The sequence below is a fragment of the Thunnus thynnus genome, chromosome 3, assembly GCF_963924715.1.
Source record: "Thunnus thynnus chromosome 3, fThuThy2.1, whole genome shotgun sequence".
Taxonomy (NCBI): Eukaryota; Metazoa; Chordata; class Actinopteri; order Scombriformes; family Scombridae; genus Thunnus; species Thunnus thynnus.
In genome coordinates, this window is record NC_089519.1 from 12,623,584 (window position 1) to 12,911,941 (window position 288,358).

Consider the following 288,358-nt stretch of genomic DNA (forward strand, 5'->3'; position numbering starts at 1 on the left):
TAACTCAGGCCTGTTTTGAGAGGTGGTGGAAGGTAACAAAGTGCCCATTCATCCTCCTCGCTCCCCAGGGAGTCCGACCCGTGCAGCACGTGACCCCAGCAGGCAGCCAGGCTGGCTCTCTGTTACTCTCTGCCAGAGGGAGCTGCTGTGAAAATGAACCCAGCTCTGTCAACACAAGGCCAGAGTTGCTGCTGCTGCTGCTGCTGCTGCCTGGACTCTCACAGCAACGTGGCAAAACACTCAATCAATCCATAAGACAGACTGACTTAACCCTGATGATTTGTTATGTTTTAGTTTGTGCTGGTTTTAAGCAAGTATGCATGCTGAAAATAAACTAATTATACATGTAGATGCAGTTCCTGCAAAATGTAATAATGAGGTAAAAGGAAAAAGTAAAATGCAATTAACATAAAAATAGATGTGAAACAACATTCCTTCCTCATCTAAATAAAGTCACACAATAAAGGAAAGTTGTACCAAATTCCTGCAAAAAACAAACAAACAAATACACAAAAAACAACCTAAATGACACCATCCAATTATCTCCATGATATGCATCATTCACTGTCCTTCATTGTCTTTAAAAAAGACAAAAAAGCTTTCTTTTGATTCAAATATCAGCCTGTGTGCAGAGACAGGCAGCTTTTTCTCCTCAGGTAAAATTCTCTAAAGGTTCCTACCTGTGTGGATGGTCAGCAAGACCAGGCAGAGCAAAAACACCACCAGCTTCTTCATCTTCTTCACCTTTTTTCTGCTTGAGCCTTCTCTGCTCTGAGGTCCAGACCAGAGTCCAGAGGGGATGAAGGGGGAAATTCTCCTCCCCCTCCTGCACGTCACCCACAAACCACATCACATACCTGCTCATGTTACTGATAAAATAATAAAAATAAATGACTGATAGTGCTGAGACATTAACTTACACACAAATATAATTCATATAGATTAATATTACACCTCCAAAGATGAGAGAATTATTGAGGATAAACAATTAACAGCACCTATAATATGATGTATGAGGTTTGTTGACTTGTGAGGCAGGTTTGAGGCTGGCCACTAGATGGCAGTGCACACACACAGTCATGTAGAGATGAAGGCTGCTTTTGAGGCTGTTAAAACTATCTCAGTAAATCAAGTGTTTGTGAAATAGTCTGATTTTATCAGCACTAATCACAACTTAGACACAAAACACAACAAAATAAACACATGATACGAACTTGATTTTACACATATCAGTTTAAAACAGAGATCACTCACCATTAGTACTCACCATGTGGTTTAATTTTTTTCTGAGAAAATTTAATAAAGAGGGCTGCTTCACAAACTGGGAAAATGGAATGTAAAAGATGTGGGCGTTCACCTGTCAGTGAGGGTAATTAAGCATTATGGGAAGTGTAGGATCCAGTGTTTTTAGAGTTTGACCCACGCAAAGTATTAAAAATTAGGATGTCTCAGACCAATTTTGACCATTCTTAAAAAAAAAAAAAATCTGTTGTTGACAAGTCCCCCAAGTTGATAGGAGTGCAATACTAAGAAACTCTTGGTAGGAAAATCAAACGTCTGCTTGGTGCCTCCAGAAGGTTAAATAACCTCAGTAAGAAAATATCTCATTAGTCAAACCGCAATTAAAGTTTTGAATTGCGTCAATTATAATAATTTATCTCCGTTTTCAGTTAGGTTTTTTTTTTTTTGTTATTCTCAATATGGTTATTGTTGTTTTCTTCTTAACATCACTGCTCTGCTGTTACAAAGACCACATTTCCGGACAGGGATCATAAAGCTTTTATCTCATTTTTAAAAATTAAAACATGTATTATGATTGCAGAGTTTCGGTCTTTGTTTTCTTTAATCGCCTACCTGCCTAGATATTAAGCTAATTAGCTTTTCTGTCATTAATTTATTGTAGAGATGAAGTGGGGCACTGCCAGTGACGTTCGAGGGAAAACGTCATTGTGCGTCATTCTTTCCGTTTCCTCTTCTTGAGCTCCTTTTTCAAGACCCATGTCTCCGGTAGCCACCGTGCGCAGTTACATTACACTGATGGTGTAGCTTTGATTCATTCCTAAGACATAGAAATAGGAAGCTTTTGTTCCCTCAATGTGATTATCTAACACGCTATGGGCTCATGATGCAGTGCAGAGCGCATGCGTGCTGTGGAGCGGCTGCCTGCACATCAGGAGCTCAGATTCAGAGATGACAGCCGAGTGAGATATTATTCGAATTTACTTCCTTGTTCGTTTCCACACAGGTGTTTTTCACTTCTAGACTTATGCTCAGGTTGAAGTTCGGTGGAGTTATGATAGAAATTGTGTGAGGTCTGTTCCTCACCATTAAAGGTGCAGAGTGTAGAATTTAGTGGCATCTAGCAGAAAGGACCTGGCAGAAATGGTATATAATATTCATAAGTATGTTTTAATTAGTGTATAATCACCTGAAACTAAGATGGTAGATGCCACTAAATGGGAGGGCAGGGCCTTTAGTTTTGTTACACTACAGTTGCTACCACAGTATTCTAGGTATTGCAGCTACATGAGCTTTCACCAGGGTGCTAGAAGACTTCATCTATGGGCTTCATGATAGTCTTCATCTAAACACTAAATAAAGATAATTTAAGAAGGTATCTAAGTGCCTTTGATGATGTTATTTTGTTGCAGACTACATCAATCTCACCAAAGTATTACAATTATTTTTAATTAGATAATTATCTCAACCCTCATGATGTGGACACCCTTTGCACTTGTAGCTACCTACTGACACTTGAATAAGATGCGTTATCTTGGTTTTAATAGCTATAATTTGCTATATTTGAGTCATATGTTCTCTTGTTGTCTGTCTGTTCCGGTGTAATACGTATCAATATAATAACAGTTATTATTAGCATTTTCTCTATAGTTTTCTTAAAGGCTGGCAGGTGGAATATTTTGCCCTGCGTAATATGTTTTAAATGTCCGTAGTGATATTAAACCGTAACTGTTGTATGATGTGGGATATGCACAACGCATGTGCGTTTTTTCCTGTTTGTCAGATGACCATCTTGACTGTTGAACACTCTTTGCTGAAGCTACGTTAGCGAGGTAGCTCGTAGGACCAACGTCACATCGTTTAGTTAGTTATACATAGAGATGATTTAAACTTGGATTAGTTTCAGCATCCTGTTGGTGTATGTGAACATGACTGTCGCAGGGAAAACGTGGCCTGCGTCCTGCCTGCAGTCCGTGTTGTTGACATAGCTCTCTGCACTCGTTAGCATCATCCACCGCTCCCACTACCGACCAGCAGCGATGTACAAGGAGGGGGACGAGGTGCAGGACGACTGCGGCTCCCGGGAGGAGTGGACGCTCCTGTTCTGGACCTCTCTGGCCGTGATCGTCCCGGTCATCATCACGCTGTGGTGCAGCGCGCAGCGCTCCAAGCGGAAAACGCACATGAAGGACTTCTTTCGCAAGAGCAAGCACGGCTGGCACTACACAGACCTGTTCAACAAGCCCACCTACTGCTGTGTGTGTTCCCAGCATATCCTGCAAGGGGCTTTCTGCGACTGCTGCGGCGTGTGCGCCGACGAGCAGTGCCTTCGCCGGGCCGACCGGAGCCTGCCGTGCAAGGAGATTATGGCCCCTTCCCGGCCTGATGGAGCCATGGAGCACCGCTGGGTCCGGGGAAATGTCCCCCTCGCCAGCTACTGTGCAATGTGCAAACAGCAGTGTGGGACGCAGCCGAAGCTCTGCGACTTCAGGTAACGTTGACAGTGGGACAAGCGCATCCACATATGTAGTAGACTCACTTGTAGACCTGTAGCTGCGTTTGTGCGTAAAGGACCGATTTTGCTCTTGTTGCAGCCACTAAATCACATTAGGATATGGAAGGTAGGTGGTTGTCTACACATTAAGAATATCTACAACTCCCTGTACTGCAGTACAGTCCAACCGACCAGGGTTAACTTAACATAATGGAGTTCAACGACCTTTCATTTTAATCCGTCTTTAATTTGCTCTAATGGAGTACTGCTGTTGCTCTGTGGAACTGCACGGCACAGTCTAGCATAATCTCATATTAATCCCCCTTTAGCAGCGAGGATTCTGAATTCCCTTTCTGTATGTTCTTTTTCTAATCTGTGTGTGTGTGTGTGTGTCTTTAACTTCTAGGTGTGTGTGGTGTCAGACCACAGTCCACGACGACTGCATGGACAGCCTGGCAGATTCAGACCATTGTGAGCTGGGCGAGTTCCACAGCCTCATCATCCCTCCTCACTACCTCTACTGCGTCAACAAGCTCCGCAGGAGACACCCTGACGAGTACAGCAAGGTGGCCAAGTTATGACTGGGTTGTTTGGGGCCACAGATAGTATCTGTGTTGGTACAGCAGGCTTTATGTGGTGTCACAGAGCTTTATGTTGGAATTGTGTTCTTGTGTTTCTGCAGCTAGCGTCTTCCTGCGGCAGTGGCTGGACTCCAGTGTTGGTCCTGGCTAACACACGTAGCGGTAACAACATGGGGGAGGCTCTGCTGGGAGAGTTTCGCACCCTGCTCAACCCTGTGCAGGTCAGTCTTCTCTTTGTTCGTGTCAGTTTGACTAAATCATCCTTCCGGTCTCCCTTTAGTTGTCATCCTGCTTTCAAAGCCCGGCGATGACTCAAGATTGTAATTTCTTTCTTCTCGTCTCTCCTCCAGGTGTTTGACTTGTCAGAGCTGGCTCCTTCCAAAGCCCTCCAGCTGTGCACCCTCCTTCCCCCTGGTAGCGTCCGGGTGCTTGTTTGTGGGGGTGATGGCACAGTGGGCTGGGTGCTGGATGCCATCGACACTATGAAGCTGAAGGTGAGATGAGAATGAGATGGGATGATTTTTTTTTTCTTTGATGCATTGCAATGTTGAATTCTTTGTCTCCACCTTCAATTTCTCTGTGCTAAGATAACAAGAGACCTGCTGCTCCTGTACTTTACTGTTTCAGGGCCAAGACCAGTTTATCCCAAGGGTGACCATCCTGCCCCTGGGCACAGGAAATGACCTTTCCAACACTTTGGGCTGGGGTGCCGGGTATGCTGGAGAGATCCCTGTGGAACAGGTTCTCCGCAACATCCTCGATGCGGAGGTGGTCAAAATGGACAGGTGGTTTTTTTTTTGTGGATTCAAGTTCTCTGTATTTCTGAAATCCTAGCTACAGCCCTGTTTGCGTTTCGTATGTTTCTGCTTATTGCCACATTATCATTTTCAGATGGAAAGTGCAGGTAGCTTCAAAAGGCCTCTACTTTCGTAAACCAAAGGTGAGTTTGATGTTTCTGTTGAATTTCTTTTATGATTATGCGTCCATATCTTTACCTACAAATATGTTGTTGTGCTATTGCTCAGGCTTTGTGTTTTGGGATTTGCTGTGCAGTTTGTCAGTGACATTGTTAGGAAACTGACCCATTGACACACTTAGCAGTTTAAATAATGCATATACTGCATGTCCTCCTCAGGTTCTGTCCATGAACAACTACTTTTCTGTGGGGCCCGATGCTCTGATGGCGCTCAACTTCCACACACATCGCGAGAAAACGCCCTCCTTCTTCTCCAGCCGCATCATCAACAAGGTTGGAGAGTTTGAAAGGCTTCATTTGAATACACAAATCAGGTTTACTTTGTACTTGAATTTTCATATTAACGCACAGGTATTGCATGTTGGTTCATAGTAGGGAACATCAGGACAACAAGGTGCTTTGTATTGATACCTACTTTTCTCTTTCCCCAGGCTGTATATTTCCTGTATGGCACCAAAGATTGTTTAGTACAGGAATGTAAGGATCTGGATAAGAGGATTGAGGTACAGTAGCCTTGTTCATGTAATGAAGTTTCATGTTTATTCTGCTTTCATGTCTGCAGTTCACAAAGGGTATCAGACAGTATCAGCCAATGTTTTTACTGTATGTGTGATATTTTTGGATGAAAATTACTGACTTGTCTGGGTCTGCTTATGAATGAAAAAAAGCCTTTTTGTAGTCATTGGAAATTTTTTACTATTCTGCTGTTGAGTTTCTAAAAGTGGCATTCATTGACAAACCCTCATCCTAGAAGTGTTTGGAATTTGCTATCATTAGTTATTTGTAGCTATGTTTTATAGTGGACGGTAATGGTAAGTGTTAGTATAAAGACCAGAAGCAAGAGGGAACAGCTAGTCTGGCTTTTGCTAAAGTTCAAAAATATACCTATGGCTCTCCAAAAAAAAACCTGTCTTACTTACTTACATTTCTATATGAATTTAACAGACAAGATAGAACACGCTAATCAGTGAGCTTTAGGGGTGTTTGTTGAATGTTTTTGAGCCAGGCTAGCTGTTTTCCCCTGCTATCAGGCTTTATGCTAAGCTAGGCTAATCGTCTCCTAGCTTTAGCTCCATATTTATCACAAAAGCATGAGATTGGTATCAATCATCTCATCTATTTCTCTGCAGGAATGCAAATAAGTGTATTTCCACAATACACAAAAATGACATGACCTGCCATTGATGACAGGTTATTTTCACTATCAAAAATTCACTTGATGTTTATAAAACAGGTGTGCCTTCACCACACAGTACCTCATTTAGTATTATAGTTCAGCAGAGTTGATTATAGTTCTGTACTGTATATCTTTAAAATTTAGTGTACTGTAAAATATTCTGCTCTGTACATACTTCCGTCACTCTTCAATAACAAAATATAAGGGATCCTTATAAAAATTGTTTGTCTTTGTTATGTGTTGGTGTTAAAAATGAATATTGGATGACACATTGTTATCAGAACTTTTTAACTCTCAAATATCATAATATAAAATCCAGAATTGGTTGGGCTTTACGCTCTAGACAAGTTTACACTTGACCTTATTTTTCCTGTTGTGTTGCTTACAGACATGTTGGACAGATCAGAAAATAATATTGTTTTGTTGGTCAGAGTGTCCAGTCATATCTAACATTAACCAAGTTGAAATTCAGCAAATACCATTCGCCTGTCAGAGAAAAGTGCCAGGGCTGGATAGGGAATATTGAAACTGATTTTAGAACGTTGACAATGATCAATACTGTGTGCGTGTGTGTGTCTACCACAGCTGGAGCTAGATGGGGAGAGGGTGGCACTGCCCAGTCTGGAGGGCATCATAGTTTGTAACATTGGCTACTGGGGCGGAGGCTGCAGACTCTGGGAGGGTATGGGAGATGAACCCTGCCCCCCCACACGGTAAGACCAGCACGGTTATTTGGGACAGTTAGAGCTAATTACCATTGTCACCATCAATTCACCAGTTATTTTTTTGATAATTATTTTACTGAAAATAAAAAAATGTCAGATGCCCATCATGAGTAAGCAGAATTCATGTCCAGTTATTATGCTTTGCTATTCTTACTGAAGTGTTTATATGAAGTGCACCTGGTTACTATGGGAACCAATCCTGAGCAGCAGTGTTGTTTCCTGTCTCTCTGTGCAGGTTGGATGATGGTCTGCTGGAGGTGGTGGGTGTCTTCGGCTCCTTCCACTGTGCTCAGATCCAGGTCAAGCTGGCCAACCCTGTACGACTGGGACAGGCCCACACTGTCAGGGTGAGGCGAAGTCACACACATGTGCACACACGCTCACACAGTCCCTACACAGCACTTCCTGTTTACCTCAATAAGTAGATGTAGAGGAAGACAATGAGGGAGTCAACTTATTTTTCACTACCATTTGCCTCATCACAGCACTTGAGAATCTAATTTTAACTAATCTGATTAAGTACGCGTTACTCGACTCCTGCATGTGCTCGTTTTCTTTGCTTATTTTCACTCCACCTCACTCTGTTCTTTTCTTTGCTCCCTCTTTCATGTTAAGCCTCCAGCAAAAAAAAGTCCATACATAAACACTCTCAAAAACATGTGAAAATCAGCTACTGATGATGTACTGTGTATTTCTAGGTCAAAATGAAAAAACAAATAAATTTAGCCTTTCAGAGACTTACAAGTGCTTTAAAATGGAACGGTTACTGCTGCCACCTCCATTATTTTCACTGTTAACACCACATCAGTGGCAAGGAAAAAGAGAGGATGGATGCCATTATTGTGCGTCTGTATGGGTATGTGAGTGTGACCGTGACAACCACAAGAAGAACAACAAGATGGAGGAACTAGTTTTACTGGTATTTGAATAGCTTACATGGCTATTTGAATATAATGATTCTCAAAACCACTGCTGCCAACCCAGGGTGTATGTTTGATGTCATGAATAGGGGAACACAAAGTCAAGGGCTAACACAAAAAGGGGGGAGTTTGTGAATACTATTTCTTGCATTGTTAAGCATTTTCATCAACTTAGCAAATAACACACTTCTTCAAGCCTTCTGTAATAATGGTAGTCAAAAGAATTAGGAATGCTGTGTTCATTTCTGTATCACTAATGGCCTTACCCTACTGAAAATGATCTTTTTAGATTATTAGCAGAGACCTGACAATGATAGATAATATACTTGTGCCGTGAACCAAAAAATAATCAAGAGCACTTTTACTTTATTGGCTTTGATTTATGTTGAATGTGTAGTATCTTTAGGAGAATATTATAATATATTAATCTAAACATAAATACTTTTTTGATAAGCATTTGGGTGGCGCTCCACCAATCCAAAGGTCAGGACAGTCTGTAACCTGACAGGTGAAATCCACGGCAGCAAAAAGACTAAGCAAGATTAAGGTTCTTGCTTTGCTGTGAACAACAGTTGAAGGTAGCTTAGATGAGAGTATCTTTATTTTTATCAAGTCAGAGCTTTTCTCATCTGGCTCACGGCAACTGAAAAATAAGAAGTTCAGAGAGATTACAGTCAGTTACTCAAACTGTAAAACGGTTGGGGCAGAGGGATAAAGTGAGGACATGTCCTCCTGTCCCAAGTGGAAATATTAACCAGAGGGGATAGGTTTAGCATAGCAGCAGCCTGTATTGTAGTCATTGCCATGGCAACCAAATTGCGACCAGCTGCGCAAAATATAGTACAGAAACATTACTGAGCTAGATGTAGAGGTTATCACTCAAATCACCATTACTGACGATGCCGCCCTCTCCAGTTGGTTCTTAAGAGCTCAAAGATGCCCATGCAGGTGGACGGAGAGCCGTGGGCTCAGGGCCCCTGCACCATCACCATCACCCATAAGACCCAGGCCTTCATGCTGTACCACAGCGCCGAGCAGACGGATGACGACGACGACGACGAATCCAGCGCCTCTGAGACAGAGAGCCCCACCCCTCACGATTCACCCAGGCCCCCAGGGCCAGCATCCGCTCGTGCATGACCCACCCCAAACATCATGTGATCTGAAGCTCCTCTCACCTTAGTTTATGCCCTTTCTTTGGCACAGCTTCTATTAATCTATCATCGTAATGGCTCATATTATTGGGCGCTTAGTCATCATCCTCTAAGATCTTTGAACACACTTAATTCTCAGATCATGTTGATGAGAAGAGATGTTATAATTTTCCTGTGTAAACACTTCCTGTCTTTTTCAGAGAGCTCACAGGAGTTAGAAAGGTTAGTTCGGTTCTTTATCTTCACACTCCTCCATATATATTGTAAGCCAGAGCTCAGGCAACTCAGAAAGGAGGAGATGAATGTTTTGGAGAAAGATTGCTGTTTATTTGCACTGATCCCTTGTGCCATAGATATATATAGTCGACTATACTGTATTGATTATAATGTATTTTACAAACAAATGCCCAGTGCAGGCCTGTAGGTATCAGTGAGCCATTTTAATAGGATGACCAAGTTGCTGATCAAACCCCCTCAAAGCCATGTCTAAATCAACAGCAGGCCATGAAGTTGTATCACAGGAGGGAATACTACTGTCATATGGAGGTTTGCCTGAAGGTACATGAAAGCTTTATTTCCTGTAATTTTTTTTTTTTTTATTCCACAAAGAACAAAATCAGAATAGGACTACAGTGGATGGTGGGTGAAACAGGATATATTAATTCCCCTTTCAGGTTCTTCATCACAATGTTGATAGTTTTTTTAGTGTCTCCTGCATTTGTCACCTAAGATAAGGCTTTGAAATGTGTGTGTAGGGCAAAAAGTCTCTGAACCTCTACTCTGTTACAACTGCAATGTGTTCTTAATCACTGGACGTTGATGTTTGTTTACATCATGATGCACTGTCTCAAGTAGCTTGCCAAACTGCTGGTTTGTACAATAATATATGAAACTATATTTAACTTTCCTGTAAGAGCTACAGGAAACAGTCTGACTTGAGGTTTTGAAAGTATGGCCAAGTAACTTGTTTGGATGATCCATTTTGCCTTCATGTTAACCCTTTTTTTTCGTCTTCTTTACACACCTCCTCTTTACATTTTTTATGTTGCACTGTTTTGGCACTTAAGCTGATAAATACCTTACACTGCATAGGAAGTGGTAATGTTGATAGTGATAACTGCTGGTGAGATTATACTGTCCCATGTACTGTAGCTATTTTATGTTATTCAAGCAGTCCTCTTGCATCTTGTCATTTGTGTTTTACCAATCTGTCCTTGTTCATGCACTCCTCAATACTCACCACAAGGTGGCGGACTCAAGACAGTATTTTTCATAGATGGGTAAAGAAGAGTTGGTCTTGTACTTAAACCTCTACAGTTCAATATTAATACCATCAGAGTAACTTGCATGTACTTTCTGTGTAGTGGTCAGGTGGTTTTATTGATTAGTCTTTCCTGTACTCTACATAATGTGTGCAAGAGGTCATTTTTGGTTCTTTCTGTAAAATAGCCTACCTGTAGGGAGAATTAATTTTGCCATTTTAGGTGATCCTGTTTGTTGCAGAATGGTTGCCTGTTGCTCACAGCCATAACAGAAAAGTCTGTAGAATAGAAAAGCTGAACAGGGATCAGTTAATAGCCGCGTAATGCCTATGCTTTTGCAATATACACCCCCTTGGCAGGTAACCAAGGCTAATGGTTTCATCACCCCATTTGTTCGGTGAATGTCTTCATGCTCAAGGGCACCTATTTGACCTTTTACCTTATCATCCATGTTTACCAGAGTTGTGTGTGTTGTTACACTGAATTTACTTGTAACGTAACTGGGTTTATTGGCAGGTTTTTAGCCACATCAGCAGCATGGCTCTAGTTCAACACACTGTTTTAGAGTTCAGTATCTCGACAAATGTTGAATGGATTGTGATGCAATTTGGTACAGTTATTCATGGTCCCCCGAGAATGAATCTTAATGATTCTGTTGATCCTCTTGAGTATTTATTTAGCACCACCAATAGGTAAAAATTGTGGTTGTCAAACACTTCAGTGCTTGGCGGGATACAGCACAAGATGTGCCAACTGTATGCATGACAGCATAATGCTAACATGCTAGCTTTCAGCACAAATCAGAGTTGGTCCTAAATTCAGCTGTGGTCTGCAAAATACAGATAAAATATATTTTTTTGAAATAAAATCCAGCTGCCTCACAAGGTGACTGTGACTGTGCTGGATGTGTAAATATGCTTTTGTTTGCTAACATATTCAGCATAGCAACTTTATGAGGCCATAATTCATCAAATGTATATTATTGTGACTTATGCAGCTTTGACGTGATAAAAGTTGACAATGTGGAGCCAAGCCCAGCTGAGTGCAATATGTCCCAGACAACACCAATTGTACAACAACATGGCCTGTTTTCTGGCACCACCCTTAAAATGTTTTGCCCAAGTAGTGGTAAGGCTTTAACAACAGCAAAGTGGTCTCTTCATTATTAAATCATGAAACATATTTGTTTCCTGGCATGATGACCTCACAGGGTTGCTAGTGTGGCTAAAGACTTGCCTGTTTTATTGTGGGGGTGGAGGAATGACTGTGATCTTACTGGTTGTTTTGAATGCTACCAATCCACTGCTGTCAGTCTATTATTGTTATATCTAGGCACATGTAAAACAGTATTTATATAAACTCAATTTAGCAAGGCAAACTGGGTGATGCTGTGTAAGATACTGTATATAACCTATGTGCTATCCTTGACTGACATCAAATAATTAGCACTGGGCTCTAGCATTCAAAATGCAGTTGATGCTCACATTACACTGTGTTGTTTGTACCAAAATGCTTTATTAATTAATACACATTTGCAAATGCTTACCTTTTTTGCTGTCAAATATGTGTACACATAAAAAACAAGGGAACCCTAAAGACTAATAAGAATGTGTAGAAAACAATTTATTTCATTTTGACTATCATATAAGAGGAAACCCTTTCTTGACCTATGCTAAATAGAAATGAGACTACAAAGAAACATTGTCTGGAAGAAAATGAGTTTTTATTGGTCACAATCATGTAACACATAGCTGTTTACAAAAATGGTAGTAAAGAGGGTCTAGCGAATTTGCTACTACAGGTGTCAAAAGCTGATTTTGATTGAACTGAATGTAATGAAGTGATCTTTTGAATTTGAAGACATTCCCATAAATATTTTCATATATAAACCGCATGTCTCTGTGTTTTAATTAAGTTATATTATAAATAATTCAAGAATCTGAGGGAAAAACTGCTGCTGTGATGCCTGGTCAAAGATCACAGTGGCTATGCCCATGTGGGATATAATAAAGCCATAACACTGACATCATGACATTGGGATGTGGTGATCATTTACAACTAAACAAACATTGAGTTGCAAGAGAACTGAACATTTGGTGGTTGGATTTCAAGTTTTTACACAAAACCGATTCACCAACAAGAAAAAGACCATCAAACCATCAAATTAAAGAAAAACTCAGATCTTTGGAAAACATTCAATGTGAAGAACAAAGAATTTGATTTCAGTTGAGGATCAGATCATGACTAGATAAACAACATAACAGCAGTCAACACAATGACCCACAGAACACAAGACAAATATTAAGAGCTTATGCAATAACGTGAAATGTTACAGTAAAAAGTAGAGATGAACACAATTATGTAAGATCACTCTCAACATAACATCAATATTTGGATGCTGATTACAGCATGGGAAAAAGTAATCATTTCACAAACAGAAACACCTCACAACACAAACCCCATGAATACCAATTTGGTGAAGCTAATTTTTCGAGGATTTATCAGCTAAATTTCCCATTAAAGGTGCAGTGTTTAGAATTTAGCGGCATCTAGTACGACAGACTTGGCAGAAATGGAATATAATACTCATAAGTATGATTTATTTAGTGTATAATCACCTGAAAATAAGAGTCATTATGTTTTCATTACCTTAGAATGAGCCCATTATATCCTCTTCCACAGAGACCGCCATGTTGCACTGCCATGTTTCTACAGTAGCCCAGAGCAGACAAACCAAACACTGGCTCTAGAGAGGGCCTTGCACATTTTTCGTGAGTTACGCAGCCACCTTAGGTTCTCATACATGCTTAAAAGGGGAGGGGCAGGGGGAAGGGTATTCAGTTTCTTGCAATCTGCAACCTCATGGCTAGATGTCACTAAATCCTACACACTGGTCCTTTAAGTGTCTTTCTGTCAGGAAAGTCCAGAAATGCTTCTACTTACTACTCTCGTGTAATTGTTTACACTTAAATATTTCCAGGTTAAAAAAACATGACTATTATTAAAACTAATGATAATAAATACCAAAGACTGTCTCTGTGTATGTGTGCATGCATTTATTAAGCAATAGTATAGTGCCATTTCCTATGATATGACTGGTAATCTCCACATTTTTCTCATGCACAAGTCTCACAATGCCTCGTTCTATCTTGTTGTATAAGGACTGTAGATAAACACATCTGCTGCATTTAATCATTTTTGTTAGGCCGTTGATGCTGTCTAGTTGATCTCTCTGAAGAATGTTGGCGTCTGGGATTGTCTTTCTTAGTGAAATCAGACGTACTTGGCTTCTTTCCACCTGGTGCATTGGGAGGCTTTTTGTCTTGTCCTGAAGGAAAATATACAAAGTTTTCTTTATTAGCTCACCCATAGCATGAGAGTTGTGCCACTTGCCAAACTGATTAAAATTTTCACTTTCATAGAAAATAAATGTTTTCTGACGTTCTTGAAGCCACAATTACAAATGCAACTTGACAAAAGCCCTTTTGTTTGCTAACATCTTGGCACACAGGTAGTTCAAGTAATGCAGGTTGGTGAGCAGTTGTTTTTATTGGCAAGCCCAGTTCCCTGTGCACACTAGTCACTGCCAACTCTACTGCTGAGTAAGTCTGGGCAAGTCTATAGACGGACGCTCCACCTGTAACACATGGTAACTACTGGGCTAACATCATCACATTAAGATGTGACATTTTAATCTGGAAGGAAGGGAGGAAGGAGGAAGTCAGAACATTTACAGTAAAAAGACCGCACCTCAAACTAGCCTTTTCAATTCTATTCAAAAACTTTTACCAATTTCTGAATTATAAATACCATTCATGTCAACATGGAAGAAGGTAATTTGAAATCTAAATTCAATGCTAATGTGTTAAATGAACACAGTCTTTCAAAAAATTTGGAAAACTTATTTTCCTGTTCACTGTAGCCTTCTCACTGCTACAACTCTACTGTTTTCCTGGGGAGTGTTACACCTATGATACATGGTAACCCAAGCAAGCCTATCTCATATGTGACAGCTTAATCTAAGACACTCAGAACATTTCCAGTGACAACTGCACCTCAAACTAGTCCTGCCACATACCCACATTCTATTTAAAAACCCAGGTAAAAAAAAATTTAGCATTAAATTTCAGAAATGTACATAAGAATTTCAAACACATTGTACAAATTCAGAGTAAAAATTGCTTTTTTTAGCCACAGATAATTACTTTTTGAAGTATGCATCTGCCTGCATTCTATTATTCAGGCGTTCATCACCACAGTGCATGGAAAGCTTCCAAGAATAACACACTTACTGCTGTGTTCACTGGGCCACCACCTTCATGGTAAATACTGATAAATGATGCCATTTGAAAAAATCACCCACCAATTCAAAAAGTAATGAGTCAAATCATAATGAGAGAAGTCCTGCCAGTGGCTTGTGAACTACAATGATTCCATAAGGAGTGGTATGCAGCATGTTGTTTATATTGCAGCTTACATAAAGTGTTCTTCAAGACTAATGGTATCTTAGGTCAGATACAAAACAAGACTTGGTCAAAACCTAGTATATGGCTGGACTGTGTATGGTCAATGTGTGAAATTGTGGCCAGTTTGTTACAGGGATAGTCAGTGGTAGTGTCTATAACGTGAACTCCTGGATATTAAATGTTAATCTGGAATTTTCTGTAGTGGTCCCGGTAATATTTACTTAAGTAGCATATCACATGACATGGTTAAGTAATGGTTTGAGTAAAAAAAAGGAAACACTTTCCACTCATATCGTCTATGTTTGACGTGAAAGAGAACTGACTTTATTTAATTATAACTATTCTAATTATCTGTTAACTCCCCCTGCTCTTTCATCTGTTTCACTCGGTGGATGTCTTGTTTTTCACTCAGCATTGAGTGTTTTGTAACAGTGGTTATTTGGGGCGCTTTAATTGTGCTTTAACTCCCTTTTTCTGCCTCTTTCACAGTTAAGGCGGCTGTGGTGAGAGGTTTGACAGCATTTTGGGTGCAAATTCAGGAGGCTTATCTATTATTATTATCAGCTGCCCAACACTAAACTGATATAACAGCTACATGAGTCACATGTTTTATCTGCAAGACTTGTGTTTCAATGCTGTTGTTGTTGTTGAAAACGTCAGAGAAATAAAAAGCTTGCATTCTGGTATTAGTTCAGTGCATTCACTGCATTTAACACCAGAGCTGAGAGAGTCAGAGCTCAGAGCAGAAACACAGTCACTCTGCTTTGCTGCTGTCCTCCATCATCTCGCACCGATTCATTTCAGTATTTACCCTATAATTGTACAGGCCTGGTGGGCCACCGGGCCAACAAGAACCCCCACCAGGCCAAAAAAATTTTTTTACTGCCAAAAATAACTCCAAATATCCATTAATTTGGAAATCAATAATCAATAGCGTTTGGGAACCTCTGTGCTACACTGTCCTGAAACATGAGTCAACCTCTGTATCGTTACCTGGGAAACTCTTGATGTGACAGAGTGCCACTGATATCAGAGTCCTTTTAAAATTAATGCAGAGCGAGAGCGTGTGGGATGCAGGTTAGCTAACGTGAGCATGGCACCGCCTAAAAAGAGAAAAAGTTCTAACGCAGGTGACAGACAAACAAATATATTAATGTTTTTCTCCAAAACTCTGGAGCCAAGTAAAAATGCAGAAGGGGGAGAAGTGAGAGGGGCAGCTTATTTTTATGCAATAAATGCCATTTATTAAGTCATCCTCTCCTTGTGACCACTTTGTTTTAAGTCTTGAATATACTGAGCAAACAAAAATTTGAATGTAAATATAAATTGCAGATCGCCTGCTGCGCCACATGGCCGAAGCTGACCACGTGGATATGCTGTCCTGCGCGCCTTGTCTCTTTAGGGTTTTTTCGGTGCATACCACCAGGCCTGAAAAAAATTCTAGGGGAAACACTGCATTTTGGAAGCGTAACGGCCAAGGGGGAAACTCCAACACGGCCGGCCGACCAATGGTGTAACTTCATCACTCACTCACTCACGAACAAACGTGGTTATAGGTCCAGCCCCGCTGTTGCAGTCCAAGCAAAAATACAGTACAGCAATATCAGCGGGTGAAAGACACAATGGCAACCGCTTTCTGTCTGAAAGCACAACAAGAAGCAAATGTTTTTTTCCCTGCACCACCCAGAAGCCTTGAGGGCTTCAGCATGCATCATATAAAGGGCTTGTTGAACAGCTTCTGACACCACCTCCCAAAATTGACAATTTGACAATCACAACATCATCATGCAGTGATTGGCCTGGTGAGTGTAGGTGAGAAAGAAGGTGGTGTTAGAATTTCTCACTTTGTTTTTGTTTTTTCACACAACTACTTGTGTCACATTTCATGTGTACAGTTGTGTGCGACATCACTCATTTGTAAGATTCATGACATCAAGTCAACAAATTTGAGCTAAAGAGACAGAATTCTTGGAGAGAGATAGGGGAGGTAGTGGGTGCCTGTGCCTGTAACTGTGTGGTACATCCATGAAAAATGTACTTTTCATTACAAAAATGTACTCCTCTTGATCTTTTGTTTTTGAGTTTGCGGCTGAGTGTGAATGTGTTGCTTTATGAACTGGCTTACAGACAGTTTTCTTCTTTTTATCGTGGTAGTTTTTTTTCTGAGGTTGGCAATTCTTCAAGTGGATAAGCCGGATAAGCTACGTATGCTAGGTATTTTATTTTTCTGTGTGCTGTGTAATCACTTGGTCGGTTGGTTGTTAGTTGACTGATTTGCCTTTCAGTCGTTTGAACTATTCATGCTTTTTCTCTTTGAGGTCATTTGATACATGCTAAATTAAAGCCAACATGTGTAGAATTTTTTATGTGATTATTACATCTTTCAGATTATTCTGACGGCAGAAGTTTCATGGTAAAAAATTGTTGCTGTCAGTCTCTTATTTAATCTCAACAATTTGATATTGTGTGCGTGATTGTATGTTAATATCTGACTTACTTGGCCTTTGACCTGCCATTAATGGAGGAACCATATAGTATCCTGGTGGCCGGACCAGTCCATGCTGGGTTGGATTCCAGCCTGGGTGTGACCCCATAAAGGGAAAACGAGGTACTGGCTGGAAGTATGGCCGGATGGGTGGACGACCTGGACTGTGGGACCTGGGAGGTTTTCTCTGTTGTGGAGGCTGTGACGGTTCTGAAACAAGAATAGGCAAACAGAGAAGCCATTATAAAGTGTACAGCCATAAATGTTTTATCACATTGTAGAGAGTCTATAGTAGAGAGCTTGTCATAAAGCATGTGTGCAAGACAATGACACATAAAGACATTTAATTAAAATCTCTAAATACTCGTACAATATAAGTGTATCAAACCGTGTGTACAATGTGCTGCGAAACATACTTGTGCCAAAAAATATTAAAGCATCATTGTAAGAAAATATTCTAGACATGAAAATTTATTACATATGTGACTTGACTTTGTTCTATGACTCCAGAGTTACTGATGTGTGTGAATATTTTCCTGCACATGGACAAACGTCTTCTTACAGATAATTCTCCATCCTTTATTAACTAGAACAAATTGTTGATATAATGAATGTCAAATGTCACATAATGTTCACTGTCCTCTTGAACTTGTGTGTGTGTATATATATGTACATATATGAAAAGTGTTCTGAATATTTTGCCCCCTTCATGTATGTTAATGGAGTGCACAAAATATTAGGAACACTTTTTAATATAATGCATCCCAGTACACCAGCACCACCCACTACGACCTCAATAATAGCCATAAAGTAGAATTATCACCTTTCTGACAATGTCAACAAAAACTGAAAATGTATAAGCTTTGTAAATGTGGAATTTATGGCAGAGCTGTTGTATTGGATTGCATTATATTGCACAGATGTACCTAATCAGGTGGCCGAGTGTAGATTCACTGTACAGTTATTTATGAGACTTAAAGCACTAACCATGTACAGATTATTATCAGGTGCTATCATTGTACATATATAGATTTAGAATATGGTCCCAGTTTTTTAATTTTAGTCCAGTGTCTAAATAAGATTTTAGTTATGTTTTATTACTTTTTTCTACTTTTTTGGGTGACCTTTTACTATTTTGTGATTCTTATGTGTAATTTTGCTATTATAATACTACACTTCCCTTTGGGATGAATTGAATACTCCATCTATCTGTCTGTCTGTCTTCTATATAGATGAACATACCAGATTCCGGCTGTGGTTCAGTACTTGCATCTCCTGAGACAGGAACTGCTTTTTCCTCTGTGAAGATCACAAAACTCAGAATTTCAGTAGAAACAGTTCCCCCACCACAGCAAAACACAGTAAAAATTGGACATGATTAGCTTCTCTATACTTTCAGAATACATATCCAAATGTAAAATCTCCCACTAAAAATGCACTAGCACATTCACCTGTTTTAACTATTGGTAGTCTGGCCTCAACAGGCTGTTTAAAGATCTCGCTCAGATGTTCCTTCAGGGCAGCAGCAAAGGCCTGTGTTGCTACCACCTTTTTGGAGTCCAGGTTGATTCGTGGGGTGTGAGGCTCAAACTTTACAACCCGAGGTAAGTCAAACGAAGCCTGTGAGGAACAAGGGAAAGGAGAGATATTTTTATGGGATGTGATTTTATCCACAGGAGGGACACGGGGGGGGGGGGGGGGGGGGGGGGTGCCAAAGTCGGAAATGTTAAAATTCTACACATAGTGGTTTTAATTCAAATTGTGGTGGCTGAAACATCTCATGCAAACAAATAATATACAGCTGTACTGGCCAGGGATAAAATTTGCCTAATTTCTATGTTTTGCTTCAGTAATACTGTTGAAGATATGCAGGGGCCCTTTAAATAAATCTGAATATTCCAAGTGTATTCAATAATGAGGACCACTTTTCTCATTTTAACTGCAATCGCTCTCTGTATAGTCAATTCTGTCATATTTTTTAGGCTAAACATCAATCTCTCCTTTCCACCTCCCCTACTTTATCTTTCTATGACAATTGTTTTCCACCTGTAGAAAGACCAGGGTTTGGGATTGACTCAGCAGACCGTTGATATCATCTTTGGCTTTTCTCATAATCTCAGTGTTCTCGGTGAACTTCTTCAGGAAGTCCCTATGTTTCGTCAGACCAATCTCCAGCTCACGGTCCACCTCATGTTGGGCCTCACGCTCCTCTTGGGTCAACATATCCCGCATCTCCTGATACACAGCTGCCAATGCTGTCTTCCTATTGATTGCTGAGTCCTGTAGGCAAGGACCATGATGGGAGCCGGTGGGGTGGAGACAAGTAAATACACACACCGGCATGTAATTAACATCACATTTTTCTTTGTAAATAATTCAATAATTAATTTGTTTCCAGTTGGTAAGTGTTCATGTGAATAACATGGGAAATGTCACTGTACAAATTACCTTCAGCTTGCTCTGCATGTTGTTTATTTGAAACACATTGGTCTCAGTCTTCTCGATCTTCCCATCCAGCAACCCAATCTTGGTTCTCAGGTCGGACTACAAAGACATATAAATAAAAAAGATATAAGACAGCTTCAGTACAAAGAGAATTATTATATTGGTTGTTATATTTGGCACCGAGCCTACTTACTTGCTCACCACAGCCTTAATGAAAGGCCTGGAGCATAATGCAAATAATATTTTAATATGTACACCATCTGTTTTATTCCTGCAGCATCTCTCTCTAACTGGCAGCATTAAGTATCACCTTACTATTAAAATATTTTCAGTTGCTCAGATGGATTTATACTCTTGACTGATTCAAACATTAGTGATTGACTTCTGTTTTGTATCACACATTATATGTTACTTCAGTTTTGTTATATTCTTGTTGTAAGTTATTAATACACTTTACGACAGCTTGACAGCTTGTTTATGTCGGTTTGGCACAGCAGGTTCATAACCACCTTAATGAGACCAGCTAGCCCAGTATATCCACTGATATCCCGTTAAACATAGAGTGAGGCAGCTGTCAGGTGAATACTGACACACACACACACACACACACACACACACACACACACACACACACCTCTATCAGGTTCCTCCGCTCCTCAGGGGATATGAAGGTGCATCCTTTGTGGACTGGGAGGCAAAGGCTGCAGATCAGGCGGTCGTGTTGGGTGCAGTAGAGCTCCATCAGTTTGTGGTGGTCGGGGCAGATGCGGTCCATCAGGTCACCGACAGGCTCACTCAACTGGTGGAGACTTAAGTTTGGATTTTCCCGGTGCGGCCGCAGGTGCTCGTCACAGAAAGAGGCCATGCAGGTGAGGCAGGTCTGGGACGCTTTTGCCTCCATACATGTATCACAGCGGATGACATCCTCTTTCTCGGCTTTGGCCCCCTCCTCTCCGGACAGACCGGCCTCGTTCTTGCTCGACCGGACTCTGAAGGTCTCCACGACCGTGCTGAGGACCGTGTTTTTCTTCAGCTCCGGTTTGGTGGCGAAGTGGGTCCGACACTGAGGACAGCTGTAGGTGTCCTTCCAGGTGGCGAGGAGGCAGTCCTGACAGAAGTTGTGTCCGCAGGGGATGGTTACCGGACTGTCAAAGGTGCTCAGACAGATACTGCAGGTCAGCTCTTCCTCCAGACTCATCAGGGAAAACGGACTCTCGTCCATTTCGGCTGAGGTGAGGCTTCAGGGAGAAACGAAACTTAACTTGTCAAGTTCTGGGAAAACGAGGAAAAAACGATTTTCCATGTGATCATGCTGTTATTGAATTTCACCCCACCCCCTGGTCTGAAATTACAGTTAGCAAAAAGTCGGAGTAAAACGCTATATTTTCTTAAGCTCAGCTCAAATATCACGACGTCACGACGATAAATTTCTTATTTCAATAAAAGTGCAAACGACTTCACACCTACTACATACCCAAACATAATGACGGTCCCTAAAATGAATAATTCCTTTTTGCCACACGTACCTTTGTGCTAGTGCAGATAACTTCCGCTCTCATAAACAGTTCAGAAATGTAGGCAGTGTTAACCAAGGCCAGATATGTCATGACTACGCACATCTCTCTCTCTCTCTCTCTCTCTCTCTCTCTCTCTCTCTCTCCCTTCCCTTTCTGTGTGTGTGTGTGTGTGTACTTGTATGGCTATCCTTCTGAGAACCAATTTGAGTTTTATACAAGGAAAGTGAGGACATTTCTAAAACCTTCAAAGGGCTGTTTGAAGGTTCAGACTTGGTTTTAGGGTCAAGGTTAGAAATGGGTTTAGGTTCATTTTAGGGTAAGGGTTGGAGTTAGGCATTAAGTTGTGATGGTTAAGGTTATGGGCAGGGGAATGCATTATATCAATGAATGGCCTCATTACCTACGTGTGTGTGTACCAGGTATTTCTCGTGTTGTGGGGACTTAAATCTGTTTACAGTTGGGACTTTCTTCCCTTTTCCCTTTTTCATCAAACTAGTAGAACAATGTTATGTTCTCTGGATTCATGTTATTGATAGCAACACTAGCACCATTTTCACAGCATACTGAGTCACTGTTGCTCCTTTACTACAAGTTCATGGCTCTTTAACATTTGATGGCAGTGTGTTATTGAGGGTTAAAAAGCTCAGACTATAGGTCTGTCACACACTGCGTGACCTTATCAATTCTGATACAATTTTAAGGCACATCTGCCAGCCAATTTTAAATGCAGTTAAATGGCTGTGTTATTAAGTTATAGCATGATACTGCAAACCAAAGACACACAAACACACAGTGGTCTGCAGAGGGACCAGGCAAAACAATCATTTCGGGGGGAATTTTCAGCTTTCTTTAATCGGTAGAAGAAATCAAGTATGCCCCTACACTTCCAATAGAAAACAGAATTAAAATGTTTCCAAGAAGTCAAACTATAAATAATAAAAAATAATAAAAAAATATCTGTAAGCTGAGTCCAATGAAAAATGAAAAATCAGTATTAAAAAAATCAAAAGAATCAGAATTCAGATTTTGAAAGAAATGAAAAATGTGTGTAACTACTAAATGCACTTCTTATAAATACAACAGTAAATATTAAAAATTAGAAAGCAAAGGAAATCACTTGAATCAATCATATAAATATAATATATAAGTTGTTTCAAAATACAATGTTTATATACCAAATGTTATTTCTTTTGTATTATTTTTTATATTTAACAAAAACTCTCCTGTACATTTCTGAATAGATAATGCAACCTCAATAACTTAAGGAGGGCTAAATTACAGTGTGTTACAGCCTGTGTTGTATGCTGCATAATAAATAAACACAGTAATCAGAAATCTTGCAGCATGTCCACATTGCCACTAACAAGGCTGGACGGGGACCAGTTAATATCTGCGTAGTGTTTCTACTTGTGAAATATGCAGCTGAAGAGTGATGAGAATGACTCAGTCAGAAAATAACACTAATTAAAGTTCAAAAAAGTTAATAAATAAAGTTAATTTTGACTTCCAAATGATCATTAGAATACAAGAACACTGATAGTTTAGAGAAGTATGATTGTCACCCGCTTAAGTCAAACTAAAAAGATCAATATTGATTTCATTTCTGTGTTTTTAGACCTTTATCTACACTGGACACACAGAGATGAGAAATGATATTGATGTTGTTATCTGTGGTTAAACACAGCAAATGAATATATTTCTCAAAATGTAAGGACTGCTCTTTAAACCACTTGTGGCTTCTTCACAATACAAATAGAAAGGCACAAGAAGCATGTCTGAGAGAGAGACACATTTATTGACAATCATTGGTTAAATTGTAATACAAAGTTATTTTGATTAAACTAAATCTAGTAGAGAAATAACCATTTCAATTGTTAAGACAGACAGATAAAAAGCTCATACTTAATCTAAGAAGCTCCTGCTGGGAACACACTAAAATCACCACAGATATGGCATAATATACCTATCGCCAAAGCTGTTTCACGACACTGAGCAGTAAGCACAGGACAATTGAACAATGAAGCATTACTAAAAGGTTGATTTGATGTTAATTTACTGTTACTGTGCAGGAACACTTGAAAATATCTGCAAAGAACAATGAACTACATTCCATTTGAAGATCAGCAATGGACAACAAATCAAATAAAATCAACAAAATGATTTGCAGGCCACTGGAGACTGCAGGTTGGTCTATAGGATACATTTTACAAGCCAAAAACAGAAGCCATTAGCAAAAAAAAGTCAAATGTTGCATGAAATTAACTAAATTTTTCATTGGTTCTGGTAAGCACAGATACCTCTCTTATGTTATTTAAGGTTGGTAGTAAGAGTAAACCAGTGTCAACACACTATCAGGACTTGGACACTCATCATGGTATTGGAAAGCTCTTAGTTGTCTCAAAAAGATATGTATCTCAAACCAAAATTCTCCATTGTAATGATAAGCAATGGCATATAGTGAAAACAGCAGATTTCACCATACAGGTTCAGACTTTATCTGCAGTGATGGACAGACCTTCAGATACTGAAATGTACTGTAACCTAAAAATGAAGGTCTATAATAGTTTATCATTTTAGTACAGCAGTCATCATGTCTGAACCTGTACCAGCTTATCAAGTAAACCACTGTGGACAATGGTGTTTCCTGAACCTCTTCAGTATCTTAGTTCTTTTTGTCAAAAAGAACAAAGAGAAACGTGTTGAAACAGCACTGCAATAATTTCATTGAAATGTGCTGTATGTTGGTAGATCTAGAGAATAGATCTCAACTGCTTCACACCCATACAGTAACATTTCACACCTTTTAGCACCTGCAAGACAAGTCTGCTCTGACTGCACGTGATCAGCTGACTGACCACTTCATCACCTGATGGACTGCAGTGGTGTCACATAAGGAAATGAGCCACTGAGGCTAATGTCACCAGTGTTTTTCAGCAAACACATGTCACAGGTGGGGATAAACTTTGTAGTATACCACAAATAATTTACCCCTGTGAAACTATACATCTTACTACCTTCTTTTCGCTTTACAAGAAACCAACAGAGCATTCTGATGGCTTGTTGTTCTAATGTGCCTACTATAGATTTACAATTGCAATAGCAATGTAATTCTAAAAAAAAAGAGAGACTGACAGACCTTGATAAGAACACAGTCTATATGACTTCTGCTCTCATCAGCTGAACCAGTCACGGAGTTTAGGAGATGACCTTATAGGGCTGGGTGATCCGAACAACATGTACACTTGGTAAAAACATTTCCATAACATGAAACTGAGAAACTGTCATACAATACCCGAAGGATACATTGCTTTCTAAAATGAAACGGCTTATCGCATGACAGAAACAAAGCTATTTATAACCAATCATATGGCAGTCCTTCAGAAACAGACTATTTCCTAATAAAATGCACAACAGGGTTGTTTGAGTTGAGCTTAATACACCACATGCTACTGCTCTGGTTTCAAAACTCCAATAGATAGATGGATGATGAGCACTGCTTCAGATGAAAGAGTGTCAGCAAAGAAAGTGACAGCTCAACCATCACAAAGACCTTACTTGTGGATTTATATATAGACTTTTAAACGTAGGGGAATCTTTGAGGTTGCCAGAAATGATTCATATCGTGACATATATTGATATCAACTGATATGAAAACACATATTCCGTATCATCCAGCCCTATAATCCTAATAGCCACACTCTTACATGCAGAAATCATATTGAAACACTGTACTGACATGTGCCTGACAGTAAAGGGATTAATTCACTTCTTTACCCACACACATTCATAACCATCATACAGTGTATAATAAATACTCTGCATGGTAAATAAAAGGGACACACAAGTACATACATACTGTATAGTAAGTATGCATTGTGTTTTATGTATGTACAGTTAAAAAGGAGGAGGAAGTAGATCAAATCTCTGAAAATTTAAAACAACACAAGAAAAACCAGCTGCTGCTCCTCATTACTCCACCCTGTCTGGGTATCTGCCTTCAGGTGACTAATTGACAGGAGATCTTTTTTAGTTGTAATATATTATATGGTTATGGTTGTATGGTTACTTGATGTATTGTATCTGTTATTGTATCAATAAAATTTATTGGGAGAAAAAGGACAACTTATCTTTTATCCTGCTCATGTTTTTCCATCAAACAGCATTTTCTTTTCATTCCTTCTGCATGTTAGATAAAAGAAATTGTGATGGCAAATTTTTATCTTGTTTTTAAATATTTTTAAAAAGTGATTGGAATGCATAAGTGTGTCACTGTCACCTGATATGCAGTTTATATACTTGAAAACACACTGTATATTGCTTGCCTGTGTTGAAAGAAACCTGCAAGAACAGGAGCTGTGTCAGCTTCATGTTTGTGGCCACACAGCCACAAATTCAGCTGATGTAAATCACAGCAAGCATAGCTAATGACATTAACTATGACATGCTATGTCAAAGTTAATAACATGCTTATCATTTGTGACGCTCCAGGCTGACTGAGGACTAATATTCTCAGGCCAGGCAGGCACAACCACCACCTACTATTCCTTCATTTTCTTATTTTTAAAGGAGACCTAAAGGTAGGGTACTTTGAAAAAAAATGTTATTATTATTATTGTACAGTTGCAACTGTACAGGCAATATTGGTTTTCCACTTTTAATGAAGAAAACATTGACAAAACTGTTGGTTGGGTAGTGCAGCCGGTCAGCCTCATGATGTGAAAAATTACATTTTCTTAGCCAATGTACTCAAAACATTAGCAAAGAACTGTTTTATATTATTAATGTTCGTAATAAGAACAAAAGATTGACTGTGTGTGTGTGTGTGTGTGTGTGTGTGTGTGTGTGTGTGTGTGTGTGTGTGTGTGTGTGTGTACGTGCATATGCAACTGTATGTGCATGTGATCCTCATCCCTGCAGCTTGCACAAAGAAATGGACGAGCCACTGGAGAAAATCCAGAAAGCTGGATACACAGCTTCAGCAAAGGGGAACACAAAGGAGTGGAAGGGATATGCCCTGTCTGCCACGTTATAAAACGTAGCAGTGCCCTCCTCACAATCCAACAGCACACCTACGCGTTTAGGATTGGAATTGACCAGCACGGTCTCACTGCTGTTATACCAAGCTGACAGCTTGACGTTAAACCATTCCACGCACCAGGACTGGGTGTTGCGGCCCAGTCGACTGGTGGGACCTTTGCGGTCAATGCTACCGTACGCCAGGCCTATGCCGATGAAGTTGTTGCTGCTCAGTCGGACTTCCCAGTAGTGGCGCCCTCTAGAGAAACCCTTGGAGGCGAGCACCTGGGAGCAGACAGCGAAGCGTTCAGGGCAGTCGGGGTAGTTTGCATGCTCATCTGACACAGAGGCCTTAGTGAAGCCCTCAGTCAGTGTGATGCGTTTGTGGGCCGTCTTTGAATCCAAAGTGAGCACTGTGCCATCTGGGACAGAGAAAACAAGGCCATTCAAATAACAACTTCTGTTTCTCTTATCATATTAGGGGGAAGATACCAACCACATTTACAAATGCACTTACATTTCAGAAGTTCACTTCTTTTTTCAGCAGATGTAATGTTTAGGGGACTGTCCAAAGTTTCTACAACAGAGGAAGACAAAAAAGTTATTCATCATCAAGGTCAGGGATAACAGATGAAAGTTTTAAGAAAAGCAAAAAAAAGCTGTCTCCCGTCATGTGACGTGTTTGTTGCAAAAATCTCATATTGCCTTGATGTCTCCACTAATGCAGAGGTTGCTTTGCATCCTGTTATGTATTCAGTGTAGATGTTGTCACCTGGTTTATCTTTGGGCTCAGCTGCAAGTGGATGGCCTCCAGGTTTGTCAAAATAACCAAACACCAACAGGTTGTCCATCGAACGGTTTTGATTCTTATTTCCCATATTGCCTTCTGTGGGCTGGGGAGGCTTTTTGAGTTGTTCTGATTAAAAAGAAAAAAATATGTTTGTTTTGTGACAATAGCGAACCTTCTGAAGAGCTGTTGATAAGTATTATGTAAAACAATGACCTGGTTGAAGCAGTGACACAAAACATGAGAGTCATCAATATAAACGGGATGGACAAAATATTTGAAACATAACACAAATCATTTCAATAGCACCAAAACTACAGACTCAAAACAGATTATTAAGTTGCATCTAAACCTCTCTACAGCAGTTTTAAAAACTGAACATTATAATCTTAATAAAGGTATGATTTATTAGTTTCAACTCTGTGTACCTAACAAACTAGCAACTTTTTTCTTACTTTTTTCCTTTTCTTCTTTCTTTTTCTTCTTTGGACCTACTTTGGGCTGAGAAGCTTGACCTGGACTGTGGGGGCTGGGGAGTTTGGGATGCCCTAGTGGCCATTTTGGCTCTGAAATAGGAACAGGCAAAAGAGAAGCATTTTCACCTAGTCCAATTATCATGTCACAAATCATAAAGCATACGTGTTGCACAGCTGAACGTACCAGACTCCTGGTGAATTCCGGGGCTCAAAGAGGCAGATTCTGCTCTTTCATCTGAGAAAAAAGCCAGAGAGTGTCATTACAATCATATTTTTATCCACATGAATTACCAATTTGAGGAATACTTTGAAATTTATATTTTGATTTGATTTATGTTTACACCAATTCCTACATCACACCAACTCACCAGATGCAACAATGTCAGTGTTAATTTCTTCAACAAAATTGGATACAACTGGATTCACTATACTTTGACAATATGTCTCCAAATGCAAAGTCTCCCACTGAAAAGTGTACCTACAAATTCACCTGTTTTCATTATTGGTAGTCTGGCCTCAACAGGCTGTTTAAAGATCTCGCTCAGATGTTCCTTCAGGGCAGCGGCAAATGCATGTGTTGCTATCACCTTCTTGGAGTCCAGGTTGATTCGAGGGGTGTAAGGGTCAAAGGTTACGACTTGGGGCAGGTCAAGTGAAGCCTAGGAGGACAGGAACACAATGTAGTTTTCTTTGGTGGAACAAGGATGTATTTAAACTGTTAATAAAAATATACTATTTTCTATACATGGGTCAAATATGAGGTAAAAACAGTAGTAGTAACAAATCTCGCCTATTCCTGTGCATCATTATAGTCATCCTGTCTCATGTACTTACTAAATGAATATGTTCAATATCTGGATCTGTTTTATTTCTAAACTTGAACATACCCCTCTCTTACATGTGTGGTCTTACTGTGAATTCAGAGATTAAATAAAATTGAATCCTTGACATGAACTTACGGTGGATTAAACACATACAAAAGCAATAGCACAAAAATTAAGAACATGTAGTCCAAATCCAAAAATGCTACAAATTGTGAAACACTTATAAAAGTGAAAACACAAACACTATGAGAACTGCAGGTTCTTAAAGGACCATACTAGTGTTTTTGCACGTTTTATGGCCCAATGGTGCCTGACCTTTTGGGAGATTTGGGCCTGGGCCTAGGCACATGTTATGTAAGAGGCAGGCTGGCAAACAAAAATAGGATCAAAGTGTGCAGTTGTTTGTTTGTGATTTGGGGCAGTCGGGCAAATCATGAACAAATGTAGTTCAAACCACAAACACAAACCATCTGAACTCTTATTTCTACTTACACTTTTAGATAATCACATTCGCCTCACCTTTAGGAAGGCCATGGTTTGGGACTGACCCAGCAGCCTGTGGATATCTTCTTTCGCTTTGCTCATGCTATCAATGTTGTCACTGAACTTCTTCATAAGAACTTTGAGTTTGGTCTGACCAGTCTCAACCTCTCGCTCCACCGCATTCATCGCATCACGTTCCTCTCGGGCCAAGATGTCCCGGATCTGCTGATACTCAACTGCCAAAGCTTTCTTCCTGTTGGTCGCTGAGTCCTAATGGAAAAAATAGATCAGTATGTTATGAGACAGGTAACTACAGGGCTTTGCACAAAATAAAAGAAATGCCTCAAAATATAACATCCCCGCAGTAAAATACCAGTTTTATGAAGTTGTTGTCTTTACACATTTAATCAAATGACCACTAAACATGTGACATTTTGTATTGAACAACAACTTATAGTATGTGTCAGCTATAAAGGGCTGAGTATTGTTTCCATGTCTTTTAGATTTTGCAAGATTTTGAGGCAGCATAAGGCAACTTTGAAATACATATAGCCAGGTGTTTGCTTAACAAAATGACCTAAAAAATGACCATTGAGTTGAAAAAACACCTCTGACAGCTGGATCAATACTGACTATCAGCTATACAATAACTCTGTTGAGCTGTATTACTTTGATAGTCTGGTCACTGTAATGTATTGTAAGTTGTTTCCATTTAGTTCATATTCCATAAACTATAAAAACATTAACTTAATGTAATTTCCAACAAATAGCCATGTAACCTCAATGTTATACAATAGATGGCAAATGAAGAGGAATCACTGAAGTATTCAAGCTTTTTGTCTTTCAAGCCACTTATTGGTATTTATGTGGATTACAGTAAATGTCAACACAAATGCTTAGTTACCTTTAGTGAGTTCTGCATGTCCCTCATCTGAAATATAACAGTTTTATTCTTCGTAATCTTCCCGTCCATCAAGTTTAGCTTGCTTCTCAGGTCGAACTGCAAACAGAGAAACATGGTACATTCAGTTCATTAAAACAGAGACACACAGTTCAGAGAGAATCATGGTCCATTTTGCCCAGAGCCCTGTCTTACAAAGAGATTATTGGGTTAATTTGTTTTTCAGTTTCAGAACATGGGGGTTCACTTTTAAAGGGACTACATCACCAGGCTGTTACACTCAGCATCACCACTCCAGACTCATATTAACTTCTTAAAATGACACTCTTTCTTGAAAAATCTTAAACATCCTTTTCCAAAACAAAACATAATCAATTTTTGATTATGTTTTGTTGTTGTTTAAATAAGAAAGGCAAAAGAAAAAAAAAATTTTTTAAACAGAGACGGTATTCTGGTGAAGAAAATAGAGTTGTAATTAAAAATGATCACAGCAAAGTATCCTACTTAGCTGGATCTCAGTGTGAAAAGTTCCATTGAAAACTTTTCACAGCTTGTTCTATGGATTGTCTATAATATCACGTGCTCAGTAAGTTCTATTAGATCCTCCAGAATATCCTCTATAAAAGATTGTACCATACCATTTTGTCGCACTGCATTTGGGCAGTTAGCTTTCTCTGTGAAAGCCACAACTCGGTGTAATGCCCTACCTGATGATATGAAGAACTGTAGTTCCATCAATACATTCAAGACCAGACTGAAACATGTACTAAAGACCAAACACCTGTGTGACCATTGAGTCACACAGCTGATCACAATTGACATTGTGGGTGTATGTGATGTGCTGTGTGTAGCTTTGTATTTTGTATTTTGTATGATGTGTTCTGTTTGGGGTTTTTTTGTTTTGTTTTATTTTGTTTTTTGGTTGTTTTTGTTTGCTTTTTACTGTTTGTTGTTGTGCTGTTGTATGTTTTTTGTCGGGGACTACATATGCAAATTAGCTTCAAGCTAACTCTGGTGCAGTGCATCTTTAATGTTTCAAATTACACACTGTCCCATTCAATAAATAAATAAATAAATGTCAAATGTAAACTTTCAATGCTGTGAGTACTTTAAACAAGATTCCACTCACCTCCATATTAAACATCTGATACATCTCTATGTGGAGCATTTTTTTCTTATTTTGAGTGAACTAGCCTTTTAATCTTCTCGGGTGACAACTGACACACACACACCTCTTTCAGGTTCCTCTGCTCCTCAGCAGATATGTAGGCGCATCCATTGTGGACTGGGAGGCAGAGGCTGCAGATCAGGCGGTCGTGTTGGGTGCAGTAGAGCTCCATCAGCTTGTGGTGGTCGGGGCAGATGCGGTCCATCAGGTCGCCGACAGGCGCACTCAACTGGTGGACACGGAAAATGGGATTTTCCCGGTGCGGCCGCAGGTGCTCGTCACAGAAAGAGGCCATGCAGGTGAGGCAGGTCTGGGACGCTTTTGCCTCCATACATGTATCACAGCGGATGACATCCTCTTTCTCGGCTTTGGCCCCCTCCTCTCCGAACAGACCGGCCTCGTTCTTGCTCGACCGGACTCTGAAGGTCTCCACGACCGTGCTGAGGACCGTATTTTTCTTCAGCTCCGGTTTGGTGGCGAAGTGGGTCCGACACTGAGGACAGCTGTAGGTTTCCTTCCAGGTGGCGAGGAGGCAGTCCTGACAGAAGTTGTGTCCGCAGGGGATGGTTACCGGACTGTCAAAGGTGCTCAGACAGATACTGCAGGTCAGCTCTTCCTCCAGACTCATCAGGGAAAACGAAGTCTCGTCCATGGATTCGGCCATGATGAGGCTGCATGGAGAAACGAAACTTAACTTGTGAAGTATATGAAAACGAAAGTACAGACCGAGTTCCGCATACAAGACGTATTTAAACTTAATATAGACGGTTTTCTTCTAGCTTAGCATATTTAGTCAGCGAAATTGCAGGGTTAGGCTACACAAATCTTATAAGATTTAAACTAACGCATCTTAAAATGAGGAACATTCAGCGCGACGCCGAGTTTGACATTCAAATTGTCATTCATATTCATATTTCACATTCATATTTGGAGAGTACAAAGCCTGTAATATATTTAAGCAAAATCTCCCACAATACCTCGAGTCGCCGGGTGTACAGTTAATGCAGGATAACTCAGTCCAAGTCGATTATCTTCTGTATGAAGCTGTATGAAGCTTTATAGCTTCTTACAGTCTGCAGTGTCCCGATATCCAGTGACTTGTGCGGATTACAGGCAGAGTCCTCCCTCTCTGGCTCTTTCCGCATACACACGCACACGCGCACAGACATACACACACACACACACACACACACACACACACACACACACACACACACACACACAGTCGTACTGTCCAAACAAATGCTGACTTAGTCCAAAGTCTGGCTGACAAAATCAAGATAATAAGATTTAATCAATCATTTTACTATATCTCAGAACTTTGACTTAGTATAACATAAAGTTCAATATTAAATAAAGTACATAAGTATTACTAGCAAAATGCACTTAAGCATCTAGTATTTCATAAGTAGTCTATAAGTTGGTAATTACCAATTAGTTTGTGGTTACTTGATTAAGCAGAAACGTATATAGTAAAATGCTTGTGAGCTTACTATGTACTAAAATAATACAGATAAATAATAATTATTAATTTATTGATTAATTACCATAAATGAATTGCCACATTGTGAAACTGGAGCTTTTGGGCCCCTGGAAAATCAAAACAATGAGACAAATTAAGCTATAAGGCTCTGTGGAGCTGTGGAGAACTGCAGTCTGCTGATAATTGTCTCTGGGTTTATCACTGTGAGTGACACCCTTCAAATCACACATAGTCATTTGATCCATTGTTACTATGAAAATATTGATTATAGCCACTTTAAGTACAGAAGTGGAGTACTGTTATATTTGTTATACCATATTTTCCACCACTGTTGCACTGTTAATGACACATTGCTGAATGCACTCAGATAAACAGACAGGTAGTATTCTTTTATTTATCAGAAAGGTTTACAAGTCAAACACATCTGTAGCTAAGATACAATAAAGGCTGAAATGCAGACAAATCCAGTACGTTTCACGTTCACCTGGGACATAATTGTTTCACCCACATCCATTCTGAATATGTTCATAAAATAAACTTACATCTAATTAGGAAACCGTGATTGTGACTTCAGGTAGGGGTTTCCACATTAACTATTTATTCACTACTTATATATTTATTTATACAAAATTGTGGTGATACTGTAGCTCTGAACCTTTTTCTATCAGGGTTCAGTTGCTGTTGATGTGTGGCTTTTCAGGATGCTGTACATTGTTTTGGCCACTGTTGTAGGCCTCACTGAGCTGGTGAAGGTCCTTCATCAAGCCTGCAAACTGCTCCTCCTGTGAGCACATAGAAAAAACAAAAATGTTTTTATCAGCTTACTCTTGTATGTAATTTAACTGCAGTATACTGTAAACAAATGAGTTTCTCCCACAATATCTCCAGAGTAATATTTTAGTATTTTGGAAAATATGCATTTAATGTGAACTGATGATAACAGCATGAACTGATGGTTAACTATCTATTATCTATTCCACCATAGGACCATTGAAATGTTTAAAAGGGCACCAAACACACAAATCACTCACAAATTAGTTACAATTTCATTTGAGTATCCCAGATTAGTATTTCATTATGATCAGGTGTCTTCAGATGTGTTTTGTGTAATATATTTACAGTATATACCTAATTATATCCTGCATTTTCCTCACTGAGAATGCACAACTGTTGTTGCTTGGGACCCAAAGTGCAATTATTCAGATACAAAACCCTTGTGTTGGGAGTTAGAAATGATATGCTTTTCATCCTCAAGCTGTAAAAATAACTCCTTAAACTCCATAATAATTTTTGATACCGTTCTGACTGACATCAGATCATCATCATTTTCATTTCATGTTCATCATTTTGAAGTGAACTATGCCTTTAACAAGGCATTAACAGTACAGTAATATACTACACTTAATTGTGTAGTAATTTTCCAAAATAAGATATATATCTAATATAAGAGATATAAGTATGTATCTAATATTCTGATAATCCTTCACTTCATCTCTGCTTAATAACTGGCTGTATTCATTTATTTAATTTTTTGTCTTACCAGTACGTTCATTCGTTCAGCTGCTGCAATTGCAACACTCAGTTTCCTCTCATCCTCCTCCCTCTCCTCCTCAATCACACCCAACCTGTCACAGACACAGATAGAAGAGATGCTCATATAGACAAGAACAGAACACCTTGGTAATAAATTATACCAAAACATCAAATAATTACAGACAATTAGCAATTAATAACAATTTGAACACAGCCAAGCCTACTGCTTTATGCACCCAATCCAATCAAAGTTATCAACTGCGTCATTAATCTTCAGTTATAAAGTATAGAGTATGCAGACTACATATAATAAAAACACTAAATGTTGGCAAAATTGAATATATCTCCTCTGGAAACTGAACATAATAAGTTTCTCTGTACATTTGTTGACAGTATTACTGTTGATTCGATAATATTACCTGAAGGTGGCACTGGCGAGCTGCTCTTCTCGCACAGCCAGCAGACTGCGAAGCTCGTTCACCTCAGTCTGCAGTATTACATTCTGGTCCTGACTTTGAATAATGAAGTCCTCAAGCCGCTTTGCCATATCCAGCTCACGCTCTGTCACCTGCTCTATCCCCAGACGAAGCTCTGACAGTTCTTGAGCATGCTGGTGTGTGATTCACAAATAAACAGTTTATGAAATGTAACAGTGAAATGATAAACTATAGCCAGAATTATGTCACTTTAGTGGGTAACAGGTATGACATACCCTATCTAGTAAGTTGAACTGTTCGTTCTGAGTCTTCATCTCACTGGGCTCCCTGTTATGTATGTCTTTGATCCAGGGAACTGGTGCAGGTGGACGTTTGATACTGTCACTCTGAAATAAGATGAGAGATTGTATAATAATTCCTTCTACTTAACCAGACAAAGTCATACTATCAATGTATTAACTAACACAAACATCAAAATTGATTTAAAAAACAGTCAATATTTTAAGATAGCCTACTAGAAAAAGGTGAAGTATTTATTGTTGCATTGCGGCATATGGCCTGATGCACTCAGTAGCCAAAATAACCAAGCTAAGTTCACAGTTCCTCTTTGTACTCACGGTTTTTGGTGATGAGATAAGTGGTTCGTTTGTTTCCATCTCCTGTTCATTGTCAGCTGTCGGCAGAGTTTCAGAACTTATCTGCCTCTTCAGGGCATGTTTTGTGTGACCGGGACGTCTGTGTGGGGCACTCTGAGTTCTGGTGACTGGCTTCCTTTCTCTCATACTTCTCCGAGTTCTGCCATCCCTGTTTAATGAATTATTAATTATTCAGGTGATATACATCACATGGTGGCATTTGTAAATCTGTAAATCCTTTTAGCAAGTTAAACTGTTCTATACCTGTGTTAATGTACACTTACATAAAATGCATGTTCTGCATATATTGTCACTTGAAAAAGGATACATGCCAGTCTACTGATAATTTCACTAACAACAGAGACGGATTGCAGTAAAACATGCCGAACTTCTTTTGCATATGGTTGAAAAGATATTCTAAATGTTTAAATATTTTTCAGGAAAACCCTTGACTACTTGTATAGTTTGGGATGAAAAACATCATCATCATCAACTTCACATTTAAAGTGTTCATCACTCAGACTGATGTTCAAGGCAAGTGTTATACTGGCCTGTCTGAATTGGCCTTAATTACCAGTTGACTACTTCCTCTACGTGTGGTCATTAGCTTTGGGTAGCGACTAAAAAAATGGGGCTATGACAAGATAGGGTGAGGGGCTCAGACATCCGGAAAGAGCTCAGAATAGAACCGCTGCTCCTTGGTATCGAGAAGGATCAGTTAATGTTATTCGAGCATCTTTTTCTGATGCCTCCCAGACAACTCCTTGTGGAGTTGGAGGAGACTCCGGGGCCAACCTGATTGGAGAGTTTACATATCCCCTCTGGCCTGGGAGCACCTCTGGATTTTCCAGAAGGATCTGGAGGACATAGCTAGAGGTCTAGCATCTAAGGAGGTCTGGCCTACCACCACCATGGTATACCACCACAAGCTGTACTGGATAAGTGGTAGAAAATGAATGGATTTACCACTGGTACATAACATGTGCAATCAAGGAGTTCAGGGACAGTCAAAAATCGCCTTCATGATTACTAACATCTGAAAAGCAATATTGGCTGAGCCCAGTAACAGACAAACACCCATCATACCCATCTCGTAGGCCTTTGGAGTCCACAGGAAGCTGCTGGAGGGAAGACTGGTGAGGGCTGTATTTGCCCAAGTCTTTAGGAGGAACATAGACTGGCTTGACTTGTCCCATTTCGCTGCAAGAAAGAGCCTGCTTAAGTGACACGTAACAACACCATGTTCAAGCTTGTTATACATCACAAGTTGCTGATAAGTCAAAGATGTTAGGCCTTCAACACACCTTTTAACTATGATCCGAGGTGCCTCAGGGCCCAGTGACTCTGTTATCTGGTTCAGAATTGAAGGCAGAGGGTGCAGCCTGTCAATTGTATCCTGAGGAAGAAACAAGCTGCATGTTAGACCCCAAATTTGAGGCTTTTGATTCATTTCTTCATTTCTTTTGATTCTTTTATTCTTGTATTTTATCTGTTTTATTCTATTTTAGCTTATTTTTGTTCTTATTCTCTTAACTCTTTAATAACTATTTTAATTGTATTTAAATGTCTTTTTATAATGTGTTTCTTTTGCACTTTGTCTTAATGCTTTTAATGTTTTATGCAAAATGATCACTATCTTGATACATTGTATGATTAAAAAAAATAGCATTAAAGCAAGGGGTACATGCAAATAGCAACAGGAATGCAATTGGATGCACCTGATGACATCCAAAGCGAGTCTGGCAGATTGAAATGAAAATGTTCATTTGCAAATATCCAGAACTAGGTCTATATTCATCTGGATACACCATTTTACTAACAGGTTTAAATGAGGCCTTTAAGCAGGCAATGGAGACTTGTTCTGTTAGGGCTGTAATGGTATGTGTATTTGTCCTGAAGTATTTTGTGTGTTTGGCTCAGTACATGACTTTCTTTGGTTTGGTGCATCATATGAACCAAATAATTAATGACAAATTAGCCTAATGCATTATAATAAGGTCTACGTCTTGGCACATATGAAACATAAATTCAAAAATGCTGTTATATGCCTACATCTTGTGCACATGTGATCTTAAAGGTTAAGGGTGGGGTTAGGGGGCACCAGTACCCAAGCTGAAAATGATCAAAATGTAGTATTTCCTGTGTATTTACTTCTTAAAATTATACTTGTAAACACTGGAAACTATACAGTATTGCGAACAGTCTACTGGTCCAATCATACGGAAGCTTAAAGTTTAAGCACACACAATTACATAAACCTGTACAACTAAGTAATGGACTTATTGGTTTTCATCCTACCTGGTTCCTCTGATAGATGATGTCTACCAGCAGGCCATGCAGCACAGCTAAGCGCAGAGGAAGATCCACATAGCCATCAAAGGAAGTCATTGGCATTTCGGTGTCTGGATTGGACACAGTTTGTAGAAAGCCCCTCATTCCATCCCAGTGCTGCTCCAGGAATTCATTCATGAAGAGCATGTACTCCTCTTTCTCTCCAAACCTGAATTGGAACAAAAAAATGTGTTTACTTAAGCCATTTCAGTGAACTTCTCATTCCCAAAATACTTGTTTCTCAGTATATCAAAAGATACTTTGCTGAGGTACATCACTCACAGGGTGAAGTTGGCCAGATTCTGAATGACTTTGGCAGTTAAGGTGAGGGTACGCAGGGTGTTTGGCTCTGGATAAGGCTGTGTCAGACCAAAAAGAGAAGGACTGAGGATAGCAGGGCACAAGAAGCGGAGGAAGAGGGAAGCAGAGATGAGACGCTGGCCAATCTCTGCTCTGCCCTGGTCCTCACACAGCTCCACCCAGCTGGAGAAGATCTTGTGTAACTCTTCAGGAAAGGACCTGAAGGCAAGAAACATGTCAAACATCAGCTCTGTGAATATTACTTTTTCCATCAGCTCAAACACTACTCTGAAATTAACTTGGCCTAAACATTTGATATTTATTATTTCATGTCTTTTCTAAGATGAGCTCCATTCTCTCACCCATGTTTCTCAATAATTTTCTGCACCACTTCCTCACAGGTTTCCCTCAAGTGCTTTTGGTTGTTTGAGAGTTCAGAGGCATGGCATTTACGAGGGTCAACTTCACAGTTCTCCATTGAAGCATAAAGACGGGTGATGAACTCCCCTGCAATGAAAAAGAAAGCACAGAGTTTAGTGAAAACAAAGCACCAACTGATACCAATCACAAGAAGCCACCTTACCACTGAGCTAACCTACCTAGTGTGTCAATGAGGTATTTCTGTCCAACCAGCTTCATATATTCATCTATGGCTTTAGTGGCGAGTGTGTTCTCTCTGAAGATCAGTGCCTCCTTCTCTCCAAGACGCTCGACCTCTGCACTGCCCAAATCAATGAGGAACTCCTGAAGCATACCCATGCAAGCAAGGAAAAGTATGTCTGATTATTCCTTTTTGCTGTGTTTTTACATCAGATTGTATTTGAGTAATACTTTGAGATTTCAAAACTATGATGCAGTTAGCATATATGAACTTTGTGTGACTCATTCCTCACCTTGGCCTTGCCGATACTCTGCAGTACATGGACCAGAGCTCCTGCCAGCTCTTCCTTCTCCTTCACATTCAGAAGTGGCTCCAGACTTCTGCACATTTCCACATAATCCAAGGTCACATACTCTGCAAACTCCTTGTATTTCTCCATGGGCAACACCTTCAGATTCTGAAAACGGGCCTTGATGCGAAGGGAAGCCTGTTGCCCCACAAGTTCTTTCCCAGCAGTGCCCGTGGCCTTGTATGGAGTGATGGGATACCACTTTTCCTGATAGGTCCTACCTCGGATCTCAGCTAAAGGTATGGCCACACTGCCCAGTGGATGCAGGCAAAACTCATCTCGGGAGTGACGCTTTTTCTTGGGGTCCTCTTCGCGGAAAAGGTGCAGGGTGATTTGGGAGACACAGGGCAGGTTGTCTAGCTCGAAGAATTCACCCCAGAATAGCTGACACCCTCCAGCCATACCTCCACTGCCCCCCAGGCCTCCTGAAGACCCAGTAGAGCTGTCCCCTGCCAGGCTGGAGCGGTTAGACGCCTTGCCAACAGATCGGCTGCTAGTGCGGGCGAACAGGGTCCCATCTAGGTGTACCTCGCAGTAATAACGCCGTTTGGGTGGCAGATCCTTAGCTTCATTTACCCACAGACTTAGGGAGTTTTCTGTGCGCTCAATGTTATCCTGTGAACAATGATGCATTAAAATATCATTTTATTAGCATTTTTGCACCAGAATATTACAACACAAACTTTTTCTTTGAAACAAATGGCTCATAGCTGACCTTATTAGGCTGGGCAGCCCGTCTCAGGTCTTCAATCCAACGGTCACGCTCTGCAGCTGACGAGCAGCCAAAGCAGTGTGTGTTCTCAGAGTTTATCACCTGCAAGTACAGTGAAACCAACAGGACTGTGTTAGCCATCCTGGGATGTGAAGTTTCTGTTTTTCTGAGGTACTGTATGATGCTCCTTAAGGACCCCAAATTTTACACACAAGATAGAATGCATGAGTTGAAGTGTACCTCAAAGCAGTATTTCTCCCCCAAAATAGAGCTGTGGACCGGCCTGATGACAGTGCTGGTGTCTGCACTCAGATCCAGACTTCCTACTGGACTGACGGGAATTGACACAGATTCCCGGGAGCCATAGTGCCTTTAATAAACAGAGTGGGGAAAAGCCAGTCAAAAACTGAACTGATAAAGACATAGAGTGTCAAATACTGATTGATACCAAATAATTTGTCAATTGTAACATAATGTACTTTAAAACCTTTTGCCACCCACTATAGGCAGAAATTACACAGACTGCTGATGCTCTAAAAAGTTACATGAATATTTGTACATGTGATATATGTATTTATAGAATAGAATTTCTTTTCAAAGAGAACACCTAGTACAAGTGATGCACAGAAGAGTATAAAACTGATACAAGGCATCTCTTATAGTAGCCCAGCAGTCCAACAATATAATGAGTCCTTGAAAACCTCACAACCAAATTCTTTCTGAATAGTACATTTTTTATAATATAGGTGGACCAACCCCAGCACATTGAATGTGAAATTAAACAATGATTATGAGGTTAAAATCCTGACTCTCAGCTTAATTTTAGAGTGTTTACATCCATTGGATGACCAGTGTAGGAACCAGACCCCTTTTTACATGTCATCCAGCTAAGTTTTGGACTGGACAACAGTACATACACTGTTAACCCATTATGGATGTAAATACCTTCATAGTCATGGTTTGATTTCAGATCCAGTATGCTGGAGTACAGAGCCAACACAAACAAAGAATAATGTCCAAGTACTTATGGACTGTACTCATTGCCTTCACATACATTACAGTGTACTTTACCTGTTTCCTTTGTTTAGTCCCACGGGGTTCAGTTGAGTGTTGCTATTCCTCTTGGCCTTGTTCTCAAGACGTCGTTTGATCAGTGCCTTAGGGTAAAGAAGGCAAGTATGGTGTATGAGGGCAATAATGTTTGACATCAACAGGAAATGGAGGCATAACAGAGAGATTATTATCTCTGATGTGTAAAACACTCACCCTCACACCACCATCTTGGTTCTTTGGTCGAGGGCCACCTCCCAGGCCCACATGGTCAGGGCTACATTCTAAGTGTTAGGAAGAAATGATCTTGTTGATGATGACAATGAAGTGAAATTAACAGTGTTACAAATATTCTTGGGAACTGATGTTAGCTTTAATAAAGGCTATTATACACATAAAAACATCCTTCCTTTTCATTTTGTGTTTGTGGTCAATACTTGCCTTTCTATTATATTTATTTGTTTTAGCAATTTGTTTCCAGACATTAAACAGCCAAACTTCCAGAAAGATTCAGTTTCATCACTGCTCTTACAATGCCACCACTACTCTTTTCTGCACTTCCGCTGAAGATAGTGTTAATACCTCAAATTAGTCAATGCTGTATTAGCAAATATAGACCAATTAGCCCATACAGGATGTGTGTGGTTTTTAGCTGGAGCTGCAGCTATCTACGTAAAGTTTATTTATTGTACATACTTCACCCGCAGGTCTTCTTATTATTGAGACTTATTTAAAGCTTTGCAGTGGATGAAATTTGGAAATCACTTTCTGCCATGATTTTCTCTTCAGTGTAGCATTTGTAACCCTTTCTTAATAAGATAAAGATATCTTTAGAGTTAAAGATGTGAATTAACAAGTTTACAGCTCTATCAGACAGACTTTCACTCCTCTTTGCTTACCCAAAGCCCCACCGCAAACAAACCAGCGTCTAAATCCCATCATTTAGTCCAGAGGTGTTCCACAGTCTTGTTTCTTCAATCTCTGTCCCTCTAACATTGCCCTCCTCTCTTCATCAAGCAGATGCTGGTGCTTACACAGAGCCAACCAGCCAAAATCAATGCAGGACCAGTCACTACCTCAGTGCAGCCTCAGAGCTTCTTCTAAACAAAACGCCAGAGCAGAATGGAGGCAGACACCAACTCTCTCTCTCTCTCTCTCTCTCTCTCTCTCTCTCTCTCTCTCTTTCTCTCTCTCACTGTCTCTCTCTCTCTCTCTCTATACGAGCTTTCATTGGACTACTACACCCAGGCCTGATGCTATCTTCCCCAAAAAAACGTAGGGGAAGCAATTTGACAGTCACACGCACGCATAAACATTCAGCTATTTCCTCTGTGACTGTCTGCAGAATCATACTTCTTGTTGATGTGATGGCAGTAGCTGTTTCACTGGTAATGCTTGTCCATATCCTGGTGATGTAATATTTGCTGCATCTTAATATGTTCTACATTTTGCTTAAACAGTGTGTGTGTGTGTGTTTGTGTGTGTATATGTATTGACCTGTGTCGATGTCTACGAGGTTCTGCATGCTGAGATTGGACAGGCAGCTGCTGACACGGTTTCGGGTCCACATTGTTGGCTGATAAAGACACACACACACACACACACACACACACACACACACACACACACACACACACACACACACACACGCACATACATAATCTGTCACTATCAAAGTACATAGTTGTATATTTGTACATTCGGAGTGTGTGTGTGTGTGTGTGTGTGTGTGTGTGTGTGTTGGTACCTCTTCCTCTGGAGAGATGAAAATTTGTCCATCTTCAAGAACACAGTTGCTAATGTCCCATAAGGGAACCTCCTGAGGTGGTGCCCATTGTAGTCTTGGGAGTTCAGCCTCACTTGGATCTGCCACACAAGCAGACATTTACACACACACACATATAGTGACATATTAATCACTACACAGCTTACAGAACTGCAGAGAAGTGACAGATGTAAGCTCTTTATCAACACCATAATCACAGACTAAATACATTCTACAAAATACGTAACATAGTCTCTCACATTTGAGAACTGACTATAGTTAGATAAATGCAGGGCCATAAATACAGGCACATGCCGGCCCTAGTTTGTTTGATGTTTTTGGTAATTATGGCATGATGGCACTTATCTCCCCTAGCACTTGGCCACTCCCATTTGTGGAGTTGCCGGGGCCACTGATGCTATCTCTCTCCTTTTATGACACACCAGGATGAGCTGCGCACATCCTGTGGTTTCTCTGAAGTTTTTTCATTATGTGCATATCCTTCAACATGTATTTGCCTAGTACTTTAGATTTGTCTCCTTTCTGAAGCACAATAATGTTTGAAATAAAAATAACAAACCATCTAGTAAAGGTGAGTCATAAAAAAGAAAAGTTATTATTTGATGATTATGATGTTTTTTCTATGTAGTACTATATGATAGATGTTAGCAATATGAATAATGCAACAATAAACACCCATTAGTCTAAAGAAAAACTAAAAGAGGTGGTAATATTAAATAGAAATAAAATATTGATACACAAACATCGAGTAGACTGTCTTGTACATCCAGATAGTTGTTGCTAAGTCTGTGGTCAGGTAGTTTGCCAGGTTGTATGCTGTTATCTGAGGCCCAAATATCTAGCAAGTTTGTGTTGGGAACTTTTGGTCAGGTCTAATTCTTTGAAGTTGTTACAAGGCTGGCTGAAGTTTCTGATGTAACTCAATGTAAGGTCTCAGCCTCAGTACCAGCTGAGGACTCCTTTCTATTTTCAACCATTGGTAGGTAATAGCTAAAGTAAAAAGGTAACATTCAAGGACCTTTTTTAAATACAGTTCCAGATTTTGATACTTCAGTCCTGAATGCTTTCAATACCCAAGAACCCCCTGTAAAGGCTTTTTGCCCTTGTTTGACTGGTCATTTGGTGTCATAATGTGTCTGACTGGAAAACTCGGTTTTTTAGCCATTTCCTCAGCAGAATCTAAACAATAAGCCTTTAATGCTTTAACTTGAGTCACATCACCGCAAAGCAGAAGTTTCATGTGGGAGTGGTTTATAAATCTAAGTGAGTTGGTTTGGTTTGGTACAGCTAAATTTCAGGGTAATTTCTCTGCAGTTTTGACCTTTTTTGGAAAGTGATGGTTTTGGTCTTGTTGTCATGTTCAATTTGAAAGTCTGACAGTACTGATGAACAGAGTGACTAGATCATCTGCATAAAACAGACACTTGAGTTCTGTGTTGAAAAAAGCGAGACCAACTGTTGTTTATATAGTAGGTCCAGTAACGTCTCCATTTCATTCACATACATTTGAAAAAGGCAGGGCTGAGATAACAGCCGTGCTTAACACCCTCACTCATATCTCAAAAGACACTTCAACGTATACTGCTCTCTAATAGTTAAGAAAACAACCCTGCATCCCGATTTACAATATTAGTGTGAAAATGTGAAAATGGGGGAAAATGGGATGGTATGTTGAAGTTTATATAAATCTTGCGTTGAGAGCATGGGTGAATATAGCTTTTCAAGGTTACTACTAACTTATACTCAATAAGCATTTTCTGCAGGTAAATGTTGAAGTTGCCATAACAGGTGCAAGAGTTGCTTTTGATGTCTATAATTTTTTATATTTCTTATATTTAGCTTTATGACAACTGCTGTCGTGCTTGAAGTTCTGAACATTTTCAATTGAGATTTTCAAATTTTCTTTTCCATCCATCTCCAATTCAATTCTCCAGCTTCAATTCAAGTTCCAGTTTACCAGAATTTAACCCTGTTCATTTAATTGTGACTGGTTTTGTAGTTATTTTTCTTTTAACCTTGATACCTTTTCTCTCTTTAAGCTCTCTTTTTATGTTGTGTAATTTGACACTTGGTTTGTCTAATATAGGATTAAGTCTTAAGGGAATTATGCAGCAGTATTTTAAAAAGTCACATATACCCCACCTACTGTAGTGTGTCACTGAGTGATCCTACATAAAAGGAAATCATGCTGGTAACCACATGGGGTAACCATGTTGCTACGTGAAACAAACCTTTGAGTGTATTTTATGTGTACGGAATCACATTTCATCATATTTTGCCCACAAGTATCAATCAAAACATGAAAAAGGTTAACTAATCAAGCAAAATGTTAGGAATTTTGCTAATTTCTGTAGCATCCTTCATACAAAAATGCAACAACTACGACGCTAATCTCAAACATTAAATTTAATATAGTTTGAACTGGTTTATAAGCACTTTCATATTCTGTAGCTGGGTACTTTCAGACACCTCACCTGGCAGTAATGAGGGGGTGCTGCTCCGACTCTGCAGCTTGGGCCTTTTGAGCTTCTGGGACACTGTCCTCAGGTACTTTTTAAAGAGTGCCCCTCCGCCTCCTCGCTGAGAAGGGTCTGTGGAGGAGACCCCTGAGGCCTCTGCAGCAGTTGACGATGGAGCTGCATGGGGCGTGTTGGCAGAGCTGGAGGAAGGGGACAGGGCTGCAAACAGTGACCCAGGAGGCTCGGACAGGGCCCTTCTGAAGGGGTTCTTTCGGTTTCCTCCAGCACCCTTATCCGCCTTGGTTGCCTCTCCACTTTTCCCACTTGAATTTTTGTCTCCATTATCCTCACTTAGGGCCTTGCGCCAGTTTTGCATCTTGCTCCATTTGTTGGTTGAGGCCTTCTGAATCTTATCGACTGTAGATGTTGAAGAAGCTGCTCCTCCTTCTCCTTCTTCTTTCACCTCATCAAGCGTTCCCTTTGAGCCGGTATGCCATTTGTATGTGTTGAGAGGGTCGGTGGTCTCAGATGCTTGTCCTGGAGGATGCTCTGCTGGAGATTCGTTTTCCTTCTCTGTTGATCCTTGTTCCTTCTGTGGTTGTTGAGCCGCTGGCACTGAATCTTTTTCGTCAGTGCCCATTTTAGATTTTCAGGGTGTATATCTCAGTTGTTTTTCTCTTCTGTCAAGGATGAATCAAACAAAATTAAATTTTCAGAATTCACTGTGCGTACGGTACCTTCATAGGAGACCTCGCCTCTCTCTCCTCTGACTCACCACTATATCTGAGATTATAGCACTTGTTAAGGATGAAAAACTAGTCCGTGACTACTCTGGTTCTGTCTCTCTGCTTCTCTCGTTTCCTGTCTTGCAAAATGTTATCCGGCAACAACATGCGGCAAGCTGTTCTGTCTGTGGTTGCTTTGCTGCAGTGCCCAACTCTTCTCACTCACTGGTTGCTTGCTTCCTCATGAAACAACAGAGAGAAGTTTACCTATTTTCAGAAATATTTTCTAATTTTTTCATCTCCTAATGTTTTCGCTCTTTACTTCCCTTCTTATTTACTTCCTGCTTTTATGTCAAAGATTTTCCTTCAAATGCAACTCTCACTGATGTTCCCTAACACACATGCTATTCTATTTTGAAAGTCTGATTTTGGTTTGTAGGTCTGCTGTAGGTAGTTCTCGGCTGTACCTTCACCTCAAAGGAAGCACGTTGGTCTGTTAGTTCTTGAGTCATTTAGTCTGTCACAGTATGAGTAAGAGAAATGTGGTTTTGAGTTCAATCAAGTACTTTTGACATAATGTTGATGGCGTTTGAAAGATATACAACAAGGATTACACCTGGATTCTAAACTTTACTCCACCCTCTGCCTTCTGTTATTATGTATGAAGACATTTAACTGGATGACGCTAATAAATCAATGATTCAAGTAAAGTAACTGAGATTTTTATCCCCATGTTAGAAGAATACTTGTGGTAATGACATATATAAGCAAGGACAACATCTCTTCTGTCCTACAAGAATAAGTGACATTGCATGCAAACTCAGTTATACACAAATACTGACTGTGACAGTTATTAAGACCATGATCAATATGGTAAAGCAATAAAGTTGTGACAGTATCCATTTGTTATCTGCCTGTGGGTGTATAGACTGATGACTGTTGAGAACAGTTTCCTGTCAGAGCGAAGCTGCACTTCCTGTTGAGATCGGTTTGTGAGACTCTGAAAAACCACTTCCTGCGCTCACACCGTTCTCTGCTTGAACACACCTGCAGGATATTTCTGTGTCCCAATGGGGCGAAAAGTATGTAACTATATCACAAAATATAAGTAAACAGCAAGTTTCGGATGCCCCTGTCGCACTCTCCAAATCAAATCTAATGTGTGGGCATTCAGATTTACAGATTACACTTTTACTATTTATTTAAGGGCCTGACTCTTACTTTTAAGCTTTAAGCTTTTTCTAGGATCCAGTCTGTAAAAAATCATACACGTTTAAATGTAAACAAATGTGTAGGTCTCAGTTTCAGAGTATGAAACCACCACAGGTTAAAAAATGTTTATCTTGTATTATTTAGGCCATCTGGTGGCTGTGTCTTGCTATTTGTAATAGTATTGACATGGTATTAGTATTGAAAATGTGTATTGACTGCAACTAAATATAACTTTGATCATCATCATTACCAATGCCAACATTTTACTGGTCAGTCTAATTACAGAAATCTTTATTTATGTTTTGCATGGGTCATTGGTAAAATACTGTCTCTTTATCTGTGAGATACCATCATTTAATATAAAAAAAATATAAATTCATCAAGATCATAAAGGGTTGCTGGATTATTACAGCAGGGGAAAGTAATATAGAATATTCTGTATAGGTATTGATATAGGGTCTAAAGAGTAAAGATTTTAGCCTACCGAGAATTTTGCAAAAACATGTGAATTGTTTGTGTTTGTATTTACTGCACTTATCCTATATTGTGTATCTGATCGCACTGGAAGCTACAAAAAGGATGTTACCATGTTAGTCCTGTAAGCTCTGAGGACGCCATGTTGTTGCTGGAATGTGAGCTTGTGAAATAAAGTCTCCATCATTGTAATGTACTCAAATTAAGTGAGCTGGTAGTTATTTTGACTCTTAATTTGACTATTTGCCTCAACTGCAGTTTGTTGTAACTGCAGCCCTTCCCCAGCAGATGTCACTGCAGATCCATGTCACTGTAAATGTCCTCAGGTCACACACAACAGTATCTTTTTTCTGTCCTTATAAACATACAGCATTTTCTGTTGTCTGCTTGTAAATGATTGATCCAAAGTGGCATGTCACTATTTACCACAGATGCTATTGTCATATATTTCAATTAAAACACATCCTCTTAATTAAACTCTGCACAGATAATCAGACTATTGGCAAAGTCTTTGTCTGTTTTCCACCACATCATCAGCAAGAAAGACACAAAATATGTGAGTTTGTATGAGAGAGTATGCAGGGATGAGAGGTGGTGAGGACAGATGCTTTTCATTTTTTTAAAAAAATATTGCAAACCCCTGATCTGAAGGGAAAATGTGTATTAAAATATGAAACATAGCAGTCTAGAAATGCCTTTAAGAGTATGAAACAATTGGAAAACATTTGCAGAGTCATAATTGTAGAAGAAAGGTAGTTAGGGATTATTATCAATGGTTGAAAGTGAGGGTGCAGGTAATACAGAGAAGGGGAATACAAGGGAAAGAAAAGACAAGAATCACCAGCTGGATTTGAACCTAGGACATCACAGTAATGTAGTATTTACCTTTAAGCTACTATACACCTCATTTAATTATGTATTTGTTCTGTTTTTTACAAAGTGGTGTTGAAGTTCACCCTTGCTGAACCACTGAACAACACACAGCATGATGACCTTTTGTAATGACCTTGACTGAATCTCAGCCAACACTGTGATATTTGCTGCTACATCCTGTTTTCATGGTAGGAAATGAATAGTGTACTACTCTTTTATAACTGACTCACAATGAGCCACATTCTCCATTACCAAATTCTCCAGCCAGACATAATGTGACAATACAATAACATTTTGTTTTTGCCTTTTTTATTAGACTGCATTTGTTCTTTTAACATTTGGTGTGGTGGCAGACCTTGGTGTAATCTGCGCAAAGCCTGCCCTTTGAAACACAATCGCCTTAATGCTATCATCCACCGCCATCGCTGCTAACCCTCTTACATAATTAGGATGTGAGTGTATTTAACTCTGAGAACTAAACAGAAGCTTACAGGCCTCTGCAAAGTCCAGATATTTGTGCAACAACAGAGGAAATAAACATTCTTGTTTGAAACACACAAGCTCAGAATAATAAGTTATCATTGAACATTTCAGTAAAATAAATACAGTCTATGTGCAAATCTTAAGTGCGTGTGTAATTTCAGTTTCCGCCTGCAGAGAGCTTACAGAAAGTATGCACATCTACAAATCTACCTCCTATCTTTTAGAGTTCATTGTGTTGATTAGCAGAGACATTCTGCATATGTCATGTTTACGTCTTAAACACTTATCAAGTCTAGAACACTGAGTCATTTTATTGCTTCTTTTCATGATTATGTGGTGATACTGATGGAAGTTATGGAGCCAGTTTAAAAATATCCTTATATTGAATCTTTATAAAACTATATATATCCAGTGAAAAAGAAATAAACAAGACCAGAGGAAAGAATGCTTTTTGCAAGGTTACATGTAGCTGCACATTTCAGAATTCAATTTTTACAACAGCAGAGGTCTTGTGTTACATGTGTATAAACAAGCTGGCTCATAGCTCCAGTACTTGTTTACAGAGGTTGTTTTACATGTCAGAGATACTAGTAACGATCAGATTCCTACACTGGGATTGATTACCTGTGTCCTGAAACAGCTTACACTGTCTCCATTTACACAGGGTACTGTATTTGGGGGCTTAGCACACACTAAGATGTAACCAAAGATGTTCCCCTGAGAAGAACACACCACTCTCTCTATCATTTTGAAAAGCTGAAATATATAGATGCTGTGTCTTTGGTGCGACCCAGTTCATTATCTTGTCTGTAGTGAAAGCTCCAACCTCTAATCAACACCTACACAGATAACAGTGTTGCATCTGCACAAGCAATACTTGAAACAATACATGAAATCCTCTGAGAGTTGCTTTGCATTTGTGTCACTGTCAAGCTGCAGCCTTGTAAACTCTTTGGTCATTTGAGTTCATTTTTAGAAATGACTTTATCATTGATATAGTGACCCTGTGAATTTTACACATAAAGATCAGTTTACTGGGCATGAGGAATACTACTCACCTTGTGAAAACAGTTTTACAACAATTTTACAAACTGGAAAGTGTGCAGTTTGAGATTTACACATTCGTGACCCAACGACATAACAAATAGGATCATTCATTATACTGCGCTGGAAACTTATGAAATTAATCTGGTGACCACTGCTGAGCTGGTTGCATAATAAAACTGTTGACAATCATGCTGCTGATCCCTGAACTGTTTTACATTATTTATTCATCTGCTCACTTTCCATTAACACTTGTTTACATTATCTGTTTACACCTTCATATTACTATTCATTGTCTCTTTTTACTATTAGTTTTAATATCTGTTCATAATATGTTTACTTCTATATATTTGATCCCTTTTTCATCTTTTTATTTTTTTTTTTTACTATTGTTATTATTACTATTGTTTTATTCTTTTATCTTACCAGTTATAAACTAATCTAGGAGGGTCTGAGGTGCATTTCACTGCACATGTATTGTATGCCAGTGGTTCTCAAAGTGGGGTCCAGGGACCCCCAGGGGTCCTTGAGGAGGTTCCAGGGGGTCCCCAGCAAAGCGCAGAATAATTTATTTTCACTATAATTCCATCCATAAGTAACACAATGACAGAATGAATGAGTATTGTGGTGTTGGGTTTTAATACACATTCTGTAATAAAACATCTGACAGTATAAATAATAATATCAAGATGGGGGACTCTGTCAGTTTAGTGGTCCTTGACGTGAAAAAGTTTGAGAACCACAGTTGTTTGCTTTGTGAACGTGACCAACTAAAAACTTTGAACATAAAAAAATTCAAATAATCTGTCCACATGACCTTTGGCTGCATGAAACTAAATACAGTCACGTCAAATTTGAAATAAAACAATAATGCGGTGACATCATGACAAAATGTAATTGTAATAAATGTGAGTATTTGCTTTGCTTGGATGACTGTGTTGTGGTGTTTATCCGTCAGTTGAGCAGCTGTGACTCGGAGGTGGAAAAAAACTGAGCTTACTGTACAAAACGGGGAGGAGCGACGGCATCAGCAGCATGATGACCAAAGCAGGAGGAGAGCACTGACAGAGGGATACTGTCCCCCTGTGCCGACACTTCATCCATTTAGGCGTGATTAAACAGCGGACTGTCTCAGATATTTAGTTTTTTAGCTCTTACTGTATCCCTCACTGCCGGGCTGTGAAGAAGACCTGCCCGGGTTAGCCTGTTAGCTACTTACTCCGGCTACATGGCCAGCTAGCACAATAAAGCTAACCGTCGGACCCGGCGAAGTGGAGAGCTGAGGAAGGGGATGGCAAAGAGTTCACTCGGATAACCCTTTCAGAAGAAACAACGATTAATCAGACTTAACCAGTCCCAGTTTCTGTAACGTTTTCAATCACCGGTAAGTAAACAGCCGTTATGGGATTTTTCTGTTAGCAAGTTAATAGCGAGTTGTAAAGTTAGCACTAGCTTGCGGGCTAACTGTTATTCTCAGTAACTGTTGTATAAGCTAACGATGAACCAAGTCAGCGTGGCAAATGTTGTTAACGAGTGTCGAGGTTGTTGTGTTAAGATAACAATACCTGTTATTGACTTTCGTTTTATTTATCTTTCACCCTTTAACAAAACAGTTTGTTATTGAAAAGCTTGTGTTATCCCATGTGTGGCTCAGTTAAAAATGTACTCGATTTCTCTAACACGGACATCAAAGCAACTCACCAAACAACAGAAAAACGAAACCATTCAAAACACCAGCAAGTAGCGACCTGTTCAAATACGAAAGCAGGAGAAAATGGGGTATAAGAAAGATAATAGATAATAGAAAGATGATAACTCTTGAATGGTATGGTGTGTGTTTGCTTGTTTGAAAGTGTGTCGCCTTACATCTCATCACAACTTCTAAAGTAATGGTCTTGTTTTTTACTGCTGACAGATCCTGAAGCATGACGGTAATTATGTACTGCTGTAGCAATGGTTAGATGTGTGGTCTTTATAGAGGTGTACTGTCTGTCCTAGCCTGGTTATTATTAGTCTGCCTGCCTGCCCTGATCCCTCTGTAAAGTAGTGCTGGGATGTTAGCTCTGCCCTCTCCTTACAGCTGTGTTCCCATCACAGCATAGCAGGAGTCCCAAACATGTATCAGCATGCTGAACAAACACAGACATGAAGTTCAGTTCAGATCACACTTTGTACTTATTTAAAATTACCAGGAGTAGGCAGAATGTTTATTTTTACACCACATTTGTTTTTGTTTCTTTTTTACTAAAACATGTGCATTTGTTTTTAACTATTCAGTTTGACTAGAAGATTCCTTCTATTCCTGTTTTCACCCTCAGTCTCACTCTGGTCTGTAGCCTCTGCTCAAATGTTCCAGCAAGTGGAATGTGCTGTTTACATTATAAAGAATGAACAGCACCTGCCTTTTTTTATCATTACATGGAGTGCTGTCGTGTGGATCTGTGACCTGAGCTCCTGCAGACGCATTAGTTGGACTTGGCGTATTTATATCCCCAGTAGTTTGCAGTAAAATGCCATTGCAGTGGTACAGTCTCTGTTTGATAAATGAGCGGGAAATGCTGCATCCATTGATCAGTGTGGTCCTCGGTCACGGCTCAGGAGAGTTCCCTTCTGCAGCCCTTCACTATACGTGGTTTTCTCATTCTTTCGGCTGCTTGCCAACACACAAACACACACACACACACACACACAAACACAAGCACCTGGCATCATTCAAGCAGTCAGCCAAAACACACCTTTATTTAATTACACGCTAAGTCTCCTGTTGTAGGGCCAGATGCAGCTATAATGCTGTCATTTTGGCACTGTGTATACTGTTATTGTGGTGGTGCCAAGAGTGAATCAAATACAGCCCTACATCTCAGCTTTTCTGTATTCCACAAATGCCTGTGATCATAATGAATTCTTTCTTTTTCTTGTTTTTATTCCTGCTCAGGTTGTTGGTGTTACTGTAATCCCCAACATGGTGCAGAAGTACCAGTCACCTGTGCGGGTGTACAAGCATCCCTTTGAGTTGGTGATGGCGGTAAGTGTCGATACCTGTATTCGCAGTCCACCCCCTGTCCACATGAATATTGCATGCCATAGATGCAGAGTTACGTAATGCTGGCGGGTTGGCGCTTCAGAGGTCATCCGCATAAGGTCATTGAGTCGCACACCTTGTGTGTGATTTGCACAAAGATTCAAAGTGCTGTTGTTGGAGGCTTCACTTCATGTTTCCACTGTTGGCAACCATATCACCTTTTTTGAGTTTGGTGTTTTCAAGCTGCATCGTCAGTGCTTTTTTAGTGATCTACAGAACCTACAGCAACACTACTACAAAAGTGGCTACTGACAAGCAACGATAATATAAACTTGTTCCAAGTAGAAATATGAAAACCAAGCAATCCTCACAACTAATCTCTCTGATAATAGAAAAAGACATGGAGCTGATTTTTCTTTAGTTTCTTGCAGTTTGAACAAACAGACAGCTGCTTAAAACAGACCAATGATTAACTAGCTACTATGATAACTATAATTAGGAGGTTATACCACTGCAACACACACACACACACACACTCTCTTATGTCATGAGAGCTACAGACATGACCTGCTCCATTTAGCCTCTCCACTCATTGTTACTGAGGTGTCTAACCACTGTACTGTACATCTGCACACTCAGCACATACAGTATAACAAGGCTGTTGTGTCAAACATTGGTTCCACCACAGACCTGGCGGTGGTAGTCCATTTGCAGCGTAAAAAATTCAGTGGCTGCATAGCTTTTAGTTAGAGACTGCCTCGCTGCTTGTTTTTGTTCTCTTTTAAGCATGAGTGCAGAGTGGAGTGCAGAGACTGTGGATTTGCATGTTCCTCTTATTTTTTTTTGCTCTTTTCAAAAACGGCCTTCTCATCAGCATTCCTAGTGCCGTTTCTCCCCACATTTCTAACATGTGTTAACTTCCCTTTCTGTGTCTGTTACGCCATGTGTAGCTACCAGTTTTACCCTTGTGATGTAGGACAGTTGATGAGTGAATGTAAATGCTCCATTAGCGAGCAAATGGAAATACGCTAAGTGATGAAATCCCTTTTTTTATAGTGTCTCCTCCTGTTGAGTTTCATGAAAACACTGCATGTTTTCACACCTTATCTCTGTGTTGTGAAAGGGATCTATTTTCTTTTTTCAAAAAGAGAAAAGAACAACAAGCTACAGCAGAATACACTATGAACTATAATCACACACTGGATGGATGAGTTACTCAGCAAATGTTTTGACCTCAGCTCCTTTTGTTGGTGATGTGATGTTGGTGCACGCATGCAGAGGCTAACAGAGTTTGGAATGTTACTGATTATACAACCAGCCAGTCTCACTAGTAAAAGATGCTTTATTGCTGTGCTGATAATTTCAGCAATCTATGGCCGTCCACGCTTTATCCATTTAAATGTACAGTCCTCTAATGACCAGGAAGTGAATTAGGAATTACTTCCTTTTTACAACCTGTCATGTGTTTGTAGCACAGCAAGTTCCAGACAGGTGCTGTTTTCTTTAAATGGAAATAAGCTTTCTACACCGGCGAGAGGGAGGATGCAGGAAGACTAAATCTCCTTAGCACAGGCTGGATTGAGCACTGGGCAAACAGATGGCTATAAATAGAAGGCTGGTACTGACACCTGGGTCTACACATGCAGCTGAAGGGGGGAATAGTAATAATAGCAGAGCAGACTTGCATGATTTGTAAGCTGAAGATGACCCACCTTATGGGCTTTTGTGGATGGGACAGGCTTACTTTTGGAAGACTAATGGAATAGCCATGGGTGTTTCTAAACTAGGGCAGCAATGGATAAGGCGGATGTCAAAAGTTGGATACAGAAAATAACGTTTGATTTGTGTTGTCATATAATTGTTAAGACACAAGCAATGTGGTCAGAATTTGTGACTTAATGAGCGGCTAAAACGTAGATCTCTGTTCTGATCATCTGTTTGAAGCTGAGTTTGGTGCATTTTGATTCTTTTCCCTCCTCGTGACTTTTCTCTGCAGTGAGTATTTTTGCAGACACTGCAGAGCAGACTTAATGGTGCGTCACGACACTTGCTGGCTCTTTTTATTGAAAATCCAGTGAAATTTCTTCCCTCTCACTTCCTCTGTTGCAGGTCTGTCACCATCGCAATCATATCAGTGTGACAACATCCCGCACTTATGGGAAGCCATCATGACGCGTCAACACAGTGTGTTCTGTGTTAACAATTTTGTGCAATCAGCTTCTTTATGTCAGTGCTACTTAACTTTTCAAAGCATATAAGGTGGACATATTGTGTGGGTCGGCCTAGACATTATGCAGAGTAGTTCCAAAGAATATGCACATAACTACGCTTAGCTTAGTTCAGCCTTGTTTTTCCTCCTCGCAGTTCCTGTCTCTGAGGCTTCAGAAATATTTGTATGTAACGGCTTCTCACTTTCGTCTGCGGGGGGATTATATTTGACATTTTGCTTTGAGGAATTTGGTGTTCTCCCTCCACTTGACTCCGCTGTTTGGATACTGTCAGTTCTTTGAAATTCCCATTTACTCTTCTAAGGGTAAAAACCAAGGCTCTACATTCCTCTGTTAAAGCCTTAAAATGCATTCCTGTAGTATAGATGAAATGCAGTATTTCTTCTCTTGGCCTCAAGGAGCCACTCGGCACACTGACAGGTGCTATCAAAGTATTTCAACCTCTGGCTAACACTGTTGTGGCTTGAATGTACTGTTGCATAAGTCAATCTTGCACCTCAGATGCCCTTCAGCTGTTCTTGTTCTGCAGTGGTTACTGTATCCTGTTTTCAACATGGTACTCTCAGTGTTCCCAGTGTTGATGTCTTTTTGGCAGATTTGATGCTCTTCTCACAAATTGGCAGTTATAAATCTAATCCGTTGGTTTTACAATCTACATCTTAAAACTGCAACAATAATGACATAAATCAACAACAGATCAACAGTCCAAAATCCAAACATATTCAGTTTACCTTCATATTTGACACATAAAGGTTTCAAATCATCTCATTTAAGAAGCTGCAACCGCATCATTTTTGGCATTTTTCCTTAAAATCCCATAAAATAAAAAGGATTATTCAATACTCAGATATAGTTGCTGATTAATTTTCTGTTGATTGACTAATCAATTAATTGACTTATTGTTGCAACTCTACAAGCAAGAAAATAAATGGTCTTGTATCATTGGGTGTTGTTGCTTTACTTGTTTTGATATTGACTTATCAGCTTTGTGAAGCACTTTAAAATTGCAACAGTGACTAAACATCATACAAATATACAGGACCAGACTTGACACTTAATTAAAGATTCTGCTGTAATGTTCCACTCAGTGATTTCTTGCAGAAGCTTCTGTTTGTTGAGGATTGCATGTTATTTAAGAGGCCAGCGCTCGGAAGAACTCACAAGATTAGAAGGGCGCCAGGGTGAAATGCACACCACTGCAGCTTCAGTATGTTCCCTAATAGGAAACTGTGAACTTCCTTTGTAGATAAAGTAATCTCGGTCAACAGCACTTCCATCCATCTGAGAGCTGCACCCATGGGGGGCTGTGTACTGACAGCTGACAGGAATTGTTTGAGCTGTACTAAAACACACAAACACCCATGTGTATTAGTATTGACCTTGATAGCCTTTGGGCAGGCCAACTTTGTTGGCCTGTATTTTTTTTTGAGGAGGGTTTGGAGTATCACTGAAGTAAGGAAGTACAGCAGCAGTTTTTGTTTTTTTTTAAATCACCCTCAGCCACAGCGGTCCCTTGAGTCTGCTGCCGCATCTCAATAACAGGAAATGTAGTCGATGCTGTTGCTGCTATTATCGCAGCAGTCCAGTCTCAGAGACACTAGTCTGTCCTCGGGGAGTCACAGAGGAATGTCAGAAGCACAATACCCCTCTCGCTGTTGTTTCAGGCCTGAAGGGACAGTTGCTACTGGCACACATCCACGATAAAGAAGGACTTCAGTAAAAACAGACTGACCTGGAATAGTAAATATCCACTAACTTGCACTTTCTGTTACAGTTGAGTTTAAAAAACAATAACTATCCCCTAAAGTCCCTATACTACTAGATTAGTACGCATGCTGCAGAGAGAGGGTATTAAGTGAGTCAAAGCCTGTGGTAGGCTAACCTGCTCCATGGAAACGTATGGGTCTGTATGGGTCTAATCCATGAGGACAAAGCGCTTTGGTCCTGCCCCTGTCCCAGTAGAGTTTCTGCAGAGAAAAGAACAGGATGTGCTGTGCCAGTGTAATGCCCACTGCACCATCAACAACTGGGCATGTTTTCTTCTTGCCGACTAAATTTTTTTTGTCAATGGTAGCAACACAAACAGATACAAGTACTTAACTAAATGTTTGCATGGCAACAGAAATAGCACTCAGAAACACGTCATTGGTTAGTAAAACCTTGTAATGTTGAAAATCTGACTCATACAGTTTAGTAACTGGAGAACACAAAATAATTGGCCAAACAATTAGGAAACAGAGCAGGAATAAATATAACTTTAATGGAAGCAGGAATTTAATAAGAAGAAAGACAGCAGGGAAGAATGAAAAGAGAGGCAGAGTGAACCAGACTGTGTTAGCCATTTATTAGGCTTAGCTGTGCCTGCTTATACAGTAGCCTCTAGGCAACAGCTGTTCTTCAGATTCTTTGAATTTCAGCACTTCCCTTCATGTAGAGCCCACACACTCTGTTTAACTTTTGTGAAAGTAAAGGGTGAAAGAGTGCACTGCACAAACCTCCTTCTCAGACATATGCTTTCACACATTTGTACACAGTGCCATTGAAAAGGTAGTCTAGAACCTTTTGTTTGCTGAATAACAAGTTGTTACAAAGGCTCATTAATGAGGACCTCAGTGTATGACTGAAAATGGTTGTTTCCTATAATGATTTCAGGGTTGCATGAACTGCCCTATATTGTGGCTAGTGAATAAAACAGGACCAGCAGTGCAACTCATTTTAAGTGTTTGAACAACCTTGTCAATTCATCGAAAACATACATACAACCAGTTGTGTCACATGCTGCCTGCTGCTCTGTCGAGTATTTTATATCATTTTGATTCCATTCCTTGACGGTCTTTCTCAAACCCCCCCCCCCCAAAAAAAAAAAAAAAAAACAGTTTACGGGACATCTCCTGTCAACAAGGCATATGAGTGTAATTTTTTACACTGGATCATGGCTGACTATTGGACATTCAATCTCAGCTTCAGTTAATGCAAAGCAGAAAAAAGGACCTTTATTCAAGGAAGTACAAGAGGCCAGTAGATGCGCATCAGTGTCTGCTTTGCCTGTTGGTTAGTTAGATAACAGAACCAAAACTCAGCTGTTTGAGATAAGAGAGCTCACACTTGTCATGCCACAGATAGTAAAGAGTTGAAAAGATAGGATGTTCTAACTGATGAAATCATTTTTGCTGCTGCACTTGGGAACACAGATTCGGTAAAGTCTGTTAATTTTGTCTTCTTTTGTACTAAACTGCTTTGTGCTCCTTTTGCCGCCTGTAACTGTCTAAATGTGGGTCATCCCTAGCACATTTTTGCAAGTGTCAGACCGCCAACACATTCTTTAGTGCCTGTTTACCACCAAGCCGGTGTTTCTAAACTTGGCTCATCCTGCTGTCCCCCTTCCCTTGTCTAGCCTGGCTCACATCCTGTCCCACCATGTCCTGACCCACTTGTAGCCAGGTCTGGTTAAGGCTTTTGCAGCCCAATTCGCTGTCACCGAAACATCCCGGGCTTTACTCTGTTGTTTTAATCCGCCTGTGAGCTGCTGGCTTGTCGGTCACTCATATCATCTAATGGTCTCACATATAGAGCCTTGTACTTATACAAGCAAACATTCACCTTCAGAGAAATGTGGTCATTTTATTAATTTTTTTGTCAGGCAACGTGGTCCATTGAAACAGAGAGCACAAACCACTAGAATGAAACCTGATTACATGTCATTCATAGTAGTAGACAGAGTTCCTCAAGGGAAATTTTATATCAGGAAGGAAATTTAGTATGCCTATCCCAGTGAAATGTTTGCTGATTTAGCTGCTTTATATACACTTTTGTCATTAGCATTTCCCAGCACTGCACCTGTCTCCTCTGATTCAGAAATTTTCCATCCACTTTTCTGAATGAATCTGTCAGAGCTTTTTCTGCAGTGTCTAATTCACTTACTCCGCTAGATGCTGTTTGCCAAAAACAATGAAGAGTTATGACCTGCTCTAGGGAGAGGAGCTTATCATCCAGCGTGCTGCTTCAAACATCATTAATAAAGGACTGTACTGCCAGCACCACATGACTTTAGAGGCCTATGAGAAAATTCTGGAGCTGATTTCATTCACTGATCACCAGGACACTCATTTACCCTCTTCCCTGCTGCAAGGTCGAGATGCTGCCCCAACAGCTCCCCTCCCCCACCCTGCTTCTTTCTGCCAGACACAGATGAAATGACCCTTTAGCGTATTTTACACCGCAGTCATGCTACAGTGTGGCAACGGACAGTGAGTCAGATCTCTGCGGCAGCTATATGACGTTAATAGGAATGTATACAGTATACCGGAATGGCCTTAGCATATGTGTGTACTGGGTCTGAAATTAACACCCACCAAGTGCCAAATGTGGGTAGATTTTCCGTTTGGCGAGTAAATCTCTGAAGACTATCCACCACACTGGCGGGTAAATGAATGAAAAACTTAGGGGAGACTCAGCAGCCAGATATTTCTCCATTCTCTGTCTAGGAGCAGCTGAGATTGAGACTAAAATGAGAATAGCTGGTCCACCTTAAAAGTCAGACCTGGCGGGGGTTCTCGTTGGCCTGGTAGCCCACCAGACCTGTACAATTATATGGGAAACACTGTTGATGTCAGGAATATTAATTATTTTATTGACATTTTAGATTGTTTCCAGTGAGATATTATTGAGTTTATGTAGTGACATTGCTGTTGTAAAAGTTACTGTTGCTGCTTTAGAAACAATATTTAGTTATATTTAAATGTACATGTGACACAAAAAGGACTATTTTGGTAAAATAATATGCTTGACCAGTGGATTTTCTTTGTCTACCAGTCCCATTGGCAGTTGAGTCAAAAAGTTAATTTGGGACACTGTGTTTATGCCTGCTGTTAATGTGTGGTTGTATTTTGGGCTGCTTAAAGCTCTTTCTTCTTGCTGTTAACCAAAATATGTAAAATGTGTGGCAAGGCTCGATTGTTATGTCTTTGAGTGCAATTAGAGGCAAAAAATTGTTTACCCAATAAAAGTATTTTCCCACAAATGAAGACTAACCCAAGTGATTCACACAACGTTGTATCAAACATCCAACTGCAGAGTCAGATTTATCATCCTTTATATATATCAGTTACATTTCCCTTCAGATAAGTGTGCATTGTCACATACTACTCACACACAGAGCAGCATTAATCTCTGAAGAGCAGTGTTAAGAAACCAGCAGCTAGCTTGTTCTACCCTCCTCTCCTTTCCTTACAGTCACTGCTATTGTCTCAACCTGTCCTGGAAAAAATCTGATGCTCAGGAAGCTCAAGCAGCATTTACTGAAACTATTCAATAAGAGATTCATCTCAATTAATAAATTAACTGAATGTTGTAATAGTGATGGCAGAACAGGCAATGAATATGCTTTGCCAGCACCTCTTTTTCTTCCCCTCACTCTAAATTGGGACAGCAATACTGCTGCAGTTCCTGTAACTCGTTGCTCATGAGGAATTCTCATTGACCATTAAGCAGTGGTTCAGTCCTGTGTAGAGAACGGACAGAGTTGATCATCTCGACGTTTAAAGACGTAATGTTGGCACAATATGTGTAACAACTGCTTTCCTTTTTCCTCCATCAGCACTAAATATTTTTTTTAAATATAGAAGACACTGTACATGAAAGGAAGTATCATATACATAACGTTAACATATATGTTAAGTCAGAAGGTTTGGAAATTAACAAAATTGACAAAATAACAGGCCAACTTGAAGATGTACATTTTTTTTAAGAATATTTCACTTATTTAACTTTTGAGTCTACTACTTTATTACATGTCTTGGATCTTAGTACGGCTTATTTACCTTTTGAAACCAGAATTCAGTAAGAACCTCCACAAGGGGGTTTTGTCTTTTTTAAGTGATTCATTGACTTTAGTTTTTATTTGACACTCACAGAATCAGATCAATCTTTGATTTGTATTAAGTTATTTATAACTATTGAGCTAAACCTAAATAGACGTTATAAGAGATTGGAAAAAGGTTTTGGATTCACTAAATGGATGTGATACTTGATTAAGATTTGATAAAATGCAGATGAACCCCAAAGTACTGTGTCCTCATATTGTCAGTATTTCCTGTATGTTTATAATTAGCTGACAGAGTTAAAGCTTTTAGTGACAAATTTATGTCTAAGGGAGCCCTTACACCAGCAGAAATCTATGTAGTGCAGCATTTCTTGTTCTCACTGTGATGACTTTTTGATAGTCGGCAGATGGCCATCCTGCTGCTTTCTATGCTTTGGTGCACACATATAAGCAGTCATGCATGCATCACCTAGCAGTACAGCTTAACATATTGCATGGCCCACCAAATATTTAGGACCTTACATTTATATAAGGTCTGTGTCCTTGGCAGATTGTCCCCTCCTCCCTCCAAGTTGGTAGTTCCAGGCTGTTCTGCCATTACAATGCACACTGTAGCAGTGAGCTCACTGGAAGGAGAGAAGTGGGTGGTATAGCATGCAGAGACCAAAGGCTCTATTGTTGCATCTATTCAATCAGGAGCTTGTTCTCTCCCCTCTCCCACATCCACTCTACACCTAGGCTTAGACACTGTTCGACCTGATGGGTGGAGAAATAATGGACCTAATTTAGACAAACCTGTAGGTGTAGTGCCTATACAAACAAACAATGTGGACACTTGTGATGCACCAAAGTTGGTCTTATGAAAATAGGGAGGACATTTCAGCTAAGAGTATTAAAAGTGTTATGAATATAATGTTTTTTCATTATATTCACCTCCATCATCTCTCAAGATGCAAGAACAGCTCAAACTATTTAACTGTATGGCAAATACTTCAATAAGTACAAATAAAATAGTATTAGTACTATATCAACACAGGAGGCTGTATCCACAGCATCCCTGTAGCATTGCAGGTCTAAAGCTGTTTAACTGGTTGGCCCAGCTAGAGAGAACAGGGGCATGGAGGCTTTTGATACATTGCAGGGTCTTTTCCCAAGAGCGGTTTCACCTAGTTAGGCTTGCAAGAGCCATTCCCTATTCAAGTGCTCAGTCTATACACATATATTGAAAAGGTTAGATGAGTCATAGTGAACCAAGCCTATTTGAAAAGCCTAATGGAGCAAACTGAGCTCTTAGTACCATTGTTTGGGCCCCAACAGCTGCTGCAAGGATAATGAACACAGCTGTAAACGTTCATGATAAATTGAAGGTCAAAAAATCACAGTTTGACTGATCAATAATGTATTAAGTGACAATGTGCAAAGTAGTACTGACTGATGAATCGAATTTTCATCGTCATCGCAATGTGAACATGCGTAATAAACACAGCGCAAAACACCATAATTAAGAAGGGGGTGGACAAATCTAACTTTACTTTGCATTTATTCTGTAAAACACTAAAAGCAAGGAACTTTTGGTCTTAAATGAAAACAACGTTCAAGATAAAAAAATTTTAAAAAGCAGCTTATTTCCAATCATTGCAGTCGTTCAGGTGTAAGGATCAAATAACCCAGACAGCTCTGGACAAACTCAGTAATTAAGTAAGTGAAATATGAGGAAAGAAATAAAATCCAAACACAGGAAAGGACTAGGAAATATTTCTCTCCTCTTGATTTCACTAATGTTCCACTTAACGGATGAAACCTGTTCCTTCTTCCTGATCATCACTAGTACCCTGATAAACCAGCGTAGCCAGTGTCTAAATTCTAACCTCCAAACTTTTGTACATGAATATATAAGTAACCTCTTGACACCAGTGTTTTTTTTTATTTTTCACACTTCCCTGTGTGTTTGAGTCAATCAGAAGAAACCCAAAGCTGCCTACTCAGTAACTTTCCTCTTGCTCTCCCCCCATCCTCGACAATGACCTAGTTTGGAGTTTATAGCTTTGCTCTGTGAAATAAAACCCAGGAGGATTTTTCCTCTCCATATGCCTACTCTATACCTCATTCTCTATAACCTATTCAGCTCAAACCCAGACCCTTTTTTGTTATATCATGTTGGGTAAACAGATGCCTGCAAGATCTTGTGCGTCAGAACCATTATTTCAAAAAGCATGCCTTCTGTCTGCTACAACCTGTTTCATTCATCATCTGTCGTTTGGCAGCACTGACATGATCACTAAAAGTGGAACACTAATCTGAATGCCTAATAGTCTCAATTGTTCTTGTGACCCTGATCATCCACCAGACAGCATCCTAACATCCTCTTTGCGAGCAACAGCAACATTGAACATGGCCCAGTCAGTCCAATTAATTATTGGCACAGGCATAGTTGACAATGCCCAACAAAAATACAAATAATGTGACTAGGCTAGTGTGTGATCTCAACCCCTGTAATGACGTCCCTAAAACGTCAAGGCCCAGGATTGCCCAGGGGTAGTGGGTGGGGACTCGTAATGATTTTGCCAAGCATTGGCTAAATGATGTCACAGTCCTGCCAGCAGCCCTCACTTGACACCAGTTTTTGTTGATATGTGACATCAAGGGTGGTGTGTAGTGATTATACAATTTTGTATTGGGTCTTTAAAGAGGAAACATGAGGAGAGCAACTTCAGAGAAGGCCTAAAGTGTGTCAGCGCACCCAATAATATGGTTTGTTGTTTGACAGGAGGCCTCATTTATCAGCGTGACTGCATGTGCAGGCACTGAAATGATAAAAGTAAAATTTGAGTATCTAATGGAGTACTTGCCGACTCATACTACTATCTCTCCACCTTTAATTTTTTATTAATACAAGCGCAAATAATGAATGCTGGCCAAACATAAAACCAGTGGTATTTGTACTTAAAAAAGCAAAACAAAACCAAACAAAAATTATGTAATGTGTTCAGTATTGGTTTATAACTGAGACCAAATGCCTAAGTCAGCATTACTCATTTGCTTGTTACAAGAGGAATATGTTAAAACATATGAACAGAACATTTCCACATGTTTCTTAAACTCTGCAGTCAGTCCACTTCAGAAGTTCTCTTGAATACTGTGGAAATACAGCCAGATCGACTGCTGCATCTCAGCTTTTATGTGCTTTGTTTGTTTTGTTATGTTTTGACATCATCTCTAAGCTGTCGTCATCAAGTATCTTAATCTTAAAACTGCCCCCAAACCAAAATGTTCCCATTTTCCCAGCCGCCAGAAAAGCCAACTGACAAAAATAGCAAAAGCTGACCTCTGGGCGGCTGTCGTCTCTATTATGCAACCATTTTCATAAGCTCCAGAGATGTGACACTGCTGCCGAGGAAGTTGGAAGTGTTCTCTGGTCAGAGTGTTGGTCCCAGAAGGCCTACAGGCCGTGAATTGAACCATATCTCACTTTCAGGATTGACCAGATGAGCAAATAGCGATACCATTAAATATGACACAACCAAGAAGTGTTAAAGGTTCTTAAAGTATAATGACAACAAGAGAATGGTCTTGTCTAACCAGCCTTGGGTGTTTGTGGCATTTTGTCCTTGACTGTATAAAATTTGATATAACAAAATATTACCAACAAGTCAGTTCATGTCTTCAACAGCTCTATCTGCTTCTTTTGAACAGCTGTAAATTCACTGAGACATTGCATCAGAGCTGTCTCTTTGTTACAAACGCTTTGGGTCAGGGTGTTTCTCACTGTTAATGCAGTCTGTAACAACTATCTTGCACCATTATATTGTGATACAACTGTGGACGTAACTTCCCTTCTCTAATCACAGGCATGTTTGTCATATTGTCTCGATGTGCAGTGCCAGAAAGCCTGTTGTCTGTAATGTCAGTGGCATTATGAGTAAATTCTTTACACTTCCTTTATCTCGTATGTACTGTAAATCTGTTGTGTTTGCCATCAGTATGACTCAGCACCAGCGTTGATGGCACAAGTTTCTGCACATTCATTACTAAATAAAGGGATTTTGCAAAAGCCAGTTAACTTGTGACCAGTGCAAGATCAAACCTGAGAACTATCCTTTAATATCTCTGGGTGTGGTGGATCACTGTAGGCTCTGTTGTACACATATGAGCCAGATTGTTTCATGGCAGTGTTAGATTTTAAATGATTTCTGCATCAAAATGTTAGTATCTTAAACAACCAGTTATTTACTTCATTGAATTAGCCTAAATTGAACATTGCCATCTGATAATTTTATCCATAAATTGACATGCCAGACATTTTATATATTGCAATATTAATTGATATCCTGATTTTAAAATTTCATTAACTGTGAAAGAGAATTTTATCCATATCATCCAACCCCCATTGACATATGGAAGGCATGTTTTAACAAACTTAAACTTAAAAAAAAAAAAAAAAAAAAGTTTGAATGTCCTAGTGAGTTCTTTTTCCTGTACTTGTTGGCATCGTGCTCGCAGCTATATTTAAGTTTGTTTTTTATGCAACAAGTTAAAGCTAGATAATGCCTGGGCTGCCTGCCAATACATTTGTTTTTTGCCTGTTGTACACATATACGTGCACCATGCAGCCCTTTGTAATCTTAAAGTGTGTTATGTATCCCCTCGGAATTCCTAAATTTCCTGAATCTCCTTTCCTGAGCTCTTATTTTTCCATACCCATACCCTTGTCCGTTGTCCAAAGGGGAAAAAGTTTTGCGTGTATGCAGGAAGGGATTAAGTAACAGTGTATTGTTTTGATATTTTCTCTCATGTGCCCCTGGAAAGCATATAAAATCTCCAGCCAAATTCTTGGAAGCATTACTCATAGCTTGGCCTGCCGAGGTGTGTCCCAACGTATCCTGTCACCATGGAGACTGGAGGACGATGTTCTTGCACTCTTTCTTACACACGCACAGTTGTTTCAGCTGGTCTGGAAACTTGGAAAGTTTTTGTCCTCTTTTTTTTTGCAGTCAAGTGTTCCAGAAAGGAGCTGAGGAAACGACAAAAATATATTTATAAATTTACTGTTGTGGAGTTTGGTTGTGGCTGATCGGGGTTGATGTGTCATCACTCTGCCCGCTCCTTATCCCAGCAACTGCCTACGCGGAAGGGTGTTGTCATGTACAACCATGAATGTTTGTTGTTAAACTGTCATTTTTGGCTGCTTACTGAGAAGTTATGTAGAAATCTGGTTTGGATGATTATTGTTGTTAAACTGTTAAGCACACACTTAGCAATGCTTTTCAATGTTTGATTCATTATCTATAGTTGGATTCAGTAGCAGGTTCTATGACTGTATCCCGTCCCCCAAGTTCAGCACATTTTCTCTCCGTAATAGAAGAGAAGAGGAGAAAATAATGAAAAGGTGACTTAATGAATTGCTCTTCAAGACGCACTTCACACTGTTTGCCAACATTACATAGTAGATCAATGTAGACTTATGTAATTATCTGGACAAATGCCAAATGACTTAAATATTGACTTAGTTTCATTTTACTCATTTAGCTGTGAGTCATGCATGCATGCATGTCATGACTTGACGTGTGACTGGCGGAGGTTCTTTATTAGAGTGTCAACGGAGATAAATGCGGGTAAGATCCTGTTAGAAGTGAGTTGACGCATCCTGGTTTGTTAACTAAAACAAGATCTTATGTAAACACCCAATGAAATGCTGGGAAAATGGGTTGCTTGGTTGGTAGGGTCAAAAAAGGTCAAAAGGCCTAGAGATGAATTTTGAGACACTATGTTAACCAGCACATCATAGACAAATTGCTGTGTTTGATTCAGAGATATAATTAGTTTGTTAATAGGTATAATTTTTTGATTTTTGCAGCACATTGATAGTACAAAAGTCATTTGCCAAAAGACTTTTACATGATATGTTTGTGACACTTATTGCAATGAATAATTTATGAGCTTCTAACTTTGTTAAAGTCAGCGTTTTATTCACAATAAACCATCATGGTCAGAGAGCGCTGCATGATTTAATTGAAATATGATCTTGATTTCTTGCCTCTGTCATCTCATTTGTATGTGACAATGACTCCGCCATCTTTGTCCTAGTGGGAAGATCCCTTGCATCAAAACATATGCAGCTAATTTCTCCTTAAGCTTCATCAGCAAATGACAAGTAGGACATCGATGCAAGTAAATCTGACACGCTCCTCTGTATACATCCATGGTTAGAGACAGCAGAGTTTCTTAGGAACAACAAAAATGTGAAAACCCTGCGATGGTGAGGAAGAATATATAAATGAATAAATAAATCCACTGCTGCTAATATGGTAAAAAGTTGTGCAGTCTGCTGTGTGTAACTGGATTCAAAAGCGATGATGACAGTTACTCAGAAGCTCCTACATTACTTTGTAACCAAAAGTAAACCGCAAATTTGTAAGATCACCTGAAATGTCACGAAAAGGCCTGGAAAATTTCAGTGGAAAAGTTTCTGAGTAGAAAAAATGGGGACTCTCATTTTGACAAGAATGCAGCTCTATGTTCAAAACCGCAGTGTATTAGAGCTACTGCTGTTACCGTATTACCGCGGTAACGCAATTATGTCACACCAACCGCAGAGTGAAGCTGATCACCGCTTCACCGCTGAGTGAGTGGCTCAAGTGATGGGACATTAGATAATCTCTCAGGCTTGACATAAAGAATGCTGAAGATGGGGTTTTTTCCTGGAAATGTGTCTCAAAAAGTGGAGTCGTCTTGTATTCGGGGTCCAGACAAGTACATGTTCCTTTTAAATGGATAAAGTACTGGTGTAAAACCCACTCCTACACAGAGTGTTGCATTATGGGTTGGTTGTAACATTAATCTTGCTAGGCTAGCGATTGTCTTAAAGTCAGTTTATAGTGAGTGTGTTAGTCAGTAAGTACTAAAAGTGTTTAATTATTCCAGTTTAACCTGCAGGAGTTTCTGAAGGCTCGTTTAACGTGTTTTTCTGCCACAGAGGAAATAAATTCATGACGAGTGAAAATGAGTCCAAAGCCTCTTCCAATGTCTCTACTGCAGAAATGGAATATGTCAAGCTGCCAAATACCACTGTGACAAATGATAAGCAGCTCAAAAACACAAACAGGCAATCGTATAAATGCTAACAGCTGGAAAACATCATTTTTGACTGCTTCCTAGAGCCTGGTAGGAGAATGTGTGCGCATGTAACTATACTATGATGTAAGTTATAACACCTGAGGTTTGAAAAAAAGTTCTTGTTTTGTAATGGCTGTTATCGCGGCAGTTTGAATGGCTTTGCTAATTAACACAGTAAGGAAAAAATCAATACCACAGCAGCTCTAGCCCTAATATTAACTTTATTGTTTTAAAGCCAGTGAGATGATCAGAAATGGCCAGATTGGGTCTCTGTGTATTTTGAGAAACCAACACTGTAGCATAGCAGTGTGCCCTTACATTCCCTTTTTAAGGAATAAACTCATGACATTTTAATTTCCTGGTCTTTATACTAAAACAGTTGGGCTATTTTCAGTGCACAAGGGGCAGCTTAAGGTTTGGCTATTGGTTTGGTTTTGTCTGTTTTTCATGAAGCAGAGAAAGGCCTTGAGTTTTTTTGTTCCTCATATAGTTTGCATTCACTATCTCATGTATAGCAAACCCTGTGGTTTTCTTCAGTAGGTAAGCCTATTGTGTAGGTGGTTGTTAACCGTGAGAAGTAGTGGTGTTATTGACAGAGCACGGCACTTGTGGTTGAGTTTGTTGTCGATGGTTGTTTTTGATGGGTGAAACTGATGTTTACAGTCAGTGCCGTTATGCTGACGGCAGTACAAAGCCGGCGCCCAGTGTTCCAGAGCATCAGGGCTGAAAGACCCAGCTCAGCATTCACTCAGTCAGTGGACAGTGGGCAGCTGATCGACTCAGTAGCCCTGGCAGCGGTATGCCAGGAACTGCTGAACTCTATAGACTGCCTACTCGCACACAAAACAGAGGCTGCTGCTGCTCAACATACTAAACAGCCTAAACCTATGCTTGTGTATGTGGAAATGCTCTGAACAAGGCAACATTGTCCTAACTAGACTTTATTTGTCTTGTTTTGCATTTTAGAAGATGAAAAATCTATATTAAGACTGATATACATATGGACCGACTGTTGCAAGTGGAAGAATATCTACCTTCAGCTTCCTGTTCAGCTTTGTTGAATTTTTAAGCTCCGTCTTATGTCACAGTGATTTTCTGTTCTCATGGGTTTTCACAGGAGCTCAAAGACATACAGGTTGTCCTTTGCTCCACAGAACACAGCTCCTTTATCAGCGAGACTCAGCTGACGGTAACTCAGCCGACTCCAAAAGTCTTGTGAGCAGCACTTGCTCTTGCGGTTGATCTCGCGCAGTCTGTCCTCACTCTCCTCTTTCAGGCTTAAACCTCAGTCGGCACTATATTTGCAGACCATGTCCTGTTGATGAAGTGGATTGCAGCTTGATAGCATTCCACTCTGACCTTTACAAAGCCTTTATCTGTCTTTGCTTCCCTTGCCCCTTTTTTTTAAATCTGTATCATTCACATGTCTGCCTGTTCACTGAAAGATAAATGTATTCATTCAAATCCTGGAGACTTAAGTTTCAGGATGGAGCTTCACAGGCCATTCAAAATGAGGAAATATATCACCTGTTTATGCAGAAAGGATACATGAGATAATAGTCTCAGACAAGCTCATATTATGACTAACTTTGACCATCTCTAGAACACGTTATCATGAACATCATGTTACTGTTTAGACTTGCCAGTTATGTAACCGCGCCAATCAGATCCAAGATTGGAGTATGGTGGCGATAAAGAAAAGGATGAAAATGGGTGCTGCTGTAGTCACATTGTGCCAGCTAAGGCCTAGTTGCATAACAGCTGTCTGGCGTCTTTACAAGAGTTTGCCTGTGTTTTGCGTTTATGAGAACACATAATTTTGAGACACAGTGTTGCCCTTGGGCTCAGCGGCTCTTATTGTGTGTTGAGCCCTTTGTTGGATAAAAAAGTACAGTCGTTGAGCTGGGGCCATTTTGTACTTAGGTCGAGTGTGAAGTTTTGAATGTTGCAAAGTTAAAGGAGCTTTTGTTTAGCCTCTCACTTGTTTGCACATAGAGCTCTTGTCTGCCCACCTTTTCAAATTCTTCAGTCCCTCATAGCTCAGTATTTGCATACTTGAGAATATGTGAACTTTTTCCTTATTAATCTTGTGGAAGTTTTCCAAACATTACCCTTTGCCACATAGGCGTTGTCTCAAACACTGTTGTCAGATTTTTTTTGTCTGCCCTCTGGGTGGCATGAAGAGAGATAACACTGGAGGTATTGGAATCTCTTTTCTATCCTTCTACTCCTTTATTCACTAGAATGAAACTTGAAACCTAAAAGATATCTTCCCAGGTTGTGTTTAATAACAATTCTGCTCCTCCTTCCTCTTTCAGGCCTATGAGCGCCGGTTCCCCACCTGTCACCTTATCCCCATGTTTGTGGCGAGTGACGTGGTGGATGAGGAGATTAGCGAGGACGGATCCACCCACAGGATCGAGCGCCGCTGTGCCCTGGATGTGGATGCCCCACGCCTTCTCAAGAGGGTAAATTACCGATCAGATCGTCAGCTGATGTGGATCACAAGTGCAGTGCATTGTGGTTATTGTGATTTTTGGCAACTCATTTTGAGTCTGTTCATTTTAGCTCCAGGCACAGTAGTTTATGAAACTGCAACCTTATGCCTAATCTTGGGTGTGTCATGTCAATTTAGTTTGTTGAATCATGAGTTGTTGTGTCTCTGCTTTGCAGATTGCGGGTGTGGACTATGTCTACTTCATCCAGAAGAACACACTTAACCGAAAGGAGAGGACGCTTCACATTGAGTCCCATAATGAGACCTTCTCCAACAGGGTCATCATCCATGAGATCTGCTGCTATTCGGTCAGTACCACACACCCAAGCACTGTTTTGTGCAGGTTGTTACCAAGCAGCAGCTTAGAGCACATGACTGTATACATTTTTAGTACACGTGGTCCCAGAGGGATAATCAAACCCTGACCCTGACACTTTTTGTGACATGCTCAACCCATTGGGTAAACCAGAGGCACATATCTACATGCTGACAGATTCACACATGCTCTGTAAAGCTGTTGTTCAGCTGCTGAACAGGAAGCTGCCGCCAGCACACTCATGTTAATGTTTGTGCTGTCTCTAATCTCTTCCCTGCTTCCCTGCAGGAGAAAGCCATGTTTAGACCAGCACTGAGCATGTTGCTAGCTATCTCAGCCCATCTCTCTCTGTGAATTATTCAGTCTCCATACATTCTGGCTGAACGCTCTCAAATTCTGATCTGAAACCAGCATGCCTGCCCTCCTCGATACACTGTATGCTTAACTCTGACTTCAGATCTGCCTATCCGTGAATGGACGTGCACTGAGTTAATGAGGTCAAGCACATCGTATTAGCCTCCAACCATCTAGAGCGCTAATTTTAGGTCCAAGGCCGCACAGAGGTTCTTATTGTGTGCTTTAGCTCACTGTGCTAACAGTAACTGGGATAGACAGCTCAATTAGACTGAGCTAATGGACCTGGCTAAAGCTGAAATATTTTGGTGGCCAAGGAGAATAAAGTTACCAGCACAGTGCCTTTAGAATGCGTCTAATTTTTGACTTCTTTCCAAATTTAATGGCGTTGTCGCCTAAATCAAAATGATTTTAACAAAGGTTATTTGTTTAAAATATACACAAAACACACCAAAATAACTGGAATTTTTTTTAGATTTTTCTGTCTTACCTAAAAATATAAAAATATTTCAAATTTACTTAAAACACTACGCCCCTACAGCCGCCACAGCAGTGCTAGAATCAGTTGATGGATAGGTGGAAAATAAAGATAGATAGAAAATAATTGTTCTTTATAGTTTGGGATACTGATCAGCTAAGCCTGATGATCAGTGTCCATATGTGTAAAAGTGGCTCTCTATACTATTTAACACTGGCCTCTCAGAACCTTTACACAACACACCAGAAACATGTGTGTCGTTGTATGTTTGTGTGCTGTGCTTTTTAGCTCTAAACTGTTCATGTGTAAAGGGCTGGCTACTTTTCTATGGACAGACTTACACCCACATGACCACTCATAGTGCACAGTGTGAAAATTGCTCTGTGTGCGTCATCATCTAGTGAAGCTGGGTGTGTGGTTACCATAGTAACATGGTCATCTTTTTTCCTGCCAGTCATTACAGTATGATATACAATATGTGCTTGTATGTGTTTACAGGTCCACCCGGAGAATGAGGACTGGACGTGTTTTGAGCAGACCGCCAGCCTTGACATCAAGTCTTTCTTTGGCTTTGAGAGCACAGTGGAAAAAATTGCTATGAAACAGTATGCCAGCAGTATAAAAAAGGTGTGTGTTTGTGTTTTGTTACATATAATCTTTACATGTACACTTGTAGTGTTGGTGTATACATAGAAACATATGTTCACAAAAGATGAATAGTTGCAGCACAATCGATGCTACATAGATAATGCAGAACTGACATTAATGTATTCTGTTAAGTTTAGTGTTAAGAGGTTTTTGGAGCATGTCAGTCTGTCTCACACTGTAATTGTATAAATAAGCTTGTATAACCACTGAGAGTGGTCTTCTACAGCAGACCCAATGAGTCATCTGCCTTCATTTAGGATGGATGTGGGCAATGTCCTTTTAATTTTCCCTCTGTTTCCATTACCTGACACTTATGTTGGAAACACTAAATGAATATACAGAACCTGGTTTGAATAAAGTACATATGAAGATATAATATATCAAATCATACATTTCCTAGAATTCACATCGTCTTCTGCTATTTTTACTGTACTGAAGTTTTGTTCACTCGTGTTCCTCACAGGGAAAAGAAATCATAGAGTACTACCTTAAGGAGCTTGAAGATGAGGGGATCACCCATGTGCCCCGCTGGACTCCCTCCTCCCTTTCCCTGCCTCCCCCGAGGCCGACCAGCCTCTCTACCAGCCCACCTCTCCTCCCAAAACTCCCGGTCACGCCCGCTGTTTCTATCCCGCTGCCCGCTGACGCCAAGGACAGCGCCTCTCAGGATGCCAAGCAGGACAGCAGTGCACTTCAGGGAGACAGCCTAACTGATATCCTGGCTGGTACACCTGAAGGTATGTTCCCACAGCTAATTGGAAAATAGGCACCAGCACTACTTGCATGCTTCTTTTTAATAGTTAAACTGTTGTACTGTTTAAATTACAGCAGAATACAGAAGACATGCACATGTCAAAGCAAATGAGAAAGTAATTCTACAAAAGGGTTGTCATAGTAATTTTGAAATGTCAGGTATTGGCATATCATGGGGTTAATTGTCCTTGTTTCCTGAGTCATGTTAATTTGAGGTGTTATGTTTTTGTGCTGCAGATAAACTGGATGCAGACTATATCAAACGTTACCTTGGCGACCTCACCCCCCTGCAGGAGAGCTGTCTCATCAGACTTCGCAAATGGCTGCAGGAGACGCACAAGGGAAAGGTGATACACTGTTTTTGCAGCGTTTGTAATATTGACGTAAAATAGAATAATAATTTGTGGTATGAAAATGTTTAAAGACTTACTGTCCACCTCCAAATTTAATAATTATCATGAACATATGCACAACACAACAAATTCAGTTGCAGTAGATTTTTAATCATATTTTAATCTTAGAGCTAGCTTTTACATGCTAATATTTCTGACCTTCCACTTGCTGCTATACCAGTGGTCTGTTTGAATAAACCAACTGACAACCACAGTTATGAAAGTTGTCATAAGTTCTGTGTTTTGTTATATTTTCCTTGATTATTTTCACAAATAAACAATGGCTTAACATTCTCCCCTAACATCACAGATCCCCAAGGATGAGCACATCCTGCGCTTCTTGCGAGCCAGGGACTTTAACATGGACAAGGCCCGGGAGATCCTGTGCCAGTCACTGACCTGGAGGAAGCAGCACCAGGTGGACTACCTGCTGGAGACCTGGAGCTCACCACAGGTCCTCCAGGATTACTACACCGGGGGCTGGCACCACCATGACAGAGGTAGATTTGCATATACACCTACACTCAAACACAGCTGAACAACAAAACATGCTGCATGCACTCTCATGATTTATGTAGGCTATTTCAAAGCCGGCTATTCTTGCAGCATTAACTAGAAGAAGATCTCAGTTCTCAAGTGTCTTACAGAGTCAAGTTACACACTCGCCACATAAACAGAAGTCATTCTTAGCAGCCCGCAGCCTTCAGCCATACAAATGAATAAAATGTGAGGCCAATTTGTCGGCACTACTTGGTTATCCAGATAGCTCATACACACAGTCACACTCTTCATTTTGGATAATGCTTTGGATTTCTTATTTAGAGCAGAGGGTGACTGTTGACATAATACATCTCTAATGGCTCTTATGTTCCCACATTAGTGTGCAGTTAGTCTTTTCATTTCAGTCTCTCCACAAGTATTTGTATGGGATAAACGGGCACAAAACATAAAAGCATTCCTCTGTGCACACAGTCATTTATTGTCTTATACAACAAAAAGAAGCAGACAGTCAAACAGAGCAGACCTTTCCCTTTAATGCGCAGCCTTGTAGAATGTAAATAGTGGGGTGGGTCATGTAAATGTTTGTTTTATTGTCTAGATGGTCGTCCTTTGTACATCCTGAGGCTGGGCCAGATGGACACCAAAGGACTGGTCCGCGCACTTGGAGAGGAGTCTCTGCTCAGACATGTACGTACCAAAGTTGCAACGCTGCAAATGTTTGCGTGTGTCAATAAGTTCAGAGATCAGGCAGTTGGTACTTGGATTACAGGTTAGGGAATTAATGTCCAGTGGCATGTCCTGACAAGTGTATTAACACCAGGATGTATATAGTACATGTATAAATAGTGTGCTTATTTATGTTGTTGCTCTCAATGTAAGTCGCTCCGGTTAAGAGAGTTAGCCAAATGCTTGAAATGTCAAATGGTAATATATCACTGAGTTCATGTTGTGTCATTTTTAGGTGCTGTCTATCAACGAGGAGGGTCTGAGACGCTGCGAAGAGAACACCAAGGTGTTCGGTCGACCCATCAGGTAAACAGAGTACCAGTTTCTCCCAGTAAAAGTGACCCCAGTGCACCCAAGCTTTTTGTCTTTTATATGTGATCATAGATCAGCAGAAAGACATGGTGGAAAAGTGGAAAAGATTGAAAAATATATTAATATTTAAACAAGCAACATTTCAGAGGCAGAAACTGATACATTACACATTAATCATGGTGTTTTTAGATAGTGTTTAAATGTCAAGATGTCACTTTGTCAGTACAACCACCTCCATGTTTTTTAAACCACCAGCCCGCATACAGGCTGTTTGGATTCAATTTAACATTTGTAGCCTGGACACAGGTGCACACACAAACGTGCACCATGAGTGAGTTCAGAGTAGTATTATCTCCAGCAGAATGAAAGGAATGCACGAGGCTGTTCTGTGAGCACACTGATTCACATGGCGATGGAGGGAATGGAGATGGTATCTATCATCTGTCAGGCTTCTCAAACAGGAGGAGGTGGCTGGGATCAGAGCCATCCAGGAAGGCATGTGAACTATGAATGGCTGTCACGTCACAGCCCTTTTCCAGAGGGGAGGATGTGGAGGGGGGTGGAGGAGTCCAGAATTAGCAAGCATTGCCTTCACCACTTAAGCTTCACTTGTGGGTGACAGGTACTAAGTGGTCGGGAAGAGGCTGCAGCCCTGTTGTGTGTGTAGGTGTGTGACTGTGTGTTTGCGACGTGTGTTTATCCATGCGCTAATCCTCTCCCTTCCTCTTCTGTAGCTGTTGGACATGTCTGGTAGATCTGGAGGGTCTGAATATGCGTCACCTGTGGCGACCAGGAGTCAAGGCACTGCTGAGGATCATTGAAGTTGTGGAGGCCAACTATCCAGAGACTCTGGGACGCCTGCTTATCTTGAGAGCTCCCAGAGTTTTCCCAGTCCTCTGGACACTGGTGAGAACCAGCAAGGACATACGTTATAGCTCAAACAATGTGGCACACTCCTCTTACAGTACCAGTTTGTGTATTTGTAGATTAGCTAGATTTATGCATAGTGTAGCCATTTTTGCCATTGAGAGAACAGTGTTTATAAAGGCCTCCCAAAAACACCTGCCAAAACACAGGACCTATACTCGCCTATACTGACCTATACTCAATACTTTGTGTAGACATTAATGGACTGAAGCTAATGCTGCTGCTGCTGCTAATGTGCTGCTTTTGCTACACACACTGTGTAGACACTGTAACCTATATCTTCTTCCGCTTCTGCCCTTAGGTGAGTCCATTCATTGATGAAAACACCCGCAAGAAGTTCCTAATCTATGCAGGCAATGACTACCAGGGTCCTGGAGGGCTGGTGGATTACATAGACAAGGAGATCATCCCTGACTTCCTGGGAGGAGAGTGTATGGTGAGTGAAGAGTTAAGCTTGTACGTTATTATTTAAGAATATAATTTGATTCTAGATGTGAGCATTCTGGGACATGACACCTCCCACACTGAATCTCCTTTACTGACCCAATTCTATGTGTGTGTTTATCTGTGCGCATGCTTTCTCTCTGCAGTGTGAGGTACCAGAGGGTGGCCTGGTTCCCAAGTCTATGTACCGCACAGCGGAGGAGCTTGAGAACGAGGATGTCCGCCTGTGGACCGAGACAATCTACCAAAGCGCCAGCATCTTCAAGGGAGCTCCACACGAGGTGAGGCTGAACACCACTGCTGGTTGAAGTGAGAGGTAAAGACAGAAAGCCTGCAGTGATGTTTTAAATGAATACATAGGGCATGACGAGAGAGCCCTATGATGCCTCATATGTAAGTTTTTCTGCCATCTAGTGGTTGTAACTTGTACATTACTTTTATCAGTGGGTTTTGAATTGGCATTTTCTGTGGAACATAATCCGCGTGCCGTGACAAACTGTTAGTAATGTTACGTAATTCATACCAAAGGGAGAGAGGCATCGTCATACATAATCACCCTTCTGGAAGTAGTTTTAGTGTCATGTAAATGAGCCGTTAATGTCACAAACAGATGTCAACAGTTTTCTTTCCTGCTCTTTGTCACTGATGGTTTCTGTATTTCACCACATTTTGCTGCATTACATATGGAGAGACATCAAATTAGTGCTACAGTACCTTAAGTTCGCCACTGCCATAGTGCTCTGGCAATATTCCTTTAACTACGAAAAGATGTGTGTAAAGAAAATAATAGTTAAGAAGAGAGGTAAAATGTTTCTATTTTGTGTTTTACCTGAAAATTGTTCTCATATCTGCCCCTTCTCCCTTCAAACAGCTTCTGATTGAGATCATTGACGCCTCTTCAGTCATCACCTGGGACTTTGATGTCTGCAAAGGCGACGTGGTTTTCAACATCTACCACTCTAAGCGGGCTCCTCAGCCACCACGCAAGGACCCCCTGGGAGCCCATGGCATCACCTCCCCAGGAGGCAACAACGTCCAGCTTATCGACAAGTCCTGGACACTGGGTCAAGATTACAGCATGGTGGAGTCCCCGCTCACCTGCAAGGAGGGAGAGAGTGTGCAGGTGAGGTTCCAGGAGTATGGACTGATGCGTAATAGTCTCAGTATTTGTTGTTTAAAATTATCTTATGGGTTGTTTAATTCTGCAAGATCTATTTTTTATCTGTCATGGTCTGTATGATGAACTCATGAATCTCTGCTTTCTTTAGGGCTCTCATATTACACGGTGGCCAGGTTTCTACATCCTCCAGTGGAAGTTCCACAACATGCCAGCCTGCTCGGCCACCAACTTACCCCGAGTGGACGACGTGCTGGCCACCCTGCAGGTGTCCTCGCACAAATGTAAAGTCATGTACTACACCGAGGTGTTGGGCTCTGAGGACTTCAGGTTAGTAACTCTTAGTGTGTGTGTGAGGGAGATACAGTATATAGGTACACTTGTGTCCTTGCTATATACATGTTGTGTATGTATGTGTCCATATTTTTGCTGTTTTAAGGCATTTTACCATGATGTTGTAATAGTTTTAATTTCAAACATTATTCCTTTATGACCACTCATTTTTCACTCCTGTCTTCTTTCAGTTTTTCCCTTCTACAACCTACCACATAATGCCACGTATGACATATTATATATGAATGAATTAATTCTGTAATGTTGCTAAAATGACCTTATCAACTGCCCTGAGCATCAAGAGCATCATGAGTTTTCCAGGCCCAGAGTTTTAAAATGAGGATGCTTCCCTCCCTCAGAGACTCCTTTTTAATCCAGCTTTTTCTGTCCAATACACTCCTGTTCTATCGCTCACAACCCCCTCCTCTTCCTCCTCCTCCTCCTGCTCTGTCTTCTTCCTGTGAAGAACGGCTTGCTGTGATGTGCAGAGTTTGTAAGTGGCTCAGTGTTTGCCCCTTTTCCTTTTAGCACTAGCTCATCGTCATCGCTGCTTTTGGCTGCTAATTTGAATGTCCCCTTCAATGGCAGTCACGCTTCTGATTCAGCAAAGAGATGCTTGTTTGCATCTGTTCTTGCTAAAGGCTTTTATTAGCGCTGGCTAACAGTGCTGTATTCTTATGAGCGTGTCTCCAGTGAAGGAAGGATCTTTGCACAGGGACTACAGTCCAACTATACACTTGCTGGCTTCAGTCACCCTGCTTGCATGACTAACAAAACTAAGAATCCAAGGCTGGGCTGAGTTCAGCACATTTGCACTCAACTGCTGTGTATCTGAGTGTGTGCACACACAACAACACTCACACTTTCCTACGCACTTCAACGAACATTTCCAGGCATTCATTTGTTTTCTACACTCATCCATTGTACTACCAACCCACTGACTCACTTTTCTTTCAGTGCACTTACTATTTCATTTCATTTTTCTCTTTTAAAAACAATGACCTGACTGCTCTAACTAATTCTGGGAATAAGTAACAAGATGTTGTGCTAATTGTTAATACACATTTTGTTGAGACAGAATATATCTAAATATCTAAAGCACCAGTCTGAACAGTTTTGAATGTTTTATAGGTAGCTGCATAAAACATAAATATCAGGATTTATAACAGCCACAAGGCATTACAAACAGGGCTCCCTTTGAACTTTCTCTTTCTTTGTCTTCCATGTGTGAATCAGAGTCTTTCTTTGTTCTTTTTTCATATTTGCATGGACTATTGTGGACTTTGATGAAAGTCAGCTGGCTCTTGAACATGGAACACATTTATTGCTGTTAATTATCATTTATATTAGTGCATAGAAGAATTTTTTGCCTTCTAAGCTTATATCTATTTTCATCTATTTTAATGGCCTTGATAGTTTTGAAACTCAGCTGGCACTTTAAAGGCCTGGGTTTGGTCATTATTTCTGTTAGTGCATATAAGAAATATGCCTTTCAAGCTGACAATCAATGGCCTCAATGCTTTTATTGGAGTAGTGTGTTAAAGTTGAAAAGATGCTATTAAACAATAGTATTTGAATTTACTTTCTTGGCACTGATTCTATTTTATATTTTAATAGCCATTATTACAAGCTTTAATCACAGGAAATACTGTGATTGATTAGTTAATTTAAAATATATATGGTGTTTATAATTTATCTTTAATATTCAAATTTACTGTATTTTTATAAAAAAAATACTTTCTTTATTTATGTTTATGTTATGAATTTGTCCAAATATCATCAGATTTTATTTATTTATTTGATTTACTTTTCAAATATTTATAAAGATATCAGGCTTAAGAAATCCAGTCTGTGCTGGGCTCTACTTCCTGTGAACATAGTGAATGCATAATGTGGTTATAGCTTCTCATACTGCCCTCTCAAAGGATTTCATAAACTTTCATGCAAAATGGGGAATATTGTGATACAAGACTCTGTGAGGTATTATGATTATATTCTGTAACATCCTAATGCATTATCATATGCTGTCATGTATCACGTAGTTATATATGATACATTACAGACATGGCTTTCATATACTCTTTCAAGTATTGCCACAATTTTCACATTGACCCTATATTGCCTCGTGGAATCAAAAAAAAATGAAACAAGCAGCCTTTCTGCTACATATACTTTGGTTTATAAATGTTGAAGCTCTCTTTACGTATTCCTGCAGAAGTTCATGCAAAAAGACACAAAAATGCTTCATGCTTTGCCATAGGCAGCTAAACCTTCATACATGCAAGAAAGCCTTAACACTGAAGGCTTTTTAGCTTTTGCACATGAGACAGTGGATCTGTTTCTGCCTTCAGCCTGCCTTGAAGGAGCAAACACTTTTCACCAATAGTGTTTATGAAAATACGAATCTGGACCAAGTATTTGGCATTTTGATATCCTCTCACACACAATCTAATTCTAACAACCGTTTTCCACCTGAAACACTTGGTTTTGCAGCCTATGGCAGAGCCAGAGTGTTGTGTGCCACACAGAGTGAATCTTCCTCCTGTGGGTGTGATTTGGCTGCATGTGGAGTTGTGCACACAGAATACATTCAGTTAGTCACTGGCAGACTGAGGTTGCTCAGGTGTTGCTTATGTGTCAAATTAGCTGTAAAAAGTGCAAAGTTCGTGTCCCCTCACATGTTCTCTTGATCTCTCTCTCTTACCTCAGGGGATCGATGACCAGCTTGGAGTCGAGCCACAGCGGCTTCTCTCAGCTCAGCGCCGCCACCACCTCATCACAGTCCAGCTCGATGATCTCGAGGTAGAAACTGGAAGCGGAGGACTTCAATGTCCACAATCCCCCCCCATCCCCTACTGTCCAAACCATCAACACCGAAGCCAACTCTCCTCCTACCCCTTTCGTCTTTGGACTCCTATTGCACAGCCAGTCTCTATGGAACTGAAGCATGCTTGCACAAACAGAAGACAAAGAATTTTAAAAAATCAGAGGCAAAAAGAAAACAAGAGACTGTGTGTACAATTTAAAGGGCTGATTTTTGCACAGAGGTCATATATTTTTCGTGCCTGGCACCTCTGCTGGGCAGCAGTTTGAATCAGAACATTTTCAGAATGTTTGTTTGCGTCGTGTCTCAAGCAGGGTGGAAAGTTTAAAGGTCGGGAAATGAATTGGAAGCTCGAAAGAAGCAATATTCTCATCCTGGAAGCCGTGGGACCGGATGAAGACACTGGAGGCGCTGTTACATATATGCATTTACATGTTCACTCATATACACAGTACTCAGACGACGCATAACTCATCATGTGCGTTGGCTGACAAGACTGGATGTGCTGTTACATACCAACACCACCACACACACACACACTCACACTCACACTCACACACACAATGAGACATGCACAGACGTTTGATGACATGCAAAAATCTACAGTGTTTGCCATATTACCAGAGGGATTTGTTCAATCTGGTGAACTGTTTATAGGTCAAGTGTGGGCGGGCGGGGTGAACTCTTAACTAGACCTGGGTCGAATATCACTCACAAATATGTTTTTCAAACAGTATGGATTTCTGGAGCGGGTGGAGGTTACTGAATCACGGCAATACAGATGCTGTCAGCACAGTTTCCAGTTGATGGGAAAATATACTACACTGATGTTCAGACACTTTTCCCGCAGCTGTCGGAGCTTTCTGGCATTCATTTTATTGTCTTATGTGGCAAACCCCACCCGTCTGTCTCACGAGGGCTTTATCACAGCTTGAAAAGCATTTGAATATTTGACCTGGGTCTGACTCTTAGCGAAGTAATCCGCTAGAAGCAATAACATGAGTTTGACTTTCTACTGTGTGAAATATTTCTATTTATCATTAAGATGTATGTGGAGGATCATGGGTGCTGCTGACTGCAGATGACCTTTTTGTCATAAGGCAGACAGACAGGCAAGCAGAGCCAGTAAACATCAACATTATCACTTTGCTTTTGTCTCTGTTACCATCCATTCTGGAGAGAAACAAAAATAACTCACCAGTTTTTTGGGTTTTTTTCTCCTGTGGAATGACCAGATTCGGTTTGCTCTGTCCAGCATCTGCATGATTGAGGAACTCGAGTCAGAATCAAGTTGTCAAGGAGATGCCTTGTCACTGATTTGTGAATGTGCTACTGATTGGCTAACCAATGAAATGCCTGAATTTTGGAGGGTCGTGATGTAAGCGGGCAGAACTGCCATCATTGGATATTTCTTTTTGAGAGTGATGTAGATTCAGTGTGCATTAGGGATGAATGTTACTTTGTTGATGATGCTTATCATTTGACGGTGCGCCAGTAGAAAACATATTGATACTGTACATGTACTAGTGTTGGTTGGAGTTTGTTACTGTTTTGGAGATGAGTACTTGATGGAGTGAAGCAGTGTGGTGTGTTACTGCATGCTCACGTGACGGTTGGGTTTACTATTTAAAAATTAAGATATAGCTGTTTTAAGAGCCATGTGTCAATAAATACCATTTTAGCCTTTTGTAAGCATCATTTAGAAACATACCTGCTCTTTTGAAGGTCACCACTGTATTAGATGAGCGGCTGTGAATTGAATGACATGAACATTTCTAAATGCAACGCATCCATGCAACAGTTTTTTGATACAGTGTCTGTGGTTAATAAGCATTGATGATTTCACATAGATCTGACTCCCTGCAGAGGGTGTAACTGATCACCATTGCCAAGAGTCATTGGGTGCTGTTGCCATGGTTACCGAGTGCAGCTGAGAACAAAAAGAAAAGAAAAAAAAAAACATTGGCAAGAGGCTTTCACTTTACATGGGAATCAAAGTCCTGACAATACTAGCCCTGTCTGTCTTTGTTTTTGATACATGAAACAGTTTTTAACTATAAATGAAAGGTCAAGGAGTAATTTGTGGTATGTATTATATGTCCTTAACTGCAATAACATGAAATGCTTTTCTGAGGAAAAGAACCTCATCAGAACGAGGGCTATCATGTGTGAGTGATGGTGTAAAAGAATGAATGTTAGAAACGGCGAGGAAAAAAAAGGATATGCTTGTAAAATGTGTGTAAACGCTCCCTCTGACCCTCACGGCAGGTTTGTATCTCTACTCTGCCTCTTCTCACTTCCTCATCTTCTTCTCTTCTCTGCAGCATGTCTAGAAACACAGAACTATCTTTCCTTCACCTGCTATTTCCATCAGGAGACTTAATTTCAGTTTCTTTAATGGGTCTTCTGATGAAACGACAAGCAGCATCAGCAGCAGACCTAACTACTCTTAATTTATTCTTTTGTCTCTCTTTCTACTTTGTCACTTGAACACTCCAGTTTTGCTGTTTTTGCTTTCCAAACACTTTGATTGTGTATATCTAAAAGCAGAGGGGACCTTAGATTTGTAAAACTGGCTCACTTTCAAGTAGAGAGTTGAAGCCATGGACGTAAAGTGTACTGAGATCAGATATTGTTTCATTTCCATTTGAATTCAGTGTTAGAGATACCAGAGAACTTCTCTGCCTCTCTGACTTCAGCTCTTGCTGTGTGTACACTTTCATAAAGATCTCATTGACAAATGAGGGCTATAACCGTTTGTCTGGACTTTTCCACACATTTGTCTGTCTCTCTGCTTCCTTTTCTGACGTCGTTGCATATCTTCTCTTTCCCTTGATGTGAGAAATTATGTAAAAAGTACTTGTTTGGATTAATGAGAATATGGCGCCTTTACATTTTTTGAAGACATTAAACTTGAATTATGAGAAAATAATTGCACTTGTGTCACATTCATTTGTTTGCCTTTGCGTTCGCTAGTTTTGCTTGTGTGATAAATAAAGTTATGTGCATTGTTGTAACATAACACTTATTAATATAAAACATAACATCGTCTGGGCATCATCACCCTTTTTGGTTGGAATTTTTTTTTGGGTGTGTTTTAAACATTTTCACACCCAATTACTGATGAATATTCAATTTCTTTGTTTCAGGGACTTTTAAGGTGTGGTTGACTTCAACTTGAGATGGCAAATGACTTTCTTACACTGGAGAATTAAGTTTTAGTTTTAAACACCAAGTTCACCCTTCAGATTCACTATGTACTTCATATCACCTTGTACCATATATGGTAAAACCATTCAGAAAAACAATTCAACATAATACATTCATTTTGTAATAAAGCCATTTTTCTATCAACATATCAAACATTGACCTTCACATTAAGTCTTCTCATGATTTTTAGACAGCCAACCTTCATTGATTCAACTTTCTCAAACCATCTACACTGAAATAAAAGTTTTAATACTATAGTGAAATGAAATAAAGTTAAAACAACAACTATGTGACTGGACTTAACTATTATATTACTACTTATTTAATTGAACTATTAAAATATAATTGTCTATGAGGTTAAAAGATCAAAAGTTAAACACTTAGGTGATTTTAAAACACAATTGCATAGTTACCAAACATTCAATTACTCTTAACATAAGGAAATTTGAAATTTTATTACTAGAGGGCAGTATTGACACATGTAGTAGAAAGTGTAATAAAATCTAAAATTAATATTTACTCAACAGATAATCACACGACTATCAAATATATACCATTCTTATGTATTTACATGACAAATAACATTACATAACTTACATAATGATTAGACATTTAATTTACATGAAATTAAGGTTTGGCTCAGATTTGCAGGGAGACTTCAGGAATGTGAGTTAGAGTTTATGGCTCTGGTCTGGGAAAGATAAGAGGCCCAAAAGAGGGGAGTTGTCTGTCCATGTTTACTGAGTTGTTGATCCTTTCTCGTGGTTCAAATGACCCCAGAGTTCATTTATGCTTTAAGTTCAGGCCATAATTTAGTTATTGGTCAGAAATGGTCTCTCAGGAGGTCTGTTCAATCTGTTCAATCTCAAGACACCCTCTTGGCAAAGAGGTCAGTTTGGGGTCCAGGGTGAGACATTAAATCATGTCCCTGTGGTATGCATTCACCTCCTCAGTTTGAAATTAAAGAGAAGCCATAATGTGTCCTACAGCATGTTAACCACCAAAACATATTTCCCCTGGATCTATGTAATTAAATGACGTTCATTTTTCTCCTATATCTTGGAAGCACTGGGCCCTTGGCTGCATTCACTTTTTAATGGCCTGATAATTAATGAGCAACATAAAAATGAGTCTCATGTTCGCTGCATTACTGACTTCAGTAATGATCAGAGAAGATGATGTGTCCCCACTGACCTGAATTACATCAATGCAAATTATTTTTCAAGCTGAATTATCATCTCAGGCACTGGTTGTTCTGCTGTGGGTTAGTTCAAGTCAACTCTGTTAGTCTGTAGGTAGAAGAAGGCAGCCTTGTTGATATGCAGATCAAAGGAAAAGGTGGGATCAAAATTAACACCTGCATGCTTGACTTTGAGAGATCACACAGTTGTCAAGAGATGATGTCAACACAAGTGTGAGTTTCAGGGGAGAGACTCACTCTCATTGTGTTGCTACTACAGTGGACCCTTAAAGCTGCAGTCAGACTGAACTCACTTACTTGCATAGTGTGTCCTGTCCAGGAGTATGGAAGCTTTTTTAATGTCTCAGAGATCATGTGGGCATGTGCACTCCAGGCCAATAGGGTGCAACAACGTGGTTATGGTGATGGCCCTCATCATTAGTTGAAATAAAGCACCTTTGCATCAAGTGTTCGTGTGGAGAAAATGCACCTGTGGAGAGACAGAAACTGTCAATCATGCTTTGATGCAATGCACCAACTATCACACTAAAACAAACATCATGCAAGCAGAGTTGTCAGAAATTGGAGTTGCAGATCATTCATTGAGATCATCACGGATCATTGTGAAACAGCAAAAACTGTTATTAATTTTATCCATCACACTGGATTTTACAGAAGGATTTAGCTCAAGAAAACATCATCACACCTACGGCTCCTCAATCAAACTCAACATCACCACGAACAGTCATCTGCTTCAGGTCAGTGTCAACATAAAGAACAAACTCATGCCATTCATTCATTCATTCATCACTGTGTCAGTTTGTTTAATGTAGCAGCTGAACTATAAGAATGTTGTCACCAATTCAGCACTACACCAACCATTATAAATAGACGGGACACCCACCAAATAATTAATATTGAGGTATAATGGTCAGTCATTAAATAAGAAAAGACAGAGTCCAAAAAAGAATCTCCACACAAATCAAATACAACTCCAAACAGGAGAGTTTGCTCGCTGTAATCATTCCTCCTGTTCATATTGACCATTAGATGATCCTTTCAAATGTGTTCACAATGTAAGTGATGGGACACAACATCCACAGTCCTCTTTTTGTTCAAAACTGCATTTATTTAAAGTTTATCTGACACTTATATGAGTCGTCAGCAGTCTGAGTTAGTCATATCAAATGGATATCTGCCATATTTACAGTCTTTTTAGCATAAAATTCCCTCTTTGCATTTCCTCAGACAGTGTTTCCCTGTTGAGCTGCAGTGGAAGTATATTAACAAAAAGAGGGACTTTGGCACTAAAAAGACTGTAACTTTGAAAGATATCTACTTGATTTTAATCATTGGACAGCTGAAGCTTCATATTAGCTTCAGATAAACTTTTAAATACATTTTTGCACAGAAGGAGGACTGTGGATTTTGGCCCCTATCACTTACACTGAAAGTGCATTTTGATGGGATCTTTTAATAGCCAGTATGAACAGGAGGAATTATTACTGTGAGGAAAACCTCTTTCAGTGTTTATTTGGACACCTGACAAGAGTTTTAAGACAAACTTGAAAAATTGTGAATCTATCCTTTAAAAGCAAAATGTACGATGCTTCTTCCTCCTGCAGGCCATTATTATTGTCACTTTGTATAATTGCCTAATTATTGTAATTTTGGAGGATAATTATTACATTTTTTAAATTAGTTTTTTTTTTTTTTTTAAATGAAGGTGCATTGAGCTGTCAGGACAGAAAAATATTGCATGGAGCCTTTTTTAAAATTGGTGTAATTCACCTTTTGGGCCACTAGATGGCAGCATTAACCCATATAGCGCCGCACTGCGCTCACACACAGGTTCCGCCCTCCTGGTGACGTCAGGACACGGAAGAAAACAGCCCGACTGGTGATCACGTTTCTCTTGTCCGTTGAATTTCTGTTTTTGAAAATCCTTTAGCAGCCGAACGCGTCCTCTCCACCAGGCAGACACAGATGTCTGCTCCTCCTGATGAAGGTTTGGTCGAGCTATGGACAAGGTCAGAGCGCTCTTCTTGCATCAAATACACCCTGTGACGATCCAGTACGCTGTATACAAGCACTTCATATCACTGGAACTCATTCCAACAGCTCAGACTCCTGTTATCATGTGCTAACCTGAAGTAGGAGCTTGGTAAAAACAAACAAACAAACAAATAAGCAAACAAAAACAAAAAACAAGTACTCCATACGGCGCAGACAGATGCTGCCGCGCTGTTATAGTCTCTGCCAGCAGCTCTGGACTTGTGCCACCACTCCAACACTCCAGCCATTGATTTGTAGTTTGTAATGAAAAGGCCTGTGATAACACCATGATTCCATATTATGTCCTGATGCCACCTGCCATCTCCATCTCAGATATGTGTGTGTGGATGTGTGTATGAGAGAGAGAGAGTGAGTGTGTGAGTGTGTGTGTGTGTGTGTGTGTGTGTGAGTGTTTGTGTAAACCAATTGCATGCCAAAGAAAGGCAGTTTTATTTGATGGGAGGGACAGAGAGGTGTGATTGTTTTCAAGATTGGACTTTTTAGTCACACTCTTACAATATATTTTGGTGCTTCAATTCAAATTATCTGTTTTACAGGCAGTAACAATAAAGGGACTCTGGTCAAACAAGGAAGACCTAGAGCTGAAACGATCATTTCATCTTTTGGTTGACTGACTGAAACAATGAATCGATCAGCAAAATGACTGCTGAATAATTTGCTGTTATTTTTTAAGCAAAAATACCAAACATTTGCTTGTTCCAGCTTCTCAGACGTGAGAATATAATATGATATGAAAAACAGCAAATTCTCACAACTGAATATTTTTCGGTTTTGGACTGTTAGTTGAAAAAAAAAACAAGTAATTTGAATAACTCACATTAGACTCATTTAACAGGCAAAACAAATAAAGGATTAATTGACAAAATTATGAAGAAAATTATTAAGCCCCAATCTGTATTTCTTTTAACACACAAGGTAAGTTTTTAAAGAGTTTGACCACAGGCCAAGACTTTTGAAACACTGACCCACCCACATGTTTCACCAGCCAACAACCAAACCTTTTCTTAATATTAAAAACATCATAAAACTTAACATTGTACTTATTATTTTAACTTTCAAATTACATCCTCTGCATATTTTATTTCTCTACATTATGGTGTGGTGCCAGGAATGTAATTCTTTTTTTTATTTCAATTAGTTGTTTTTTTGTTTGTTTGTTTTTGCCTAAAAGAAGTCTCATTTGAGACTAAAAAAGTACCACTATTAGCCTTCAAAAAACTCCCTGTGTGTGTATTCACAGAATATAAACTTCTCCTCATGTTTTTACACTCCTCATCCCCTAATTTCCCAAAATATTAACAAGGATATGATTTTGGTAGCTACAGCCCTGGTTTTTTTGAACAGATCATAATTGGAAAGAATAGCTTTTTTGTTGACTTTTTCATTTCTAATATAAACAAATATTCAGCAGTATTAGAAAACATAAGTAACTTAGATGTAGTTGCTGTCTAGCTTGAGTCCATGTAATAAAAGGTTTTGGTGGGGCGACTCTTTGTTCACATTTGGAATACAGATTGTGTCTTTTTAGATAGGTGTGTGCATTTGTTTCACTTGCAGACTCAGTGATGTGTGCTCTGTGCAGTGAGCAGGCCCGTCTGAGACAGCAGCTGGTGGAGGAGGACACAGAGGACTGGCAGAGGAGCCCCTTGTTCTCAGGCCTGGAGAGAGTCGGTGGAGTAGACCTCTCTTTCATCAAAGGGGATGACGTCAATGCCTGTGCCCAGCTCGTGGTACTGAGCTATCCTGACCTGGAGGTGAGCTGTGGCCTCTGTGTCATCACCATAACCACTCAATAGAGATTAATCCATGACCTTTGGTCGCCTCTAGTGGTGACAAGTGGGAACAGCGGCAGTATTGACAGAAAAGATTAAATACAACACAAGTCTCTGGCACATCCAGCCACTTTAAATACACAAGCCTGCACTTTAGAGAAAAAGTGATATTCTCCCCCAATACATTCTGTAAATATAAAATCACAGAATGTATTCAACACACATTGATAATGTCAATGGTCCTGCTTACAGTTTTATAAACTTCCTGCATAACTGACCTATGAAACCGTTGTTTTCTATATGTCCATTTCCACTCGTTGTCTAATAGGATACTCTCAGCATTAATACAAAGTAATGACCAGAAGTGCCACCAGGACCCCACTGTTTCTTACATTGTTAGATTGCAACATAAAAACAGTTAAGGTCCATTTTCACATCATCATTTGAATGTTTGTACAGATAACACACAGCAAGTTAAAATATGGCATATGAAACAGTTACTTATTCCATATTCTGTCAGTTACTCAATTCTTTTCGCTAGATGGTTTTGGGACCTGTAGTGCATGTTCAGGCTGCCAGATTTAGAAAATGTATAGTAGACAAAAAAAAAAGAACTTTAAGCTTTTGTTATTGGCTGAACTGGATTGTCCAAGTGTACTGTACATTACTGACAGTATGTACAGTGTAATGTAAACAAGTCAATTTGGTTTTTATAGCCCAGTATCACAAATCACAAATTTTACTGTGGGTTTTTTCAATCTGTAGAACATACGATGCCCTCTATTCTTAGATCCTCAATTCCGATGAGGAAAATAAACCTTTAACGAGGGGAAAACTGGAAGAAACCTCAGGAAGAGCAACAGAGGAGGGTACTGTTTTCCATGACAGACATGTCATGTGTACAGAACAGACCAAAGTCCTGAACAGTGTGTAGCGTACGGTAACAGGAAACAGCTCCCTGCTGCTGCTGGAAACAAAGCTGATGAAACTGGTGAGACTGAATCAAAACAGTAAAGCTGTGGGCCATGAAGCCAAAACAATCAGCTGAAAGAGGCTAAAATGCTTTAAAGAACTGAGGAGAACTACAGAGTCTCTGGATTCATAATTATGAGAGACACCTTTTATATCACACATTTCATCCATTGTTAATTCAAAATATTAATTAGTTCAGCTTTACGTTTAACCCGTATGTTAGTTTTTAAAGTAATTTTTCCACCTTTTTAAGGTATATCTGGGTCATGGGTTAGGGTTAGGGTTAGGGTAGGAGGAAGACCAGAGTCAACAATATGGAATCAAGCCAGATGTTCCTACCATAGCCAGCAACATCACTGCAGTTGTAAAATAATGATACAGAACTGCCAAATGCTTTGTAATAGTAAATGAATTAACAGTCACAAATATCACAAAGTGTTTGTTCAGACCTTGTGTCAAAAAAACATCCAAATTCAAAGGGACTTTTGAATGTTATTGATTCACTTTATAAAACTGTCCTCTAATCACTTAACCCATGCGCCTCTCTAATAAGTGTGATGAAATTTAATATTCTTTATTAAAAAAAAAACAACCTTCGTTTTTCAAGTCAACCTAAGCACTCACAGCAGACTTGCATAGAAAGCAATGTTAATACACAGGAGAGCTGTGCTGTAATATACAATACAGCTCAAGGTCGAGTCTTGTTAAACAGGCTGTTGTTAAAGCGACCTTGGCATTTCCAATTTTAATTTCATTTACTTTTTGTGCAGCCTTTCACAAGCATTACTCCTTCCTGCTATTTATCTGTGCATTAACATGGACTGCTGGCACCTTCCCATTATATAACCCGTTATAATTAATGACATTTGTCACAGTACGTTGTTGATACATGGACCCAACGAGGCTAATGAAATGTTGTTCAGAAATGCTGTCCAATAATGTGATTATGTTCTCTGCTTGCTTTCAATTTACTCTAACATTGCCACCTAAGGCCATTTGTGACACGAAGTAATACTGGTAGTATGATGCACTGGGTCTAACAGAAAAAAGGCAAAGGCTTTCTCTTTTTATTGTACAAGACAATCCTTTTAAAAAGGGAACGTAACACACTTTTTAAAACTGTAAATTTAAAGAAATTCACATCAACATGCACACCCTGATTGTTGAAATTCTTGACATTAACAAATGTTAGGAATTTTATTTATGGCATTTAATGACTTTTACAGAAATCTCCATGAACAGATAACAGATGATGAAAATCAATATTAAGTTTCAACTGCAGTAAGTAGCCTACAAAAAACCCCCTCTCTACTTTCCTGCATAACACCCAGAAATGTTTTAACACATCGGTACTGCCAAGGACATCTTTGTGTATGACATTGACATGGTTATTGACGTTTCTGATAACAGAGTGTATTCAGAGATCCTCCCCGTGTGGAGGCTTTGGGCTCATCTTTGAGCAGAGGTGAGAGCTTTTGTGTGTTACATTCGTAGCCACTCCTGTAATCCTTGACCAAGGTGTTTAATGTTACAGTGTCTGAGACCTTGGCACGTCCTCTCATTGTGAGCAGATTTTCAAATCGGTCAAAGAGTTGTGTCAATGCTGCGGCTCCTGGCCTCCTGAACCCTGCTGATACTGATAGATAATGAAAATGAAACAAATTATAACAATTTCAGGAACCCAATACAGCAAAAAGCAATAATTATATATAGTATAATATTTATGTATAATTTAAAAAAAGACCAGTTAGCTGTCCAAACTTTTATAACTATCAAACTTGAAAGATTATAACTTTGAAACATGTCATTTTTCATATCTCTTTACTCTTGACAACATCTGACAAATGCATGTCAGATATATACCCTCTGATATACAATATATTCCAAATGGTCTTCATTACACTAACAACCTGACATAGATTATGTTTCAATTGTTTCAAGGCAGTAGCTGACATAATTAAACAAACCCACCACACTGCTGGACAGCATCTGTGCTGTTTTGCAATGGATACAAAATTGAATCAATGTGGCAATCAGATCACATGAACGGAAAATAGGACTAGTATTTCCAATTTGGTACTTTACCTTCAGTAAATACCCATCTGTATCACCAACCATAGCTGAGTGTCTTTGACTTCACACTTCATCTATTAGAGTCCAACTGAATCAATTAGTCATCCCATTTTGCAGTTATGTCGTGTGAATCATGTCAATGTGTTGCTCAAGTACAGTTTAGCAGGAAACAAATGGTCGTGGATGGACGTGTGAGGAGATAAAACTTTTATTAACCCGTGTGTCTGCCACCTCCTCTCTTCCCAGCTGCTGTATGAGAACAGTCAGATGGTGACCCTGACGGCCCCCTACATAGCTGGCTTCCTCGCCTTCAGAGAGACCCCTTTCCTCTTTGAGGCTCTGCAGCGGCTAGAGAAGAACGATCCCAAACTTATGCCTCAGGTCAACTTCTGTACACAAACATACACACACATACACATTAATGGGATCATATTCATTACTTCATAAAATATGTCTTCAATTTGTCTTTTCATTATTTTCAATTATGACACTTTCTAGAGGTGGAAGAGGGAGCAACATGTTGTGTGTATAGGAGGAAATTACAGGCGTGATGTAGAGAAGTAAAACTTCTTTAAATATGTGTATATTTGTAAGTTGTTTGACTATTTGTATATTGTGATTGAAATCCTCTTTCACCACACAGTAATAGTGTATATGTGGAGGTTGTGATCACACGATTGAGTGAACCTGATGAAGCATATACAAACGTGTAGGCTAGCTTATCATAAAGACTGGAAGCAGAGGGAATTAGCAAGCGCTGCCCAAAGTTTAAAAATACGCCTATGAAAAGCTGTAAAGCACTGTTGTCACAGTGAGGTTTTCAGGTCTGGCTCTATGGTGCCTGTTTAGATCCAGGCCCAAACTTGTATTTATTGACTGCATCTGGCAACCTGGGTTATAGCCTAATGCTGCACTGAAGTACTGAGCAGAGGGATAAACTGTTAGCTACAGCACGTAATGCCCACTAATGTCAGAATGAACTGTTTCATTGATTTGTTAAACAAACTCCACTTTGGATGTATTCTTTCTGAATGTAATAAAGGCAAATATTTTAAGGTTTTGTGAGTCTTTGAGAAACCGAAAGTACTCTGGACAAAGCCAGGCTAGCTGTTTCCCCCCCAAGTCTGTATGCTAAGCTAAATTAATTCCCAAAAATGATGAGCAACTCAGGGTGGCAAAAGAGAAAAGTTGCTAACTACTGTATATCAGGATGGGTTTTCTTGATAAATGGTGGTGATTTTAGGACATTTCAGTCTCTCATGGTCAGGCTCAGCTCTACAATTTAAGACCTTGTTCAACTTAAATCAGTCTAGTTGTTGCTCTGTTAGCCTCAGGTATACTCAGGCTCAGTTGTGCTTTGAGTTTAATACTAAAGGCGGCGTGCTAATTTATATGGTATGTTAACAGGCTAAACGTAAGCAGATCAGTGTTGCATGCTAACTGTAGCATGTTAACATTCATCTCAAAGTACAGATTGAGGCTGATGAGACTTTTATGTGATTAGTTTTTTTTTTAGGCATCCTGGATGAAATGAAGTGTGGGATTTTTCCCTTTTAAAATAAGTGATAGTTTACTTACACACCTAACAGTGTGTACAACTTCCTGACATTATTGGGCTACCTTAATTGGTGTAAACCCTCACATCTGGCTCTTAATGCATGTTAAGACCATGGATGTATTATGAGAGCTGGATACGGCACTGACTTTTTCTATTATGAATTTTTAATGCATGGAGGTTTCATATTTGTAAAACTTTCCTCGAGCCGAGAAAAGTGCTTTAAAAATCTATGACATCATCACAATATAAAGTCTCTTGACTGGTGGTAACTCGGGCAGGACCAGTGGGGGAACACTACTACGCATATTCAGTGGGCCACACAATGCGGAAGCATACCAGGAAGCTAGAAACTTTTATTGGCGTATGCGCCAGCCGAGCAATCCTTATTGGACTGAATGGGCACCATTTTTGGTCCAGTATCCAGCTCTTGTAATAGGTCCATGGTTAAGACACAGTGAATGAATTACAGCACTGATAAAGCTCTTCTCTTTCCCCTCCAAAAGTCGCCTCTCACACGTCCTCACCCACTCACTTCTGTTTGTCACAGCCAACATGCCTCCCTCCCTTGCTCACTCCTACTCTTCTTCACTGTCACCATGCGTGCACAAGCACACACACACCCTCACCCACCGCGCACACAGTCATGCACACACGCTCGGATTTACCTCCACTGACATTTAGCCCAGGACCGATGCTGTCAGTGCTCCCTTTATCTGCAACCTTTGAAGTGAATTTTCCTGTTGACTTATGAGTCACTGCAGAATTACGTGTGTGAAGTCACCTTTGGCTTCAAGAAATCATCGGTATGTGCTGGAGTTGGGAGTGTCAGAATATCAGTTCAAGAATCTCGTCTCCTGCTAACTTTAACTTTTGAAGCTCGGGATAAAGAAACTCTGCTATCTCACACTGTGCACTATCATTGTATCAGACAGTGGTTTCAGTTTGGGCCCGCTGACTATAGATAAGTGGGGGAAAAGCATTTTAACTTGTTATTACAGGGATGTCACAGGTGGAGCTAATGGCATTAACGACAGCTGTTCTTCTGAAGCGTCTAAGTAGTGATGATTAACATAATTAATCACACCTATGTCTTCTACTGCTATATCTCAGAATGTCTGCTGTTAGGGATGCACAATATTGGATTTTTTGCCAATATCCGATATGCAGATATTTCCTACTCATTGTGTCCGATTGCTGATGCTGATACTGATATATGCACATATTTTTTTCCAGCTGGTTGAGGAGACTATTATGCATGCAAGCATAGATTATACTAAGTATGATCAAGAAAGACAACATATGAGGGAAGAACTTAGTAAGACTGGAGTTCAGGAGCTCAGACTTAAAACTTTAATGAACCTGCCAAGTGGGTGGAGCAGTAGAGTTTTCTTTGAGTTTATTAGACAGACGGGATTAATCTGTAGGATTTAATCTCTGGTCCACACTCTGGAGCAGAAGGTGGCGGTAATGCGCCTAAAACACTGGTTGCCAACCACCGTTATAAACCAAAAAGAAGAAGTTTTTTTTTGTTTTTTTTTGTTTTTTTACCAAACAGAGTGGTACATCCTATCAGCCAGGGTGTTTCCTATCTGTACAGCCAAACATGGCAGCTCCTCCGCGGACTATTTTACCCTGACGGTCCCGGTGCTTCCTCCGCAGGCTCCACTCCACTCAGCTGCTTCTTCCCACTTTAACCTAAATAACAAAGCGGGGCTTCGGTTGGATCCACACGGAGAGCCGGGGCTAACGTTAGCTGAGAGGCTAGCGGAGCGTTAGCAGCAGCATAGCCGGAGGGAAGCACAGCCAGCTAGCTTCCGCTAGCCTCCCAGCTAACGTTAGCTGAGAGGCTAGCGGAGCGTTAGCAGCAGCATGGCCGGAGGGAAGCACAGCCAGCTAGCCTCTGCAAGAAGAAGCAGCTGGTCTGACGGGCAGCTGAGTGAAGTGGAGCCTGCGGAGGAAGCACTGGGACCGTCAGGGTGAAACAGTCCGTGGAGGGAAACACAGTCAGGCGGTGGAGGAGAAGGCAACATATCGGCCTCTCATAATCGGCAGAAAATGTTCATTTCAGGCTGATGCCGATATTTCATTGTAGAGCTTATATCGACCGATACCGATGATAATATCGTGCATCCCTATCTGCTGTGAAAAAGGTCTATTAGTCTGGAAACATGTCAATGTGAAAAATGCTGGACAGTGGTGCAGCAGTTCAGAACTTGATTCATTTCTGCACAAAGATTGAGAAATACATATTTTACTTGCTATTTGTGATTTTTTTTATTATTATTGGTTTAGAAACATGCATACCTATTATATGTTTGAGAATTTCATCTTCATGTTTAATGGGACTGGCGATTTTGTTTTTGCCATAGACAAATTAATTTCACATATGTCATTTGTGTATGTGTGTCTTGTGTGCCCTCTCAACAGGTGGTTTTTGTGGATGGGAATGGTCTCTTCCACTACAGAGGTAAGACAAAATGCCTGACAATAAGATTAACCTTTTCACAGCGGACATTTTGACAGGTCATGGCAAGAAAAGCACAGCTGCAATTAATAACATAGATAATGACCGGCTTTGTTATTGTGCATGCTGGCTGTAGACTGTGTGTCTGTCATGCTGATGTGACTTACTGGCATGTTTAATGGAACTAAGCCATTGTTAACTAAATTAGTAACACCTGTGCTTTTCATACTATGAAAAGTCAAAATATTAGCAGTAGAAAAAAGATGTATTGCAATCAGATTCCCAAAGTCATTTTTATGGCAGCAGTTGGGTTCATATTGTGTTAACAATACTTAACTGTCTGGATCCCCCAGGAGTGAAAAATTCAACATTTTGGGTAATGCGCGTATTTGCTTTATTTCAAAGTGAGATGAAAAGACCAATATCAATCTCATGTTTGTGCGTTAAGTCAAGATATCTTTAGCCTAGCTTAGCATAAAGACCAAGGAAACTCCCTCTAAAACCACTAATTGTTGTTTTTACATTTTTGTTTATGTAAGGGTTAAACAAACAAGATACAATGTGTTAATTATTTAGAGATGTTGGTAGCCATATATTCTTTTTTATGTTAGACAGAGCCAGGCTAGCTGTTTTTCCAGTCTCTATGCTATACCAAGCTAAGCTAAGCATGTCCTGACTCCACCTCTGTGCTTAAAGGATATGGCTGAGAATATTATATTTTTTCCTACTGTGAACAAATCCCACGAAAAGACCAAAACAAAATAACTTGATACCATCATAATTTACTTTCTCTGTGTATCCAAATCCTGACATAGTAAATTCCTCTGTGCCATAGATCTCCATTGTTGTCTAAAAACACAAAAATAGGATGACATCTTCCTTCATTATCATGAATATGGATACTGTTGTTTATTTTTGTATTTATTTTTCACATATTCACTAGAGAACCAAATGTGTAGTAATCCGCAGCTGACAACTCCAACATAGACACTGTTTACTCCTGTTTGAGTAATGTTTGCTAAGAACTACAGTGCCCCGCTTTTTAAATTTATTTTTTTAATAAGTGCAACTGTATACTTCAGTCGGAACAAGACAGGGTAGAGAGATCAGAAACTATTCAGAAATGGACTGACGCAGAGGTGGATTTGATCTTTAGTGTGATTTATTGACAACTCTCATTTAGTAAGCAAATAAATGTATTTCTCAAAATGTTGAACTACTCCTTTAAGAAATGATATAACAGAAACTTGGAGAAACACTTGTTAAGACTTAAGGGTGAGTCACTGTCACTATTTGACCCGTGCAGAGTTCGGCCTGGCGTGTCACCTTGGAGTGCTGTCAGGGCTGCCCTGTGTGGGTGTAGCCAAGAACCTGCTACAGGTGCAGGGTGTGCACAAGAGTGAAGAGCATCAGTCACAGGTGAGACTCTTCAGTTTTAGACCCTATTTTAACCTAACTTGAACTCAGCTTTATCCACAGTTTTTAATAAAGTTGAACATCTGTTTTCTTCCCTTCTGTGCTGCAGAGGTTTGTTGTTCAGTGACTCAGATTACACAACACGTCAGTGTTAAAAAGATGTTGAAAAGATGATGTACTACTTCATATTTTGTGTTGCTTCTAGTTGCGTACAAATGTTGCCTCTGTAAAAGAGCTGCCAGCCTTGACAAGAGTCAATTAATGAATTATTTAAGTCAAGTTTTCAAAGTGTAATTTTTTTTCCTCTCGTGTTTATTGCTTGCTGCATTCTTAAAAAAAAAACAAAGAAATGTCAGGGAGGGACAAAGCAAAGGACAGAATCCTCAATTACTTTTGAATGTGCACCTGTGTGTACATGTGAACTCACACTTATGCATCTATTCGTCCGTGCGTGTGAATGTGTGCGTTGGTGCGTGTGTGCTGTTTGACAGTGTGACTTTTATTGCAAGCCAAGGCCTCCTTGTGTAGCTAATGCTAATGTGACTCTCTGAATACAAATCAAGCTGGAACAAATACTTATGTATACCTGTGGGAAAGCAAAATTTGGATTTCATTAATATGCAAATGTTCACTTTGTTTCAGTCTGGTGCCTCAGTGACCTGTTGAGAAGAGAACAACAAGAAGTTAAAGTTAAATTTGCTTGACGAACGGGCATCTGGCTGTTGTCTAAAATAAGAACATAATATTAAGTTAATATCTTAATTTAATATAGTAATAAAGTTAATATATTGAATTTAGCAGGAGAGGCTCTGGTATCTGCTACTTTGAGTTTCTGTAATGTAGTTGAATAAGTCAGATTTTTTTAAAAATCACTCGCTAAAATGTGTAAAAATAAGTGCATTATTGACACTAGAGGGATTTCAAATGAGTCAGCAGAAAATAAAACTAAGATTCTCAGATAACTCACATTACAAACATATATCTAATAGCTTACGTTGTGCTGGGATCTGGTGCAACTGGATTATATTTCCACCTGTGTCTCTGCTATACACATCGATATTTAGACTGCCGTAATGTCCATTTCTGATGAGCATTTCAATTATATTTTCCCAATAAGAATTGTGCATTTCCATCATGTGGATTGTAGATGCATTTACACACACTATGTCGTTACTGCATCTATCATCCCTTCAGGAGATGCTTTGAAATGCAACATTCAATATGTTTGGGTGGACAACCTGAAGCAAACTGACAAGCACATAGTCAGAGGATGCAAACTCCTCACAGAAAAGGGCTTGAACCCTGTAATTTTTTTTTTTTGCACTGAAGTGACAGTGATAATAATTGAGCTCAAGTGCTTCCCCTCAGGAAAATGTCATTATGCAAATCCTTTATAGATGATGTTGATCTGTACAAGAGGAGTGATGGGCGTCTCCTGTAATGCTGATGACAAGTGCTACTCAAAAGATTTCAAGGGAGCCAATGTGGACGGCTCTAGCAATCATATGATCCATTGCTAACTCAATTAGCAGGCAATACACTCACTGCTTATAACCCCAGCAGTCTTCATGTAGTCGTGTAACATGCTAATATAATTCTCTGTTGGAGTGTATCCATCTCCCTCAATTAGTGTTAGTGGGTTTGGCGTCAGAAAAATGTTGGGTCATCTCTGCCGTGGGGAGGAATCTGATCTCTTTGTTTACACGGAATATGGTCACCTCCAAGGCTGCTGTCAAACATATCTACTGATGCAATCTCTCTGTGCCAAAAATCCTAGTGGCTCAATCATGTTCACGTTTAGGTATCGGGTAGCATCAGCATTGCACACCCATGCTCAAGCTTTTAGCTTTGGATCAGTTTCTGTGCATGAAATTTTATAACCCCCTTCTCGTCCTTATTGAGATAATTGTCACTCTCTGGGGCTCTGTCTAATTTGTCTACAGGCATGCACAGAATTGCAACGTCAACACCAGCTTTGGCGTCTGATCGCTTGGTCGGAAATTAGCTTTGAAGTAATCCGTGAAACACAAGCCATATCAGGCTCCCTACCAAATTTTGGAAAATTAGCCGTCTTGGAATAAGATTAGCCATTACTGCATGTGCAGACACACCGCCATGTACCACTGACAAGAGATACGCTGTCATACTCAATTGGATGTCAGTAAACGTTTCCAAAACCATTGCCAGCTCACTGAGACTTTTCAAAAACCAGTATGCAGTCTGAGAAGTGTCTCTCAAGGTTACAGACAGACCTTTTCTCTCAGTTGCAGTAATTACATGTTTTCAGCCTTGAGAGTAAAAGTGTGTATGCGTGTGTGTCATTATCAAATGCAGGTGCACAGACCTTTTGAAGGAATTAATGTGAAAATATAACACAGTGGAGCAAAAGTATTGTTTGTATGTACAAATAGACATACACATTTGTGGCAGGATGACCTTGTGGTTAGACTCATTCAGAAGTTTTTTGTGGTTATTTCGACTCATATTCAGCCTTACTTCTTAAATACTTCTTAAAGGAATAGTTCAACATTTTGAAAAATGTACTTTTTTCTTCTCTTTGTGAGATTGGAAGATTGATACCACTCTCATGTCTGTGCATTAAAAGAGTACTTTACCGATTTACTATTGCATTCCTATAACACTGTCAACCTCACTATGTCTCAATCTTTTACAGTATTCCATGCATTATTCTTCCTTGTGTAGGAATAACACTACACTTGAAATTAATATTAAGCACTCATAAATTATATGGGGCACCACTCTTCACTTTGAAGAGAAAAGTTAAATAATTCAGTCTTATATCTGAAAGTCGTAAATTCTAAATACAAGGAGTCATACATCTGTCGTAAAGAAATACACAAATACAACGACTTGGCAATAAATCAAGATATTAACTACTATGGGATAGGGATGAATGGGAACACGAAGTATATATACATATATACAACTAGAAGGAATGAATTAATGCATGACTGAACGGGTAAATTAAATTAAGCTTTTGCTGACAGACTGAAGGAATGAATCTAACTATATAAAGCAAGGAATCTGTCTATATGTAAAGACGGGTGATAAATTAAAGGAAAACTGGTACAGGTCTGAATGCTTGACCCCTACAGTGAGGGGATGCGGTGGCTCTGTTATGCTTTGGGGGGCATTTTGCTGGCATGGTGTGGCCATATTCATCAAACCATTCAGTGACCCCTCGTGCCCTGTGAATTGGGGCATTGTCATCCTGGAAGAGATCACTCCCGTCAGGATAGAAGTGTTTCATCATAGAACAAAAGTAATGACTCAGAACAACTTTGTATTGATTTGCATTGACTCTTCCCTTTAAGGGGACAAGTGGACCCAAACCATGCCAGTAAAATGCCCCCACGCAGCATAACAGAGCCACCAGATCCCCTCACTGTATAGGGTCAAGCATTCAGACGTGTACCGGTTTTTCCTTTAATTTGTCACCAGTATGTTTTTCCCAAAACGGCCAAGTATTCCACAAAATCATGAAAAAAATCAGGCCATAGATTGAGAAAATTCCAGTTGTTCTGTGTCAGAAAAAAGACTTGAATCTAGTTGAATGGAAAAATGTAATTTATTTCCCTCAGAACTAAAACTACTCAACTTACAACTACAGTTTAGGAACAGTTAGGGCTTCCTCACTCAAATATTGAACCAGTGTGCCACTGGCTGCAAGCATACTCCCCTAATCATTTGGCTACTACCTACTCACCATGATATTATAATTATTTTGTATTGCTTGAATTAACAGTAGCTAGCAGTGGATCAATTAATTTCTTTCCTACTTTACAGTTAATGTTTATTCATTTTCTCCCTCTTTACAATATCATCTGAATCAAGATAGACCTTAGTTGAAGAGATAGACAGATGAAAATATTTTTTGTAAGTTGTTGAGTTTTGATTGGCACCAGGGTATATTTCCTGTAGCCAGTCAGCTATGAACAATGTTACTGTGTAACCGTGGACAGAATCCCTTTTTCTTCCTTTTTAGCAGGGACAATGAGGAACTACTAAGGGATGCCAGTGAAGGGACATTTAGACAGATCATTAACCAATAGACACGTTCCATCTTCTGAAACAGATAGCCTGCTGCCTAAAACAAATGCCTACAAGCCCACAGAGTTTAAAAAAGAAAAAAAAGACTATCATTTACCATGGAGCCAGTGCTGTCTGGGACAGCACAGATTGTTTGATGCTTGGAACCCACCAGTAAACCCATCCATACATTGTGAAAATGAGATATGCCCAGATCGTTTCGCAGTCAGATTAGATCGATGTCAGGACTTTTTGTGCTGTGTACAGGAAATTCACCCGTTTTTTCTTTTCTTTTGTCCTCTATATTGTAAAATGATATCCTTGATGTAGCTCAGAGTCTCCTCAGATCTCTTGTCCTCTATTTGTTTTCCCTTCCTCTTTTTCTTGGTCCTTAACTGTCTCATTCATTGCCTCATTCCTTCACCTGCAGTGTGTCTCCCCTTCTCTCTTGTCTTTCTTTTTCTCCCTTTTCATCTCTTTTTCTTTCCCCCCCTCTTTGTCTATCTCTCTCTCACTGATCACTGCCTGGCTGTAACTCAAACTAGTATGTTATTGATGACTTGCTCTGTCTTTCTGACTTCTGCTTTTCTGGCTTCAGTCCTACACTTGCCCCCATACACATACACATACACACACACACACACACACACACACACACACACACACACACACACAAACACACACACACACACACACACTGTTGGCCTCATCCCAACCGGGATCTGAGGCCCTGTGCGGCCCCTCCTGTCTCCCTGCTGGCTGCTTGCTGTAATCAGTCATAGTAGAGCAGACACCCCATCCATCATGGAGGCTAAGCTCCCTTCATCGCTCTGGCCCATAACCCACAGCACACCCGTCAACAGCAGCCCACATCACTACCATCTGACTTTGCACCGTCTCTTTGACTGTGAGAGGAAAACTTTTAGTTCCTATTGGAAAAAATGAAAGCTCACTTTTAAAATGCAGTGATCTTTAGTTCATCATCAACTAATCAAATATGAAACATCTCCAGCTTTAGTGAAGTTACAGCATTAATTAAATATCACATCAGTGTTAAGTCTGATTCGACTGATAATGCAGTTTGATAATGTTTTCTCTGTATGGTTGATTTAATACTAGACTAATAGGCTTAAGCAGTTGTTGCAATCTCAGTCTATCAAGTCTTTTTTTCTTTTCGTTATTAGGAAAGTTATTAATTTAATAGACATGCAAGTACAGTATCTCAGTGGCAGCTATGGGAAGAGTTGGTTAAATGCCAACAAAAGGTCTTGCAGTGCTTCCTTCTCTATCTCCGTAAGCTCCGTAACACCTGTTGTTCCTCTATGAAATAAAAGGAGATATTTCCCTTCCACAGTTTCTTGCTTCAGTAACTGACTAGTTCAGTGCCTGTTGAAAACGTGCCTGTTCAGTACGGGCCGATTTCTTATTGTTATATTGTTATTGTTATGAGCTGGGCACGTGCCTTTGTCCCACTCAGCAAGTCAGAGCCTAGAAGCCCCGCCTCGCTGTGATGTGACAGTGTTTATATCAAAAAGCCCCCACTGCACTCAGACATGGAGCTGAGCGGCTTCACTAACGTTTCGTGTGTCCAGATTGCACCAAATTCGACACTGCATGTCCTTGGGACCACAGCAATATACCCGCCAAGTGTGAAGTTGAGCGGATGAACAGTGCTCGAGATATGCGAAGGACACACATACATACAGACAGACAGAGGTTCCTTGCTTCTTAGTTAGATGAACTGTAGTGCCCATTCAAAATGTGTCTGAGACATCCTGCAGTACGAACGTACATGCTAAGTTTCATTCGCAGTACACAGTTCAATAGTAGAGTTTAAGTCCTCTGACTTTTTCAAGTCATTAACACTGTGGATGTAATCCCACCTCTGACCACAATGTGGGTTGCAAGGGCAGAGTGGTGCTGTCTGTGTTTCCGCTCGTTGACTCCACGAGCAGAAGAAGAAGTAAATCAACGTTGTTTATAATATTTTCGTATATTTCTCGAGAACTGCTCATCCAAACAACTTCACACATCGGCATTGTACTTCCTTGAGTCCCCAGCAATACATCAGCCAGGTATGAAGTAGATTGGGTGAACAGATCTCAAGATATGCGAAGGACAAATATAAAGACAGACAGATAGATTCCTTGCTTTATACAGAGAGATTACTAGCAAAGTGGGTGACCAGCTGATTTCTATCAGTTTATTAAGTTTTCATACAGAGATGTGGATTTGGGTTTGATGATAGTGTGTTCTGATTAAAAATATGAATGATTGAGTGTCCGCATCTTTGCTATTGTTTAAGCCATTGTTTGGCTGGTGTAGTGAAAACGTTAAGATTTGACTGTGTTTTTAATTCTGGTTGTAAGGTGTGAGCCTTTTACTGAAAAAGATAACTGACCAAAACTTGTTCTGCACCTCATAACAATAATAATAATAGTAATAATCTTATCCACAGGCAGTTAGTGCTGGATTATAAAAACATTATATTTTGAGCTCTGTCACTGGACAGAAAAGCCTCATTAAAAACACCCTCCCTCCTGTATTTGAGTTCCTTTGTTCTGCTGAGGGGTACAACTGGTTTATTCATAGCTTTATTGTATTAGGCTTGTTATTTACTTTAATATGGGTATGGCACTGTAGATATTTGGCTGCTCACTGCTGAGAAAAAAAGTTTTTTAATTTGTTCATTTTTAGTACCTTGATACTTTACGCATGAACTGAAAGATTTTGGTTAATAAAACATTTAAAAAATTTAAATCAAACAAGGTGACTATTTATTTTACAAAGAAAATGACACTTTGTCTAAGAGTTTTTACATTTTTATTGGGTTTTTTTTTTTAGGAAAAAAACTTTGTATATAATATAATCAATCCTAAAGACAGCTGTCAGCTGTCTTTAGGATTGATTATATTTTGTCAATCAAGGACGTCATACTATTATTTAAAAAATAATTTGTTTGTTCTCAGTTTGGAGTCTTGAAACATAACTCCAAATATATGGACATGAGAGTCGAGTCAGACAGAGATTAGAGAGTATGAAGCCTCCACCGCAGGTTAATGGTTTGTTTCAGGTCAGTAGTATTTGTATTGGCATCTTTTTTGTCTTTCATTTTTCTTTCTTTGTCTCTTCAGATAGCTGCTCTGCAGAAAGGAGGAGACAGCTTCCCACTCACAGCCACCTCAGGCAAAGTGCTCGGAAAGGTGTGGAAAATGACAGATGCACAAAAAATAGAAACAAATACTGACGTCAAAGAACAACCACCCTGTGAAAAGTCAAACCCAACAAAATGCTTACAACAGTCAAAATCAGAGAGATAGAGAAAAATGTTGAAAAGTTGTTAGATAAACATCAACCTGTGTCTCTGTCTCTCTGTCCAGGCACTGCGTAGTTCTGACAAGAGCTCAAAGCCGGTGTATGTGTCCGTCGGCCACAAGATCAGTCTGGACACAGCTGTACGCCTCACACACTCCTGCTGCCGCTACCGTGTCCCAGAGCCTATCAGACAGGTACACACACACACACACATGCTGACCTAGGTCACCTTTGGGGACGTTACATAGTTACATACATTTCCTGGAGACTTATTCTAACCATAACCATAACCGCAGCATTTGACCAATTAGGGAAATGGCTTTTGTATCCAATTGGACAAGTCTTTGGTCTGAAATTTGTCCCCGAAAGTAGCCTATCACACACACACACACACACACACACACACAAACAGAGCAGAGCAAGAAGCAAAAGATTCTATGATCAAATGAAACAAAAGTTGAACTCCTCAGCTATGAGGCAAAGCGCAGTGTTGGAAAGCGAGCAGTGTTCATCACTCGTGTAACAGCATCCTGCTGTGAAGCGGGGAGGTGTGAGCATCATGCTGTGCGGCTCTCTTCCGCAGCAGGGCCTGGGAGACTTGTAAAAATTGAGGGAACAATGTGTGCGGCTAAATTAAGAATGCTCTAATTTTGTGTTGGATTTTTATTCCAGGACCAATGCAGAGAACCACACAAACACTGAGGCAGCGTTAGGAAATATAATGTAATTTTATTTCATTTTGAAAACTACAGTGTGACAGTTTTATATGCTCCAAGGCAAGCAAACAATCTCTTTCCTGCTCTGGAGCGTATTAACATGCAACAAAAGCAACAGCATTGGATAGAATAGATAACCAAGGCCACATGGGAAGTTATAATGAAATACTGAGAAGTTGGTCATATATTCAGATTGTTACTTATTTGCTTCTACTGGTGGGTTGATTCATGCTTCAGTGACAGTAAGCAAACAGCCACAACAGCATTTAAATACCTGCTAACCTGATATGAATCAATTTGGAGTTTAAACATGATACTCAAATCAACAAAAATAAAAATAAAACAATATGTAATGTAAAGTAAACATTCCTTTTTGTTTCAGATTTCACTGGCATGAGTATTTTGGCATGACAACTTCTACAATTCAGTAGTTTCTTTGTCTTGCTTTTGTGACAAGTTTTGTGAATGAAATGAACCCCCAAACTGAGTGGAACAGATAGCATTATACAGCAGTTTTGGGTCGTCAAATTGCAGAAATGAGATGTTATTCATGAACAGCTGTCATTAATCTGGTTAAAAAAGCTGTTTACAACCGGTTTGTGCAGTTAGGAGGATTTCAGTTTGGTGAATCAAACTTGGGACACATGTATGAGTGAGCCTCACAGAAAAACAGAGGAGAGATTTTAGATAGGAATCCAAAACACGTTCTGCCATGAGGTCCAATGTGCTGTTGATTCTTTGAGCATTTTTTGCTTTTTATGTCTGCTTGTCAGTGACTGCAGGCTGAGTTTTACAGTAGATTATACTGTTAACTGAATTCTGGGCAACCCAGAGGTGGTGATTAAGATTACTGCTGTTCAGTATGAATTTTTTAGTGTCCCTTTTCTCATATTGTCCATCTATAACGTGTACTCTGCAGTGCATCCAGCCCCCTATGACTCTTAAAAAGGATAAGTGGGTATAGAAAATGCATGGTATTTTCACAGCTTTCAGGAGTAGAGCCAAATGAGTCATAGTTTTGACACGGTTTTTCAAAAAAGATCTTAAAAAGATTTGTCTGTGTAACATAAATAAACCCACTAACTGTCATTTTTCTGATAGGAAGTAAAAGAACTTGACTTTACTTGAACTGATCCCTCCTTCCTGCCTCAGGCTCTTTTTTCTGCCACTAGGCTGTGCTGTGCTTCTGTTGTTCAATATGTTTTTACTTCCACTGCACAGAAAACACACATTCACACACAAGCACGTACACATCTCAAAATCAGTTTTTCACCAGGGGAGGTGTAGTAGTGGTTAACTCATCCCCTCCTGTGTGTGTGTGTGTGTGTTTATTTCATCAAAATGTGATGTGTTTAGCTGGGGGGGGAGAGGGGAGGTGCCTCCTTCAGCTTAAGCAGCAGCAGCAGCAGCAGCAGCAGCAGCAGCAGGGACTGAATGTGGACATCAGAGAAAAACCAGGGACACTCTCACCTTCATCTGTCCAATCACTGCCACCTCTTTTTTGTGGCTTAATTTTTTTCTGGCTTTATCTTTTTGACATCATATTGCTGACATCACAGAAAAAGCCCCTCACAAATCAAGCTCTGGTGAGTGTCATGTGCGTAGTTGAACTCTGCATTTACGTCACTCTTTTGTGGGCAGGACAAGATTCACGCCCCTCAGGCTTGCGAAACTTCAGTCACAACTTGTGGAGAAAAAAATCAAAAAGCTGTCAATCTGACAGGTTGTCTTTTTGAAGTTTGAAAATAGAAGAAGACGAGCTGCAGTGTTCTTCCCCTCTGTCGAGATGCTTGTCACAGGCAACAACAGGAACAGGTTGGGCGGAGGGGAGACCTGTATACACACACAACAACAACTTTTACAAGTACACACACCCATTAATGTAATTTCCACTGTCAAATAAATATATATGTGTGTTGTCATACACACATAAACTTGCCCACACTTAGTCGCACTCAGCAGCTAAAGGTTGTCAGGTTTCTGTGGCAAACAGTGTGTTGTGGTTTGTGACTAGTTGTGGTTCACTGCTGGGACACAGAGGAGTGGTGGAGTTTGTCAGATAAGGGCACAGTAAATGCTTATGTATTCTGGAGAGAAACACTGTGTGAGTGTGATCAGCTGTGCACCGGAGAAGCTGATATGTTATTCATGTATACAGGCAGAGGCACAAATCTATGAAGAGAAGTAAAACAATGAAAAGGTTTTCACAGTGCTAAAAGTTTGTGTTAGGAGAAGTACTGATGCTGGTAGCATATGCAAGTGTGTGAGAATTAAAGTTAAAAACAACATTAAAACAGCAAATGTCTTATGTATGAATGAATATGAGCCTCCAGCACAGATTCAGTGCTACTTGTCATTAATTCTCCAAGTCTCTGTAACTCTGCTGAAAGGATGAACACTATTCTTCCAAAATATGTCTCATACGTCGCTCCAAAATCTCCCATAGGTGTTCAGTAGGGTTGAGATCTGGTGACTGTGAAGGCTGTAGAATGTGATTCACATCATTTTAACACTCGCCAAACCATCAGTGACCCCTTGTGCTCTGTATGGAAGCATCTCCATTTGTCACATTTCTCCACCCGTTTATTCCTGTTTTCATCTTTTGATATGTCACCAGTCTGTATGTGGCAGAAATAGAATAGGCTGGACCGGCCACGGAACAGCCATATAACCCTGAATGTCTGTCCGTCAATGACTCACTGACTCACTGACCCTCTGACTGAGTGATGATTACATCCTCAGGGGGCCTTTACAGTGGAGCCCCGAGCACAGCTCACTCCCAGGGAGACTCAGCAGGACTGAGAGTGAGCACTGTCCCGAAATAAGTTTTAAAAACACACATCTACCGACCGCAGTATCTCATACGGAAGCTCCAACACTGACAGGAGCACCAACACATGGATACAAAGAGACACGATGGATCCATTTTACCAGCCTGCATGGCGGCCAGCAGCTAGTTAGCACGGCTAGCATCGTTGGTAGAGCTGTGCTGTGCTGTGTGAAGCCCATAGACTGTGTAAAAATAAGGTGTAGCTGTGATGTTTCCAGTCCTGTAACAAATTGGCCACAATTTCACACATTGATCATACAAGGTCCAACCATATACTAGGTTTTGACCTAGTCTTGTTCTCTCTTACACAGACATTGATTTTACAAGTAAAGATTGGTTTACCCCTTATGGTTAGTACTACTCTGTGAAAGCAGTTGTATAATATCTTCTGTGGCTCTGGAGTTACTTTCCAAAATCTGAAAAAACAGAAAGCCTGCATTACAAACTATGGGCATGGGGTTTGAAAGATGTGGGTGTTGTCTGGGGTAAAAGGTCTAATGAAAACATACCGCAATCGTTGCCTTTTGGAAAAAGCCAGTGTTAGGTACTGAAAATCTGAGAGGTAAAGCTAGGTACTGAAAATCTGAATATCTCGGCCTCTGCTGTGCCATTCTTGTTCAAATCTTTAAGTCCCTTTAGAGCCCTTCATTTTATTTTAACTTGTTACTATCACTTAATAGTAATACTGGAATGCCTCTTTGATCGATTAATCACTAAAATCTATAAAATGTAATTATAAAAAAATCTATAAAAATACTAGATACTAAAATCCCATTATTTTTAGAAAATATAGCTTCTTTAATTTGAGTAGCAGTCTAAAACCTAAAAGTATTCAATTTCCAAATAAATGAATTTCCAACTTGTATTCAATGATCAATAGGTAACAATTACTACAAAGTCCTTGCACACCAGAAAGTCTTATTGACAGTCAAGTGGATAAAAAAAACAGCAACAAAAAAAGAATTCCTGCACACTGTTGACTTGTACACACTTTATTAATGATGTGTTGTCCTCAGACATTTATCAGGTAATGAATATAGATGTTAATATACAGTGTGTATATGATAACGGTGGTGATGGAGGCGTGAAGAAGAAATGGCACTAATGAGTACAAGTAATCGACAGTACGCAGGATTTTTTTGTTTTATTCAGTTTATCAGTGAAGTGGTAGAAAGCGGCATATATAATAATCATGTTTGAGAAACTGAAAGAAATTGAAAAATGACATGATAAACATAAAATAAATAGTTAATTCATTATCATAATTTTTTACTGACTGGTTTTCTGTTCATTAGTTAATCAATTGACTAAATGTTTTGACAATACTTGCAGAGAAGGGCATTGTAATATTCTACCATGAAGAACGATTATTACATTTTGGTTGAAAATGAGCAAAATTAAATTTTGTAGAAGGTACAAATTATGTCTTGGATTACTACAAGGTGTTACTCACACATGCATGATACTTTGTAATCATGACCGTCAGAGGAAAATAGCTAACCTGCCTACAAATTAACCCTTCACTCAGTCTCTCTGCCTTGTGTCTTTTTTCCTCCTTCTCCATCCTTCTATCTGATGAGATCCTCTCACCTTACATCATGACTGAAATAAACCCCTCCTTCCACAGCTTGAGAGATTCAGAGAGAGAAAAGATGAAAGGGAAAAATGACATCATGGTTGGATTCTGCAGTGAAGGCTGATGTGTGAATGCACTGCAGCAGAATCTTATGTACCACAGTGCAAAGCTAAAACACACACGCACACACTCACACACACACACACACACAGGACAGACTAATTCACGCCCTATCTCAGTCCTGCTCTCTCACACCATTAAATTCTCACACTCTTTTGGTATCCCATGCTTCACTTGATAAAGCCTTAGAGAACATGTGATGGGAAGTAGAAGGCGGCCAGATACATAAACCTCTGTGTGGATCCATGACTAAAACTATGTGTATGCACAAAGCCAAAGATATGCATACGTATTCTTTTCCTCATAAAGCTGTGCGTACACATAGCTCTGTTTTATAATCTCAATCATTGAGGAACTGTGAGTACACACACAAGCCTCATTTCCACTCCCACAATTAGCCATAAATGGATGAAGACACACCCTGAACCAGCTGTTTTCATACCAATTTGCCGCCTGCTCTACACTGTCAATGAAACAAACAGGAAAGAAGAAGTGCTGTTTCACCGATTGCGTTGCACCAGTGAGGTTCTCCAACAACAGCAGCTCTTTATAGCGTCCATGTTATTAATTCATCACATGAACCATCGTCAGCAGTGATATCTCAGAAATGTAATCAGTGATTAGTTTGTAATGCTCATATCTAAACCGACTTTACAAGGTGTGACACAACTAAGGATAAAATAAGATTAAAAGCAAAATAAGATGTTAACTCCTATGTAAATTAAAAGAATGATAAAATTAACCACACAAAAGCAATTAATCAATTAAAAATTTTCCATTTTACAAATCTCACACACACAAAAAAACTTGCTGCAAGTTTACTTTTTCTTGAGTCCATATGGTGCAACACCAGCACCCTGGCAGCCTGTCAGCTGCTGTCAATCAAACACAGACACCGACGCACCCCTCTAGCCATCTGAAACTAAAAGGAGCATTTCTGATATTTCCTCAAAGACTTTGTTTCTTCTGGACTGTTGTTGACCGTGTGTGTATTTTCTTCTGCATGGTTCTGCTTGACATTCACAGCATCAGTAACAATGTTCAATTGGTACACTTCCACCTTATTATTTCCAATAGGTCAAGTTAGCTGAATATGCAAAAATGACATTTGTTCACAGGCAAGCATACAATTCAACATGATGCATGATGTTTCCAATAATAGATGTATGATAAAACTTTAACCGTAACGCTATAAATGGAGCAGTTCTTTCAAGAAATGTTCTCAGGAAATCAACAGCTGCTTTTAAACTCAACACAACTAACTAATTTTGCCTCAAAATACAATTATTCCCAAACTACAAAGTTATTTACAGGAGACATTCGGGGAATTATTAGGAAATAATGGACCTATAGCTGTGCTTGAAGGGATTATTGTGTAGCTAGAGACAGCTGACGTGTGCCGCCACAAAAAGTAACAACACACTTGGGCTACAGGGGTTACATAGATACTTCATGGGAACTGTAATAAATATGACTGGTCAGTTTTGGCTACACTTTTTTTCTCCCAAAATTTTCTAATGCCGGTGGTTATTAAGAGTGAAGACAACATGAAGCTTGTGGAAGAAAAGTTATTTTCTCCTTTCCAGTGACACACATTCACCGAAGCCATACCCACCACAAACCACCTGCTCACCACAGTATCACTCTGTCACAATGAATGAAAGAACGATAACTGCACAGCAGAGGTCTCCTATTCACTATAGACCTTCCCAATATCTCTCTATGTCTCAAAGCAAATGACAGACTGTAAACACAATTTCTGTGGGGAATAAAATTAAAGTATGATGCAGCTTGATCATATACAAAACATTCATGTAGTGCTGTGGTGCTACCAACGGGTGAAATCTGATGCTGAACTAAAAATCAAAACCTCACATTCACTTAAATATGGACAACATAGAGAATGTGTCAGTTTGTTTTGGAGTCTAGACACAGAAAAAGCTAGAAAGTATGTCAGAGCACAGGCAAATATACTATATACTAAAACACTTCACATTTATATATACACACACATGCACAGTCAATCCACAGATATAGATAAAAGCCTGTACACACACACACACACACACACATGCACATCTCCTGCTCCTTCCTTCCTGTCCTTCAGGAGTTAGTTAAAAGCTCTAATGAGCAGCAGTAGAACTGAAACCTAATTTTCTTTAAGCTACCGTTCACAAATATCACAAATATTTCAGTGGTTTTATCTAAAATTTTAAAGCATACTTGTCTCATTACACTTGCTCTCATCTCTTGCTTATCACCTAATAATATGTTTAAAACAAATTACTTACCTCAACCTCTCTCTCCCTTCCTACATATCCTGTCTACTATACACAAGCGAATAAAGGCCCCACAAAACATCCAACAAAAGAAAAAGTCTTAGATAATTTTCTTGTAATTGCCACTTGTGGCCACAGTGGCTGCTGGTTACCAAAAGTTACATTTCACTTTAAAGGATAGGTTCACAATTTTTCAAGACTGTCATGTCTTCTTACAACAGTCAGGTGTCCATATGAACAATGAAAGAGGTTTTCCTCGCTGTAATCATTCCTCCTGTTCATACTGGCTATTCAAAGATCCTTTCAAATGCGCACTAAACACACTAAGTGATGGAGGCCAAAAGCCACAGTGTGTCCACACAGTCATTTAGTGCAAAAATGCATTTAAAAGTTTATCTGAAGCTTATATGAGTCTTCAGCAGTCTGAGTTAGTCATATCAAGTGGATATCTGCACAGTCTTTTTAGCATCAAATTCCCTCTTTGTGTTTCCTCAGACAGTGTTTCCCTGTTGAGCTGTGGTGGAAGTATATTAACAAAAAGAGGAACTTTGGCACTAAACAGACTGTAACATTGAAAGATATCTGCTTGATTTGACTCATTTGGATGCTGAAGCTTCATATTAGCTTCAGATAAACTTCTAAGTACATTTTTGCATAGGAGGAGGACTGTGGATATTGGTCCCTATCACCTACATTGCAAGTGCATTATAAAGAGATCAAATGGCCTGTATGAACAAGAGGAATGATTATGGCAAGAAAAACCTATTTCAATGTTCATTTGGGCACCTGACTGTTGTTTTAAGACAGACTTGGAAACATTGTGAACCTGTTCTTTAAGGGCAGCATTTTCTTTCCTAATGCAATTTTTTTGGACAAATCCAATTTGTTCATCATTTAATTTTGTTGAACCGATGAAGCCTCTTGGATGAATGTCAAAACATCTTCAGGACCTTCACAGTAAATCTTGTTACCTTTTGACTCATCATTTCTATACATCCTATCATCTGGATGACTGAAAAGTTTGACAGACAAATTTATCGCTAGTTCTTGCCTAAATGTTTGTGTACATGTTACATGCTATGCATGTAGTCTTGGGGCACTTTTGGTCCATCAGTCATTATCTCTAGCCTGAAATCCATTACACCCTCCCCCCAACTCCATCATCCCTCCACACACATACATACACACACACACACACTGATGGGAAGACATCCACTGGTAATGGGACTCTGAGGAGCTGGCCGAGACGTACAGTAACAGCCTATTTCCAGACCTCTCCTCTCTGTCTGAGTGCTTTGCACTGAGCGGAAGTCACTAATTATGCTCCCTCTCTTTCCACAGTAGTCACCTGTACACTGCTCGCTCTCTGTGATTCTAGTATGCCTTTTAGAGTTGAGAAATTAGTTCATACAAGACTGGAAAAAGTCTCCAAGTAGTCTAAAGTTTCTGTCAAGTTGGCTCCTGGAAAGATCAGAGGCTGTGTTCCTGCATAGCTGATGTTTATCCATGGCTGCAGTGAAACAATCTCCCTGCAGAGCCACCCAAGCACAAAACATCTTCCTTAACAGTACTGTAAGGTTCTTTGGATATTAAATGTGTACAACTTCCCTGTTAAGAGGACATAAATGTGGCTCCGTCTTGGGTTTCCATACCCTGTTCCGAGCAGGAAGACAGGAAATGTAAAGCTTCAGAGCTGCACGACCAGAATGCAAAAACAGAAGGAATTTCAATGTGAGTGGTAGGCAATGGGGAGCCTGCATGCATAGAATAAAAGAAATGTGTGAGTATATACTGTATGTGGTGAGAGGAGGAGGAGGAGGATGCATGCAGTGTGTGTTTGTTTAAGAAGAGAGATATTGCTGATGTGTGTTTTGTGTGCAAATATTGGAACCCAGGACATATTTGTGTGTAAGAAGTGTGAATTTCTGCTTTTTTTTATTGTATTTCTGTTTATTTTGTTGGCACTGCAGTCTGCAGATGCAAGAATTCGTTCTGCACCCCAGCAGACCATAACATAAAGTGTGTGTGTGTGTGTGTGTGTGTGTGTGTGTGTGTGTGTGTGTGTGTGTGTGTGTGTGTGTGCGCTCTCGTCACCAGAACCCTGGCTTGTGCGTGTGCCTTGCTTTTGATGAGTCCCCACTTTTTCAACTTCCTCTCACCTCCTTGTTCTGCCCAACTTTGCTCATCCTCACTGTACTGTTTTTCTCTTCTCTCGCCGCCGTCTCTCATCCATCCATCTATCACTACCAACCCCCCCCAAGCCCCTTTATGCTCCGTCTCCACTCTCTGAATAATTCAGGCAGCAGAGCTAGTGTATTTTTGGTTGTTTTCACCTCTGCAGCAACACAAACACAGCCCATACTAGTGCGCATGTACAGACACACATACTACTACAGCTGTGCAAGCGTGCACACACACACACCCTGATTCATACAAACAAGGTTGCCGACAGAAACAAAAGCTACCAGACTCAATGAGACCTCTGAGACTCACTTACTATGAAGAATTATCCTTACAAGGATTTCACACCATCACTGTGCATCTTGTCATCTCTGCTCTCCCAGCAATGATTAATGATATGTGTCACTTTTCTATGTCTTCACAAAGTTGCACATAATCAGACTGTAGAGTAATGTGTGAGGAAAGACACAACTTAGCAAATAGAAACTACCAGTGCTTGTTTGTGGTTACATGGATCACCTTCCTTTCTGTTTGTTTTCTTGTGTGTGCTGAGTGTTGTGTTGCTGTTTTTACAGCATACTATAATACATTATGGAGTCATTATGAGTCATTACAGTTTGCTTTTATTAATTTAATCATTATCTTCATTATTCCCGCTGAGATCAAGAATCTATCATTAAGCAAAATGTAAAACCTGCTGAAGACAGCAGCACATTTACATACTCATTAAAGGCCAGATTGTAATCTGTAGCAAAAAAACATTTTAGTACATAAAACCTCCAGGCTCCACTTCATCCACTGGGCATCCAACATCAACAAATGCTTCTTTTAAGGCTGCATTTATTGATTTATTTATGTTTGGTCATTTGGGGGGCAGCAGAAAACTGACATCACCTGACAAAGTCAGCAAACGTGTTACCAAACAATTGCTTATGTACACATCCAACTGACATGGACGGATATTAGCATTCATTTGGAGTTGTTTTCCCGGCCTTCATGGCGAAATGTAAGTCCAGTATTCTCCTTTTAGCTCTGTTTTAAAAAAAATTAAAGTTTACCGCTGCATTCCCATTTGGGTGGATAATTAAATCTTGTTGCTTGATAAAGGACAGACAAATACTCAAAGTCTACACCCATGCTAGCAGCACTTAGGCACAGCTAGGCTTTTAGCTAAATGCAACTTGCAAACTTCTGCATGGCAACATCAGTATGACAATGCTAACACACTGATGTTTTAATGAATAGTGGTTGTTATGGTTGCTATTTTAGTTTAGCGTGTTAACATGCTAACATTTGCTAATTAGCACCAAACAGAAGGCACAGCTGAGGCTGATGGGAAGGTCATAAGTTGTGCAGATATTTGGTTATAAACCAAAGTGTTGGGCAAACTGAAATGTTGATCATATTGTGGTGCTACATGAAAATTCACCAACGTTGATACAGTTCATCCTGAAGGGGACATGAATGTATGTACCAAATTTCATGGAAGTCCATCCACTTGCTATTGAGACATCTCGCTTAAAACCAATAATATCAACATCATAATCATACTAGAGGTAAAGTCAGGGAACTGCCAAAGACATTAGGAATCATCCGCTAGACAAGGAGATGACAATTTCAGTCCAACCTATCGACCAACATTCCCACCTCTAGTGCCATGGCGCTAGCATGACCAAAAATGCTAAAAATTTACTGATTTCAGTAATTTAAATGTGAGGAAGTGTTGGTTTCCTTTTCTTCTGATAGACCACTAATCACATAATATCTATAGATTTAAACAATAATGAAAATAATTGCTACTTCCAGCCACATTGATAGTAGTGGCATAGTCACTTTCCTCACTTGTTTCTCTTTTAAAACAAGTCTGTGGGGACTTGACACCGACAGTGACACAACACAGTGTCCACAAAGTGTTTAGTTGAATTTGAAGGGAACAGACTGTCTAAGAGTCAAAGTAAGTGGGAAAGAGAGAAGCCTACAAAGGCGTAAAACAGTCACGTTGGACGACTGACAGGTTAAAGCATCCATGAAGATTGACACCAGTGGTCCACCGGTGCCAGCTGTACCAGTCGGCTTGTGGAACTTTTCTAAACATGTGGAGAGGATGTGACTGATTTAAACTGTCGCTCCCCTTCAGGCCCCGAGGCTGTCTAAATGTTAATATATGGCTGTCTGACATTCTGGTGCTTCAACCACTGGACTCTGGGTCTCCACAGAGAGATGGGAGGACGGGTGGAATGAGAAGAAAGAGCAGCCAAGGGGTGATATGAGAGCAAGGTGTAGATGAGAGGTGAGAGAGATTTGAGGTGGGAGAAGGAAGGTGTGAGATCTGGAGGAAAAAGTTTAATGATTAGAGTGATAAAAAGGATTTGGCTAGAAAAAAAAATGTGAGGGGAGGTGGATTCCAGGGAGAAGGAGATTATTAAAATAATTTGAAAAAGGAAGGAGAGTTATAGAAAAGGAAAGGAAAGAGCAGGATGGAATAGCTGCAGGGCTTAAGGGGTTTTGTGGGGCTGGAGGATAAAGACCTGCCCCAGGCCACTGGACCAAAGCCAGGACTCAGACACCTCTGCGTGTGTGTGTGTGTGTGTGTGGCCTGAATATGCCAAAAGCCCCTGCAGAGAGCCAGTAGAGCACATCTGTTCACCTGTGGATTCCTACCTTAACAGGGACTGTGGCCAGAGGAAACCAGTTTTGAACTGGTCAGACTTCAGTTGAGTCTTTTCTTTGCTCTGCAGGAACACAGCTGTCATATTCTCTTAGTTTGGCAGTTGTTTTCCCCTCATTTTCCCTTTGTCAGGTAGACTCAGGGCAATGATTTATGCTGCGCCAAACTAGAGTGGGACATTTTATTTGTTGCATTTTTTATAAGGTTGAAGCTGCCTAATCACAAGCTAACCAGGCAAGTAAGTAAGTGTTGCAGGAACTGCAGGTGGCTGATTTATTGGACATTTGTGTCAGCTTGCCAAATTGGAGAGGATTTGGTGAAAAGATGAGTCCAAAAGTTTGGGCTCCTTTCTTGCAGCCTCTTCCGTGATGTCCCCTCTTGCTTTAAAGGAATAGTTTGACATTTTTGAAAATATGCTTATTTGCTTTTCTGCTGAGAGTTAGAACAAAAGATCAATACTGCTCTCATATCTGTCCGTTCAATATGAAGCTTGAGTCAGCAGCCTGTTAGCCAAGCTTAGCATAAAGACTGGAAACAGGGGAAACAGCTAACCTCGCTCTGTCCGAAGGTAATAAAATCCACGTATCAGCCCGTCTAAAGCTCACTAATTAATTCCCTGAGCTAACAGGCTGCTCAAAGTTCCATAACTTGAGGTGAACGTATGTAAAAATGCTCCGTGAAAGTCAAAAGCTCAAGTTTTAGCCTGCACTGAAAGCTTCATATGCAATGTTTTTTTTACTTTCCTGGTGAGATGATATCAGCTTGTCACACATGTCTGTAAGCTGCCATCCATTCAATTTGTTCTTTGTTGCTGAGGTTGTTCGTGCGGTCCACTCTCATATTTCGGATTGGATTCAGGCTCAAACATGTATGGATGTATTTGAGTAGTTTACATTTCAAGTAAAGAATGAGAAAAGAAGTTAAGAAGTTAAATTTTGCCTCGTTGATGTAGCCTCTGGAGCCGGTGGAAGTCTGCCGAGAGGCACTGTCCAGAAGCTGGCCAATCAGAACAGACACCCGCCCATCCCAGAAACTATTGCTTTGACTTGAGGAATCATATGATTTGACTTGAGGAATCATATGATTTTCTGTTGGTAGTTAAAATTATTTGAAACTTATTGCATTGTCAAAACTGAAAGGAGGTGAAAGACAGCAGCAGGTTTTTCTCTTTGCTGTAAGGACTTTTCCAAATTTTCAAGGACATTTGCATTATATGCTTCTTCACTCATTACCCTCTTACAGTACAAGTTCACAAGCTAGCTAGACTACCAAATAGTAGCCTACTACCTACCTTCAGCTGTCTCCATCTGTCATGTGACCCTTGCCTCGCATTTTGTAGTGGTCCTTCGAGAGTCTCTGTTGACACACTACTAGAAGTGGATAAAATTGCAGGGTGGTTATTTAGAAACACAAAGTTTGTGATTTGTTGAAATGAAAGCTGGGATATGATCAAATGATCATGAATTCTATAGTAGCAACATTTCTATATTTATGTTATGAAGATTTTAGATTAAGATATAAGATTGTCTCTGGGTTTGTTCCCCTCAAGTAGGACGTGACAGATGAGGTGGACGACCCAGTGTTACCGTTGCTGTATGTGGTCTGTGTGTGTGTGTGTGTGTGTGTGTGTGTGTGTGTGTGTGTGTGTGTGTGTGTGTGTGTGTGTGTGTGTGTGTCCCTAAGCTCCATTCTTCTTTGGCACTTTGTAAATAAGCAGTCTCAAACCTTCTGTTCTGTTCTTTTTTGGGTGTCCAACATTTCTCAAGCTGTAACTACTGCCTGGATCTCAACTAAGAGTATTTTTACTCAGCAAGCAGCAATCTGTGAAGACACACAAAACAGGTTAGCTTGTTAGCCACCACTGGCTTAGCAGGCATTTTATATTTAGAAGTCTGGAAGAAACAGGCAACATAATGAGTGTAATGGAACATTTGTAAGCAGTGAAGAGTCCATTCAATTAGTTTTGTGTGCAAGATTTTAGAAAAACACTAATGTTAAAATCTAAAGTAGTGGTGTATTAGACTCATTTTAAAAAGACTAAACATGACGTTGGGTTTGAGTTTATGTCTCATGGTTTGTGTGTGTGTGTGTGTGTGTGAGAGAGAGAGAGAGGTTTTGACAGAGTGGCTTCCCTTTCATTGGTGCAAAAAGTGTTCCTTTTTTTCTCTCTCTATACTCTTCACACTCACACACAGACACACACACACACACAAACACACAGGTCCTTGTCAGCAGGTCACATCCAAATGGCACAACCAGCATCAACTGACTATGTAAAGCAGCTTGATCAGAGGAGAGCAGGTTTATGAACTCAAACGGCTTCACTGAATCAAAGCATTGATCAAAAGCTCGTGGGGTAACTTCTGTTTGATGCTGTTAGGAAGGAGATGGCACAAATTGGCCAAAAATAGTCAAACCAAGGCTTATTTTTTCTGTTTTTTCTGTAATTTTCCCCATTATGACAATTAATAATGATCAATACTTACTTACCACTAACTAAGCTGAGCCTCCAGTTTGCAGAGAGCTGCTCTCCAGTATACAGTCAACAACCAGAGGAAAACCACTTTCAGACAGCAGACACATGTATGAAGTGGGTCTACTTGACATGCGTTTTCCCCACATTACCCATTCAGACACAGCTGTCACCCTGATTCTTACTGATAGCAGTCGTGGAGTTTCATACATTTCACTGATAAATCAGAGAATTACATAGAATAATTACCAGATAAAAGCTAGCTTTCTGTGTGACTTCTGATCACATACGCTTTCTGTCCCTCTCTTTCTTTTGCAAGTCAGTTAAATGACATTTACCTGTTGGTATCATTGAATTGTCATTTCAAATGTCATTTTTCTCGGGTGGACAGTCTCATTGAGCGTCTAAGGATTAGGGATGTTGTATGCTGTACAGATTGTAAAGCCATATAAGGATTGGGCCATATAAGTAAATATTGACTTGACTTGACCTACAGTACCAGTCAAAAGTTTGGACACACCTTCCCATTCACTTGAATGAGAAAGCGTGTCCAGACTTTTGAGTGATACTGTACATCACTGTGGCAGTCTGAATGGGGTATAAAGTTGTAACAATTTAAAAAGTGATCCTTCAAGATTATAGCTGACTGGATGATACTCACAAAAGGTGCGGTAACTTTTTGAATATCAAGTGATCGGATCATGAGCAGCAAACCAGCACCTGCTCCACCATCACTATAATCAAGTTATGGTCATCATATTTGATGTGTCAAGTTGCTATTATTGAACCTTACACCTTCACAGCATGAGTTTTGGTTCAAACCATTATGCGGAGAGAATAAACCACAGCAACATTTGATTATAATTATGGTGCATTATAGCCGTTTGTGGAGCCACAGAGATCATAAAAAGTTTTTTTTTTTTTTTTAAATGGGACCCTAGTAGGTCCCCTAATGATATTTAGATGGAAATATTTTCTGAGAAACATTTGTGTAAACACCTATCTGTGTCACAATGATTTATGTTGTTTGGCAGCAAATAGAGTTCGGTTTGTTCCGGCAGAAAACAGAGTTTGGTTTGCATCGAGGCACTTCATTTTAATTGCAAACTTCAGAAGCATGTGTTCACTCTGTGAGGACGTTTCTGCTCACCTCTGATCTCAGCAGAGCAACTGACAACACTATATGACAACTGTCTCTCTCCTTTCTCTCTCTCTCTCTCTCTCCCTCCATCCCTGTCCTCTCACAGGCTGACTGTCGCTCCAGAGAATACCTTCGCATACACTTCCCTGCTGCAGATACATGAATCAAACAACAAGGTAGGTGACAAAATGTACACCATACACGTGTGCATTCTCACGCTCTGATTTACACACTCACACAAATTGCATGCGTGATACCTTGGCAAACAGTCAGAGAGAAATGATTTGCACAGTCTTAAAATAGGCTTAAAAGCCACAGCAAGTGACTCATCAAGGAATTTCCTCAAATCCTAAAGTAAAGCCAAGTTTGTTGGTAGCAAGCCCTAATTATTCTCATCAAATTTTCTGTTTAAATTAAGCAAATTTATTGTAGAGGAGGATAAACACTCTGGCATCTTCAGAAACGGTTTCAGAATTTGCCAGAAAATATCTTTTCCTAAATTTCTTCCGTCTGGCTTATTAGCTTGAGGACAATAGGGAGAGTAAAGCAAGAGAATAGTTTAAATCAAACCATTGAAATTAAAGTCATACATCACAAACACTGTGTAGCCTACATTACACAGGTCCTGATCCCTGTAAGGATCATTTTTTTGTTTTATCCTCTGTCAGCAGGGACATCAGAGGTCACAGAGGAACACTCAGCTGGTTGGAAGTCTTTGTTTTGCTTTAAGATGGAAACTTAAACTCAGGCTTCCTGTTTCAGTGACTGTACACAACTCTATTCTGCTGCAGCAGCGGGGGAAAGTTTAAGAGTTTAAGAGGCTTTGACAGTTTTTCTCTGCATTTTTGGAAGGGTGTGGACGGGGCAGAGGTGAGCTAGGGATGCTTGAGGTTAAGCAGAGACACACAAGCAGAGAGAGAGAGGGAATGATGAGGAGAGAAAAAAACCTTTGATCCTGTGATTCTCATCTGAAATAACAGGCGGCACCGCTCACTTCGACCCTACCTCCCTCATTACCGATCAAAGCCACGGACCGTTAGCACACTCAGATGCTTCGAAGACTCAACCATCATTCGCTGTCACTCTCGCAAACTAAAGTAGTTTCAAACGTGCACCGAATCTAAAATTCGGGAGCGAAGTGCAGCCGCTTGTGTGAGCTCACCTATACAGGTTCGCTCACAGTGGCTCACACGCAGGCATACGAGGGTGTGTGCATTCTCACATCCCTCAGCATTCCCCACTGGGAAACATAATGGGATGTCCGTGTTCATCCACTCAGAAGCTCCCTGACGTGGTGAATCCTCTGAGCGCGCTCCGCTCTTTGATCAGCCTCTCTACAAAGAGACTGAGACAGGGAGAGAGGCTTTGTGCTGAGTATGCAGGGCTATAGCAGGTTCCTCTAGGCCTTAACCCAGCTTTACCCTTTCACTCACTCAACAGGCCGCAGGCACGTTTGATCAGATGCACTGTAGCTGGTGAGCTATACGCTGCAGGCGCATGATCTCATAGGTTAGTTATAGCAGGACTAGAATTTGTATCCATGCATCATCATCACCAAGACAGTTTGCTGAATATTTGATGGATACATGACTTATGAGATATGTCTGCAAGACCACATTTGCATGCAATTTGTATCTGGGCACATGATCTTGATGATGACATTGTTCATGGGCCTTGGGTTTAATGTGAAAGGTGTTGCTACTAACTCACCAAGAGTTATCAATGTGACTTTCAGCACATTGTTTTGGTTTTTCAGCGCATAACTTTACAGTTTTTGGTCAGTGTCACTGCTCTCATCAGTGTTTTTCCAGTGGTTTTCAGCAGAAAAGCTGTGATAGACCCACTGTATACTACATGCCCAGCACCAAACTGTACACAAAGTTAGTGACTAGATGGGAAACATAGCATCAGGTAGCTTAAGATCACATGGTAATGCCAGGTGTAAAGGAGATCTTAGAAAAACTACGTCACAGATTTTAGTAAAAGAAAGTCGAGAAGTTGGGTCTTGGAGTGGAGATGATCTCATCAAAATATGTCATTGGTCTCTGTACTCCAGAACAACATGTAGAAGTGTTTTCTTATCAGATGTATTATTTGTAATGTGCTTTCCAAATGGGAAAGGAACAGCAATCCCCCTTGTAAAAGTCTGATGTTTTCTGGATTCCTTCAAGATTAGACTTTCCACAAAAGTCTATCCCATTTCAGCCTAAACAGTTCTCAGTTCCCTACATTTTTTCACAACTTCTCTCACAAATTTCATCCAGTCTTGACCAAATTTAGTACATCAAATATTTGAATGAGACTGGAGAAAGCCATGTTGATCTATAACAGACTGCCAAGTCTCATTTTCCCAGCTTTCTAACATTTGTAGCTACACTAGATATATGAAAATTAAGTCTAAATTATTTTGCATCATGTTTCATGTTTGTAGCAGTTAAGGAAACCAGGTAAAAGAAAACCGTTCATATCCTCTTTTTAAATGAATATTGGATTTTATTTAGGTGTAACTGCCAGCAATGGTGGTTTGCAGCCATTTTGCCACTACTTTTTTGACACTTCTGTTGTTCTTTTCAACAAGTGGGAGATATTGTAGCTGTCAGAAATTCCACAGAATTACAACCACAAGGTTGACATGAACGGTTTTTACCTCTCAGCTGCTCGTAATTGTGGTCTGTATGATGTGATGTGAGCATGGCAACATCCCTAATACTACTGGACGGGATGTTTAGGTATGTACAAGTTATTGCAGGTTGTTTTTTTTTTTTAATCACAGTGGTGAGTGTTTTCTATTATTCAAATGTAGAGGATTGTGTAGCCTTGACAGAGAAATGTGCTCTCTCAGTGGAGCTTCAGGGCTTTAGCATCCAACAGGTACACAGCCTGATACACCAACAGCAAAAGGTTTTTGAAGGAAGAATGTAGCCTTGTGTTACATTCACCGACACCATTTTTAATTGCCTAAAAAAAAAGATGCTTACAGGATTTGAAAATAGAGGCTATCTCTAGAGGAATGGCTGGCAGTAGTAGTGACCATAACTTAGCTTCAAGACCGGAGCACTCGCTGGCTTCTTTACTTTAAATCACTGCACTTTTTTGAAGATCCATCAATTTTGTCTTTTACCTTAATCTTTTTCATGGGCTGTCTTTGTGCAACCAGGCAATGTTTGTTAGGTATCAAATGGACCATAAATTGTCACCCCTCTTTTTGCACACATTAAACACAGGTAGAAAATCTACCTATAGCTCAGAGTACCACAGAATCAGGCTGAACTCATTCCAGCGCTCACCTGCACATAGGCTCGGCGAGCGATCGGCTCGACAGCTGACTGTGGTCTGTGTCCCCGGGAGGCAGAGGAAAAGAAATAGAGTTTCTGTCTCTGTCAAAGAGAGAGGAGAGAGACATGAAAGACGGAGCGGCAGGAGAGGAGATGAAGAGATTCGAACAGAGGAGGAAAACAACAGGGGTGCAGAGGGAGGGAAAGAGCAAGAATGAGGGAAAATCAATGTCTGTAAGAGAGAACAAGACTAGGTCAAAACCTAGTATGTGAATGGACCTGGTATGGTCAATGTGTGAAATTGTGGCCAATTTGTCAAAGGGACAGTCTGTGGTAGTGAAGTAGCATCACATGACATGGTTAAGCTACATTTGAGTAAAAAAAGGTTAATGCATACTTTCCACTCATATCTTGGGATGTTTGATTTGAAAGAGAACTTATTTTAATCATAATTATTCTAATTATCTGTTTACTCCCCCTGCTCTTTCATCTGTTTCACTCTGCAGATGTCTCTCGTTTTTCACTCCGTTGAGTGTTTTGTCAGAGTGATGGTTATTTGGATGTTTTAACTGCGCACTCTCTCTCATGCCCCTATCCGTCTTTTCTCGGTTGATGATCATGGAGGCTGCAGTGGACGTTGTAAATGAAAGTTCTGACAGCATTTTGGGTACAAATTCAGGAGGCTTATCTCCGGCTTGGTTACCGCAGTTACATTCAAATCAAGCGCACCTTCAGAGCAGCCGCCCCACACTAAATTGAACAGCCTACATGAGTCAAATGTTTTACTGCAAGACTTGTGTTTTAATGCTCGTCGTTCATTGTTTGTGATGTGAAAATGTCACAAACAATGAACATGAGCTCAGAGCAGAAACACAGTTATGGAAAGCCCAAAATGCCATTAATAGCCACTGTTCACCTGATTTAAATTAAAATGCCGTATTTATTCATCCATCATCTCGTGCAAATTCATTTTTAAAGGAGCAACAGCCAATGGGAAACCTCCAACACTTGGCCAGCCGATGAGGGTCTAACGTCATCACTCACTCACTGACTCGATGACTATTTTGTTGTTTTCATTATTTAATTTATCTAATTAAACACAGCACAAAAAAGAGGAACAACTTTGTAGAGCTCATGCTACATTGTATGGTCACTTGTATGAGAAATATTGTGACTATGGTACAACAGGAGGAGACTTGTAGCAAACACAAAATGCAGCATTTGGCAGTTCTTATACTTCAAGAGCTTTTTTTTTTTTTTTTTTTTTTTTTTTAAGAACAAACAGTAGATTAAAGTTTTTCTCATGTTGATTAACAGACAAGAGAGACACTCCACTTTTTGCTCAAAGTATCAGGGTACATCAATGTTGTTTTTCAATTTTAAATATGTATTTCATCCTCAACACCAAGTAGCCCAAATTTGGGGAAAAATGAACTGCACTGTCTAAAGGTGCAGTATGTTGCTTATAATGCTGCACTGTCAGTTTCCAGATGTCCTCCTGGTGAAAATGATAATATTCTTGTCGAGGCTAAATCAATAACACATACAGCACAGTGGCAGCACAGTGTAGAGGTTATTTCAACAAGGTTTTCCTTGAAAAACAGAAGTCCAAGTCAATATACTGTGAAAATATACACAGAAGTAGATCAAAATACAGTTAGGTTAGAATAATAATTTGCTGCTACATATCAACTCATCCACTTAATACAACAATGCAAATGCACTATTATGTTTATTTCATTCTCTTTTTTTAAACTGGTGATGTTCTGCTGGCAGAGCAGAGCAAAATATTCCCATCAGGACGTGTCATTTCTGTTGTTGTCTATTTGTGCTTTTGATTAATTAAATATCAAAAATAATTTCTTTTTGGAAAGACTTTTTTATGGTATTTTTTCCTTAATTTGATAGTAAAACAGTATATGTAATGAGACCAGTAATACAGGGAGAGAGAGGGTGATGATAAGAAACAAAAGTTGATTTTTAAACAACTTTGAGTGCTATTATTGTGAGTTATGTTTAAAGGTTTTAACATCATACACCAAACACCATTATCCCAGACTATCAACATGCCATCAGGAAAGTGTTCAGTTTCAGCTGTGGAGATTGTTTTAATCAACTTCATGCTGTTATACAAACTTTACTGCCCTTTTCAAAAACACTTTAAAAATGTCATGGAAAATGTTGCAGAGGCAGTGGGCCCAAGGTTGGACCGAGGAGCTCTGTTGGGAGCAGCCACTCTCATTAAAAAGTTATTGTGGTACAAGGACACAGCTTGTTGCTGGAGGTATTATTCAGAGTCAGAATTAACTGGAGGACTGAGCTGCAGAGGCAGTGAAAGTTTCATCGCCCTCCTCTGCCCCGTTCTTCTCCCCCAGAAACACCAGTCACACCGTAAATCACTGTGTGATTTTTTTTTTATTTTTTTTTTTTAAACTCCATCACCCCATTTCACTTCACTTTGGGTTGAGATGAACCTGTTAAGTTTGAGTTATCAACAAACTGTGCCACCATGGATGAATGTGTGTGTACATGTGTTTCTGTCATAGGTCACGTTTTTGGAGTTTTTGGGTTTGCTAGTTTGATTTCTACAGAACTTGGTCAGTGTCACTTTTGGGTTTTGTTTTTTTTTTAGCTCAAACTCACAATCTAATGTTAATGAGGTGCTTTGATTTTTAACAGTTTTACTTTAATGTTGACAGAGATGCATGCATATATTTTGAATTTTGCCCGTTAAACAATGTTTTATGTCTTCGACATCATTAATCATAAATTTAAGTGTATTGTTTAATATTTTATTTTTTAATTTGTGCACACACATTTTTAATTCAAGAGCACAAATGAGTTACATTATTAGGAACACTTGTGCCATGACTCAAGGGATGGCAGTATCGATCGGTCAGTTGGTTGGTTAGTCAGTTTACCACTTGGGTCCAGATTACACACTAAAAATCACTGCAGTGTTTCCTCTATAATTGTACAGGCCTGGTGGGCCACCAGGCCAATGAGAGGCCCCACTGAGCCAAAAAAATCTTCTCTTTAATGCCAAAAATAACTATCAAATATCCATTCATTCAAAATCAATAATCATTTGCGTTTGGGAGCCTCTGTGCGGCACTGTTCTGAAATGTGAGTCAACCTCTGTGTCGTTGCCTGGGAAACTCTTGACACGATGTGAGTGCCTTGTCTCTTTAGGGGTTTTTTTGGTGAGTACCACCAGGCCTGAAAAAAATTCTATGGGAAACACTGAACTGGGTTCAAATTATACCCAGTTTTAGTCAACATAGCACCAATATAACACTGGGTTAATATTACCCAAAATAACTGGATTTCTACTGGGTAAAGTTAACTCAGTGTTCTATTGGTGCTATATTGACCCAAACTGGGTAAAAGTTTAACCCAGTGATTTTTATTGTTATACATCTTAACAACTATGAAATGGATTGCTATGAATTTCAACACAGACCTTCAAGCTCCCCACAGGATGAAACTTACTGACTTTGGTGACACCTGACTTTTCATCTACAGCCATGGGAGTGAAAGCTTTTTTAAGGACTGTGTACACATTTCTCCTGCACAACTATATATTATGTACTATGTAACTTCTTAGTGATTTTCCTCGATTTCTCAGTGTTGCTCTGTTGAGCCTCCGCTGTGTCTCAGTCTAGCGTAAACCAGCACTAGCTTCTATGTGTGTGAGGGTGAGTGTCAACCCAAAACTATAAAAACTTGCTGGAGTTATTTCTTCCTATTGCATAATACTCTCCACTCATATGCAAAAAAGCTTCAAGCGACAACTGAGGACAACTGAGAAGTCTTAAATTTATTCATCAAGTACCACCATGAGGTTGACATTTTTGGTTTTGAGTGGAATATCTCATCATCAGTTGGATGACTTTTAAAGCTTTCAGAATACTTTACATACATTAATATGAAATAATTTGTATCTAGTGTTAATTGGAAAATGTTGGCATGCTAACATGCTACACTAAAATGGTGAACACATTAAACATTGTACCTACTAAACATCAACATGTTAGCATGCCTTCTGACATTAGCATTTGGCTCAAAGCACCACTGTGTTTTAAGTGTAGCCCATAGACTGTATATAAAGATAGATGTAGCAAGGTGTGACATCAGTCACTGGTTTGCACTGCACACAGCAGACAGCAAAGCTACTAATAAGTCTTAATTAAATCTTATTAGCAGAGCAATAATTTCCAAAATGACCTCCAGCACACTGATTAGAGGACCAATATTAAGTGATTGAGACCATAATGACTCATGGAAAAAAATTATCGACTTAGTATTTCTAGAGTGAAGTTGAGGCTTTTTGAATGGGAGTCTGTGGCGTTGCACTTTAAGGTACTTCCACATTAGCTTCAACCTTAAGCTGTGGTAGTTGTTGCTCGGTATAGCCTCACAGAACAGCTTGTGTGGTTGTTATTATTATTATTATTATTATTTATTTATTTATTTATTTATTTATTTTCTACTTAATGTCACCAGGCTTCCTTCAGCAATATGTAAACTGGTTGGTATGTAACTGATTTGGTAGATTGGATTGGATTTATTATAAAGATCAAGTTAATCAACGCTTTATCTGAAAGTTTGCTATATCAACATGCATGTGTGTGTGTGTGTGTGTGTGTGTGTGTGTGTGTGTGTGTGTGTGTGTGGCTCAAGTGCGTCCTGAAGGACTGTAGCCTCTGGCTGTGTGTGTCGGGCTTCGGCCCAGACTGACCCAGACTGTGGAGCAAACAGTTATGACGCCAACTCTGCTTCGAAGGGACAGTAAATAAAACATGTTAAGGTGACTCAGGGGCACAAAGCTTTAATGATATTTTTTCTCTCCGCCTGTCTCTAGTTCTCTGTTCTTTCTCTCACAAACATACTCTGAAGTCAGAAAATTAAGTGAACATAGAGAAGTAGGATTCATTTGTTTGATTCCCGTCTGACTGTTGGTGGAGAATTATGAAGACTAGCAAGGCATCTTTTATCTGCTGGTCCATCTATAATAGCCTCTTATTCATTACCATTAAAGAATAATTTACAGTTTTGGTCTTATTATCATCATATCTATAGAATTGTGCCAATAAAGTAGTAAATGTTGAGATCTGTGAAGTCTGATGGGGTAAAAACACAAGCAGTCAGACAATCAGGAAGGTTTCAAACAAACCCTCAGGTAATCCAAACTTATTGGCAAACACACGAAAACAACCTCCTTGTGGAGTGAGGGGTCGTTACTGACATTTCGGATGTACTCACTTTCAGTTTTACCTCCAAGTAAAGTTTAGAGGCTAATCGAGCTAATTTTTCTTTTCTAATTATCACCTTTCTCTGCAGTTTCCCTCAACTCTACAGAAGGTTTACCTCCTTTTAACACATTGTTTTCATTTGTTTTCCAACCCTCAACTTAACTGCTTGGTTCAGTCTCACCTTTCTCATCTACCTCATTTCCAGCAGCAGAAGGTTGCTGTTTTCAGCCAAAAAGCTCTGTTAAATCCACTGAGTGCTACCTGCTCAGCATCCAACAGCAGGCAGACGAAGTAAGTGACTAGCTGGTGAACATTACGGAGCCTTTACCAGCTAAAGAGCGTTGCTGCTGTTGAAGCTCGTTCTATGGAAGTTCATGTCTGCTGTTTTTTGGTCCTTTCTATTTAAAAAAAAAAAGAAAGACACAAAAAAAAACATGGAGAAGCTATTAACTGAGGGGATGTCAAATTATAAGATTTTATATGTTGACTGCAGACTACAAACCTTCAATAAAACAGGTCAACTTACAGTTAAAGTAGCCCTTTCCTTTTCTTTAAAGACCCCCAATCCTTGTGTCAAAAACTTTTTTATCACATCCTGTTTGAGTGCAAAGTAATTCAAATGTCACTGCATCATCGCTGTTTGTTGTGCTATTTCTTCCACAATTTATCTTCTCTCTCTCTTTCTGTGTGTGTGTATGCATGAAATATGATCATAAAACAGAAAATGCTCCCTGTTCAATTTGATGTTAAAATCAAAGCTAGAGTTACGATGAAGCCATTCTTCTTGGTATTAAGGATCACCGCAGGCAATTCCACTATTGCTCCGTTGTTTCCTTCTCTTATTTGTCCTTGTTTTACCGTCCACCACTTATTGTTCCCTCATTTGTTCCGGTTTTACTGGCTCAGCTTCATCATAATTTGATTGTGCTTTGTATAAATTCCGCTGTCCTTAATCTGTTCTGTGAGACTCATCCCTTATCTGTTAGGACAATGAAATCACTGGCACATTAAGCTTTTTGTTGAGATATTAACAGATGGACTCATTTTGAACTTGTCAAGCACAATTTTCAGCCAAGAGTAGTTGTTTTTTTGTTTTTTTTAATTAAATGACTCTCCAGCATTTTTGGTATCCATGTTTTCTGTCTTTTTTTTTTTTTTTTTTTTTTTTGCAGCTTTTTATCACTTGACCCTCCCAACGCCTTAATCTGTCTTTCCCTCCCTGCATTCCTCCCAGTGGAGAGAGTTGCACAGTGTGCCTGAAGCAGCGGCAGGCATCGAGCAGGGCCAACATAGTACAGTAACTGTGTGTGTGTGTGTGTGTGTGTATAATGTATGTATGTGTGTGTATTTATGTATTGAAGTGGGGGATTGAAAGAAGAGATGATCGGATGATAGGGAAGGAGATAAATTGCAAAGAGGTCAAAAAGTGTAAGGGTGGCTAGGGGGTTTGTGCATGTGTGTGTGTGTATGCTGATTTAGGGGGCTGAGAGCAGAGATGATAGGGAGGGAAATAAATCAAGAGATGGTTTGAGAGTTAAAGGGTGGGTGGGAGCGAGACAGAGAGTTGACATGGCATCATTGGTGTGTGAAAGAGTTTCTCTCCCTGTTCATTCCCTGCTTCTATTGGCATTCTGTCATCTGTTTCCACGCCAACAGAGATACAAATTGCATAGGAAAGAGAAAAAAAGGGGAAGAGAAAAAGTGCGTGCTGCACATTTGTAGAGCAAACCCTTAAAGACTGACTCCCTTGCAGGAGGAGGAGGGGGGTGATGGGGATAATTTAAAGGGAGTTGCTGAAGGAGAAAAACCGATGCTTGATGTGGAAGTGGAAGCCTGCAGAGAGAGGAAAGACCCTTCCCTCCCTTCCCCTCTTTCTCTCTCTCTCATTATCCATCCACCCTCCTGTCTGTCTGATGCGGCGGAGGAGAAAGTGCATCCATTTCATCATGCCTGGCCTCACACAGAAAAACCCTCAGCATCGCGTTTTGCGCCACCTCGCCTCCCTCTGCCAGAACGCCGCCATGCGCCGCTCAAGTGTTGATAAATTGCCACCACCTGCCTCATTTTTCACTACCGCCGCCTCGTCGTCAAACACATACGCACTGACACAAAACCCCTGTGGACTCCTTGGTGATAACAAGAACAATCGGTGGAATGAGAGATGGGAAGACAGAGGGAAAGGGCAAAAGGGTGGGCGGATAAGTGGGTGGGGTTTGGGGGGGGCTGGGGAGGGGAGGGCAGAAGAAGAAAACAAGCAGAAGCAAACATGACTTATTTTAGCTTTTGACGGATAGGTAGAGAATGGGACAACACAGCTTGCCAGTGACAAAGTCACTGTCACAGAGAACTGAATGCCTTTTTAAGGCACTGCAGAAGAAGAGTCCAGTTTTATTTCAGTTGAATAAGTCAAACAAATGGGATCTACTGTCTACAGGTGTTATTTTAATAGCTTCAGGAGGAGAAATAAACCTGGGAACAGGCAAAAAAAAGACACTGTTAAGAGGTATGAAAAGGTAGAAAGTATGAGTGTTTCAAAAAAAGTTAAAATCTTTTTAAAAGCTCAACAGCTGTGGGCTTTAAACATCACTGCACCACAAATAACTCTGTAGTTACCTGTTTCCTGTAAGCACCCTGTTGTAACAATGCCGTCATTTCCAGCAGCCGTGCGACTATAAATCACACCTTGAGGCAGTTGTGTTGGAAGAGTTTGAGTCATGCCGTTGATCTGCGCACAAGCTGCTGTGTTCAGTGGACACTACGCCAGGAGAAAGGTCTGTAGGTGACTCAAAGCTGCACAAAGACACACAGTCAAGTTAATCAATAGAATGTTCACTTGTCTGTTACTCTGCGTTCCCATCATGCTTTGACCTTTTCCTGTGGCTTTTTTCTGCTGGTGGATGATGCCAGTGAGGGGTGGTGACGGTTTATACACTGATGTACCGCTCTTACAAGTCATTGGGTGGAAAGATGACAGTGTGGTCTTGCCTCAGATTTATTCAGCTTTTCCTCCTGTCTCCCCAATATAGGTACAGCTGCAGAGCCAACTCCATCTTTTACAGGGTATTTTTATTTTTTAGTTATGCTTGCTGTACTACCGCGTCAAAACTAATAATCATGATCGCAGTTTTGGCTTCTTATTGATCAGATGTGATATTGATGACTTTTGTTAGGCAACTTGAGCCAGTGCAATAAATCAAGTGCTGCCTCTGAAGGCTAGAGCATTTTCACCTCAGGTATGTTTCTATCCACCTGTTCTATGCACATTTTCAGTTTATGCATAAAAGAAAACCTGAAGAGAAACCCTGAAAATGAGGGGGAAAGATGGAATATTGCAAAAACAGAAAGTTACACCTGGCTGAGGTGGAAAAGTTGGTATAATGACTGCAGCAGACTTTTCAATTACATGTTGACATTACGGTACCTGATTCTGTTTACTGTACTGTAGACAAAGCTTTCATGTCATGCTGCCACTCATCATTACATGCTTGCACTCTACCAGAGAGTACAAAAAATAAAAAAATCCAGTCTAAACAGGACCCTTTTTGCAACCTTAGCAGCTGACAAAAGCAACACATTAACCAATCATTAAAGATATTGGTTAATAATCTTGTCATCATCTTGAATATATTCTTCATATGAAGTATAGTTGATAAAAACGTGCTTATTCACAATTTATTTTACAGAAATTTACTTAAAACTTATGAACATGTAAACCTGAACATGTAAATGTCCATTTTGTATGCAGTGGTGGCATTACTGGTATTGTGTTCAGTTACATTAGCTTCTAGGAGATGTGCTAATAGAGAGCTGAAGTCATGGTGTCATGTCTGGGCTAGCCTCTTTTCCACTAGCTTCTGTAACTCAGTGCAATCTCTCATTCAGCATTTTTTCATCTGTCTTTCTGAGAAAAATAAATCTTTAGCCTGGGGTTTACTCTCCATATTCTAAGACAAATTGGCATCCAATACACTTGCTTTTAAAAGTTGAAACCTTCATGACTTTAGCAAAGTTAAACAATGATTACTTTGTGAGTGTACAAATAGCAGAAGCACAGGTGTGTATGACATTGTAATTTAGTTTCGTCCATATCCGCAAAATTCAACCAATTCAACACTCTCTTCTTAAGTCATCTTTTCAACTTTCCAGCTGATACTGCAGCTGTCTAAAAATGTTAAACTGTTCATTCCTCTGTGTCCTGCTGTTATTACAAACATGTCTGTACCAACCATGGCCCCTCGTCTTCCCCATGGTCTTGGTATCACTGTCTAGCCATAGCAGTTTGTCAAAGGCAACGAAAAAACTGAATTACTGAATCAACAGCAATTAGATTTTTTATTATTATTACTGACCTTGTGTAGTGAACAATATGGCATACTGTTGAGAAAGACTATGGTCCAAGGCTGGATTTTTTGTTTTAATTACGTTACTACACATGTAAATGTACAAATATGGGTTTTTTGATGCCATTTCTTACCCTGAACTGAACCCTGATGTTCTTGTTTTACTTTGCCTCTCTATTTCATGTGGAAAATTCTGTTTTTTGGTTTTGTTTGTTTTTTTCAAACTAAAATGTCCAAGTGCAGTAAAATGTTTTACTTTCTAGGTGAGATGAATGTGTCGTGATTATCTGTTCGGCTATTATTGTGCAGTCCTTCACTCTGGCTGGCATACTGTTATTGTATTCAATGTCAAGTGACTTTGGTTTGAAGCATCGACTCAGTTCCCACAATGTGAAAATGTGAACTATAATATGTACTTTTTAAAGAGTTCAGAAAGTGTATTTGAAAGAAGCTTGGCATTTATTCATTCACTTATGACATTTGAGGCTCTTCCTGCAAGGTTAATCAAACAGAAGTGCTATGTGTGTTTGCTGTGTTTTATATTTGTTCAGTCTAAACTGACAAAACGTGTCCCTGCGGTGTTATACCGTATCCACTGTTGTCAGCAGCCTTTTGTGCTGTTGTGACATCCTGACGCATGTGTGATTGATGGATGACTGGGTTGACACTGCCTGGCACTTGAGTTATAAAGACAGGTGAGCTGCTGCAATACCAGACAAATGGCCTTGTTTATCTCCAATAAAAGCCTTGGCACAAAGCACACCGACTCATACCAACATCCAACATCCTTACCCAGGATGAAGGTGTATGTATATACTTGCCATCCAGGTGTCTTGACATCCTCTTCACCATGAGCTCGAGCTTCTCACATGCCCTCACTATAAACCAGAAAATCAATAAGCCTTTTTTTCCCTGAGGCTTCTAAAGACAAATCAATTGAGGCCGATCTATTGTAATAAGGACACGTCAGCCTTGGACGAGGCAGAGGAGATGCTGCGAACATCGGTTATTAGATTTCCTGGCGAGGGGAAGAGAGGCTCAGCAGACAGGGCCAGGGCTTTTGTTTTCATTGAGTGGCTGTTATGTGAAGTCCACCCCTGCTTAGTAACTCCAGCGCTGCTGCCAGAAGGCTGCTGTGCTCCCGTTTGTAAGGTGCTTCAGTCAGCAGGGATGCTCAGCTTCGTCAGGAGTGGGATTAACGCTCTCAGATGCCTCTCCCACTGACTGGAGGCTTTAGACAATGAGATTCCCACCGTAGCTTTGTTGTCTAGCATTCAATTGTGTGTTAAACTATTCAGGAGATCTTTTCCAGATGTTTGTTGTATCCTCCATCCATCCATCCATTTTCCGCTGGTTATCAAGGACCGGGTCGCAGTGGCATCAGACTGAGTAATGAAACCCAGACATCCTTCACCTTAGCAATGCCCTCCATCTCCTCCTGGGGGATCCCAAGGTGTTCCCAAGCCAGAAGAGATATGTAGTCCCTCCAGCATGTTCTGGGTCTGGCCCGGAGTCTCCTAACAATAGGACATGCTTGGAACACTTCCAGAAGGAGGTGTCCAGGAAGCATCCTAACCAGGTGCCCAAGCCACCTCAGCGGTGGCGCTACTCCATGCCCCTCTTCAGATGTCTGAGCTCCTCACCCTATCTCTAAGGCTGAGCCCAGACACTCTCTGGAGGAAACTCATTTCGGGTGCTTGTATCTGCGATCTCATTCTTTCAGTCACTACCCAAAGCTCATGACCATAGGTGAGGGTTGGGACATAGACCGACTGGTAATTTGAGAGCTTTGCCTTCTGGCTCAGCTCTTCACCACAACAACACCTGCATTACTGCTGATGCTGCACCAATCCACCTTTCAATTTCATGCTCCATCTTACCCTCACTCATGAACAAGACCCTGAGATACTTGAACTCCTCCACTTGGAGCAGCAACTCACTCCCAGTCCAGAGGGAGCAGTCCACCTTTTTCTGGCAGAGCACCATGGCCTCAGATTTGGAGGTGCTGACTCTCATCCCTACCACTTCATATTCGACTGCAAACCTTCCCAGTGCCTGCTGGAGGTCACGGTGTGTTGAAGCAAAAACAACCACATCATCTGCTAAAAGCAGAGAAGCAATCCTGAGGTCCCCAAACCAGACGCCCTCCTCCCCCCGTGTGCTCCTTGAGATTCTGTCCATGAAAATCACAAACATAATCAGATCAGAATCAGAATATTTACTTCATTGCCTTTTGTACTAATTCCTTGTATGTATGCATGTACTGTATAACAAAAAACAGTTCATCAGTCCCGCAGTTTGTTGGGTCCAAATGCTGCAGTTGGCCACTACAGTATGGTTAAGGTTAGGTAAAAATTGTGGTTACGATTTAAAGAAAACATTAATTGCAGGTCAGTGACAGGATGCAAACTCCAGTTTATCACAGTCAGATATGCCATATGCCCATTCACCTCCTCGACTTCTGCAACCTTACTTTCCACCTCACTACACAAAGAGCACATGCTTTCTGCAGTTGCACTGAATGTTGACATTGGATATAACTCCTGAGGTGTGGAATCACCCAATATGAACGTTATTCCTGGGGATACTTGGCTGCTTTGTGCATTGTGTTCGGTATTAGAGAGGTCCCTAGCCAATCCTAAGTATCAATATCAGGGCCAATCCAGGCATATTTTAATGGATGTGCATCAGCTAAAATAAAGCTGATCAAATGCCGATCCTTTCTTTATTGTACCCCCACTGTGTTTTATTCACATCAGCCTGGTCCAAAGCTGCTTGACAGCCTGGCTCTACAGTACAATTCACTTACATATGCTACTAAAAATAAGGTTGTGCAAATGTGAAAAATTATTATCGAGTGACTCTGAGTGACACTAAGAGTGTGTTCTCTTTTCGAAAGAGTAGCAGTGTACAATAGCAGTTCTCCTTAATACATATGGAAGTAAAATGCTCTAGCTGATCACTTCACATCAATTTCAGAACTCGAATTCTGTTCAGTTAAACTTTCATCCATGTATATAATTTCATCTTATCATCTTAACAGTTTTGAACCTGGGCCTCTACCACTTGGATCAAGAAGCTCCTGAAAATTAAGATGTGCCAAATTTAGTAGGCTGCATCTGTTGTTTCACTGTCAGACACATATTTAGTTAACATTTTGGTAAATATGAAAATCGTGTCAGACGTGGAGGGACACTGGAAGTCTGGGGCACAGGGGCATTTGCCAGATTTGCTCTGTTGTTAATTTAATTTTGGATATCCCCACAAATCGTGGCAGGATTATGGTATGGTAAAGTAAATTGTGAATTATGGTATAAATGTTCATGCTTCCCTACAGGTTGCATACATGTTTCCCACATTCATCATTGGTGAGATCCTGGCCTTTCCTCAAATGCCACCCTCAGGAAAACTATAATTTCTTACTCAAAAGACAAAATTGTCAGCATGATGTTAGTTTTATCAAAATTGGTTTTGTATTGTGGTGCATAGGGACAGTTAGCAAGTCCTTAGAGTTTCTGTTGATCTACTCTGGCATTTAGTTGCCTGAGAAAATCTTTCACCCTCCCCCTCTCTAACTGCTTTCTCATTCCAGTTTATATCTTTCAAAATATTCAGACATGTTCCATTATGATGGTTCAGGCCTCTTCAAAACCCTGTTTACTCTGTTTTTGCTCCATGAAAAGTAATCAGCTTTTCCTTTAAACTTGCAGGCAGAATGTAGGCTCATTCACATCAATGCTGTCCAGAGATGTCTGACAATAATACCTTGAGAGAGAATTTTTTTGTTTGTGTGAGTGTGTTTGTGTTTTTGTGCAACTGATCAGAGTTGGCTAATGCTGATGAATATTAATAATCTTACAGAGAGCATTAGATAGACATCCGCCTAGAGCACTTAAGTGTACCTCATCACAGTGAACTGAGCCTAGCATCGATCACTCAGTGATGATCTGTTTGTCGATTCTTCTATTCTTTCTATTTACCAGATTTACCATACTTAATGTGTGAAAAATAAAAACCTGTACATATTTACATAGTTTTTCCTACATTTATTACAATCCCCTGCAAATAATAATGCCTTACTTATCAGCATTTACCAATGCATTATCACAGCAGGAGCCTAAATGCTTTTTTTTTTCTGCATCCTTCACTGCTGCAGTCAGCTAAAAACATAAAGCTACTGTTGGTAACACAACACGTGTTACATAAAAAAGGCAGTGGAAGGCCTTTACTGTGATCATGCAGTGAACATAGGAAATGCTAACAAAGCTAGCAAGGTAATATACAAATAACACTTGACTTAGCTTAGATTTAGCTTAAAGTGACATCATGGGGCCTTAAAAAGACAGAAGCTAAACGGCCTGTTTCACACAATGGCTGAACTGAGGGGCTGCATAAAAGACCAGTAAATAAATAAGTATTTTTGGATGTACTATGTTTTTGAACCAGAATATAAATACAGGAAAATGTGCACAATATATCCCCTTTTTTTTTTTCTTCTTTTTTTACAGCACTTCTTGTTGGGAAGATGGTTGGGGGGGGGGGGGGGTTGACTTGTTTTTGTATTTAGTTCAGATATCAACAATCTTTCTCCAGAATGAATAACTATCTTTAATTTGCAAAACCTCTACTGCTAGCTGCTGAGCTAGCTATACATGTAACTATCTGGCTAACTGTTTATCTGACTAGCACAGAGAGCTAGATAGACAAAGACAAAAAGATAGTGATAGATAGCTAGCCATCTTTCTGCTTGTCTAACTATAAGTATTCTTCTAGCTATTAGGCTATCTTTGTCTGTCTATTATGGCTGCTGCTAGCTAGCTGTGAGGGCAGACCTGTCAACTCTCCTGTTCATTCATCCCCTCTCTCGCCGGGTTCCTGTTGTGTAATTTCCCCCGTAATTCTCCTATATTTCCCTTTGGGGCAGATTTCCATATAAAGAAATATAAAGAAATCCATCATGAGCCGACATCAGCTCAGGCTGAAAGTAGAAAAAAATGTTGGAAAACAAGCGTCCAGAGCAGTCTGAAGCCGATGCTTTTTGCTCACAGGGATTACTTCTACATATGTTTACCTCATTATTTTGACACTTTGGCCATGTTTACTATGAACATCTGACATTGTAATATTATATATATAACAGAAAATAAGGAAAATCATAATAGGTCACCTTTAAATACTTTGGAGATTATTTTCCCATTCCTGACAAAAAGCAAGTTGGGAAACAATTGTGTTTTGCAAGGTGTGTAGGTGGATTTTAGTGTTTGTAATGAAAACATTATGTTAAATAGCATGCTAGGTTGGTGGATGTTGCTCAGGAGGTAGAACGGGTCGTCCACTAATCAGAGGATCAGCGGTTTGATCCCCAGCTCCTTCAGTCCGCATGTCAAAGTGTCCTTGGGCAAGATACTGGACCCCAAATTGTTGGATTGGTGAATGTTGACATGTATTGTAAAGTGCTTTGAGTGGTCAGAAGACTAGAAATTTGCCATATAAATGCAGTCTATTTACCATTTACCATTTAGGTCAGTTAAACATAAGCGCCCCTAAGAAGCCACAAAGAACACATCAACTATCCATTAATTTTTTCCCAGAATATCTCCCCTTATTTTCAAAGCCCAGTTTTGACAGGTATGTGTCAGAGTTGTAGCTACTATTGACAACCCTCAGATCATGTTCTTTGTATTTTTCTCAGAAGGGCATTTGAAACCTTTTGTTTGGGGAAAATAAATATAAATGGTCCAGCGGTCAAATTGGCGTGAATGACACACTGACATGTTCTTTCTCAATGCAGTGTATATCTAAACTTGACTATTTTCAAGCCTAACAGTTTTATACCTTGCAGTCTGATGAAACCTTAGAAACCACATTTAGACCTTCAGTGTGAGAAATAATTTTCAGAAAATATAATTTAAAAATTAACTGCATTAAAATAATTTTGAACATTTCAGAAATTTTTCTCTTGGTGTCTCCTCCTCTGAGGAGGAGGTGCTAATGTATTGGGGGTTTCTCAGATGAATAGCTGTCTGTCTGGCTATTCTTCTACCTATCTAGTAGTCTGTTTTATCTATCCACAGACACACCAACACACTTTATTGTACACTCAGCATAGCCCCTGAGGAAATGAAGCTTTAGCAAAAGTTGAGGCAGGAAGACTATTGTTTGCATGCATAGGCCTGCAATATATTTCTCATACCATCCTGCCTTTCACATCTCTTACACATGCTTACTCATAATTTCCTTTGCTGTCATTTCCCGGGGCTGTCAATTAAGATATCAGCTGTTCACATCAGCTGGTCACATCTATCCAATAGCACAGCGACACACCTCCATTGTTAGCCTATCATCCTGCTGCTGTCTTTTCAAATTTTTCTCTCTCTCCGCCTCTAGTGCTTTCATGCTGCTGTTATGCGTGCCCCTCCACCTCCCCTTAACTGCCTAGTCTTCACAGATTCACCACTTCATCAGCCTCATCAGCCTATCAGTTTCAGCAGAGTCATTAGCCACTACCACCACTAGTGTCTGGACTCTATGGGGTTTTTTATCTTGCTGCTACTCAGGGGTGGTGCCCCTCAATTACAAAAATCTCTCTGTAGAGTCTAAGCGCCAGAGACTATCTTGACAAGATTTAATTATCACTACATCATCTGTTATAATAAACAGTTGTCTTTACTTCATTCACTTATCTCTCCTGATTGAAACAATGGATGCACCTCACAAGTTCAAGCCCTGATAATCACATGCTGATCTGCAGTATCAGCCTCTCATCTTAGCCCCAACATCCCATCAGTAGCTCCAGTGACGTTATCCCTTTCACACATGTGTGCGTATTCGCTCACATTTCACACTGCTCCCCTGAGATACTCTCTACATGTGTACGTGAGTGTTTGCACTCATAAGTATGTGGGTTTTTTTTCAATACGCCATCACACTTGCTAGTTACTGTGGGAAAACCAGCAGCTCCTACACACACACACACACACGCTCACATGCTCACTTCCCCTCACTCACACACATCATTACTCACTATAAAGAACCCACGGCCTCTGGGCTCTTTCACTGCAGCCCACCGTAACGTCTTGTCTCCCTGGCCATTCATAAGCTGTAACGTGTGTGTTGGTGCAGAGTAGATCAACATGAGTGGTGGCGGCTTGTATTGCCTGCGAGTTTCCCAAAGATACCACATCCAGTTCCATGCATCACATCCACTACACCTCATTTGCATGAGAGTGATATGGTGTTTTACTACAGGCGAGGCAAGAGTGTGATTTGTTGGCAAGATGAGCAGTGAATCAATGATGATGATATTTGACTTCAAACTTAAATGTCACACAAATGTGTTTTTTTTTTTTTCTCTGCATGCGCAAACATCTGCCATGTTCATAAATTTATAAAGGACACTCTGACATAATGCTATAGTTACAGAACATACCGTACATACTGTACATGGTGGTAAATCTTGGCTGTTGAGAAGGCGGTGGTGCAGATCGTTAGGTGCACAGATTGTACTATTCGTTATGTCAATTCTCTTCACTGACGGGATGCAACAGAGGGACCTTTCATCTCTTCTCCTCCTCATCCTTCCCTTCAGTGTCAAGGCTCAGCTGCCTTAAAAGCCTGTTCTTTAATGTCAGTCAGGCAGCTTCAAACAGTTTTTATACATCTCTCATTTCTGTTTTTCCCAGTTCTTCTGGCCCTGTGCCTTCCTGGACATCCCTCCATTTTCCTTTCTTCCTCCATTTTTCTCTGTTGTTTTTTCCACCATCACCCTCCCTTCTCTCTCCTGTCCTCACAACTTTTTTTTCTTTTTTGTTTGTCTGTCTTTACTTCTCCCTGTCTCATCTCTCTGGCCCCAACCATCTCTCTCACTCTGCCTCCCCTCCATCACCTTCTCATTCTGGTACACTGCTGTCACATATGGCAGTGAATCGTATCGCACTGACCCAATCAGAATTCAGTGTGAGGGGGCATCTCTTCCAAGCGATTGTCGGCTGTTGGAAAGCAGCTGCTGTGGAGCAGAAACCGGGGAAAGACAGACAGATGAGAGGCAACAGGGACTCAACTTTTCACTGTTCGCTGATTTTCTCTGTTTGGAATTCCTAAATAGTTTGGATGCTGTAGGTGTTTTTAAAGTGACAGTTCAGTCAAATGCAACTGGGTAGGTCTGAAATTACACTGGGTGTCATTAAAGTGGCCATGATGAAAGTCAGTTTATTGAGCAGTGGAGGGAGATGAGAGAGCAGGAGGATATGCAGCAAAGATTCAGATGAGGATTCAAACCAGTGACAAACACAGTTTGTGTGTACAACCCTTTTCCAACTAAACCTCAAGGAACATCCACAATATTATATAAGTGTGTGTTGTACTACAAACCCCCATTGTCTGTCAACCATCACAATAGCAGACTGTTCCTTTTCACTTCCACTGGCTGAAGAGCAGGCAATATTGGATTTTTTGCAAATAATTTCTCTTGGGGAAGTAGCCAGTGTGCAGCTGAGCCTCAGCAGACAAGCTGTTGATATTTTCACTGCCAAAAACTGTTTCTGTCAGTCACTGCTGCTGACTTTGAGTTTGGGGAGTTATAGTACACACACACAGAGACTTTACATCATGGAATTAATGCATTACTACTTCTACTGTACTGCTGCTATTTTTTTACTATCTATCAATCAGTAATTCTGCTACACTGCACTAGTAGCCTAATGCTGGATTCACATCGTATGGGATGGATGGTGGATATGGGAACATTCCTATGTTAACGACTTGCAAGTGTTCACGTCATCAAGACAGTTATATGATTACAGAGTCGGTCGTGTGAAGATTAAAATACTTTGCATCAACACTATATATACACCATATACCCTGTGCATCATCTGTTTTTTTTTAAAGAAGGCCTTGACATGTTCCTAGTTTTCTAATTTTTCATAAAAAATTCTTGCTGTAGATAGCACACACAAAAAACACACAAGAACAGACAAAACATGACAGAAAAGAAACAGAACCAATGACAAAATCATTATGACAAAAAAATCATTGGTGTAATAAAAAAAACAGTCAGAGCAAGAGCAACTTGATTTCAAACATGAGAAAAGGCAAGTGTTAAATTATCCATCACATATTATTGATTAAAGGTGTCACCTCAATATCTCAATAAAAGAGAGCCTGAAGCAAAATGGTTTTTTTTACATGTTTGGGTGAAGAAGGAACAGAGAAGCAAACCTTACCACAGTGTCTTAATAAATAGGTGTACTGCAAAAAAAAACTCCACAAGGATGTATGAAAAATGCCGCGCTTTCAGTGGATTTTTTAATAGTTACTGCACAATTGTCACGTTGTTGTTTTCCGAAGTAGTCTGTCTAATGAGGATGTCCCCTGTGTAATCAACGTGATTCTTAATGTGTTTTGTCATCATTTATTTCACTAATATTTGTCAAAACTATTTTATGAGAATCAAACATTAATGCTACTAACTACTACTACTTTCACCACTACTTTGTTTACTATTATTACTAGTACTACTAAAACAACTTCCACCACTATTATTACCACTATGCTACTGTACTATTACAGCCGCTGCTGCACTAGTGTACTGTGCTACTACTGTTACTCCTCGTACAGTTTATACTGCTGCTACTTTTGCTCCCGCTGTTACTAGAGGGGAAAGAAGTGTCGAGATCCCTTATTAAAGTAAACATCAAGTTCTGCATTCAAAGTCGTAGCATGTAACTCAGTGGTACTTGTTAAACAGAATGTCCCCTTTCAGAGTGTTACATTATTGTAAATAGTATATAACTGGATTTATTTCTAATGCAATCACTTCTCAGTACAATTTAAACTCACAACAAACTACATTCACCAAAATGACCATGATGTTTAATCAATCTCTAAAACAATCTAGACAAAAAGTGAACATTATAATATTCATGAAGGTAGGATTTATTGCAGGTCTGCTGTGTTTGACTGTATTTTTACCAAAGTTAATTTAATAAACCGGCAACTCAGTGAAGCATTTTAATGTTGTACATGGCAGAGGTGGAGCTGATTTAAACTACATTATATACTGTTGCGTTGTTTAATCTTTAATATTTATAAGCGGGTCAGATGTGTTGATGTAAAATCTTAATCTACAAAAAGTACCTATAGATGTGATGGAGAAGAAGTACTATATAAAGTAACATTGAATGGAAATACAAATACCTCATACAGCACTGAAATTGTACTTAAGAATACACTTTAAGTCAATGCACTTAGAGCTGTTACTACTAGATCTACTATTACTGCCGTTACAGTCTGTCATAAATATTTGGCTGAAGTGTCAACTCTTGTAAAATACACTGTCGGTGTCATTTTGAATCATGAAGGCTCAGGTTCTTAAAAACTCACACTCTGATGTTGACTTGCAGCCTGTCACCACCCTGCAGATGTCACCCATAAATTTTAGTGCTTCTATCTTTTCTCCTGAAGTCGGTCAGCAGTTTGTGTAGGTGGTGAGCATCTCCCAGGGGCTGGCTTGGTGGCAAGTGTCTCTGTCACTCTGCCATGTCCTCATCAGTCAGGTCACTGCTAACGTCATACTGTGTCGGTCTGAGACCTGATACTGCATCATCTGACATACTCATGAATTCTACTTTATCATGTTCAACATCCCAGTGGTCCCCTCCCTTTAATCTGCATCAACAGTTATTTCAAAGATTAAGTTGTTCTTACTCTTCCTCCTTATACATTCAAACCAACAATATTATGTTTAATGTAGTCACAGGGGAAAGTAAGACTATTATGATAATGTAGTTACAAAAATGGTGAAAAAAAATGATGAAAAGGTGTGAGAATGAGACGAAACCAGCCATCTGCATTTTCATGAGGTTCTGTTTCATCAGACTTCTTTCAGATGAAGCCATGAAAGAATACTGAACACAGAAGGAACTCAATATGAGTAAAGTTAGCCCCAACTCATTCGGTTAGTTAAAAGGTTGAATAAAACTTTAATAAAGTTGGACAGGTTCTGAAATGAAAATAACTTGGGGCCAGATCTTGTGTTAAAAGGTTTATTTGAATTAACCAATTCAGACACGCAAATACACGGATGTATCTATACACACACGCACACACACACACACACACACCAAGTCCTCAAAATTAAATGACAAAATCCAGTGTTGGTCCCTGCACTGCAGAACAGCACTTACAAGCGTTTTTGATCTGACACCCTAATCAGCAGTAATCAGCAGGACATAATTTTTCTGCGCCTTCCAAAACCATTACAAATCACTGTTGAGAAGTAATTATGTTTTGTGGTTATGGTCTGGTTACGTTGAGGCACAAAAATTACTTGGTTAGGTTTAGGGAAAGATCATAAGTTCTTTGTTAAGAGTAGGAGATCTTTGTCATCAGGGTTAAAATATTAACCACATGGTTAATGTTAAGGGACGATCAAGGTCTTGGTTTAAAAAAAATAGTGCTGACTTGCAGATGGAAATGGGAGACGAACAGCAATCTCCTGAGTCAAAGTGTGATGTTTTGTTGACCCCTCTATCCACTCCGACCTGCGTGAGGAGACTCTCACTGCTACAGCAGTCATGTGACTGACAGAGACAGCCAAAGGAGTCAGTGGGCTAGTTATTGGTAGCCTAGCTAGCTTGTCTAGTTGTAGCCTACTAATTAGTTTTTTCTGTGTGTAGTTTGGACAAGTTGTGATTGGAAACAACAAAACATCTTTAAATGTAAAGACGTTCACCATGAGAGAAGAAAACTTAAAACTTGTAGCAGCCAACCTCCCTCCAGAATTTGACTTATTCATAGTGAGTTTAGTTTATCAGAATTTGAAAACCACATTTAAGGACCAAATTCTCTAATGTATGTTAGAGAATATCAGATAATGAAGAGGACACAGTTCAATGCCAATGTAGTAAAAACAGAACAATCATTTTCAATAATAAATTGGTCAGTCTCTAGTAAACATGCTAGTGGATTAGCTCGCTAGCAGTAGTGCTAGCTCGGCTACCCCCGTTGGTCACATGATCCTCTCCTTGCAGGTCATAGTCCTCCTACGAGGACTTTGTTGATTATTATTAACATCTGATTTCCTCCTTGCCTCCCATCATAATTACTATGGCTGCTAGAGGGATTCTGTCACTTGAACAGAAATATATGTCTGACCTGATCCTGTCATTTTTCTAGGGAGAACAACTTCACACAAACACATTTAACATTTTATTTAGACCCCGGGGAAAACATGAGCCTGGTACGATGAGTACACTTCATCTTCAGTGTGAATCCAACAGAAATAATCTTTTTAATATTCCAACCAGCAGCACAACCAGTGTTTGGTTTGCACAGTTAATATTATGAATGTCCCATGTAGTTGAAAATAGTCATGCTGTTCATATGAAAGGCAGGAAGGAGAGTAAAAAAGACAGGAATAATAGTATTTATTGATATTGAATATTGAGGAGAACTTTAGAGTTCCAATTTCCAGAAATCCCAATTAATGTTGTTTAATTTCAGTACTTGGAACTCACACACCTATATTTTCAACACCCCTAGCTTTTTAATATTACTTAGTTTTTGAACAACAATTGATTTTAGATTAGATTTTTATTATTATTTAGATTACACACACACACACACACACACACACACAGTACCAGTCAAAGGTTTGGACACACTTTCTCATTCAAGTGAATGGGAAGGTGTAACCCTCCCCCCTCCCCCTCGGGAGTTTGAGGGTTCTGTGCAGTATCTTAGCTGTTCCTAGGGCTGTGCTCTTCTGGACAGAGACCTCAGATGTTGTACCTGGAATCTGCTGGAGCCACTCTCCCAATGTGGGGGTCAAAGCCCCCAGTGCTCTGATTACCACTGGCACCACTGTTGCCTTTACTCCCCACATCTTTTCTAGCTCCTCCCCTTCAGCCCCTTGGTATTTTTCAAGCTTCTCGTGGATATACACACACACATATATATATATATATATATATATATATATATATATATATATATATATATATATATATATATATATATATATATATGACAAATGTGTATACACTTTTGTCATATAACTGCCAACTCCAGATTCTTCAATAGTTTGATGTTTTGGGAAATATGCTTATAAGCGAAAATTTCTTAAAATGTCAAACTGTTCCTTTAAGTAGGTCAAACTACTTTGATTCCCAAGAGATTGTTTGTTTATTATAATAATAATTGTATTGCATATGTTTTCAGAACAGGGAAAGGGAAGGGTATGTGGGTGGCAGAGACCTTGCAATTACATGTAAGAGAAGTATAACGTGTAACAGCCTGAAAAGCATCAGCATATGTTTATGTGATTTCCCTGTACTTCATAAAGCTCTCAGGATCCACGTGACCTTATTTACAGCAGTGGAAACATCTCTGCTCCTCTGCTCTGCTAACAATATCTGAACAAGATCCTTGGCCTCTCTCTGCACCTCTGAATCTACACACACACAAAGGGACACACACAAGGACCATAAAGGCCAGCCTTCCCATGGCACATCAGCGACCCCTTCTCTTTCACACACAGTGACCCCATCCACTGTGATTCATCTCCCTGGCAGTGTGAAGTGTAAGGCAGATTATTACCAGTGAAGGGCTCAGCCCCCCTGAAGATCTACTGCTCTCCCATCTGCCCTGCAGAGGAAATGGGAAAATATTGCTAATGTTTACTGCCCCGTTTGTGTGAGTCTATGTGTGTGTGGTGGTGGTGGTGGTGGTGGGGGGGGGCAGTTCATGTTATGTGCACTAGTAATGCCTGAAGCCTGACCAGCATGGCTAAGCAGTTCACAGGCTTGTTTACCACCTAGAAATGTGCTGACTTCAGGGGGTTTTGTGTGTGAATGTTTCTGTATGCATGCATTTGCAGAGGTACGTGTGTGTCATGTGTAAATATATTTTTGCACATCAATAAATGCAGAAGCCAGCTGTTTTTGAAGCCTGTACAGTATGTTGTACAGTGTATTTCTGAGCTGAGTTTCTACCTTCATTTTTATGTGTTCGTTTGCTGTCACTTCTTACTAGACTTAGGCCATTAGAAATGACCAAACAGACCAAATCATAAAGCTACTCTGGTCAGTAACTGTGCTCAGTGAGAGGGAGGCTGACTAATATTGCTTGTCTAAATGAAAGCCTATTTGCATTAATCATGTAAATTGTAGTGTAGGTCACACTCATTATTTCTTAATGAGCTGTAGGGTCGGGATATCTATATTGAGACTGCACTCAGTTCACCAATCTCCCTAAATTAGCTTCAAAATTTTGCACAAGTACTCAGAGCAGTTGCAGTGATTGCACGGTGTGCATGCAGGTGTTGCAAAGACAGGTGTGCAGCCACCAATTTTTTCTCATTTGTCCTCTTTTTGAGGGTGTTTGTGCCACAACAGAATTCGCATAAATTCTTAAAGATGAAATCTGATGTTGCTAAGGCACCAAAACCTGTGCGCCTGTGTCACCCTCACTGTGAAATGGATGAATATCACATCCCCTCATTTTTAGTGTAGTGACATTTGAAGACTTTCAACACTTTCATCTCTTTCTCTGCTTCCACAAGCCTCCAGAACTGCCTAATGAAAGTTTGGACTAATCCTCCAAGTATAAACTCTTGGATGGGTTTGATGCCACCTGTTATCATGAAATAAATAAACTCAAGTTGAAATTTATTCATAAAGCACCGTTTCATACAAAGGCAGTTCAAAGTGCATCAGAGGGTAATAAAACATTCAAACAAACAAGTAGAAAAGGGAAAATAGAACACAAGCTCCAGAGACAGGACAATCAAATATACAAGAACAATACTTTACAAGAATAAACTGAATAAAAAGGTTGTTTTTCAACTTCAGCATTAGACAAAATAAAATACTGTATACACAAACTCTTTGGTCTTTGATACTCCATAGTCTTTGATAATCTAAATCTCTGTGCAGTGGAAAGAAGTTCAAACTGTTCATACAGAGAATCGAAAAGGATGCTCCAAAATAATTTTAGCTCTCTCAAGGAAAATGTGATCCATTTCAAGTAGTTTCACAGTATTAATTCAAGTTTCAGATCAGCAGGCAGACTACTCCGTGCTTTTATGTGTGAAAGGCTAAATGGTCTCACTAGATTTGGAGAGAGCTCTGGGAAGATGAGGGGCAATGGTGCCTTGAGACCTGCGAGATCTTCTGGGTTTTAAACTGAAGCTATGTCCGATATGGTGTGGAGTCAGGCCATTATTGGCTTTGGACCAAAGGAGGAGGATCTTAAATTGAATGGAATTGAATTCTGAAACTTAACAGGTAGCCAACACAAGTTATTAAGGGCCAGGGTGATGCAGTCTGATCTGTTTGTCCTTATTTAAAGTCTTAATGAGCTACAGTGCATGAGTGGTTTTAGCAGGAAAGCCCATTGAGAGTGAAATGCATTAGAAATCTAACCTATTCACAACAAAGGTCAGACTGGGAAGGAAAGCTTCTGATTTTTGACATATTTCTTAGTAGTGATGCTGCAAATGTGATTATGAAAGTTCAGATGAGCATCCAAAACGTCCCCTTAAATGTTTGTTTTTGCTCTCTTTTAGTCTTTGCAACCACAAACAGAAAAGTATTAGCTGTTGACAAGGAAGTCTGGGATTCTTATCACTATGGGACAGTGAAATTAAAAGTTGGGTGTTGTCAGCTTAAGTATTGTCACTGGTATAGCCAAAGCTAAGAATCTATAAGTTAGTGCTGGAAAGTTTGAGTGTTACATTGCCACAGTATACCCAAGTCTGGACCTCTAGATATATTTATAGATTTTGTGCTTTTTGAGTATATCAAACTGTAGCACCGATTCTCACGGAACTCCAGCCAGTCTTATTATCCACAGGATAACAGGCTAACAAGCATGGAGTCTACTGCCTTACTTGTACATGAAATCTGGCGAGCCCCGAAGCCCCAAAGTCCCAAGCGGTTTCTTTGGTATTCTCCAGCATACGGACAGCAGTTCAACATTTACGAGAAGTGTCTAAGAAGAAGCTGATATCTGTAGCAGTTGAATTGAGTATATGGGTTTGAAATACTGAGAAATCTCAGCAGCAAGCAAGTACAGCTGTAAGTCTCAAGGGGAAAACGTGTCTCAATCAGTCACCACCTGCGCTGCTTGAAGCAAGTTAACTTTGTCACATAGTATTGAGTGAGAATCTCAATAGAAAAGATTTTGTTCAGTTTTTGCCAGCACTAGTATTAGTTAAATAGAAGTGGTCCAAGAATGGATCCCTGTGGGACCCCCATATTTAGTACATCATATTAATCAGAGTGAAAGTCACTAAGTGTGATGATGAGGTTCCTGTCAAGACTCAGCAGTAATGGTCCAGAGTTCCTGGACTGATTCACTTAAATTGCTGTATAAATTTAAAAAAAATAATAAGATATAAATAAAATTAAAAAAAAAAATAATAAAAATATTCCTGTTCAAATTGAAAAGTTAAATTCAGTTCAAGCTTGGCATTTACACTGGTGATTGTGCTTTTTGAAATTTTTGAGACACAGAACATTTTGTAACTTCATGTTGTTGCTCTTATACTTAGCTTTTTTTTGTTGTCCAAATGAATAAACCATAGCAGAGCTGCAGGTTGGAGATGATCAGATTTACAACAATTGTTGCATTAGGGAGAGCTGCAACCAGGACAACGTGGCCTAGCAGCTTAGTGTTTTTATATCAGTTGTTTACTCTGAGTTTTTTATTTTGTTTCAGAGCTTACCTGTAGCTACAACATCAATAATTTACATTAGGACTCAGTAGATGTCCCCTTCCTTCATCCTTTAAAGAACTAGAGGCTTTCCTTTTTGAAGAATGGTACAATATTGCTTGACAATGCAGCTCATGGTGTGTCTCACAGCAGAGCAAGGAGGACTGGAGCCAAAAACGCAAGGCTGCTGACTGAATTTCTATATTTTCTGTTGGCTGCAATTCTTTATTCAGACTAAAAGTTCTGTGTTTGAAAATACTGAATGCTTGAATATATTTCATACTGTATATATTAAAATGTTCCAATTTATAATTAGTGCTGCATCCCTGTAATATCCCCCCATGTATCATCATGTCTTATATCTAATTAGAAAGGATGCATAATAGCCTATTAGAGTAACACTCCTCAACTCTAATTGCCTGAGTCATAAGCCATCAAAGCCCCACTGTACTCTTTAAAGAATGAGTTGGTTCTATAAAAAACAACACTCATCATCTTTTATAGCAATAACCTTTTAATAGCAACACACACAGTGTCAAAATGTGTCACAGAAAGAAGAAGAATGAGGCCACACTCGAAAATGAGGATATTTTTACTGTACTGTGTATTTTAAGAAAGACCAGATGGGAACGGTGGGAAAATAGAGACTGAAATGAGAATGGGTCACTTTCAATTTCTTTTTCACTTTTCAGTGTCAATCTTACATCGGCTATGCTGCACATTTATGAGTGGTGATCTTCACAGGGGGGCATCACATGTTTTGTGGTTAAACACAGAGTGCCTGAGCAACTTCAACATATAACAGTATATCTATTCCAGCATATTGAGTGTAAAACCAAAACAAGAAATGCTGTTCATCTATGACATGTACAGATGTATCAAAAACATATTTTTTTCATTTTTTTTCATTGTCAGCTTTATATTTCATAGAAGAAAAGCAGGAAATGAGGATGCCTTCTCCTTTATTTTCCTCTTTACTCACCCACCTGCCTTTATTCTGTGACAACAGGAAGTGTTCAGGCAAACCACTAATTCACCACAGTTCACCTCATCACTTATTAATCAGCTTTGAGAGAAGTTAAATTTATGTTGAAGCCCCTGAAGACTTTGTTTCAAATCTGCTGTGTTTTTTTTTCTTTTTTTGGATAACCTTAAACAATCATTACTAAAAAATCGAGAAAGTAAAATTATGAAAATTAAAACATCTGTGATTATTAATTATAAGAGGGGACAAATTATACACATTTCCAAGTCTATATTTTAAATTGGCCCCACTGCCGAGGACTTCACACTGTTCTCATTGGCCAGCTCTTGGAAGCTGCCCATCAGCAGACTTCCTCTGTCTCTGGAGGCCGTGTTAACAAACCATGCAACAAACTATAGTAGTAGGATTTCACTACTTTTTCTCATTCTTTACTTGTAGTAATTTCTTTAATACATCCGTACATGTTCGAGCCGAAATCTGATCCGAAATGAGGGTGGACAACGCAACTAACAAAAACCTTAGCAACAACCTCAGCAAACAAGCATATGGAATGAACAGCCATTTATGGTGATGTGTGACAATCCAATGTCAGCTCGTCAGCAAGGTAGAAAAATGCAAACAAAGCGTTCAGAGTAGGGTGAAGCCCTGGCCTTTGACTTGTAGGGTACATTTCTACATATGTTAACCTCAAGTTTTGGAACTTTGACCATGTTTAGCATAGATATCTGACATCATAGCAGTATATACATAACAGAAAACTAGAAAAAGCATAATATGACCCTTTAAGTGATCTATGTAATCTGCATCATCAGGACTGTGTGAATAAGGTTTCATCACATTTGCTGCATATCTGTCATCAAATTTTGATTCAGATGTTCCTAATTCTGATTGGTGCACAGAAATATATATCACCTACCTCCAACTCAGACCCACCCACTTCAAACCAGAAAAAAAGTTGTTGTTTTTTTCTTCTAAATCAGACCCTGAGAAATCAAAAGTATTCTAATTACTCGTTTTCCTCTCAAACATGTGTAGCCACAGTGTCCTGCTTTCACAGTGTTGGCCATCATTTCCAAAGTAATGGCGGAGATCTGGGTACTCACTTTATTTGGAGGAAAATTGAAAATGAGGGCAGACATTTAACTTGGTCAGTAAAATGTTATTACTGATAGAAACGATGGCTAAAAAGCTACAATGAGTACCAAACTACTATGATCTACCTACTGAGCTCCATGGTATTATAATAACAACTCAACCCAGTGCTAATTATAATAACATACTTCTCTCTGCAAAGCTGCTAACTGGAACAAAACTTCAGCTTCAAACAAAAGAGAGACAGGCCTTCCTACTTTTTTTTTGCTCCTCCAGGACAGACTCGGGGGTGTTGTGTGTTTTTTGATTATGCACCTGCAAAGATGATTGTGCAGAAAAAAATATGACTACTTCAGTCATTAAACACACATGCACACACTCACATGCACATAAAATCCCACCAACAGAACTAATAATACCTCCCCATTTCGAATTCTATTTCCTCTTTGCTGCTCTGTCACTCAGTGTTGCTCTCCTCCAGTTTACTTGCTGATGCTGATAGCCTCTGTAAAGCACTGAAAATGTCCTGGGTGGCCATTCAGAGTAAATAGCTTTGCGTTGTGTTGTTGTGGGGCCCAAACTAACTGGACTTGGGAGTCAGGCCGAGGCCTCCCCCACAGTGTAGGGGAATAATAATGACCGAGGCTGCTAATGGACCTCGCTGTTAGGCTCCAGTTTTTGCTGTTACAGCACTGCAGTAGCTGTGGCATGATAGTATAATATGTTCAGCACTGTCTGATGAGGCCCCTCAGTGTAAACTCACCTCTTAAGTTAAAACACTTCTTCTGTACCATCGAATCTGTATGCTTTCCCAGTAACAGATCAGACTGGAGTTTGTGTGTCCCTGGTGTTTTTAGCAATTTGAGCTAAGCTGAGAGCAACTGCTGAATGCTAAATGGCTGCCATTTACAGGTGACCAGCAATTACTATGACTCAAAACTGTTAAAACTTTGTCTTTGAACACTGTTGACGCTGTAAAATAGCTTTTGCTTTTATAATTGCATTGAAAGGCTTGTTCTTTGTCACAGCTAATCTCTCCCTTTCCTCCCCCTCTTGTTTCAGGAAATAGTGCAGCAAAGGATCTCAGGAACTTTGAAGACCAACAACAAAAGATTCCTAAAACTCTTCCTCTGTGTGGGTGTGTAAGAGAGAGAATGTTTTCTGATTCGAGAGAAAGTGCTGTAGCTTTCTTGTGCTTTTAAAAGTGCAGGTGTTTTAGTCTGGGTGAAGAAGACACCATCACATCAACTATTTTTTTGTGCACTCAGCCCATATTTAAACTGGATATGGGTCAGACTGGATCTTTTTATATACTGTCCTTATTACATTTTTGGGTCACTCAGCTTTTTACACTGGGAGCCTTTTAAATAAATAATAAATGTTCCTGATGTGCTTCAGAGTTCTGGTCATCTGTTAGTATCTGTTGGGGGAGAATTGTGCTTTACGTTGAGTTATACAGTAAAGCTGTTCGCATATTGCTGCGTGTGAGAACAGGAAACACTGTAACACACAAACTGTCACAGGCCATACTGGGTATTGTGTCGTCACAGAGTGTCTCTCTTTAAATGAGTCAGACTTGGCAGCGGGCAGCGCTGTGCCAGGCCGGTCCCAGCGAGGTGAGCGGAAAAGAAGGGCAGGGGGGAAGGGAGCTGACTCTGCAGGGATGGTGGCCAGGAATAGAAGTGGTCAGATGGGGCAGTATTGATCAGCAGGAGGGGTTAGGGGATCAGCTGGTGGAGACCGCAGACTGGTCCCACGTCAGACGGACTTATACAGCTAAGGACACTGGCAAATATACAGTATGGACAGATTGTGGTGGATTGCAGATTCCAGTGGATTGTTGTGGAAACCGTAAGGTATATATACGTATATATAGTATATATATACACAGTATATATATGTAAACAGTGGTTTAAGAAGCCCTATATTCTGAATTATGACTAGTCGAGAAACACACAAACCAAAGATAGGTTTTCTAACTCAAACTCTTCCATTATTCATTAAAATTTGCTAAATTTTGATTAAATCAGAGATAAACTGTATGAATCTGACAACACATTTGATGCTAACTTTTGTTACTTGAACATTTTCAACAAATGCTACATACACAAAAACTTCCAAAACCTGAAGTTTGATAGTCAGCCCTAGTGATCATACAATGAGTATGCAGTGTGGAAAAAGTGACATTTCAACCAGCAAAGTCTTCATAAGGCCCATGTCCCATGGCACCAGATCAGTGTAAGACTGGGGGTTCGATTGCATTGTTAATAAAAGAACAATGGTTTGTGTTGAGATTTCTTGCCCATTCTTGCTGTTTTGGATGATATTTTTAGATGCTCGGTGATGGTGGACGATCCATCAGCATCACTATCAAAAGATACTTTATGTAGGTTTCAGCATTATTCAGAAGTTATAAAATAAGGGATGACGGTAATGCTACAGGATTTTACATGATATATTACCTCTCCGGCAGAAACTGCTCGTATTATTTATTTCACTGGTCTATGAGGAACTGATGGTCAGAGTTGCTGAGAGAAAATCTGACAGCTTCTTCCTCTTCTGCCGTTCTTTGCTCCACGGTTTTCCCGTCTTCGTCTCTCCCTCTTCATCTCCACCTCCCCTCTCACACTCTGAGTTTCATAGGCCCAGAGCAGTTGAAACTTGAGTCTTGCTTTTTCGTTATTTAGAGCCTGAAGACTCTGACAGAGGGCAGTGATCCTGTTGTCCTCGTCTGACAGCTCTGCCACTGTTCTCTCGGCAGCCTTTCTGTCTCCTCCACGCTCTCCGTCGTTCTTTTTGAAGAAAAGCTGGCTTGTTTTGACTCACCATCAACTATGACCTCCTTTTATCTTCTTGCTCACATTTTTAAAGATGTTTCTCAGTTTTATAATTGTCTTCTCTTTTGAGAGAAGTGTTCTTTTCTGACTTCAGTGTTTTACAAAGCTGTGGCCCTGAACTCTAACTTGCTGTGAAATGGATTGAGAGTCATGCAATAAGACTCCAATCACTGTTTTAGTTGAGTTGAAACCAAAAGTGATTTTTAAAATATTTATGAATTTAGAAACGGTGATGTTATAATACATTTTCAGTAAACAGAACATTTAAATTACAGCTACATCAACATGTGTTCTCAACACAATGTTACATGTTAGATATAAGACACAATAAAGCAAAGAAAGAGAAGCAAAGAAAAGCTCGAGAAAGCAATCTGTCAAACTCTTGAAGATGTGACCAGGACAAATGAAACGGTGCCCAAAAGCGTGTCTGCCCTTGAGACGTTTTTCTCAACATAACTGCAGCAAAGCCATACAAAGGATAGTGTGCAAGACAGAAGTGAGGGCCATGTAGTCTGTAAAGAGAAGAAAAAAGTGTTCATTTCTCTTTTGATTGCATTGGACGAGCTCCAGAGAGCAATGGCAAGAATTTACAGAGGCGTCTGCCGCATGCTAAGGAACTTTTTCAACTCTTTGAAGAGAAACAATAATGTAGAGAAGCAGATCAGAGCTTAAAGGAAAAATTCTTCACAAGGGTGAATTACAGAAGGTATTTTGTAATCAGTGTTGCAATTTACTTTCTTTATGCATTAACCTGTCTCATCTATTTCTGCATCAGTGAGTCAGTTCTTAAATTTCCTGGAATAACCATCTGTAGAAAACAGGCAAAAACTCATTCAAATAGTCAACAGAGCTTAGTTAGCTCATGAACATATTGCTTTGTCTTTGATCACAGCTGCACAACACCAACATAACAGACATATCCGTCCAATGTAATGTGCAATATGTGAAGTATTTTAGAGTGGATACTGCCTGCAATTATTGAGCCAAATGGATGTTTTCATTGTCAAAGCAGATGTCTTGCTTTGCTATAATTTACCTCCACTGGCTTTCTAGCATTTCAAAGCTTTTTTCTCTTGGTTGATAGTGGCCTTTGTTTACTCCAGAACTATCAGAAACATTGAAACTTGACTTTTGTTTCTGCCTTAAGGTTTCTCTATTTGGTTCATCACACATTCCTGAGCTTATTTGTTCCATTTATTTGCATACAGAGTGAGATAAGAGTGTTTATAAAGATGCTAAGCCTTCATAAAAATGTATCAGGATGGATTAGCATGATTTAGCACCGAAAGTTTTTAAGTTTTAAGTTTCTTGGGGCAAGTCCAAGTCAATTCTCAAATCGGTCGAAATAAGTTCAAGTCATGTCTCATGTCATTTAAGACAAATCTTTAAGTTACCTCTTAAGTCATTCAAAACAAGTCCAACTCAAGTCACAACACAACACAAGCTCAAGTTAATACTGACATAGACGAGACAAGTCCAAGTCAAGTCTCAAGTCAGTCAACACCGCTTCAAGTCAAGTTTCAAGTAATTTGACATAAGTTCAAGTCAAGTAGACAGTAGGTTCAACTGAGACAAGTTTAAGTCAAGTCTCAAGTCTGCCTGAGTAACTCTCAAAACAAATCTTTATAAGCAAATTCCAAGTGATGCAAGTTTTTCAGATCTCTGAATGGTGAATGGTGTGGCATTTGAACATTTTCCTTTCAAAGTTGTGTTAATGGTGCTTTTTACATGGCTGAGACCAAGTCCTTTTAGTACATTCATTTTTTATTCAAGCTATTCAAGCTTTTATTCAAGCTGTGTGGCTACACAGGTCAGGCTGGCCTTGTTCCAGGATTTTGCCAGAACAAAACAGGAGACTTCATGTTTTTGCTGTCAGGTAAAGTCACAGAGAGTGAAGGATAGATTAGGCCAAGTCCCAATCAAGTCTCAAACCCACATTTTTGTGACAGAAATCTGATTCAAGTTTGAGTCTCAAGTGTCAATCTCTGTTAAGTACAATGTTAAACATTCAGACCTTTTATGCTGTGCAGCAGGTGGAATCCTGTTGGTTGGTTGAAGAAGTTTTATACAAGACACAAACAAACAGGGCATCCTTGATTTGTTGGTGAGTGTATGAGCAGACATGCTGTCACAGATGCATGGCTGCACAGAATCACAGGGACTGGAAGCAGATTTAAACTTTCCTTTTTCTGTGGTCCAAAACGATCTCCAATTCTCTCAGATGAATGACTTCCAAGAGAAAGAAGAGATAAAGTGCTTTCAGTCCCTTTCATCCCGGGGGTTTTATCCAGCTGATTTCTCACTACTTGGTTTAACCATCAAACAGTGTTTCATGTGGTCCCTAGCTCTTCCTGAACTAAAAGTCTCTGCAGACATGAAATATTAACTGTCTGTCTATGTCTCCCTCCTGGAACAGCTACAGTATACCTGGGCCTCGTGGTGATTTTCAGCTGGATGGAGATTAAAGGGACTAAGACAGAAATCACGTCATAGAGAGATACACAGAACAGGAACAGAAAGAACACACCTCCCCCCTTTTGTGCCTTTCTGACTGAAGTTAACTCTTTGATGCATTAGGGACACTGTGTGCTCATGTACAGGTGAATATGTGAGTTAGTTTGTGTGTGACAGTCCCGCAAGGTAACTTGCAAGAGTCCTTGTAGGAAATTCTGTTATGGTGATGAGTTTCATCTACATCTTCCCGACTCTGTCCTCTCCCTGCCCATCTCCTGGTGGCCTCCCCCTTCACCTCAGTGGAGCTACCACGCTGATGTTTACTTCTTAAGATACTGAAGATGAAGTTTATGTGATTTGAGGCTACACATGTATCATCTGTGTTTCACAGAGTGAGATCCGGTAAGATTTTCTCAGAGAATCAGGCTAAATTGACAACCAGTATAGAAGTATGTTGAAGTACCAGCGATTCTACATCTCATGATTAAAGTCCAGTGTCAATGCAAAATGTATCAAAGTGGATAGCATGGGTGTGGAGGTCAGAGTATTGGATGGGCATGTAGCACACCTGACTTTCATGCTCAGGACCAGAATCAGAGACCTACAATTAAATTTCCCCCTTTCATTAACCGTAACAATCTTCACTAATGTTAATCAGGTGTTATAGTTGCCTAACCCCGACCATAATCATTGTTTATTTGCCATAACCTCAATCTTCCCCTAACTTTAACTATACCATAATTGCCATGCACAGACATGACTGAACGTGAGAATTTCTATAAAGATTTCCTGAACATATTCCAGGGTTTTGCAGAATCGTTAAATATCACCTTTTTTGTCTGGTGATAGGGTTGCATTTGTCAGTGTCTTCAGAATAGTATATGATCATTGGCTTTGGTTAAACCTGAAAAAAAAAACGATAATTTACTCACTTGGGGGCAGTGGAAACAAGCTGTAAACACAAAACTGACATACCTTTTAAAGTGGCAGGGCGAACCTTTAGCAAACAATTGATCTCCACCAACTCTTGTCTGGCTTTTTAGTGGCCAACTGCTCCACTATGTTCATTAGCTAGTCTCTAACTTTGTCTGCTGTGTGCTGGACTCATATAGTGGGTTTTAAGAGCATCTGCCTGCTACGTGTAAAAATGACACTATGAGAGCAGTGAGAGTGAATCAAAACAGTAAAGTTGCACACCATAAAACCAAAACAATGGTTTAAGATTAGGAAACTATAACAGTTGTGGTGAAAAAAAGATCCACTCCAAACTCCTCCAAAAGAGCTTTTGCGACAGTAATAACAGTGCTGTGCTGTAGCCTACCTACAGTGATCATAGTTCACATGGCTGCTAGAGGTCCTTGTCAGGTACACATATACAAAGGTAATGTAAGGCAACATTTGTTGTTGTTTATCTTGTGAGGACAATCTCAAAATAATCCCTGATTCAAACATTTTGACATGTGATAGTAAAAAAGGCACAGGTGTTACTAATCACAGATTAGAAACTGGACTCACCTGAATGGACAGTCATTATTAATGTTATTAAATACACCTGTGCTTTTCCTCATTTAACAGGCTGGTAGGCTGTTAAAAAGGCCTTTCTTGTGTGGTAGTAAAGAGCAAGGCAGGATTTTGCTGACAAACTGTATCTTAAATTCAAAACTATTATTTGTCGAGTTTAATTCTTAAAATCACTCATCACTTGTTTTTCCCCTTGGTTTATTATTACATGCATTGCTTTTTAATAATGTTTATCGTACTCATGGATGTAAGAAGTTTGTGCCAAGAGTGTGTTCAGCTGCAAAAAAAACATTTTCACTGCCAAGGCACTACATGGCAAAGTGTGTCTTCAGTGGTGGTCAATACCTTCACAAGGAGACTCCTTTGCTTGTTCAGCTATGTGAAGGTCAGTTTTAGGCCCAGTCAAGAGGAAAGGAGAAGAGAAGAGTCCCTTAAGAGAAGTGTTCACATGAGAAAAGACCAGAAGAAGGATTTTTAATGAATCTGTGAGCTACCTGTGTGTGGTTAGAGGGAGGCAAGGGATTTTTGCAGAGTGAATAGGGCTCAAGTTGTCTTTCTAGGGGACGTCAGTGCAGTAATTGGTTAGGGGGTCTGCGGAAACCAACAGGGAATTAGTTGGCCTTTCGCCCGTGTGGAGGTGTCTCGTGTTCACAAGGTCATATTCTGCTGCAGAGCATAAAAAACGCTTCCATTTTCTCTAAAGGACGACTGTAACATGAGTGGATGTTCATTTTTATGATGCCAGCCTCTTTCATTTGAATCTGAGCTCCATGCATGCACCACAATTAAAGTGAATCCCTTCAGTGATACTGCTGGGCATCATTCATTTCTGTTCTATTCCATGTGGCATACACGAACTTCTAAGACTTCAAATTAACTCATTGGTGGTAACATAGTGAATTTCTGTGAGTAAAAAGCTGACAGTTGTGTTTTGCAAAATTGCAAAGTAACAGTACGATTACGCTTGAGAACTTTTTGCATTTTTAAAGAGCTTCCATTCACCATGATATATTAATGTGCAGATCAAGAGCAACCCAAGAGTCATAGTGACTGAGAGGTCTCCTGTGAGCTGCAGCACCCCTCTGCACTGTCATGACATTGTACTTGATTAAAAAACCAACCACTGCTTTACTGCAATGTGACTTTCATGACTCAAAGGTCTTTCAGGTGCTTCTCTTCTGAGGGACAAGCAGGACCGTCAAAGTCACGACACACGTCTGATCTCCAACATAAATATTTCAACCAATAGCAAGCAGGCACACCAAAGTAACAGGCCACTGTCATTCATGACACAAAAAGAAAATGTAGGTGTTATTCCACATTGTTCTTACTGTCAACAAATCCCATGAAAAGACCAAAACTATTTCGACTTTCTGACTTCCTCAGTCTGTTTTTGGGCTATTTGTTGTCAGGGACTATTTTCAGATGTGGATTAATACACATTTGATGCTAGTGAGTGTTAGCAGCAGCAGGATGGTGTATGTGGGATTGAGTCAAAATAAATCAGAGTGCTCATGTTCAAGGTAATGGAGGAACATGTCACCCAGGGCAACAGTGTGGCTCATTGATGTGTTTTTAATGGATTTTGGACAACAATAGAGTTCAGTGGCACAATGGATTAAGCTATATGAGGCTTTGGCTACACAGACATAACTTACTAATAAGATCATTTGTTGGCAATAAGAAGAAAATCTAGCATCATATACACATTCAGCTTCAAACTGCCTATGTTTTTTTTACTGTCAGGACAGGAAAACATAGTTTTTGCTTTGAAATGCTCTGGAAAAACCAAGACGCATCGAGTGACACAAGCGTCTTGGAAACAACATATTGTAGCTACAGTGAAGCACTGAGGGAACGCAGGAAACCTCAGTGTAAAAATCCTGTAACTACTTCCCTCTCCATCACAAGACTGATTGGTTGTCTCATGGCACCTCTCTCTGCCTAGATCAACTTGTCATGCATGTGACAGCAGCAATAATGTTGTTTACAGAATAGCATGCGGAGGTGAACACAAGATATAAGAAGCACATCAGCATGGACTCTCTTGTCCTTTCTTCTTCTTTATCTCTTTTCTCCCTCTTCCTTATCCTTGTGTTTCTATTCACTTTCTCTCATGTTTTTATGTTCAGCATAAAGCCCATCTATTTGAGGAGAACCCTGGTCCTTTCCTCCTGGTTGCATTTGAAGTGTCTTCTTTCTCTGCCTTGTCATCGTGAGCTTTGCAGCCACATGGCTTCTGCTTGGCTTTCACTCAGTTGCTGAATCATCGCTTTGATTCTGTTCTTTCTGTCTTTTTTCCTCCATCATCCGCCAGCTCTCGGTCCCCAGCCACTGATCCAAGAAAAAGTTGCTGCTTCTCTATGCTTGCTTATGTAATTCCAACTTATTTATATGTTATATTATGTAATGTATTTTGCTGCAGTATCAACACTCCAAACAATACCCCTGCCAGTACGGCTTTATGCAGAGATGAATCATGTTGAACTGAACAGTCACGACTAATGAGCGGCAATGTGTTTGTAATTACCATGAGGACATTCGTTAAGCATTATAGCTGCACTTGTGGCCTAGCTAGCTCTCACAGCCCTCGCTATCTTGATTTAGCTTGCTAGTATGCAGCCGGTTTGATTTTAGCAAAGCTCATTTAGCGTCAGAGATTTTGCTTTCATTTCCCTAATTGTTAGTTGTGCATTAACATTTAAATACAACAGATGTGTGATTTACAGTTACATCTGCAGCTGCGATGCTGCTGTACAGTTTAATGCAGCACCTGCTGTTCAGTTCAGATGCCTAAACTGGAATTTACATAAGGTTTACCAAGCCTGATGGATGCATAGAAACACACAGACAAAAGAAGTAAAGGGGCACTCTACCGATTTGACACATGAAGTTCAATTAACTAGTCATAAGAAGTACTACTCAGCCTGTGAAAACTGTTGTGTAATGTCTACTGTGGCTCTTAAGGATCTTTGTTAAGTCTGAGAAAATAACCTTGTTTTGGACTTGGAGAATACAAATTTATAACAGAAGGCCGGGACAGGGGACACTGAGTTTTAAAGATCTGGCCATTTTCCAGACAGGCAGAGTGTAACTAAGAAGTGCATCCAGGTTTTTTGGAGCTAGACCAATACTAGAGACTAAAAGTCAGGATATCTCAACCTCTGCTGCATTAACTTTGACCATTCTGTGTCTAAGGTCTCAAAGCAATGTTCTATTTTGGGCTGTCTTAGATGGAAATTGAGAAATGTGGGAAAAAAACGCAGTGAAATCTTCGATCGTCAATCCCAAACAATGGTCCTGGATCACACTGTGAGACACGTCTAACAATGGCTGATTTAAGCTTTGCAGCCTACTGCACCAGCTGTATGTTAGTTTGATGGTAAGTTCAACACTTGCTGCTCTGCTGTAATCAGTTTTGTTCAGTTCCACCATCTCTACTTACACTCTAACTGAATTAAGTCAACTGTAATCAAACCATTAGCGCAAATGATGTTTCATTTAGTGCATCATGTGTATAAAATGGGAGAGAAGTCAACTCCTAAACAGCCGAAGTTTCTGTTTCATGCAACCAAGTGATGTCCGTCTCATTTAATGCAACATAAAATCACACTCGTAGTCTCGTCTAAATGTAACTCTAGATGACAATGCAGAGAGTGCATATCTGTCATAGAAATGTAAATGGATGCAGTCTGTCCCAGGAAATGTGTTCTGGTATTAATAAAGAAAAAAATGACACTTGCTTGAGCTATGTGTAAATTTTGTTATATCAATAACAGCAACATTCAGACAGTGTGAGAAATTTAGGACTAACTTCTACAAAAACCTGTGTTTATAAATCAGCCAATGGCAATATGGCATGAAATGTTACAGAATACATTGGTTGATGCTGACATTATAAGCACTTTTTTTTAAAATCAGCATTTTAGCCAAAGCTTGTTTTTTATTTTTCTGCATTTTCAAAATGTTTCTATTTTCATCGTGTTACACTATTATTCACCAGGCAGTCATTGTACAATCTGACATGCCTCAACACTTATATTGCAAAGTCTGACACAGATTTGGACCAAGATTTAATTTGACCCATCTTATAGTGTCTCATACTTTTTCTTCTTTGCACTGTGTGTGTTATAATGTGCAGGTGTGGCTGCATGCAAACTTTATTAACAGCGTTTTGGTCCTCAGATCTTCCTCATGTAAACATTTGCAGTCAAACAACAGGTTTCAAATGTATGCGGCTAGAATATTATGTCATGAAGGAGTGTGTGTGTGTGCTGTATACCTGTGAATATGCATTCAGCTATTCACAATTGACCTAATTACATTGCACATCCGTTGGCGTTGTTCCCAGATGGATGCAAGGCAGGTGGGCAGGTGTGCGTGCGTGTGTGTGTGAGAGAGAGAGCTAGTTTAATGTCACTTATGTTCCTTCTCTCCCAGGAGGCCACATGGAGGAACTGGCCTCACTGAGTGGCAGATTTGGGTTAATTAAACTGGAACTAGAGAATATACACAAATTCACACACAGAGAGAAACACACACTGTCGCTGTAGCTGTGGCCCGACCTGACAACACGCTGTGGATACATCCTCCTGTTCTTTCATACAGACACACACACACGGACACGTTTCCCTTCTGTTCCACATCTCACAGACACTTAAGCAGGTACTCAGCCTGTTTTCTGTCCACACAAACACACACAGACTGTATGCACACACATCTACTGCAGCGTCTCTCTGTCCCTCCCTCTCTCTCTCAAACACATACACATCCACTGCAGCACTCTCATATCTCTGTCCTCTTCTCACATACATACAACACATTCATACATATCTACCGCAGTATATTTCTAACTTATGTCCTCTACATGTGCTTTTTTTTAAATTTTTTTTATCTCCACTGGGAAAACTGATTGATCCAATCCTACACAGATCCCCCTCCAGTGGAAATCTGCTTAGGAATATTCATATGAAACATCGCCTGTTCTCTTTCCATCTCGGCCGTATTACAAAGTGCACAAAGTCTGAACATCGACTCAATGTCATACAAGGCTGCGAAAGGCTCCAGTACATCTGTAGCTGAATATTCTACTTGACGCAAATCCCCACAGTGAGACGGCAGGCCTGTTACTCTGCATGGGATAGGACGAGGGCATGCGTGTGTTTATGTTTATGTCTTCAATCGTATTCTCACATTTATACTGAAGCAGACAGGTCATTCAGGCATTTTGTTTGTTTGTGTGTCTTTGATTTGTTTATGTTTTTTTATTTTGTTTTTGTCATGAATGCCTTCCTGCCTTCCTGCCTTCCTGCCTGCCTGCCTGCCTGCCTGCCACACCAGCAGACACAACCGCAACAGAAATTCTCAATCCTGATTCAGGCTTGTTCAATTATTCATACTGCTATTGCGGTGCTCTGGCACAGAGAGTGAGAGAGGGATGGAGGAGGAGAGAGGCGATGAAGGAAGGGAGGGGAGGTGTTTCCTAAGAAAGGCAGCTTCAGAGATGGAATACAATATGTATGTGCATCTACTCTGTTTCACTGTCGTCAGCCCGCCCTGCTGCGCCTGCCTCTCATAACCTCTCTCATCTTTGTTTCTCCTTCTGACTTTCTCTCTCTCTCTCTCTCTCTCTCTGTCTTTTGTCTGCCTCTTTTGCTCCATTTGATCTGCCCTGTCTCTCATTTTCTTTCCTCCTTTTTCCCCCCTTCTCCTCTCCCAGTCTCTTTCCTGTTTCCCTCATCTGTCGCTCTCCATCTGATTAATTTACAGGTCTCTCTTTTCCCCTCTTCACTCTCTCTCTCTTTCTCTCTCTCTTACTGTTTGACATTGTGTCACCATCCCTCCTTAGGGCCTTGATCACAGGATGAGCCCTACCATTAGAGCCCTCAAAGCTCAAGGGAGAGAGAAGGGGTGTTAGTCTTGACCAGGCTGCAAACTGCATCCAAGGATTTATACTGCTGACCTTGAATATGTGATCACTGCCTATACTTAACCCCCCTTGGGAGGTTACATCATCCCACTTCTAGCTCACCCTACACTCCTCCAGCCCCTGCAGGGATCTATGTAAAAGACATGTCCAGGACCTGTATTTGGCCCACATGGTCTTCTCTACCCTCTTGACCTCCTCATCTTCAGATACCTTTTTCTTTCTCTTGTCTTCTATGCTTTTTACTTTTTTTTCTTCCCCTCCTTGATCTGATTTTGCCGTCCACACCCTTTTTTTTTTTTTTTAGGTTTTCTTCTCAATGCAGTAGACCACTGTGATGCTCCCCACCCCCACCACCACCACCACCACCACCTCCCTGTTATGGAAATCACTGGCCTCCTCTGGTGGATGGCCCGTTTCTGTGAGATATGGGCTGTAACTGCTTCCCTAGAGAGCGAGAGATAGAGAGAGAGAGAGAGAGAGAGAGAGAGATGTAGGCAAGGAGGGGGGAACATGAGAAAAAGAGCAAAATGTATAAGAATTTGTGGGGAATCTGGGAGAGAGAACATGCAGGAGGGGAAAATAAAGAAAGAACATATGCCTGCTTGCCTGGGTTCACAGTGAGAGAAATAAAGATGATGAGGGAGTAAAAGAGAATATGAGGGGCAAAGGAAGGGAAGGCTGGAGGGAGAAAAAACGAGAGAGAGGCTTGAAGTCTGAAAATACAGAACAGAGTGCAGAGGAACATGTCTGTCATTAAACTCATTGGACTGTATTTCAATGTAAATTTCATTAGAAATTTAACAAATTCTATAAAGGGTTTATAAATTGTAACTAATTGCTTTATATTAATATATAATATAATAAACATGAATAATTTGCTAATGCTTTATATAAACCATTAATAAGAACAATTTTGGGGCTTCCAGGTAGTAAAACATTCCTGGTTTATTCTCTTCCAGCATCAAACTTAATTTGTCTTTTCAGCTCATCAGGCAGACTCACCAACACACCGACCTCTGACCTTCTCAAAAAGTTATCAATATCACCTTTATTACGTGTAAACTTGATGGATTGTTGGAAAAAAACCTTTATTAATGACTCGAAGGCTTATTAGCAAATAAGACTCTTTATTAATGGCTTACTAACATTTGTAGCTGCATACTTGAAGTCTTTTTGAGTGTTTTTTCAGAACTTGGTAACCAAAAAGTATTCATAAAATAAATCAATGTAAATCATTAGTAAATGATTTACTCACAGTTTTGTTTTTTGTTTTTTTTAAAAAAAAAACATTAGTTACAACTTATAAACCAAGACATACAAGAAAATGGTAAAGACTTCTGGAAATGCTTTACAGTAATTTAAAGTTCTGTGATTTCCGTCATGGTTTCATGGAAAGAAATGTGTAACTTGGTAGGGAAACAGAAACCCTGTTTAAACCCAAGTAAATACTCATTTACTATTAATTCATTATTTGAACTTAATTGTTCCTATGATCAAATGTATGCTTCCCTGTAGACAAATTTCACATTTCTGCATGTTTGACTGACCTGCTGTGGACTGACTAAAAGACTCTACTGTATGTTACACTAGACTACTATTAATTGGCGGTGTACTAATTGAACATTGTCTCTGTATACCCTCTAATTACAGTCCATTCTCAAAAGAAAAGGTAGAAAAGGTCAAAAATTCAGTCAGCAAAAACGACCTATAGTTACGTTTGAGTGACAGACGTCACCATCTAGCGGCTGTAGTAATTATGATCCGGAGAAGTGACGCAGTTGAGATGATGTCAATATAAGATGACAAATTTCCGTAACCAGAGGAGGTGGGTTTGGGGAGTGGTAGATAGATAGATGGATGGCAAAACATGGACTTGGCTGCAAGTCCATGTTTCACATTTCCCTCTTCCAAATGCAAATGTCACATTTCCAAAAGACTGTAATTATAATTATAATATAATTTATTGTTGCCATGATGACAAAGTCTCCCTAACTTTAAAGAATTAGTAACTTTAACCCATACCACGTCTCAAGTGATCATTTTAACCCAAACCATGATTTTTCCCTGACCCTAACAGCAGACCTTAACCACAGCCTTAACACACCTCCCTGTAACTTGATTGTCTAGCTGCTCCTGACTTACCCCCTCTGGATACACCAAGACCTGTATGACTGAGAATAGTTGATATGTTGCATGGCTTGGTTTTAACCACTCCTGAGTCTGTGTCTTCCTCTACTGAACACCAGCTCCGTCACATTTATCCGCCTCACAGATTCTGATTTCCACAGGGGAGTTCACCTGAGACAACCTTTTAAATGAGATCAAGACTCCTGGCGATGATGACTCCTCCCCATCACCTTCCCCAGTGTTCCACCAGCTTCCTCTTTGACATCCTGTCGTCGTGCGTCAGCCATACATATTTTATTGAGGATTCAGCGAGGGGTAAGTGGCAGTAGGTTAGGGCTAGGCACATAAATAAATCAAAGCAGATCGGAACTGGTGTGGGGGAATTTCATACAGAGTTGGTGCTGTTATGGCAGCAGGCATGTGGGCTGCAGTCATGGTTGTTTTCCTTTTCTTTTCAATTGAACTGAAACTTCATATGTTTGTTTGTTTCAGGACCCCAGGAAACTTAAAGCTTGCTCAAAATTAATGAATCAGAAAGAAAATTCAAGCATTCACTCATGAAAAAACATGCTTACTACAGAGAGGTCCAGTGAGTGGAAGGAAACCTGTGCTCACCTGGGAGAAACTCATCACAAACAGAGGGAGGAAACACCCGAGAGCCGCCAGAACCACAGGCCAGAGCATCCATCTGTGGAGAGTTGGGTTATAACTCAGCAGGCTTTCAGATCAAACGCACACTTCAAAAGACTTCCACATCTCAAAGAAGGGCCTGAATAGTCAGGATTGTCAGACTTGTTTGGGATATAGACATGCAGTATGAAGAGTTAATGAGTAAAAAAAAGAAAAAAAATTGTTTGTTCAAAAAAACAAACAAGCAGTTGGCTCGATGAAATGAGATGAAGCGAAAGCTGAATCAAAAGTATCAATAAATGCCCTTAGTTCAGACAAGCATGAAGTAGTTATGGATGTACAACAACCACAATGAAGCTGCATAAAGGTGAAGTGCATAGAATTTAGTGGCATCTAGTGGAACAGACTTGGCAGAAATTGAATATAATATTCATGTGTGTTTTGTGTGTGTGTGTTAACATTCAAGTATGTTTTCATTAGTTTATAATCACCTGAAAATAAGTGTGAAAATGTGTTTTTGATACCTTAGAATGAGTTCTTCATATCTACAAAGGGAGCGGGTCCTCTTCACCAGAGCCCACCATGTTGTACTGCCATGTTTCTACAGTAGCCCAGAATGGACAAACCAAGCACTGGCTCTAGAGAGGGCCTGTAGGTGGTACTTTATTTGTGCTCCAAATCTAAATTAAATACTCTCTTGTTTACTTATGATTAATTAATTTTCTGTAATGCATTTTCATTACATTTATAAATATGGGTTATTTATTATTGCACTTTTATTGCGGGGGCCCTGAGGCAAAGATTTGCACTGTTGTCCCCCCTGACCTTCTCTCTGCATTGGTTATGTACAGATGATTTAGCTTAACACAACTTTATTTAGGAATATACACCATATGAGGGCAATATAAGCGAAAATAATAAAGAAGTTGAAACTAGATTTAGACACAGGGCCTTCTATAAAAATGGACAACAATATAGAAATGTGTCCCACCTTAGTTGATGGTGCACTTTAGATGTATAAATTCCCTAATACATTTGCAATTAATCAAATTACCAAAAACTAACTGACAAGTATTGAAACAAGGTCTGGGGCCCTAGTAGCACATTTTTCCTGGTTGATAATCCATCTTTGTGGAGGAGCATTTACAAAAGTTTTTGTTTTTTTTTTAAGAAAAGATTGAAAAGGTTAACTTAGTCATTCAAACGTGATCAACAGAGATGAAAATATAAGGATGAGAGCAGAGCTTCACGATCTGAAATGTAGGTGTATTATAAGGCCACAATCAATACGCTACTGCAGAAGGACTGACACAGTCATGCGGTCTGTTACCTAAAGTGTTTGCTGACACCTTGTTCTCACTGTCTCTTCTGCAGCAACAGCACATGAGACTGCATTAATGAAGTCTAATGGGACAATTGAGACTAATTATCTGGCAGCATATGCAGTATTAAAATCAAATGCAGCTGAAATGCTCCTGAGCAGAATATAATGTGCAGGTGCATTTGATACCAATGAGCAGTACAACTGACTAGTGGCTAGACTACTAACAGTTAGGTTTTCTCTTACTCGCAGGTGAATTATTAGAGAGTTGTAGGCTACTAGTTGTAGCTACTCTAACTGTTTAAGTGCAAGACTAATTACCTATTTAGTGCTAATGTTATTAGCTAGCAGGTATGTCTTCCTCAAAAAAGAACCTGCAGCAATTCTCAACACCTCTCCACTTGTTCAAAATTTAAATCAGGAAACACTGTGGTGCTGGTAACTGAAGCTGTTCCTAAACTGGATATGATCAATATTTTTATATTAACAATGGATTATGTCAGTCGTAGTAACAAAGACACAGTTTCCCCTCAGCTCTATGAAGTTTCAGCATTTTTTAGCTCATTGTTTTGGTTTTCTGGCCTGCAACTTTACTATTCAAGCTCATCACTCCCATTAGCATTTTTTACAGAAAACAGCAGCAGGCTGTTTCCAGCCAAAAAAGCTCTAAGATTTCACTATGCATTATCTGCCCAGCACCAAATGGCAGACAAAGTTAGCATCTAGCTGGAGAAAATAGTGGAGCATTTAGCAGCTAAAGAGCCAGATATTTCCCTCAGGATTTGGAGACCAAAAGCAGAGATAAAAGGAGAATGAATATTGGAGTTGCGCCAAAGAATCCCTGGCTCCAACTGACTCCCGTTCAAAAAACCTCAACTTTCCTGTAGAAATACAAAGTCAATTATTTTTTGCAATGAGTCCTAATGGTCTCAGTCACTACAGTTGAGCCCTCTAATGAGTGTGCTGGTGGTCACTTTGGAAATGATTGCTCCGTTAATAAGATTTGAAGACTTATAGTAAGCTAGTTTTGATGTCTGCCATGTGGGTGTTGATTGACAGCTGAGAATTACAGTTGGCTAACCTGCTGCTCTTCCTGACTCCAAGAGTTGCACAGAGTCTGACTATTGTCGTAATAGTAAATAATAAAAGCAAGTTTAACGTTACTTGATTAAGATACCTCTCCTGTTAGCACAATCTAGCTAAAGTAGCTCCCGTTAGCCCGAGGTAGTGGTAGGTAGGTAGTTTACAGGCCATGAAAGGAAACACCCTTCACTCTTTATTCAGAAGGTCCTGGCTCCAACGGAAAAGATGGCACCGACCATGAGCTGCAACTCTGGGCTTCAAATGGTTTGAATGGAAACCAACAGGTGACATCACACCTTGCTACGTACATATTTATATACAGTTTATGATTAAACTCAAAATATATCATTTTATTTAGCTTTGTTGGGTAGTTTTGTGTACAGTGTATAATCCTACTGTTGTACTTTATTTATCTATTCATTGTTACAAGTTTATTTCTCTCCTTCAGCTCCTCCTGTATTGTGGTGGAGGGCTCTCTCTTGTCCCACACGCTGAGGTTATTTTAAAAGGGAAATTTGTCTTCTTGGGCTGCTGAACTGCTGCTGTTGTCAGCCTGTGAAGCCGACTGGGACTTATGTGATATTCGGGCTATAAAGAGAGAGGGGTAAAAAGGAATGTGTTCTCTCTGTACTGACTGAGACAGGTCTTCATTTAGTAGAAGTTTTTGTCCCACAGTGATTCCTGACCAGCACAGCAGCCTCCTGTCGTGGCCTACATCCACCTTGATCCCAGCTTGCCCAGGAAGCCTCATTATCCTCCCTGCGTCCTTCTTGGAAGCTTCTGCTGATCAGTAAATGCCACAAGTTCCACTCCCTGCTGTCTCTGGGAGCTCTCACCATAGGAGGAAAATGAAGAGGAGGAGAGCTGAGGAACAAGACAAGGCTCCCTGTCTTTCTCTCTCCAGTTAGATGCTGGCTCTCTTCTTTCAGGCAGTTGCTGTGAATCAAATCCCTTTGACCACGTCATGTCTTGATGCTCAACATGAAAGAACTCCAGCAGCAAAAATAAGCAGGCTGTCGGTAGTCGAAAGGCCTCACCATGTGCTAATATTTGAGGGAACACACACTCTTTTAGCAGACAGTCCTCTTAGTTTTATTTGTAGAGCATGGCAACCCCCAAACTCTCATTACATGGTGCTGCTTTGTCACCCCAATGTTAATAAGAGAAATTGCTGCCGTTCTGACCTGAAACATTATTCCTGTTCCATTATTCCTTGCCTCTGCCACAGGGGACAGCTTATGAATTAATGAGATGTCAGCAGAGATGTCACGTCTTTATCCACTCAATCTCTCCAAGAGAAAAAACAACCTCCACGGAGGAATTGATATAACGTAGCACCATGAATCTTGTTTGTCTCGAGCGGCTTGGCTCAGGGGGCCCCATCTTTAGAAATGCTGTCTCCTTCTGTTTTGTTATGACAGTTATACATCTGGGTAAAAAATGTAAAAAATAAAAATAAGAGGAACCCTCTCATTCTTGTATCAAAATATAATTAATTATGTGTACATGTAACAGCTCTTTGTTTAGTTGTTTAGGAGTTTTCTAGTTTATTTTTCTATTTTTTTACTGTATATATGTTTGGTATCTTGGTCGTTGTGTAAGTGTTCCATGTTCATGAGTCCATAATTGCTGTTGATGCTTTTTGTGTGTGTATGTTCTGTTGACCCCAAGGTTAGCATGTGAAACGGCATCGGTCTGACAACAACATATTGTCCCTGAATATGAGGTTTGGGAAAAGCACCTTACCTAAATAAATAAGGTGAAGTACTAAAAAGTTAAGTAGGACACTTTCTCCTAAATGTCAGTATGAACAGCAGCATCTGTTTACATTGCCAAGTGAGGATGTGTCCTGGAATATGTGCTTTGCCAGCAAAACATTGTGTGATGTACTGCACCTTAGCATATAGAGGATGAAAATTACTAACAACCTTTAAAAATTTGCTCTTTACTCATTTCCCCTCAGTCGTGGCCTCTGTACTTTGTGCTTGTGTCAAAGCTTTATGGCGCAATCACATTGTGCTCGACTGGAAGGCGTAACCCCAAATATTTCATTGTGTAACGTTGTCAGTGGAGATTGTGCTCATGTAAGAGGTGGCTTGATCTTTGTGTCTTACACATAAATACAAGGTGTAAGATCCTCCTTTAGGCCGTCTGGATCTATTTTAGTCTGTCGGCTTTAAATTCTGCACATCGTGGTGTCTGAAGCACAAATGCAATTGCACCACAGCAATATACTCAGTCAGGGCTTAGCAGCATTACGCTGGCAGGGTATTAGCTGAGTGTAGTAGACCTAGTGATTATGACAGCGTGCCCAGTGATGGTGTTGTGTGTGGTGGCATCAAAATGAAAGTCAGTCTTATCTGGATACGGTTCATCCACCACCATGCTGAAGTCTGAGCTGGTATTCACTCAGCAGTCACAGAACCACCCGCTGGTCTCAAAATATTAGATTATAATATGGGGGTTCATTTATTTGTTTAACACAAATCAATGTTCATTGAAACTTCAACGTAATGACAGGGTGCTCAAGAAGGGGTGTGCTCTCTCATTATGATGACTTTTGTTTCCAACACCATGCCTGTCCACTCTGAGGATGGGAAAGACTTCCTGCCAAATCCTGAATTTGGTTGGAAAGCATTATGCAGCCATCTTTCAGCTGTCCTGGTATTTTCTATAAATGTAATTGGCTGATATGTGTTTCGTGATACATCTGCCAACATGGCTTAGAGACCAGAATAAATCGTTTTCTGTCCCTGTGTGTGTTTAATGCTGCTTCCCAGGATAAAACTATTGGGGGAGAGTGACTCAGGAGCAAAGATTGGCTCTTTGTATTAATGCCTTGCCATTCTTTTAACAGGCTCTTGACCCTGGCCACTGTCTGCTGTGCATGATGGGAGATTACTTTGAGGTGATGCAGATCCTCTCACAGCTAAATAAAATCCGCTTCAAGGTCAAGCTTAAGACGAGAAATTTGTGTGACAGAGACCATGCAAGTATACTAAAACTTTGTCTTTCCCTAATATATTTCAGGCAAGGCTCAATGGAGCTTTACTTTTTTAAATAAAGGGAAACCCTGTTGTCAGATAAGATTACAGCTGCCCACTCTGAAATGTTTCATAATAAAATATCTCAATTGGTTTGAAAACAGGAAAACATAATCATGACATTGCTTTCACCACTTGATGCACAAGAAACAGATTAAGTGACTAATTTGAATTCAATAAACAGCAGCATCTTGTCAATGTGAATTTTCGGTGCGCCAGCAACAGGTGATCTGATAGTGACAGTCAACCTTAAAGTGCTGTAGTTTTAATTTAAGCTGCATTCACTTGAACTGGGCTACTCAAAGGCTGATATGACTAGGCACTTTTATCCTCCGACAGCCTTGCTGTCTTTAGTGCAAGCACTGCATCTCACAGCAGCAACAACAAAGCATCGAGTGGGTTATCTTCTGCAGTCAGCTACAAAGGAGTGACTGCACACACGCAGGCACCCACACGGTTTGATTTCTTTTCTGAGGTGCCCATTCTGACCTTCACTGACTTGGACATTTCGCTTATGTGGAAATTACCTCCCCCTCTTTACCATTTGACACCCTAAAAATGTTACGTTTGATCAGCGATTCTCTCTCCTGCGCCCTCTCACTCTGGGTTGGCTTCCCGTCCCTCTTCCCCCCTGTTATGATCACACCTTTTGATGCACATAACCAAACGCAACGAATGCACTGTGACATTAAGTATCACAATTTTATTACAAAAATTAAATTCTTCATCTCTCAGTTTTGCCATGCTTGGAGCATATAACAATACAGTAAAAAACCCAGACCCAGAGAAGATAGTAAAGCAGATTTCAACAATGCTTTCACAGCACTCTGTCATTCATGCTGTTACTATACAGATACTGTAACATTCCTAATACAGAGTAGTACAAACACCTGCCAAAACACATTATGTCAGATAACAAACTGTAATTAAATTACATTTACCAGAGGAACAAGAAACTCAACCTAGCTCAAAAAAAAGAAGAGAAATAAAAAAAACAGAAACCAATTAACATTTAATTTGCAACTTAAAACATTCTGAATGTGCTGAATATTTGTACCAGCCCAAGGCACCCAGGCTTTGTAGCAATGTTGGCAAGTTAACGACATTCTTACAGAAACACTGGAAGCGAACAACGATTACAAATTGACTTGTACCACAGTCTGACTTTGCAGTGTCCTTCAGCATACCCTCCTCTCCTGGCGTTCTCTTCGTCAGTCACAGTGCAAGTTCCGGAGGGGCGGGGCAGAGTGAAGGAGGATGGGGGTGGGAGGTGGGGGGGATTGGGGGTAGGGGGGGAGGAGGGGGGTTGCAGGGAGCTGTACCGAGTCAGACATCACTTCACAGCGCCAAACACTGACAAGAATTGGACGGACAGCGTAATCTCCCACTCTCCAAAGGGAAAGGGGTGGGAGTGGTTATGTAATTCCTCACTTGGATTGTGAATTGTCCAAACATAAGGCGCAGATTGCCAGCTGCCAGTCCAAGACAAAATAAGCAAAACGAAAAGCTTAGGTGTGCTTTCAACCAAACGTCCGAGAGAAAAAAGGAGAAACAGATACCAATACTTTCTCACTGAGGTTTCCCAAGACGATTTTTTTTTTCCTCAAGATGAAAAGTGTTGTTTTGCACATAAATACCTAAGAATGATAGAAATCCCAGATTTAAGCTTACCACTAACTCAAGATCAAATAGTCTCTAACAAACGTCAAATGAAGACGAAAACGACAAAAGCTCAGAAATACAGAGAGGCCTTTCTTGAACGGTGAAACGCAGTTCAATTGAGCGAACGGCAAGGCTCGAAGGTCCATTTGGTCGCTCCGCCAAATATTTCGATGTTGCTCTCCGTCCAGGAGAAGACGTTGCCGGCTGATGCTTTACTGTTGCAGGTTGCCAAGTTGTAGATCTCGGCAATAGAAAGTTTCCTATTCCAGATATTTAAGTTTGCTAACTCGCCAACGAAGGCTTGTGTTGCATCAAAGCCTCCTCCCAACGTGTCCTGTGGAATGAGACAGACAAATGTAGAACATCAGTGCTGTAAGTGCACATTAATATCTATTCCTCTTTGCAGTGTTCACAGGCAGATGGTGGGTATTTGAGCACAAGACTGCAGATTTGGTTGAACATGAGATTATCAGAGAGGACTTTTGTTTTTAGATATGATTGAACCCTGCACCAAGTTAGCACTCTTCAGTTAAAGACACAGAAATGTGACTTAGGAGCAATAGGTTACCTTTATTTCATTGAACTCCAGTCTGGAAACCATTTACTCTCTGGCATGTTTTATTTGACAGTGTAATGCTTGTGTGAGTGAGAATGAGAGTGATTTTCTCTATGAAACAGGTGTCAAATTATGTTTTTCTGTATAAATTCAGGCCAACTTGATGATGTGCAATGTTATGTTTTATGATGATTGGATGTTTTACTATGATGGGATGAAAAATTATACACTAATTAGTTTGGAAAGCCTTATTTGGCCACCTCGTCATGGTCTCCACAATTTCATTTCATAAATATTCCCACCTTTAATCTTTCTCCAAAACTAATTTCATAATTGGCTGATGTTGATTTCCAAGTATGTGGGGCTTAAAGTGATTATATTTGTACTCAGTGATGTGAAAATGTATAATCACCTGCTCTTGTCCCAGGACCAGCACTCCCTCTGGTTTGATGGGGTGATACGGCGCCAGATTTTCACCACTGCCCCGCATCACTCCATCCTGGAAGGCCTCCCACATCCCGTCACGGGTGGTCCATGTGATGCAGAGGTGATGCCATTTTCCATCATTGATGAGGAACGGCAGCTTTGCAACCTGCAGCAGAGACGTTTTCACTTTTCACTCTGTGCTCCTCTGTTCTGAGTTAATCCTCACACTTTAGTAGCAGAGTCACTCCCCGTCTTCATTTGCAGCCTGAAAACCCGTCTCTTCCACACTTTCTCCTCTTCCTGCAGAATCACCTCCCCTATCACATATCTTTCTGTTGCTCACCTTAGCACCTATTTTTATCCCATTTCCAGTTTTGGCATGGAGAAGTTGTCAGATTTCCCTGACTCATCCAAGCACAAGTATTTTAACTTTTTCCTACTGTTACACTAACTGTAAGTCTAGTCTTAACAACATGTAAATTTAAAAGGCACCAATGCACTGCAAAAGTAAGAAAATTAGTCTTTATTTCTGATAATATGTTGCCTTTACCTTGTCATTGATGAGAATCTCCATAGGGTTGTTCCCCCACTCGATCAGCACCAGCTCATTGGCCTGACCCGGGACAGCATAGGAGAAGGGTGTCCCCACCCCGGGTGAGGCGTTGGACTTGATCCACAGACACACGCTGAAGGAGTACATCTCAGGAAGGCTCCTCTTGGCTTTGGCATACATATAGTTGGTTCTCAGGGGGAAGGTCAGCTGGAACTTATCTGTTGGCCTGTTGTCTTTGCCTGTAGATGAGATTAATGTCAGTTCCACTGTTTCATCTGTAAAATTCACAGTGAGTATTTTCATGCATTTTTTTAATGTATTTAGGGATTAAGTGGAGGGTAAACCTTTATAAACCCACATCCATTTTAACATACACGAACACATGGTAAAGATTATGGAATTTATATGAGGAGAGTCTCTTTTATGGGAAGAAAGCTTGTAAGAAAATGTAATCTGTTCTATGTTTTCATAATGATATTTCCCACTGTTTAAATTACCGCTATCCCATCAGATTATGAAACACTGTTTCCACAATCATTTTCTATCTGTTGCCTGTGTGTAGAAGGGCTCTGTCTCCTCCCTCTCCTTCTCTCTCACATTCACTGTGTGCACGCGCTTACGCACGTGTTGAAAGGCTGAACGAGCCTTGATATATGCCCCAAAACGCGCCAGAGAGAGGCGCACCCTGCAAAGTTTCTCTGCGTCTGACCTCTGCAAAAAAAAAATCTCTTTTTGCATATCAGGCTCGCAAGTTAGACAGTCAGTTTTTTGGCTGTGAAACACATCAACTCAGCGAAGCAAAAGTGCTAACAGGTCTTGAGATATGCAAAGTAATGCAGCTCTCCTCTCCTCCCTCACAATATCTGTGCGCAACGTGATGATTGCGGCAGCGTGAACGGTTCCATATGAGTGCTGATGAGCACGAGCTGAAGATAACTGGGGTTTTTTTTCTAAAGGATGCGACACCCTGGAACTTAAAACAATTAAATTACACCTCATCTTGCTGAGAACTCCTGTGGAGCTAAATTTGATGCCGTGAAAGCAACACTGTGATGGTCACTTTTAAGTCCTGTGCGCCCTCAAAATCCAAACGCACCTTTCTCCAGGTCTGTGATGCGGTGGTGCAGAGAGGTGAGCGTGGACTCCACTCTGTTCCGCTGCTCGGTGTCATTCCTGGTGCCCGGTTTGGTTTCCTCTAACGTGTTGACCCGGGACAGAACCTGTTTCTCCATATCATCTATCTTGTTTTGCAGCAGATCTTTCAGGCTGTTCGCTTGCACGGTGTTATTCCCTCGGCTATATTGCTGCAAGGGACAGAGGGAGACAGATACTGGGTTAAAGGAGGACAGAGAAGACTTTCTTTTGCATCAAACTCCCTAAAACATGTTCTCTTCATACTCACTTTAAAGCTTAAAGCCTCTCTTTAACCTTACTGTTAGTTTATGTTTATACTCTGCGACACATTATTCAAAAGGTAGCAACCCACTTGGTTTACTTTACATGATGGTTCTCTCCTGCTGCCAGGAAAAAAGATGTACTAAAACACATGTGGTGCCAGGAAAATATTGCAGCAGCGTATAAAGGCTTAATCCTCATTCTAATTAACTACCAGGGCAACTCATTGAATTAACTTTTGACCCGGTCAGCGCTGCACTCCTCAGCTTGCCTACCTCTAGGTTCTCCAGTCTCTGTTTGAGGGTCTGTAAAGTCTGTCCCAGCTGGGCCAGAGTGTCCGTGGTGCCCCGTGATACATCTCCCATCGTGTTCTTCGACCCCGGCCGCCTCCCGCCGGGTCCCGCCGGCGCAGGGAAGCTCTGGCTCTCGCAGCGACTCAACTTGGACGTTAGTTCCCTGATTGTCTCCTTTTGGTTCATAATGGTCTCCTTTTGCTGCAGCACGGTCTCCCGCAGCTGCATGACCGTGGTCTTCAGGTCCTCCGCCGGCCCGCTGTTCTGCATCGTAGCCGTGCACAAGTCCATTCCCTTGGGCACCGACGTGCAAATAAACTGCGTTTGTCCGAAGTCTTGCGCGGAGCTCTCCACAACAACCAGGCAAGAAAGTAGAAAAAGTTTCCAGGGGGATGCGTCCATGGTTCCAGTCATGCTTGAGTGTGTGTGTGAGAGAGAGAGAGAGTGTGTGGGGTGTCTCTGAGATTTCAGCACCACGGAGCTGTCCGCTGAAGCTGGGAGCTGTGGATGCTGAGTGCAGTTTATATAGCGGACTTAACGCAGCGCAGATTCACTGCATCACAGAGGGGAGGCAGCGGGTTCTGCTCTACCTACAGAGTCCAGCCCCTTATTTAAGGTCGTCCTCACTGTTTGCCAAGCATCTACACAGGCAACGTCTTCTGTAGCAGAGAGCGCGCACACTATGTCTAAGTAGTAAAATATATTAGATTATTAATATTAGATTAAGTCGACATTGGAAGTGGAAATTGATCGCGAGTCTGTCCATATGATTTTTTATCAGTGATGGGAGAGGTACTCAGACAATTTACTTAATAAAAAGTGCAACAGAAATGCAGGAAATACTAGTTACTAGTTAAAGTTCTGCATTCAAAATCTTACTGAAATAAAAGTAAACAGGCCAGTTAAAACAATACCCACTATGCCGAATCGCCCTGCTATTGTGTTAAAAGATGCAGTATTTTTCTTGCAGTTGATCAAGGTGGAGCTGATTTCAAATATTCTGTACAGTATGAGGCTGTTTAATCTGCAAAAACCTCCTATCCTATTAAGACATTTCTGTCGATAGTTGAGTATTAACAAAATATTTTGCAGTGCAGTAAGAATATTTCTTTCTGTACATCTGTACTGACTTTTATTTTCACCTTTCATAGTAGAGACATTTTTACAGGACTCCAGACTAAAATGACTTCCCTTCTGAAATGTAGTGAAGTGGAGTTATAAGCAACATGAAATAGAGAAGTGTGAGTACAAGTTCCTCAGAACATGTACTAATTGAGTAAATGTAGTCTACTCAGTTACCATGATAAATTGGGTTCATTTAAAACGTGGGATATTGCGTGGCAGAGATTTGCATGTGTTCCGCCTTAAATGAAAGCCGCTCCCCATCTTGTTGTCCCACTGTTGGAGTCCCCGCGAGCACCACCTCTCCTCCTCTCTCCTCACGCGCTCTTACACCGTAAGACCGTAAAATACGCAGGGTTTAAAATGTTCCACTATCCACGAGGTTACAGTACAACGGGCTTTTCATATTCCCCCAAGAGAATACGTGTTGTAAGAGTGTGTGTTTCTACTACAATGGTTGTATTCTATAATAAGAAACAGAGAATCTCTCAGTAGAAGTGTGCTTTTCTTCTATAGTTGTGAGTGAAGCCAGAAAGAAAGAAAGAGAGAGAGAGAGAGAGAGAAAGATGGTTAATTGGCCTGATGGAGATGCTCTGGGCTCCTCTGATGTGCTGATAGCGGTGCGTTAAACCTCATCACTACAAGACGGAGGCGCTGAAAGGAAAGTGAAATGTTTCCAAATAATTAAACACACTGTTACGCAACGACCCCTCGCGGCTCCCGCATTACTAAATAAGAAAAGGGAAGAGATCCAACACCCTCACACAGACCATGTTGGGATCACAAATCACGCCGTAGGAAGGACCACATTTGCAGCTTGAACGGACACAGAGACAGCTCGACCTAAACTGACTTCATTTAAAGAACATTTAGAGACTTTAGCAGACAGTGCAGCAGTGGGATTTAGGCAAAAAAGTTCAAACAGTACTTCTTCAAGCTTCAATAAACAGTTCAAATGAAGCATGCTGAGAAGGAAATGCACTTTTGGCTGAACTACTAAAAACTCAGTTACAAGACGTGCTTTAAAGCCAAAAAGGTTGGAAACCACTGTCATAACTATATTTATTTTGTGTCATCTTTAATCGTCAAAATGGCAAACTGAAGAGCCAGTCTAGACATGTTTTAAGCAACGGCTCTACAGTTTATCAGAGCTGAAAATGTATCTAAATCATTCATCAAAGTAAACAATATCACAATATAATGTCTTATTTCTTTTCTTGCATTTTTAGCACAGATTGCAGCTAACTGCAGTATCTGAAATGGAGACATTATTTAGGCTATTGCTGGGTGTTTACTGTACTGTGTGGTGCGCATTTATTATGTTGTATACATAGATGTTATGATTTTGTTTTATTCTATTTTTATGGTGTCTGTCTGACAACAGATGACAATGAGCCTCATTTGCAGTTCATTTTTAAATGTTGCTCAATATGCTCTGTCCCTGTCAACTAAATAAACAATGAAGCCTGTATCATGTCAAATAAAGCACTTTATAAACCCTTCATTTTACACAAAATAATTAGGCAGTAATATTTCAAACTCAATCAACTGAAAACGATGAGTGGTCTCACTTTTGGTTCAGTTTAATATTGATGTGAAATGTCATTCTTCTATCTCCAGTCCTCATAAATCTCATAGAAAGTGCAACATTTCCATTTTTAAGTGCATTGGACTGAGAAAGTCACTCTCAAATACTCATATTGGGTGCCACCTCACAACTGAATGTACAGCACATCGTCTTTTTCCACCTGTGCCAATAGCAGTAGGTTGTATTCTCAGTAATCAGCCATTGCACCGTTTCAGAATTTGGTCTTAATATGAAAGTCACAGGTTTGTCTGCTCAGTCAAATGACTCCTCTCTCTCTCTCTCTCTCTCTCTCTCTCTCTCTCTCTCTCTCTCTCTCTCTCTCTCTCTCTCTCTCTCTGTCTGTCTGTCTGTGTGTGTAAGTGTGTGTGATTGTGTGTGTGTGTGTGTGTGTGTGTGTGTGTGTGTGTGTGTGTGTGTGTCGCGGTCAGCGCTGTGCGTAAAACTGCGGCACCAAACCAAACACTAAAAACAAAGGTGCAGTCCAAACATTTTTTAGCAAGCCTTTAATTTTGTCCTGTTGCATGTCAAGAGGTTTTTCAGACATGACGTCGCGGCAGCCGCTGGCTAAGATGGGATGAAAATTGACCCAGCAGTCCGCTTTAATTTGTTTAATTATCGATCCAGCGCGTTGTAATCAGCAAGGTGCCAAGCTCAAGGCGAGAAACAGCGGATATAACAAATGGTTAATGGCAGAGTCTAATTGCTGGGGCGCAAGACAGGCATGTAACAAATACTCCTTATCTCAGCACAATACTTGCCATTAGTGAACGGCTGCGGATCAACAAGTAATGCTTCATTATCTTCAGGCGACCAGCAGCAATACAATGCTTGTTTACCAATTGGAGTAGTTTTCAATGCTCTTGGTGTGTAGAAGTATTCATGATGAAGATGAGTAGCCCACATCTGATTCAGTGAGGTTACAGCAAAAGATAAGCAGCTTGCCACATGTATCTATTCAGTATTCATCTCCTGTCCCACGCATTTCAAAAAGTGCTGCAGCACCATATGTTCAGCATGTTTTCTTTCTCTCTCACCATGTGTCTGCCACTTAGTCTCCCGTACTGAGGAAAAAATTGCATTAGATGTCAATCAGCTTTTACTTAACTTTCCAGAGTGTAACAAATCTCATTTGTTTCCAGGAACTTTGGAAACTGCTGCAGGCGTAACGTTGAGGTCGACTTTATTATTTTACAAACCCATTCTTTCTTTCTGAAACCAAAGCATGCTGCTGGGACTTGATAGTTTGCAGCCAGATTTGTTTTAGTAGATTCTGCTTTGGTGTTTGGAGCTGAATACTCAAAAGTCTCGAGCTGACCGTTCCTCCTTTCACACCAGGCGTTCAGAGCGCAAGGTCAGATGTATGCATTCACCAGCCAGCAGGCCGAGCTTGACTCCAGGGGCTGTGTGGAAAAGGGCTGAAATCCATAATGATCAGTCTCTCAGGCTTACTGAATAATGCAAAGCTTTATAATAGAACCCACTCTCTAATGGCAGAAATATAGATAAGAACTATTTCACACACTGGCAGCAAACTGCTTGCTTATTTATCCAGCATCTGCAATAGCAGGGGAGAGAAGATGCAGAGGGGGGGATGACTGTAAAACTGACAGTGCTGCAGAAACTAAACAAGAAAGCAAGAGGGGTTGTTGTGAGGGCAGAGGCTGTACGTTGGTGTACTGTGGAGTATGTTAGATAAGGTTAAGATAAGATAAGGTCTTGAGATATATCACCAAAAATTGGTTTTTTTCTCTCTATTCATGTCTGTGCCATATCTCAAAATGGTTTATCCTGCTTTTCTCTGTTCAGAATCTCCTTCTATTGTATTTTGCGACTCAAACGATTGTAATTTTAATTGTTAAGGCTTGTAACTCGTTCTTTTTGTTTGCTCTTTCCATGTTCCACAAAGTAAGCTTTACTTTCCCTTTTCATACACATCACTACTCCACATCTGACTACTGAGAATTTAGATTTGCTGCCAGGTAACTGGAACTCAGCGTAGCAGCTCCACTGTCTCTGCTGCACTGACGTCTTCATTTTCAACCATCCCGCAGAGAAGGAGATGAAGGGGGAGTCAGGAGGGAGTTGTCCGATGGAACGCCTGCACTGTGGAGCAGTCTGCAGCTACGCATGTATTCCCACCGGGGACAGTGTGAAAGACTGGAAGAATGGAGCAGAGCAGAAAGAGCTGAAGGAGTATATCAGTTTATACATGCACACAGGTACGTGTGTGCAAAAGTCTAATCAGATTTCAGGTTTATATCTGCATGTTAGGCTTCCTGTCTTGTGAGCTGGTTTCAATTCATGCATAAACACAAAAATAAAGAAGAGCTTGTAAATAGCTCACTCTGTGGGCCCATTATTTTCCTCCAGATGTCCATGTATGTAGATGAGTAACAGGACTGAATGATCTTACCCTGACCGTCAATTCTATAATCAATTGCTCATAACTTCTCAGACCAGAACATTGTTTTATTGATGTCCAGCCACACCAGAGTTATTCCCCTCTCATTAAAACCCAAAGTGACATAAACAAATACTGGTGGCATTATGCGTTCCACTAGGCACTAAGCTAACCTCATCATAATTCTCCAAAGCCTGCACATTAACACTTTTGCTACGACAGCGCTGTTCATCAAGCTGCTTGTGTTGGCCTTGTTGGACTCCCTCCAGAAACAACACTTTCCCCATTAGGCCTTCGCCTCAACAAGTTTGTGGCCAAAATGTGGCCAAAAAAGGAAGTGGGTTTAGTACTTTGCTTCAGACTGATTGAAATGCTAATTCTGCTTCAATCTGGGTAAAAGATATGTGAAGAATGAGATATTTTAGTTTTTTCATGTGTTGTAAGATTTTAGGAACAAGAGAAGCAGAATGTCTCATGCTGATTTATTATGTAGTTTTAAACAGTATCTACTCCAAAGACATGGTCCATCTACTCCAAAGGCCTCAGTATGCTTCAAGTGAACTAGGTCCTATGACAGGTTGAGCATTAGTGTATTTACATCCACTCAACTAACCAGCAGAGTTGGGCAAGTCACCTAAAAAATGTAATAGCTAGTTTAGAGAATAAATTAGTATCAAACTCTTGGTAAAACAGTGAATAAGACAACCACAAAATTGTCAGAGTAGTAGAGTGTTAATGGGATTATAAAACATACAGTATGAAATTGTGTAGGTATAATCACTGAATTTCAAATTGTAACCCTCTATGTTAGTCAGTACTGAACAAAGTGATCATATTACTGTTACATGTTACTGAGTAACTATGTTACAGTTGATTTGTGCAGTAACCTGATGAGGCAAACATACAGGAAATCCATCATTTCCATAACTGAGGTGGAGGACCTGATTTTTTTCCCTTTAGAACACTAGTACCATATAACCAGATTTCTAACCGGCTTTCTACATGTACGCAGGACAAAGACTTCAGACAGCTAAAGACCTCAGACAGCTATGGTATCGCTGTGACGGCAGAGCTGTGGGTTGAAGAGAAAGATCATTACATCCTCATATTCAAAACAACTTCATCCAGAGGCAGAATAAAACTGAAACTAAAAGTTAAAAAGCCTCTAGAAGCTGAATAGTTGACTATCAAAGACATTTAGTTGTACACACAAAAAATGATGGGAATAGATGTTTAAAGAGTGAAAAAGGAGCTTCGGCCAACTTTCACACCTCTGATTGAATGCTTCAGACATTTGAAAGGGAGTTTCAAATGCTGTTAGATGATCTGAAAATCTCTTTGTTTGAAGCAGAAACCTGAGGCCTGAAGTCTTTTGCTGAGAGACTATTTACTTTTATTAGTACAGATAAACTCCCTGTGGATTTGATCTCTGTTTATATTCACACGTGACTCAAAAGGGTTCACAGAAACCTATTAAATGTTTCATTTTATTGCAAAGATGAACTTTTTTCATAAAAACAATAATAAAGAATATGTTTTTTAGCTGGAGTATTACTTCTCACAGTTGTAGCATACTGTATGTGTGAACAAGGCTTGTAACATTGTTACAACACATATTTTGCTTCTGAGAGGTCACTTTTTCCCTCCTCATGAAAATGTCACCATTTGTGCTGACTATATGTGGCTCCAAGACACACTAACCCTTCAATCTGACCCATTTGAGTTCTGCCACAGCATCATCCAGACAGAAATAAATAAGTCTTCTAAAATTTTATACAGAGCTATAATGAAGCTGGAACAGTTCCCACTGAGCTCACAGTCTTAAAGACAAGCCGAAGCACTCAGTGTTTAGTGGCGGAGTGAGGCCATCACACTGTGGGAGCAGGTGTGTTTTAGAACTCAATAACGTTGTGAAGATGAAACCTTGTAAACCAGAAGGGTCTGGAGTGGAAGTGAGTGATAGGGAGAGTGAGCTCTCTGCACATCCCCTCTCAATTACATCAAGTGACCAAAGCGTCTCCTTGTAAAAAACAACTTTGTCCCCACGGCCCTTTGTGGGTTACTTCTCCCAAAAGGAGATTAAATTTTCACTGAGGTTGAAGTGAACATAGTTTAGGGAGAAGGGAAAAAGTGGAGGAAATTTCATCAAACACATCAGCTTTCTATTGCAAATGTACAGAACATAGCAAAAGATGTTACACCTGTTTCTGTTTGGTTATGATTAAATTCTTTTAAATTTAAAGAAGCTTATTGTCTCTGTCCATACTCTAAGCACTTGTCAAAGTGTGGTTTCTGTTACACTTGTCCTGAAATTGTCTTTTTGTCAGGCTACATTTCGGGATACATTGTCACATTATCCACATAGTTCATCAAAGCACAGCGGTGTCATCATTCAGATTTGCTTTTTGGTTCATTTTTCCAAGGTCTACATTATTAATAATGTTGGAGCAAATCTTAGAGATCTCAGCATTGTACCACTTAGTTTATTTATATACAACAAACTGGAAACAGTGATGAACTGCACATGAATAATACAGATGCAAGGAGTTTCTTGATAACACAGCTGGGCTCATAAACTCACCATTTAATAAGCGGAATGTCTTCTAATTATCAGTACAAATAAACTTTGATCTCCTGATGCTTTTTGTTGGAATCACACCTTTAGGGATTGTATACTATAACAACTCCTTTCATCCAGGATGCCAGTTCCTCTTAAATTTCTCACATTTTATACTTGAGTGAAGCTGCTTGATGACTCTGTGTTCAGTTATATTTTCTGTGTGAGCATTTAAGACCTTGAGCCATGACAAATGAGCCGATTTAATCTGAATTTCAGAAGCAACTCCTTTAAATCAGACATTGCTTCTATCATGTACCTTTGATGTTGAGCACAAGGCCACTTGACACTCTCACAGTTTCTCTACAAGGCGCTCACTCTGAAGCACATTTGAGTACAGCAGACTCTGAATGCTTTGTTACAGTCATGTCTCATTAATCTTTACTTTATCCATCACAGTCTTATTTCACTCAGCTGGTGTTATTCTTTTTGGCATTGAGCAGTATCTATCTATCTATCTATCTATCTATCTATCTATCTATCTATCTATCTATCTATCTATTAAAACTCCTCTGCTGAAGTTTTGAATTGACCAGTATTTCTTGTGTGATAAAATAGAGGTTTGGGGAAACTGCATGTTACGGTTGTGAAAAACAAACAGTGTGTGCATACGCAACAAAGCCTCAGTAGCTCATGTGCAAAGCTGTCTGGTGGTGCACAACAATATGTGGGAGTGCCATCTCTGGATCCTACCCAGGGGCTCTAAAGCAGCCAGGGCCAGCCATCATTGACATGATAAAGTCAAAATGTTTTTCACCAAAATCCCTGAAACAGCAGCCCCTGTGCCCACAAGTGACAATTCAGGGATAGTGATGAATGCTAAAACATAGTGTAACAGTTACATAATAGAGAAGAGCCAATGAACAGAAATGACATTTCTGAGTCAATGAACTGACTCAGAAATGTCAGTTACACAACAATTTCTAAGCCAGCATAAGCTAACATTAGCCACCAGAAGCTATTGGTCATACCAGACCAAGTAAGGTTGTGGCAGCAAAACCCCTGAATGTACTGAATTGATCAAAAGGTGTTTGATTGATTATGTAAGTAACTTTTTATGTGTAAGAGGCATGCTGTGTTATTTCTTCTTTAAAAAGTTACAGAGTCGTAAATGAGCTGTGGGCCTGAACGGGCTTTGTGATTGCTTCCTATATATTTTTATATAATATTATATAATATATGTTATATGCTTGACTGACAGGGATTTACAACCGTTTTACCATGGTAGCTGGGAAAAAAACGTATCATTAAAAAAAAATGTAAAAAATAAGTCTGACTAAATACTCAAAGACGCTGCACAGCTTTCATCAACACACATGTATATAATTATCAAAAGTACAATTTGTAAAGTGGTTCTGTTCGGTTCTGTTAATCAAAACAGGTGTTTTTGATTAGTTTGTCTAATACATCTTTTTCACAGCAGACATTTTGACCTGTCATAGCACGAACAGCACAGGTATTACTGATAACATTAATGAGGACTCTGTTCTATTCAAATGTCCCAGTAAGTCATGACAGTGTGACAGTGAGCCAGCATGTATAATACCAGGACCCTGAAACTGGAGCTGCTAAATGGAATTCAGCCATCATTCATTTTATTATTTATACCTGTGCTTTTCCCGCTGTGACATGTCAAAATGTCTTCTGTTATACCACTTTTCACTTTTTTTTTTACACTTTTTTTACACTTTTTTTCACTGAGAATTTGCTGCAAAGTCTGTATTCTCAAAACAATCAAAGCTGATCTAATCAAGCTATGATGCAAAAAAAGCTGCATGGTGGCTTTAATGTCATACTATATATTTATTTACTTGTTTCATACAGCTGTAATGACCACTTGTAGGGCTTTGTTACATTTATTCTGTTCAGATGATGATTCAATACTGCCTGCCTTTTCATGAAACAAATACAGAAAAAGCATCTCAGTGAGCTGAAGTGGTCTGCACTGGTTTGCTCTCAGACTCAGGCACTCCACACCGCCTACACTCAGTGTGTTTGGGAAGGTGAACAGCAGCTGCTATGGTAAATGCTCCTCACGCTTGTAGTGTGGGCTTGTTCAGTTAATGAGTGTGAACACGTGGCTCCGGTCCTCTCCGAGGAACAAAGCCTGAGCGCCGGCCTCATCACTGGCCTTCCTGCGTGTGCGTGTGTGTGTGTGTCAAAATTGCCTTTTCTAAATTTGAGACAAGAGCTGAGCCTGAAGTGCCACAAATCCTTCCAGCGTCTGCCTTGTCAAATACAAAGTGACATCAGCATTATTGAGGACATCACTTCAAAACTCAAGGTCAAGGTCAATCAGCCCTTATTTTCCTCCTCTCCTCCCCCACTCCCTGTCGCTGTCGATCTCTCTCTTTTGTGTGTGTGTGTGTGTGTACTGTCAAGTCTTCCTTTCAGTAAAATAGTAGTATTTTAATAGAGTATTTTTATCCAATAAATATCCTGTATGTTGTGGAGCCAGAGGTGTGTGTCCCATACTCATTTGTAGTAACAAAAACAAAAAATAACAAAAAATACTTAAGTCAACTGCTCATGAACCTCTATGCGATTATTCCTGGCAACCATATTTTCCCAAAGTAAAATATCACTTTCTTAACCTGCTGATGCCGTGGCAGGTAATCTTTCAGTGAGCTTCATGCACATTCATTTTGCTGGGAGGAAGACACATAATGTAGACACACCCCATTCATTCAATTGACTGGGTGTCATCTGGTCTCATATGAACTCATTGATCAAGGGTAAATAGAGACATGGAGGATGTGTGCTCCATGATGCCTGTACGGTCATGAATGAATAGGTACCTGTGTAAGTGGCTATCGATTATCTTGTCAGGAGAAGCTGCTCCTGATTACAGAAGAATTGCATGAACACAGAGGCAATTTAAATATCTCTCAAAGCTAATTATTGACAAAGCTGTTTGGTAGGTTTTAATAAGCACAAGGTTGTCAGATTTGATTATAATTTAAAAACCTGTGTTTAAAGCATTTCTGTGGCTTTATCAACAAATTTCTGCAGGTTGCCAAAATGTTGCATTACGCAACAGTAAAGGCAGCATGTAGCAATCGATGGTCATGTTATAATGTATCTTTTTTTTTAACTGCCATTCCTTCTCATTATTGAGACTAATTCAGAAGCATCAGGTTCACTGTGTTGCAGATGTGATCATTTGATTAATTGTAAATTTCTGTTTTTGCCTTGAAAGATATTAATCCAGCTTTGCTTATTACTAAACACAGGAGAAGTAGCCTCGTCCTCAATATGCATGTAATAATTAATTAATGGATAATAAATCAAATCTACTTTGTCAGTAATATACCAGCCATCAGTCATATCAGTGTATCAGGTTTAAACCCTTCAAAAAATTGTTGAAACAAATCTTACTTCTACAGTTCAGACAAATCTGTTCTGACTGATGAAAGTAAAATCATAATAATAATAATAATAATGAAAATCAGCTTAAATGTTTTATTGACTTTTACACACTTTTCATTTTTTATTTCCATCTTCTCTCACATAAATCTTATATGGCCAAACAGAGTGTTAAGTCTATTTCTTTGATTTTAGAATTAAAGATATTTTTTATTTCACACACTGACATCTCAGCAATTGCTGTTTCATTTTGTTTTGTGTGACAAATCATGGACTTTTGCAAAATATTGAGCTAAAAATAAATATTTAAATGAAAATAGAGAAATTATGTTGTATTGTAATTTTGGTGAACCAACCCTTTAAGGAACCAGAACTAGCAAATCTAGCATGATTCATCAATGTTTTTAGCAGCTCATTCCACTCAGATATGGTTGAGGAGGAGTAAGTTGAATCTTGCGTTTTTGTAAAAATGTTTTTTTTCAGATTTATCATATCAGCCACATTCTGCTCTTCTGCATTAGCATTTTCCCTCCTCAGTTTATCGGGGTCTGAGATCAGTTAGGTAAAACTGTGTGATTGATCTTATGAAACATCTGATTCATGTGGTGAGATGTTACAGCTGCAGAAGATCAATGTTCATAGACCTGAAGGATTCCATGTTGCTATGTTTCGTCTCCAGGTGCATCATTTTAGCAGGTTTCACATTTAAACATAAACAAAACCCCAAGTCTTGACCTTGAAGAAAACCAAGTTTTACAAGTTTTACTCAATGATTTCTTTAAAAGAAAGACTCAGTGATGATTTTTTTCAATGTGACTTCTTCCAAACACCTTTTTACTCAGACAAAACAACTTTCAGCTGGAAGATGTGAGATTTTCAGGCTTTAAAAAAAAAAGCAACATATTTGCCATTGAGACCATTAGCACCCTCATAGTCAATATTCCATAATTCTTTTTTTTTTTTGTGAGTGACATTAATCAAATGCAACAATATCCTCAACTGTGTGAGCATGGTTTTTAAGAGACCCACATTTCTGTAGAGCTGGGACATATGGCTAAAAACTTATATTTCCATATATTATAGCCTTTTAACATGGAAGTTGGAAGCCTTTAATAAATGCCACAGGATTTTGACAGGACATATTAGATTTAGATTTAATTAAAAGTTAGTCATCGTTGTCAGATAAACCCCTATTGTCCCCACTGCTCTCTGTGCATTGTGCACTATAATTAGTTTGTGGTAACTTGATTAAGTACAAAGTTATTTAACAAATTGACCACATAAGCAAAGTGTAAAATAATAAATGTCTATAGATTTTAGCTTGTAAGCTCACAAGATGGGGCCTTAAGAATAGATAAATATGCAGGTGTTTTCTTCTGTTTAAATGGGTTTTGGTGGTGCATACACTTTTTACACAATTATTAAATTAAACAAACTAACAACACTAATCGCCACCTGTTGAACCTGGAGCCTCTGGGCCCCATGAGGATCTGGGGTCCTGGGGCAGATGCTTGCTTTGCCCAGTGCGTAATCCAGCCTTAGGACACACTGCCTTAGACCGAATCTCCACATGTACGCATTAAAATAATTAAATGAACCAAAATGCACATAAAGAGCAATAAAATCACTGCATGCTAGCAAGTACGTCTTCCTTTATATTTTCAAATAAGCATCACAAATATTTTTAAATATTTGCTCTTCTAGTCTTATGTGTGGCATATACTGTATAGTAATATTGTGGGTTAAGTACAAGTCTTAAGTATTTGCACTTTGTTATTTTCAGCAGACGCAGATTTTATGACATTTCATGGAGTGCATGGCAAAATATTGCATGTTAAGTTTTTTTGGGTTTTTTTGCTGGCAGTTGAGAAGGAAATTGTCTTCAATATAGCATGTTACATTTACCTTAGTAAAGCCTAATTCTGGTCTTATTGAAGTGTTTTGTTGCAGTGTTGTGTGTGTGTTCTCTTGGAGGAGGAAGAGGAGGAGGAACCTGCTTAGGGAAAAACCCGCAGGCTGCTTGTTGTGTTGTGTATAACACTGCTTTTACTGTCTCGGACACAACACACATTGAATTAATGATGACCTTACTGAATAGAAATGAATCTAGAATTAAATACACTTGTACTGTATATACTCATACTGTCTGGTGAATTAAACAATTGTCATTGCTATCAAACTTTGGTAAACCCTGTAAATTTGACAGAACGTGTAAGGTTTTTTATTTATGCTCTGCAGTGTGTCAGATGTAAATTTACTGTCAAAGGATGCTGTTAAGAGTGTGCCAAAGCCTGACATCTCTCCAACAGCAACCATGTGCCTCCCCTTCAACAGGCCCAGGATTTAATCCCCAGCCTGCAAGCCCTAGTCCTGACCTCCGCCAGGTCCTGGGTTTGTTCCTGACTCCCCAGGCTGCCATTAAAACTCCCAAAGATGTGCAGGTCCAAGAAGTCATCCCCATTCCCCGGGCCTTCACCTCAGGAGCATGTTGTCCTGCAGAGTGAGACACCTCTGATGATCCATGGTTACTCTGATGAAGAGTATTAGAGAATTAGGACTCTGTGGGCATGTCATGCTGAAGTGTGTTTGGAAAATTTAAAATTTAAAAAAATGTTTTTTTAATCTTTAGTTATTCAGGGAAGTTTCATAGAGAGGTATCTTCTCTTTTTCAGGAACGCCCTGATCACATTCATACAGTTGCACACATTAATACCTGGAAGCTGTCCTGTACAACCACAGTCAGATCTGCCCGCCACTGGGCAGCTCCACTGGAGCAGTTGAGGTTAAGGGCCTTGCTCAAGGGCACCTCAGTGGTGGTGATGAGGGAGGGGCAAACACTGCTGTTTCACTTTCCCCCACCCAGATTTATCCTGCCGGTCCGGGGATTGAACTGATGATCTTGCAGTCACACGCTTGCTTCTCTTACCTTAAGGCCACCACTGCCCCCCTGTCTTCAGCTTGGACAAATGATTAAACAGCACGCCTGTGGGAGAAACTGAATTGTCCACAATTGACCATAGAAGAGAATAAGGATGGACTCCTGAAAGTCACTGAATCAAAAGGGGGCGAAAGGAATCTCTCCACCCCTAATGGATGTGGACATCTCAGGTGAACTGGACCTGGGTAGGAAAAAAACTCAACTAAACTAAATGTAGTAATTCTAGGACAAGAAATACAGCAGTTGTAAAATATCATAAGTAATATAAAATATCTTAAATAACAAGAAAACTAAAAACAACTGTGAAAATAGAATTCTTTATTCAGATGATCTCGCAGAAATCCAAAGCCCATTATATTTTAATAAATACACCAAAGTAGTCAGAGGAACATGAGTGCAGCCCCAGCCTCCACCTTCATCAACAAACAACACCTACAAGCCAGAGTCAGACTGCAGCTTCTGACATCAAGTTGCACCTCAGCCTCCACCTACAGTCATTAACATGCAGCCTTCACAAACCAAGCTCGAGTACCATGCTCCATCTGCAGCCTTTGCCTTCAAAAAGCTTCTGATTACAGTGTCCATCCTTCTTATTTCCCCCTCATCCTGAATCTCCTCAAAATGTAGCTATGGCCCCAGCTTTCCAATAGCACCTTCAAAAGGTCAGCTGCAGCTGCAGCCCCAGCCACTGCCACAGCCATCTGACAGCCAGCTACATCCCTAGTCACTAGCCTCCACCTGCAGCCCCTGGCAACAAGCTGCAACTTCAACATCAGCCTACACCTTTTCAGCAGTCACAGTCTAGACTTGAAGCCTTCACCAAGAGACACCATGTGTCTGCACACAGGTTTATACTCTTGGCAACAGCCTTGACCTGCTGCTTCAAATTTAAGCCCTGCAACCCAAGAATCCCTGAAGCCTCTGACAAACAACCAAAGCTGATCCAGCCACTACCTGGAGACTCTGCTGCCAGTCAATTCCAGATGCTGTTAGCTGCCTCCAGACACCTCCAGACACCTCCAGCTGCCTCCAGCTTCCGCCTTCAGTGGCCGCCAACTGCCTCGGACTACCTCCAGCTGCCTCCAGCTCCTCAATTTCAATAAAGCCACGAGCAGCCTCAGCTTCTTACAAATTGAAAAGTTTCATTTCTTGAATGATGATTTTACTTTATTCTTGCTTAAAATATGTTGATGTCTTCTTTTTGCAGTACCGGTACTGGTCCAGTCACAGCCTGCAGCCTCTGCCACCCAACTGCAGCCAACCATCAGCCATGCTCTTCATCAAATCCCACCTGCTCCATCCAGCACCAGCCTTCATTTACGGCCTCAGCCTACAATGTTTGGCAGCCAGCTTCAGCTTCCATCTGCAGCTACTGCCTGTAAGTTGCAGCCTCAACCTTTTCCTGAAGGCTTTGGCAGCCAGTATGAGCTCCAGCAGTCATAACCTGCAGCCTTTTCTGTCTGCATGCTGCCACTTGGAGCCTCAGTTCTTAGAGAGACAGCTGCAGCCTGAGCCTCCACCCACAGCCTCTGATAGTAAGCTGATAGTAAACTGCATCCCCAAACCAGTCACTACAGTGTTTAAGTGTGCTTTAAAGCCAGCAAGAAGGTTAATGGAAGATGAATGTCTTAAACACCAAGATTTTGTTTTCTTTGTTCTTGCTGAACAATATGTTGACGTTGTCTCTCTACAACCTCACCTTTCACAGTACCTCAGTACCAGTGCAGGTACAGCTACATCTCACAGCTTCAGCCTCCATCAACCAGTCTCTTCCCCAGATGCAGCCTGCTCCTCCCAGCCCCAGACTCCACCAAGCTGAACTGCATCCACAGACACTGCCCACAACCTTTGGCATTCAGACTCAGCTTCCCCCCACAGTTACTGCCTGTAAGATGGCATTCAATGACATTCAATCTATAAAACACAATCATGGAAAAAGGAAGATCACACCATAAATAATACGATTTATTTTTTTTTGATTGATGTTAGATGTGTTCAACCTTGCTTTTCTCAGTACCTCAGCACCATTCTCTGCAGCTATTGCCAGTCAACAGGAGCCCCAGCGTCCAACTGCAGCTTCTGGCATCCGGCCATTTACTTCTGCCATCCAGCCTCTGCCTGCCCCTGCAGCTCCAGCCACAGCCTTCATCTAAAAAGCATCTGACAGTCAATGTCATCCTCAGCCACTGCCTACAATCCTCAGCTTCCACCTGCAGCTACTGCCTGTGATTTGCAGTCTCAGTCTTTGCCTGCAGCTCCTGAAAGCCAATTAAAGCCTGAAATCTTCAGTCTGACTTGTTAGAGCAACTAGTCTCAGCCCCAACCTCCACATGCAGCCTCAGAATTCAAAAACCAACATCACCGTGTAGCCTCCAACAGCCAGAAACCAACCGAAATAAAGTAAAAATTCAATTTCACTCAACAATCTCTTGGGCTAATTATTTATTAAGTTTCATTCTATGTCAAAAAATTGCTTTATGGAGTATAATGAGGTATACAGTGAAGCATGTTGCATTTTTCCTAAATATATTATTTAAAAAAATGGTAACAGTGCATTGTACATCAAAAATTATTTTTCCCTAATAATTTCTTTTCAACAGAATGAACTCATGCTCATATATGGGCATATATAATTCTTGATCTGACATAAGTCTGTATTTTAAAATATAAATTTTAAGTTTGATTGTCATTTATCACTAACCAGACAATAAACAGGACGTAATATTTTAAATGAACTCCTAAATTAACTTTTAAATCAAATTCTGTTATATTTTGATTTACAAAGAATAGACCAAATGATAAGTGTTCACACTGAGGTTTGTGGATCTTCCGGAGTAACAGGGATGTTTTTGGACAGACACATTGCTGTTGAATTTTACAAATGTATTTTGCAATTCTTTGAGAAACACAAATAAAATTTTGTCCGCTTCTCCTGTATTGGATAAGTGGGTAGCCAGTCTCAACCTCAGTTTTCATAAAGAAAGGCCCAGCACTAACTATCATCATCAGCCATTTCTGCCTGCACACTCTGCAGCTACAGCCCTTCGATAGCCATTTCCATCAGCATCTGCATCCTCATCTTCAACTCAAACCTTTGCCTGCAGCTTCTGACAGCTAAGAAAATCATTTCATGTCTGTCTAAACATCAACCACCAGTGAATATCATTCAAAGCAATCATTGTCTCACAAATTTCACATGGGGACTTAAATGGATTTACAATTCATATTCTCAGTCAACCTTGAGCGTGAGTTATGAAGGCTGCGGCTTTCACTGGAGTGGCCTATGCTCAGAGAGTAAACACTGATCATCATTATGCAACACAGTACAAAGCATTAATCACTGCAGCAGTGTTTTTATTGATGTACTGTAAACTTGGCTTGAAACAGCAATGGGACGCATGATTAAGGTGGACAGAGTTTGGCCTTTTTTTGGCGGAAGACACACAAAAAAGCTCAGAATAACCTTTTATTTTCCTTGAAACTTTGTCAGAAGAGTTTGAATGAGAGTGTGTATATGGAGTTTTTAGCTCATCTAACTGTAACACATTTTAATCGTTGTTGAACTTGATTTATGACAGTGGTGAGTGAGAAAGTTCCTGTAAAATATGTATCTTTATGAGCTATGAAAGCACAAGAGAAGAGGATTAATGCTCCATTACAGATCTTGTGTCTCCCATTTCCTTCTTGAGAGGAGTCAATGTTCTACTGGCGTCCCATTGGAGGATCACATGATAGCAAAGCTTTCCTCTCCTGAAACACTCCCTCCCTCAAATCTATCCATCAGTCTCTTTTCTCTCTGGCTATTTCCCTCGCCTTGTTGCAATCAATCCTTGAAAACAGGACTTTTAGCCTTTTCCTGCCCCTGTCAGATTTGTCTCTGGGAACAGCTCCAGCTTCCAGGACCCAACCCAGTTGATCATGTCACCTTGTTCCCTACATGTAAGACGGGTGTATGAGGAGGAAAAAGAAGACTAATCTTCTCTTTCTTGTCCTCCCTCTGTTACCCATCAGCCATCCCAGGGTCCCAACCTCTATCACACCTTGGAGATTGGATTGGTTCCCCCCTGCAGAGGACACTGCGACTGAAAGGCGAGAGGAACAAATTCAGTCGGATGTAACTATGAGTTTCTTACACACCAGATTGCTCTGGCGCTGTTAGTGTGGCAAGCCAAGAGGCCGTAGCGGTGATTGCTACACTGGTAAATGCATAAAGAGGGATGTTTTCATGCTCCATCCATCTGGTGTAGCGTTTTCATGTTTTCTGATGAGCTGATGGCCCAAAAGAAAGCTGTTGGTCATCTCAGCGCAGAATTGTCCTTTGTGCCCAAGACATACTGTGTTGTGCTTGGTTAAAGTCATCAAGGCCCTCAAGCAAATCTCTTTGTTCACCAGGAACAAACTGGTAAACATATTGATTGTGCTCCCCCAATTACAAGGCTCTCAGTAATGTCATGACCAACTGCCTGAGTGAGTACGCGCAAACTGGTGTTAGATTTAGACTCGCGGACAGATGGGACAGCTTTTTCTCTCTCTGTCTTTCAAAAACAAACCTTTGGCTCCTGCTGTTTGAGAAATGAGTGTGAAGCTTGACAGCAAAGGATGATGGGGAAATAACATGTGTAAATTCACTTTGACTCACGCAGGTGCTGAGACCAGCGAGGTTTTGCACAGCAAACATCACCATATTGTTGAAGACAAACAAATAAAACATGAAATGATCTTATTCATGTCCTTCTTTAATTTACATTTTTGTTTATAATCAATATTTTATATCAACAATGAAACACATGACTATTTGTGTGAGAAAGTGATTGCTTGTATTGATGAACCCACAGAATTTCTACCAAACTCTGCAGTTCCCTCAAACTCTACAGAGCTTTTTAGTGTCTTTCAGCTCATTGTTTTAGTTTTTCAGCCTGCAGCTTTATTTTATTGGTGAACTATCACTGCTCTCATCATTTTTTGCCACAGTAGGCAGCTGTAAATCCACTGTACACTTCCTACTCAGCATCAAATGGCAGACAGACAAAATTAGCAACTAGCTGGTTACCATAGTGGAGCATTTAGCAGCCAAAGTACCAAATATTTCCCTTAGGAGCTGGTGGACACAAAAAACACAATAAAAGAAGAGGAATATTCAACCTACTTTCATCAAGTGGCAGGAAACACAACTCCAAATTAATGCTAGCGTAATGTTGCTCCTTATTTGCTGGATGTGTAAATAGGCAACTGTTTGCTAACAAGTTCACTATGTCAACTTAGAAGGTGATAATAAGTCAGATGTTGTGTTCCCTCTGCCCCCAAGTAGCCAAAAAAATCCATTATTGAACTTTTAAATAATAAAAAATAACGTTTTACCCTCAGTGATTCACCATTCTGAGGGCACCTCTGTGACTTAAATAGAGCACAGGCTACTTTTAAAACACTCCCACATGCAGTGAGGGATTTTAGAACATCTGCTCCCCTGCTATTTTGTGATGGATGCAGCTATCAGATGAACTGGCTGACTGAACACATCACACAGAGTGAAGACATTCTGCACGTCTTCACTTGGCTATTAAATTAGCCAAACTCCATACACTTGGCACTAATGGTACATCTATTCCATGATTACTGGCAATAATGAAGTGACATGTGTGGAATACGTTCTATACTGTGTAAGATTAGAGCAATATTTCACATTAAATTATTGTAAAATGTTTTCATTTGATGGATCTAATTCAATACACTTTTGATAGAAAGTTCTCTTAAGAAAAAGAGGCTGGGAATAAATGAAGGTATTTGTTTCATGTGTGCACTCTGGACCCCCTTTGAGAATAATTTTACAGAAAAACACATTTTATGGAAACTAATTTCATTTTAAAAGATAGACAGTTAGTTACAGTTACTTCAATTTTTCATTTAAATCTTTGGTTGACATTATCTGTTGTAAAAAAGAAATAAAATTATATATATGTATGTATGTATGTATGTATGTATGTATGTATGTATGTATAAGCAGGGGATATGTAGTCAGTATTGGAGTATAATGGATCTGAAAGAACCGCCCTGATGTATGGAGTCACACAAGATCAGTTCTTGGGCCCCTCCTATTCATCCTTTACATGCTTCTTCTTGGTCAATTCTCTAAGACTGTAAGATTAGTTATTATTTTCTACCATTGATCGCCTTTTAAATCTTTTCCAACTTATTGATAAAACTTTGCATCCTTCTTTGACAATAAAATTACTAATATCCAAGCTAGTATTGCAAATAATCTTACAAATCAAAAATCTGCTGGTACTTCTCGGGGAAATCTAAACTTCTTTTCAAAAATTAGTGAAGCAGAACTCCGGAAAATCATTACACAGCTGAAATCCTCCACTTGCTCCCTCGATGCCATTCCCACTTTCTTTTTTAAGGAAGTTTTAGATAGTTTCATTGATGATGTACTGGATATTGTGAACTGCTCCCCAGAGACAGGCATCTTCCAAATATACTCAAAACAGATTTAGTCAGGCCTTTACTCAAAAAGCACACTCTTGACCCTTTTCAAACCTGCCTTTTCTAGGTAAGATTTTAGAAAAGGCTGTGTTAACACAGTTGGACGCATTCCTGCAAAAAAATGAGATCCATGAAAAATTTCAGTCTGGCTTTAGAAGAGGTCATAGTACCGAGACAGCACTTATAAAAGTAACAAATGATCTCAGAGTGAGCGCAGATAATAAAAACTTTTCAGTCCTTGTGCTTCTTGATCTAAGTTCTCATGGTCTACACAGTCGACCATGAGATACTCTTAGACAGACTTGAAAGTTTGATGGGGCTCTCTGGAACTGCGCTGAATCGGTTCAAGACTTACCTCACTGGCAGAAGCTATTTTGTCAGCCTTGGTGAACATGTGTCCAACAAGTGTGACTTTCTCTTTGGTGTTCCTCAGGGTTCAATTCTTGGTCCGCTACTGTTCTCCCTGTATATACTTCCGATTGGAGAAATTGTTTGCAACCACAGTGTAAATTTTCATTGTTACGCAGATGACATCCAGTTATATTTATCTGTAGCACCAGACGATAAAGATGCCCTAACTCCATTGATAGATTGCCTCTCTAGCATTAAACAGTGTATGAGCGGTAACCTCCTTAAATTAAATAAAGATAAAACAGAAGTTATCCTTGACTCTGAATTGGATTTTAAAAGTCATGTCCACAAGAGTCAGACCCTACCTTACTTTGGAAGATGCCAAGAAACTCACTCATGCCTTTGTTTTTTCACGCTTAGATTACTGTAATGCATTTTATACTGGTTTACCAAATAAAACTATTGATCAGCTGCAACTCATTCAAATCTCAGCAGTAAGAATTTTAACCAAAACTAGGAAAAGGGAACATATTGCACCAGTATTAGCATCATTGCACTGGCTACCTGTAACGCTGAGGATAGATTTTAAAATTCTTTTACTTGTTTTTAATGCCCAAAAAGATCTAGCACCTTCATATCTCTCAGATTGCTTGTCAGAATATGTTCCATTCGCTTAGGTCGCTTAATGCTGGCTTGTTAAATGTGCCACAAACAAAATGCAAAAAGTATGGTGAGGCAGCTTTTTGCAGCTATGCACCAAAGATCTGGAACAAACTCCCACCACATATTAGATAAGCATCCTCTGTTGATATTTTCAAGAAGCAGCTCAAAACTTATTTTTATGGTCTTGCTTTTAATGAACTCAACCTTTTATTTGCCTTTTACTGTTATCATCTGTTTTTTTTACTACCTGTTTTATCTTTCTTATCTCATGATTTTACCTTTTTTATCTTCTTACCCCTTTTTATCACTGTTGTTTTTTGTTTACTGTATTTATCTTTCTCCTTTCTTTTAATATTTTAAAATATCTATTATTTTGTTTGTTTGTACCTCTTCCTGTAAAGCATTTTGAGCTGCATTTTATGTTATGAGGGGTGCTATATAAATAAAGTTTATTATTATTATTATTATCATTGCTATGCAGATGACACCCAGATTTATCGGGGACTCTCACCAAATGATTATGGTCCTATAGAGTCACTTTGTCTGTGCCTTGAGAAATTAAACAGTTGGACACAACAAAATTTCCTTCAATTAAACAAAGACTGAAATAATTATTTTTGGCAATAAAGAAAGAAGGCTGGCACTTAGTGCTTACCTTGGTTTTAGAGCACTAAAAACTAACACCCATGTCAAAAATCTTGGTGTAATCATTGATGAGGATTTAACTTTCAGTGGCCACATCAAAGCTGTAACAAAATTGTCATTCTGGCATCTTAAAAACAAAGCTAAAATGAGAAGCTTTGTGTCCAAACAAGATTTAGAAAAGATCATTCATGCTTTTATTTCCTGTAATGCACTCCTTATTGGTCTCCCTAATAAGACCATTAGACAGTTGCAACTCATTCAAAATGCTGCTGCTAGTATACTGATAAATGCCAAGAAGAGAAAACACATTTCTCCAATTCTTAGATTGCACTGGCTTCCAGTTAAACATAGATTTGATTTCAAGGCATTACTTATTGTCAGTAAGTCACTCAATGGTCTGGGCCCAATACATATCGCAGATATGTTTGCTGAGCACAAGTTGGGTAGGTCTCTCAATTAAGCAGGGACTGCTCAGTTAGTGGGGCCCAGAGTTTAAGCCAAATGTGGTGAAACAGCTTTAGCCATTATTAGTGTTTTTTTGTTTTTTTTAAATATATCATGCAGAGTCGGTAGATATAATGGGTTTTAAAATATATTATGCAGAGTTAGTAGATATTAGTGGGTTTTTTAAATATATCATACAGAGGTAGTAGATATTACTGGGTGTTTGAATATATTATACAGACTTGGGAGAATTACTGGGTGTTTAAATATATTATGCAGTCAGTAGATATTAGTTCGGTTTTTAAATATATTATGCAGACTTGGTATGTGTGTTTATGTGTTCGTGTGTGTGTGTGTTTACATGTGTGTGTCGTAGGAACAACAGCGGTGACGTTTCATGACAGCCTCGCGCAGCCTCGCGGCCGCTCCAACAGTGCATTCTGGGTCCAACCCAAGATGGCTGCGCCCTTGCAGAAGTGCTGAAGCAGTGCCTCTCCGGAGAAATTATCGGGATTGTTTGAGAGATTTCCACGGAAACCGTCGCACCAAACCGCCGAGCAGCGACGCTGGTTTGTAGAAGAAGACCATACCACCGCAGTCATCGATAAGCGCGGCCCGTGCCTCGTGTGGCTGTGGCAGACTGTCCGCGTGAAGATGGGCCTGGTCTCGAGCCGCTTCCCATAGCGCCGCGCGGCGCGGAGAGGAGCCGCACGTTCCCCTGCAAACACGCGCCCGTGCAGCTCGGATTTGACGGGTTTGACATACTGTACAGGCTGTGGACGCTGCCCTACAACCTCCTGACCAGGATAGTTTGTGCTACCGTGTCTGTCATCGTCCGGAGGCGGAGAGCGTCCCCGGCCCGGGCTGACCCCGACACCGCCACCGCTCCGAGGTCTGCACCGCCGCCAGCGACATGTCTGTTCACCTGCGCTCTGTGTGCTCATGTTGCAGCCGGGGAATGGTTTTACATAGCGCTACTCTCTCTTGCAGTGTGACAGGTTTATTTGCAAACAACTACTGGCTAGCGAAGAGCCCCAGCTGTGACGTCAGCTTTAACACAGCCAGTCCGTGTCAACACGACTTAAAGGATAGGTTCACAATTTCTCGTATTTGTCTTTGAAACAACAGTCAGGTGCTCATATGAACAGTGAAAGAGCTTTTCCTGGGTGTAATCATTCCTCCAGTTCATACTGGCTACAAAAAGATCCCCCTCAAATGTGCTTTAAGTGTAAGTGATGGAGGCCAAAATCAGCAGTGTCCACACAGTTATTTTGTGCAAAAATGCATTTAAAAGTTGATCTGAAGCTTATATGAGGCTTCAGCAGTCTTAGCAGTCTTTTTAGCATCAAATTCCCTCTTTGTGTTCCCTCAGTGTTTCTCTGTTGAGCTGCGGTGGAAGTATAATAACAAAAAGAGGGACTTTGACACTAAACAGACTTTGTAAGTGCATTATGAAGGGATCTTCTAATGGTCAATATGAACAGGAGGAATGATTACAGCAAGAAAAACCTATTTCAAACTTTATTTAAGGCACCTGAGTGACTATTGTTTTAAGACTTGTGAACTTGTCCTTTTAATATAGGGTCACATAACACATTACCAAGCTAGCACCTCTCTGCCTAGAGGTGTGTTCATGTGCGCAGCGGGAGCCCAAACATGACATCATCCAGGTGCTGCTCTCTGTCAAAGAGTTAAAGCAACCTGGATGGAAGAGAGTAAGCAGCTAGCCTGTTAGCAGAGTTAAGTGCTGCTGTTGATTTGTAAAAATCCAGATGTGAGCATGTGTTTTGGTTTCAGTTGTTGTGGTTTTCATTGACAGCAGAACATCAAAAATGACTCATAACCAACATCCCATCAACATCAAACTGTTCTAGCTAAAGGTCATGAATTGCAAAACAAAGCTATTGTGGTTTTTCAGATTCTCAAATTTCAGTATTGGGGTTTTTTTTTTTTTTCAATATAAATGTCATTTATTGTATTCAAAACCGACTCCCACTGGTTTGTTTTTACAGGCAGTAAGTGAATGCATCACTGGCTTGACATTAGTAGAGGAACACAAACACTTGATGCTTGAAACATCACAGCTGATGTATTGTTGTTGCTTTGTATTGTTTGGGATTCTTTGACACAAATGCCTTTACAACGCCAATCTTTTTTTGATATCTAAGACCCTGTTTACTCTTGGTTTTAAAATGTTTCTTGGGCAATTGGATCACAAGTGGACAGCGCTAAACACTCAAACCACTTACTTGCCAAGGTGGTCTGGGACGCATTTGACCACATATCCTTTGTAGTGCTAATGCATCCTGATGCGACAAGGATATAAAAGGAAAACATTTGGAATAGTCTGTGCATGTATATTAGTTCTGAAACATTTTTGTTTTCCTAACAAGCCTGTGTGAAACAAATCTGGCGCTTGTCTGGCGATAGTCTGATGTAATAACTGTGCGCGGGGCTCTTTGACTTTCTAGTGGAAGTGATGTAGGCAAGAACGAAATCTGAACACAAGTGAAACGCATTTTAAAACAACCTCTTTCTTTGAGGATTAGATGTAGTTCTGTGTGAAACCATTTTTTCACTTAAAAAAAGAAGCTAAACTTCTCAAATGTTAAATATCAAGCAGATGAAGAATTTTGCCCACATACACTAGTCTGAAATTGGCAACTTTTGATTTAAAACAGGAATTATCTCACCAAAGAATAAGTAAACAAGTATTATATAGATGTTCTGTGTTTACTGTCAAATTTATCATTTCTCAGGCATCTCACCATTAAAAAAACAAAAACTACATTAGTCTAATGTTGGATTAGTCATAATAGTGTGGCTGCATAGACTCTTTGGCTTCCCAATATTGCAAAATATCTTTCTTGAGCCGGATGGTTTGTTTTAGCACACACATATTGGCAGGTAGCATCATGGCAGAGAACACACAGCCTGATGAGGAGAAAATTTCTCAAATTCCTTCAAGTAATGTCTGAAAGATATTTTTATTTTTTTCAGTAGGATTTTTTGATCTTTAGGGGAAACCCTAATAGCTGTTTTCATTGTTGTCATGAGATTAGAGTACCAGCCACAGTCAAAATTACATAGTGTTGGTTAGCGTTAGTTTCCCACCTGGATTGCAAAACAAGAGGTCCCCAGTATCTGTGTTTAACATGAGCTCTCCCTTGCAGGGCCCTGATGAAAATGGACTCAGATTTGCTTCATTCCCCGGCCGTGGGCCTGGCAGAGGAAGAGGAGGCCGACATGAATGACTGGAAACTTCCACTGGCCTTCATGAAGAAGCGGCACTCAGAGAAGATTGAGGGCTCCAAGGCCTTAGCGCAGAGCTGGAGGATGAAAGACAGGGTAATTTTCTTCTCATCTACTCTCAGCTCAGGTCGTAGGAGGCTCTTTCTCCTGTAGCTCTGTCAATCTAGTGCATGCAGAGTTGCTGAGGTATGAACTCATGCAGAGTTGTGCAAGAGCATTTCCATATTCAAATATCTCTGAGCGGAACATGTTAATTTTCATAGGTGGAGCTCATAAAACATGAATTCTGGAACAGTTGGTTATAATTGATGATTTATTACACAAATGGGAGAAAAATACAGAATGTCCCATTTGATGTTTTTAAATACTAGACGTCACATCGGATTTACAAAGATGCTTTCATCATTTCCTCATCTTTAAAGCATACGTCTGGTGATATTCTATATGTTCCTTATTGTAAACAAATCCCATGAAAAGACCAAAACCAACAATGAATTGATGCTATGTTGCCAAAGCCTGATAATTTCTTCTATGCCATAGAGCTCCATTGTCGTTCAAAAACTGTAGAAACCCATCAGTGAGTCTCACGGGTGCAGTGAGTGACATGTTCCTTTATAACCATGAACACACACCGTAGCTTATTTTGAGCCACTCCAACACCAACTCCTGTCGCTGTACATTCTCACCAGCACACAAAATGTGTATTAATCGGCAGCTAAATATAGTCCCCAAGTAACATTTGTTAAAAGTTAACTAGTTAACTATTATATTGGGTCAATAATATGACATCCATACCATTTATCCACTTACTGTAATCAATAGCTAATAGTTTCTGGGAATCAGGGAAAGTGTCATCAAAAAGAAATTTCAATTCAGTAAAGAAGCAAATCAAATGCGCCAATGTTACACTCTGTGCTTTGAGAGGACATCCGTCTTTAAACAGCCGGGACACAGCAACAAATCATTCATTCATCAAATTCATTTCATTCTGCTGGAGGCTACCTGCTATGCTTTGACAGGGGAACCTCAAAGCTTTCCCTCATGAATGGCTACAGTGTGTTTCAGCTCACATAAAGCTGTCGTTTGATCCACTGCAGTGCTACCAACCTGATTATTTCATTGCCTCACGGCTACAGAGCACTACCGGTGTAATGATGGCAAATGCCACGCAGTCATACATAACCCTCACAAACTCTGCACCTATTGTAGAAAATTCACCCAAATTAGATTTTAACACGTCGCCGCTGTTAGGACGTCACTTGAATTACACAGCAATGCCCGCTCAAGTGTCAAGCTTCAGGGAAATGTTGAATAGGAAGGCATCGTTAAATGTGAGGCTGGTATTGATTTAAAAGAGGTTATAGGGGCTGAAAGCTGGCTGAAATGAGCATTCCTATCAGAAAGTCATGCTAAATTGACTGTGTAAGATTTTTCATTGCTCAGAGTATTTTCAGGCTGTGGACCCTCATTTGTACACTTGTAGGACTTTCTCTGGGTTCAGACAGCTGAGACCAAAGAGACGATTTTGTGCAGGAAGAATTGGCTTTTAGTATAACTCTTGCTTGAGGTTAAATCCATATTTTAAGAGGGCTGTAATTTAAAAAAAAAAACCTTTTTCTGAATAGTGAGATTGGGATATGAATGACAATGCAATGATGTTGTCATTTTTTTTACAAATATACATTAGTAAGAAAATGCAGTGGTACATCTGGCTTTATTTTCACATTCATTTTCGCAGTTTTTACTTTATTGATACTGTGGAGTGCCCTGAATTAAAACATCACCTGAAGTCATGCAGGGTCTCATTCTGCAGTTTTGTACATTTTTCTTCTCAGTTGTTCATGGGCTGGGGCAGATTATCCATGTATCACATCGGGCGATGGTGGTCAGAAACGGCAGATACAACATTTATAAAGCACTTTTAGATCTTATTTATCGTTATTCTTATTGATAAGAATGTGAATAATAAGAATAAGAAAACAGTTGAACAGTAGCTGCTGCTGTGCGTCTTTCAGCACCAAGGAGGCGAGAAGAGAGAGAGAGAGAGAGAGAGATGCTGTTTATTTCAGTAATAACAGTAGCTGATAGAAAATATGTTCAAAGACCATTTTACTAATCCATCCCTCTGTGTGGAATAAGTACATCTTAGTATTCCCGAGTGCTACGGTTCATACATTAGTTAGGCTTACTATTTTATTTTCTGTTTTACAAAGGCGAAAATCAAGTCCTTTTATAAATGTTGTATCTGCTGTTTCTGTGTGCCTTTTCGTTTGTGGATTTTGAAATGACAGTCAAATCAATATTCTGTTTTCATTCCTTTAATTTCTGTTTCTGAAAAGAACAGAACAACAAAACAACCATAATTTCTACTAGCCTACACATTGCAATAGCTACAATGTCACAATGTGCTATTCCTGATACCGTCATCACCTCACCTGGTGCTGTGTGATCATCTAGCTGTTGAAATGCTTGCTTGCAACAGATGTGTGAGACATACTCTGTAACGGTTTTGCATGTAGTCCTCATACAGGCCATGTATTATGGAGATAATGATATTCAATATGACGTGTTGCATTGGGATGTGAGTTGCATTCAGATTGGAGCATCAGTGTAAGGGCTAGTATGGCATTTATAGACTCATGTCTATCTATGCTACCAGGTTTTTTGGTTGTCTTATATTTTTCTGTAGTATGTGTGTTGAGCCTTTTTTTCACATGTAAAGTGGGAGGAGAGGGACGCTTCGAGTGTGGTCACCTTTCTACCACACTACGTTAATCCAGGCCTGGCTCTGGGTGATTTAAGCTGATGTACAGTATCTGTGGCAGTTAGGATATCGAGCGAGTTGGTACGTGAACAGTTAAGCCTGTCGAGAGCAGCGTGCTGTGCAAGGCTTTTCGAGTGGGCCGTAAATGATGTTCTGCACTGTGGGAAATCAGACACACACACACACACACACAAATACACACACAGAGTTGTCTCAGTATGACAGAGAACACAGGAGGAGAGAGAGTGAGACTGTACAATTTACCCATTGGTCAAAATGGTGTGTTTTTTTCCCCCTGTTGGGTTAATGGCAGCTGTTGAGTTGTGTTTGCATGCATTTGCAATTGTACACAGCTGTTTGTGTGTATCACTCTATGTGCAGCATGATTATGTGCACGGTCGCTGCACCTGCCAAGTGGAATTGTGATAACAGTGTTGAGATATAAGAATGGCTATCAGTGTTTTACAGCAGAGTACAAGGTCAGGGCTGACTTCAGATGACGAGTGGCTCTATTTAACTACCACAGTGCTACTTAATTGTTGATTAGAAAGCTGTCAAGAAGTCATGGAGGATGGTTTTTGTTAGTAATGTTAATTGCAGTAAGATCAGAGGTGTGGCTAGAGCCGATCTAAGTATCGAGTTTTCTTTTATTGGACCCGCAGTGAGGAATTAAAACAGTCAGGCTGACAAAGAGTGAGAGAATGTGATTAGATTTTCAGTGTTTTCATGTAGGTTTGATCGGCTCCCACCAAAAATCTAAAACATACTGAAACTTAAGTGGAAGAACAGGTGCTGTAATTTGTTGTTTTTGGTCTGTTTTCATTCTTGCGCTGACAGTGAACATAGAACATGACACCTGTGTGTTGAGAGCAAACAGACCTGGACCTCGACCCAGTAAGATAACTAAGTGATTGCAGCATAGGCTCAGACCACCATTGATCACATCTTGTTCACAAACATCGACTGAAAATGTAGGTTGAAATAACAGTAACATTGCCTATAAAGTCCATATCAATAATGAATTATAACCATAGACTATAGACAAAATTATTGGTTATTGACTTTGAATTTTGTGAGAGAAAACTGGTAATTTATGAATGGACCTTCAGGGAGTCAGAGAGGGTTTTTTTTTTTTTTTGGCACTGTAGCTACCACAGCTTAGGCACTTCCATATTGCCTTCTCCACTGCCATGAGGTGTAGGAAAAGGCAGCAGAACATAAGGACCCAGTGAAATAGGCCTCTTTCACAAAAGACATTTTCAGTCTTTCCCCCTAGGATTTTTTTCAGCAGCAATGCTGTTGTGCACATACAGAGCCCCACTGGCAGTGGAATAACTTACCTTAGAATTGTAGATTCATTCATTTTCATAGTCATGTGCACAACAATTTACTAGGAGCTTTAGACGCCCTGGAGGCTCAGATAGCTGTAGTTATAATAAGTGTCAAATAATGAAATGCGTCAACACAGAAAATGTAAACAATTTTTATTGAACATAGCTAATAGATGATATGAATAAATAACATATTAGATAACAAAGCATAGAACATAATTGTCTCATAACACTACTGTCTCACTACAACACTAAGCAGCCTCAGTGGCATCGGCTGCATTCTATCAACAAATTATATCCAACATATTGACACCGCTCAAGCTTACACTCTTTTCTAGTAACAACCACTTCACTGTGGACATTTGGAAACATTAATTTGTGGTCCTTGTGTTATAATTCTACTGTCTTTGCCCAAGAAGTGAGCCAAATTAAAGGCTTTCTGTAAGGAGTAGTATGGCTACCTTTTCACTGTATACCACCGCTTCTCTTGAGTCTGAAACAACTGGCTGCACGTTCACTCTGTCTAGCAGCATTATAGGACACGCACTGTGACTATGGTGACTGTGTGTGTGTGTGTGTGTGTGTGTGTGTGTGTGTGTGTGTGTGTGTGTGTGTGTGTGTGTGTGTGTGTGTGTGAAAGAGCTGCTCGAAGTGGAGAATGTGCACATGGTTTGTGTATGTTGTGATTATTATGTACAACATGAAATTTCAGCAGTGGCCTTCATCATATATAGCATACAGGAGATGCTGCATCTTGACTTGTCACAGTAGGAAATACTCATGTATAAAAGATCAAAATGATGATGTCTGAATTCTATTTATATCATAGTCTGGGTGAATACTAGTCTGGGTAATACCAACTTGTAACCATAGCAACATTAAAGAGCACAGTGGTCAAAGCTTACGCATTATGAAGTTTTGAAAAATGGAAGTAAATAGGAAAAAGAAATGGAGAAGAGTGAAACCAAGCGAAAAAAACGCTCAAGGAACTGACACCTGAGGAGCTTAAACTGATAGAGGAAGAGAAGAATGAAATTAATACAAAAAAGGCAACAAAATGGGTTGTTAATATACTGAGAGACTTTCTCTACCAAAAACAAAGGAACACGGATTTGGAGACATACTCTGCTGTTATACCTAATGACACCTTCCGTGAATTTTATGCCTCAGTTCAGGCTGGCGGCGAGTACAGTGTGAGAAGTTGTTATGGAAATGGTAAGCTCTTGCTTCATAACCTTTGATTTTGAGTGCAAAACTTTCACCAGAAATTTGCAAATGCTTTTATTCTATATTTTTGGCAAATGACCATGGTATAAGCGGGATAATCAACTTGTAGGTGTGTGTTAAGCGGTTTTAAGGCACTTCGTGGAGGCAAACCGCTCCACTTGGCGCTGGATGGTTCTTTGCCTCCACATTGTGCCTTAAAACAATTTAACACACACCTACAAGTTGATTATCCCTTACTTAGCTAACTCAGTCTCAGGATCCTGGTATCATGCATGCTGGCTCACTGTCATGGTTTACTGGGGTTACTTTAATTGAACAGAGCCATCGTTAATGTCATCAGTAACACCTGTGCTTTTCATACCATGACAAGTCAAAACTTCTGCTGTGAAAAAGACCTGTTGATCGAGTGATTATGATCATTATTATACTTAAAATCGTTCACTTTTTTGTAATTATCAATTAAACAATTAACATCTTGTGGCTTTAATTAGAAAATACCTTGAGTGGACAAAATTATTGCATGGTTTTATAGATATACAGTATATTTATGTAAAGCTTTGTAGATTAGGGTTTAAAGGTGATAAACTAGAGTGCACAGCTGGTTTTAGGAAATTCTGTAGCCTTTTTAACAGGAAAAGTACAGAATATTTTCATGACCAAATTGTATTTGTAGTTTTACGTCTTCAGTAGGAAGAACTGGGCTAGGGTTGTGTGCCACAGACAGGGTGGGGAAGTTGGAGCCAATTGAGTGATGTACTTAGCTGTTCTTTCAATGGAATTTGTTGACAATAAGAAAAATGTAGATTTCCAGCCTTATCCTTTAACAGAAGGTGTTACAGACATACCTACTGAATAAATAAATAAATAATTGAGCATTATTTCCAAAGCACCTAACAGCAGTAGAGGTTTAAGTGACACAAACTTTATGTCCATTCCTTAAGAGTCTAACAGTGTTGGATCTTTATAAAAGCTGCCAGCGTCCTGTCTCCCTCTGATGCCCTTTTGTCCCAGCTTGATATCCTGAGGCTTATTTTTAGGACTCGGTGTGTATGGGTAGCCGTTCAGCTTGTTGAGTGTGAAGGTGGATCAGAATTGATTTGATTTGCCAATAACAAATGGACAGGAATTTTAGAGGCAATTGTGTGGAGACTGTAGGACATGCAAGCGGACTGCAGAGGGTGAATAATAGAGAGTAAAATAAACATAACCAGCAGCAGAACATACAGTTCCATCTGAGTATCAGATGCTGTGTTGGGCCAGAGTACACAGAGGCTGATTAGGGCACTTTGGCCTGAGCTTGAAGTTTGTCTAGTAATCACTCATCACTGTGAAGTGTTTAGACAGCCTGTATTTTGGCTTTTTTGGTTCAATTTGCAAGCACTCTAAAATTAGAAAATGTAGTTAGAGAGTGGGTAAATGTTTGTGACTTTATTTTCCTGGAAATGGCCTTGATCTACTTGTAACTACATCTTGATCACTCATAATGTGGCACCTGCAGCAGACCAAATACCTCCACAGTGCACCAGCCTTTAGTTACTGTAAGGGTCCTGTTCAGACCTCAGACCTTGCTAATTATGTTCCTCAGATAAAAAGATCTGGTCATTTGTTGATCACTCTTAAAGAAACTGATGAACTGAACGTTTAAATATCTCAAATAGTGTTTAGCTAAACACACTGCGATACTTGACCTGTTTCTCATTGGTAAAAATTTAGGTAAACCTGCTGCTACATGTTAAACGTGATGACAGCGTTAACATCAACTACAAGACACACTTTGTGTCCAATAGAGTAAAAAGTCCAAAGTGTTTTTGTATTAATTTATACGTTTTTTTATTGAGTGCATGTACAACAACATGTAAATATTCTACGGTACTCTGGAAATTGTGGCATGTAAAGACTTTTTCCTGGCTTCTGATCACTGTGTGTCACATGCAGGGCAGTTGATTCCCCAGCTCAAGTTACTGTATGTTGATGGTAAGTCAGTAAAATAAAAAAAATACAACATTTATTATTATTATTTTACCTTTATTTAATCAGGGGAAAACCAGTTGAGAACAAAGCTCTCATTCACAATTGTGACGTGTGCATACATAATCAAAATAAGTTATATAATTATATAATAAAATGTGTAAAATCAACATTCTTATACAAAACACAAACACAAGACAAATTACTTACAAGGTACATTACACAGAGACAAAGCAGTCACATTAAGAAAAATATGAGCATTCATTATATAAAACATCCCTTATTCCCAAGGGATACCCAAGGTAATGCATTCTTGTGAATGAGTATGGTATCCCATATAAGACATAAGTCTTAAAAGTGATGATAAATAAAATGGTAGCTTATTAAGGATGGCTTTGTTTAAAAAAAAAAAAAAAAAGACAGTGTTGTTCCCTTCGAGTGGTGAGTGATGTCCACCTCACTTCCTCATAGGGGATATAATGATGGGTTCTAAAAGTGTCACCTGTAATAAATCTAAGAGATACACAGTATCAAGGGGTTTGAGGGTTTGGGCAACGGCATGCATGTAAATTACATCTGCATAGTCAAGCACTGATAAAAATGATGCCCGTATAATCTGCAACCTACTGCTAAAAGACAGGCACTGCTTATTTCTAAAAAAAAAAAAAAAAGAAACCTCATTTAAAAGTAAGCTTCTTAGTGAGTTCCTCGACATGAGTTTTAAAAGATCATTTTTCATCTAATCAGATACCCAGGTGCTTATAACATAGGACTTTTTTAATTTGAGTTATTGTACTCATAGTAAAACCTGGAGGATTTTTCATTTGGGATCTCATGAAGAGCATGTAATTAGTCTTATCTGGATTTAGTAAAAGCTTAAGTTTAATCAGGGCCTTTTGAATAGCCAAAAAATTTGACTTTAAAGCGGAAACAGACAACTTTTCAACTTTCCCCCTCTAGCATTTCCAAGTGGTATCATTGAAAACCTTCTACCATGAGCGGAGCTCTTAGGTCCTCTATCCAGGGTTTCCTAAGTCTACCTCAGACAGGTTTTAAGACTCGGGGAGATCGTGCTCTCCAGTCAGCAGCCCTGAAGCTTTGAAATAGTCTATAGTCTTAATTTGTCTCTTATGTCTGTTCCCCTTGTATATTTTATCTGTTGTTTTTTTTTTTCTTTTGATTTGATTGTATTTGATTTTATTTCTTTGACCGCGAGGCGCTTTGTGACTCTGTTAAAGGTGCTATATAAATAAACTTTGCTTGCATGCTTACAGCTGTGCCCATCCGCGGATGAGGCAATTGTAGATAGAGTTGAGTTTTCAAACAGGTGACCAGAAGAAATAAAATGGCTATTAAAAATATCACAAATTTGTTCTTTTTCTGAGACAAGGACAGAATCTAGAGAAAGATGCTTGAGTAGGGAGAAAGCATAACCATGATTGATGGCCTTAATTGTTTTCCAAAATTTTGCTGAATTACTTCTACAATCGGACAGGATATCAAAAAAATAACATGACTTAGCATTTCTGAACTGTTAAGATCTGCCAATCGGTAGAGGAGTTTGAGCTTCATGCTTTTTGCCCTTGCTACATCTCTTAACCTTAACATTTCTGAGATTTCAGGTGAGAACCACTCTGTTTTACTCTGTAGTTCTTAAAAGGAGCATGCCTATTTATTAAGAGTTAAAAACATCTGGGAAATGGCTTAGGGCTATTTCATGGTCTTGTGATATCACTGAGAAATAAGTCATGAAGAAAAGCCTGCTCAGAAAATGTTTAAAGTCTCTCTTTACAATAATATATGGTGGAGTCCTTTTTTGTCTGTATGTCATCACGGTAATAATCTACACGCTGAAATGAAAGTGAAAGAGAGGATACATTTCATTGTCACTTCCTGTCTTCCATTACTGCTGATAAGACAACAAAGACAAATCTACATGATGTACCACACAACTTTTATTCATAAATTAGACTCCACGCTCTAAGTGACAAAAAAAAGTGGAAATGTGCACCATGTAAACTTACTGGGAACAAGAAATATTGCAAAAATGGATCAGTGCACAGCATGAAAAAAGAAATCTTGATACTACTATGATTGGCTGTTTCCTCCATGATACTCTATCACAACATTTTAGTCTGTCTCATCAGTGGTCTAGTTGTTGCCTTTATTTTCTCTGATGCCCACAGCACTGTTGTAATTAACACAGTGGCAGCTCATTGTTGGAGAAACACTTTCTTACAGCAAATTGTTGAATTGTCAAACCAGTAAGTAGCTGTGTGAAAATGATCTTCGGTATTTGTTAAATAATGTACGTTCCTGAGATTTTAAATTTGTATGTATCAGTTTCATTAGTCATTTGTTGCTCTCCTTTTGGACTGTCAAATAGCTCAAGTCCGTCTTGTTTTTGTATTTTGTAGGACTTTGATTTTAATTATATTTAAATATTAGATATATTTTGACAGGCTTCATAATCAGTTGGATATCATACTTGATTTTTGGAAATGGTGTGAATTAATGTGCTTTTGTAAATGTTCCTGTGTGTTAGATGACCAGTAACTCGCATCTTTCTGTACAGCTGTTGGAGACACACACACACACAAACACACAATGTTCATTTAAATTTTCTCATATCATTCCCTGCTGGTTTTTCACACTTGCATCACACACTGTGATTTTTGACTTTGGAATAATGAAATCAATAAGTAATCAATAACCAAGCTCATTGTAATAATGTGGAAATGAGACAGGTGGTCTGTGCCGCTTTATCTCCTGCACCATTAGTTGAATTCAATCAATGTACACAGTTCATTAGGCAGCATATAGACTTTCAGCCACTTTCAGAGGCATGAAAACAGAATGTATTTGTAAAGTACAGGGCATAATTACATGCCAGTGATTTTATATCTGTGTTGAATCATGGTGTCTGCTATGCTGTGGTTAATATGTGGTAACCGTCCTTTAACCAGGAGCTGTAGATTCAAGCCCACTTGTTTGAGCAAGACACTGAGGCAAGATGCAGTTCTGACCATAGCCTGTATATAAAGATGGACGTAGCGAGGTGTGACGTCACCCATTGGTTTGCATTGGAACTGGTTTGAAGCCCAGAGTTGCTGCTTATCGTCGGCACCATCTTTTCCATTTGGAGCCTGGACCTTCCAAATAAGGAGTGTGGGGTGTTTCCTTTCACGCTCTGGAAACACGCCCCGCTACCTCAGACCCAAGCTAATGCTACCTTACTGGGAACCCAGAGTGGTGCACACACATGTTGGCTACTTTAGCTAAATAACAGCTAAAGCTAACAGGGCAGGTATCATTATCAAGTAAAATTAAACTTACTGAAGTATTGCAAGTCTGAGAACATTTAAGAACATCTTAAACATCTTCAGCAGTGATGATGCAGGTTAAACTTTGCCTCACTGGTTTTGTAGCTTACTGAGATTGTTTCCTGTATTTTAATGTGTATAGCTATATGTGAAAGGAGCAGGGTGTTGCTGGAAAAGCAGTTGTTCCTCTACACACTATTTTAAAGGCAACTCATCCCTTGGTGCATGGCACACTTTTAGCCATCAGTTATCTATACCTACAGGTGTGTTCACAATATCACCTACTGACAGCCATCCATAGTCTGAACACAGTCAGTGCTTATAATATGACATGATAAATTATTATTTCTACAGACGACCTAAGCACAGTTCTCTTTAGTTTTTTTCTGGATTTGCAGCTGAAATGTCCAGCTGACCTGTTGCTGCCCAATTGCTATTGCACGCCCGGAGGAGATCGATGCTCTCCACCATTTTAATAACCTTCATTTATTGCAGACCTAACAAATGGAATAATCAGGGGCCATTGATCCAGGCAGCGAGCGGCGCTGGGGGCTGTATGGGAGTCTTAAAAGGGAGCAGAGGGAAAAGGCTAGAAAGTCCCCTGGAGTCCCGTGCAGTTATTAATGAGTGGAGGACGGCTACCAATTATATGCACAGGCCCAAAAAGGCAGACATGCACACACACTCACTGCACATGCATACAATTAATCTCTTTCTGTCTCCTCTCTTTCCCCTCTGTCACTCTCATTGTCTCCGCAGTTCTATCACTTTTTCACATCACCCCAAAGGGTCAGACTGTGGAGGGGGGAAAAGAACAAAGTGTTGTGAAAGCATGCTCTCCTCATCTCTTCTGATGCTTCGTCACACCTTGTCTCTAAACCTCTCCTCCTCCTCCCCGTCACCTTTCTCCCCACGCTGAAGGAGAATTTATAGGATTATTGGAAATCCATGAGGTTCAGCATACCTGTATTAAACTCTAATTTTGTTTAGGCTTCCTTCTCAGTTTAATACCAACAGTCAAATTACCAGGGTTGGGCCACTCGTTTGTTACAGGTCAAAAGGTGTTTTGTTCAGAGTCTGAGTGTCGTTTTATCTCTGCTCTCCGTCTACCCTTTCTTCACTCTTACTTTTTATTACTGTCTGTAATACTCCTGCCTCGCTTTCCTTTGGTGCAATGTTGATTGCAGCTGTCCTGTCTCTGTGCATTTTTTACTACGGCTACAACTAATTAAATGGTTTCATTATCAATGAATAGTTTAAAGGGGACATATTATGCACATTTCCAGGTCTATATTTTTAATCTTGGGCTCTATTGGAATATCTTTGCCTGATTCACAGTTCAAAAAACTCCTTATTTAACTAATGCTGACTCTCTTTATGCAGCCCCTCAGTTCAGAGACTGTCTGAAACAGGCCGTTTTAACTCCTGTCTCTTTAAGTCCTCCCTCCTGAGGAGCCCACTCTGTTCTGATTGGCCAGCTCTCAGAAGCTGCCCTTTGGCAAACTTTTTGGCGGCACCATAAAACAAACTATAGTAGTAGGATTTCACAACTTTTTCTTGTTCTTTATTTCTTTCAAAATATCAACTTCTTAAATACATCCGTACGTGTTGGAGACGAAATCCAATCTGAAATATGAGAGTGGACAACACAAACAACACATGGAAAAACCTTAGCAACAAAGGCTACTGAATGGACGGCCATTTATGGGCATGTGCAATGAGCCGATGTCAGCTAAAGGTAGAAAAAGACGTTGCAAATGAAGCATTCAGAGCAGATTGAAGCCCTGGATTTGATGTGCAGCATTTCTTAATACATTAACATTAAGCATATATATCATAACCAAGAAAACCAAAAAAAGGCATAAAAACTATGTTTGAGATGCTGGAAGCAGAGAATGTTTTGCATTTTTACTTAATAAATGACTGAAACCATTAATAGATGATTTTTTTCTTTAATTTCCTTTAGAGTATCTTGAATACAAGGGTAGAGAATTATTGTTTTTCTTTTTTTGTTTTTTTGGATTGAATTTTTTTTTTTTTTTGCTGAATGAGTTTGTCCTCAAAGTAATACTATACACCGCAAGACATGACATACAGGACGCGGACCCTTACTGTACATACTGTAAAGAGTTCAAGAAGTTCACAGGAGAACACAGAACAAGTTCATTGTATGTTAAAAACATTTAGACTTAAAAGGAAAGTGTTGGAACACCGTGATAGCTGAAAACGTCACTAGTTCATATCTGCCTGGGGACCTTTTGATTCATGTCATACCCCTCTCTCTCCCCCTTGTTTTCCTGTCTGCTTCTCCACGGTCAACAAAAAATACCCCAAAACACATCTTAAAAACAACAAAAATAGTGACCCCATGTACAACCTGAATTGAAGTCTAAATTTGGGTGTGAAAGTTCATTCTTGATCTTGGGAATGGTAAGTTGAAAAAACAAAACAAAAAAAACAACAACAAATGACTCAAAGTGCACTTACAAGCTTTTTCTGGAGTTTTCAACCGCACCTCATACTCTTCATCAGCGGATTGAGTTTGCTCAGTTGTCATGGAGGTCATACTTGGGTCACATGATAACAACTGTGCAAACTCCGTCTGCTGATTAAGACCATGAGATGCGATTGAAAGTAAGATTGACAGTAAGTGGACCTTGAGTCAAGATTTAGTAAGATACATTTTTTTCGACAATGTTTACAATTTGGGTTCTACAGTAGCCTCCTTATCTCACAGTTAAAAACCAGCAATAGTCCAGTCCTGTACTGTCTACTTTCATTATCATTCATTTCACCTTAATGAGAACAGAACAACGCCACACCAGACAGGTTGAAGGTCTCACATCTTACTGCAGGATAGGAACTCATTCATTACTACAAGACATGCAGATTAATTCCTGCTCAATAGATTTACCAGCATTATACCTTGTAGCCAGTCAAGTATGGCTACAAGTAGCCAGTAATGTCCAAACCAGGTTGATAAATGATCTATTTGTTTTTGTTTTGTTTGTCTAAAGTAATATGTGGAATAAAGGAGCGCATAAATGAATGAGAATAATGCGGACCACATATGTGTGCTGTCACACTTAAAGGCCACATTGCACTGTGATGATGAGGTGGAACAGAAAAACACTGTCCCTCATTCATCTGCATTATTCTCATGCAAATGAGTGCCAAATGTATTATAAATTGCACTGGACGCTGGGTGGAAACAAATAATTTCATCAGGGCTGTTTATATTAGGATGTTAATTATCTAGCAGTCTTGAACCACTTAATTGTAATCATGATTAACACCAACGTGATACCACTGTGGTATCATTGGTGCACTCCCTTGTCTCCACTGTACCTCGAGTGAGTTTGACTACTACTTATTTAAGTAGTAATTTTGTGTATTTTTAGTAGGTGCATGTTGACAGTAAAGGAATGATATCTTACCATCTCCTCCAGTGAGTCAACAATTTTCTTTGACATTTTATCTGCCATGACACTTTTTACTCTCTCAGTGGACTTTGCATTAAAACACAAAGTATGCTGTCATTTCAGCTGTTGTATTTTAAAGGGCAAACCTGTCTAGGTTTTTCCTAGTTGAGTCTGTGTCTTTGTAGTGTGTCTTCGATATAAATGTCTTTCCCCAGGATAGTAGTGTCGATATTTGCTTCCCCTGCAGAGCTGATACAAAACAGGTACACTCACATGTATAGGGGAAGACATATTATATGGTTAAGTCAGTTGGGGTCAATGTCTTTCAGTTTTTTTTTTTTTTAATGTGCACAGCAGAGGTAAACCTGGATCTGTGTTTATTCAAATGACAGATACACTTGTGTATTGCATAAGGAGATCACACTCATGCTTTGATCTAACACAGAGTCAAATTACTTGCAATTAGGTGTTTTGTCTGCCAACAGTGGATCTTACTGCACCATGCCTTTCATTGACTAGTGTGATGAAGAAATGCTTGAACAACATAATGGGGAACACCTCATAGAATAGAACATAGAATAAAATGTATGGACATTACAAGCAGTAGGACCACCATTTGCTTTCCGAACAGCTGCAGTCTTTATTGACTTCTCTTGAGCTGTTTGTCAGGGGACATAAGACAATTCTTGAAGGAAAGCCTCCAGGTCTTTGAAGGATGAAGGAAGTGAAAATCTTTACACTATGTCCCATGAAGCCTTACTGAGTTTTAGATCTGGTGACTGGGGAGGCCAGGGTTGGCTTTTAGCCTTGTTTCATGAAACTACTCTTGAGCTTTCACTGGATTTAAAGACACCATTACAGATCCAACAGTTGGCAACAGACATGTGTATTGGAGGCATAATCTGGCTTTCCCCAGACATACATCTGTCTTGATGAGAGGGTTAACCATCAGCACCACCCGCAGGTTCACATTTGTGGTTTTGAGTTAAATGTCTTGACAACTAGTGGACGGGTTGCCGTGTGTGCATTGTGGTAGATTTATAGATTGATGTTCCTTTAAGGGGGAATTGAACTTAACTCCTTGCTTTCTCCCATAGCACCATCATCAGGTGAAAGTTTTTATTTATTTATATTTTGCTTTGTGACCAATTACCTGCTAAACTAATGACATTCACACCAGCCTCAGCTGTACTATGTGTTTAGTTCTAATTAGCAAATTTTAGCACGCTAACATGCTAATCTAAGATTTTGAACATGGTTAACATTATATCTACTAATCATAAGCATGTTGTCAATGAGCCAGCTGTAGACTCTCTTGTTAGGACCCATGCTCCTGCAATTTAGCACTACACTAAATTGGACTATTTTTGGCTAAACATCTTTTGCTTATTTGCTTAGCTTCAGATGTATAAGCAGGGTTTCTTGGACCTTTATTGAAGCACATTCTAGCACAAATTAACCTTTGCTTGAAAATCATCGACCTTCATTTTGTTCACCCACTGTAAAAATGCTATGGTAATGGTTCTGTGCTATGCTAATGCCTCTATAGTGGCAAATGTTGGTCTGATTGTTGATTGGTCACCACTTTGGTCCAGACTGATTATTAATATTTAAAGTACTTGATGAGTTACCACGAAATTTGGTACAGACAGAAATTGGTTTCCTTCAGGGTAAACTGTAATTACTTTGGTGACTCCCTGACTTTTCATTTAGCATCATCCTCTGGTCAAAATTTTAATTTAAAATTTTTTTTTAATGACCAGTACTTTGGTTCATGACCAAATACTTGCAAAAATAGTGCCCCTGCCCCTAATCCCATCAGCCTCAGCTGTACTTAGTTTATTGCTTATTGGAAAATGTTAGCATGTGCACACACTTGATTAAGATGGTGAACTTAAACCTTACTTAACTTGTTAAACATGAGTGTTTTAATATTGTGATTTTAAGAATGTTAGCATGCTGACATTAGCCTTTAGCTCAAAGCTTTGCTGTGCCCAAATACATCCTCACAGAGTTGCTAGCGCGGCTGTAGGCTCTAGTTTCATTTTTCTCAGTAACTGGGGTATTGTGTGCATATAGTGTTGTACCCAAGCAGCACACTTTGACATCAGTTCCCATTCAGCAGAATGGGTTCATGACATACACTGTACAGGCGGTAAAAGGGCGGGGGGTGAGGAGGTCAGGTGAGAATGAATGTGATGCGATGGAGTGAGCCTGTGTGTATGTGAACGCATGTGCATGTTGAGTCTTGTTCTGCTGAGTCCCACTAGCACACTGACCTTTTACTCGGTCGGTGAGAGCAGAGGGCGCCTTAATTACCTTCACAACAACAGCTATCCTAACCCTCTTCAGCCCTGGGATGTCACATAACCCACAGTGCACACAACACGTGCTCCATAGGTCTGCATATCACACAGAGACAGTATCTAACACTACCTGTGAAAGGTCACTTGGCACTATTGCATTGACCCATATGATAATCCTGTACGTGTACACACTACCAGACAGTTATAGCTCTCTCTATATGTCTGTATATGTAGTTGCTGACATTTCTGTACACCCAGATTTTTCATCCTTGACTTTTGCATGTTGATTGCGTTTTTCTGAAAATTTGTTTTGTTTTTATTTTATTTTCCCCGATTTTAGGTTTTATGTTTAATCATTGTAATAAAGGTGTTCTGCCAGATTAGCCTCTTAATAGGTGCTCTTTAAAAATAAAGTTTTATAGCAATTCAAATATTAGTCTGATGCCTTTTTTGAAGGCACCAGACACTTTGATTTGGCCTGATTTCAGAAAAAGTGAAACCAAGGGTCTGCAAGAAAGAATGGAGTCCAGAGACTGACACCGTAGGCAGCTCACCTTCGGCTAATTGGAGCCAAGAGGACACATGGGCCTCGTGAAGTTCAAGCACCATCTGTCCTAGAGTAAACGCCATCAGGCTTTGTCTTACAAAGTGACACAATGATGATACAGTGACTTGTCAGCTCGGGTCAAATAGCACCATCAACAAACAGTTGTGTTTCTGAATGGATGGCCAATATCAGTGGCAGCAACTAGAGAGTCCTGGACCAGAAATAAAGTGGCTGTTTTCATGCTGAACTTTTAACTAAGCAGAAAAAGAAGAAAACACTGAATACTTACATACTGCACCCTACTCTTTGGAAAAAGTCTTGCTTTTTAACACAATGCTAATGTTGACACAATATACAGGCATCAGATATGATTTTACTAATGTAATTTTCTTCTTGCTATATGTTCCAACTAGACACATGCTCAGAAAATATATTCATGACTAGCTCTGAAAGTTGAATAAAGTCTTGGATGGTTAACCTGATGCACCAGATGGTTTGTTGCACAGAACCATCTGAGATGTCTTCTTTGGAAACTGTTTGGAAAAGGGCAGGCGCTTTCAAAAAATACTTTGCAGGTGATTGGATGAACCATCTGTCTATCACTGTCTTACCTTGCGAGACAGCTGGATTTGTGATGATTGCGTGATGTTGTGATCTTGCAAATCCAGCTGCCTCACAAGGTAACTGGTTGGTTGGATGATGGAGAAACATTGTTTGGACAAGGAGACACCAACATTGGCTGTCAGCAGTGTCGTAAAAATGTTGCTTACTGTATATTTTAATGAAGCTCTTTCTGGTTTTGCCTTTCATTTGAGCAAACTCAATGACCTCATATGTTTACTTTAAATTTGCATTCTGCCACTATACCGAAACACTGATGGCTGCAAGGAGGGCTGTACTAGATATCTCTTTCATCATCACATAATAGAAACTGCAATGTTTTTATTTTCAGTGGCACCAGCACTGCATACTTCAAAGGTGTTCTGCCAGAAATGTTCACTTATTTCAGGAAGTGAAACTCCTGTCATCATTGGTCAACATAAGGATAATGCATCAATTTTCTTGAGTGCAGTGAAAATAAGTCTACTTACTACGTGTAAGTTCACTTATTTTAATAACCCATATCAGTTTGGGAAGCCACACCTGACACCGCAAAGCTTTAGGGTAGGGTTAGGGTTATGGTAAGAGGGTTAACATGTTTATTTCAGATTCACAAGGTGTGACAATGGCACTCTAGTTTGCTTTGTTTGTTAGTTTTTCTTACATTATGAATACACAGTATTCCTCTTGTGCAGCTGCCGAACATACATGCAGGTTGATGATCAGCTGGCCGTCAGGTGTAGTTTTTGCATTGTGTTTAAGCCCAACTATAACCAAAAGACTGAATATGTCAAGGCACAAGTCTTTTAAACACACAATATGTAATTTCTGCCACAAGGGATCTGTCAATCAAAACAATAACAAAAGACGGAGAGTGATGAGGGTGTGAAGTAGCGTGGGATCATGGGAGTTGTTGTCTTCATTGTTAAACAACCAGATTCTCTGGGTGAGGATTACTCCAGTGTTCATCGTTCAGGATGTTTTTACCAGGAGCCAAATCCAAAACAAAGCAGTGTCACGCTAAAAATCAGTGTTTCTTTGACGCTGTTCTGTGGAAAGAGGACGTCCAGGAGGGGCTGCTAGCCGAGCTGCAGCTAACGTTTGCTCAGCTTGTTTCTCTGACAACTTAAGACATCCAATGACTAAAATCCTTCATCCAGTTTAAAAATACAGTTAAAAACAACCAAGATCTAAAAAGTTTATCATAAAAATGTGGCTTCAAACTGAATAAAAGTCAATTTATGACAGTTTCTGGCAGGCAACCACAACGCCGACGTATTATCTTGTACGCGTATACTCTTTGATAGATGCCATTGTGGCAGGCAACCACAATACCACCGATGTATTATCTTGTATGCTTATAATCTTTGGTAGACTGATTTCTCTGGGTTTGAAAATTGGTGGAAACATTTCGGATAATATAAGTACACAACTCAACAAAACATATAACATAGGTCTAGTTGTTTTTAGACATTTTAATTCATAATAGTTACATGTTATAGCAAGGTCAGCTTGATCTGTCAGTGTCTTTTTTCAAACTCATTGAAACTACAGGTTGGGGCAACAACATGTCACAAATACTGATGTCTGCGGTGATGCACAAAGAAAAGTGTTTCTGGGGTGCTGACAGTGAAGATGGAGTGATGGCTCACTGCTACTGCAATGTGTAATTTGCACTGTTGGAGACCTTTGTTGCCTGATCACATCTGTGTGTGTGTGTCTGTGTGTCAGGACATTGCACATAACCCACAGATCAATGATGGTTCTATTTCAGATGGCATGTTTCTCTTTCCACTCACTTCCTGCCTCAGTGCTCTGCTGTGTTGGGTTCATCACCAGTCAGTTTGTTTTCCTATTTTGACAGTTATTTACTTCCTGATCTGCATCTTTCTGCTGTAAATTCATACAGTCATACACACTTATGCCCGCAATCTGTCCAATACAACTCAGGTCCACTGAGGCATTTGCAGGTTAGATTCAGTAGTAGTGTTATGATCAATAATATTTCTGTGGTTTGAATCCCAGGATCAAATGGGAAAATATAATAGCGGAGTGAATAACAAATTTTTCTATAACTACTGTTGAGTTTCCCCTGGGCGAGACACTTAACCTTCAGTGGTCTGCTGGAGCTTCAGTGGCCAACAGCAGAACAATGTGGTTTACTGGAAAACTCCCAAGACTGAATGTGTGTAACTGAGCTGAATACTAGAACGTGTGCTCAATCCAGTTAGATGAATGAAGATTTAATGTGGTTTGAAAATCATTAACAATTTATCCAGTAGTCTGTTATGATTCAAGCACTGAGATATATGTGTGTATGAGAGAGTAATATTGTGTTTTGTGGCCTCTCCCCCAGATGAAGACTGTGAGTGTAGCACTGGTGTTGTGTCTCAACGTGGGAGTGGACCCTCCTGATGTAGTCAAGACCTCTCCCTGTGCCAGACTGGAGTGCTGGATAGGTGAGTCCACATAGACAGACACCAACATGAATATCTGAATATCATAAATCTTTCCGTGCTACCTGCCTAATGTCAGGCATTTACTTTCATGAATGTGACATTTGTGACAGACGCAGATAGTTCATACACACTCTTGAAACCAGAGCAACTAACTCTTTACAATGATCATGTATCTCTGATGTCCTTCATGGATATATCCCCTTAGAAATCATATAAAGAAAAGAGAAAATAGAGAAAATATAGAAAATATTTTTTTCAAAAGTATTTTTCGGCCTTTATTCAAGGGTGGAAGTATAGAGGTGATGAGAAATGAGGGGGGAGAGAGAACGACATGTAACAAAGGGCTCAGGTACATGAATTGAATGGCAGACGTTTCAATCACATTGTTTACACATCTTAACCACTAGATCACCTTGAAGACCATGTATAACCGCAGTTACAGTGCAACCGAAAGCATGATGGGAACTGTTGTTCCAAAAACTTGGAACATGTTTATCACAAAGAGAAATAGAGAAGTAAAATAACATTAATATTGTTTTTTTTTTCATACATTTTTAGCCACGCTAGCCTGGCTGAGGATGAATTGTAACAACTTTGGTGATCCTGTAACTATCTGTTTAGTGCCATCATCACATCAAAATTTACTTTATGACCAAATGCCTACAAAACATATGACATTCCCATCAGCTGTGCTTTGTATTTAGTGCTAATTAGCAAATGTTAGCATGCTAACATGCTAAACTAAGATGGCAAACCTGGTAAACATTTTACCTGCCATGTCAGCTGTCACTGAGCATGCTGCTGATGTTAGCGTTTAGCCTCATAACATAGCTAGCGTGGCTGTAAACTCTTGTCTTGTTTTGACATTACAAAGGCTTAAAAAGTCCCATTATTGCCCTCGAACATATCAATTAATATACTGATATGTGTAGTGTGTTGGAAACTTGTGGACATGCAGGCAAAAACTTCATAGTACCAGTCACATTTAAGTTGGTGGCATTTCTGAGTGGTCCAACTTATCTGAAAGGTGACAATATGTGGTATTCCTAGTTAGGACATGATAAAAGCCAAAAGCCTGTAAATAAAGGGAGTAAGAATTGGCAAAAGAATAAAAGAGCTTAGATTTCAAAGAGTTAAGTACTGGTAAGTCATGCAATACTGTCAACTTTTACTTGATCTTTTACTTTGTAGCACTTAGGGATATTCTCAGTCTTTCCCATGGGGGCTCAATTCATACGGCCTCTGTCAAACAGGGATGAAGCAGTCTGCCTTCACCAGAACCACGCGACAACACACAGAACAAAAACTAAAGAACCAACTCCATTGAATGGGAACCTCAAAACCATTTTTTAGCTCCCCTGAGACAGCTTGAGTCTCAAGAGTGAGGAAAGCACATAAAAGAGGGAACACAGTTCTTAAAGTTTCTGAAACTTTCTCAGCTGCTTCTGAGGACGCTGACACTGTTCAGACCTGCCACTCGGTTTTTGAGATGATATTTGGGAATATTAAAGGACCAGTGTGTGTAGGATTTAGTGGCATCTAGTGGTGAGGTTGCAGATTGCAACCAACTGAATACCCCTCCCCTCACCCTCCCCTTCCATAACAGGAAATTGTAAAATGGTAGGCAAAGATCAACTTAGATTTTTACCATTGTAGGACGGATTTCTCACCCCATATCTAATTTTAGAAACGTATGTAGATATTATAGATAATTTTATTAATAAGAAGTCATTATTTTGTGATTCTTAAGTAGCTTATATTTTGTTATAATTTGACTCATCAAACACATTGCTCTGTTGTCTTTGTTGTGTTGATGCATTTTCAGAAGGCCTTATTCATCATACCAGTGAACGGTTTAATTTGCTGCATATCAGTATCTCCTGCAAAACTTGTCAATACATTTTTCTCTGCCTGCTGAGCACAGTTTGATCTGTCCGCAATCTATATTCTGCTATTCTTCATTCCATATTGATTTACTCTCATCAATATTTCAATTTTCCAAACCCTGCTCCTGTTTTTAATAAGAATGTTTCCTTTGATGTCAAAAACATAGTTGATATTGCATTTATAAGAACTACCAAGTAATCATGGCATGGCTGTATCTTTTTTTTTGGAAATACTACATTAATGTTAAAGTGTGGGTGAATAATATAATTATGGCTGATTTGTCAGCTCCTGATTGAGCATGTTTGTTTTAGCTATGCTATGAGTGTTTTGCATGTGATCACAGTGAGTTTTCACTCTGTTTTCTTGCCAGATCCTCTGTCGATGAGTCCACAAAAAGCCCTGGAGACCATTGGGGCCAACCTTCAGAAGCAATATGAAAACTGGCAGCCCAGGGTGAGTAGATTAAAACGAAGCAGCCTCCCTCCTTCTCATATATGTTCTTATTATTATACAATGAGCACATACACTCACTCACACATAGGGATGGGTATTGTTAAGATTTTACTGATACCAATGCCATTATTGATTCAGCTTGTTCATGTTTTCTTTGGGTCTCTTATCACTTTAAGGACACCGGTTTCTACTCTGATTTGTTCAAGTGCAATGAACCCAATTCTTGTGTACCTGAAGCCCTACATCAGGGTGTGAGAGCTTGTTGCACATTACTAGCTTGTTAAAAGTTGTAGACAAAACTTCTTGTTCAAAGCCTTGATTCAAGCAGGCATGAAAAGACAGTGTAGGTGTCATTCTAACACTGTGGCTCCTTACATTTAGTGATCATTTGAACATGTACAAGGGTGAATGTGTTTATTTTAGAGATTTCATTGTGTCAGCTCTAATACACTTCCTGTCTGCACTGTGCCAACAAAACACCCACATGCTCTTGATAGTGATTCATTTTTTTTTAGAAACAGATGCATCATGTGTTCTTGTAAATTCAGCTGTTATACGTTTGTGTGTGTGTGTGTATACATGCATTTGTATAATTGCCAGCAGTGGTTGTTCTCCTTGGCTGCTAGCTGTTAGCAAGCTCAGTGTTTTCCCAAAGGCTCCCCGGTCTGTTGTCCTCCTCCAGTAGCCCCTCGGCCTCCGAGCATTGGAGCCTCGCTGCTGGAGCAGATGGCAAGGGCATCCGTCCCCCATCACTCCTAAACACATTCTAAAAAACACTACCCTGGACAAAGCGTGAAGTATAGGAAGAAAGGATTTTAGGTGATGAGGTGTGAAGAGAATGTGAAGAAAAGACTGGATTGTGCTCTGAAACCTGCTCGCACACTGCTTGACCAGAGAAACTCTGATCAGTCAGCAGAAACATCCGACCTGTTGTTGAAATCTGATCTTTGCGATCGATTGTCCACATTGTAAGTGGCCAGTGTTCAGACAGCACTCAATCATTTGCTGCCGATACTACATTAGATGTAATCTAATGGTCAATCCACACCGCCAGCATTTTTTGAAATGTAGACATCTGTTTTATGTAACAGATATGCTTCTATTTCTGCATCTCTGTGTAAAAAACCACACTGACTCCATCTCACACCATCTCGATATTCAAAACACCTCCGTAGGGCTGGGTGACATGGACAAAATCATCATATTTTTGACCAAATACCTTGATCTTGATATTGATATTGGCAGTATTGTAGGGATGACTATTGGTACTTTCGCAACATATTTCCACCATGAGATTTTTGATGAATAATCATCAATAATGTGGATATAATGATCAAGTGGATAAAGGCAAATAAAAGAACAACTAGAATAGTCTGCTAAGTTCAGAAAATTGCATCACTCTACTGTAACGCAGCCTATAAAACCAGGAAAAGACAACACTTATGCCATATTATGATATTACGATATCCAAAGTCAAGATGATGTCTGGTCTCATATCACAATATTGATTTTTTTGTCTCAGGCGCACATATTGGAAGTATAATCTTTGGTAGTAGCTCAAATTGCTACAGCTGAAACAGAATATTTATCAGCAACATTTTTGATAATTGTTTTGTGATGTTTCATACAAAGATGGGAAAATTTATTAGTTCTGCAGATTTGTTGTTGTTGTTTTTTTTTCCATGTCAACTTGGAGTCTGGGAAATTGCAAAGAGCGTTTTCTGACATGTTATAGACCAAATCATAGATTAAGAAAACAATCAGAAGATTGATCGATAATCAAAAGAATCGATAGTTGCATTCATAGAAATTGCACAAATGTAACCTATAACATGTTATCCATAGCAATTAATCAAGGCTTTATAGAGCTATGGTGGGCGTGGAAAATAAAATAATCGACTCAATACATAGAATTAATGCAATTTTCCCTCCATAAACGCTTCATGGAGCCTACTGGAAAACTGTTTGTTCATTTAATTGCTGGGATTAGTCAGACTGGCAAAGACAGTTTGTCTGGCCGCTATATGGCTAAAAGGTCAGCTGAGATTCAACCTGGAAAATATTTAGCTGAAGTGGTAAGCCACCCAGACTCTGATGCATTTCACTAATTATTTTAGTTAGTAGATGACAGCCTAAACAACAGTCATTAAAATGTGATATTTGCTGTGTGAAATGGCGCCCCTGTTCTTTTGCCTAAAGGTCATTGTTTGATTTCATTTCATTTTTTATGATGTCAGTGGAGATGGTCTTCTAGCACTTGGGAAACAAAAGCTGGGTATAAGGACTGTGAAAAACGTTAGAGATGCTGATATGTTACGTGTGGTGTGAATTTTGGATACAAGTATGTTTTCTAACAGCTAAGAAATTTGTCCAATTTCAACTGGTTTTATGTAGACATTTTAAAGTTTTAGTACTCAGTGGTATTAGCCGCTGTTCATATACATTTTGACTCTCCATATTTGTTTCGCTTGTTCCTCTTGCTATGTCAAATATGCGTCCTGAGGAGAGTGATGGAGAAAATAAGCAAACACTTGAAATATGATCCGAGCACTGGAGCTGAGTTGCATGCAGATATTGGATTTGAATAGCATTTCAAACCACCTGCGAATATGTTTTAAATCCCATCAGAAAGGATTGGATTTTGATCCTGCCCTTTTTTCCTGTTTTAACAAAATGTCTGTTTGGTATTAGATATGTGTAAAACAGATTTCACCTATCTCTGTGTCTGAACATGGTCACTGAGAGACAGGGGAATGGAGGATTTATTTATTTATGGAGAGGAGAAGGATATGTGGAGGGTCAGTTGGTGAGTCGAAAGCTAAAAGCAGTGTGAGATTGACAGAATGTGAAAGAGAGACAAGTCGGTAACACACAGGGCAACTTTAGCGCAACAATACCCTTTGAGTTACCTCAGCACCGTTGCCGGGAAACATCAAAATAGATATATTGTTGCCTTGTTGCTGGAAGTTGTATAACCAAAATGATCTTATCTTGGGCAAGTCAAAGTAGAAGCTAATGACGTGATGGCTGTTTGGTTAGATAGTAAGTAACACATGAGGTAAGAGGAGGAGGAAGAGACATCCCAAGAGACAGCAGCTAAAGGAATGTAGGCTTTGGCTTGGTTGACCCAGGAGGTCAGCAGCAAATGTTTCAGGAGTGCAGGAGGAGGAGTGGGAGGGTGACAAAGCTGTTCCTCTTTTCCAGCCTCAGGATTCACAGCTCTACAGAGCAGCATCGCCAACACACCTTACATAAACTGTTGACAAAGCAATCAATTACACCGCCGCTATTTACTAGCTTTGTCCCTGCAATGAGAAATAACATAACAAGTTCATTTTGGATGAGAAGAGTCGATAAACATTAGAGCCTAAGAGCAAATCTAAAATCCATTTTGTCACTTTTCCTGTGTGTTGCCCTTGGTGCTGGTGTATAAGAGCAGTGTTAGTAACATTTGAGCTGCCCAGAGAGTTTAGTTGTGCCAACCTGCCGTCACGAATCCATTTCTCTGTTTGCTTCTGTGCTCTTACATTAACCCTCATGGCCAGAAAACACAGAGAGAATTGCAAACACAGTCTTGGCTGCTGCCCACTCACTTTCTCTACCACCACTACCTTCTGCGTTTTTTTTTCCCTCCACATCTTTTTCTCTCCTTTTCTGACCTTTCTTCATCATCGTTTTCCACTCCACATCAAAGATATATTTTTTTCAATCACAGCTCTCCTGTGTCCATCTCGACTCTTCATGTTTGTACCAATCTTTTTGCCTGTAGATTTGTTTTGTGCGTGTGTTTTGTTTGCACTAGAGTGCTGAAACCATGTTTAAGAAGCCTCTTGTTGTGGCTCGGAGCTGAGAGCTCAACAGTAGATGTAGATTATCTTACATAGATGTCCAGCTGCGTCTGTGGTGAGACCCAACTTGAATTCTGTAGCTGTATGTGTGTTTTGACCTTGTAGGAGATTTGTGTTAAGTTCAAATCATAGCATGCCTTGGTAAAGTTATCAGACATATGACATGAGAGTGTTGATGGCAACTGATCAGACAATATATAAATTTATCAATCCACAATTTCTTTGGACCTTAGAATCCTTAAGATTGTCTTCATAGTAAACCCCATCTTTACACAGGTTGTTTCATTGTTACTGGCGTGTCTGTGTCCTCTGCACAGACATGTTGTGAAAGACAAAAGCTGATACATGCTCACGTTTCACGTAATACAGAACACAACATTGGATTATGAGCTCACTGTGACTGTGTCATCATTGTTGACAATATACAGACGGGTGACAAATTAAAGGAAAAACCGGTACAGGTCTGAATGCTTGACCCCTACAGTGAGGGGATCTGGTGGCCCTGTTATGCTGTGGGGGGGCATTTTGCTGGCATGGTTTAGGTCCACTTGTCCCCTTAGAGGGAAGAGTCAGTGCAAATCAATACAAAGTTGCTCTGAGTGATCACCTTCATCCTATGATGAAATATTTCTATCCTGATGGGAGTGTTCTCTTCCAGGATGACAATGCCCCAATTCACAGGACATGAGGGGTCACTGAATGGTTTGATGAGTATGAAAATGATGTGAATCATATGCTATGGCCTTCACAGTCTCCAGATCTCAACTCAATTGAACACCTATGAGAGGTTTTGGTATGATATGTTAGACAGCACTCAACACCACCATCATCAAAACACCAAATGAGGACATATCTTTTGAACAATGGTGTTCAGAAGAGTTCAGAGACTTATACAATCAATGCCAAGGCTGAGGAAAAAAAAATATTCCCTCTACTTACTGAATCTGATTTTACTATTAAATCTGCTTATTTGATCCATTTAAACACCTTTTTGAATCTATTCAGGTTCAGTTTTTGACAGTGTTCAACAAAATTAGATAAGATAGAACTTCATCCAAAAGGACTTTTTTTGTGGTGAAGTTGCTCCGTATCAACAGTTGGAATGCAGATGTTGACACCTGTGATCAGTGATCACTTCATTATTTTTCTCTTGGTTGCCCGGGGTTACAGCCAATGGCACTGCAGTTCGGTCACTTGTTGCAGCTTGCCATCATTTTGAGATATGAATATAATGTGATGTTTGTTAGTGCTGTTTTTGCCTGAAGAAGATCTGATTGAAAAAAAAAAAACATTGTCTGACCCGAGAACAGTGTGAAGATTCTACTTTTTGCCATGATGTCTCCTGGATCTGAAACCAGCGCAACCAGACATCTTCACCATTCTAATTTTATTTGTCAATCATGTTTGTTGTTGAGCCTTACCAGAAGACGGTCTTTTCTCTGCCGTCTGTGTTTTTATTGGATGTGGCTGTATTGTGTGACATTAAAACTCAGACTGGCTTCAACTGACGACAGCTTTTGTCTCATACAGACACATCAAGAAAATAGAAAGAAAGAGATACCTTTCTTTGTTTTCAGTTTCTCTTTGAGTTTTCCATCTCAACGTGCATCCTCTGCTCTCCTATTCTCTTTCAAGCCTTACTTGTTCTCTTTCATTTTCTGTCAGCATGTCATCCTTTTATTTCTCTCTTTCTCTCTCTGTCCTCTGTTATATGTTTGGGAATCTAGTTTGAAATTTTCCCCTCTTGACTCGCTAGATGTTGGCTAGTTATTGAGATGAAAAGCGGTGTGCTTGTCTTGTCAAATGACCCCTTCAAAGCCACGCAGTGCAGTGTACTTGCTGAACATGTTGCAGCTGCCAAACAGGATTATGCCGTGTCTCTGGCCTGTGTAATTGTCATTTCTCCTTTGGTCTGGCTTTCTCTGTATCTGTGCCTCCTCTCCTGTCTGGCTGCAGCCTGTGAACCCCTGCTGTCCATTTCACTAACTGCCTCTACATTATGTATCAGAGAGCTGCAGCTCAAACACTTTGCTTCTGATTAGCTTGGAGTTTTTCTCTTATCACCCTGGAAACACCAAACCGCTCAGCAGAGGACGAGTGCGAGTGAAGGATTTCTGTGTGTAATCAGTAATGATGCAATGCACTTTTTATGCTTGGGTAATTTAACATTTTTATCATACCCTATGATACTGAGAGGCCATGACAAACATGAATCAGTGGGTCAGCTGTTTGTGCCAAATGTGTCAACAGTTACAGATCACACTCGCATAACATCATCCACATATTTCTGCAATAGAGGCAAGATGACAAATCTTATTCTGTGCTCATTTGGTCTCTGTTTATGTTCAACATCCTTATTAATAAACATATTCAAACTTTTCTAAAGTTAAGTTGTTATATCTGATAACAAGTGCTACTTATCTTGTGTCTGCTACAACTACAGTCCTCAAAATGTGAGCAGAACCAGCGGATCATTAACGGACAGCTAAATAAATTTAACAGTAGGCAAACTGAGAGCGCCTAATGTTAACTTAATGAATGAGGTTCAAATATCGATAGCAGCGCAGACTGCCCAGGAGTCATTGGTTGCAGTTCATACTAATCAGGAACCAGTTAAGACCGGCCCTTTAGTACCCATCCCTAGAAGAGAAGCTGGATAAAGCTGTCAGGCAATGCTTATTTGCAGGTTGACTGCATCTCTAATAAGGTCCACCTATATCCAGTTATGTTTACATATTGGGCTATATACCATTGCCAATTACCAGGGCCATTATTGAGGACTGTGCCCGCCAAACCTAGTGAAGGAGACGTGATTTGTAAAGAGTGTAGATAAAGGAAATGTGTTGTCAGTTGAATCACATAACTAGATTTTAATTGTGGAACAAAGATATGATATAGGCGCATCCATTTATAGCGTTATGTATATTGACCTCTTGATGTGTTTATATGTGATGATATCTTGTCTGTGACAAAAACAAAAGGCCACTGTGACATGTCATAGCAGGAAAAGCACATGAGTAATCAATAATTGATAATGAGCCACTTCCCAGGCTCTGCTCTTGTGATTACTGGGACGTGTAATGGAAGTGAGCCTTCGTTAAAGTGATTAGTTATACCTTTGCTTTTCCTGCTATGACAAGTCAGAGAATATGCAGTGAAAAAGAGTCCATGGCGGAGAGCTTCAATGTGCAGGATGAAGAGTGTTTCCAGACACTTTTTTTTTTTAGTTTTTCCTTATTGAGAGATAGACAGTGATGCAGTGTCTTTCTGACTGTGTGAAAGTGAAAATACAGAAGGGACAAAAACAATATTAATTAGGCAACTTCCCTCAGCAGTATGATTTTTCTCTTTGCAAGGAAGTTGGGAAGCGGGGGAAGTAACGGTAGTGATGTGCCCACATGAATATACTGTAGCAATGATGATATTACATTTTTAATTTTCAAAGAACTATACTGTTGTAGTTCAGTTCACATCTTTAAGCTTGCCAGTGTTGGATTGTTCAAGGCGGTTGTCTTTCACAGTAACAGAAGAATTTGCCACGCCTGTACTTTATGATATAAATAAGTGAGTGTATCAGGTGGAAACATCATGTGAGGATAATTACAACAACCCAAATCATGTGAGGATAACAATGTGTGGCCTTGAGAAGCTGTTGTGTGCCCCGCAGTAGGAAAATGTGGTTTGGACATATCTAGCGTGTGTGGGTGTGTACTGAGAAAGCATGAGTAGGAGTGAGGAAAATGTGGCAAAAAATGGCACACAGGGTCATGAAATTACATTAAAAGAAACACACACAAAGGCTAGAAAATGAAAAGACTGAACATGAGCTGTAGCGCTCACATGTGGATTGTTTCACACTTTCAATTTCTGTTTTCAGTTTTGAAAATAAAACCGTCTTTGGCTGATTCAGTAAAAAATTAGTTGTGTCATACCTGGCTGTGGTGTTAATATAGCAGCTGTACTTCCTCTTCACACTTTCAACTCAATAACCAACACCACTCCACCCACTACATTATTCCTTTTGGGGACCCCTCAGAGCTGCCAAATCAGTTGTTTCCCATTTGAGTTCAATTAACAGCCGGTGCGCGAGAACCTGCAGAGTGAATAACGCAATGCGGAAGCCGTCTTAATGATCTCCCCTCGTCTCTCTTCATTCACTCAGTCCAGTTGGAGCCACAGAGAAAACCATTAGCCCACTAGAAGACTTATGGACATCTCATTAATACATCTATAAACAGTGTGCTTATGAGGAAGGCTACAGGTCACAGCTGTCATATCCTTGTGGGACAGAGAGAGAGAGAGAGAGAGAGAGCATATCGATCAGTTCTCTCACTGCTGCTGATCACCTCATAAATATCCCACTAAACGACAAACCATCTTGTGTTGATGGTTGGATGTGGAGATTAACTGTAGATTATGATGATGTCGAGGTGATGCAGAATGTTTTTTTTAACAAGCCTAGTAGAGGTATTTGCTCTATTAAGCGAGTGGTTGGGACCCAAAATGGGCTTCTGCTTTGTGGCGAGTGGGTCTTCATGCGAGTGGAGCAGTAATGTGTTTCATCGATCATTGCTCCCAGGACAGGAGAGCTAATCTCTCATTTCTTCTTAAAGTGGTGTGTGACTTTGTTAGCCGTGAGACATGTTGAGGAGCTGAGTTTTTACCAGATGAAGGGAAGGAGACACCGTAAGCTTTGAGATGACGCAAAGCAGCATTGATTTTGTGTGTGTGTGTCTTCTGGAATATTATTTCTCATGAATAGCTATGTGTAAAACGCACATTATAAAAATCCAAAAAAATGACACATCTGGGGACTATACTTTACAGTAGAACTGCAATGATTAGTCGATCTATCAATTAGTTGCCAAGTATTAAATTAATCAGCATCTATTTTGATAATTAATCATTTTGAGTTCCGATAATTTAAATGGGTATGTTTGCTAAAAAGATTTGTGCTTATATGAGACATACTGGTTTTGAACTGCCCGTGGGAAGAAAATTTCCAAATTCTCTGATTCCAGCTCTCAAAATGTAAATATTTTCTGGTTTCTTAAGTCCTAAATGAAAATAAAATAAATATCTTTGGGTTATGGACTGTTGGTCGGGACAACAGAAGACATTTGAGGCTGTCATCTTGAGCTTTGGGACATTTTATGGACCAAACAACTAATCAATTAATTGAGAAAATAATCAACAGATTAATCGAAAATAATCGTCAGTTGGTCTTGGTTTGGTTTTGACAGTATAAAAGTATAATCAACATGCCTTTGACACTTTTTCTGTGTCCGAAATGAACCTAAGTCAGTGACCATTGTGTAACATTTGCTCTGACAAATCCATTCAACTGCAATATCTAAGTTTGCTAGCATTAGCTAACATTAGCCTCCACAAGCTACTTTTATACCAGACCAAATTAGACTCTCAAATAATCGATGTTGGCATGTGATATTGCAAACAGTATATTATTTACACATTCAGCAGATATGGAACAACATTATCATTCATTCAGACTCATGTTTCTGGCCACCTGAGGAGTGTTAGTCCAATATTCCCTCTTCTTTTAGCTCTGTTTTGGTCTACAAATACCTCCTGAGCAAAATATCTGACTTGTTGGCAGCTAAATGCTCCACTGTGTTCACCAAGTAGTTGCTAATTATCTGCTGTTTTTGTCTGCTATTTGGTGCTGGACAGATAGCATACCATGGATTTATCCAAGCTCTTTATCTAAAAACAGCTGCCTCCTGCTACTGCTGGATAAAGGTTGATGATAGTGGTAAGACTGAACCAAACAGTGAATATGTGGACCTGAAAACCAAAGCAATGAGCTGAAAGTCACTCTTTAGAGCTGAGGGGAGCTGCAGAGTCAGGTGATAATTGTCTTTGGATTTGTTACTATAAGCAATGCTTGTCACATTATACATAGTAATTTGAGCCATTGTTAATATAAAAATATTGATTAGTGCAGCTTTAAACTTTAAATCTTAAACAGAAAAATAGACACATTTAAAGTGTGTTTTCATCAGCTTCATCAGGGTTGAAAGGAACACTTCTGACAGGATTTTGGAAAAGCAAACACTGGTGAGAAAAACTAGAACATTATAAAGAGTCCAATGCTCTCAGGTGTAAGTAATAACAATAATAACGAAACTATTCTAATTAGATGAGCAACCGTACCTCACCTCACTTTGTCCACACTCATTGAGCTTTTGTGTGTGCTGTGCTCAAAGACAAATTGTGAGTTTGTGACCATTATTTTTACATACTGTATGTGTGCATGTGTTGGCATGAACCTTCTGGAGAGGATGCAGAGCAGGACGGGACAGCGCAGGAGGCCAGGATGTGACTCAGCGGACAGAGATTCACCACCCACCTTTCATTCAGCTATTTTTTATTCTAGCAATGTAAAAATGTATCGTTAGGGCTGCATGTGCACGCCAAACCGACAAGCTTCCAGTTGAGCGGAGTGTGGGCACCGGTGCATTGGTGTGTTGAAGGACAATGGTGCAAATTGGGGGGCGTATCTAATCAGCATTGGACTTTCTGAATTTAAACTGTGGAGGAGTTCAGTATTCTTGTGGTGACAAATCGCCCACCCCTGAAGACATTTTTGTGACTTTGCAAGTCATCGGAGCCACTTCACTGCCCACCAGCCTACTTTTTCTTCTGTACACGGATCATCCAGAGCCTATAGTCTACATGTTACTGTTCTTTATTATTAATACAGCTCTACTCAGCCAGCCATAGCTGCGATATTAAATTCAAAAGCTCTTTTGTTCTGTGCTGCGAGTTCAAGTGTTTCTGAAAATTGTCCAGTCCTAGAGAAAAGGGCAATGACAGTGTACTTTTTTGTCATTCACACAGAGTACACTTGACACAGCTTCACTTTTAAGGATTAGAAAAGCATATAGTGGTATATTGAACTTTAACACTGAAGTGAAAAATTGCTCTTAAAGTGTCTTTCAAGGTAAAACTTGTCAGTATGTTGAAGTCCAAAAAAATCCCAATAAACGAATGTTATTCCTCTGATCATCAAGACAATATTAAATTATGGTATTAATGTTTCAGCACAATTGAAGCTATAATGATGCAGAGGAACATCCTTTATGATACAGCATGCGTAACTGCTTGGCCAGTATTCAAGAACGTCTGGCAGTCAGATCTGTCTCTTCCAGTAACCATCATGTGCGAATGGGACAATATGTCCGTGCATTTGCCCTGTCAAGGAACTGATTAGTACACACACAGTAGTTTGACCTCTCCTCACTGTGTCTCCTCCAGTAACCTACCACTTTGTGGTTGTTGAGGTACCTCAGTGCTGTCATTCTATATCACTTAAAAACATATAGGCTACTGCATGCTTCAAACATCCAATCAAAATCTGGTCAAAAAATTTTAAGTTTGAAGGCACTCCAGGACTGCATATCTCCATTTGTTGACATTGTTTAGTCCAAATTTGGACATTAATTGTTATTTTTCTGCTAGCCAACCGTTAACTTGCCTTGTCTTATCTGTATCTGATCTCCAGAATCTTTTTTATCTACAATCTTGATTTTTCTGAATCTAAAAGTAGCATTAAAGCAACACCACCTAAAATCTGTCTTTTTATCATCATCATGTTCACTTCCTTTAAATCTCAGTCACATTAGCACTTACAACAGCAAAATTTTGGAGTGAAATACATAAAATTTCCATGGAATTGCTGCAACCAGCGCTTTGCTCGGGGGATGCAAAAGTAAATCCATGTGAATCTTAATCGTCTACTTCAGCTTTGGTGAACTTTGGCCATTGACCAACAACAAACTGTGTTGAGAGCACTGACCATGGAGCAGAGGAAGCTTTCATAGCTCATTAGCTGTCCACTTGAATGTTAGCCTGCTATGTCAGAGTATAAAAACAGAAGTTGTGTAGTTTTCAAACAGCTTTGAGACAGGAGTCCATGGTACGGATACCTCTTTTGAATAAATTAGTGCAGTACCCGTTCAAAACGTGCCTGTTGGGCTGATCGCATGGCCTCTAGTATTGCTGCTTCAAAGCATATACAAATTAATACAGTTGATTTGAGGTGTGAATGAGTATATACACCAACAACATGAAAGAAACTAACTATTCTATATTATACACAGAGGTTAAGAACTGTAATAGTGAATCTTTTCTCATTTCAAGTGTAATGAGTGCATCCTAAAATAAAGTGGATTGATCATACTGGGCTCTTAGATTGTTTATTTTCTGTGGCCTCAGTTTGGATCATTTGAGTGGGTATATTTGCTCAAAAGGTTTATGCTTATATGAGACATACTGGTTTTGAACTGCCCATGGGAAGAAGCCTAAGAGTCTGTGCATCATTCTTGATCAAAAGCTATGTTTTCGCTGTCTGCTTTCCTCTTTGTGTGATGTGTGGATGAACTTTGCTGCACCACTTTTTGGTGTGACGAGGGCTTTAAGCTTGAAAGGTGATGCTAAAAGATTTGCAGCTTGCTTGTAAGCTCAAGTCTTTTGGTATATTCTCTTGATGGTGAAATAAGTGTGGCTCACCTCCTGAGCTCTGCAGCACTGTAGATGAATAGCACCTTAGCATTCTAAGCTTCTGAATAATGTTTGTCCGTTCTTTGCATCTCACCCTCCTGAAAGCCAGAGTTTTTTGTGCAAAATACTCCCTTTTGTTACAACATGACAGTATGCTCCCACTGCCAACAAAGCATCTGCTAATAGAGACTAATGTCCTTGCTACAGATGCACTGGCATAGAAGAGGCTATGACACAGACGTAATTAATTAAGAGAAGTTTCCACAGAGTGCACTGCTTGTATACAGCAGTGAGATGTTAGTCACAGATTTTCCTGTTTTGTTTTATTTTCTGTCCTTCATTAAGATATTAGACAGAATTGAGAAGTAGCTTTAGCCTTGAATAGCGTGACTAATGAATTCGAAGTAATGAGCTGTTTGTCAGTACACTTGATGTAGATGCTGTTGTTATCGTTGTAAACAATAATTGCTGTCGATACAGCGAATGTGCAGAGGGCTCCGTGTTCTTTTTAATGGCATTTAAAATTATTAGGGTGCACTGTCTAATAATTATTAAGTCTTTTTTCCTAAAGTGGCTTCAATTAAAGAGTGAGTTCTTCCAATTATGCACTCAGCAGATTGTGAGATCAGTCTTCATGTTCCGTCTCTCATTAGTGCAGAATAGGAAGTCTATATGTCACAAGACACAGCGGCTTGGTCAGCAGCTACCCAGCATCCTTCTCTCCAATTCTCCCGCTGCCAGTCAACCACACTGTCCTTCACTTCGGCCCTGATTGTTAGTGAATGCTGGGACCTCTACCTCTCACTCTGCACTAATTAGTAGGACAGCTGTCTGTAAAGATCATTAGTGTCCCCCTTTACTCCTTCAGTCTTCAGCTAATGGCTTCCCTGTCCCCCTTTCTCTCTCTAATGGCCTGCTCTTCCTTCACAGTCTCTCTCTGTCTCAAGGCAGTGTGGGATATCTGTATCAGCGACCTGACCAGCGGTGGCCTTTTAATGGGCTCATTTTACAACATGATTTCTGCCTTGCTGTCCATCTTTAAATGTAATGACACTTAACCCCCAGATAAAAGTGTTTTCTTTTTTTTCAATGGCAGATGGCCACTGCTTGTTAGGAGGATCCATACAGTAGATGATTAGAACACCCATCTGGGGAGTGTTGAATTAACTGACAAATCTACTTATATTGTGCTGATACTCTGCCTGTGTTGATTTTTCAGTTTTATTTCTACAACACCACACTGGAATAACTGAAAATGTTTGATTCTGGTCCTTTTCTCTGTCTTCATGTGATTGATGTGGATTTAATAAGTGAAATACGTAAAGGACACTGGCTTTTACCTGAGTTTACTCATCTGTATACGCTAAAATATAAGTATATTCTTTTTTGCATTTGCAGTAAGAAAACATCTGGTTGTTTCAAATTGTTAATGGCCTCCAGTGAAACATTTAGGGTCAGGATCACTCTCAATTATCTAGCTCAGCGATCTGGCTTCTAGTTGTGTAGAAGAGGAGTACGGAAGGGAATTGTTAAGACTTTATTGATACCAGTGCCATTATCGATTCTGCTTATTGGTCCAATTCTTTATCGATTCCCGATCAATTTTCTGTGTGGGAAAAAAGTAGGCCTATAAAAGGTTGAAGTGTCAACACAACTGTTTTATTATCTCAGCTGTTTATCAATGACCTTGCATGCTGATGAATATAGGAAATATAAATGGTGGATAAGATAAATGGTCCACAGCCAAATGTTAACCACATTAATTAATGAATTAAGTGATTTGAAAGCATCTTACAGTCTCCTGCCTGTATGAGAATAACAACATGAGGGGGACGAGGAGGAGTGCTCCGCTGTGTTGTTATTAACGACATGTCTGCAGCAGTAGAGCAGCCTCTCTGCTGCACAGTTAGCAGGGAAAGCCATCGCTGTCCAAGACGTTGAACGGGCGCAATGTTTTTGAGGTGAAACAGACTAAGCACCGATTTATTTTCTTCTTATTTTCTATTCTCTTCTCTTTTTCTCACCTCACAGTTGGTTTAAATTATTTAATGCTGCAGTGTGTGTTGATCAGTCGGTCTCGTTTGTTACTGCTGGAATTAGCTGCTCCACTCCGCTAATGTTAGTCTCTGAGTGACGGCGTAGAAAGTTCACAGTATACTTAACGTTTGTCTCGTAAAGGTAATTATTTAGTCATTAAATCAAAACATGTTTGCTACCTCTGCCTTTTTTGAAAATGAATTATAAGATAGCCTAAAATAAGGAGGCTGGAGGCTGCACTGCCCTCACAGTTGAGTTCCTACTTTTTCATTCTGTCACCATCACATACCTGGGCATCAGTAAGAGGAATTGATAAGCTCGGAGGCATACGATTCTGATAGATTGGACAATTTGGAACCAGTTCTCAACCGGTTCTCCATTCCCATCCCTATAGAGGAGGTCATCTTCTGACCTTATGTAGGATTTTTAAAATATTTTGTTTGTTTCTTCTAGGGTGTCCCCCAGGAAATTGGTTAACAAAGGTAATAAGCACTCCCACCAAATACTTAAAAATGATGTCTTCTGTCACAGTGGATAACTTTTTAGCCAGCCTCTGAGGAGGATGAATTTTTCACCAAAGGCTACAGACTGAACCTCAGTTCCTGGGTCAGTGTCATCCTACTGAATTCGATGTTTTCAATAATGCTTCATGGGCACATGGCTTCAGTAACGGGGAGGAGTGAGGAGGTAGCATTAGCTGCTAATGCCATCATTACCTGCCATAATGGTGTTGATTTCTGCTCTCAGTAATTTGAGTGTCGGCACACACTTCGCCTTGTTAAATGAGTAATGAGGTCCGAGGTGCCACTGGCATGTTTTATGATACAATAGTGAGTTTTTAAGGCTGCAAATGCAATGTAACAGTTTTAGGCCGCGTTTCTTACTGTGCGGTTGCGGATGGTTACTGAAATGTGATAGTGGAAGGTAGGGAGCCAGCAGAGGCAGGAGAGGGGCGGGTCACTAGGGCAAAGGAGCGTACTATTTTCTGTATAAACAATCATTTTGAGCTGCAACAACTAGTCGATTAATCGATTAGTTGCCAAGTATAAATTAATTGCTAACTATTTTGATAATCGATTAATCATTTTGTAAGTAAGTTAGTAAGCAAGTAAGCAAGTAAGTTAAAAAAAAAAAAGTCTAAGTACTTTGATTTCAGCTTCTCAAATGTGAATATTTTCTAGTTTTGAAAAGGAAAAACACTGTGAATGAAATGCTATTCCATGAACAAACCCCAAGCGTACTCCCTCTCTGGGACATAAACAGCCAATCATATCCTTTGATAATGGAGAGTGCTATGAGTGACGCGCAAACAGCCAATCATTTAACAGGTGTGTTGTGCGCACAGTTTAGGCTTTTTGTCAGTGAATAAATGCTACAACTCCATAAGACCCAAGCCAAGTTCTCTTGTCTTGCTTGCCACCTGCTGATTAAAGTGAAGGGGGTTAGCCCCGGAGTTAGTGACAATGGGTTAGCCTAACCTGACTGACCTTTAAGGTGGACCAGCTATTCTCATTTTTGTGGCAATCTCAGCTGCTCAAACCCACTGATGTGAATATACCAACATGACCAGTAGGAAAATTTTGACATATCGCCCAATGCTACTAACAATATGTCAATTACATATAGAATTGAATATGTTCAAAACTTGTAGCCATGTAAAGAAACAGAACCATCTTGAAGAGCCCAAACATCTAAGAACTGTGAACTGTATTACAGCTTGTCCTAACATAAGAGAGTCAGGAAAATCCTCCAAAAACCATAAAGCCTAGCCATGCAGAGCTTGACAGGGTTTCTTTCTTCTTCCCTGTCCCCCGGCATCATTAAAAGGAGGGGAGTGTCTTTTGTGGATTAGAGGGGTTTGTCGACTGCCACAGGCTGTGGACAATTGATCATTACACGTCTCCTCTGCACCCCACCACATCGTCTCCCCTCCCCTTTTTCCTTTACTCACTGTGCCTTTCTTTTAGGCCATGTCCACACTAAAACTCATCTCCCTGCTTCTCTGCTGCTTCCTCTTCTTGCTTGTTTCTTCTTATTCCCTCATCTCCCCTCCATTTGCTCTTACTGTACCACCACCACCAGAATTTTGTTTTATTACAAAACCCAGTCACTTGAATGGTTTATCTCAACCAGTTAAAAGAAAGACAGCAATGACTATAATCATGCATGCATTTGTATCCAATTTAGCAAAGCAGGGTTTGGGTTAGACATTTAGCATTATAAGAAGTAAATTCACCACTTTTCATCTTTCATTTGTTAACATAACACTTTATTTTATCAGTTTGCTCACTCTGTCTCGCCTGTTTTTGCTCCACAACCTCTCTGGCAGGCGTCAAGATTATGAGTTCCCTGCTGATTTAGAAATATATGGTAAAAACCTCAGTATCTCTCCCAAGCTAAACAAACAAAATCTGTAAGAACATATTCTGAACCACCAAAAACTTCATACTGCAAATTATTCAGTACAGAGACATTCAGAGATTTCACTTCACACTCAAATTGTGCACCAGATCCATCAAAATCATACACTTGCTCTTTATGGTCGCCTGACACTGTACAGTGTACTTACAATCTAGCAATCTGGTACTGCCTGCCCATACAACACCTCTGGAAGAAAATCACTAATGTGTAGAAGTCAAATACAACTTAGATATTCTGTTTGTTTTGTCAAGACTAAAACTTCCAAAAACAAGAAGTTATCCTACAGCCTACGTGCCCCTAAGAATCTGACCGTGCGTTGTCTTATTTACCACTGTTCCCACAATGACATTGATTGCTTTCACTGTCGCCAAGAAGTCCAGCTTCCTAAACTGGAACAACGGAAAGAACTAAACATCATACAATTGATTGATTATAGGAGACATCTCATTGGAACAACATGACCGCCTCTATAAATCAAATTTTCCAGACAATATAACAGCAAGCAGGCCGGTCATCATAGCTCTACTCTCCTAGCTATTCCTATCCTTCCCACCACTATCCTCCCATCCAACTACAAGTTGTTCCTCGCACAACTTTCTTTGTCTCCTCTTTCACCAAGTTGGATCTTTGACCTGAGCTTTCTGTACATGAAGCAGCTGTCTGATGCTGCCCAGAACTCCTTTCCTAACCTGACATGTGTGGGCAATCTGGACCGTGAATAACACATCAAAGAGGCTCAGTGAAGGGGGAAGCAAGATCATCTGTGACCTCTGTGGCTCACTTACCTTGTTTCATCCCCATTGGTGTGAGATCAGATGCACTGCTGACATCAGTCTTAAGCCCCTGTACTCCCCCCGCACCTCACACAACTGACCACTGCTCTCTCAAGCATGATGCACTCTTTCAGGAGTGGTCCAAACCACAACTACTGGTCAGTCAGATCTGTGCCTAGTCTCTGTACCACATCCCCACCCTGCTTCTATTTACTATAATTCTTTCTATACACTTCATGCACTTGGTTTCAGTTGGTGAACCAGACACGGAGGTGTTGTAGTGTTACTAGGGCTGGAATGAGTTGCTTGTTCCCTGCAGTGGACACTTCACTAGATAAGCAGCACACAAGTGCGGCGGCAGGATATTGTGTGTTTTGGTACATCACTTTAGATATCTCTCGGTGTTTCACGGCCCTCACAAGCCTAAAGCAGAGCTGGTCAGCAGCATCTCTAAAAATTGCTCTGAGTCACACAATTATTCTTGAAAACATGACGTTTTTAGAAGGGTTTCGTTTATATAATATTGCGACATTATCAGAATTATGAATTCTTGTATTATTATATCGTTATTTTTTCAGTTTCTATCATAAATTGTGTTATTCTGCTGAAAAATAAAATATAAAAATGTTTTATTGTCTGAATTACAAAAGTGTGAAAGCCCCAGTCGTGTCTCCTTTGACGTTTTTCTGCTACCGGGACTTACTGACTTATAATGAAACTTGTAGCTGTTGTCCTGGGTTCTGCTTTTGTTTCCACTGTTCTTCGATTGCTTTCGAAACTAGTTCCAAGCGATAAATTTCGGCACCCTTCAGGCAGGCAGTACTAAATTGAGTTCCAGACACTCATGGGGCGGAGGCAGGGGTGCACACAGGGCTGTCGCCTGTGATTGTTCAAGTAGTTGTATCATCATAAACACAACAACGTAGCAGTAACCACCATTTCACTTCTGTGCATACACAAGTGAGGACTTTTAAAACCTTTTATAATAAAGAACAATGGAGAGCCCATTTTGGACGAAATGACGATGTCTGTCCCGGTTACCGGTTGATGGAAAAACACGACTAGAGTTGATGCTACAACACTAATGACCAAAGTGGCCTGACCAGCCTTACTATGGTTTTGGGGCTAGATGCTGACTTATAGGCGGTACTAACTCTAGTCAGATTTGAGACAGTGTTCAAGTTAAAGTGTCAGAATACACATTTGGCAGCACTTTATCACCACCCTGGTTTGAAAAAGTTGGCCCCAACCGGCATCTGTGACTTGAGCTTGACAACTTGACTCTTGTAATGTGCTACCCAGTCTTCAAACCATCCTGCTTGCAGCAAAGCACGTTTGATAGTGTGTGAGGGAGACCATGGACAAACCTACAAGCATCAAGCTTTCAACAGCAGTAGCTAAATGAGTGACTACAGCTTGACGGCCAGCTAACATTATTGAGGACGAGGGTCTGCCTGAAATAAATTGGATTGTATCCAACGACTGCACTTGAATTGAGAGCCACCACTGTATCAAAGATACACAACCTGTATGATGACAAAAAAGCGAAAGTAAATTTTTTTCTTATACTCCCTCTCCACTGTTTCCTGCTCACTTTATTTATTGTTTGTTTTATTTTGTATTATCTGGTTTTTATCCCACAGCACAAGGGGATGTTTTTGTTAGCCTTTATTTTTCCCATGTGAGATTGGACACAGTTACATTGTGTGATTTGCTTTTGAAGCAAGGGATCCAGGAAGTGATCTTTAATCAGTACTGAAGTAATGGAAAATGTATCTGGCCAATGTGCCTGCCTGTTGCCTGTTGAGCTTGAGTTTGCCATAAGTTATGATTTCAACATATTTTTAAAAAGCTAAACGCTGTACCTGTGAGGGTTTCTGACAATCTTTGTTATTGTATTGTGTTGTTAATTGATTTCCAACAATAAATTTATACATTTGGACAAAGTAAGCATACATTGTCCACTCCCACGTTAATAAGAGTATTAACACTTGAAAATGTCCCTTTATGGTAAATTTTGAGCAGATATAGAATGTGTGATTAATTTGTGATTAATCGCAATTAACTACACAAAATAATGCAATTAATCGTGATTACATTTTGAATAGCTTGACAGCACTAATATATAGGTACCTCAGTGGGATGGTTGTAGAAGCAGTGGGATTGTTTGCACAAACATGAAAAGGAACAGAAAAAAATAAAAGGACGTAGGCACGAGAAAAAGACATAGGAAAAGAGTACAGAAGAAGCCATTTATCACAGCCAAACCACCACTGCAGCCAGCTTAATGAAGATAGATAGTGGCTCTAGCTGTCAACATGAGACGCTTATCTCTATATTAAGCAATCTACCATTAGGAACACATAGACTACATGTGAGGAGTGATTGGATGAACACCTTATTAGGCTGGAGTTTGACATCAGGTCTCGTTTTCCTCTCCCTCTTCTCTCCCAGCGGTGGAGTGACCTTGTCACTTCAGTCAGAGCAGCAGCAATAGTCCTTCATCTTCAGCGGAAAACTCAGGTTTCAAGAGAAACTTCACATCAACTCCTGTCTTATCTGCTAAAGTGGCTTTCAGAATAATCCCCTCTACATCTCGCATTCTATCTTATTTTATTTCTTTCGTGAGTATCTATCTCTGACAGGATAATGCGGAGGTGACAGGATTATTGGTAGCCATCATCCTCACTGCTAACTGCTGATTAGCTTATTCACCTGATGTATTAATTGTAAATTGCTCTGTATAAAAGCAGGAGCTGTATACAGTATCTAAATTGGAAACATTTAAGCTTCCTCCCTGATGGATGAGCGAGCACTCAGATCAGCACAAAATGAAAAACAGCAGCCTTGTCACAGTGGAAACATGTTAGAAAAAATTTAGAAAGACCATCTTGTAAGCCATGTTCTGTGACCCTGAGTGTCCTTGGTGTCATGTGATGCTGTATTGATCCACATTGAGAAATTCTATTTTGGCTTTTCCTCCCCTTCACCAGGAGGTCACAGGTCAGGGTCAGGTACACAGTAGCGTCTCCTGAGCCAGCAAGAATTCATCGCCCGACTGCGGATAATGGATCTTTGCTAGACGCTTGATTCCTCATCGGCTCAAGGAGATGCACTGTGATGACACTCTGTTCAGACCTTCCTGCTGAGAGGAAGCAATGAAAAAGACGACTTTCGCCCTTTGGATGAAGAGAATATTAAAACAGATAAGCATGGTCATTCTTTGTAGATGCTCCACATTATTTGTGATTCATGGAGTATATTAACATAGAAGCTGGTTGTCCCAGGTTTGAGTGTCACAGCCTGGTCACAGCAACAAAAACAAGCAGAATTTTTGAGCAAAATCAGCTCATTTCAATCGCATCTCTGCGATTAGCTGAACAACTTCTGAGGACCACGTGAATCTGTGCAAATCCTTTGTGCCAATTTAACTTGTACATGTGAATTAGCTCAGTAACCAATTACAAACTGTTCTGACCTTTGAGAGAATGGAGAGCTGCAGAGTCCAAAACAGAGGATTTTTTTATATAACACTGCTCTGCCAGAATAGAATCTGCTCCACAAAGAGATTTGCAGACAGTTAATGGTACAAAAATATCTTTCTCGAATAAAGTGTCACAACTTATTGTCCTGTTAGCGACTGATAGCCAGCTTGCTAATTGGCAAACCATCTGGCTGTGCAAGCTATTGTGCCTGACTAGTGCTAGTATGTTCACAGCTGGATAGCGAGTTTGGGGTTAGCCTGCCAGTAGTTTGGTGACTATACTTGTGAGTAGTTAATACATCACAGTGTCTTGCATCAACTATTTTGCAAGAATGTGCAGATGAATTTTACTGTGCCACTTTCTGGTGTGACCAGGTCTTAAGACTTTTACAACTAGTTGGACAAAAAAAAAAAGTCCCCCCTCCATTCAAAATGTGTTTTTCTTCTTGTTCCTACACTTGAATGTTTGAGCTTCACTGTACAGAAAAATATATGTGCAAAGTCTGACATTAGAAGGATATTTTCACATTCAGCAGCTGAAAGTGGAAAGTTTCTCTGAGCTCACTGAAAATTTGATTTGAAGGGGCGATACTACGAGCATGATTTGTGACATCACAGCTAGTTTGGAATTGTGGTCCAGCATGTAACTTACACAAGTGTGATGTGGAAATCTGAAGCCTCCAGTGCAATTACACTGAGAATGGACTTTACAGTGAAGTAGGACACATCTTGTCAAAAACGGTTCAACTTCTGAGATGAAATATATTTACATATTTATAGATTCAGGAATTTTTAATGAAAGAGAAGGAGGAGATGCCATTTAAGGATTTTAACAAGATAATTGTGGAAAAAACATATCGGACACAAATTATTATTCAAAGTAGAGTGTTTTATATACGTCTTAACACATATCTGGAGCGCATCTTTAAACATCTGGGTCCAGTTTATAAAAGTAAATGAATATTCTTACTCCTAAAGTTTCTTTACCTGTCTCCAGTACAACATGCACGTTGTACACTCAGTGGCACAGACAGTAACGTCACAATCACACACACACACACTGATATGGACTGCAGCAGAGCCTTGCCATCGACTGGTAACATTACAGCACGTCAGCCACCGGGGCTGGTAGTTAGAGCAAATTCACCAGCCACTTCACAAATTCACCGGCATTTGGCCGGTAGCCGGTGCTAATTTCGATCCCTGGATGGGAGGCTTTGCTTGGATCAAGAACGCTCTTTCTACAGTTTGTCTGCATAGTGAGATTCACTTTCCTCTTTCTATTCAAATATCAAGTGAGTCTTCTTTGCAGAAAGCCTTGCTTCATGTCTGTCTGTGCACCTGACCTCTTCATTGTGTTTTTATGTGTGTAACAGAACTTGTCAGCTAGGGAGGAATGTAGACTGATAAAGAGGGTGAAAAGGAAGGAAGAGAAAGTTGAGAAAGATTGGAGCAAAGTACAAGGTGAAAAGGAAAATGAAGCAGTGACGGGAGGGACTGGAAGAGAATAATCATCATCCTCTGCTTCTAACTTCCTGAAGGAGAAAGCTGATAGCCTTCTCAGATGAGTTGATGCATTTAACCGGTAGGAGAGGACAGAGGAGAGAGATGGTTAAAGGCAGAACCGAATGGATAACAAAAAGCTTATTAGACAGCAATGTCCGGTTATTGTGTGCTACACCCAAAGCATGCCAAATGCCACTGATTTATGCAATCTAACACATTTTAGAGGCATGAAACTGTTTCAACACTACAGAATGATTACATTGGGTTTTTCAATAAAAGATTTTTTGAAATTAGAATTAAACTTCAAAACAGGATTTTTCTCAGAGCACTAGCTTAACTTGTGTGCCATAAGAATAGTAAGAATAGCAGCAACTTCATGGAAAGATTCATACATTTAAACTCACCATTACACTCCATAATGTTTATCTATACTTTAACATATGAACTCTCAGCTTTTTCACACTTGCTAGGTGATAAAATTATTTTATTAACACTGCAGTGCCAGTCACAAACCAAGAATAAACAATAGTATCCTGCCTTTACAATTCATTCTGTCCTTTTAATTTGCACAGACACTTTCACTTCCACATTGGTTCTGCCTGGATGATTTTATAAGCTCTGATTCACCCAATACTTGCTAACGGTTAGTCTTTTTCATGTGTGGTTGTGGAGGATGTTTTCCTGTTTGTAGTTGTGAGTCATGTAATGTAAAGTGGAGGAAACATAGAGAAATACAGATATGTTGTCAGTCTCCTGACAAATATCAAACAAATGCACATTATTTGTGCATAAAGTCTTTTTTTTTTCTTTTAGTGCTGTTGCATTGCCTTTTCTGTTATTGATCTCTTTCTCCCATTGGTGATGCAGCTTCCCATCAGCAAGCTGCTATTGAATAGCAACCAGATTTCTTATAAGTACAACATAACAACCCTGAGAATATATGAAACTGAGCAAGTCGTCCTGGGTGATGTCAAAAATTTCCTGTGAAGGCTTTTAAGCAATGTCCTGTTTTCCTTTTCCTAACATAACACTGTGCCAATCCAATAAAGCCATCTTCAGCTTCTTGCTCAATGCCATTATGTTTAATGCAATATGAATGGAGCCTCTTGTGCAACCATTATTCCTTTCATTGGAGAGAGATGCTCTCTTACTCACTGCTAAAACACCATAGCTACATCTGAAAAGGCTATTAGATTTGATGATGTGGGAGCTATTTTTAGTGATAAATACCTCCCTGAGTTTTCCAGGAATGAGGCAGGAGGGCAGAAAATTCACTCTTATGTCCATTTCCCAGCGCTGGTACAGTAGGCCTGGGGGAAGGAGAAGGAGTGGGCGGTGGGTGGAGGTGTGTTTAGTCGTGAGGAACATGTATACACACATACACACACACACACTGGAAGAAGGTCATTTCTATGCATGCTCAATGGGCTTTAAAGCCCCGAGGGCTGGAGTCACAACTGTACACACACAAACACACACCGACAGTTCATTAATCACAGCAACGAGGGCTCACCTGACATCCACATGCTTACATCTCTCTTACACACACACACATTCCCATACATTACTCACTAAGCAGGCACAAGAGCGCCACAATTAGCAGTGTTTTTAAACCCCCCACTGAATATGAAGTTCTTGTGGTCTTGCTGAGGTCTTAACTACACACGACTAACATCACACTTACTGAGCATGTGCAGAAAGGCTGCTTTTTTTTGTATGACAGGAAATTAAATTTGTTCAAGGTTTTTCCGTTTCTTTGCTTGTGTGTCTAACTGAACTGTGTGAACTCTATGAAGTAGCTCAGTGAGGAAGGCAGCACAACAGTCCTTGTTTTCAAGGATAACATGAGTTGTCCATTTATTTGGTGCAATTGTATAATCTGATGTAGTACAATAGAATACCCTGTCAATAAATCCTGCACAAATATTTTGTCCACTGTCAGTTCCATGGATATCAGAAACACCTTTGTATGTGTTTCAACCAAATGTAACACGACTAGTTGCAGCTTCAAATATTATGGAGACCTAAGTGTTCACAAAATTAACTAAATAAACAGGACATTATAAGGTAACCATATTAATAAACACAGGTAAAATATGTAATATTACCATGAAATGTGAAACAATACAATAACTTTAAAATGTGGAAATGTTATTTCATTCTTCTTGTCACTGTAACAGAGTTTATAGCAGGTCATGTTATTTTCATTCCAGCTGTTTTTATTCCAAAATTCCAAAGTCTGCTCTTATTTCACAATGGCATTTTTTCCTAATGATTATTATTTCATAACGTTACTTTTTCATGACAACATTTCGTCTAGCAGTCAAGACAAACAAGGTTCAACAATGTATTTAACAATTTATTATTTCACAATTTTGCGGTTATATTTCATATTTTGTACACAGTTAAGAAACTATTATTTTATGAATTATTATTTATTTTATTCATTTTTAATACTTTGGGTGCAGAAATGATTATAAATCAACACCACTGTAAAACAGTTTCAACAAAAATGGAACATTATTATTATTATTATTATTATTATTATTATTATTATTATTATTATTATTATTATACATCATTTTGCCAAACTGAATTGGCATATGACATGTTGGCTGGTGACTGTGTTAATAGTGTCCAGTGTAGTTTCAGAATACAGTGTTTGACCACTGACTGATTTTATATTTCAGTCCATTACCTGATGATTAAGACTAAAAACTTATTTCCATCTGTGTGTAAGATCAACTTGCTTTTAGCTCTAATTCAGCGACAGATTTATTATACAATTGAGGTTTACTATCAGATTAAACTTGAACCTACTTATTTACCTCAAAGTATACACATACAACACCAAAACTGAATATTAAACTTAAAATGATACTTTGGAATTGTGATTGTAGAGAGGAGGAGACAAAAAGATGGCAGGGCAGAATCTAGGCAAATAAATACACGATAAAAACAGTTTATTGGCTGCTGGCCAGCTCTTTTTCCTCAGGTGAAGATGCATGCTGAGCCACTAACGCTCTGAATGGCACTAATGAGGAGCCCGGGGAACCACACATGCACATATACATACAGGCACTCAAGCACCAAGGCACATGCATAATAAAGAAAATGCTCTTTCCGGCTCAGGTGTAGATATGGATCCATTGATCAAGTTATAAATATGTCTTGTGAAACCCCTCAGAGCTCCTGCTGAGTTATTATAAGAAACAAGTGCGATTGATACACACTTGGAAACGAGGAGAGAGTGAGACACTTTGCTGTGTGTTGCTACTTTGTTTCTGCAGTTTTGTGTGTGTGTATGTGTGTGTGTGTGTGTGTGTGTGTGTGTGTGTGTGTGTGTGTGTGTGTGTGTGTGTACATATGTGTATGTGTGTCTGCATGGGTCAGTCACAGAAACCTTACCCTACCCCAAATGCCCCCTGGGATTGACTAAATGCATCTTTCGCTGGAGCACAGAGCTGACAGACATCCTCTGTGTGCCTTAAATAACATGAACGTGTGTTCATGTGTTTGTATGTGTAACGTCCGGTGGGTCCTTGGTGCTGTGTACAGTTACCAGCTATTTCTGAATAGCTGGAATAAATCCTGCACAAATATTTTGTTACCAGCTATTTCTGAAGTGAAGTGAATCAATTACATCCAATCCGAGCATGGCTCTGTGTATTGTGTGTTTGTGTGTCATTCCCCTCGTTGCCCTACTGCTCCACATTTTAAAATTAACCCTGACACCCAAATCCCACTCTTTTTCTCTCTCTTCACTTCCTTTTACTGTCTTTCATGGTTGTGATTCCTTTAATTTTCAAAATAAAAACTAAAATAACCTGAGTACAACAGAGGCTTCAAGCTCAATAAAGTAAGATGCATTGCAGCCAGAGAGCAATTAGGGCTTAAAAATTCAGTCTTATTTAAAACCATTTTTACAGCAGATGACAGATTTACTGTAAACAGACCTAAAGAACAGAAATACAACCGACGAACAGACAAGATAAGTTGTTTTCAAGCCAGGCCAGGTCTTTCTTTCTCTCTCTCTGTCTCTTGTTCAGTGTTAGTAAAAACAAGCTGAATATATATTCTGTGTCAGTTTTGTTCAGCTTGTTGTGGAGCAAACTACTTCTTCATCTCTGTAAAGACCATTACAGTCAATGGACATTCAAAGTGGGGGTCACATGACTTAAAAAGTCAGCATTGATAGGTAAATGGTACTGTAAGGTTGCATGTTGTAGGACTGCTACAAAGTAGAAATTCACTGCATTTCAAAGTAAAACATTTTTGACCCAAATGCTGGCAAACCACTCATGACCATGACTCGCCAGTTGGGAACCATTGGTTTAGTATGTCAAAAAATTGTGAAAAATTGCCCATTACAACGTCTCAAAGCCCAAGATCATGTATTCAAGTTGCTTGCTTTGTCTAAGCAACAGTCCAAAACTCAAAAATACTCAATTTACAACGATAAAAAACAGAGAAAAGCAGCAAATTACGATTTGAAAAACTGAAAGGAGTGTACAGTATATTTGGCATTGTCACTTGATACATTACTTAAACAAAAATTGTTTTCTTTAATGTGTCAGCCGTCTCTTAGAGAAGTTTTGGAAGCTGTTAATGACAGATCTGTGTTTCCTTACTTTGGTTGTTAAAGCAGCATTAAGAAGGATTCTTAGTGTCACACAGCACACAATTTCTGCAATAAGTCTGTATGTTTGTTTGGGCTTCTGATCAATACCATAATAACTCATTACCCTACCTGATGCTGCTTTTAGTGGCTGTGAGCAAGCATCCAGCATCACAAGACAATCGATTTGCAAGCCATAAAAACAAATGACTAACAAGTATTATTACAGCTTTTTTGCATAGTGACATTTAGCTATTCACTAGACTTTAATGAGGCATCACTACTCTAACTCCTCAGCTCACTCATCTCTGTGTAAGAAGATGTAATTTTATTATGTATATCAGATACAGGCCGCTGAAGGATGAGCCCTTTGAAATCAGGTGATAATGAAAAGGTTTTTATAAAACTTTAATTTGACTTTCAGTAGATTCCCTGACTAGAAGTACATAGACACACACAGTCACGACATCACACAGAGTCAGAGACAGCAGCGGTCCCTAAGCTCTGTCCCCAGGCTAATGGTTTGTGGCACTCTTGCCCACTCCAATCCCTCCTCAATCACCAACTGGTGTAACTCTCCCTGCAGGTGGCTGGAAATGAGGGCAGCAGTTGATTAGAGCAGAGGAGAGCGCTGTAATAGGCAGCCGGCTGCTCGGAATAAGTATAGCTGCTCAAATGCATCTGTTGGACCACAGGTTACTGTGACTTATTAATGCTTGCAATGTGCCCACCAGCACTTCATGACAAATGAAACATCTCGTGTTTGGCATTGTTTACACTGCTTTACAACGATGACTCTATAAAAATACACAAATATATTACAGGTGTATATTCTGGATGTTAATATGCTAAGTCTCTTCATATATCTTTGTCAAGGACATTTGTGACAGAGAACATGGTCACTGTGGAAGGTCTCAAACCTGTGACCTTTTGGTTACATATTGCAATACAGGCCTATTTATATCCCTTCACCACTAATCACAATAAAATGGAACTTTATTATCCAGAGAAGGAAATTCATTGGTAAGAAGTGCCAAAAATATCCAGAATTACTATCATTATTTATTAATCTAATGAATACTTTCTGGAAATGTTTAGTCTAATGTTAGAAAAACATGTTAGAAAAAAGGGAAATATTGCCCATTTCAATTCTTCCGACCAACAGTGTGCGTGCGAGTGTGTGTGTGTGTATATATATATATGTATGTATGTGTGTACTCGCACACGCACTTACAACACTAAGACTTCTGAGAGCTGCTTGGAGCTCAGCTTTTAATTGGACTGGTGCTTTAGAAGTCTCTCTGTCCCTCCTCTATCACGCATATATACACTGCACACACACTGCACACACATAACATGGATATTCACAGAGGTTTTGACTAATACAGCCTATTAAAGCTCCTTGAGTCTGACAATGAAGTGATCACACATGTGTAGTGGGTTTTTTTTTTTTTTTTTGTGCTGCATGCTTTACCAGTTTTTGTGCCTGTTCTGACTCTGAAATGAAAGCTGGATGTGTTTTGCTGCCTGCCAAAACATTTTACTAAAAGACATGGAATCAAGCCACACAAAAACTTGATTGGACAATGGAGGGACAAGGGTATGACGTGACAAATCTCCAGTGTAATATGTATTGCTGGGAATGTTGCAACTTCCGTGTTCTCACGTGTTGCTGCAATGGCAAATTTCCAAAGCGTCTACAAGTTGAAGTGCATGTTGTAAAAAAAAAAAAAAAAAAGAAAAGGTATGACTGGATGCGTAAATGAAATGTCAGGAGAGGAAGAGGGTAGTCAGTGTGAAAGCATATCAAGTAATAAAAGGTTTCAGGAAGTGAGATTTGTTATGGTTAGAAGAGAGGAAGCCTCATTGATTTCCCAGCACTTCTCGATGATCCGGATCATGTTCCATACAAACGTAGAGGCCTGAGCACTGATGATCATAGTGGAAGGATGTGTTTCAGCAATGATAGATGTCAACCGGTGCAATGAAACAGTTAGTGCACTTGTGTTTGAAGTAGCTTAAGTTTGAAATTCTGTTTAAATACATAAAAACACTTTTGGACCTTCTGCCAGTTACATAACCCATGTCACTTAGTCAGCTGCAGCAGCAGTGTTCTGACTCCTGCTGCTCCCTTTCGGCATCAGACTCATCTTAAACACAAGAACAGACGAAGAAGATATGATGAGTGTTGCTGTACCATCAGTTATCTGCCATTTGGAACACAAAATGCCTCTAAGTTATTAGTACCATAAGATTATACAAATAAATAAGAAGTCAGTGTATTCCCTTATTTACAACATGTTGACAGTGCTTTCATAAGTGCCGGCTGCCGGCCAAACAGCCGACTACTCATTTAAGTCTAGCCGGCTGCTTTATATTAATTATATTTCATAATACTATATATATATATATATTAATTATATTTCATTCTAATAAAATAGTTTTGACTAACAGGTAGAATTTTGCTGTGCGTGTACATTTACGACCACTAGCCACTAGCCTAGCTTCAAAACAACGCGAGCATGATGATAGAGAAACGTTTCTATCTGTCTGTTTCAGTCCTGCCCTCACATGCTCTATATGAATGTTTGACAAATATTAGCAAAATAATTGATGACAAAACACATAAAGAGCTGCATTGACTACACAGACAGGGGACGTTCTCATTAGACAGGCTACTTCAGAAAATACCGGTGGCAGCAACTTGATTATTGCGTGGTAACTATCAAAAAGTCAGCCTCACACTCAGGATGATAGTGAAGATGAAGATGACTAGAAGTTGTGTTGATTCGGTAGATTCACATGATTTGAGTCAAGTGATTTACATGTTTTGTTATTGTAGAGATATTTTTGGTATAGGTTTATTCTATAAATAATTTAAAACCAATACATAGACTAGAGAAGACTTGGGATTAAAAACATGTTCCCCCTTAAAACAACCTTGTTTATTTTCGTTGAACAAGAGAGCATTTATGTTTCTAATAAAACAATACATTATCCAAAAACCAAACTCATTAAAATATGGAATAATTAAGATCAGTGTATATGATGAAATAGTGGCATCAGATTGTCAGATGCCACCAAATTTGGGCTTTTATGGCCAAATTTCTTCTCCAGGGGGGCGTGTCCCTGTACCCCCTAGCTAGCTACTTTGTCCCATTGGCTGGCTACTCTATATCCTTGTGGAAAGCCCTGTGTTGAACGTTAGTTGATTATTTCCCTTCTTACAATGTCTATATGGTGTTTTTGACTAAAACTTTTCAAAAGTGCAGTCGTTCGTTCCTCTGAAGCCATAATTTTGGAACTGAGAAAAGGCTGTGTGGGTAACGTAGTCCTGACAGGAGGTGTGTGTGCTGCCAAGATGGGAAGTTGATGTGTCATCTCTCCCTCTGCTCCATCCGACCTGCTGTGAACTGACTCAGTCCGCACACACTGGCCCCAGCAGGGCTGCTGTCACTGGGGAAATGACTCCTGCCACACAGGCCTGCACACTGCTCTTTACCAAGCTGGCTGTACTTTCTCAGATAAATTTGAATAATACACTTTCTTGACTCTTGAAATTATCTTTTTGCCTACCCCAGTTCCAGGTCAGATCACATGCGTATAGTACCCCCATGAGATACCCTGGGGGACATAATCCCTCTCCAAGTCCACAAAGAATTTATAGACCCCGAGGAAAGAGCTAGTCCACTGTTCTGCAACCAGGATAGAATCTGCATTGTTCTTCTTGAATCTGTAGCTCAACACTAACGTTTAACTAAAAGCTACAATATACTGTACTGATTTGTACTTATATAGGGGCACCACAATTACACCATATGGCATAATATGAAATATGACTTATTGAAATCAGAAAAGCTGGCAGCCTTTGTTTTATCATATCATGTCATATATTTTTTTCCAGAAGCAAGTTTAAAAATAACAATCACTGAATCCACTCACTAACTGATCATACACTAATGTCCTGGAGTGTGCAGTAACAACAGGTAGCTAAAATGTGATCTGAATCTGATGACTTTCTTTCTCTTGACGTAGAATAGACTGTGACTCACACAACGTCATCATTGACATCATGCTATTGACACTGCATATTGTACAGCAATGGCTTTTTCAAATTGCCTTTCAAGATGAAGGAGACTGTTTTCGAGTCTTTCTCTCAAAGCTACTTCTGTGTGTGTTTAGTGCTTCCCCTGTCATAAGGTATAGTGGATAAGTGAGGTTGTGTAACTAGGTTGTTAATGACACCCTCACCTTGTCATTGACAAGTGTCAGGTTGAAGTGAATATTTGTTCCTTGGAAAAGTAAACCCCTGTACCCATACTGCCTGAAAAAGTGGGTCTTGGTCCTCTCACAAGCAAACTGATGTGATTTGTGTGTGATGAGAATACAGAACAGAGCACCTACAGCATTATGTGACATTGATATATAACACATGTATGAAACTAAACAAATGTGCCCCATTTGTCTGCTGATCGTGGCAACCATTTCCTCCATCGTATCGCAGAGTAGGGTGTACTTTCTCCTTCACTCTGATTCTAAGACATTCATTGTTATTTATGACAGATGAAGTCCAGTTACAGTCTTGAATAATGCTCATTTCTGCCTGAGCTCCTCATGACCAACTCAGAAGATGAATAAATCTTTCAACCACAGTGAAACACAGTGATTTACTATCAGTCATCAGAATAAACTTATTGTAGTTTTGATATTTCTTCCCCTGTGGGGTAAAGTAGTGCTGGTATCAAAGGATCGGTGACTGAAACCGTCCAATGATTGAGTTGCCTGTCAATTCATGTGACGCCATGTTTAAAACACTCAGTTGGACTAGTAATGGATGCATTTTCCTCTTGGGTCTGAACCAAGAGAACCCAACTTTAGACTGAGCACAGCTTTAGTTTCACTGTTTGTGGCTTTGTGTTGGACTAGTCATTAAGTACAAATCCAGTATTGAATCCAAATCCTTTTTGAATCCCTAATCAAATCTAATTAGGTTTAGTTTTCAACATTTGCAACTAACTAACATTATAAATAACTAAAACTCAAAGATTCAATTCAGATCTGTAATCCCATTTCGTTGGCTGAGAAGGCAGAAACATTACTGTTTTGAGTGGGAGCCTAATTAATGTTCACAACCTTTAGCTACAACATGAAAATCAGATGAGCAGAAGAAGATAAGAAAGGTTGATTAAATATGTATCTGACACTTTGAAGTAACGGGTGTATCTTACTTGCACACTTTTACACCTTATTTTTCACAAGCTACATGTCCCTTATAGCGGAATTGATCAATTTAAATTATTGATATGCATATAAGGAAATACTCCTGATGCTGACATGCTGCAATCCCTGATTGTTGTAGACACACACATGCACACACACACACACACACACACAGAGCCCACTTTCGGCAAAATTTCTTTTCAGTAACAAATGAACTTGGGCTGAGTGTGGGCATCAGCTCTCAGAGAGCACATTAACCATTTAGCCATTATTGAAAATGAGAATCCTGCTAATGTTACTTGAATGATTTCTATGTTGCTCTTTTTTCCTAATAATAATGAGGGAGAGGAGATAAAAAAAAAAAGTTAGATAAGTGATTCATTAATGTCTGAGATGAGCAAATTCAGATATTATTTTGCAAACCGGAAAGTGGATTCAAAATGGAATCTACTGGAACCCAATCCTACTGACGTGGGTTGTGGGTTGTGTTACATTGTGATTAATACTGACTCTTCGTTATTTGAAACGCTTCCTCCACTCTTTCTATTCCTTCTGTTTTTCTTTTTCCCCATCCAAGCTCAGTGTTACTGGTCACATGTTGATTGGCAATTGAGAGGACAGAGGTTAACTTTGTTCATTTCCTCTCTCTGACAAGTGGCTGCCACTGTCACTGTCATCCAAGTTAACATTTTCTTTGTTTTTTTTCCCCGCAACTCAAAATGGTCACCTTTTCTCACAGGAGTAGAGGAAAGGCATGTTTTCCATTAGATTACTATTTATTTATTACGTATTTTAATTGAATCCTGAATGCTTACAGTACCTTTAAAAGGTCTCTTCTTCTCAGGAAGTGACATGATGATAAATGGCGATGGAGCCATCGCAGAACATACCTTTTTAAAAAGAGTTTGTTCCCCGTGATCTTGATGGACATAATGGTGGTGTTTTACAGGGGTGGTGTGAGGTAAAAAAGAGACAAGCAGTCAACTGCAGTTTGTATCAACCTCTGGAGAGAGTTAGCACCACGGGAAGCAGGAGCTCCCCCTTCAGGTCAAGGTGGTTAATTTTAGGATATGAGTTCACATTTTTCTTTTTTTCTTTACTCCACCGTGCTGAACACACACTCATGCCTCCTTCACCCACTGATTGGTATATTTATATGGACTCTCCTAGGTGTCTTCCTCATACATATGGATCTGTCTTAATCTCTCCATGCCACTTGAATTTAATATGCCCGACTGTCATGAATGTAAATGCACAGCTTTGTGAAAGCATCTAAATACAATTGGGATTCCTCTGAAATAACAATTACAAGCAGGTGTAGACACTCGTCCCACCTGCCCGTTTCCCTCTCTCTCTTTTTCCTCAGTTCATTCAGCACTCTCCTCCTCCAGAGTCATGCCTCCCCCACCAGCGACCCTCCCCTCTCCTATACGAGCTCTGATTTCAGATGCTATATCTCCATCACCGCAGGTCCCTCACTAACACCGTTATGCCATTCAGATACCACTTGATATCGTCAAGATTAGCTACAGCTCTCGGCATTCAGACACTCTTATCTGATTATACCCAAATTCAATCAGCCTGCCAGCTCTGCTATCATGCTGCAATTCAAACTCCAATATGGGAAGCTGAAAGGTAGCATCTTTGATCAAGGTCTATTCAGTTTGGCTTCTGTAGGATGTGTGATGTGACCAACAATTAGAAGTGATCATTTTATTCCTTGAATCAGGACCATGAATTGTGATTAATAATTAGGATTACAGCATCTAGCATTGATCACACAGCTGTTAACATATAAATTACTGTATAGTTCAAAGACTCATACAAATAAAGCTTACATGATCAGTAAAATTTAACAATAAACCTGTGTAAAAAAAACATTGAGGAGAGGCAGAATTACCAGTACACTAACAACTGACTTTTTAAAGTCTGCCTTAAAACAACAGTCAGGTGCTCAAATGAACACTGACACATGTTTTTCTTGCTGTAATCATTCCTCCTGTTCATACTGACCATTAGAAGATCCCTTTATAATGCACTTACAATGTAAGTGATGGGGGACAAAATCCACAGTCCTCCTTCTGTGCAAACATGTATTTAAAAGTTTATCTGAAGTTAGTATGAAGCTTCAGCGTCCAAATGAGTCAAATCAAGTAGACATCTTTCAATGTTACAGTCTGTTTACAGTCAAAGTCCTTCTTTTTGTTACTATACTTAACAAAGAGGGAATCTGATGCTAAAAAGAATGTAAATCCACTTCATATGACTAACTCAGACTGCTGAAGCCTCGCATAAGCTTCAGATCAACTTTTAAATGCATTTTTGCACTAAATGACTGTGTGGACACTCTGTGGATTTTGACCTCCATCACTTACATTGAAAGTGCATTTGAAGGGAATCTTTTAATAGCCAGTATGAACAGGAGGAATGATTACAGCGAGGAAAACCTCTTTCAGTGTTCATATGGACACCTGACAGACTTGAAAAATTGTGAACCTATCCTTTAAAGTATGTTGTGTTAATTTGTGCTAACTGCAAGCAAAGCACTTTCAGATGGCGGAAGGCTTTTAATGTGACACATCTGTGTAGGAAGTGAGTTTCATTAACGGTAACTTAACAGCAGTCAAAAAACTGCAAAATGGTAGTAACTGAAAATATTTAGTGGATGAAAATAGTACGCTCAGAGAGATACATTTGTTCTAGGAGGATGTATGTGTTATTTTTTTATTGATGCCCATCTGGAACTTTTATTAAGCTATTCAGTCTTACATTCATATTTTGGTATGATGGGTAACTACTTCTCTCAACCCTAACACTGTCGAGATTCAGTCTGTGTGTCTTTTTTTGGTTTGTTTTAATGGTTTGAAGTTTTGCAAGAAGTTGAGGTCAAAATATGGCTTCTTCTGTGATTCAAAGTCATTTGACAGGAGGCAGGCTGTTGAGTAAAAGGCATGTTAGTTACAGTATAACAGAAGGCACATGGTGAGTGTGATAATGAGTCAGGCCGGTCTAACGGCCACTTTTCTGTTGCATAACTAGTTGACACCTCTGTGTCCCTTCCATCCACGCACACACAAACGCATTATTTAATGAACGGAGGGGAACACAAATAATGCACATATCTTCTGTGTCCTACTGTTACTCCTAAAGTTTCTTGAGCAGCTTTCCTACACTGCAGGTACAGACATGAGCATCACACTGACTTCACTCTCTTTACAATTAGAGAAGTATGATCTAAAGTCAGCAACAGGTGGCAGAGAAAACAAGTTGACAGCAGTAAAGCAACTTCAGCAATCACCTCAAACTCAAGTGTTCTGTGTTTTTGAGTTAGTTTATGTGTAGACTATTTGCTGCACTGTACTGTGAATCTGCTCTCAAAAAGCACTGCTGAGCGTGCTTGTACAACACTTTCCAAGACTGTCTGCAGATCTGTTACTGTATTTTGTCATATTTTATGCCCTTCCTACTATCAACAGCTTGTTTAAATTTCACACTCAGAAGTGTAAAAGCTTATAAAAGTTTCTGTGTCTGTCCACAAATGACATTTGTAGCATTTGTGTTTCTTAGAATTAAGGCCAAGTATCCCGTAAATGCTGTCAGCCTTTTGTTTTGATGCTGACAGGTTTTCAGTCAAAATCATTATCATTGTAACATGTAAAATGTACCAGCATGTAAAAGGTTTGACATCTTGCAAAACGCAACGTTTTGTCTGAGTCAATATAATGTTGGATCATTGCAAACAAATTGTCTGGTCTGCCAGCTCATTAGTCACTTTTTAACTTATTCAGATCCTCAGTAGATATCTCCAATCACTTGGAATGTTTGACATTTTCAAATATAAAGATTGTTTCTCTTAAATGTAAGAAAATGTTTTAGGTTCTGAATTTGTGCCTCAGTATATTTACCAGTGCCTAGAATCAATAAAGTAATTTGTTGATGAAAAGGTTAAATGTATTCAAAATAATTTTGGATTTGATTTAATCTGTCAACTCCAAAATCTGCCATAGGTGTTCAATTAGATTGAGATGTGGTTACTGTGAAGGTCATACCACATGATTCACATGATTTTCATGGTTCGTGATTCACTCTTGCCAACTTTATCCAAAATCAGGTCAACTGGTCCTGTTCAGTACTTTTTTGGCCTCTTTTACCATCTTTTCCACATTAAATGTAAAAAGACTGGGTATACCATGTTACTGTAAGAAACAGTAATATGCATTTCAACAATGTTTAACTTAATGTGAAGTTGAAACTGTGTGAGTGTGACATGTAGAATTGGACTTTTTTGGTCATAGATTTTGTGTCCTTGTCTGTTCTGCAGATTTATTGAATTTTAAATGTCAGTACACAGAATTTTCTCTCTGGTATTGTTTAGTGTTTCCTCGAGAAAAACATCTTCTTACAGTTCAGCTTGACATGTCAGGTAGTTTCCTTTAGAAGCGATTAACGTCACACAGCTCTTCAGGCTCAAAAATCTTTTCTTGCTTTAATCCCTATACTTACTAGATGTCTACCATAGAAATGACTAATTAAAATAAACAGTAGTACGTCTTGTTTATGTCAGTCACTGTTTGATCAGCATGACTCAGTGCCCTCAGTTTCTCTCTCATATGAAGACTCATGACGCACACATACAGTACATAAAGAAATGAGCAGAGAAAACCTCCGATGGCCATCTAGCCTTGTTTGTCATAGATGTACTTCTCTATCTCTGGGCTTTGTTTTCTGTTTGTTACACAACCACCAATACCTACTGATGCCTCTATATAGGGTATTGCATCATTTAACATGATGTATGGGGATCTAATGCTTGGTTTGCTCTTCTTTTACTATCTCTTAGGGTTTGCAGGCATGATAAGTGATGGATGTGGAAATGTTTGGTGTGATTCTATATTCAACTCTATCTGGATTAAAGATTTTGGGGACATAAATAAATTGTAGTTAAGATGGGTCATTGTACATTTTCCTGGTGCGTGTTTCATGTTCCTTCACAAAGCAATGATTCACATCCACTCACAGGGATTGAATGAAGCGGCATCTTGAATATTGTGTTTAACCTTGTTGGTGGATCTGCTGGTTTACTCGAACAGAAGGCCAAAATATTATCATTGTACATAAAGTCATGCTTGTGAGATTAAACCAAGTTCCTACTTCTGTGCCTGAAACTTGACTTCCAGATGCTGATATCTTCCTCCCGCCCCTCCTGTTTTTCAGGCACGTTACAAACAGAGCCTGGACCCCACAGTGGACGAGGTGAAGAAGCTGTGCACGTCACTGAGACGCAACGCCAAAGAGGAGCGAGTCCTCTTCCACTACAATGGCCACGGGGTGCCACGACCCACTGTCAATGGAGAGATCTGGGTTTTTAATAAGGTACAAGGGAAACAGGAAATAGGTTCTCACATTCACATATAGTAGCAATGGAAACCCTTTAATGCAACATGGTTCCACAGAAGACTTAATTATCTGTTGCTAAGATGTCACAGGCCGTGTTTACATGTAAGTAAAACTTTATTTATATCGCACCTTTTTTAACACAGGTTACAAAGTGTTTTACATCAACATCGGCACAGAAAGAAAAGAAGAAAAGTAAACAGGAAAAAAAAGAAGAAAATACATACAGACATAATGCACATACGAACACACAAAGCATACAGCAACCAGTCACCACCCAAAGCAAACCCTTGAAGTTATCTAATGTTATAGAAAGGAAATCCTAAAAAAGTGGGTTTTTAAATGTTTTAAATGTTGTTTAAAACAGTCAACAGACTCAGCTGGAGGGGGATCTAATAGGAGGGGGGGGGATTGTTCCAAAGTCTGGGTTGGCACGCTGTATGCCCAACAGGTTTTGGTTGGATGAGTAAGTAACCGCTCGGTAGTGTAAGGGCTTAGTAGCTCGGAAATGTAGGCAGCAGCTAAACTGTGTAGGGCCTTATAAGTGATTAAAGAATCTTAAAATTGATCCTGAACTTCACTGACAGCAAGTGCAGTGAGGCTAAAATAGGAATGTTGTGCGATCTATGGCCAGTCCTAGTTAATAGTCTAGCTGCTGCATTTTGTACGAACTGAAGACTTGCCAGATCAGCTTGACTAAGGCAGGTGAAAAGGGCATTGCAGTAGTCGAGGCGGGGAAAAAATAAAGGCATAAATGATACGTTGTAAGTCAGACGTTGTAGATTTTTGCAATATTCCTTAGTTAGAAAAAACACGAGTGAACCAATTTGTTGACCTGGTGTTCGAATTTCAATTTAGGGTTAACTATAATGCCAAGATTCGTAGTGTTAGTTTTGACAAATGGGTCGATTCTTCAGGGCCAAAAATTGAAGAAAGTTGAGAGACATTCAGTCCTGTATTGCAGCTAAACAGTTGTTGAGAATGTCTAGGTTGCTAAAATCATCTGGTTTCACTGAAAAATATAGCTGAGTGTCATCTGCGTAACAATGATGGGATATTCAACCAAACAATGATTCGATATACAACATGCATTAAAAATACAATTATAATGTGATTAAGGTAATAATCAGAGTAAAGCAAAGCCAATGTAAAACATGCTTTCATTAGATTAATGCTGTAAAGCTCCTGGTCAAAGGTATACTGATTAATAAAACACGTGGCAGATGTCAAATTATGGAATCATATAATTGGTGAAATATGACAATGCCAATATAGAAAGCTGAAATCTTAACACTATCATCACAAACACCATGTACTATCCATTCCTAATAAGATAACAAGAAATAATAGTTTCAGAAAGTTTTCAGGACACCAGTGGTTTTACCAACTTTTCCTTCTTAGTTTTTTACATTCCTGTCCAGGCAGCATTTTAAAGTTGCACTAATAAATATTTGTATATATCAACGATGGATCAAACAACTATGTGTATGTGAAAGGAGACACTTGTAGTGATGAACTCACAGAGATTTTATCATCCGAATCCGCAATTCCCCCCAACTCTTCAGAGAGTTTTACTGTTTTGGTTCACTCTCTCCGCTTTCATCAGCATCATTTCCAGCAGCAGTGGACAGCTGTCTTCAGCGTCAAAGCTCTGATATACCCACTGCGCACTACCTGTGGAGCATTTAGCAGCTAAAAAGCCATATATATTTTTATCAGGAGTTGGTGGAGACCAAAACGGAGCTACAGATGGACACAAACTAACACAAAACGACTCCTAATGAATGCTTATGTTGTTCTCTGTCTGCTGTGTGTCTTTGCCATAACAACTTTATAAGCCAATGTCGTGTTAACAGCTTGCTCCACTTCCCAAACTCAATTAATGTACATTTAAAGAAAAGTCAGTAATGTAGCTTTTCGAATACAGATATTCTTACAGGATATGGACATAAAATCTTGAGTTGTTCATTGCCCCGTCCTGTAAGTAAGCACCCACTCACAATGATGCACAGCCGCTGTCCAGGCTTAGCTGTTGCCTCCACATCCCCAGTGCACCCTCAGGCCTTGTGTCTTCTTCCCTTACTCTGTTCTACTTCCTTCTCCTCCATAATGTATTCCTGATACTTATTCCTATTTCCTATAAAATGAAGCTGCTGCGTCACTGGCTGCTGAAACAGGAGATCAGTGGGGATTTGGTGTTGAAGAAATGAAGGAAGTCTTGTACAACCAAATTTAACACAAAGTATAACACCTTTATAGCACAGTGGTTTTTAGATTTATTACCGCCAGCCTCTCTCTCTGTGACTCCAAGATTCTCGTTTTTCTGTGTCTCTCGTTACTTCGTTATAATTCTCTTTTCCACTATTCCTCTCCCCCTCTCCTCTGCTCACACTCTTCATCAAACAGATGACTAGTTAATAATTAACCAAAAAAAATCCATAAAAGTGAGTTATCAGCAATAACATGATGCACCATCTCTCTCATCCCTCACTCTGACAGCCTCTCTCGTTTTCTCTTTCAGAACTACACCCAGTACATCCCGCTGTCCATCTACGACCTGCAGACGTGGATGGGGAGCCCGTCCATTTTTGTCTACGACTGCTCCAACGCGGGAATCATCGTTAAGTCCTTCAAACAGTTTGCCCTGCAGAGAGAGCAGGAGCTAGAGGTGGGCTTCTGTGGAGACACACAAACAAACACACACACACACACACACATACACACACATATACTCATGGTTTATGGCATATCACAACACAGCAGCCATGAATTAATGGTAGGGTTGTAATTGGGGGGGGAAAAAAAACACCCTTCAGAGATTAGGTGAGTCATACAAACACACACAGTTGTTGTGTGTGCGCCAACAAGGTGAAATGATCTGTCGGTATTTATGATTTATTAGCGGCAAACTGGGTGACACACACCACAAATATACACTCACACTCCGTCACTCACACACTCATATGCTGTATCCATAAAGGGGACCCAAGAGGTGTCGAGTCATGATTCTCAGCTTGACTTGATGATTGAGTTTTGGTTTGGTCTCGGGAGTGTATAACACACACATAAATACTCACACACATACACTCATACAGACACCACCACTACCAGCCTCAGTCCTTTCACTGCTTCATCTTTTTATTACGTTTTCTCCCTCTTTCTCTCTCCCGGCTATGGCATGTTATGTGAATTCCTAATGAGCTGGCGCTGTCATTCATCTCAATTATTCATGGGGAAGTTTCAGCCAGACTGTAGATTAGCTGGGAAAAGAGAGAGAGAGAAAGAGAGAGAGTGAGAGCGAGAGAGAGAGGGGAAGGTACAGAATGAACAGTACGTAGCAGAGAGGCAGGAGGTGGAGCGAGAGTAAAGAAGAGCTGCTGTGAATGCTGTGTTACCGTTAAAGTAAAGGTGAAGGCAGCAGCCAAACTGCTGAGTTGCTGCAGTGTTTGACAGAACTTTTCACAAGTGTCTCTCCATCCTCAGCTTTTCCTGCTCTCTCCCGGTTTGCAGAGGTCACGGCAGGGCTGAGCTGTCAGGACAAAAATCACAACTCTTATTACTTATTAAAAAAAAAAAAAAAGATTAGCTACAAGGTCCATTTTTTATTTCTATATTAGGTCCATATTTGGATAATTAAAACAATTATTTTCTCTTACTTTGTGAAGGCGTTTCTGCAATAAGAGAAACTCAAGCAGCTCATGGAGCTGACCTGTAATTCACTCACATTTTAAAGTTTTCGACCAGTTCTACACACAACAACTTGCATCATCTATAGGAAAAGACAGTAATAGCATGCTTTAGACCTGCCAGTATATACTGCATGCCATATTTTTTTCCTAGGGTGGCAAAGTCATGACCTGCACTACTCTGCCTCTGATTGGCTCATTGCCTAAACCTAACTAATCCAACCAACAAAGGCAACGAGGACTATCCAGTCAGATACAGTAATTGTAGCAGCAAGTTTAACATTTGCACTATATATAGTCAATGAGTGTTAAAGTTTCAGTCTTTACTTTTTAATAGTTGCTCTTTTCTTGATGTGTGTTATTTGAGATTTTACATTTAAAACTTGTACCACATATTAGCTAAAGTAAAATAATTTTAAAAAAATGAAGCATCCTTGTATCAGGCTATGCCTTCACTGGATATTAAATACGTAAACATGTAGTGCTGGGTGGTGTACAAACTGTGGCTCTTAAACAGCCTGTGATAGCCTGTGAAAAATCTGTGAAGGAACTGAAGTGTAAATTGCCTTTAGAGACATAGTCACCTATCCAGAGCTAAGTGTTACATCTGGTGAATATACAGTAGCTGTACAGTACATTAAAATAAAACTATCCCGACCGCTCTATTATCTCAATGCAAATTCACCCAAGTATGAAGTTTAAATATCCTACAGCAAAGACAGGACTTAATCAACCTACACTGCTCATTTTCTTTAAGAATCCTTTCTTCTTGTCCTCGTTTGCTCTCAACAGTAACCAGGAGCACAGAGAGCACACAATGACACCCAGAGCAGGAAAATATGCTCCAGTTAACACTTAGGGGGAATGTAACACGCACTTGTTATATGGCGTTTAAGTAAAAGGCAGGTGATTTTCTACATGTTTCAACAAATCTCATGTGTAGAGCCAAACCAACAATGAATTGATCTACTTACAACTACATAATGAGCAATGTTTAATGACTTGGCTTTAATGGCACATCTTAGGTATATGAAGCTTTTTGTTTTTTATCAGTTTTTACCGTAACCAAGAAGATCACCTGTCAGCAAAGTTTAAAGTTGGCGAAACAGGGTGAGGGCAAGGTTCAAATCACATCCCAAAATACACCTAGCTTACTTGAAAATCTCATCACACAGAACATTTTTTATATATGAAACAACAATACTGAAAGTTCACAATTTACAGACTGAGCTTTTACTTTTTTATTTTGGCTGAAGTAATGCATATTGAAAGTAAATTGACCCTCCAACCTTTCTCGCCTCTTGAATATCTAATCAGGCCAGGCTTTCACACAGGAGCAGAAGTAGTAAGTTAGATTCAAATGGATCAGTGTTGTAGCAGTCAGAGAGGAGGTGGTGGGAGCAGAAACTCCACGCTCTTGTAGCTAGTTTGTACAAGGGTTACAGAGTAATGGGCCACTTGGGGTTCTCCCAAGGCTGCAGCCAAGATAAAAGTTTTAGCTACCACTGTCTGTTGAGTGTAATTCTAGTCAAACCTCAGCCTTGAGGCCTGGGAGTAAAGCTTGTGAAGCTGCTGTGGTCATTGAGGAGGGCCACTGTGTGGCTGATGCAAGAATGGTAAACATTTGGTGAGTTAGTTTTGGGAAAATAGATTTTTCATGCTGTGTACAAAAGGCATTAGCTGCACCATTGCACAAAAAGTGTTTATTTAAAAGTGGGAGCTCTAGGGTTTAACTGTAGTGTTTTGGGAGGGAAATAAATTGAGGAAGTCCCCCCAGTTAAATGCAGGGGAAGTTGCATAAGGTCCATAAGCAATTTCCCTTTTCCACCTGAGTGCTTGCCCTTCTCACCCACTCACACAGGAAGTGTATAATAGTGAGGGGTAATGGAAGATAAAGAGAGCGCCGATCACTTCCAGAGGCTTTTTAATCATGCAGGAGATGATCCAAGCGGGGAGCCCCCCACCTCGCCCACGCACTCCTGCACATTCATCTCTCTGTCGCGACAGTCTGTGCATGCACACGGGTGGTCCCGAGTGGAATCGTGCAAAGACAACACACACACACACACACACACACATTTTTTGAATACACACTGTTAAAACAAGCACACTTCTTCACATTTCCTGAACACCAGGCCTGATCTCACCGGGGACTGTATTATTTGGGGATGCAGTGATGCAGATGAAGACAAAAGTATGAAGGAGACAGCTGAAGAAAAAAATCACTCCTCCACCGCACCTTATCAATGCAACAACCTTCTGCATTCCAGTCAGTCAGTCAGTCAGTCAGTCAGAGTGTGTGTGTGTGTGTGTGTGTGTGTGTGTGTGTGTGTGTGTGTGTGTGTGTGTGTGTGTGTGTGTGTGTGTGTGTGTGTGTGTGTAGGTGTCTGCTCTGAGTGCTCTATTAAAGGGCCACCTGCTTCCTTTTAAATATCTCATCACTTCATGCGTGCACTCAGCAAACATGCTCACTGCATTAGCTGCAGGGTGGAAAGAGGTGTGTGTGTGTGTGTGTGTGTGTGTGTGTGTGTGTGTGTAACTGACTTTCAAAGAGAATCACTGCAGCACTCACAGTGAGTGCACGCTGGACTGTGAGAGCTTGTGTGTGGTGTTTTATTTTTGCGGGCTAGGTGTTTGTGTTGCCGGTATTTCCAGGATGCTCACATTAAGCCTCCACCGATTCCTTCTATCATTTTAATGAATAATTAATTTCACGGCTGTAAAATTTATTGCTCGACTAGAGTTGTGTTTTGGTAGCCCTGCGTGTACGTGCGTGACTGTGTTCCTTCTGCAGTCATCGTGTGTTGTTGTGTTACATCTGAAATCAGCCTCCCCTCCTCCTCATAGGATTAGTCTCATAAATTAGTGTCACTTTTATAAAAAAAAAAAAAAGGGTATTCTCAGCAATTAAATTGTGCCCTGATATCCCCAACGGAGGAGAGAGAAAAGAAAGCTGTCATGGTGATTTTCATGGTAATTTGTGAGATTACAATATGCTAATGTGATAATTACAGTGGATGCTTGGCATTAATCAGCTTAATGTTGTCGTATTTACCATACGGATTACTGCGGCACGCCGTCACACAGTTCCTCCGAAATTTCATTCAAGAGACACTGTTCCTCTTAGGTTGACACAACAAGAGGCTTTGGAAACGCATGCCGCTTTGTTTGTGATGTCTGTCTCTGTGAGCCAGTCGACATTTTCCTCATTAGAGAGAGACAGAGACAGAGAAGAGGAATTATGTTACACCAAGACTGGCACAGATCCATCCGCAAAGCAACAATCGGCACCCACTCACGCCTGCGAGCATTTCAAAGAGAAATGCACACACAGTTGAACACATGTTATCACACTCCCCCCAATTAATTAAGACTATTCTTCTGTATTTTTAATATTATGATTTATTCATGTGTGTGCAGAGCTTCTTGTAGAGCGGTACTGTAAATACATAATGTCTCACACTGAGATCTGTGCTTCTTCTGCTGCCGCCTTTTCTCCGCTAGTTGACTTATTATAGAGTCAACTAATGAGTTATTGTACTAGCAGAGAGCAGGGAGGGTGTGCAGTATATATACAGGAGCGAGGAGGCATTACATAAATCTACAGTGCCCCATCACAGGCCTTTTTTGCACTTTGATTCGTTTAACTGAAAACCGGATTGAAAAGTTGAATCAGGTTGTGGCAGTTTATTGAATAAAATACTATTTGTGTTGCTTGTGACAAATGAATTTTTCAAGCCTACACTACACTAGGAGGAGGTGCATTTTTCCTGTCGTGTTTCCCAGGCAGCCTGTGGATCATTTATCGTATTTGTTTTCTCTTATCATCTTCTAATCAACTCGGCTCACCCTCTGGACGCAGAAAGACCAGCACGTTCCCTCAGTGCTCGCCTCAGGTAGTGTGAGATCAACCAGACTCGCATCAGATGCTGAGCTACAGCACACAGCAAGCTGGGAGGCCCAGGGTGACGTTTTTGTTCAGGAGCCCTGGTGTGTCACTGCTGCGTGTATCTTAAGATCGTTTCATGTATATAAAAGAGCCCCCGTGGCTGTCTCGATATGTTCTCATGCTATATGTCTGCACATGTTAACTTGCGTCATTGCGTGTGTTACTGTGGATTGATTGCCAGGCTTTTAGTGTGTTCTAACACTGCGCCAGACAGTCTGAAGGTTTTTCACACCCGCTCCTGCTGCTAGGCCTCGGTGCCTGCAGCCCCCAAAAGTGTTTACATACAACACAGAAAGAGTTTTAACACTTGAAGCAACATTTTCCGCTGCTATAGCCAGCTGTTGAGGTGTCTGCAGCTCTTGGAAGAGATCTTAGAGGAACCGTTTGCAATCTATACCGACAAATTTATCTACAGTGAGCTTCAGAGTCCCCCTATATTTCTGAAAGTAAACCTATGCCCATGGATATTGAAGCCCTTTTATAGTTGGCACATTGTGACTGTTGTAAGGAGTGTTGTTGATGGGGTATTGAGTATTAAAGAATCTGAGATCTCCTGAGCTCTGGCTAATGAAATGTGAGGAGTATATTTCAATAATTTGTGATTCTCAACTTAATTCCCTCAGCTGTGATCAAGTTTCATTTTAGTTGTCTTTTTTTGTCTTCCTTAATTAGAGCGTTAGAAACAACTCTCGTATTAATTTGGATCTTTAGTCCTCCGGCAGTTTATTGTTAAGTTTTTGTTATTTGAACAACAAAAGAGGAGCAAGAGTATGGACTGTAATCTGACATGTCATCAACAGACACCCTCCACCCTTCACACGGACGTGCACCATGATGCAGTGCTCCTCGGAAAAGTTGAGACTTGTGTTTTGCAGAAAAGAGGCGATAATAATAATAATGTAATAATCTCCCTCCCTAATTTCTTACTAAAATTAGGCAGGGCTGCAAAATGAAAGAAATAAACCATTGCAGTCAGCGATGATGAAGGGAAGTCTTGGGTTCTTGCCTCTATTAAGACCCACAGCTCATTAAAGTCTACTCAGCAAAAGACAGAAACCATATTTAACTCCCAGCAAACAAATCAACAGTACAACAGCACAATAAGCACATAAATAGTCAAGAGCTCCAAATATAATTAAAGTTTTACATCATATGCAAGCCCTCTCCATTATTCACGTTTCTAAGTATTGACTGAGCTGTCCAAGAGTGAGGAAATAGCACGCTAATTCTGTTTTAAGAATAGACAAGAGGATTGTTTACCATCGAAGACCACCTGCTGAGGGGGCAGGTGAGAGGGAACATTTTCCCACTGGGATCGATAAATTATCACATTATCATAACGTTCTCAAAATGTCTCAGGCAGTGCTTCAGGTGTAATGTTTTGCCTGGAAACACAAGGTGCCAAAACCTGCAAAAAGCACTGAAAAAAAGACTTCAGTGCTCATTCCATACTGTTCATAATGAAAGCAAGACGTTTAACTCATAGTTTGTGCCAGTTCTTTTCCAAACCGGTATCTTATGAAGATTAAAAAACAGCTCTAAGGTCCATACAATAATAAAAAACGAAATTTTAAATCCGTATGCGGTAAATCTGGGGAAAAATGTTGAGTTTTTGCTCTTGGTGAAATCTGTTGCTGGTGATCAAATGAATGATGAATCTGCCTTTTGTTGAAAAGTTTTCCGGGGAGCAATGAGGTGATGCCAAATCTGTCGAGCACAAACAGCTTGCAGTAATAGTGATGACAGTTAGAGCAGGCTTGTGTAGGTGGTCAGAGGATGCTAAAGCCTTCACCTTTTGCCATCGCTGGACATTTGTATAAACTCACACATGGAGATCAGATAAGCTTTCTACTCGCTTTTACTTCAAGGATTGAGATACCAAAAAGGTCTCTTCTTTTCTATGTTGTCTTTGTTCTCTGGGAATTTTAACTCTTTTCTTCATCTATATCTTTCTCCATCAGTTTGGAGCTGCTGCTCTTTAGTTTGTCTCTGACCTTTCATTTCATGTCTTATCTGGTCTTCAACTTGAGTTCATCGTCCTGTCTGCTTCTTCTGTCTGCTACCACCACAATACTAGTTTTTTGCCATTGTCACAAAGCACAATTGAATTCTAGACACTATAATACCACAGCAAACAAGGAAAGCCATCAAAGTGAAGTACTTCCACATTTTGTAAATGGCAGCAACTTTGCGCAAATATATTTTTGACTGATCTATCAGGGTCTGTGACAAACGTATACTCTCCATGTCTGAGTCCTCTGACTAGAACTGCAACTAAAGATTGTTTTCATTATTAATTTATCCGACAGTTATTTTCTTGATTACTCGTTTGGTCTATAAAATGTCAGAATATGGTGAAAAGTCAGGTCTTCTCTGTTTGTCCCTCTGTCAATAATTTCCCCAGACAGTTAGGTTGTGGACCAGTTAAATAATTCTATGTCCGAAACTAGAGCTGCAGTGAGTAGTCGATTAATTGATTAGTTGCCAACTATTAAATTAATCACTAACTATTTTGATAATTGATTAATCATTTTTTGTCATTTTTTAAGAAAAACATGCCCAAATTCTCAATTTGGTGTCCAATTTTTCTGGTTTCCTTAAGCTGAAATGATAGTTTCTGCGTCCATGAGGGTCCACATGACATAAATTTCATCATCAGAGGGTGGGGTGTATGCGTAGTCTCCGTGCGGACATCTGTGTACCTGCAATTTGTTGTGTCAGTGCTGGTGCAGACAGGTACATGCAGTCACAACACTGTCTTCCTGTAGACGGTGATGTACTGCGCATGTGTGGAATGCGTCCTCCAAGCAGACCCCAGTAGTATAAACAGAACAACTACCCGTCCATGGTGTCCACAGCTGTCCGTATGCACATCCTCTTGGGAGTGTAAATGAAGCGTTAGTCTTTTATGACAGTTAAACTGAATATCTTTGCATTGGGGACAGCTTTAAAATATCTCCTGATTTTATATTTGAAAGCTAATTCTTCTTGTTAGTGGGCACATGACACATTTTATGTTTCTAGATGTGGATCATTGCAGCCAAATGAAGGTAAAGAAACAATGTCCTGTTGTGTCCGATCAGGTGGCAGCCATCAACCCCAGCCACCCGCTTGCCCAGATGCCCCTGCCGCCCTCCATGAAGAACTGCATCCAGCTGGCTGCCTGCGAGGCCAGCGAGCTGCTGCCCATGAACCCCGACCTCCCAGCTGACCTCTTCACCTCCTGCCTCACCACACCCATCAAGATCGCCCTCCGGTGGTAATGCTCCTCTCACACTCTTTCTTTACCTCCACTCTTACCACCCACTGAATGTTTTAAGCATCAAGGAATTCTTAGATATGTGTTCCAGATGGTACAATCAGGATATGACCCAAATTGATTCCCTTGGTTAGATGGAACTTTTGTCACATAACTGTTTTACATTAGAACCTTTAAACTGTGTTCTCCATTACTGAGCCCAAACTGGCTTTAAAACAAGGGGAAGAAAAACTTCAAGAAACTGATAAAAAAAAGAAATTTTCAAACATAACATTTCTGAACATCATGTTTATTATGATTAATCTGATGTAATCATTTATAAAGTTATTTTCAGATTATGGATTAATTCTCTCATATTATTCTTTATTTCTCTGTGATAATGAGGGAACAGAAGATGTCTCCCTGCAGTAGACCGTGTGTCATTCATTTGTCAGGCCAGTTAGCGACAGGTTGGATCACTTCTTGGACACTCTGATGACACGATGATGTGTAGTGTGTAGAGTACCGACATTCCTCTGAGCTCCAACCCTGCTCAGTATTCAGCTCTGATAAATATTCAGCTATGATGAAAAATGTAAACCAACATCATCTCCAGTGCTGTGAGGGGAGGGTGATAATCACCGCAGAGGAGGGTTCAGTAAAATAGGCTGAGGCTTGTGGTCCATTAAAGGCGCCGGGGCGCCGCCCCTCTGCTATTCCATTTGTGAAATACACATTTTAATGAAAAATCATTTTTGTTATTGTTGTGTTATGTGTGTATAAATGTTAGTTGTTACTCTCACATAATTACTTATTAATCACACATTATTACAGAAACATGTGATGACTAATGAAAAAGTGCTGCCTACAATCTGTGTCTATATGCTGAAGGACGTACTTTTCTCCACCTGACGGCGGTATGTGTGTAATATGTTCAGCTTTTCCTGGTGGCCCCTGATTGGTTGACACTGCATGCTGAAAATAACTGCATCTGGGGTGGAAAATTTTACACCCAAGAAATGTTGCCAGATTGAGTAATTTTCCACCCAATTGCTTCTTCCTTATTAGACAACATGTACACCCTGAAGGCAGGCAAAACGTACACAGATAGTTCTGTTATTGTGTTGATAATTGTAAAGCAATTGCTAAGTGGCCACCAAAAGATACTTTTAGAAACCACTAGTCTGGACACTAGCCATAAGCAGCTAGCCCTATGCTACATTGTACGGCGTATGCTCATGGCCAAAATACACAGAACTGCCAGGCTGTAGCCCCACCAAGTGGAAAAGTCACACTGCAAAAGATGTGAAAGATATTCAGGCAAAATGAGTTCATTTGGGAGACGTGGCTGATACAGTGGCCTGATTTAAATGTGCCATGATGTATCATTCAGAGGGATGTACTGATGGAGCTTCAAGCTAAACCACAGGAGCACACTGGTTTCATCAGCCAGTCAGCTGTGTGTGGGGTAGACTGAGCATATGGGGCTTGCACACCCAGGCAAAGGTGATTGCATCACCTCCGATCCACTGTCAACACAGCTCACACACACATATGCAATATATGTCATGTCAATCCACATCCTATGTGTAGATTGTGTTATTCCTGACAGAAGTGAGAGCTGATTAGAGAGATAAATTAGGCCACTGTGAGTGATAAGGCTGAGTATTGAATCTCAATACTGTTAAAGTCCTGACTGAAATCTGTCACAAGCATCCAGAATCCAAAACTGTGAAGTATTGCTGGTTAGGTTGGTTGGTCTTTGTCTTTTTCTTATTCTTTTATCAGATATTCCCTCATTTAAATTGGAAAATCAGCTAACTTTGCTAGCTTCAGACTGTATGTTATTTAAACAAAGTTCTTGTACAGCTGCTTGACTTTAGACAGCATTTAACCACATGCATTTGGAAGTTTGGCACAATGTGTTAAATGAAAAAGGGTTTTGTAGGAAAACAGATTTTGATTCCTCAAACATAAATATAATATTTAAAAAATAAATTGTTTGTTGTTAGTGCTGAAACTCAGGTATCATATGAGCACTGGTGTAGCCCTAGTAAGTGATAGTGAATTACTCAAAAAAGAAGGCCTGTTTTGAAATGTCAGGTAGTTGGACAAACTCTCATTCCCTTTTACGGCCCATACAAAGTCCCTTTGGTGCCATAAATCATTACTTACCCCCACAGTTTTTTGCATTTTAATGATGGAATTCACCTTGCACACACTAAAAGTCAGATGGATGATTTAACAAATTTTCAAAAAAAAATTTGAAAGAGGCGCATAACTTTTAAAAAAGTGTGTAAGTGAGAATGACAGGTTGCCTTCAGGAGGTGTCCAACAGCTAGCCGAATGTTTCTTCTCTGCCATAAATGTTGAAGAGTTTCGTTTATCTTCCTCCACTCAAATCCACATGCCTCCATGACCTTCAGCATAATGAGGTCTCGGTATTATGCCATTAATATTGATATCCCTTACCAACATCCCATTTCAGAGAACAAGTTGCTAAAAGCCTGCTGGATAATATTGACTGAACTATATCTTAATACCCTCTGCCTCCAAAAATGGATGTTGTGACTTGCAGGGAACGTTGGGACTGATTCTTTCTATTAATGACTTTGTAAGGTCAAGTTCAGTGGCTCATATTAATGTAATTATTTGTTAGTCGGTAATGAATCGGGGGAAGTTTAGTCTCATATTATATATGCAATATATTTGAAATTCCCTTACGTAGCTCAGTAGAGTTTGATAAGCTCACATGGCATACATTTTACATGAATATCAAAGCTTCAAAGGAGAAAATTCAAATGTATTATTCATTAATTCATTTAACCTTTATTTACACTCTGAAAGCACACAATATAATAATAAATGAAATACATACCTATCAGAAAGAACAAAAAAAAAACTTTTTCCATCAATGTTATTTCTCTGTGATAGAAGAATACCATAGATTTTTTTGAGGAAAACAACAAATCCAGTCATCACTCTTTTTTTGACATGTAGTTCTCCCTGTTCAAACTGAAATTGAAGTGGGCTTCACTGTAAATTAAAGCAAGACTATGTAACTTTTGGAAGAAGAAATATCACTTTCTAACACTTAGAAATGAAAAGTTGAATTTATAAGAAGTAAAATACACTCCTGCTCAGCTCAGTACACTCAGGGGGTTTCTGCTACAGCCTTACTTGGTCTGGTATGACCAGTAGCTCATGGTGGCTAATGTTGGCAAACTTTATGTAGATATTTTTGTGTAACTGACATTACTAGCATTACATTATTGTGCTACTCTTAAACTACATTTAGAATTGACCATTATCCTGTGATTGTCACTTGGGGTTGCTGTTCAGCAAAAGTTACAGAGGCTCGCTTTAAACTCAAGGCTGTAAAGGAGGAGGTACTGTGTACAGCTGGGAGGTACATTACTAATTCCAGACATAGTATACAGCTGCCGTTCATAGTCCTCCTGCCAGGTTTGGTAGAGAATAACAATTTGATTGAGAAGAGTCCCAGTGCTCGAAATACCTCCCCACTAGGATAACATGCCAGCTGTGGCCCACTGCTACATCAACCTGCTCTCCAGCTTGCACCGAGACCTGGAGCTCTTAAAGAGTCTCCAAACGTGCTGCAGCTCCCACGCACCACTTCACTCCTCCTCCTGCTCTTCCTATAGTTTGTTGCCGCCTCTCCTGTTCGCTTATTATTTTCTAAATAAAGACATGCCGAGCTGTCTTCTCCTTAATTTCACATGGGCCCAGAGTGAGAAACTGGGGGAAAATGAGAAAGGGATGGGGTGGAGTTTAGCAGGGTATGAGTGGGCGGATGGAGAGATTCACTGATGTGCTGGCTTACCTTGGCTTTAAAACTTTAATGAGATGCATTGAGGGATGGATGATGGGGTTTACAGAGAGAGAGAGAGTGAGAGAGAATGGGCTGGGGCGAGCCAGGCAGAGCGAGTGCATGTGTACCTTTCATTGCTCAGCTGAGCAGAAAATCATTACTGATGGAGCGCCATCTTCAAGGGATTTCCCCACTGCTGTGATGGACAGGGAGGGATGGAGGAGGTGAGCGTCTGTAAATAGAGGGAAAGGAACAGGATGACACCAGCGGCCAGATGCACAAACGATGCGTACGCACAAAAACCATTCATACGCCATTTCCCACACATAAACTGCTATTTATAAACACACAATGTGCGGTGAGAATGTGTGCACCACACGCATTCTTCAAACCAGGCGTACACATGTTTTTCTAAAGCAACCTGAGGGTGATGTGATGAGGTGGAGATTAAATATAAGATGAGAGATGGAATCTTTTAGTAAAACATTATTTAGGTTGATAACCAGCTGCACTGATTATGTGATTTTTTTAAATTTATTTTAATTTTTTCCATTTACATAGAGATTTGTAAAATGCCAATGAAAGGTGCATTCATAAGCTTTTATCAGCTTTTATCATTCTTTTAGTTTACATAAAAGTCAACATTTTATTTTGCTCTTAATTCTTATTTTATCCTTAGTTGTGTCACACCTTGTAAAGTCGGTTTAGATATGAGCATTACAAACTAATCATTGATTACAGTTCTGAGATATCACTGCTGACGATGGTTAACAGGTTCATGTGATGAATTAATGATATGGATGCTATAAAGAGCAGTGTTGGGCGGTCAATTGTTCCACCACTTGGGCCCTGAGTGAAATATCACAGCAACTAACTTTTCACCCAGTGCCATCATGAGGTAGTCAGTTTTCATTTATCCAGTCAAATATCTCCATATCTACTACTAGATTGGCACAACAATTTGTTCATACATTATATATTGTTTCATCTGTTTTCCCAGGTGATGTTTCCTAATGACTTTGTTTGTCTGCTGACACTTCATCCAGCTCCATCATCAGGACAAAAATAGCAAATTGTCTAATACTTTGCTTTGAGACTAAATACATGCATATCCTGTTACCTTGTTCTCCTCACTGCAATGTGTATTGACAGTAAAACAAAATTGAATATCATCGCATACCACACTGCCACTGTTGGTTTTCATTTATACATATTGATTGATTTTTACTGAAGTGTGACTGTAATGGTAGCTGCATATAAGCACCCAAAAATACACCGAAGCAAATAGGCAAGATAAATCATGAACCTTAAAATCACCGTTATCCAAACTAACTTGACCTGCAGCAAATATTAGATTTTGACCCTGGAAGTTTATGTTCCAATGTTATTATATCTTTTGTTCAAAACATCTGTGCCACCAGTAAATTACAAAAGGCCTTGCCAAGACTTACGATCTTGGCCCGATGGTGAGATTTTCAAGTAGACGTTGTTTGGATAAATCGACCAGATATTTGAAATGTAAATAGTTAATATCTCACCTGAGGAAAAAAACTCTCAAAACTTACACAAGTGCTGTAGAACAAAAACTATAACAGTTGTAAAAATGGCTCATAGCCACCGCCATTGCCACTGGATTATGCAAAATGAATGCTGTGATACTTGTCACCCCAAGTTTACACAAAGCCCTTGCAGTCATTTGGACCATATTTCTTTAAATTCTGACTTAAATTGTGACAGGACTTGGGCTGCGACAAGAACACAAGTACAGACTGTTTGACAAAACCTATTGTCTTGTTAAAAAAACCACATGTGGCCAAAATAATAGAAAGATTATTTAGGGGGGAAACTGTACCACCTCTGCCAGGCACCTCTGTCATTCAATGCTTTAGTGAGGAATCAGGCAGCAGTGATGAATCACAGTGCAGAATGCAAAGCAGGCTGAGCCAACTCCTCAGCAAGACCCTGCTCTCATCTCTTCAATATTGCACCAATACCCACCCGCTCTACACTTGCTCACCCTTCCACCGGGGTGCTATGTTTTGCTGCATGTATGTGAATAATCATGCATGCTGATAACGATGCATAGATGTAAACCTTTCAACCTTGCTGCTCAGCTTTGACAGGCATGATGTTGACCTCATGTAGCATCTCATTATCTTCATGTATGTGCTGTAAACAGTATGTACACCTTCAAGAGCAAGAACACAGATGAGGTTTTAATGGAAATGCAGCAGCAGTAAGGGCTCACATGACCACATCTTGTATTCCTTTCATTCAGCAGGAGCTCCCCTGACACACACCCACATACACACACACACACACACACACACACATCACAGCCTCATTATGTTCATTGAGAAGAAATGTGGCTACATATGTATTCTCCTTTTTCCAGCTTCTATAGGTGAAATGAAATAATCACAACACACCACTCTGGTCTTATTCTTGCCTTGGGTTTAATAACTGAAATATAAATTACTTGTAAAATTTTGACAGATTCATCTTTCCCCCTCTTGTCTCGTGTTAGAGGGTGAACTACAGAAGGGAACTGTTACATAACACTGCATATGCCTTGGCTGACTAGTTCCTGTAGACCTCTGTGGATTTAAAGGCAGCAGCAGGTTTACCTCAGAAAACCCCATCATACGTGCATACTAATGGCAGCGTCTGTTCACTAGGACCTGATCAGCAGGAAGTTGAACCCTGTTTGCTGCCACTTGAAACAGGTTTTGCATCTTATAATAATGTACAAAAACTTAAATTATTCACCTCCCTGAATATGATCATTGTATTATATTTTAGCTTTTTTTTTAAACAGATATATGGCCACTGAAAGTCCATCTCAAGTCAGTCTAAAATAGCAACGGTGGTCAGTGTTGCGGATTTGAAACCCCATTGAACAGACGACATGTGGGAATTCGTCCCTCTTGAGTAATGAAGGTGAACCCATTATCAGCAGTTTTACCCTGTCTTGCATTTTCAAAATTAAATTGTTTAATCAAATTGTCACAATTAGTGACAAAGTACCCCGTACTGTTATTCCGTCAAAGCAGTGCTGGTCCATCTCTTGGTGGTTTTTGGTTGGAGGTGACGGGGCACATCCACAATGCACAGACGGTAGATGGGAGGTTATTATAGACCCAACAGTGTATTTTTGCCCCAGGGCTCCCTAACAGGTTGTTCCAGTTATGCCCATGGTCTGTGGTAACAAACAGATTCTCTTGAAGATAAAAGTCATCACTACTCAGTCGTCTGTTTTTCTAGAATCTAGCAAAGTTGGGACAGAGTTGGTGAAACCGACGATCTCTGTTAAAGCCTCATGTCAAACAATGTGAAATAGTTATGAGGGACCATAGAATGAACAAGAAACATCTGTGGGTGCATTTGTTTGTATAGCTTTGAATACATACAGATACATGGTTGACAAGTTAAAGGAAGAACCAACATACAGTACAGTCGTAGTAAAGTGTTGGTCCAGCTTTGGTGCTCCTTGGCATAGACTCTGTAACTCTGAAGTCTCTGGAACTCCACTAAAGATATTTCCTCTTTTTTGATGATGATGATGGTGGAGAGAAAGAATCTCCCATAGGTGTTCTACTGGGTTGAGATCTGACTGTGACTCTGGCCAGAGAATATGATTCACATCATTTTCATACTCAAACCATTCAGTGACCACTCGTACAGCCGTGAATACAGCCATTAAATCACCAGAACATATTCAGGTTATTTTGGAGGGTCAAATGAGTCTCTATAAATGCACAATATGCACAATAGTCTACACACTTAATGTCATCAGGTGGCATCTGCTTATTACTGTACATCCAAATCAGTTTAATTTGAATGTCAGACTTATAGCTGTGAGTCAGTAAATGTGTTCATATTCCAGCAAAATCACCATGGCTGCTGTCATAGAGTCTCAACATTTGTTCCATTATTCATTGTCGGAGCCGCTCCAGGATTTGTCTCAAGGTGACATCATCGATAGAGGCTGTGCTGCTTGGGTTTTTAAAAAATTTTTTTTTAAAATGGATCTGTACAATATTATAGGAAGTAACATGTGAATTTTAAGGTGAATCTTCTTTTAAACTGAATAGTGCCGTAGGCAAGGTTAACATCCCTGTATGTTCAGGAAATGTATTTTAATTAGCATAATGTGTACAGTATATCACTAGCACTACACTTTGATGTTAATTAGAAGTGAAAGCATTAATGGAGCATGTTTCTATGCTGATCAAGCAGGACCCTCTCCATCTTCACATTTGTCCTGAACGTTAATCATAATGTATCATCATTTGAAATTTTGCTCAGAAACAATCAGCAGTTGTACTGGACTTTAGGAGTCCACAGCCACTTAATGAGCAGCTTGATATCAGCTTTATGTAACAATGAAAAAGTGGAAAATACTCCAAATACTCCTTTGTTGCTTATAATCCTCTATACATATATTCTACTACAAAAACCCACAGGAGCCATGTACCATTTTGAAATGAAGGCATTGCGTTGTTATTGCAGCTTATTCCCAACAATAGTTTTGCCATGTGACATTAAACAACAAGCTGAACATTATATATCTAACATATTATGGGCTTATAAAATTGATATGGTTAACATAAACATTATTATTCATGTTATTGAATATGAGCTTTGAGTTGAAAACAGCTTCCTGTTGCAGCTGGAAACAAGGTTGATGGTGAGAGAGCATCCGGAAAACCAAAACCAAGAGTTAAAAGATTGAAAAATGCTCCGTCAAGCTGAGTGGGATTGCAGGGTTGGATAATAATTCTCTGTGGGTTTGTCACCATGAGCAACACTTTTCACTCTATTTGTAATTTTTGACCCACTGTAATATAAATAAATATTGATTCGTTCAGCTCTAAGAAAAACAGTTAGATTAATTTAGCCAACAACAGCGTTACTGTTTTGACAAGAGGTAGAGTTAGGCTACATTTACAGTTCTGTTTTTTTTCTAGTAGTTTCACATCTGATCGTTCAGGGACCACACTGCCTAAAGATTACTGTTTTTGCTATACTGTTAGTAGTAACATTCAAACCAGGATCAGTGCTGATCCTGAACTGAGAAAGGACTCTGTGGCTCATCTGAGACAGACACATAACAACATTTCTTTAAATTAGAAAACAGAGAATTTTAACTCAAATGCTGGGAATGCCAAGAATTCATGATTACAAGTTCTGAAAATGTGCTGACTGTGAGACCAGGCCGCTGTGGCTCAGGAGGTAGAGCAGGTTGTCCGCTAATCGAAAGATTAGCAGTTCGATCCCCGGCTCCTCCAGTCTGTGTGTCGAAGTGTCCTTGGGCAAGATACTGAACCCCAAATTGCTCCTGAAGGCTGCACCAGCGGTGTGTGAATGTGCATTAGATTAGATTCTGAAGAGCAGGTTGGCACCTTGGATGGCAGCACCTGAAATCAGTTTATGAATGTGTGTGTGAATGTTGTTAAGCGCTTTGAGTGGTCAGAAGACTAGAAAGGCACTATATAAATGCAGTCCATTTACCATTTACAAATTGACCTAACGTTAAATTGACTTTCATATCTATTTAGTTAATCTTAAAAGATCAGGTAATTTAATTAAATTGACAGCAAAATATTATTGTAAGAATACAATCACAAGGTCAAAGCCTTTTGCACTTTTTTTCAGCTTCCACATTCAGCCCATCATCTGTGGTGATTGTTATTGATTATTCGGTTTTCTCCACCAGCACTTAAAGCTGCCATCACGCCTGGGAGCAGAATTTGAATTCCAAAAAAGATCAAATTCATGCATGGATTGGGAGTTTGTATCCAACAACTGATCCATCCTGACTGTGACGTAATCCATGGCACTTAAATTCAAAGGGTCTTCCTACTGCCTGAGAATAATGAGATCCCACATGACATCAGTGTGAATTGCTGTCTCTTTAAAGAAAAGCACAGGCCCTGAGTGTGCCTGACACTCCAGGAACAAAGAGGGGGAAGAATGTAACCAGGAAAACTTATTCTTAAGTCTTAATGATCAGCAACATATTGACTGAAAGCCATGATGTGCAAAACCTGCATTGTCATGTGCCAGTGCTTTGCTGTTTGAGGTATATCATTGTTTTCCCCAATACAGTACAAACCAAGACAGTTCCACGTTGACTCTTGAATATCATTTGAACCACTGATTAAATATTTTGTTTATGTTTTTTTCTGTGTTCGCTGCAGATATAAACAGAGATGATAAACTCAAAATGGAGTCTGGCAGGAACAGACAGAAGGGCTAAAATAAACAGAGCATAGATATAGTAGAGGTTGCATCAGGGAGAGCGTGTTTCCATCCAACCCCTGAACAGAGAGATGCAAGATCCCCGCAGGCATTGAAGAGAGGGGAGATAAGGAAGGAGAGAGGAGAGGACAGAGGAGGAGGAGGCATGGCGAGCACTTGCAGTGTTTGGTGACATCAGTATTTATAGTTATTTTGATTCACAATCTGCCTATGAAAAAGCTCTATCGTGCGCTCTCAAATGATAAAAAAACCTCATTCTGATCACGCAGTGTGATCAGAGGAAAGTGATTCTGTGAGCGCTTACGATCACAGTGTCTGAACGTGAACTGTAACAATTCCCCTCTGGCATGCTTACACTATTTTTTTTTCAATATCAAAACTACAAATGCAACAAAGCAAGTGAATATGTTTACTGCTTAGCAATGAGACGGGGACCAAAAGTAAATAATTAAAATGGAAAATGTGTTGTCTAGTGTGTGATAAGAAGTGATATTAAATTATGTATAAAGTGGGTATCAATCTATCAATCCCTTAGACAAACTTAACAGGGGGATCAAGCAGGGATGCAGATGCATGTTTCAATCCACGGAACCCTGAATATCTACAAGATAAAAGTGAATCTTTAGTCTGCACAACAAAGCAGGAATCACAACGGCCTTCTACAAGCTGACACCAGATTATACGTTGGTTTCTAAGACTTGATGTCTGATTTGAATGAGAGTTATGAGGTCAGTGGAGGGAGCTTTTATCAAGGCTTGTACTGTATTGTCTCAGATCTGTTGTTGCTCCGGTCTTGCGTAAAACTCGCTGGCCTTGGGAAAATATCTGCCGAATTCAGAAGGTGCGTGGTAACAAAGCAGAAATAAGACTCCTGAATTTGTGCCCAAAATGCTGTCAAAACTTTCATTTATAATTTCCACCACAGTCTCCATGATCATCAACCGAGAAAGAGGCAGAAAAAAGGCACATAGAGGCATGAGGGAGAGCGCACAGTTAAAGCACCGCAGATAAAACACTCAATGCAGAGTGAAACAGATGAAAGAGCGGGGACAGTTAACAGATATTTAGAATAGTTATAATTACAATTAAAATAAGTTTTCTTTCAAATCAAACATCCCAAGATATGAGTGGAGAGTATTGTTCCTACAACTGCATTTATAACCTTTTTTTACTCAAACGCAGCTTAACCATGTCATGTGATGCTAATTCAGTACACTTTAACAACAAATATTACTGAGTCCACAACAGAAAACTGCAGATGAACATTTAATATCCAGGAATTCAGATTCTAGACACTACCACTGACTATCCCTGTAACACATTGGCCACAATTTCACACATCGACTATATACGGTCCATCCATATACTAGGTTTTGACCTAGTCTTGTTTTATGGAAAACATGTCAGGCACAATTTATTATTCCAGTAGATGTTTTTTATATGTCCTAAAACATGTCCGGAGGGGAATTCACACCAACACTATTCAAAGGAAAACATATAACTTCATAATTCATCTCAGCCATGACTTAAACTTGGAAAATAAACATCAGTCAGTCAGAGGTGATGGGGACAACTTGCTTTTGGTTTTAATCAGAAAGATTTCCAGAAACAGCTGGACATCATTTTCTTTATTGATTTTCAAGTCAATGTTTAAGCCAAATGATTTGAAAAAAAAGATAAATATTGATGTAGTTAGAGCTGTTTCAGTGGTCAGTTTTGCTGAACAGGAAAGTGTAAGGATCACATATATATAACTGCTATTTACTTAAATTTACATTTGGCAAGGTGACCATCTTTCCACCCTGTCAGCCACACATTTGCAGATATGTAGTCTGTAACAGTAGCAAATATCAGCCTATTTATGTCATGAAACAGATTTTAAAGGTTTGTCATAAGGAAGAGTAATTTTTCTTAGGTTACATAGTGTAAATCTTTTGGTTCGGATGATTGTATTTTAGCACGTTAGCATGATAATATTTGCTATTGGTTCTAAACGTAAAATACAGCTACGGGAGGGAATGTCATTATTTTTGCAAGTTTTTCATGATATACCAAAGCTCTGAACAAAGTGAAAATTTAAACAGAAAAAACGAGTCTGCACACCAGATAATGCATTTATTGGTATAAATGTTCATGGGAGCATTATCAAGTGTGCGGACTCTGTTTTTCTATTTTTCCGTTTATCACATATTCTCCTGTCCAGCACCTAGTATTTATCATTTGGATGTGCCTGCTTTTGTAAACTTTTTTTTCAAATTGAGAATTTAATCTGATGATGGCACTAAATGAAAAGTCAGGGGATCACCAAATTTATCTGGCGAGGATCATGAACGTCTGTACCAAATTTCATAGCAATCCATCCAAAAATTTGTGATATATTTCACTTTGAACCGAAAATGTCTACTTGCTGGTGGCACTAGATGAAAAGTCAAGGGATCACCAAAGTCATTAGGATGCATCATCTTAGAACCATGGATGTCTGTACCAAATTATGTGGGGAAAGTTATGTCTTGGAGTAAGGGATTTGAAACCCGATAAAAGATACCCAGAAAATGGATGGTAGAGGTGAGGCACACTGTATCCGTATAACTCGCCTCACCTCTAACTGCTTTGAAAGTAAAGTAAGCTTTTTTTCTTTAAGGGAACTTTGGGATATAACAACTATGGCTGGTGAACTAAACGTTCCTACGCTGAAGAGATCACAGACAGTTGACATAAGTACAGAAGGGCTGGAGGGCAGAGATGAAGAGGAAATTGAAGGATTATTACGCGCAGAGAGCAATGTGGCCAAACTTTAATTGGTTCGCTGAATAAGACAAAGTGAGTGTGTGGGCAATGAGAGGAGAGGGTGGGAGTGAGCGTGTACATATTAAACTTTGAGGAGGGAAATGAAGTGGATCTTGTGTGAGGAAACTACTGTACTGCTCCCAGAGTGGGGAGGGTGGAGGAGGAGCGGGATGGGGGCAGAGTGTCTTTTCTGGTCCCCACAGAGCAGGCTGTCTTCTTCAGCTCATTACTCCTTCAATCAGCCTTCCTGTCCCAAGTGAACGTCTCTGTGCTGGGTGATCTCAAATCTAATCTGATCCGTCATTGACCTAAAATAATCATGAGATATATCACACTGTTCTATGAAATCATTTAAATTGTAAATATGGAAAATCCTGTTTATTAGTGAGGTTTATTTGTAACCAGGAGCTCTGGTTTAGACTCTTCTTAATCCCTCATGTTCCAAACCTGTTATTCTGCTAATATAATAATTCATATGACCCGTTCTGAGACGGGAAAGCAGCTGCATGTGGTAGTGAGGTGATCTTGGGATCATGTGTTAACTGTTAACTGCTGTTTTAAATATAGACAAAACCTTAATAATGAGTAGTTTGAATATTACTCAACAGCAATACTCCACAGAAAATGTTTGAAAGGTGGCTCTGAAAGGTTTGTAGCTCGCTTCTTCCCA

The 288,358-nt window shown here is 39.8% G+C and overlaps 9 protein-coding genes and 1 long non-coding RNA gene across 23 annotated transcripts in view; 4 read left to right on the top strand and 6 right to left on the bottom strand.

The window, feature by feature from the left end:
- Window positions 1–1,154, bottom strand: part of c3h17orf67 (chromosome 3 C17orf67 homolog) — a 4,461-nt gene extending 3,307 nt beyond the window's left edge. Inside the window, exon 1 of the mRNA XM_067584264.1 lies at window positions 681–1,154. Coding sequence (XP_067440365.1) covers window positions 681–735 — 55 coding nt within the window. The 5' untranslated portion in view covers window positions 736–1,154. The remainder of the gene's footprint in view (window positions 1–680) is intronic.
- Window positions 1,155–2,698: 1,544 nt separating this feature from the next.
- Window positions 2,699–9,882, top strand: dgke (diacylglycerol kinase, epsilon). The gene is made up of 11 exons (XM_067584260.1): window positions 2,699–3,730; window positions 4,140–4,299; window positions 4,416–4,535; window positions 4,665–4,808; window positions 4,942–5,099; window positions 5,206–5,254; window positions 5,450–5,563; window positions 5,722–5,793; window positions 7,053–7,180; window positions 7,428–7,539; window positions 9,028–9,882. The coding sequence occupies exons 1-11, from the start codon at window positions 3,279–3,281 to the stop codon at window positions 9,250–9,252; spliced, it is 1,734 nt and encodes a 577-aa protein (XP_067440361.1). The 5' UTR covers window positions 2,699–3,278; the 3' UTR covers window positions 9,253–9,882.
- A 3,532-nt stretch (window positions 9,883–13,414) lies between these two features.
- Window positions 13,415–21,564, bottom strand: LOC137179525 (E3 ubiquitin/ISG15 ligase TRIM25-like). Of its 3 annotated transcripts, none has more exons than XM_067584263.1 (8): window positions 21,451–21,564; window positions 20,559–21,162; window positions 19,928–20,023; window positions 19,526–19,759; window positions 18,931–19,099; window positions 18,722–18,778; window positions 17,492–17,689; window positions 13,415–13,856 (listed from the first exon to the last, which is right to left on the bottom strand). In XM_067584263.1, exons 2-8 carry the CDS (start codon window positions 21,144–21,146, stop codon window positions 13,717–13,719), a joined length of 1,482 nt encoding a protein of 493 aa, XP_067440364.1. In that variant the 5' UTR covers window positions 21,147–21,162; window positions 21,451–21,564; the 3' UTR covers window positions 13,415–13,716. The 3 variants fall into 3 exon arrangements, with proteins under 3 accessions (XP_067440364.1, XP_067440362.1, XP_067440363.1); XM_067584261.1 differs by having other exon boundaries at window positions 20,559–21,196; window positions 21,451–21,553; XM_067584262.1 differs by lacking the exon at window positions 21,451–21,564 and having other exon boundaries at window positions 20,559–21,443.
- Window positions 21,565–23,217: 1,653 nt separating this feature from the next.
- LOC137179529 (E3 ubiquitin/ISG15 ligase TRIM25-like) lies at window positions 23,218–32,248 on the bottom strand. Its single transcript, XM_067584271.1, has 10 exons — window positions 32,074–32,248; window positions 31,161–31,767; window positions 29,932–30,027; window positions 29,064–29,297; window positions 28,211–28,379; window positions 27,905–27,955; window positions 27,700–27,810; window positions 27,230–27,373; window positions 26,975–27,034; window positions 23,218–26,879 (listed from the first exon to the last, which is right to left on the bottom strand). The coding sequence occupies exons 2-10, from the start codon at window positions 31,758–31,760 to the stop codon at window positions 26,347–26,349; spliced, it is 1,998 nt and encodes a 665-aa protein (XP_067440372.1). The 5' UTR covers window positions 31,761–31,767; window positions 32,074–32,248; the 3' UTR covers window positions 23,218–26,346.
- Window positions 32,249–32,947: 699 nt separating this feature from the next.
- On the bottom strand, window positions 32,948–45,953 carry rasal3 (RAS protein activator like 3). Of its 5 annotated transcripts, XM_067584268.1 has the most exons (20): window positions 45,548–45,953; window positions 44,788–45,452; window positions 42,275–42,393; window positions 42,025–42,103; window positions 40,744–40,811; window positions 40,549–40,634; window positions 39,718–39,847; window positions 39,481–39,579; window positions 38,709–39,380; window positions 38,415–38,559; window positions 38,178–38,322; window positions 37,798–38,034; window positions 37,483–37,684; window positions 36,493–36,580; window positions 36,271–36,388; window positions 35,167–35,353; window positions 34,825–34,935; window positions 34,532–34,722; window positions 34,120–34,204; window positions 32,948–33,361 (listed from the first exon to the last, which is right to left on the bottom strand). In XM_067584268.1, exons 2-20 carry the CDS (start codon window positions 45,410–45,412, stop codon window positions 33,251–33,253), a joined length of 3,498 nt encoding a protein of 1,165 aa, XP_067440369.1. In that variant the 5' UTR covers window positions 45,413–45,452; window positions 45,548–45,953; the 3' UTR covers window positions 32,948–33,250. The 5 variants fall into 5 exon arrangements, with proteins under 5 accessions (XP_067440369.1, XP_067440368.1, XP_067440366.1 ...); XM_067584267.1 differs by having other exon boundaries at window positions 36,271–36,384; window positions 36,489–36,580; window positions 44,788–45,953; XM_067584265.1 differs by having other exon boundaries at window positions 44,788–45,952.
- Window positions 45,954–50,567: 4,614 nt separating this feature from the next.
- si:dkey-237i9.1 (SEC14-like protein 1) lies at window positions 50,568–83,321 on the top strand. 2 transcript variants are annotated; one of them, XM_067584272.1, is made up of 17 exons: window positions 50,568–50,967; window positions 52,519–52,608; window positions 70,086–70,235; window positions 70,441–70,572; window positions 71,911–72,039; window positions 72,524–72,797; window positions 73,051–73,160; window positions 73,516–73,705; window positions 74,305–74,393; window positions 74,668–74,738; window positions 75,479–75,650; window positions 75,973–76,107; window positions 76,262–76,396; window positions 76,987–77,238; window positions 77,384–77,562; window positions 78,032–78,058; window positions 80,275–83,321. In XM_067584272.1, exons 2-17 carry the CDS (start codon window positions 52,546–52,548, stop codon window positions 80,369–80,371), a joined length of 2,205 nt encoding a protein of 734 aa, XP_067440373.1. In that variant the 5' UTR covers window positions 50,568–50,967; window positions 52,519–52,545; the 3' UTR covers window positions 80,372–83,321. The 2 variants fall into 2 exon arrangements, with proteins under 2 accessions (XP_067440373.1, XP_067440374.1); XM_067584273.1 differs by lacking the exon at window positions 78,032–78,058 and having other exon boundaries at window positions 50,570–50,967.
- Window positions 83,322–86,644: 3,323 nt separating this feature from the next.
- Window positions 86,645–168,337, top strand: LOC137179531 (endonuclease V-like). Of its 4 annotated transcripts, XR_010927830.1 has the most exons (10): window positions 86,647–86,809; window positions 88,438–88,609; window positions 91,919–92,053; window positions 95,658–95,697; window positions 97,001–97,113; window positions 104,295–104,363; window positions 104,541–104,669; window positions 120,566–120,635; window positions 167,150–167,303; window positions 167,481–168,337. XR_010927830.1 is itself a non-coding variant. In XM_067584277.1 (9 exons), the coding sequence occupies exons 1-8, from the start codon at window positions 86,766–86,768 to the stop codon at window positions 120,620–120,622; spliced, it is 759 nt and encodes a 252-aa protein (XP_067440378.1). In that variant the 5' UTR covers window positions 86,647–86,765; the 3' UTR covers window positions 120,623–120,635; window positions 121,128–122,481. The 4 variants fall into 4 exon arrangements, 3 of the variants coding, with proteins under 3 accessions (XP_067440375.1, XP_067440378.1, XP_067440377.1); XM_067584277.1 differs by lacking the exons at window positions 167,150–167,303; window positions 167,481–168,337 and adding an exon at window positions 121,128–122,481; XM_067584276.1 differs by lacking the exons at window positions 167,150–167,303; window positions 167,481–168,337 and adding an exon at window positions 153,183–153,517 and having other exon boundaries at window positions 86,648–86,809.
- Window positions 90,637–91,971, bottom strand: LOC137179532 (uncharacterized). Its single transcript, XR_010927831.1, has 2 exons — window positions 91,889–91,971; window positions 90,637–91,235 (listed from the first exon to the last, which is right to left on the bottom strand). It is a non-coding gene; the product is annotated as an uncharacterized lncRNA (long non-coding RNA).
- Window positions 168,338–174,333: 5,996 nt separating the features above from the next.
- Window positions 174,334–178,505, bottom strand: LOC137179533 (neuronal pentraxin-1-like). The gene is made up of 5 exons (XM_067584278.1): window positions 177,934–178,505; window positions 177,360–177,567; window positions 176,261–176,502; window positions 175,697–175,876; window positions 174,334–175,062 (listed from the first exon to the last, which is right to left on the bottom strand). The coding sequence occupies exons 1-5, from the start codon at window positions 178,363–178,365 to the stop codon at window positions 174,841–174,843; spliced, it is 1,284 nt and encodes a 427-aa protein (XP_067440379.1). The 5' UTR covers window positions 178,366–178,505; the 3' UTR covers window positions 174,334–174,840.
- A 22,677-nt stretch (window positions 178,506–201,182) lies between these two features.
- Window positions 201,183–288,358, top strand: part of rptor (regulatory associated protein of MTOR, complex 1) — a 179,658-nt gene continuing 92,482 nt past the window's right edge. For 3 of the 4 annotated variants that reach the window (XM_067584280.1, XM_067584279.1, XM_067584281.1), the window contains exons 1-7: window positions 201,329–201,461; window positions 203,743–203,917; window positions 223,666–223,768; window positions 226,026–226,108; window positions 263,753–263,911; window positions 266,454–266,600; window positions 274,651–274,826. In XM_067584280.1, the coding sequence (XP_067440381.1) occupies window positions 203,750–203,917; window positions 223,666–223,768; window positions 226,026–226,108; window positions 263,753–263,911; window positions 266,454–266,600; window positions 274,651–274,826 (836 nt within the window). In that variant the 5' untranslated portion in view covers window positions 201,329–201,461; window positions 203,743–203,749. Of the gene's footprint in view, window positions 201,462–203,742; window positions 203,918–223,665; window positions 223,769–226,025; window positions 226,109–263,752; window positions 263,912–266,453; window positions 266,601–274,650; window positions 274,827–288,358 lie in introns of all 4 variants that reach the window. The other variant, XM_067584282.1, reaches the window with a different exon arrangement.

Bases quoted from the DNA above. Each gene is read 5' to 3' on its own strand.
- LOC137179533 (XM_067584278.1), bottom strand. From the start codon at position 178,365: ATGACTGGAACCATGGACGCATCCCCCTGGAAACTTTTTCTACTTTCT. The intron at 175,877-176,260 runs GTAAAGGCAACA...TCTCTGCTGCAG, and splicing joins AGATTCTCATCAATGACAAG to GTTGCAAAGCTGCCGTTCCT. The intron at 175,063-175,696 runs GTGATTATACAT...CTCATTCCACAG, and splicing joins TGGTCCTGGGACAAGAGCAG to GACACGTTGGGAGGAGGCTT.
- si:dkey-237i9.1 (XM_067584272.1), top strand. From the start codon at position 52,546: ATGGTGCAGAAGTACCAGTCACCTGTGCGGGTGTACAAGCATCCCTTT. The intron at 73,706-74,304 runs GTAGATTTGCAT...TTTATTGTCTAG, and splicing joins CTGGCACCACCATGACAGAG to ATGGTCGTCCTTTGTACATC. The intron at 76,108-76,261 runs GTGAGTGAAGAG...TTCTCTCTGCAG, and splicing joins TCCTGGGAGGAGAGTGTATG to TGTGAGGTACCAGAGGGTGG.
- LOC137179525 (XM_067584263.1), bottom strand. From the start codon at position 21,146: ATGGACGAGAGTCCGTTTTCCCTGATGAGTCTGGAGGAAGAGCTGACC. The intron at 20,024-20,558 runs GTGTGTGTGTGT...ATGTCTTTGTAG, and splicing joins AGCGGAGGAACCTGATAGAG to TCCGACCTGAGAACCAAGAT. The intron at 17,690-18,721 runs GTATGTTCATCT...TTCTTGTTTCAG, and splicing joins TGAACCACAGCCGGAATCTG to AACCGTCACAGCCTCCACAA.
- LOC137179529 (XM_067584271.1), bottom strand. From the start codon at position 31,760: ATGGCCGAATCCATGGACGAGACTTCGTTTTCCCTGATGAGTCTGGAG. The intron at 27,956-28,210 runs GTGAATTTGTAG...CTTTTTTCTCAG, and splicing joins ACTACCAATAATGAAAACAG to ATGAAAGAGCAGAATCTGCC. The intron at 26,880-26,974 runs GTAAGTGCATTT...TCTCTGTCCCAG, and splicing joins AAGAAGTGAACTTCTGAAAT to ATGGCACAGTGCTCACTTTG.
- rasal3 (XM_067584268.1), bottom strand. From the start codon at position 45,412: ATGGGCACTGACGAAAAAGATTCAGTGCCAGCGGCTCAACAACCACAG. The intron at 42,394-44,787 runs GTGAGGTGTCTG...CTTGTGTGGCAG, and splicing joins CACCCCCTCATTACTGCCAG to ATCCAAGTGAGGCTGAACTC. The intron at 38,035-38,177 runs GTGAGAGAATGG...TCTTGCCTTCAG, and splicing joins AAAATTATTGAGAAACATGG to GTCCTTTCCTGAAGAGTTAC.
- LOC137179531 (XM_067584274.1), top strand. From the start codon at position 86,766: ATGTCTGCTCCTCCTGATGAAGGTTTGGTCGAGCTATGGACAAG. The intron at 97,114-104,294 runs GTGAGACTCTTC...TTGTCTCTTCAG, and splicing joins GTGAAGAGCATCAGTCACAG to ATAGCTGCTCTGCAGAAAGG. The intron at 104,670-106,547 runs GTACACACACAC...TGATGTGTTTAG, and splicing joins TCCCAGAGCCTATCAGACAG to CTGGGGGGGGAGAGGGGAGG.
- dgke (XM_067584260.1), top strand. From the start codon at position 3,279: ATGTACAAGGAGGGGGACGAGGTGCAGGACGACTGCGGCTCCCGGGAG. The intron at 4,809-4,941 runs GTGAGATGAGAA...TTACTGTTTCAG, and splicing joins TCGACACTATGAAGCTGAAG to GGCCAAGACCAGTTTATCCC. The intron at 5,794-7,052 runs GTACAGTAGCCT...TGTCTACCACAG, and splicing joins ATCTGGATAAGAGGATTGAG to CTGGAGCTAGATGGGGAGAG.